At 42.7% G+C, this 288,358-nt stretch overlaps 4 protein-coding genes and 2 pseudogenes across 16 annotated transcripts in view; 4 read left to right on the forward strand and 2 right to left on the reverse strand.

Annotated features, from left to right (window-relative positions):
- The first annotated feature begins 5,442 nt into the window (after positions 1-5,442).
- On the forward strand, positions 5,443-192,840 carry ZSWIM5 (zinc finger SWIM-type containing 5). 4 transcript variants are annotated; one of them, NM_001445093.1, is given in 14 exon segments: positions 5,443-6,295; positions 140,307-140,663; positions 149,180-149,328; positions 150,765-150,915; positions 160,854-161,033; positions 166,717-166,893; positions 169,632-169,778; positions 170,572-170,709; positions 172,104-172,364; positions 172,572-172,707; positions 173,549-173,706; positions 188,654-188,817; positions 189,232-189,313; positions 190,038-192,834. In NM_001445093.1, coding segments are annotated over 14 exon segments (3,564 nt in total). In that variant the 5' UTR covers positions 5,443-5,694; the 3' UTR covers positions 190,901-192,834.
- Positions 113,689-116,190, reverse strand: LOC100739209 (hsc70-interacting protein pseudogene; annotated as a pseudogene).
- A 1,240-nt stretch (positions 192,841-194,080) lies between the features above and the next one.
- On the reverse strand, positions 194,081-197,394 carry UROD (uroporphyrinogen decarboxylase). The gene is given in 10 exon segments (NM_001244940.1): positions 194,081-194,314; positions 194,662-194,728; positions 194,817-194,917; positions 195,084-195,221; positions 195,552-195,713; positions 195,840-196,037; positions 196,252-196,314; positions 196,392-196,471; positions 196,596-196,708; positions 197,361-197,394. Coding segments are annotated over 10 exon segments (1,104 nt in total). The 5' UTR covers positions 197,381-197,394; the 3' UTR covers positions 194,081-194,152.
- Positions 197,395-200,160: 2,766 nt separating this feature from the next.
- On the forward strand, positions 200,161-208,602 carry HECTD3 (HECT domain E3 ubiquitin protein ligase 3). 2 transcript variants are annotated; one of them, XM_021096755.2, is made up of 21 exons: positions 200,161-200,607; positions 200,752-200,912; positions 201,168-201,260; positions 201,339-201,474; positions 201,758-201,873; positions 201,956-202,069; positions 202,194-202,276; positions 202,661-202,826; positions 203,046-203,127; positions 203,736-203,918; positions 204,052-204,104; positions 204,286-204,350; positions 204,488-204,591; positions 204,858-204,977; positions 205,088-205,177; positions 206,353-206,559; positions 206,836-206,965; positions 207,047-207,121; positions 207,247-207,328; positions 207,432-207,503; positions 207,666-208,602. In XM_021096755.2, exons 1-21 carry the CDS (start codon positions 200,239-200,241, stop codon positions 207,748-207,750), a joined length of 2,586 nt encoding a protein of 861 aa, XP_020952414.2. In that variant the 5' UTR covers positions 200,161-200,238; the 3' UTR covers positions 207,751-208,602. The 2 variants fall into 2 exon arrangements, with proteins under 2 accessions (XP_020952414.2, XP_084821337.1); XM_084965211.1 differs by having other exon boundaries at positions 204,052-204,098; positions 204,280-204,350.
- Positions 208,603-220,775: 12,173 nt separating this feature from the next.
- Positions 220,776-288,358, forward strand: part of EIF2B3 (eukaryotic translation initiation factor 2B subunit gamma) — a 135,143-nt gene continuing 67,560 nt past the window's right edge. For 7 of the 9 annotated variants that reach the window (XR_014808496.1, XR_014808497.1, XR_014808500.1 and 4 more), the window contains exons 1-4: positions 220,776-220,835; positions 225,107-225,263; positions 231,485-231,630; positions 268,021-268,180. Coding sequence is in view for 4 of the 9 variants with exons in the window: in XM_021096758.2 (XP_020952417.2) it covers positions 225,116-225,263; positions 231,485-231,630; positions 268,021-268,180 (454 nt within the window). In the remaining 5 variants the exon portion in view is untranslated. Of the gene's footprint in view, positions 220,836-225,106; positions 225,264-231,484; positions 231,631-237,999; positions 238,067-268,020; positions 268,181-288,358 lie in introns of all 9 variants that reach the window. The other 2 variants (XM_084965343.1, XM_084965345.1) reach the window with 1 other exon arrangement.
- Positions 267,081-267,177, forward strand: LOC146403010 (U6 spliceosomal RNA; annotated as a pseudogene).

The following is a 288,358-nucleotide window of genomic DNA, read 5'->3' on the forward strand; positions in this document are numbered from 1 at the left end:
TGCTGGGCTACGCCACAGCCACAGCCATGTCTGATCTGAGCCACATCTGCGACCTACACCACAGCTTGTGGCAGCACCAAATCCTTAACCCAGTGAGCAGAGCAAAGGATCAAATCCGAATCCTTATGGATACTAGTCTGGTTCATTACTGCTGAGCCACAACAGGAACTCCCAAAACGGATTTATTTTTAACTGTTCTGTGAGGCTTTCGTACTTTTCAGCTTTTGCATTTTTACTGAAGTTGTTCAACCCAATTGAAATTCCCTCCCCGAGCCTTTGGGCCTATTTGAATCCTATTCATTCTCCAAGATCTAGATGAAAAAAGACTATAGTAGAGCTTCCTCTCTCAATTTCTATTCAAACTGGTCTTTCTTCTCATTCCCCAAATAAATACTACTTCTTCAAATTACTTGACAATTCTCTGAAGCGATTACATTTTTTGGTTTTATTTCAGTCTTTTACTTTTATTTAACTTTTCATGTTTCATCTTAACTAGATGTGAGTTTGTATCTTATTTCATGATATTTTGGGAAAGATCCAGCAATCACTAGGGTCACAAAATAAATATAAGAATAATAATAAAATATTTAGGAGTTCCCGACGTGGCGCAGTGGTTAACGAATCCGACTAGGAACCATGAGGTTGCGGGTTCAGTCCCTGCCCTTGCTCAGTGGGTTAACAATCCGGCATTGCTGTGAGCTGTGGTGTAGGTTGCAGACGCGGCTCGGATCCCGCATTGCTGTGGCTCTGGCATAGGCTGGTGGCTACGGCTCCGATTAGACCCCCTAGCCTGGGAATCTCCATATGCCTCGGAAGCGGCCCAAGAAATAGTAAAAAAAAAATAAATAAATAAAATATTTAGTTCTTTTTAAAAAGGTTGGTAAAGAACACCCATCTAAATGAAGAGATGCGCAATTTATGAAGATAATCGTAACTGTCCCCAAATTAATCTATAAATTCAATATAATTCCAAGAAAAATTCTCTGTAGGACTTTTGGGGATACATAGTAAAGTTGACTATAAGATTTATATGGAAGGATAAAAAGGTGCGTGGATAGCTAAGAAAAATTTGGAAAACAAGGACAAAGGAGGATTCATCTTACCAGTCATCTAAATATTTCCAAATTTGATTACATATTATCAAATTTAATTATTTTTTTATTTATAATTTTTTTTAAGGCTGCACCCACAGCACATGGAGGTTCCCAGACTAGGGGGAGTAATTGAAGCTACAGCTGCTGGCCTATGCCACAGCCACAGCCACAGCCACACCAGATCCAAGCCAAGTCTGCGACCTACACCATAGCTCACGGCAACGCTGGATCCTTAACCCACTGAGTGAGAACAGGGATTGAACCTGCAACCTCATGGTTCCTAGTCCGATTTGTTTCTACTGTACCACAACAGGAACTCCTAATTATTAAAAAGTATATCATTGTAATGCAAAGAGATTAAAAAGTGAAACAGAAAAAAAGGCTTAGAAACAAATCCATGCATATAAGACAAATTGGTATATGATAATCACAGATCAATGGAGGAAAGGCTGAACAAATGGTTTTAGAGCAATTAATAATTCTCTTTTAAAAAAGAATTAAAATTGGGAGTTCCCATCATGGCTCAGCAGTTAATGCATCTGACTAGTATCCATGAGGACACAGGTTCGATCCCTGGCCTTGCTTAGGGGGTTAAAGATCTGGCCTTGCTGTGAGCTATGGTGTAGGTTGCAGATGCAGTTCAGATCCTGCATTGCTGTGGCGTGGTGTAGGCCAGCAGCTATAGCTCTGATTTGATCCCTAGCCTGGGAACCTCCATATGCTGACAGTGTGTCCCTGAAAAAAAAAGAATTAAAATTATACTCATAGAAAAAACATTCCAGATAGGAAAAAAACCTAAAACTTAAAAGAAATACTAGAAAAAAACCTATAGAATATGGAAGTCTTCCTTAAAAAAAGATATAATGTGTATAAAACACAAAAGAAAAGTTAGGTAATTTGATTTAATCAAAATGCAGTAAAAGAGGAGTTCCCATTGTGGCTCAGAGGGTTAAAAACCCAACTAGTATCCATGAGGATATGGGTTTGATCCCTGGTCTCACTCAGTGGATTAAGGATCCAGAGGTGCCACAAGCTGTGGTGTAGGTTGCAGATGTGACTCAGATCTGGTGTTGCTGTGGCTGTGGTATAGGCTGGCAGCTGCAGCTCTGATTTGATCCCTAGCCCGGGAACTTCCACATGCTGCAGGTGTGGCCCTAAAAAGCAAAAGCAAAAAAAAAAAAACAAAAAACCACACACACACATATATATATATAGACATAGTAAGATTAAAGGATAAGAGATGTATTGGAAGACGATATTTGCAATGCATATAACAAAGGAGTACTATCCAGAATATATAAAGTAGTACAAATCAAGAAAATGTCAAACAATCCAGAAGATAAAAAAGTAAATAGGCAGTTAACAGAAGAGGATGTCTGCTGGCCAAAAACATGCAATGCTCAATCTCACCAGTAAGCAGATAAAAATAAATAACATTTGTTACTCAGGCTGTTAAAAATGATGAAGCCTGACAATATTGCGTGTTGGTGAAGACATGGGGAACCAGTAGGCTTACTCAGTGCTGGTGGGAGTTGGTTGTGGGAGCCCATATCCAACCTGGCTTCCAGGGAACCTCGCCTCCTCCTGGGGTTTATGCCTCTGTGGTCTTCTCCCACACTGAATCAGGGTTGGCCTGACAGGATACGGTGGAAGTGATGGTGTGTGACTTCTGAGGCTAGGTCATAAGGCGTTGCAGCTTCTGCCTTGCTCTCTGATTCCTCTGGGGGAAACCGGCCATGCCACAGGGGATGAAAACAGCGCATTGGAGAGGCTTGCCTGGAGATGAACCCAGGCCTCCTGCCAGCAACTAGCACCAACTTATCAGCCACGTGATTGAGCCGCTGGGGGAGAGAATACTTTAGCCCCAGTCGAGTCTTCAGATGATCGCTGCCTCTGCCAACATTTATTGCCAACTTTGAGAGTTCCCGAGCCAGAACCACATGGTCACGCTGCTGCCTAATTCCTTACTCATAGAAACTGCGAGAGAGAATAGATTACTGATGTTATTTAAAACTTCTAAGTTTTGGAGTTGTTGCTCTGCATTATTAACTAAAACCCTGGGATAGCTACATTGGTACACAAATTGACAGCATTTAGCAAAACCAAAAGTGTTTGTATTTTATGATTGGTAATTCCATTCTGGCTATCTATACCACAAGAAAAAAATTCTAGAATATGCACACAAGGAGATGCTCATTGTAGTACCGAATGTTCATTGAAGTACTGTTTGCAATAATTTTAAAAATTGGAAACAAATCTAAATGTCCATTAATATTTTTTTCTTTTGGCCACAGGCTGCAACATGTGGAAGTTCCCAGGCCAGGGATGGAGCCTATACCACAGCAGCAACCTAAGCCACAGCAGTGACAAATTCTGGGTCCTTAGCCCACTAGGCCATCAGGGAACTCTAATAAGAAGTAACATTTATTAAGTACTTAACCACGAGCTAGGTACTAATTCACATATATATATTTTAATGTATCTTTTCTTTTACCTTTATTTATCTATCTATTTATTTATTTTTGTCTTTTTGCCTTTTCTAGGCCCACTCCCTTGGCATATGGAGAATCCCAAGCCAGGGGTCTAATCCGAGCTGTTGCTGTGGGTCTATACCACAGCTCACCGCAACGCCAGATCCTTAACCCACTGAGCGAGGCCAGGAATCGAACCTGCAACCTCATGGTTCCTAGTCGGATTGTTTCCGGGGCACCCGAAGGGTAACTCCAAAAGCAAATGTTTTTTAAGCATATTCCATGTGTGTGCACTATGGCTCTCACTTAGAAACATTTTTTGCCCTTATATAGCTCATAATGTAGTCAAGGAGAAAGGCATTAAAGGAATACTCATCCCCAAAATAAACTCTGATAAGTTCTAGGAAGGAAAGCAATGCGTGCCATGAAAGCCTACAATTGTACTGGATTTAAGGGGGGTAGGGAGTATGCTACTTCACAGTAATCCATTTAGATATCTACAGATACGAAAACATTCACAGATATATGTGTTTTGAGTACATACTATAGTGAACACACACTAGTTTCTTTTTTTAATTTTTTCTAATAAATTATATGTGTAGGCATTATTAGTAGCTCCCTTTTCCAAACGACTTGAGTCATGTTTAGGGTCACACAAGTAGCAAGTGCGATTCATACCCAATTCTGACTCTATAGTCTATGCTCTTTAATTCTGAGAATATAGCAAAACTAAATTACTTTGACCCCTATTTGTCTCCATTTACTTCTTATCCTTAATTTTTATTTATATTATTTAAACGCAATACATTTTATTATATTTATAGTCGCACAACAATCATCACACCCCAACTTTACATCATGTCCATTCGGAACCCCCAACCCATCCCTCCCCCACCCCAACTTCTTGTCCTTATTTTATACTACGCTCTAGAACACACTCGTTTGGAAGGGAGAATGCATCTGAAGGAACTGGTCAATACACTTCTTGGAACGTTTTAACGTTTTAGAGATTCGTTTGTGAGCAAATCTGAAATAATCTAAGTTTTCTTGACTGAGCAACATATTGTCACTTACAACTCATTCCTTTCTATGGAGGAGTTAGTGGTGAAGTTGCTGTAGGTCAGAGGAGAAATTATCAAGAAAATACACATGATCCTTGCTCTCAGGCTCTTGCTCTCTTACAGTCAGTTGGGCAGTCAAACATTACACAAATATATAAAAAGATGCGTGCAACGTTATAATTAATATGATGGTGTAGACAGACTGAGCTAGGCGAGGGAAAAAAAAAAAAAAGACCGGAGGCAGGGGATCAGTGAATTGTACCAAAAACGACAGGAAAGGTGTTTTGTTTCCTAGGATGCAAGAAGGTGCTAAAACGCTCCAAAGCACTGCAGCTGCCTTGGCAGTAAGACTTGGCGCCCCATTGTCCGAGGGCTGGTGGGACTTTGCCCGGCTCTGGAGGGGACCGCCAACTTTATTCTACGTTGCCGTTGGGTGAGGAGCGTTTTCATCACTAAAACGTCCCGATTTTTTACGTGTCTTCCTACCAGCTCCTTCGCTGGCTGCCACCGTCTCCCGTCTCGTCCACGTTTCAGCGGAGCCTGATGTGAGTTCTCTCTCTCCCCCTGCCCCGCCAGCCTCGCGCTCCGCTGCGGCTCCTCGCTGAGCCCGTGCCCCGCCGTTGCCCTTGGCCGCCCGGTCCACTCCCCTCCCTCCGGCGGCCGGCGGGTCGGGGGCGCGCGGGCTGGCGACGGCGCCCGGCGCTCCTCGCTCCTGGGTGGCCCCTAGGTGGCCGTCCGCCCCGCGCGAGCGCTCGGCGCGCGCCCCCGGCCGTGTGCGCCTGGCGCGCGCCGCCGGCCCGCGCTCGCTCCCGTGCCTCCTCGCTCTCGCGGCGGCCCGGACAGCGCGCGCCGCCTCGCGCTTGTCCTCCGTCCGCCCCCGTCGGCCGGGCCCAGGCGCCCCACTCGGGCCGGCCGGCTCGCGGGCTCGCTCGCCCCGCCCTCCAGCCCCCCTGCCCCCCGCGCCGCAGCTGGGCGCTTGCGCGGGGCGCGTGGCTGCGGCCGGGGTCTCCGCAGCCGCCGGTGCCGCCGTCGCTGCAGACGCCTCAGTCAGTCAGTCGGTCCCCAGCAATGGCGGAAGGAGGTGAGCGAGAGGAGCTGCTCTCGCCGCCGCCGGTCTCCCCGGCCAAGCGCCTGTGCTCGTGGCCCAGCCCGCAGGCTCAGCACCCTCGCGGGTCGCCGGGGGCGGCGGGCGGCGGGGCGGGGGGCGGCGGCGGCAGCTGCCTGCCCCCGGGGGCCCGCCCCCACCTGCAGCCGGAGTCCTTGCTGGACTGCGCCGCCAAGACGGTGGCGGAAAAGTGGGCGTACGAGCGGGTGGAGGAGCGCTTCGAGCGGATCCCGGAGCCCGTGCAGCGCCGCATCGTCTACTGGTCCTTCCCGCGGAATGAGCGGGAGATCTGCATGTACTCCAGCTTCCAGTACCGCGGCGGCCCTGGCGCCGGCGCGGCGGGCGGCGCCGCGGGGGCTCTGCCGGCCGAGGAGGGGCCGCCGCCGCCGCCCCCCGGGGCCGCCGCTCCGGCCGGCTCCGCCCCCGGGGCCGCCGCGGCGGGGGCGTCCCCCGTGCTGGGCGCCGGGGCTGGAGCGGCCGGCGGCGGGGGCGGCGAGGGGCTCCCGTTCCGCCGGGGCATCCGTCTGCTGGACAGCGGCTCCGTGGAGAATGTGCTGCAAGTCGGTAGGTGCTCGCTCGGCTGCTCTCGGGTCCCCGGCCTCCTCTTCCGCAGGTGCCTCCCCGGCGCGAGCCCTGGGCCGAGACCCCGGCTTCCTCCCAACTCCCTTTCCCTGCCGAGGGACAGACGAGTCACATAAAAAACTTTTCTCAACATTTCGTTCGGGTCCACTGCTGCTCGTCCCCCCCCCAGTCCTCTCCCCCCATTTCTTTTTGTTCGAAGAGCGAGTGGGTCTCTTTTTCACTCTTCATTCCGCACCTCACCCCCACAGCCAAAAGGATGGGTAGGGAGCTGCGTGCCTTCTTGGACGTAATAATTTTCTGAAATGCGTTTTTCTAATTGAAGTTGAGAGAGAGGAGGATTGTTGGAGAATCGGGAGCAGGCGATCTTACGGGGGATGTTTGAGGGACAGGCTGTCAAAGGCAATCTCGAATTCGCAGGTTGAAGCTGGGTGTAATTAACTTTGAAAATGGGAACCATCAGCCAAATACGGTGCATTTCAGACAGTTTTCATGATGGGCTTTCCTGTTTCCCCCCCTGGACCGGTGATACTTGGGAATCGAGGCTGTGGACTTAACAATGACGGAAGATGGAAATGTGACAGCTTCTCGTCTCCACACCCCCACCTAAGGAAAAAAAAGGCACACAATCTGGAGTGGGGGTGGGGTGTGTCTTCCTTGTCAGACTGGGGCAGATCAAAAGCTGGTCACGTTGGGTGTTTCCAGCGCTTCTCCTTTAACAAGTCTTCCTATTTGCTTTTGTGTTATCTTTTTGTTTCTGGGGAGATGAAAAGGGATTTCTTTTCCTTTTACTCCTTCAGAGCTCCTCGTCAGTTTGTTCATCTTACTCAGTATAGAAATACAGTCGTCCTGATGCGTGGAGGGGTTGGGGAGAAAGGGAAAAAAAAAAATGACATTGTTTAACATTGACTTGCTCTGTGGGAAATGAAAACACTGATTTTTTAAAGAAAATTTGGATTATTATAGCATTCTGAAGTGCACATTACCTTTATGCATTTTCTTGTACAGTATATGCTGCTGTTTATTGAAAAAAATACTGATTTTTGAAAGGAGTTGGAGAGAGGTTGGTTTTAGAATTAAACAAGCACAGGCACACGCACACACAGGAACCCCAAACATCTAGCTCTCTTCTTCCCTGGGAAAACTGACATATGTGCAATGTTTTTCTTTTGAAGAGTAGTACATTCTCGTGTTTCCTGTGAAGTAATCTACCTCTGATTATTGGGAATCATTGGATCCTGTGTTTCTCTTTAAAATAGCAGTATGCCACAATTTGTTTTGCAAAAGTAAAATGTAAATTTATCAAAATCTGTCCTGTGCCGGAATACAGTGACAGTGGATTTAGAAGGTTTTGTTTCTTTGAGGCTAGTCCTTTGTGTATTTTTGAAATATTGAATGATCAGTTAATTAAGGTGTACCGCTTTAATACTGAAATACTGAAAACATGAAAATGAATGTAGGCCTGTCTTTTAAAGCCTGTAAACCTTATTCTTTGTATGATTTAGATCAGTTGACTTTTAAGATTCTCGTTTAAAATATTTTGAATTGAAAAGTGTCAATTCAAGTAGTCGTTTTGTAGTCAGCAATGTTGGATTTGGAAGAATTTTCAAACTTTGGGGGGCAGCTGAGGGAGAGGAAGAGTTTTAAAGAGGTAGGTATTTTGAAAATGACTATGTCAGGTTCTGAGTAAAATCAGATTTTGTGGGTGATCCAGGTCATGTTTCAGTCAGATATTTTTCTTTCATAATGTGATAGCGTGCGTATTAGGGCGATGAGCTCTTGTCTGATAGTTTTCGGGGCTGGAGAAAGGACACAGAGAATCACATTTTCTGATTCTCATTTCGCATTTCATAGATAAAGGTAGAGTGAATTAATCACTTTGAGTAATGCTATTTGAGAACCATGAGCTGTGTAATCTTTATTTTTCTGACCTTATTTTATGCTAAGTGTGGAAGAGAAGGATATTCCATTCTGTATCATTCTGAGTTCTGTATCTTGGCATGAACCTTCTTTTAATATGTAAAATTAGAGACCCATTCCTCATCACTTAAATGAAAATGTGAGTATGTGACTTAATCTAGATGAGAGGTTTTATAAAAGTCTTGCCAAGAAATGAGTGAGGAAGTGATTTGTATGTTGCAAGATAGCAGTCGTGTTCTTTATAACTTCATTTCAGACTCAATTTAATTAGTCAGTGGTACTATTAAAAATTCTGCATATTTCCTTACTGTGTCCAGGTCATAGTTAGAACCTCAGAATTGAGAAGCTGTTGAAGGCTGATGCTTTAGGAAGCAAGGGAAGTTAGGGGATTTTTTTATAACAACATCCTTTTAAAGAAAAGTTTCATAAGGGAATTTCGGTGAACAAAACAAGAAGACCTTAACATAAAAATAAATACATAAATTTTGAAATAAAGAAAAAAGCACACCACCAAATCAAAAATGTGAAGGAAAACAAATTAGACAACAACAAAAAATTGGTACAAAGTGTTGCTATTTTAAATTCAGTAACTTTAGATGCCTTTCTGCGTGGAATCTGATAATGGGGAGTCGTGGACCAATTGAAAAGCAAATGCTCTGTAGAAAACATCACATTTTGAATCAGAACTAGAACTTTCCTAGCTTGATGTAAACAAACAGGAGACCTGTATAGGTTGTTTTGCTCAAAGGACACATTTCTTTTACATGACAGTAATGAATCAGGAGCATTGTTCCTTTTAAAAGGGGAAAATTGTAAATTAGTCCTTTCATGGACATGTGTAAATCTGAAGCTCTGTGAATAGACTTAAAGTCTGATCTCTCAGTATTATGAAGGTAATAGGGTTCAGAGGTTTTAAGCATCTGCATTTCTAACCTGTTTCAGAAGCCCGTGGTAGTACAGACCTTGGGAAAATACGTATTCAGGAATCTGCAGATGGTTTAAGAATGGTACAGCTAGAATTTACTAATAATTTTAAGATGTTGACCCTTTTTTGCTATCCATCCTATTTTAAATTAATTTCTCTGTGTTTGGTAAAACTTAAAGGATGTTTGTGCCTTCTCAGGGAAATCTGAATTGATTAAGGGAAAAGAAGCATTAACCGTGTTTCTCTTGTAAGAGCAGAAATGTTATATTTATTTGACTATTTAGATTTTCAAAAATTGAGTAAAGGCATACGGGGCCTTCACTGCTGCTGTATCTTAATTAAATAAATGTTTATCCAGAAATTATCATAGATTCTGACAGTTGAACCATATTTTTATCTTATATATATATATATATATATATATTTTTTTTTTTTTTTTTTGTCTTCTGAGGGCCGCAGCCATGGCATATGGAGGTTACCAAATCGAAGCTGTTGCTACCGGCCTGTGCCACAGCCACAGCAATGCTGGATCCGAGCCGCAACTGTGACCTACACCATAGCTCCTTAACCCACTGAGCGAGGCAACGCCAGATCCTTAACCCACTGAGCGAGGCCAGGGATCGAACCCATAACCTCATGGTTCCTAGTTGGATTCGTTTCCACTGCGCCACGATGAGAACTCCCTACATATTTTCTAATAAACACATAATTTGTATGTGGATAGTCTTTTTTTTTTTTTTTTTCTTCTGTCTTTTTAGGGTCACATCCATGGCATATGGAGGTTCCCAGGCTAGAAGTTAATCAGAGTTGCAGCTGCCAGCCTACACCACAGCCACAGCAACTCTAGATCCTTTAACCCACTGAGCGAGGCCAGGGATTGAACCCACATCCTTAGGGATACTAGTCAGATTCTTTTTTTTTTTAAGGCATACTCCTTTTTATTCTATTTAAAAAAAATTTTTTTTTTTTTTTTTTTTTTGGCTTTTTAGGGCTGCACCCATGGCATATGGAGTTTCCCAGGCTAGGAGTAGAATTGGAGCTGCAGGTGCTGGCCTGTGCCACAGCCACAGCAATGCAGGATCCCAGCCGCTTCTGCAGCCTACAGTACAGCTCATGGCAATGCCAGATCCTTAACTCACTGAGTGAGGCCAGGGATCGAATCCACAGCCTCATGGATACTAGTCAGATTCCTTAACTGCTGAGCCATGACCAGAACTCCCTAGTCAGATTCTTAACCCACTGAGCCATAGTGGGAACTCCCTGGGTGTGGATAGTCTTGACTAGAGTCACAATGCTTAGTATTTCTTTATGTGGAAGAAGTGTGATAATAAAGATGTCCATTTCAGGAAGTTATCCATAGCTTACATGTTAAATAGTAAGTTTATAATTATGAGCATGTGTATATTATCAATAAAAACATCACCCATATCTGTGAAATTTTTCTATAGTATAACTTTTGTGAAATGCAGCAGTAACAAGTATTACCGTTGTTGATTTTTATATGTAATTTGTTTTTAATCTGTTTTATTTGGGGAAACAAAAGATATTCTCACCTAAAAAGCTTTATAGATATAGGTTTTTTGTGTGTAGGTGAGAATAGATATAAAATCATAATAAAATTTCAATGTGGGAAAAAATGACTTAATTTATATGTAGGATGAATATCCTACAGCCGCTGCATACTTTTAAGGGATAAGTGGTAACTTTTTTTAAAGTATAAACTTAACCAAGTTTTAAAATCATATTGCTCTTTTTAAAAGAAGGCAGTTCTCTCCTTCCTCCTCCATCCCAGTGCATCACACACATCTTATTATTTAATAAATGTTGGTTAATTTCCAAAACATGCAAATAGCTCATACAGCTTAATATCAAAAAAAACCAAACAGGCCAATCAAAAAATGAGCAGAAGATCTAAATAGACCTTTTTCCAAAGAAGACATACACATGGCCAGTAGGCACCTGAAAAGAATCTCAATATTGCTAATTATTAGAGAAATGTCAATCAAAACTAGAGTGAGGTCTTACCTCACATAAGTCAGAATGGCTCTCATTAAAAAGTCTACAAATAACAGATGCTGGAGAGGGTGCAGAGAATAAGGAACGCTCTTGCGCTGTTGGTGGAAATGTAACACAGTATGGACGTTCCTTAAAACTCTAAAAGCAGAGTGACCGGGTGATCCTGCAATCCCACTCCTGGGTGAGTATCTGCAGAAAACTCTAATTCAGAAAGGTACATGACCCCAGTATCCATAGCAGCGCTGTTTACAATAACTAAGATATGGAAGCCGCCTAAATGTCCACTGACAGATGAGTGGATAAAGGAGATGTGGCGGTAGTTCCCATCATGGCTCCGTGGAAGCAAACCTGACTAGTGTCCATGAGGATGCAGGTTTGACCCCTGGCCCCGCTCAGTGGGTTAAGGATCTGGCGTTGCCGTGAGCTGTGGTGTAGGCCGGCGGCTACATTTCCAATTTGACCCCTAGCCTGGGAACCTCCATGTGCCAAGGGTGCAACTCTAAAAAGACCAAAAAAAAAAAAAAAAAGATGTGGTACACACAAACACACTGGTGTGTTACACAGCCCTAAACGAGAACGAAATAATGGCATTTGCAGGAACATGGATCGTCCTGGAGATTCTCATACGGAACGAAATGTCCGACAGAGAAAGACAAATACCACATGGTATCACTTATATGTGGACTCAAAAAGGATGCAAATGAACTTATTTACAAAATAGAGACAGACCACAGACATAGAAAGAACGGTTTCCAAAGGGGATAATCGCAGGGGGATAAATTAGGAGCTTGAGATGAACACATACACACTGCTGTGTATAAAATAGGTTAACAAGGACCGACTCGAAGGCAGGGAACGATACTCAATATCGTGTAATAACCTATAATATAAAAGAGCTTTAAAAAAGTATACAGATACATACACACCTGAATGTCATTGTACGTTTGAAACTAGCACATTGTAAATCAACTATAATTTTAAAAAAGCTTGTTGAATAGTGTATGTTTAGAAGTTTTTTTGCTGCAGCTGCCAGCCTACTCCACAACCACACCAGATCCGAGCCTTATCTGCAACCCACACCAGCGCTCTTGGCAACGCTGCATCCTTCACACCCTGAGCAAGGCCGGGGAGGGATGCTGCATCCTCACAGATACTGGTCCGCTTCTTAATCTGCTGAGCCACAGTGAGAACTCCTAAGTTTAAAACAGACTTCTCAGTGTTCTAAGACTAAAAGAGAGAGAGAGAGGCTTGAAGTTTTATAATGAATGCGGTGTTAGAAGATATGGGGAAAACGCCGTACTTGTGCATATAATAAGCTGATAGCAGTAAGTGGTATGAGTGTTAAAACGTATGTATCTTTTATGTTGAGTATCTGTTTTGTATGAAGAATGGTGGTTTATCGGTTTCTTCACATCAGAGCTTTAGATGAATCCTTATTAAAGGTGACCTTTTTTTTTAAACTTTTTAGTGCTTTAAGCATTATTTCATTTTAGTTGATACATTTTGCATGATTGATTATTTAATATTTTTAATACACAGGGGACTTTTTTTTTCCTCTTGACAAATAAGTGGTCATTTAAAAGTTAAATGGGAATTTCCAGGCTAGGTGTTGAAACTGAACTGCAGCTGCTGGCCTGTGCCACAGCCGCAGTCACAGCAACACCAGATCTGAGCCATGTCTGCAACCTACACCACAGCTCACAGCAATGCCGGATCCCTAACCCACTGAGTGAGGCCAGGGATCAAACGAACCTGTGTCCTCTTGGATACTAGTCGGGCTCATTACCGCTGAGCCACAACAGGAACTTGGAAGGTGACTTTCTCAAGGATAGAGCTTTAGATTTTAAAGATAATGAATAAATTAAAGATAGTGGACTTTTTTTAGAGGTTATCTATATTTTAGGATTTTAAAAATGTGTTATTGAAGTGTGAGTAGAGTCTAAATAATGAAAGGGCTAGAAATTTACTTATGCCTAAGTCAGTTTCATTGCTCTTGTTTTAACAATGGCTATTAAAAATCAAGACATTAGCTGTCAGTCTCATGATTGATGGTTATATGAGTATAATATACATGTGTTAAAATGTATAGAACTGTACCCAAAAAAGCCTCTATTATTTTAGAAAATTATTTTTTATTTTTATTTATTTTTTTATTAAAAAAATTTTTTTTTGTCTTTTCTTCGGCCGCTCCCATGGCATATGGAGGTTGCCAGGCTAGGGGTCTAATTGGAGCTGTAGCTGTCAGCCTACGCCAGAGCCACAGCAACGTGGGATCCGAGCCGCATTTGCAACCTACACCACAGCTCATGGCAACGCCAGATTCTTAACCCACTGAGCAAGGCCAGGGATTGAACCCGCAACCGCATGGTTCCTAGTCAGATTCGTTAACCACTGCACCATGACGGGGACTCCAAAAATAATTTTTTAAAATCGAATATGTCGACAGTAAATTAATGTACAAAAGAGATACTGAAAATTCTGTATTAGTTTCCTATGGCTGCTGTAACAATCTGCCACAAACTGGGTGGCTTGAAAAAACAACAGAAATGTACTGTCTCAGAGTTCTGGAGGCTGGAAGTCTGAACTCAAGCCATCAGCAGGGCCATGCTCCCTCTGAAACCTAAAGGGGAACCCTTCCTTGCCTCTTCCTGGCTTCTGGTGGTTTGCCAGGAGTCGTTAACATTCCTTGGCGTATAACTACTTAACTCCAATCTCTGCCTTCGTTGTCACATGGCGTTCTTCCTATGTGTCTCTGTCTTCACATGGCCTTTTTATAAGGACAGCAGTCATATTGGATTAGGGGCCCACCCTGTCCCGGTATGACCTCTTTTTAACTAATTACATGTGCAATGACCCTCTTTCCAAATAAGGTCACGTTCTGGGGTCCTAGGGGTTAGGACTTCAACATACCAATCTTGGAGGGCACAGTTCAACTCCTCACAGCTTCCCATACTTGTTTCTTGTTGTGTAACAGAGTTTCTTATGTATTTTAAACTTTTATACCTTGAATATGACTTAAATTAGAAATCACCACTACAATCAGGGAACTATATGTAGTCACTTGTGATGGAACATGATAGAGGATAATGTGAGGAAAAGAATATATATATATATATGAATGATTGGGTTACTTTGCTGTACAGCATAAATTGAGAGAACATTGTAAATCAACTATGATAAAAAAATGTAAGAAGAAAGAAATGACCCAGTAAAAATAAGTAATCATGGGGGGAAAAGAAGAAATCACCACATTCACTCTATTAGGGAAGCATTATTTCAATTTAGTTGATTCAGTTTGCATGATTGATTATTTAATATTTTTAATACACATGGGACTTTTTTTTTTTTTTTACAAATAAGTGGTCATTTAAAGGTTAAACCTGTTATTATTCTTTATAGGAAAATGATGACTGTGCAGTACAGCACTCAGGGTATACATGCATGGATGAACAGATTACTGTGGGATTTTTTTCCCTTGCGTACCACTTATAACTCATCTATAGAAACAGGTAACCCTGTTGTCCACAGTCTCTTTAGCATTTCCCCCTTCAGTCAGGTTACCCGTGGCCTGAGTGTTCTGCCAGTTTCACGTAATTTGCTGTATAAGAAGGTAGGAGACCTCACCGATAGTTTATGGGCACAAAGATCACAGTGCATGAAGCTTATTATGGAGAAACAGGAGGACAAGCTGGAGATGCTGTTCAGGCACATCCCAGGGGAAGACAAGAGCCTGAGCAGGGGCATCCTATATGGACTTTCTCTGTCATGCACAGGGAAGTTCAGCAGCAGCTGAGCTAGAGCAAGTGGATAAACAGCGCAGGGTCCCAAGCCAGCTTCCAGAAAATACCCCAGGAGAGCAGAGAAATTGGGACAGTTGCATATCTTATAAGTCATGTAAGCTGACTGAGTTTCTTTGCAGGGAATGGGAGGTTTAAGGAGACACCTTCTTTCTGGGCTTAAGTATCCTACCTTTTGTCATGCCCTGCTGATGGAAGATGCCCCTACCTCCTGACTTTACCTTCATTTTCCTGCTCATCCTCTGGGAATGAATGTAGTTTCTCAGTTCACTTTATTTGATCAGTGTTGGGGATTTTGGAGACACCCAGACTCTGGCAATATTATGTGTCCCTTTGGACCAGCCTCCAAGAAGAGAGGGGTAGGCAGGAAGGAGTGGGTGGCATTGCAGAGTTACCACAGGGGGAAGGGCTTCTAATTCAGCTTACTATCAGCAGCAACTTTCTACATTAGGGATAAAACACCATGTGCGTAAGAGCTGAGGTGTAGACCATAGGTGATGGATGGAAAAGTGGTCAGTTCTTCTTGGGCCTGGAAGTCAGCAGCCATATGGAAGTTACTGAGGGTGGTTGATTAGCTTTCTCTCCCTCCTTCCATTGTTCTTTCTCCTGCCGTGCTTGGTGATCACTCCATGGAGAGAGTTGTAAAATATTTTAAGACCTGGGAGAAGTACCAGCTTTCTTTCCAGCTGGGGAGGCTCCAACACTGAATGGTTCTGTTCAGAGCCTGATCATCGACTTGCAGTACCTCACTGAGACAGCCCATATCTCACTCGGAGCTCCCACTGGAAACACTGCTTCTCCACCCTGGGGATTGTTGGGGAGAGAGGCAGAGGTGGCTGGAGCTGGTCTCCTTTTTTTTGGCCACGCCCACGGCACAGGGAAGTTCCTGGGCCAGGGATTGAACCCACACCAGATCCTTAAGTAGCTAGGCCCCTCGGGAACTCCTGGTGTCTTCTGATGGGACATCACTTGGGCTTTGGTATTGACAGAGTGGCTGACAGTTATGCTCCAGCCCAAACTGACTGGGACAGGACAAGGGCTGGGCTTGATGGTGACCAGGCTTGCCTTCGCCCAACCTGGAGTGTTCCTGCCCTGGACCTCTCATTTCCTTTCATTGGTTTATTTTTGATGCCTCTTTAATTTGTAAAGAAATAAAATAAACTAAGGTTATAAAAAAAGAAATAGGTAACTTTGAAAGCATATGCACCATGTCTTAACCTGTTTACAAACCCCATGTTAATGTGTGGTCTGGAATGGTGTGTGATATTAAAAATAGACTACAATCTATTCCACATGGCTTTTATGTGAATTTTCTACCTTGTGGCTTATTTATAGGCTTATTTTTTTCCTCATATAAGCAGCATGCTTTTTGACCACTTTTAGCCTGTCATGGAGTTGGTATGCTAAGAAAATCACACTCATTTTAACATTAGTTTTAGCATTGCGTGAGCATAAGCTAAATTACTCTGATACTTTTTAAAAATATATAATGATTTTTATTTTTTTAAATTATAGCTGGCTTACAGTGTTCTGTCAATTTTCTACTGTACAGCAAAGTGACCCAGTTACACATACATGTATACATTCTTTCTTCTCACATTATCATGCTCCATCATAAGTGACTAGATATAGTTCCCAGTGCTACATAGCAGGACCTCATTGCTTATCCATTCCAAAGGCAATAATCTGCATCTGTTAGCCCCAAGTTCCCAGTCTGTCCCGCTCCCTTCTCATCCCCCTTGGCAACCACAAGTCTACTCTCCAAGTCCATGATTTTCTTTTCTGTGGAAAGGTTCATTCGTGCCATATACTAGATTCCAGATATAAGTGATATCATGTGGTTTTTGTCTTTCTTTCTGACTTAATTCACTTAGTATGAGAGTCTCTCGTTCTATCCTTGTTGCTGCACTTGGCATAATTTTGTTCTTTTTATGGCTGAGTAGTATTCCATTGTGTATCTATACCACATCTTCTTAATCCAGTCATCTGTCGATGGACATCTGGGTTGTTTCCACGTCTTGGATATTGTGGATAGTTCTGCAATGAACATGTGGGTGCATGTGTCTTTCAAGGAAAGTTTTGTCCGGATATATGCCCAAGAGTGGGATTGCTGGGTCATATGGTAGTTCTAGTGTATAGTTTTCTAAGGTACCTCCATACCGTTTTCCATAGTGATTGTGCCAATTTACATTCCCACCAACAGTGTAAGAGGGTTCTCTTCTCTCCACACCCACTCCAGCATTTGTTATTTGTGGACTTATTGATGGTGGCCATTCTGACTGGTGTGAGGTGGTATCTCATGGTAGTTTTGATTTGCATTTCTCCAATAATCAGGGATGTTGAGCATTTTTTCATGTGCTTGTTGACCATCTGTATCTCTTTTTTGTAGAAATGTCTATGCTGGTCTTTTGCCCATTTTTCAGTTGGGTTGTTGGCTTTTTTGCTGTTGAACTCTGATATTTTTTATAATCACTTATAGTCAGCTGATTAATTTTTGGTTCTCAGTATTGCGAAAAAAATTTTTGTCCTCTTACAATGTATAATGTGACATGCCCTAAACTGTTGCTTAGTAAATACTTACGAATGAATGAGTAAACTGTTTTTTTTGTGTGTGTGTATGTGTGTATATATATATATATATATGCATGCCACACCCATGGCATGCAGAATTTCCTGGGCCAGGGATGGAACTCTTGCCACTGCAGTGACAATGCTGGATCCATAAACCTCCTGTGCCACAGGGGAATTCTCCTGTTATATATTTTAAACAATATTTATGTAGTTGAGTTCCCACTGTAGTGCAGTGGGTTAGGGTTAAGCTCAAGTTGTTGCTAAGGTGCGGGTTCAATCCCCAGCCTGGCATAGTGGGTTAGTAGTTATGCCTCAGATTCCATTCCCGGCCCAGGAACTTCCATATGCCATGGGTGTGGCCAAATACGTAAATAAACAAATAAAATATTTACGTAGTATCAGCATCTCTCTTCATTGATATATGTGTAATTGGAACCTAGGAGATATACTGGCAGTTTGTAGTTTATGCATGTTTTTGATTTTTAAAATGTTACGTAGATTTAAAAAAATACCATTGAAGCTTATCATTAACTAATTCTTGATTCATTCATTGAACATTTAGTCACTTGCTTTATGTAAGACTCAGTAAATAATCATTTACGTCTTTTAGGTGGAAATCATTCTAAAATACTTTGTGTTTTCCTACCTTAGAATACAAACCCAAGTTGGACACTAAAGCCTGTGCGTCCAAGAACTACATTGTGTTGCCATCTTTATGTGGGGGTTTGTAAACTGAGTGGGTACTTGACTCCAAGAGAGTCTCTGAAACCTGTTTGGCAAAGTTTTATATGTACATGTTTTTGGTCATTTGCTTCTTTCTCATTATAAAGGAGTGATGAATGTGCTATGGCCGGCAGTGTAAGTTTGTTGCCTTCTTTAAACATAGATTATCGAATCAAAAGATGAAGTACTCTTCTCCCTCATGGTTTTCTTGCCTTAAAAACAGTTGTTTATGGGAGTTCCCTTGTGGCACAGTGGGTTTAGGATCTGGTGCTGTCACTACAGTGACTCAGGTTGCTGTTGTGGTGTGGGTTAGATTCCTGGCTCAGGAATTTCCGCTGCTGCAAATGTGGGGGAAAAAAAAAAAAGGAACATGAGTTCCCGTCGTGGTGCAGCAGAAACAAATCCAACTAGGAACCATGAGGTGCGGGTTCGATCCCTGGCCTCACTCAGTGGGTTAAGGATGTGGCGTTGCCGTGAGCTGTGGTGTAGGTTGCAGATGCGACTCGGACCTGGTGTTGCTGTGGCTGTGGTGTAGGCTGGCAGCTCTAGCTCCAATTTGACCCCTAGCCTGGGGACCTCCATGTGCCATGGGTTCGACCTTAAAAAGACCACAGAAAACAAAACAAAACAAAAAACCCAAATCACCTGGAAAGATTTTTTAAAGACAATGCCAAGGTCTTACCCCAAATTAATTACATCAGAATCTGTTGAAAATGGTGCCTGACCTTCAGAATTTTAACAATGCTCCTAGGTTGTATGCGAAGCCAAGTTTGAAAAACATTGTTCTGGAAAAATGATGACCTCTATCAGTATTGTCAATGTTTTAAAACTTACTGTAGGCAGTCAAAATATTATGTAATATTTATTACACAAATGCTGTGGACTCTATAAACTTTCTTTCCTACTTTGACAAATTCTCTTACGTCTGTCTTTAGGTTTATTAATGGATCTCAAGGAAAAGTCTTCTCTTATTTAAAAAAATGTGTGTCTGTTTTGAAAAGGTCTTATGCAAAAGTATATAAATTCTTTGTCCTTGTTACCATCGAAACAAACTTGTATAAATGTAATGTGAACATACAGTTTTATTCATGTTTGTTCACTCATTTGTTCATTTATAAAACTTATATTTAACATTACAAATATTCTTTGCAGAACAGAACATACTTTCTGCATTTAAACAGTATACAGTTTAATATAGGATACACATTAAAATAGCATTTAATACATGTTTTGTAATAATAGAGGTAGTTACTATGGAGACAAAGAGTAGAAAGTGATTAACCAGAGAAATGAGGACAGCTGGATAATTGCTCTTTATTTAATATAATCCTAATTATAAGAAATATGAAAATTATGTTTAATTTTAGAATAAATGTTGAAAACATTATTTATTACTTATAAGTTAGACTAATCCTTCATGAAATTCTTTCTGTATTGACACTTCTCTGCCTTGTAATACGCTAGTCCATAGTTGGTTCAGAGGAGTGATATTGGCAGGTAGGAAGATGACAAAATACTGCTAGATGCTCTTGTTTTTTCTCAGAATAAATTTTACAGATTTCTGTCTTTAAAAGAGCTGTTATCTCTTCATAGAATCATTTTCCTTTTTCTTTTTTTAAAATTACTTCTTTTTTAAAGTACAGCTATATGATAGAGCTAATGAGTAAAATAGATTTTGGTCCGTCCATCCATTCGTTCTCTCGCATTCTGTAAGCAGCAGGAAAATGTATTATGCCTTTGAAAGCCTTTGGAGATAATTACGTTTTTTTCCTATTCGTTCATGATTTTATTGAATGGAAGCCTGCCAAATTCATACATTTAAGAAAAGCCAGCCTATTTTTATTTTGCTTAAATCTATCAACACCTGATAAACTGACATGACTGTCAAGCATCACCAGCATACATTGATGTTAGCGGTATAAAATCCTTCCCCGTGTTATGGCTCCCTATTGTAAAAAAATAATAATAATCTTGCTAATCTTTTCTCTCACTCAATATATGATATTATTATTTTAAATTAAAGTATAGTTGGAGTTCCCCGTCATGGCTCAGTGGTTGATGAATCTGACTAGCATCCATGAGGACACGGGTTTGATCCCTGGCCTCGCGCAGTGGGTTAAGGATCCTGCGTTGCCATGAGCTGTGGTGTAGGTCGCACACACGGCTCGGATTCTGTGTTGCTGTGGTGTAGGCCAGAGGCCACAGATCCGATTCGACCCCTAGTCTGGGAACCTCCATATGCCGTGGGTGCGGACTTAAAAAGACAAAAAAATAAAATAAAATATAGTTGATTTACAGTTTATATTAGTTTCAGGTACACAACACAGTGATTCAGTTTTTATGGGCTGTATTTTCAATATTATTGTACTTTTTACTGTCACATATATTTGCATGTATCTGCCATATGTATCACCTCGTATATTATGATATATGTAAAATGGTTATATTATATATTATTGCGTATATGTAGGAGTATCCAGCAGGTGGCCTCAGAATCCTGGCTCCTCACTATGTCTCCGTTTCCTCAACTGTGAATAGAATGATGGTACTAATGGTCGTTTTGAGGATAAGTTAATTAATATGTTAAGTGTTTAGAACAAGGCCTGGCACTTATTAAGAATTATGTAAATATTCACTATTATTGGAGTTTCCTGGTTAAGAATCTGGCCTCCTCACTGCTATGGCTCAGATTTAGTCCCTGGCCCCAGAACATCTACCTACCATGGGCATGGCCAAAAACATTCAGTTATTTTACCAAAATTGTTGGGTATTTCATATATGTTACTTTTCCTGCTTCAGCCTCCTTGCCGTCACTGGAGGCTTCTCGCTCAGTGTATTAAAATGGGTCGCGTAAAGGTTACCAGTGACCTCGTGGGAAACACGGTGTTCTTCTTCCAGTCCTCATCCTTCAGGACCTCTGTACCGAATCTTCTGCAGTCGACGGAATCTTCCTCTTGAAATTCTTCTTCCTAGACTTTGGTTTTCTTTCTGCCTTCTTTTTTCATTCTTTTATCCCACGAAATTAGGATTACCTGCTTGCCTCGTTTTCTAATTAAGCAGTGTTATTTCTAGAGCTTCAGTTGCTGTTTTGTGAACATAAGATAGCATCCTATAATATAGTGGTTTCAAATTTGTTTAAAGCAACTCTGCTTATCTTTTTTTTTAAGTTTCATTGAAGTATGGCTAATTTACAAGGCTGTAATAATTTCTGCTGTACAACAAAGTGACCCAGTCATCCATAGACACACATCCATTCTCTCTCAGATTCGCTTCCCACAGAGATCACCACAGTCTGCTTATTTTCAAAGGGAGTCATAGATGATATTCTAGTTTTTGCAGCAGAAAAATTTGAGCTGTTTTGGGAATTGGGATGGGGCCCAGAACTCAGTCAGTTTGGACAGCTTCTTACCTTTGATCCCTGAGCCACTTCCAAATAATTTTAATCTTGGGGTTTGAAGTCAGGAGATCTGTCTGAGTTTTCTCATCTGTTAAAGTGTCAGGATTTTGGGGAGATCCTAAATTAATATATATGAAAGGACTTTTAAATGTCACTGTGCAAATATGACAGTTAAACTGCATTGCTGTTTCTTCTGCTTGAATTCAAGATAAGCACTTTCATTTGCCTGTTGGCTATTTTTAAATGGATACCCTACCAGCCACTCAAAATTAGCATGTCTGATCAGGGATTAATGTCCAGAATATATAAAGAATGCCTATAAACTCAACAACAAAAAGCAAACAACCTGATTAAAAAATGAGCAAAGGACTTGAATAAACATGTCTACAAAGAAGATATGCAAATGGCCAATAGGCAGTTAAAAAGATGCTCCACATTACCAATCATTAGGAAGGGGCTAATCCAAACCACAGTGGAACATCACTTCATAGCCACTGAGATGGCTCTCATTAAAAAAACAAACAAACAAACAAAACAAGTGTTGGCAAGGATATGGAGAAATTGGAACCCTTGCGCCTCTCTAGTGGGACTATAAAATGGTGCAGCTTCTGCGGAAAAGAGTATGGCAGTGACTCAAAAAACTAACGTAAAATTACTTGATCCATCAATTCCACTTCAGGGTAAATAACCAAAAGAGTTGAAAGCAGGAACTCAAACAGATATTTGTATACCCACATTAGAGCAGCATTAGTCACAATAGCCAAAAGGCCCAAGCAACCCAAGCTTCCATTGACAGATGAATGGATAAACAAAATCTAGGGTATGCACACAATGGAATATTATCCAGCCTTGGAAAGGAAGGAGACCCCAATACATGCTACCACATGGATGAACTTTGAAGACATTATCCTGGGTGAATAAGCCAGACACAAAAGGGACAAAAAGTATATGATTCCACTTATATGAACTCCCTAAAAGAGGCAAATTTATAGAGATAGAGGTAAAATAGAGGTTACTGGAGCTTGAGGGAAGAGGCGAATGGAGAGAGATTATTTAATGGGTACACAAGAGTTGTTTTCTCTTTTTTGGCCGTCCCATGGCATATGAAGTTCCTGGGCCAGGGATCAGTTCTGAGCTGCATTGCACCCTCTGCCACAGCTGTGGCAGTGCCAGAACCTTTAATCCATTGTGCTGGGCCAGGGATTGAACCTGTGACTTGGTGCTGCAGAGACACTGCGGATCTCCTTGCCCCACAGCAGGAACGCCCAGAGTTTTATTATGGGATAATGAAAAAGTTCTGGAGACGGATAATGGTCATGGCTGTACGGCAGCGCGTATGTACTTACTGCCACTGAACTGTACACTTAACATGGTTAAATAGTCCGTCTTATTTATATGTTACCGCAAGAAATCAAAGCCACATACCATATAATTCAGTTTACATAAAAAGTCCAGAATAGGCAAATCCTAAAGACAGGAAGTAGGTTAGTAGTTTCCAGGACCTAGGGGTAGTGGAAGTAGTTGCTAATGGGGATGGGGTTTCCTTTTGGGGTTATGGAGATGTCCTAAAATTAGATAATGGTGATGGTTGCACAGATCTGTGAATATCATAAATACCACTGAATTGTACACTTTTTTGAAAGGGTGAGGTTTATGGTATATGAATTATATCACAATAAAGCTGTTACAAAAAAAGCAAATAGTCCAAATAGAAACAAAAACAAAAACAAAACAAAAAACCTTCAAAGATGTTCACTTTCTTAGGAAATGATGTCTGAATCCCTTAGCCTTATTTTTGGAGGTGGGGTTCAAATCCCAGTAGCCATTCTCAAATCTCAAATCTCATTACTTTCTAGCTGTGCAACCTTGGATGACAAGTTACCTAACTTCTCTGTGCCTCAGTTTCTTCTTCTCTAAAACAGAGACACAATACCATCTCAGAAGGTTTATATCATGGTGAAATGAGATAATGCCTTCAGAGGCAACTTGGAATTTCTTACACATGGGAGGGGTCCTGTGAATATTAGTTCTCTTTCTTTATCCTTCCCTGCCTTTTAACAATCTATACATCTATTTTTTAATGTGCCATTTTCTTATCCACTTAGTGGAAATAAAAACTTTTCTTCCATTTTAGTCCTGTGTGTTATTCAGCACTTGTTTATTGAGTACCTACTATTTGTTATGTTCTGGTCCAGCCACTGGAAGTGTGGCAGTGACTAAAGCAAAATTCCTGCTTTCATGGAGCATACATATTAGTGAGGGGACAGACAGCATTTTCTCCTTTCAGCTTGTGTTGTAACTGTTTGTTATTAGGCTTTATTTTCTTTTCCAGTCCATAAGCGCTTCCAGAGCAAAGACCGTATCCTACAATATATTCAGCATTCAACACAATACCTACCTAGCAGGTTTCATAATGGAGTTGTTTGTTTTTGTTTTTGTCTTTTTGCATTTTCTAGGGCTGCTCCCACGGCATATGGAGGTTCCCAGGCTAGGGGTCTAATCCGAGCTGTAGCCACCAGCCTACGCCAGAGCCACAGCAACGTGGGATCCGAGCCGCATCTGCAACCTACACCACAGCTCACGGCAACACCGCAACACCGGATCCGTAACCCACTGAGCAAGGGCAGGGACCAAACCCGCAACCTCATGGTTCCTAGTCGGATTCGTTAACCACTGAGCCATGATGGGAACTCCTCATAATGGAGTTTTTAAGAGGTCTTTGTGGAGATGAATTGAAATCATTATCTTACTAATTTCTGTGATTTTTTTTTTTTTTTTTTTTTTGCTTTTTAGGGCCTGCACCTGCCCTAAAATATGGAGGGTTCCCAGGCTAGGAGTCGAGCCAGAGCTGCATCTGCCAGCTTATACCACAGCCATAGCAACACGGGATCCAAGCCATGTCTGCGACTTACACCGAAGCTCACAGCAACACCGGATCCTTTACCCACTGAGCAAGGCCAGGGATTGAACCTGCAACCTCATGGTTACTAGTCAGATTTGTTTCCACTGCACCTTGATGGGAACTCCACTTCTGTAATTTTTATAATAGTGATTCCCAGAACGGCTGCTTTATAATTTACTGAACTCATTTGAGGTGCTTTGGTAAAATACAGATTCTGGGCCTCCATTTTTGGAAATTCTAACCAAGCTTAGACTGGAGCTCAGGAATCTATCTTTGACAGACTCTCCAGGTTTAAATGTTTGGGATCCACCATTCTATATCACTTAGCACAGCGATTTACATAGAATGTGCTTAGTAGATGTTGGTTAAATTCGTTTATTGATTGACTTATACACTAGCTTTTTCCAAACAGATTTGAAACTTGTGAGTCAAATTGAGTTAAATGGATAGACTGGTTTCAGGAAAGAGTTATATGAGAAAGTCATTAGTCTCAGCAACACTGCAATTTGCTATTAGGGAAATCACTAGTATCTACCCCTTGTCATTTTAAAATGATAGTTCTTAAGATGGTTTATCCAGGAGTTCCCATTGTGGGGCTCGGCGGTAACAAACCCAACTGGTATCTATGAGGACATGGGTTCGATCCCTGGTCTCGCTCAGTGGGTTGGGGATCCAGCCTTGCTGTTAACAGTGGTGTAGGTTGCAGATGTGGCTCAGATATCACATTGCTATGGCTGTGGTGTAGGCCGGGAGCTGCCACTCCGATTCGACCCCTAGCCTGGGAGCTTCCATATGCCACAGGTGCAGACCTAAAAAGCAAAAAAAAAAAAAAAAAAAAGTTTATCCAAAATAATTCTCTACATTTTAATAGGTACGTACATTTTTGAAAAGGCATTGAAAATCTGGAAGGATTTATATCAAACTGATAAATAATCTCTGTGAAGAGAAAGGAGGATGGGTGATGACCAAGAGGAAATTCAGTTTAATCTGTATGGTTTGAATTATGTTATGGTGAGAAGCTATTTACGTATTTATTATATACTAATGTAGTTAAGGTAAGTTAAAGATAATATGGTTTATTCAGCTGCATTTTTGGTATGCATCTTCTGTCTTTTAACTTAACCTGGGTTGGAGAGATGTCATTTTGCCTTTTATACACGATTTAGGTAAGGAATTCTTTACATGGCACTTGTAAATGGCTTTCAGGGATCTGTGAACTTCTGAAACTATTTTCAGATTTTATAAATGTGTATGGACATTTTTCAAAAAAGATAGTCCGTCCTTACTTTCATTTGATACCCAGAGGGATTCAGGACTCAAATAAATTCAGGAACCACTAATTTATGCAGAAGAATCTTCATTTGATAAAAATTCCACAAGTTTCTCTATTGTCTTTGAGCCTTGATGCATACAATATGGGTAGATGTGTTTCATGAACCTTTTTTTTTCAAAATTTCTTTAATTTAAAAAATTTTTTTGTCTTTTCTAGGGCTGCGGCATATGGAGGCTCCCAGGCTAAGAACCCAGTCTAATCGCCAGCCTACACCACAGCCACAGCAACGTGGGATCCGAGCCACATCTGAGACCTACACCACAGCCCACGGCAACACCAGATCCTTAACTCGCTGAGAGAGGCCAGGGATCCAGCCCGCACCCTCATGGTTCCTAGTCAGATTCGTTAACCAGTGAGCCACGGCAGGAACTCCTCATGAACTTTTTTTATTCTACCCATTTTCAGGTTAAGAATGGAACAGTTATGTTATTTTTTTAAAGGTTAGCACAATTCTATTATTTGCTATTTCCGCTAGTTAAATATTTCAGTTTTGCATCTCTGATATATTTATCCTGTTTTGCTACTTATTCTAAATGCTGCTGTGGAAGTTCCTTTTTGTTTGTTTGTTTTTAACAGAATGATAGCTTGATGTTATTTGTGCCATAGTCACCTAAGTTTTCGTGGTTTGCACTAGCTGAAATAAAATAATATCCTATGAGGTTACTGAATAGAGTAGGTCATAGCTGCTGCTTTATTGAATCTTCCTATGGAATCAGGTTTTTTAGGTTATGTTCCCTGGGAAATAGACTCTGAGAAGGAGATTTGCTTGCAAAAGCCTTGTTGAGAAACAACCCTTGTAGTAGAGTGAGGGAAGCAAGATTAGGAGGGCAGAGAGGTTGAACTGATGGGGTCGCAGCAGAGGCTTGAGGCAATCCTTTTGAGAACCCTGGAGCTTGGATGATACTTCGGAGCCGTCTGGAATTAGATGTGGGCTGAGCTGAGAGGGCAGGGACATAACCTTGGGTAGGGCCGTTTCTTTCTGCGGTAGAGATGGAGCTGCATGGTTCTCCTCCCAGCGACAGGGAGTTCTTTCAGCAGATGGTGTCCAGCTGTCCGCTTCTTCGGGGTCCGCCTCAGCTGCAGTGAGCTGCTTCACCCGCGATCACAGTCTTCTAGGGGCAGCTTGCAAGTGGCTGAGTAAGGTGAGAGTATAAAGGTCCAGCTACCTTTGACCCCGATGGAACTCTGGGACAGGCAGTGCTTGTTCCAGAGGGCCATACGTGGATGTGAGGCCTGCATTACAGTTTCACTTCTTCCTCGTCTCAGTCCTGCGTCTGCTGCCTTTCCTTCACAGGTATTGACGTCTAAGACGTATCTTGCACCCCAGACTCCATCTCTGTGTCTGCCTTCAGAGAATGCAACCCATGCGACTCTGGTTGAGAGCAGTTTGTGGCTGTCAGCTGCTAGCAGCCAGCCCGCTGGTTTATCCAGGAGGTTCCCGTTGTTCCCACTGTGTCCGGGAAGTTAGAGGAATGACTGTTTTGGTCTTGAAGGGAGTATCTGGACACTGTACTCCTTGTGTCTCTTGGATTCATTTTATGGAGTAATTTCACGCCATATGGGAACAACTTCTCCGACCTTCTGGTTGGTCTCTTATAAAGTGTGGGGAATTTACAAGAGTGAGATTAGTGGACAAATTACAACCTCTGCCACTACAGCTAGTCTCCAGATCACAGCTGACACTCACTGTCTCTCTCCCCTCATCACCCTCTCCCCTCATCACCCGTCTAGACTCTTAGCCAGAATCTCTACTTGTCCAGGTGGCTTACCAGATGGGTGGCTGTCATGACTGGGGAGTTTGAGCCTAGTTACCATGCCTTTTTTAGGTCTTGGTCACTCTCCTTGTTCATTTACTGTCGGCACTGGGCAAGGGAGGACCAAGAGATGCCCCAGTGAGAACCGTGGCGCTAAATGTCATCTACTTTCTGATGTTACATTTCTTTGTGTTGGTAAGTCAGCTTTATTTCATAAACATCGTATGTTGCTAAGGTAGCACACACATTATGCTACATTAAAATCAGATCTATTATGTAGGTTTTAAAGATCAAATATAACCTTGTTGAATCTGCTTTGTTAATGTTTCTTCGATACATTGTGGGGCTGCTAATTGCGGAGCTGTGTAGATTGCCACCTCTTGTGTTGTCGCTTGCAAATATTTTTAATATATCATTAGGATAATTAGCAACAAAAATCACTTAATCAAAATCTTATGTTTTTATTTCTAGTGTTTTAGTGTAGTTTTATTTAGAACTTTATTTAGTCATGAGTGGTTTTATTTTTTATCACCTACTCCATTACCTTTCACTTAGAGATTAGAATTGAAAAATTGAGGAGTTGAATTTTAACTTACTCCAGTTATATAGCCATGTGATAATTATGTCATTTAGCAAATCATCATGACAAGTTTGTTTTGCTGGAAGGTTTTAGTAAGGAACCTTCCTTCTGCTTTGAGCGCAAGGCTGCTCGATGAGGCCTTGAAGATGAGAGAGAATCAGTGGGGTCCCTGAAGAGACTTAGTGTTTTGAAACTAGGGGCTCTCTTAGCAGACTTTCTTTCTTCTTCTTCTTTTTTTCCCTTAACACTTTTGGTAAGCTATAACTCACACATCATACAACTTACCCATTTAAAGTGTAGAATTAGATCTTTTTTAGTATATTCACAGACGTGGGCAGCCATCACCACAGTCAATTTTAGGATATTTTTATCATCTCAGAAGAAAACCTGTAGGAGCTGTCCTGGGGTGCAGCAGGCTAAGGATCCGGTGTTGTCACTGCAGGGTCACTGCTGTGGTGTGTGTTCAATCTCTGGCCTGGAAACTTCCACATGCCGAGGGCACGGCCAAAAAGCCTCCCAAAAAACAAAGAAAAAGGAAACCTCTACTCTTCACCATTGCTTCCCAATCCTACTGTCCCCTGTAGCCAAAGCAACAACTGATTTCTGTCTCTCTGCCTATTCTAGACATTTCAAACAAATAGAATTGTTTAATATGTACATAGTCTTTGGGGACTGGTTTCTTTCACCTTTTCAAGATTCATCTGTGTTGCAGCATGAATTCCTTGTTTTGGTTGGATAATATTCCATTGCATGGATATACTACATTTTGTTTATCCATTCATTAGTCGTTGGACTTTTGAGTTGTTCATTTTTGGTTGTGAATGATGCTGCCAACTTTTGTGTGGACTTACATTTTTACTTATTTTGGGAATAGAATTGTTGCATCAAATGATAACTCTCTGTTTAACTTCTTGAGGAATTGCCAAACAATTTTTCGAAGAGGCTACACCATTGTACAATCCCCCCAGCAATGTGTAAGGGACTCAATTCCTTTACATTCTTGTCAACACTCGTTGTTTTCTGTCTTTACTCTTGCCATCCTGGTGAGAGTGAGGCAGTATTTCATGGTGGTTGATTTTTTCTTTGATTTTTTTTTTTTTTTGCCATGCCTGTGGCATGCAAAAGTTCCTGGGCCAGGGAATGAACCCTCACCACAGCAGCAACCCAAGCAACAGCAGTGACAATATGGGATCCTTAACCTGCTGAGCCACCAAGGACTTCCCATTATGGTAGATTTTAATTAGTATTTCTCTGATAACTAATGATGTTGGGCATCTTTTCATGTGCTCATTGATCACTTGTATATCTTCTTTGGAAAAAATGACTATTCAGATCTTTTGCCCATTTATAAATTGGACGTTTTTATTGTTAAGTTTGGAAGAGTTTTTTATTTATTCTAGATAATAGTCTCTTAGTAGAAATATGATTTGCAAACATATTCTTCTAGTTTGTGTGTTGTCTTTTCACTTTATTGGCAATGTCCTTTGAAACACAAAAGTTTTTAACTTTGAAAGTACAATTTATTTTTTCTTCATTGCTTTTTTTTTTGATAACATTTCTAAGAAACTATTGCCTAACACAAGAACATGAAGGTTTATGCCTATGTTTTCTTCTATGAGTTTTATAATTTTAGCTCTTCTGCTTATGTCTCTGTTCCATTTTTAGTTAATTTTCGTATATGGTGTCAGAAAGGTCTCCAACTTCATTATTTTGCATGGGGCTAACCAGTTGTCCCAGCAGTATCTGTTTAAATGATTATCCTGTCCCCATTGAATGGTCTTGGCATACTAACTGAAAGTTAATTGATTCACCTCTTAGAGTAATGACAATAAAAACAAAAATAAACAAATGGGACTTAATTAAACCTAAAAGTTTCTGCACAGCAAAGGAAACCCTTAACAAAATGAAAAGACAACCCACGGAAGGGGAGAAAATCTTTGCAAATGAATCAACTGACAAGGGATTAATCCCCCAAATTTATAAACACCTCCTACAGCTCACTACCAAAAAAACAACCTCATCAAAAAATGGGGAGAAGATCTAAACAGACTATTCTCCAAAGAGACATTCTCCAAAGAAGACATGCAGACAGCCAAAAAACACATGAAAAGATGTTCAACATCACTCATTACTAGAGAAATGCAAATCAAAACCACTATGAGGTACCACCTTACACTGGCCAGAATGGCCATCATCCAAAAGTCTACAAACAAGAAGGGCTGGAGAGGGTGTGGAGAAAAAGGAACCCTAGTACACTGTTGGTGGGAATGTAAATTGGTGCAACCACAGTAGAAAACAATATGGAGATTCCCCAGAAAACTAAACATAGAATTTGATCTAGCAATCCCCCTCCTGGGCATCTATCCAGAGAAAACCACGACTCAAAAAGACATGTGTAATCAATCCAATGTTCGTTGCAGCACTATTTGCAGTAGCCAAGACATGGAAACAACCTAAATGTCCATCGACAGAGGAGTAGGTCAAGAAGATGTGGTACATACACACAATGGAGTATTACTCAGCCGTTAAAAGGAAAGAAATAACTGCAATTGTAGCAACATGGGTGTACCTAGAAATTAGCATGCTAAGTGAAGTCAGTCAGACAATGAGACACCAACATCAAATGCTATCACTTACATGTGGAATCTAAAAAAAGGACAGATGAACATCTTTGCAGAACAGAAACTGACTCACAGACTTTGAAAAACTTATGGTCTCCGGAGGAGACAGTTTGGGGGGTGAGGGGATATACTGAGGGTTTGGGATGGACATGCCTTAAAATTTGTTTGTGATGGTTGTTGTACACCTATAAATGTAATAAAATTTGTTAAGTAATAAAAAAAGGCCAAAAAAAGGAGAAAGTTAATTGAAAATTAATTACGTTTATTTCTGGACTCTCGATTCTGTTCTATTGATCTATACATCTTTCTTCTTCTTTTTAGGGCCACACCTGCGGAATATGGAGGTTCCCAGGCTAGGGGTCAAATTGGAGCTATAGCTGATGGCCTATGCCACAGCCACAGCAATGCCAGATCTAAGCCATGTCTGTGACCTACACTACAGCTCCCGGCAGTGCCTGATCCCTAACCCACTGAGTGAGGCCAGGGATCAAACCCACATCCTCATGGATCCCAGTCAGATTTGTTTCCACTGCGCCACAACGGAAACTCCCTGTATGTCTGTCTTCATGTCAGTATCACACTGTTTTGCTCTCTCTGGCTCTGTAGTAAGTTTTGAAATTCATAAGTATGAGTTTTGAACTTTGTTCTTTTATTTCTTTTTCTTCTACCAGCTTTGTTGAGATAGTTAACCTATGACATCATGCAAGTTTAAGGTATACGTGTGATTATTTGATACAAGTATATATTGTAAAGTGTTTACACGGTAAAGTTAATTAGCACATCCGTCACCTTACATAATTACCAGTTTATTCTTGTTATGGTGGGAACAATAAAGGACTTTTCCCACGGCAACTTTCAGTACACAGTGAGGTGTTAACCATGATCACCCTGCTTATGTTAGATTTCTAGAGCTTATACGTCTTATAACTGAAAGGTTGTTTGACTGACATACTCCTTTTCCTCACCCCTTAGCCCTTGCATCCACCATTCTGTTCTCTGTTGTGTGTGTTTTTTTAAGTTATGGCCTACTATTTTATTCTCTGGTTTTTGTTTGTTTTAAATTTTATAGTCACACCTGTAGCATATGGAAGTTCCTAGGCCAGGAATCGAATCTGAGCAGCTATGGCATCTGAGCAGCAAGGTAAGTTGGAGCTGTGGCTTAACCCACTGCACTGGGCTGGGGATTGAACCGGTTGAACTGGTGCTGCCACAGACATAAGCTGGATCATTAACCCAGTGTGCCACAGTGGGAGCTCCTCTATTCTCTGTTTCTATGAGATTGATATTTTTAGATTCCACATATAAGTGAGATCATACAGTATTTGTCTTTTTCTGTCTGACTTAATTTCACTAAGGATAAGGCCCTCACCGTCCATCAAAGTTTTCACAAATGGCAGGATTTCCTTCCTTTTTTTTTTTTTTTCCCCATGGCTTCATCCGTGCCATATGGAAGTTCCTGGGCCAGGAATCAAATCCGAGCCAGAGGTGTGACCTATACCACAGCTGTGCCAGTGTTGGATCCTTAACCCCCTGTGCCATAGCAGGAACTTTCAGATTTTTTTCTTTTCTATGACTGAATAATATTTCCATACACACACACACACACACACACCTCACATTTTCTTTATCTGTTCATCCCTTGGTGGACACTTAAGTTGTTTCCATGTCTTGGCTATTATAAATAATACTGCTGTGCTAATATCCCTTCAAGGTAGTGATTTCGAAGTTCCCATCGTGGCACAGTGGAAACTAATCCAACTAGGAACCGTGAGGTTGCGGGTTTGATCCCTGGCCTCACTCAGTGGGTTAAGGATCCGGTGTTGCCATGAGCTGTGGTGTAGGTCCCAGACGCAGCTTGGAGCCTATGTTGCTGTGGCTGTGGCTCAGGGCAGCAGCTGTAGCTATGATTCGATCCCTAGTGTGGGAACCTCCATATGCTGCAAGTGCGGCCCTAAAAAGCAACAACAACAACAAAAAAGGTTTTTTTTAAAAAAAGATAGTGATTTCATTCCTTTGGATATACACACCGAGTGGGATTGCTGGATCATATGGTTGTTCAGTTTTTAACTTTTTGAGGAACTTTCATATTGTTTCTTGTGACTGTACCAGTTTACATTCCTACCAGCAGTGCACCAAAGTTAAAGTTCCCCTTTCTCCACATCTTGGACAGCATTTGTTGTTGATTTTATTTTGATAATAGCCATTTTAACAGGTTGGGGGGGTGACATCTCGTTGTCATTTTGATTTGCATTTCCTTGATGATGCTGAATGCCTTTTCCTGTATTTGTTGGCCATTTGCATGTCTTTAGAAAAATGTTTATTCATGTCCTCTACCCATTTTTTAATTATATTGCTTGTACTTTTGCTGTTGAGTTGTATGCGTTCCTTACACATTTTGGATATTAACCCCTTATCCAGTATATGGTTCGTAAATATTTTACCCCATTCCATAAGTTGCCTTTTCATTCTGTTGATTATTTCTTTTACTGCACAGAAGCTTTTTAGTTTGATGTCGTTCCAGTTGTTTATTTTTGCTTTTGTTGCTTGTGCTTTTGGTGTAATATCCAAAAAATCACTGCCAAGACCAGGTCAAGGAGCTTTTCCTCTATATTTTCTTCTCAGGGTTTTTTAGTGTTAGGTCTTAAGTTTAACCTAAATTTTTTGTTTGTTTGTTTTTGTTTTTGTCTTTTTAGGGCTGCATGCTCAGCATATGGAGGTTCCCAGGCTAGGGGTCGAATCGGAGTTGTAGCCGCCCGCCTACGCCACAACCACAGCAGCGCAGGATCCGAGCTACCTTTGCGACCTACAACACAGCTCACGGCAATGCCGGATCCTTAACCCACTGAGCAAGGCCAGGGATTGAACCCGAACCTCATGGTTCCTAGTCGGATTCGTTTCCTCTGTACCATGACGGGAACTCCCTAACTCAAGTTTTGAGTTAATTTTTGTGAGTGGTGTAAGATAAGGGTCCAGTTTTTCTTTTGCATGTGGATATTGTTTTCGCATTACCATTTATTGAAGAAACTATCCTTTTCTCACTAAGTAATCTTGGCTCCCTTGTCAAATATTAGTCTGTGCATGGGTTTATTTCTGGGCTTTTGATTTGGTTTCATTGGTCTGTATGTCTGTTTTTATGCCAGTGTCGTATTGTTTTTATTACTATTGTTCTTCTTTCCCAAGATTGTTTAGCTATTCTTGTTCCCTTGAGTTTCTGTATGAATTCTAGGATCAGGTTGTCGATTTTTGCAAAAAAAAAAGCCACCTGGGATTTTGATAAGGATTGCATTGAACCTACAGGTTAATTTGTACAAATCAGTATTGCCATTTGTATTAGTTTTCTCTTGCTGCTGTAACAAGTACCACAAACTTGATGGCTTAAAACACCACATGTTTAATATCGTACAATTCTGAAAGTAAGTCTGAAATGGGTCTTTCTGGACAAAAATCAATTTGTTGGCAGAGCTTTGTGCCATCTGGAAGCTCTAGGGGAAAATCTCTTTCCTTGCCCTTTTTCAGCTTCTGGAAACTGCACCCACATTTTGTGGCTCATGGCTTTTCCTCTGTTTTCATAGCCTGTCACCCCAGTCTCTGCTTCCACAGTCACGTTTCCTCTCTCTGACTTCAGGCCTCTTGCCTCTCTTACAAAGATCCTGTGATTACGTGGGGTCTATTCAGATAATCTAGGGAATCTCTGCATCTCAAGAACTGTAATTTAATCACACCTGCAAAGTCTCTTCTGCTAAGTTCAGGGAATCAGGATGTGGACATGGATGTGGACATACTTCTTTGGGAGGGGGACATTATCCTTTTCATCAAACTATTTTAACAGCATCTTGGGGTATTTTCCTATTTATTTGGATCCGCTTTAATTTTTTTTCCACAAGTTTTGTACTTTTTTTTTTCTTTTTAGGGCTGCAGGTATGACATATGGAAGTTCCCAGGCCAGGGGTCAAATGGACGCTGTAGCTGCCAGCCTATGCCGCAGCCACAGCAACTCGGGATCCCAGCCACATCTGCAACCTAAGCTGCAGCTCTCAGCCTTGCCAGATCCTTAACCTGCTGAGTGAGGCCAGGGATTGAACCCCGCATCCTCACGGATACTAGTCAGGTTCTTAACCCACTCAGCCACAATGGGAACTCCTGTTTTATAGTTTTCTAAGTACAAATTCTCTCCTTGCTTGGTTGAATTTACTGTTAAGTATATTTTTCACTTTTATGCTATCATAAATGGAACTGTTTTCTTAATTTCATTTCCAGATTGTTCATTGCTAGTATATTTAAATACAATTGGTTTTTGTATATTGATCTTGCATTTCTAACTTTGTTGAACTCATTTATTAGTTCTGTCAATAGATATAAACTTTCTTCTTCCTTTCCAGTCTAGAACCTGTGGTCCTTTTTTTTTTTTCCCCTATGGCCTCACCTGCGGCATATGGAAATTCCTGGGCCAGGGGATTGAATTCAAGCTGCAGCTTCAACCTACACTGCAGGTGCGGCAACACCAGATCCCTTAACCCACTGTGCTGGGCTGGGGATTGAACCTGCCCCTCTGCCACAATCCCCGACATTGCACTCAGGTTCTTAACCCATGGCACCACAGCGGGAACTCCATGTGACTCTTATTTCTGCAAGTCACAAAACACAGTGTTGTTTGTGCCATAGAGTTCATTGAACTAAGGGAGATTTCCTGCTTTTTGTTGCATTTGGAAAGGCTTTTTAATGTGATAATAAATCATGCTATTAGAGAATGGAATCCTAGGGATGCCAGAATGAAAGAAAAGTAAGACAGGAGAGGAAGGAGAGGCAATGTAGGTGTGTTATAAAGCTAGTTACCATTTGGTATCGAGTGGCCAGTGACTGTGCGAGCTCCCTGAATTGCCTTAGAGAAAGGGCAGGGAGAATATCGTTGGGGTTCCGTTTCTCACTTAACGAGTTCAAAGTTGGGAAATGTTTTGCTATTAAAGGTATATTTTGTGAATCCCTCTCTAACTGTAACTGTTATTGAGTTTACAGTTTGGGTTGTAGGGAATTGTAGGGCTATAGGAATTTCTCTGTTGCCGTTGTTATTCTGCATAGCCTCCAGACTTAAGTACCTTAAATTAACTGAATGCTTAGTGTGTTTTTTTCAATTGCAAGATGAGAAAAAAGGGATTGGCCATAGTTCATAGCCTTATGATAATAATCTATGACAACTCTTAATAGCTGGGAGCATAACATAAAGTAAGAACGAAGATCCAATTTTGTAAGATTTTTTGGCTGCACCCATGGCATATGGAAGCTCCTGGGCCAGGAATCAAACCCATGCCACAGCAGCAACCAAGGATGCTGCAGTGACAACGCTGGGTGGATACTTAACCCACGGCACCAAAATTCTGTTTTTCTTTTCTTTTAGATTCAATACTTTTTAAAAATTTTTTTTGATTTTTTGATTTTTAGGGCCACACCTGCAGCATATGGAAATTCCCAGGCTAGGGGTTGAATCAGAGCTGCAGCTGCCAGCCTACATCACAGCCACAGCAATGTGGGATTGGAGCTGTTTCTGCAACCTACAGCACAGCTCACAGCAATGCCAGATCCTTAACCCACTGAGCGAGGCCAGGGATCAAACCTGCATCCTCATGGATACTAGTTGGGTTGGTTACCGCTGAGCCACGACCAGAACTACTAGATTCAATACTTTTAACAAATTTTTTTTTTTTTCCTGTCTTTTTGTCTTTTAGGGCTGCACCGGCAACATATGGAGGTTCCTAGGCTAGGGGCCGAATTGGAGCTGTAGAAGTTGGCCTATGCCAGAGCCACAGCAACCCGGGATCCGAGCCGCATCTGCAACCTACACCACAGCTCACGGCAACGCCGGATCCTTAACCTACAGAATGGGGGGAGGGATCAAGTCTGCATCCTCATGGATGCTAGTTGGGTTCGTTAACCACTGAGCCACAATGGGAACTCCCAAAATATTTTTTTCCCAAAACTTTTCAGCAGCATATTCTTTTCTCTTCCCTATGATTTTTCTGTACTGTGCGTATTTTCTATTTTTGAGATAGGTTTTGAGAACATAAAGAATTGTATAGCAAAATTGTACAATACTGTAAGATGATACTTGCTCTTCCTCTTTCCTCTTCTGTCTAGTTCAAACCCTGAACCATTTCTCTCTTCTGCCTGCTTTTCCTGAAAAATTCAGACTAAACCTTTCCAAAGCAAATGAGAAAAGAAAGTAAGACAGGGTTAGAGAGAAAGTGAGACAGAGTAAGAGAGTATAAGCACCAAGTGGCAACAGCCTCAAAGGGAGTGGTGGAGCCCAGCCACTTCCTCTCAGATGGGCCCCTACAGGCCATAGATTATTTGGGAATCTAAAAAACTCAGACTCATAGAACCAGAGAGTAGAATGGTGGTTGCCAGGGGCTGAGATGTGAGGGAGCAGGGAGATGATGGTCCAAGGAGACAAATTTTCAGTTATAAGACAAATAACATTTCCAGATCAAACATACAGCATAGTAAGTATAGTTAATAATACGGTTTGTGTGCTTGAAATTTCTGAGAGAGTAGACCCTAAGTGTTGTTGCCACACACACACACACACACACACACACACACACACACACCAATGGTGCTCTGTGAGGTGATGGATGTTAATCGGTGTGACTGGGGTGGGCATTTCGCAGTGTACGTAGGTATTAAATGTGCATCTGCAAACATATCGTACGACCTAAATACGTACAATCGTTGTCAATCACACTTCAATAAAGTTGGGGAAAAAATGAGCAAATATTCCCTTCTCCAAAAAATAATTTAATTGTACTTGCCGCTATTTTGCAAGTTTGTGATTGTTTCAAAAGAAAAAGTAATAAATAAATATGACATTTAATCTCCTACGAACTTTATTGAACGGTGCATGCTTTCCTATTACTTATTTTCGTATGAGCTCCTTAAGAGAATTTTTTTTTGTTTCTTACATTTCAGAACTCCAGAGTTAACTTGAATAGGAATCATTTTAAATACTTTAGTTTTATTTCATGTTCATTTTAAAGGTTAAATTACCAACACTATAAATACATATCACTCATCGCTTACTTTAAGTGGTACTTGGTTATTATTCAAATGACAAGCTAAAGTTTTGAGCTTAAAAAATTATGTCTTTCTTGGAGAGTTCCCGTCGTGGCGCAGCGGAAATGAATCCAACTAGGAACCATGAGGTTGCAGGTTCAATCCCTGGCCTTGCTCAGTGAGTTGGGGATCCAACGTTGCCGTGAGTTGTGGTATCGGTCGCAGACGTGGCTTGGATCCTGTGTTGCTGTGGCTACAGCATAGGCCAGAGGCTACAGCTCCAAATTAGACCCCTCGCCTGGGATCCTCCATACACCACAGGTGTGGCCCTAAAAAGACAAAAAGACAAAAAAAAAAATACGTCTTTCTTGATGTCTGAACTTATAGTCTTCTATTTTTTTTTTTTTTTTTGTCTTTTTGCTATTTCTTGGGCCTCCCCCGCAGCATATGGAGGTTCCCAGGCTAGGGGTTGAATCGGAGCTGTAGCCACTAGCTTACGCCAGAGCCACAGCAACACGGGATCCAAGCCGCTCTGCGACCTACACCACAGCTCACGGCAACGCCGGATCCTCAACCCACTGAGCAAGGGCAGGGACCGAACCCGCAACCTCATGGTTCCTAGTCGGATTCGTTAACCACTGTGCCACGACGGGAACTCCAGTCTTCTAATTTTTAAAGCTTTGTAAATATTGATATTTAATACAATCTCACTTATTTTGCATAGCAGCGGCAACAACAGTAATATTAATAGCTAATGCATATGTAGCGAACATTTATATATATGCCAGCACTGTAAATAACATGTTTTAACTTATTTAAGTCTTAAAATGGTCTTTTGAGGAATGTACTTTTATTATTCCAGTTTTACAGATCAGGAATTGATGCCTATATAAGAAATTTGTCTGGGAGTTCCTGTTGTGGCACAGTAGTTAAAGAATCCGACTAGGAACCATGAGGTTGTGGGTTTGATCCCTGGCCTTGCTCAGTGGGTTAAGGATCCGGCGTTGCCATGGTGTGGCTTGCAGATGCGGCTTGGATCCCTGTTGCTGTGGCTCTGGTGTAGGTCGGCAGCTACAGCTCCAATTTGACCCCTAGCCTGGGAACCTCCATATGCCATGGGAGTGGCCCTAGAAAAGGCAAAAAGGCAAAAGAAAAAAAAAAAAGAAATTTGTCTGAATACACATAACTAGGTAAGTGGCAGAGCTGAGGTTAGAACCTAGGCAGTTTGATACCTGTGTCCAAAATTTTAATCATTATGCTATATATTCAGTTATGCATAGTAAAAAATAAAATGAACAATTTAAGTCCAAAAGAGTGTTTGGGAAGAGCAAATCAGTTAAGTGAAGTCATTATGTACTAAAATTATTTTTCTTTTCCTGTCCATAAATACGGTAATTCAGACATAGATGTTGAATATAGACTCTGAAAAATTTTTGTTGCGTTTAATAACATACTTTCTTGCCTTCTACATTATGTCACATCTTTAATGCATAGACTTAAAAAACTGTCCATTGCTGTACTAGAATAATAATTCTATTATTGAGCCTAGTGTATTAAATTACTCTGTCATGGATTGGTTATGTATTCTTAGAAGCTTAGGTTTTTCTCCAGTAGTATAAAATGACTTCAATTAATGATGATTGTAATTTAAACCAAGGAACTAATCCATTCTGCAGTACAGACAGAAAAACAGAACAAGTGACCTCATAAATGGGGAATATATTTTTGATTTTACTCATTTTTAATTGTTTTCATGGTTTACCTATAGCAGTTTATAAAACGTTTTTAGAGTGATGCACATGATGGTTGCAATCTAAATATGGGGTTCATGTGCGACTGCGCTAGACCTTGCGATCCTACCTAGAGGGTCTGGGAAGATTCTAAGGACATGCCACGGGAGAAAGGTGTGCAGCAGTCTTTGTAGCTCCTTTTATGGGAGAATGTTTTCGTCCAGAGCTCAGCTGCAGGAGGTAATCCGAAGTGCTCGTTGAAGTAGAAAGTTCTGGATGAGTGTTAGTAGTGATGCGTCACAGATCATGTGTGGTAGATTTGCTGCAGAACTGTAAATTAACAATTTTCTCAGTTTTTTGCATAGTAAAAATATTTTTTAAGAACATATTTTGTTCATTTTAGCTCACTCCACAAAGAATATATTTGTAGGACTAATTTGGCACCAGGTTCTTCAGTTATCGTAACGTTGCTTTTAAAGAACACATATGCTATTTATTACAACTGAAGTTGGCATTTCATCTCCTTTTTTGGGGCAGATTAGAGAGTAAAGCACAACTCTTTTAATATTCGCTCAACAAGTATGGTCAAAGTGAAGTATAGGGTATCCCCTAAACAGAATCCTGTTTGTTCATTTTCACAGCTGGGTGACATTTTGGATTCAGAAATGAATCATCTTTCTTTTAACTTGAACCTTACATCTGAGTGCACACCTATAAGCATTCTTATAATGTAAATACATACAGCAAATGAGTGAAAAAGGTTAATTGTTACCTCAACAGCCTCATTTAAATCTCAAATATCAGGGTTCCCATAGTGGCGCAGCAGAAATGAATATGACTAGGAACTATGAGGTTGCAGGTTCCATCCCTGGCCTCTCTCAATGGGTTAAGGATCTGGCATTGTCATGAGCTGTGGTCCTAAAAAGCAAAAAAAAAAAAAAAAAAAAAAAAACCTCAGATATCTTTTACCTTCTTTTGTGTTATAGAAACAATTGTAATTTCTAATAATTGTGTAAAAGTTTTGCTAAATAATGTGCCAGGCAGTTGGTTAAATTTCTTTTAAGGTATGTGTGTTGAATTTTCATAATGAACAAAAATTGGTTGCAGCGATATGTTCCATACAGCATGTAGTATTTCTCAGCATTCTTCTTCGTAGTATTAGTTAATGTTCATGCTCATGAAGCCCTTTAGATTATGCTTTTATTTCTTTGTAATCATAGTTTCTCACTTTTGTGATACGGGGGTATGCAATATAATAATATGACCTTCTAGCTTGTAAGAATAGATTGAACTGTTTCTGAAAGAAGTGTAATAGCAGAGCTGCAGCAAGAGAGGCTTTCACATGGTTGATAGGCTGTGAAACTGTTCAATGGACTTTGGTTTCAGATACATCTGTTTTAAATTAATCTTTGTCAGATACATGCCACTGTAGACAATTCTAATGCAATTGACTTTCTGATGTTAGAACAAAGAAATACCATACAATAATTTTTTCAATATAAAATAATTGTTTGAGTCTTAGTTGCTCTGTTATAGTCCTAGAGCTTGTTGAAAAGATAGTGGAAGGGGGAATTTGGCATTTTATTAGTTTTTTAAAGAAAAATTTGATTTTAGGGAATTGAAAATGTATATGACAGAACATGGGCCATGCTAGAAGCTAGTAGTTCTGCTGGCAGAATTTTTCAGTAGCTGATACAACAGTTAATTGTTTGAGTTAATACTTGTGTTGAAATTTCTTAGTTCTACACCCTGTTAAATGTGGGTTTTTTTTTTGTTTTTTTGTTTTTTTTTTTCTTTTTTTGTTGTTGTTGTTGTTGTTGCTATTTCTTGGGCCGCTCCCGCGGCATATGGAGGTTCCCAGGCTAGGGGTCGAATCGGAGCTGTAGCCACCGGCCTACGCCAGAGGCACAGCAACGCAGGATCCTAGCCGCGTCTGCAACCTACACCACAGCTCACGGCAACGCCGGATCGTTAACCCACTGAGCTAGGGCAGGGATTGAACCCGCAACCTCATGGTTCCTAGTCGGATTCGTTAACCACTGCGCCACGACGGGAACTCCTGTTTTTTTTTTTTAAAACATTGCGTCTAGAGTAGATGTGAAATGTATGTGATCTCTGAAAACATGGTTGTTTCTATTGTGAGATAATTGTGATTACTTTTTAATAATCTTGTTAAATACTGTAAATTCAGTACTATGCTATAAATACTATGCTATAAATATTGATGACTTTCCAATCATTTTTAATGTAATAAGAAGTTACTTCAGGGCTTTCGTTTGAGTATGTAACATATCTTTCTAAAATGAAAACTCTCTTCTAATTTATGTAGTTACCTATTCTTAAGACTTTAATATTTACTTCCCAAGTGTGGTTCAGCATGTTTTTGAGTGGGGTGGGAGGGATTATGATTAGTCCCTTTACTGTTGAGGGTTCAGAAATAATTATTTCTTAAAATAGCTTGAGCTTCGTTGTTTTAAAAAATTACGTACTAATTAATTACAACAAAATATAAACATTCAGAGAAAAAAGGTAAAATTCATCTAAGCATCTTTCTAGACAATTCTCCCAGCATATAGGCACAGAGATACATGTGTACAATTTTTTGTAAATAAGTTCATATAATAGGTGCAATCTTTAAGGTCCTTTAGTACTTTTTTTTTTTGGTCTCACCCTGTGGCATGTGGAAATTCTCAGACCAGGGATCAAACCTGTGCCACAGCAGTGACCTGAGCTGCTGCACTGACTGACAATGCCAGATCCTTAACCCACTGTGCTACAAGAGAACTCTTTAGTACTTTTTTTTTAGGGCTGCGCTTGCGGCATATGGAAGTTCCCAGGCTAGGGGTTGAATTGGAGCTACAGCTACTGGCCTACGCCATGGCCACAGCAGTATCAGATCCAAGTTCCGTCTGTGGCCTGTGCCGCAGCTTGGGGCAGTGCCGAAATTGAACCTGTATTCTTGTGAATACTAGTTGGATTCTTAAAGCACTGAGCCACAACGAGAACTCCAGTACTTTTATGTTTAAAATGAAATAAAATACTTTCCATACACACACATATATGTCTGCACACATAGATGCTGCTGAGTTTTAGTATTCTATTTAGTATTAGCTTAGAGATAATAATATCATGTGTGGGGAGAGTAAAAGCTGATAGTGCTTATATGTATATTACAGATTTTAATACGTTTTTATTTGTGCATGCTGTGCATTAAGATTGATGATTTGGGAAATACTAAAGAAACCATTGACCCTGTCATTTAGTACAGATTATTAATACAGTAGAAGTTCTCTCATCTATGTATGTATTCATTCCTTCTATAATACGAGTTGAATTAGTTGAGACCACATTAAATATGTATTGTGGCTGAATTGTGGTAAGCAGTTAGGAATATAAAGTAGAATGATTTGGGTTTGTTGACAGTAGGGAACTATTGGAGGTACTTGAATGGACAAGTGACATGATGAAATATATTAGGAAAGTTAATTTGGCAGTTCTGTATCATTTGAGTCAAATAAAAAGAGATAGTATAGCGTGGTGATAATAGCATGGACCTTAGAATCAAAACGATTAGGACTCAAATTCTCTATGTCGAATAGAGAGCCCAGAAATAAACCTGCACACAGACGGTCAATTAATCTTTGACAAAGGAGGCAAGACTATACAATAGAAAAAAGACAGTCTCTTTAGCAAGTGGTGTTGGGAGGGTTGGACAGCCACATGTAAATCAGTGAAGTTAGAACACATCCTTGCATCATACACAAAAATAAACTCAAAATGACTTAAAGACTTAAATATAATAGATGATACCGTAAAACTCCTAGAAGAGAATATAGGCAAAACATTCTTTGACAAAAATTGTAGCAAGGTTTTTTAAGTCAGCCTCCCAGGGCAATAGAAAGAAAAGCAAAAGTAAGGAAATGGGCCTAATCAAACTTAAAAGCTCTGTACAACAAAGGAAACCATAAAAAAAAACCCAAAAATAATCTACAGTATAGGAGAAAATATTTGCAAATGATGTGACTGACAAGGGCTTGGTTTCCTAAATATACAAACAGCTCATGCAACTGAATAACATAAAAACAAACAACCCAATAAAAAAATGGATAGAAGACCTAAATAGACACTTCTCCAAAGAAGACATATGAGGGTCAACAGGCACATCTTGCTAATTATTAGAGAAATGGAAATCAAAACTACAATGAGGTACCACCTTGCATCAAAGATGCTCATCATCACTAATTATTAGAGAAATGCAAATCAAAACTATAGTGAGGTACCACCTCACACCAGTCAGAATGGCCGTCATTAGTAAGTCCACAAACAGCAAATGCTGGAGGGAGTGTGGAGAAAAAGGAACCCTCCTGCACTGTTGGTCGGAATGTAAATTAGTACAACCACTATGGAGAACAGTATGGAGGTACCTTAGAAAACTATACATAGAACTACCATATGACCCAGCAATCCCACTCTCGGGCATATATTCGGACAAAACTTTCCTTGAAAAAGACACATACACCCGTATGTTTATTGCAGCACTATTCACAGTAGCCAAGACATGGAAACAACCTAAATGTCCATCGACAGATGATTGGATTAAGAAGATGTGGTATAGATACTCAATGGAATGCTACTCAGCCATGCAAAAGAACAAAATAATGCATTTGCAGCAACATGGACAGAACTAGAGACTCTCATACTAAGTGAATTAAGTCAAAGAGAAAGGCAAATACCATATGATATCACTTATATCTGGAATCTGATGTATGGCACTAGTGAACCTTTCCACAGAAAAGAAACTCATGGCCTTGGAGTATGTATGTACTTGTGGTTGCCAAGGCGGAGGGGGAGGGACTGGGAATTTGGGGTTAGTAAATGCAAACTATTGCCTTTGGAATGGATAAGCAGTTAGATCCTGCCGGATAGCACTGGGAACTATATCTGGTCGCTTATGGTGGAGCCTGATAATATGAGAAAAATAATGTATATATTATGTATATGTGACTGGGTCACTTTGCTGTACAGTAGAAAACTGGCAGAACACTGTAAACCAGCTATAGTGGAAAAAATAAAAAACATTTAAAAAAATTTTTTTTTTTTTTTTTTTTTTTGTCTTTTTGTCTGTTGTTGTTGCTATTTCTTGGGCCGCTCCCGCAGCATATGGAGATTCCCAGGCTAGGGGTTGAATCAGAGCTGGAGCCACCCGCCTACGCCAGAGCCACAGCAACGCAGGATCCGAGCCGCGTCTGCAACCTACACCACAGCTCACGGCAACGCCGGATTGTTAACCCACTGAGCAAGGCCAGGGACCGAACCCGCAACCTCATGGTTCCTAGTCGGATTCGTTAACCACTGCGCCACGATAGGAACTCCTAAAAAAATTTTACAGATTGGAGTTCCTGTTGTGGCTTAGAACCCGACAGGTATCCATGAGGGTGTGGGTTCGATCCCTGGTCTCACTCAGTGGGTTAAGGATCCAGTGTTGTCCCAAGCTGTGGTGTAGGTTGCAGATGTGGCCTATGCCTGTGGCTGTGGCATAGGCCGGCAGCTGCAGCTCTGATTTGGCTCCTAGCCTGGGTACTTCCATATGCTGCAAGTGCGGCCCTAAAAAGCAAAACAAACAAACAAACTAAAAAACTGCAAATAAATGTAGGAGAGTGTGTGAAGAAAAGGGAACCCCCCTATACTATTGGTAGGAATGTAAATTGGTACAGCCACTGTGGAAAAGAGTATGGAGGTTCCTTAAAAAACTAAAAATAGAGTTGCCATATGATCCAGCAATACCACTCCTGGGTAAATATCCAAACAAAACCATAATTCCATAAGATAATATGCACCCCAATGTTCATAGCAGTGCTGTTTGCAATAGCCAAGACATGGAAGCACCCTAAACGTGTGTTTAAACATACACACAATGGAATATTACTCAGCAATAAAAAGAGTGAAATAATACCATCTGCAGCAACATGGAAGGACCTAGAGATTATCATCAAAGTGAAGCAAGTCAGAGAAACGCAAATATATGATATCACTTATATGTGGAATCTAAAATGTGATACAAACAAACTTATTTATAAAACAAATGGACTCCCAGACATGGAAAACAAATTGAAGTTATCAAAGGGGAAAGGGCATGGGGAAGGGATGGATTAGCCGTATGGGACTAACAGATACAAACTACTGTATATCAAATAGATAACAAGGTCCTATAATACAGCACAGGGAACTGTATTCAATATCCTGTAATAAACCGTAATGGAAAAGAATATACAAAACTATATATAACTCTGAATCACTTTGCTGTTCACCAGAAACATTGTAAATCAGCTATATGCTTCAATGAAAAAAAAAAAAAAAGGATAAAAAATAAAATCCTGTCAACATTGGTGCAAAAAAATCCAACTGTGTCACTTCCTAGCTTCTTCGTCTTGGTTAAGTTACTTCTCTTTAGGCAACCGCATCCTTGTCTCTAAAATGACGTTATAATATCTACCTCTTAGAATCGTTCTAAGGACATTTAATGAGAGGCTACTATATGCCAGCCTCTGGTGCTGCATGCACTATCTCATTTATATAAGGGAGTATATGCTCCCCCACCTTCTTGTATAGTTGCGTTTTGAAGGTGGAGTAGAAGAATTCTTTGCATACTGGAGGGGTGGGGAAACGAATATGGGAAGGAAATTCCAAGCAGAAGAAATTAGATGTACAGCTTGCAAGCATAAAAGAATGTGGCGTGTTTGAGAAATCATGAGCATAGCATGTGTGAGAAGGGAAAGCATGAGAGTTGGGAATTGAGAGGAAATGTAACTGGAACTCAGATCATCAGACTCCTTTCTCAGGAGTTGGGCTGCATCCTGTAAAGTAGGTAGCACAAATTCACTTGTTTTTGGGGGGAGCCCCGCAGGTAAGGTAACCGAGTGTATTGCACTGGGGAAGGACGATGATAAACTGGAAATGACAAACACACATGCCCCGTCTTACCTGGGTGTTTTCTCCTGTGCTCTAGCACGGTTTTGCTGTGTGGAAATTTGGGCCAAGTGTTGCCCAGTTTTCTAACTTTTAAAAGTGAAGTTATGTATCCGTATTTTTAATGTGAAATCCTTGTATTTTCAGAGCATCTGTGTGTGGGGGAAAAACCCTTCATCTTCATTCCTTACTCAACGCATAGGCTGTCGGTCTATGGCCTCTGCTGTAGATAGCTGGGAGGCTATATAGGCTTTTTAAGAACAAGGGTGGCCACATGGCCAGATTTGATTTTGAGATCCATCATTCTCGCCTCATGGTGGAGATTGTATTGGTGAGAATAAAGAATGAATGTAGAAGGGCTATTGAATAGAAAAAGTGAGAGAAAAGAAGTGGGTAGCCTAAGGTAGTGGCACAGGGCTGGAGGTGGCAGTGGGAGTTGAATCAAAGAGACCATTTCAGTGCAGTGCTTTCCAGCATTTTCACTTTCATGGACCACTGCGGATTTACTGTTTAGATGGATCGATGTCTTGCAAGCAAGCTATATTTATTAGTAATCGTATTACCATAAAAATTTAATTGCCAAGTATAAGTGCCTGTAGACATCATTATGCCTACTGCATTTAAGTTGATGCAATCCTAGTTCATAGTAAACAAAACAAAACAAATCTAAACCTAAGTCGTAATTAGCTTTTGTAATCTTAATGTAGGTATAACTACAATGAGGAAAAGTGAGTGTATATACTTTTTATTACTACTCAAATTAAATCTAGACAAAGAAGGGAAGATAAATCAAATATACTTTGAATCAGGAGAGTTCTGATTTTCTAATCAGTTCATTATGTCAGTCTCAAACATTTTGGTCTCAGGACCTTTTTACATTATGAAAAATTACCGAGGCCTCCCCAAAAGCACTTGTTTATGTGGGTCATATCTATCAATATTTACCGATTAGAAGTTAAACTTTAAACGAAGGGCCTGTTTCTCTCTGAGAAAGTGACGTTTATGCTGAGCTCTGAAGAATGCAAAGCATATAATCTCTCAGTGTTTTCCAGTCAGTTTGGCAGATGAATCATTATTTCAGTTAACTCTCTAAATTGGAAAATATGAAGCCCAGACTAGTCACAGAAACATAGGAAAAAACCTGACTAACATACTTGGGCAGCAGCTATAACAAATACCTAATATTTACTGACGCTTACTACATGCTGAAAGTATTCTGTGCTCAGGGCATCATAAGCTTATCTCATTTAATTCTCACAGCAATGATATAAAATAGATATTATTATTATTTATTATTTTCACTTTACAAGTGAAATTTAGACGAATTAGCTAACTTGTAAACTAAGGGGACAAAATTCAGATCCAGAACCTGAACTTTTTTATAACAACAAATAATATAGGGACAGAAAATAATAAATCACATTCTGTACGCATAATAACAATTACAGTAATTACCATAACATATACTAATCTATAGTAAGTTATTAGCACAACTCACGTTTAAAGTATTATTAACATGTTGAAGTTATTCCCTAAAAATACTTTTGGGTTAAGCCTATTTTTCTTTTTGACCACACTTGTGGCATGTGGAAGTTCCTAGGCCAGGGATTGAACCTGTGCCACAGCAGCAACTCAAGCCACTGCAGTGACAATGCCAGATCTTTAACCCACTGAGCCACAAGGGAACTCCAGGTTAAATCTGTTTTTATATGTGAATTTCTATAAGAGATGAAATACAGCTAACTCTGGTATAGATAGGATTCAGTACAATTGTATTGCAATAGCATGTCATTTAAATTTTCTACATGCTATAACAGATGACTCAGCTCAACACAATTTGAATTTTCACCCTTTTCAGATGAAATTTGAGTTTTTCACCTGTTTCTTTTCAGTTTCACCTCCAGATGAATTTCATTTCATTTGACTACTTTTAGGTTCAGCCTTGTTTTGAATATACTACTGAACTAGAATAATAGACACAGTACTCACTTCCCAGGAACCCTAATTTTTTCTGGTCTTCACTATTGCAGTGATTTTTACCATTGTGAAAATTCAAATTTTTATAGAGTTTTGTAGTATAAGAATTGCAGTTCAGCTATTTAAGGCAGCAACTGCCATATTATTGTAGAATTAAAGTCAGAAAAGAACGGAACTAGCATTTATTGAAAACCTTTGATATGCCAGATATGTGATGATATAAATCATCACAACAAGCCTATAAAGCGTAAGCGTTATCTCTGTTCTACAGATGGGAACATGCCCTCGAAGTTAAATACCTTGCTCAAATTCTAGTTATAGGTAGCGTCAAGATTTAACTCCAGGAGTTCCTGTCGTGGCGCAGCGGTTAACAAATCCGACTAGGAACCATGAGGTTGCGGGTTCGGTCCCTGCCCTTGCTCAGTGGATTAACGATCCGGCGTTGCCGTGAGCTGTGGTGTAGGTCGCAGACGCGGCTCGGATCCTGCGTTGCTGTGGCTCTGGCGTAGGCCGGTGGCTACAGCTCCGATTCAACCCCTAGCCTGGGAACCTCCATATGCCGCGGGAGCGGCCCAAGAAATAGCAACAACAACAACAACAACAAAAAAGACAAAAGACAAAAAAAAAAAAAAAAAAGATTTAACTCCAAATCTGTTTGATTTGAAAGAGAGACGTTCTATAAATTACTTAAAAACTGTAGGCAATTCAGTCAATAAATCCTTGTCACTTGGGATGATATTTGCCAAACAGATGCTTAACTAAGGATTGGCATCTAATACTTACCTGGCAGGGGAGATACCATGATCACGAAGATTGGTATCTAAGAGAGAAAAAGTCTGAGCAATTCAGTAACGCCCAGTGTGATGTGGGCAAAAGGTGTAAACAAACACATCACCAAAGATTATGCTATGCAGATGTCTAGTAAACATATTACAAAGCACTCAGCATCGCTAGTCATCGGGGAAATGTAAATGAAAACCACAATGAGATAGTTCACTCTATGCCTACAGAACGGCTAAAGTTTAAAAGCTGTCAGGCAATGAGAAGTCTTATACATCCTTGGTGGGAATATACACTGGTATAGCCACTTTTGGAAAACGATCTACAGATTCACTTACGCCACGATCCAGAAATTCCACTCAAGTATTTACTCAAAATAAATGAAAGCACATTTCAACAATATCAACAAAAAACAATGTACAAGAATAGTCATGGCTTTAGTTGTGGAAGCCCCCAAACTGCAGCCAGCTTGTTGTACATGAACAGAAGAATGGCTACATCAGCTATTATCCTGCAGTGGGTACTACTCAGCAATAAAAAGAGGAGACTCCTGATACAAGCAACAACATGAACAGAGCTCAAAAATATTATGCTAAGTAAAAAAGCCTCACTCAAAAGAGTACATGTTGTTTGATTTCATTGCAGCAAGTTCCATTAAAAAAAAATCAGCACAGTAGTTGCCTCTGTAGGGGATTGACTAGTAAGGGGCATGAAAAAACTTTCTGGGGTGATGGAAAGGTTCTAGATCTTTGATTTTTTTTTAATTGTTCATTGCAAGTGCAATTCATTTTTATATATAGCATGTATAATTATGTACATATAAAGAAGTATAACTGACTTGTATATTGATCTTGTAACCTTGCTGAACTTGTTTATCTCTAGTAGATTTTGTGTAGGTTCCTTAGGATTTTCTATATATAAGATCATGCTCTCTGTGTGTAGAGATAGGACTTTTACTTTTTTCCTTCGGTTTGGATGCCTTTCTTTCTTTTTTTTTTTTTTTTTTTTTTTTCCCTACTTGCCTTTTCTCGGTTACCTTTGCCATCTGGTTCTAGTCTGTTCAACCTTGGTATAATTAACTGCCTTCTGGGTATGTCCACTTGCTTATCTTCTTATTAGATCATCCAACTCACTATGTCCAAGACTGAAACTCATCTTTTTTTGAATCAAAGTCTTCTTCTGGAGTCCACTGTCTTGGAAGTGATAACATCTAACTAATTGTTCACCCGGGAAACAGAATCATCCTTGACTCCTCTGTTTTCCTTACCCATCATATCTAATCCACCACTAAGTCCTTATGGTCCTGCTTCCTAAGTATTTCTTTTTTTTTTTTTCTTTTTTTGTCTTTTTGCCATTTCTTGGGCCCCTTCTGAGGCATATGGAGGTTCCCAGGCTAGGGGTCAAATCGGAGCTGTAGCCGCCGGCCTACACCAGAGCCACAGCAACGCTTGATCCGAGCCGCATCTTCGACCTACACCACAGCTCACAGCAATGCTGGATCCTTAACCCACTGAGCAAGGGCAGGGATCGAACCCGCAACCTCATGGTTCCTAGTCGGATTCGTTAACCACTGCGCCACGACGGGAACTCCCCTAAGTATTTCTTGAATCAGTCTAAAACTTACTCTTCCTACTACCACTACCCTTGGCCAAGCTATCTTGTTGGGATCATTGCACTTACTTAACTGGTCACTCCAGAAGCAACTCTTGACTTTCTCTTACCTATTCTTCACATTTCTGTCAGCATAATCTTTCTGAAAAGACAAATGGGATATGTCACGGCCCTACTTAAAACTTCCGGGGGAGTTCCCGTCTGGCTCAGTGATTAACAAATCCGACTAGGAACCATGAGGTTTTGGGTTCGATCCCTGGCCTTGCTCAGTGGATTAAGGATCCAGCATTGCCGTGATCTGTGGTGTAGGTCACAGACGTGGCTCGGATCTTGTGTTGCTGTGGCTGTGGTGTAGGCCGGTGGCTACAGCTCCGATTCGACCCCTAGCCTGGGAACCTCCATATGCCGTGGGAGCGGCCCTACAAAAAAGCAAAAAGACAAACAAAAAACAAAAACAAAAAAAACCTTCTGATGGTGTCCTGTTCAAGTCCAGCATGGCTTACTTCCTGTTACTTTTTGTATAAAGATCAAAATACAGTCTGCAAGGCCCTGCAATTAATGGCCTCTGCCTACTTTCCTGGACATTGTTACACAGGCTTTCTTGAACTAGACACCTATTGAACTTAAAGTACCAAAGGGCAGGGATCATATACCAGTGAGTACTCAGGGCCTGACGTGGTTAGGTACCAATAAGTATTAATTAGTTAAGCAAGTACAGGTTATGTACCAATATGGAGGTGGATATGTTGATTACCTTAGTTGTGATGATGGTTTCAGGTGTGTATGTCGGGACTTAGTCAAACTTAACACATCAGAACGTAACCTATTGTATACTTTAAATAGGTACCATTTATCACATGGCAGTTTTTGCTCAATAAAGTTGCTAAAAAAAACGGCTGTTCCTTTTTAGGGTCTTGGCACATTCTTTTTATCTGGAATCTTCTTTTGCTCTTCTTTGCTCACCTGATTCCTACCTATTCTTTAGTCTTTGCTTACATATATTTCCTCAGGATGAAGCTTGGAATCCCCTTCGCATCCCATTAGATTAGGTCTCCCTGTTATAATATATATCCTGTACTTTCCTTCAGAGTATTTCTCATAATTATACATATGTATGTAATATTTGTTTAAAGTCGTCTTTCCCCCTAAAGCTTCATGAGGTTTGGGACCCTGCCTTTTTTTTTTTTTTTTTTTTTTTTTTGTCTTTTCTAGGGCCACTCCTATGGCATATGGAGGTTCCCAGGCTAGGCATCTAATCGGAGCTGTAGCCACTGGCCTACGCCAGAGCCACAGCAACTCGGGGTCCGAGCCGCGTCTGCGACCTACACCACAGCTCACAGCAACGCTGGATCCTTAACTCACTGAGCAAGGCCAGGGATCGAACCTGTACCCTCATGGTTCTTAAATATTTGTTGACTAAATTAACATAAAATATGTATCCACTTATTTATTATACACATATCCTTTGAGCCCCACCAGGAACCAGGTACTATTCCAGGTTCTGGAGCTACAGCAGTGAACAAAACAGACCAAAAAAAAAAAAAAAAAATCTCTGCACTCGTGGAACTTATATTTAAGGGTCAAGATACATACAGAGGGTTAGGTGGTGGTAAATGCTCTGGAGGAAAATAAAGCAGGAAAGAGGAAAAACTGGTGCTGAGGCATATAGGGTATTTATCTCATTGCCCATAGTGACATACAGGTATTAGAATCTGGGCAAAGAGGGATGATCTAGGCCTTCTGGACTCTTTGTTGGGGCCTGAAGGGGATTATGAGGTTGGTCCTGAAGGTCTCAAGGCAGTTAGTTTAAGTTATGCGTGTCTAGCAATGGGAGGAACAGGAATCCTCTGGTTCATCCTGTGCTGGTGATGTGAAAGTTGTGGTGTTTTATCTAGAGCACATAGAGTGCTGGGTGTTTCCCTTGATTGCCGCTGATAGATTCAGAAAGTACCAACCATCCGCAAGATCCTGCGGGAAAAATAACAACAATCTACCTGGCTTTCCTCTCTCTGCTCTCAAGGAACTCACCATCTAGTTGGCAAGACGTACATGTGGAAAAGTAATTATGCTGTAAAGCAGAATGTAGTTAGAGTAATAGCGGAGTAAAAACGTACCGAAGGATTGACGAAGGGGAATAATTGCAAGGGGTGTGGGGGCACAGGGAGTTGCATGGTAAAACCAGGTAGAGGAAGGACAAGATTTGAGCCAGCAGAAAGGACAGGAAGCGCATCTTAAGCAAATGAACATCATTTGGATGCCTTTGTTCTACCCCCAAACTCAGCATACGTGTAAAGCCAGTCATTTCCCACAAGCTCAGATCTTTCTTCTCATTGCCTTGTTCGTGGTCCTTCTCCCTCATCCTCAGACTGCACCTGTTGTGACCCCCTTTGCGTCTCTCTCCCTCTAAAATAACAACCACCACAGCGACTGCCATTGCAGTGAGCCAGACTCTGTGCCAAATCTTTTACATACATGATGCAGCTGGTATGATCTACTTCATAAAACTGAAAGTGAAAATGCATTTCTCTTTTACTCTCTAAATTAAAGCCAGTCTAAGGCCCTTTACGCTATATTTAGCAGAAAATCAATATCACCCTTCCTCACGGAATATCTGAAATATAGACATTTCCCTTTCCACTGTGTATCTGAAAGCTTCAAAGGGTTTGTTCAGTCTAAACAGAAGATATATCTGATTCCCACTTCTAAGCAGGGGCGAATCTTTGTGACTCCCTGGTATGACTGTTGTGCTTTGTTGCTAAGTGGTGCAAGTGTCAAATACTCTCTTCCATCACCTGGTGCTGCTGGCCCCCAAACAGCAAAATTTCACTGGCAAGAAGCTTTTGGGGAAAGCTGTGAGGGCCTCTAAATGACAGTGATTCCGTGGACAGAGTTACTCTCGGTGCTCAGCTGACCGGGGCTACCCTCGCTATGCACCTTTAGTTTCCCGATCCTTTCAGCCGTGCACCCCAGTCCATTCTCTTCTGAGGCTCTATTGTCACAGAGGGGTTGTGCCTAGCTGGGTTTGAGGCTACTGTCGGTGCAGAGCCCACAATCAGTGTCTTCTTTGAGACTCCCTATGCATTAAGCAGTTTTCTTCCCTACCATCCAAATATGCCAAGGCCTCTTACCGAGTCTCTCCTAGAAAGTCTTGGTTTGTTTAAGCCAGTTAATCCTCCCAGGTAACCCAGGGGTGGAGGGAACTAGACTGTGGTATATCTGTTACTGAGTCTCAAGGTATTTTGGTAAACTCGAATTAAGCAAATCTTCCTGCGTTCTTGATATTTACATAAGAATTAAAGTACTGTTTTTAAGGATAAAGGTCAGTTTCTAATACAAAAAATGTCACCTGCAATTCTTTTTTTTTTTTTTTTTTTTTGTCTTTTGTCTTTTGTTGTTGTTTTTTTTTTTTTTGTTGTTGTTGTTGCTATCTCTTGGGCCGCTCCCGCGGCATATGGAGGTTCCCAGGCCAGGGGTTGAATCGGAGCTGCAGCCACCGGCCTATGCCAGAGCCACAGCAACGCGGGATCCGAGCCGCGTCTGCAACCTACACCACAGCTCACGGCAACGCCGGATCGTTAACCCACTGAGCAAGGGCAGGGACCGAACCCGCGACCTCATGGTTCCTAGTCGGATTCGTTAACCACTGTGCCACGACGGGAACTCCTGCAATTCTTAAGGTTTGATGTACATAAGATCTTTTGGATTGTTGCCCACGAGTGCCCCCAACTCTAGTAGTGATTGATTACACCTGAGATGAGGCCTAGAGAGCAGCATATTTTAACAAGTGCCCTTGGGAAATACTGAACACTGTCTCACACTCTTGCACTTGATGCCACTGTAATACGGGATTCCTTGTCCTTGACCTCCCTCCTTCAAGCCTTCTTCATGCCTCATGCATGTACATGTTTATATATCTGTTTGTACACTATCCTTTCACATCTTTCTCTGTGTTTTTGGGGGAGGTCATTTCGCCAGACCTCTCTGCATCCTTTAAAACTATGCAGGTGTCACCTCTGTGAGTTCCAGGCAAGGAAAAAAGGACTCCTTTCTTGTGTGTTTATTTTCATCAGATTGTAAATTCCTTGAGGTCAGGGACCGTATAAGGAGGAAACAAGTGACAGCAGGCTCTTAACTATTCTCAGAAATAAGATAGAGCCTAGAGTAAGTGATGTTGAATTTGAGACCTGAAGGTTGAATAAGGGTTAGCCAGATGACGAGATATGAGGAAAGTATCTCAAGTGGAGAGAAGCGTGTTTGCAAAATCCTAGAGGTGAGCGAGCAACATGTTTGAGTCTGAAAGAACTTTAGTAATTGAAAAGTTTGGCTAGGGTCACATCAAAAAGAATCTTGCAAGAGTCTTCAGCCAATTAGAAAGGGAACTGTTTGGAGAAAGAGTTAGAATTAGGGCAAGAGTAGCGGTAGGAAGAGTAGGTTTTAAAAAACTCTAAGCTGTTAGGAAATACTGTTTATCTGGGCTCATGGAACCCATGAAAAGAGTGGTTGGAAAACAGTGACCATGACTTGATGATTGGTTAGGACCCCTGGTAAGGTAGCAGTTGGAGACAAGGATGGCTGCCGGGTTCTGGCCTTACGGTGGTGCCATTTCTACGGTAAGGGAACTGGAGAAGGGAGGGGAGGTATTCGATTGGTTGAGGGCAGTGTTGGGTGGGAAAGATGTTAAGTCTTCACCATGTTGAATTCGAAATACCTACGAGACTTCCAAGTGTAGATAACAAGTGGAGTTTAGAGGAAAGAGGAAGAAGTTTGATGCTGAAAGTGGGAGAGCAGAGTGACAGGAAACAGTAGGAATGTCTGACAGTGTCATGGGCCCAAATAGAATTGGTGAACCTGAATTTTCAAGAGCACCAGTCGACCTAACTGTGTGATTTTTAGTCTACAGTGTTTGTCAGGCTGGGTGCAGGTATGGAGAAGGTGAATTGGTTTAGGATGAAGTTTTTGCCAGGTAGTTGTCAGTAAAGATAACTTATTTTGAATATTTTGTGTGAATGGAATCGTACTATATGTGACCTTTTGTGTCTGGCTTCTACCTCTTAATGTTTTTAAGGTTCTTCTAAGATGTAGCATTGTGCCTTTTTATGGCTGAGTCATATTACATTGTATGGGTTATACCACAATTTATTCATCAGTTGATGGACATTGGGTTATTTCTGCCTTTCAGCTATTATGCATAATGCTGATATGAACATTTTTGTACAGGTTTCTGGGGGATATATATTTTCATTTCTCTTCAATGTATAACCTAGGAGTGGGATTGGTAGTCATACGCTAATTCTGTGTTCAACTTTTTTTGGGCTGTGCCTGGGGCATGTGGAAGTTCCTGGACCAGGGATGGAACCCGTGCTACAGCAGCGACCCGGGCCACTGTAGTGACGATGCTGTGTACTTAACCTGCTGAGCCACAAGGGAACTCTTCACTGTGGTTTTGATTAGTTTTATTTGGTTTTCCTAGTGATCGATGGTGTTAAACATCTCTTCATGAGCTTGTTGGCCATGCGTGTATCTTTTTTACAGCAGCTTTTCTGTGGTAGTCTAAAAGTTCTATCATTAATTTGTCTGTTTTAAATTTTATGGCCGTACCCACGGCATATTTCTGGGCCAGTGACTTAATGTGAGCCACAGCTGTGGCAATGTGGGGTCCTTCAACCCAATGTGCTGGGATGGGGATCAGACGCATGCACCTCTGAGGCCACTTGAGCCGCTGCAGTCGGATCCTTAACCCACTGCACTGCGGCAGGAACTCCTCGTTTGTCTTTTAACATGATTTATATGGGAAAATGAACAAAATATTGTTTTGTAAAGAATTTTAAAAACTTGAAGTAAGTTTATTACACAGATACATATCATTTTTCAATATAAACAAACATTAACTCTTAATTTTCTATACTCTCATGTTGGGCCTTGGATAAGATTTACTTGTAAGATTTAACTCATACAACTCTTTTATATGTTCTTTTATCCTTAAATTCTTGATTTAATTTGATTACCTTAATACATTTTGTTGGAAAGATTTTAAAAGACTGTATGTTCAGTCTCCTGTTTATATAGATATTGCTATGTAGCATGTGCCAATATGTAAAATTACTTTTACCCGTAAATTACATATTTAACATGGTCAAGTGTTTATGTATGGCTTAGTTTATTCTTTTTTTTTTTTTTTTTTTCTTTTTGGCATGTAGAAGTTCCTGGGCAAGGGTTTGAATCCGAGCCACAGCTGTGACCTATGCCACAGCTGTGTCAATTCCAGCTTCTTAACCACTGTGCTGAACTGGGGATTGAACCTGTGCTGCCACAGAGACAACACCAGATCCTTAGCCCATTGTGCCACAGTGGGAACTCCTATGTGTGCCTTATATGAGCATCGTCACTCCATAAAGATTTATGCTAAATTGTATATTCAGTTGATGACATTTATCTTTAAGCCTGGTAAATTAGTGTTTGTTTTCAGTTAGCCTTATAGGTTATTGTATTTGTAACAATTACATATTTTGAAGAGTTTGGGTTTTTGTCACTCCGCTAAGCAGGGAAGTGGTATGCTGATGCAAATTGAAGAGAGAAAAAAATTAGAATAAATACTATAAGTCAAGTACTATAAATATTATAAGGAAAAATGTCTATTTGGTGTATTATAAAAGCTTTCAGTGTCTACCTTTGACCAACAAGGGGCTTCTAAACACTACCTATCCAAGGAAGCTATCACTGTCTATCGCTTTGTCTGCTCCTTTTAGAAGAACCTCATGATGCTTTAGGATACGCAGTTAGCAAAGCTTTGGATCTCACAAAAGCCTGAATACATCTTTGATTGGTTATATATTAAAGGAAATAGCCCACAGCATGGTGCCAGACAAGTGTAGAGCCCAACCAATTTGATCCTTAAGCAGGGAGAAGAATTCTATTCATCATTAGGCGGTTAGGTTGTAACATGTTGTAATTATTTCAGCTTAAATTGGTTAAAAGCCTTTTTTTTTTTCAGTAAAACTTCTCTTCTAAATTTTGGGGCAAGAAGACCGTTTTCATTTTGACGACCTTTCCTGCATTATGTTTGTCTTCAGGTTCTCCCACCCTACCCTGTGGCCTCCTCTGTTTGCTGTTTGAATCATAATGTGCATCTGGAGGGGTCCGGATCGTGTGACTGACTGAAGTGTTTCTTGTCACTTATTAACATTCTTTGAATATCTAATTTTGACATAGTATCTGGCTTTATCATGGGGGAACTTGCTCCTGCTCTTGACTGTTTCAGAGGTGGGTGAATATGCACAATTGCTTTTCTTCCTTTTCCATCTAGACACAGTTTTTTTGTTTTTGTCTTCAGTTACAAAATGGAACAAAGAGTGACAGCCACGTTGGGCCTTGACAGGGATCCTTTTACTTGAAGGCCCACTCCTATAATGAGTGATTTTTTATTCAAGTGAATATTCATATATTTCTCGGGCTCTAATTTGTGTGAAATGACAGCCTGCAGACCATTTCATTTGATTACACTCCCTTCACCTTCATTAGCTTTTCTGTCTCTTTAAACTCTAGACTTGCCACATCCATCTTGACCCTCCCCCACATCTCTCTGTTTGTATTTTCTTTCATTGCAATTTTCCTCTTTTCTCTTCTGTGGGCATTCACAGATTGTTTTTGGAGTTCATTAAAAAGGGAGTGTGTTGTCTGGGTAGAAAATTACATTTGCATGCTTGAGAGAGGCCTAAGGGTTTTTGTGGGGTTTGGCAAGGATCCTGGCTTTTTTTTTTTTCTTTTTGGGAGGGAGGAATGAGAAAACAGCGTAATAATAAGAAGGGATTTTTGGACAGGAGAAAAGTAAGAGTTGTTGAGGTGATTTTTCTCCTCATTTTTTTCCCTTCCATGTGATATACATCTAGCTGATTTTCTTCTCTGTTTTTCTGCATGTATAAACCACTTGACTAACAATGGAAGAGATTGCAGACCTTTCTGAGAACTGGTTTTGAAAGCATGGGAGAGTTCTGCAGAGCAGAAACCTCTCCGATGATGGTAATTGTACATTCTCTAGTGAAGCTGGCAAGTTGCAATATGTATACATACATATAAATTTTCCCCCTTTTCTTCATGGTAATTAGAGGGGGTTTTATACAGGAAAATTGTTTCTTGAATTAATATGACATTTCATTTAAACGGGTATCCACATAGACGTCTAGTCACATTTTGAATTAAAACTTCCCACTTTCAAAATTTGGATTTTCAGGTATAATATGTAACCCTTTTTGAAGTTGATAATGTTTTTTCTTTTTTAATTAAAGATGTTGTCATGTGCTACTTAGAACTTGACATTTGTATGCATTGGGACAGGAGGAAACCGTAGAACGTTTATAATAAAAGGACTATATTTTATAGCAGTGAAAACTCAGAAGGCGATGGCTGAGTTCATAGTTAATATCAGAAATGTGGGTGGTACAGGTCTGAGGTTATTCACATGGTTCAGGAGTCATCAGGGAAATCAGGAATTTACTTTGTCCTGTGTTAGATAGTCATAGGAAAATAAATCGATTTATTATAGAGCTGACCAATAGAGCTGAGTCTTTTTTTTTTCCCGCACCACGGCATGTGGATCACACCTGAACCATGGCTGTAACCAGAGCCATAGCAGTGACAGTACTGGGCCCTTATCCTGCTGAGGCGCAAGGGAACTCCCAAATATTTTTCATTTAATACTGACTATCCTCCATATACCCTTCTAGGGACTAGGACTAAAAAGGTGAGTAAGATATAACGTTTGTCTTCAAGGGGCTTATAGTCACTGTGACTGTGTATATTTGCAACTGTGTACGTGATATCCATAAAATCTGGAAACAGATACTTTTATATATATATATATATATATATATATATATATATATATATATGAAGATCTGTATCTATATCTATATATAAAAGACCCATGAAGTCCTTGATGAAAGGTATATTTGTCTGTTTCCAGACTTTAAGGTTACCATATGATGATGTGTGTGTGTACAATTGCTTATAGTTATATGTGCCGAAAAAAAGCCGTATGCAAAATAATTTGGACTAGGTCATCACCTTTCCATTCTCTGTTGGAGAGTCTTGTTGGCGTATAAGCATACTTTTTTTCTCACGTCTTAAAAAAATCCCTAACTCTACTGACTTCTGTCAGCTATTGTTCTATTTCTTTCCCTTCCTCTGTACGCGTGGACTCCAATTTCTCTCCTTCTGTTTTCTCTTAAACCCGTTTCTATTCCACATCTGTCCTCGTCAAAGTCACTGATGCCCTCCACGTGGCTAATGGTCATTTCTCAGTCCTTGTCCAACTTGACGCTCAGTAGTAGCCGACACGGTTGATTCCTCGATTCATTTTCTTCACGAGGTTTCCCGGATACCACATCCCCTTGGCTTTTCTCCTACCTTGTTGGTACTTCCTTCTTGGTCTCTTTTGCTTGTTCTTCCTCTTCTCTTTTGTTCCTCAATTTTAAGAAAGTATTTTTCAAAAAAATCACACAGGACCTGTAGTATATAGCACAGGGAACTCTGCTCAGTATTCTGGGATAACCTATGTAGGAAAAGAATCTGACAAAGAATGGATATGTGTATATGTATAACGAAGTCACTTTGTCGTGCAGCAGAAATTAACACAACAGTGTAAATCAGCTATATTTTAATAAAATATTTTTAGAAAATGTAAAAAATTACATAGAAAAAAAATGGACTGTTCATTCTTTTGATGTATAGAGGTCTGTGAATTTTAGCAGAAGCATAGATTTGGGTAACCAGTACCATAATCAGGATATAGAACGGTTCTATTACCTCAAAATCTCCCTCATGTCAGCCCTTTACAGTCACACTTTTATCACCTGAAAACTATGGCTGTTCTCTCTCATCACAGTTTTGTTTTTTAGAGATTATCATGGAACTATAACTTTTCTAGACTGGCTTCTTTTACTCAGTGTAATGCCTTTGATATTCTTTTAAATTGTTGCCTGTATCTTTCGTTTCTTCCTTCTTTTTGGTGAGTGATATTCTTTGTACGGATGTACGGCAAATTGTTTATCCATTCCCCTGGTGTAAAGGACATTTAGGTTATTTCCGTTTTGTGTTGTTTTTGGCAGTTATGAACTGCTGTAAACATCGATAATCAGGCTTTTGTGTAATGCAAGTTCCTTCTCTAGGGAGAAATTTCTGGATGATATGGGAAGTACGGGCTTATAAGAAACTGCCAAATGCTCTTCCAGAATGGCTGTACCATTTTCATTCCCACTCAGCAAAGCATGAAAATAAGGTTGTCGTTCTGCATCCTCACCAGCACTTGGTATTGTCAGTATTTCTTTTCTTTTTTCTTATTTTGTTAATATTTTTTACTTTATCCATTTTCATAAGTATGTTTCTCATTATTTTAATTTGCATTTCTGTAAGGGCTAATGATACTGAACATCTTTTCATGGGCTTACTTGCCATTTGCATGTTTTCTTTGGAGAGATGTCCAAAACTTTTGCATAGCTTTAAATTTTGCTCTTTGTTTTCTAATTTTGAGTTTTGAGAGTTCATTATGTATTCTGGATGCAAGTTCTTTGTTGGATATGTGCTTTGCAGATATCTTCTCCCAGTCTTTGGCTTGTTTTTCCATCCTTTTAACAGTATTTTTGAGAGCAAATTTTTTTTAACATTAATAAAGTCCAGGAGTCCTGTCGTGGTGCAGCAGAAATGAATCCGACTAGGGACCTTGAGGTTGTGGGTTCAATCCCTGGCCTTGCTCAGTGGGTTAAGGATCCGGCGTTGCAATGAGCTGTGGTGTAGGTCACAGACTCGGCTGGGATCTGGCCTTACTGTGGCTGTGGCGGAGGCCAGCAGCTACAGCTCCGATTAGACCCTAGCCTGGGAACCTCCATATGCCGTGGGTACGGCCCTAAAAAAGACAAAAAGACCAAAATAAATAAATTAATTAATTAATTTAAAAAAGTAAAATCCAACTTAGCAGTTTTTTTCTTTTGTAGATTGCACTTCTGCTGATACATCTAAAAACTCTTTGCCTAACCCCAGGTCACAAATATTTTCTGCTATGTTTTGTTCTAAACATTTTCTATTTTGCGTTTACATTTTGAGGTAATCTTTGTACAAAATGTGAAGTTTAGTTTATGGTTCTTTTTTTTTTTTTTTGCATGTAGATGTTCAGTGTCCAGCCCTCTGGTTTTTTTTTGTTGTTTTTTTTTTTTTTTTTTTTAGGGCTGCAGGTGTGGCATATGGAAGTTTCCAGGCTAGAGGTCAAATCAGAGCTGCAGCTGCTGACCACAGCCACAGCCACAGCAACGTGGGATTTAAGCCTTATCTGTGACTTAAACCACAGCTTGGGGCAATACTGGATCTTTAACCCGCAGATCGAGGTTAGGGATCGAACCCGAATCCTCATGGATACTAGATGGGTGCATAACCTGTTGAGCTACAGTGGAACCTCCCAGCCCTTAATGCTGAGAAGACTTTTTTCTCCATTGACTTGCTTTTGCATCTTTGTCAAATATCACTTGATCATATTTTTGTGGATCTATTTTTAGATTCTGTTCGGTTTCATTGATTTATGTGTCTGTCCCTTTACTATTACACAGTATTACTGTGTCTTTATAGTAAGTCTTAAAATCAGTTAGTGTGATTCTTCCTATTCTTCCAGAGTAGTTTTAACCATTTCCATTTCCTTTGAGAATCAACTCATCGGTATATATTTTAAATTAATTAATTAATTAAATTAGTATTATTTTTTTAAGCCGCATCCACAGCATGTGGAAATTCCCAGGCCAGGGGTCGAATTTGAGCCACAGGTATGTCACATCTGAGGCAACACTGGACCCTTAACCCCCTGTGCCACAGTGGAAACTCTTGTATATATATATATTTTAAAATTCTGTTGATATTTTGATTGGTATTATATTAAGCCTGTATATAACTTTTGGGAAAATTGAAATCTTTAGAATGTAAATCATCAATCTGTGAACAACAGTAAGCATCTCTGTTTATTTAGGTCTTCCTGGACTACTTTCATCACTCTTTTATAGTTTCCCTCATACAGATCTTGTACATGTTCTGTTAGACTTATACCTCATGTTTTACTTTTTTGAAGTTATTATAATTGGATATTTAAAAATTTTTTAATTTCCATTTGTACGTTGCTAGTATAAAGAAATTTGATTTTTTTCGTACGTTGACATGTATCTAGGTCCTTGCTAATTGCACTTATTAGTTCTAGGAGTTTTTTGGTGAATTCTTTGGGAGTTTCTATGTAAACAATCATGTCATCTTTGAATAGTTTTATTTCTTCCTTTCTAGTATGTATACTATTTCCTCCCAGTTTTGTTGAGATATAATTGACGTACAGCACTGTAAGCTTAACGTATACAGCATAATGATTTGACTCATGTACATCATGAAATGATATCACACTAAGTTTAGTAAATATCCGTCATCTCATATAGACATAAAATTAAAGAAATAGGAAAAAATATGTTGTGCTAAGAACTCTTAGGATAGATGCTCTTTTAACTGTTCTCACATATAATCTTCATCAGTGTTAATTACATTTATCATGTTGTACATCACATCTTTAGTACATACTTACAAGTGTAAGTTTGTACATTTTGACTGCTTGCATCCAGCTCCCCCTCACCCATTCCCTGCCTCTGGTAACTACAAATCTGATCTTTTTTTTTTTTTCTGTGAGTTAATTTGCATATTTGTTTTTTTGTTTTGAAGTATAATTGAACTACAACACCATGTTAGTTCCTGTTATGCAACATACTGATTTTTTTCCTTATACATTTCTTTTTTCTTTTTTTTTTTTCAGCCACACCTGCAGCGTATGGAAGTTCCTGGGCTAGAGAGTGAATCTGAGCTGGAGTTGGGACCTATGCCACAGCTGCAGCAATGCTGGATCCTTAACCCACTGCACCACAGTGGGAACTCCTATACATTTCAAAATAATCACAGTGGTAAGTCTAGTTTTGATTCCTCACCCTTCAAAGATAATACTTAGTTACCAACCGTATCCCCCACAGGTACCTTTCCTACTTGAAGCTCCTTTATTTTGCTGCTGGAAGTTTGTACCTCTTTATCTCCCTCACTTGTTCCTTCCACCCCCGCACCAGGTGGCCGCCTGTTTGTCCTCTGTATGTATAACTCTGTTTCTGTTTTGTTGGCAGTTGTTCATTTGTTTTATTTTTTTAGAGTCCACCTGTAAGTGAAATCATACAGTATTTGTCTTTCACTGTCTTACTTATTTCACTTAGCATGATATCCTCTAGGTCCATCCAAATTGTTGCAAATGGCAAGATTTAGTTCATTTTATGGATGAGTAATATTCCATTGCATGCATGTATATATCTGTATAGATACATATACGCAGTACCTTCTTTATACATTCATCTGTCGATGCTCACTCGGATTGCTTCCGTTATCTTGGCTATTGTAAATAATGCTTCAGTAAACACAGGGGTGCATATGTCATTTCCTATTAGTGTTTTTGTTTTCTTTGAATAAATAGGAGTGGAATTGCTAGGTCATATGGTAGTTCCATTTTTATGTTTTTGAGGAATCTCTATACTGTTTTCCATAGAGGCTGCACTAATTTACATTCCCATCAACAGTCCTCGAGGATTCTTTTTTCTCTAGATCTTCACCAACACTTGTTATTTGTTGTCTTTTTGATAATAATCATTCTGACAGGTGGGAGGTGATACCTCCTTGTGGTTTTGTTTTGTGTTTCCCTGAGGAGTAATCATGTTGAGCATTTTTTTCAGGTGCCTGTTGGCCCTTTCCAATATGTATGCTTTTTATCACATTTTCTTATCATATTGCACCAGCTAAGACTTTCAGTATGATGCTGAATAGGACTGGTGAGAGTATCATCTTTACATTCTTGCTTTGTTCTGGATTTTAGGAGGACAGCACTGAATCTTTCATCATTTATTTATTTATTTATTTATTATTATTATTTTTTTGCTATTTCTTTGGGCCGCTCCCATGGCATATGGAGGTTCCCAGGCTAGGGGTCGAGTCAGAGCTGTAGCCACTGGCCTACGCCAGAGCCACAGCAACGCAGGATCCGAGCCGCGTCTGCAACCTACACCACAGCTCACGGCAACGCCGGATCGTTAACCCACTGAGCAAGGGCAGGGACCGAACCCGCAACCTCATGGTTCCTAGTCGGATTCGTTAACCACTGCGCCACGACGGGAACTCCCAGAATCTTTCATCATTTAGTATGATTCTAGCTGGAGGATTTTTGTAGACAGCGCCTTCATCAGGTTGAGGAAATTTCCTTCTATTCTTACTTTGCTAGAAGTTTTATTTCATTCTTTTTTAAAATCATGAATGGCTGTTGAATTTTATCAAATGCTTTTTTCTGTATCACTTGATACGATCATTTTAAAAAGTCTAGACTGTTAATATGGTGGATTACAAAGGTTGATTTTCAGATATTGAAGCAGCCTTGCATTTCCAGGATAAAGCCCATTCTGTTGTGATATATTATTCGTCCGTATTCAATATAATAACTTTTTTTTTTTTTTTTTACCACCTCCTGTGGTATGTGGAAGTTCTCAGGCCAGGGATTGAATATGAGCTGCAGCTGAGATCTACACTGCAGCTGCACCAACACCAGATCCTTTAACCCACTGTTCTGGGCTGGGATTGAACCCCAACCTCTGCAGTGACCCAGGCTGCTGCAGTTGGATTCTTAACCGGCTGCACCGCAGTGAGAACTTCAGTATATTATCATTTTAATGAGAATTTTGTGTCTATCTATGGGGATATTGGTCTGTAGTTTTCTTCCCTTTCTCTCCTTTCCTTATCTTCCTCCCTCCCTTCCTTTCTCTGATTTTGTTTGGTTTAAGTACCAGGGTAATGCTGGCTTCATAAAATGAGTTTGGAAGTATTCCTCCCTGTTCTGTTTTCTGGAAGAAATTTTATAAAACTGGTGTTATTCTTTAAACATTTGGAAGAATTTGCCTGTGGAACCATCTGTCCTTGGAGATTTATTTTTCGAAAGATTTTAAATGGCACATTCACTTTCTTTAGTAAATATAGGACTACGGGACTCATCTATTTAATATTTGGTGAATTTTGGTAGTTTGAGTTTTTGAGAGAGTCATTTATTTAATCAAATTTGTTAAATTCGTGTGGAGGAGTCTCTGCTGTGGTGCAGTGGGCCAAGGATCTGGTGTTGTCTCGGCAGTGGCTCGGGTCCACAGCCCGGTGCAGTGAGTTAAGGATCCAGCGTTGCCACAGCTGTGACATAGGTCTCAGCTATGGCTCGGATTTGATCCCTGGCCTGGGGACTTCCATATGCCATGTGGCCAAAAAAATGTTGAATTTGTGCATATAGAGTTATCCCTAATCATTGTTTGTTATCCTTTTAATGTCTTCATTGTTTATGGTGATAATCTCTTTATTAAATTGGTAACTTGTGTCTTTTTTTGTCAGTCACGGTAGAGATTTACCCCACCCCCTTTTTTTAATAATGATATTTATTTTTTCTATTATAATTGGTTTACAGTGTTCTGTCAATTTTCTACTGTACAGCTAAGTGACCCAGTCTCACACACACACACACACACACACACACACACATATTCTTTTTCTCACATTATCCTCCATCAGGCTCCATCATAAGTGACTAGATAGTTTCCAGTGCTAGACAGCAGGATCTCATTGCTTATCCACTCCAAAGGCAATAGTTTGGAGTTCCCGTCGTGGCTCAGTAGTTAACGAATCCGACTAGGAACCAAATGCAATAGTTTGAATCTGTTAACCCCAAACCCCCAGTCCATCCCACTCCCTCCCCCATCCCCTTGGCAACCACAAGTCTGTTCTCCAAGTCCATGAGTTTCTTTCCTGTGGAAAGGTTCATTTGTGCCATATATTAGATTCCAGATATAGGTGATATCATATGGTACTTCTCTTTCTCTGACTTACTTCACTTAGGATGAGGGTCTCTAGCTCCATCTATGCCTTTTTTTTAAATTTTTTAATCTTTTTCTAGTGTTTTTCTGTTTTTTAAACTCACTAAGAGATTTTAGTGAGATTTTTCTTATCTTTCTATTATTAATTTCTAATTTAATCCTAGCATGACCCCAAAACATACTTTGTATAATTTAATTCTTTAAAAATTGTTGGAGTTTCTGTTGTGGTGCAGTGGAAATGAATCTGACTAGTATCTATGAGGACTCGGGTTTGATCCCTGACCTCGCTAAGTGGGTCGGGATCCAGCATTGCTGTGAGCTGTGGTGTAGGTCGCCGATGCAGCTCGGATCCCACATTGCTGTGGCGTAAGCCAGCAGCTGTAGCTCTGACTTGGTCCCTAGCCTGGGAACGTCCTTATGCCATGGGTGTGGCCCTAAAAAGCAAAAAAAAAAAAAAAGTTAAAGTTGGAGTTCCCATTGTGGCATAGCAGTAACAAACGAGTACCCATGAGGATGTGGGTTCAGTCCCTGGCCTCGCTCAGTTGGCTCAGGATCCAGCATTGCCATGAGCTGTGGTGTAAATCACAGACGTGGCTCGGATCTGGTGTTGCTGTAGCTGTGGTGTAGGCTGGCAACTGCAGCTCCAGTCGGACCCCTCGCCTGGGAACTTCCATATGCCCCGAGTGTGGTCCTAAAAACCAAAAAAAAAAAAAAAAAAAAAAAAAAAGTTGAAGTTTATTTTATGGATAATGCCCTGGATAGGTATTATCTTTCTGAATGTTCCACATGTGTTTGGAAAGAGTGTGTTTTGCTGTTGGGTGATATTTTATAAATCTCAGTTCCATCTGGTTGGCCGATGGTGTTATTCAGTTGTCTCTATCTGCCCGTTCTCTCTACTGTTCTATTTATTACTGACGGGAGAATGTGGGACTCTCTGATCATAATCGTGAACTTGTGCCTCTCTCTTCAGTTTCTGCTTTGTGTATTTCGAAGCACTGACGTTTGGTGAATACACATTTAGGATTCTTATTTTCTTGTCGAGCTTACTCTTTTGTTATTCCATAATATTTTCTATATTTGTGGTATTTGCTTTGTCCATAGTCTACTTTGTCTTGTAGTATTATAGTCATTCCAGGTTTATTTTGATTAAATGGTTTTTTACATAATGTATATATTTTCCATTCTTTTGCCTTTTTTTGGCTGCACCTGTAGCATATGGAAATTCTCAGGCCAGCGATGGAATCTGAGCCACAGCTGTGATCTACACCACAGCTGTTGGCAGTGCTGGATCCTTTTAACGGCACTGTACCAGGCCAGAGATTGAACCCTTGCTGCCTCAAAGACAATACCAGATCCTTAACCCACGGTACCACAGTGGGAACTCCTCCATTCCTTTACTTTTAATCTTCTTTTGTCATTATGTCTGAAGTGAATTTTTTTTTGCTTTTTAGAGCCACACCCGCAGCACATGGAGGTTCCCAGGCCAGGGGTCTAATCGGAGCTGCAGGTGCCGGCCTACACCACAGCCACAGCAACATAGGATCCAAGCCACGTCTTCGACCTACCCCACAGCTCACAGCAATGTGGAATCCTTGACCCACTGAGTGAGGCCGGGATCAAATCTGCAACCTCACGGTTCCTAGTCAGATTCGTTTCTGCTGCGCCACGACGGGAACTCCTGGAAGTGAATTTCTTATAGTCAGCTAGATCTTGTTTAAATGTTCTGGAGAATGTTGATAGCCTAACCTAGTTAGGTTCAGGCCCGAAGTTCCAACCAGGATTGTCTGGAATCATTTGACACAGATTCCAAGGTTAGTTCCATTTTTATTTTTTATTTTTTATTTTATTATTATTATTTTTTATTTTTCCCACTGTACAGCAAGGGGGTCAGGTTATCCTTATTATTTTTTAATATTTTTAATTTTTTTTTTTTTTTTTTGTCTTTTTAAGAATGCATCCACATCATATGGAAGTTCCCAGTCTGGGGTCGAATCCGAGCTGCAGCTGATGGCCCACAGAACAGCTAGGTAATGCAGGATATGAGCCATGTCAGTAACCTACTCCACAGCTCCTGGCAAGGTCGGATCCTTAACCCACTGAGTGAGGCCAGGAATCGAACTTGCGTCCTCATGGTTCCTAGTCGGATTCGTTAACCACTGCGCCACGACGGGAACTCCCTAGTTCCAATTTTAAACCAGTACGTATGCGCTCAGTGACCACTTGGGACTTGGGCAGTGTTCCATTTGTTAGTTCAGTTCTCGGAGTCTTTGGTATGCTGAGGGGCATCAAGTCTGTATGTTTTAGCTTGGGCTGAGCCCACGAGTTCATCCATGGTTTTATGGGGTTGTTCCGAGTCCCTCCATGTCTCTGATCTCCTTGGTACTTCCTGGCTCTCTGGTGCTCCTCTTTTCTGTTCTCCAGCCAGAGCTTTGGGTACCCGTTCGCCCTAGTACATGTAGACAGTATTTGACTGTGTACTTCCATATCCAGATCCAAGCAGTGTGAGAAACAGAGCGACGATAAAAACAAACAGGGTCGTTCTCACCCTCTTAGAATCAGGTATTTACCAAACAGAGAGGCAAGTTCTTTGGAGTTTTAGCTTCTGAGGAGTCCCATTACCGCAGGTGTTGCTGCTGCTTCCTTCTCTACCGTCGCTGTAGGATTGCTTGGGGGTTAGGATGAAAAAGGTTGGAGACAAGAAAGAAAAAAGTGAGGAATTTTTACACTCTATTTCTGAGCATTAGGGGTTCTCTTTACTTACTCTCTGAGTCGGAACAAGAGACCCTCTCCTGGAGCTTTCTCTGTGTGTGCCCCAGTGTGCACTGCTAGGTCTTTTGATGTGTTGAATTCAGGCTATAGGATACTAGAGAGGAAAAATAGATAATTTTGAATTCTGGTCTTACCCAATCTGCTTGCTAATAACGACTTCTCAGAATCCTCAAATACCACTCTATGTGCTCTGTCTAGGTTTTAGAGGTTTCACTAGGAGATAGAGCGAAGTGTTCCTCTCCAGAACCCTGACCATTTTAACCTAGTCATGCCTTTCTATTTTAAGTGCGTTCTTGTAGGCAGCATATGGTTGGGGTCTTTTGTTTGATTGTTTGTTTTGTTCTGTTTTTGCTGCGCCTGCAGCCTGCAGCAGTTCCTGGGCAAGGATCAAATGCTAGCCACAGCAGTGACAGCACCGAATCCTTCACTGCTAGGCAACTAGGGAATCTCTGGGTCTTGTTTTTTATCCATCCTAATACTCTCTGCCTTTTTATTGGGACTTTTTTCCTTTTTTGTCTTTTGTCTTTTTAGGGCCGTATCCGTGGCATTTGGATGTTCCCAGGTTAGGGGTCAAATTGGAGCTACAGCTGCTGGCCTACACCACAGCCACAGCAATGCAGGATCTGAGCCATGTCTGCGACCTACACCGCAACTCACGGCGATGCCGGATCCTTAATCCACTGAGTGAGGCCAGGGAATCAAACCCGCGTCCTCATGAATACTAGTCGGGCTCGTTAACCACTAATCCAAGATGGGGACTCCTTTATTGGGATATTTAGACCGTTTATTGAAGATTATTGATATGGTTGAGATTAAATCTACACAATATCATTTGTTTTCTGTTTGTCTTATCTATATTTTGTTCTGTTTTTCTTATATTTCTGCCTTCTTTTTGGATTATCTTTTATGATTCCATTTTATCTTTTTTTAAAAATGATTTTTTTTTTTTTTTTTGTCTTTTGTCTTTTTGTCTTTTTGTTGTTGTTGCCATTTCTTGGGCCGCTCCCACGGCACATGGAGGTTCCTAGGCTAGGGGTCGAATCGGAGCTGTAGCCACCGGCCTACGCCAGAGCCACAGCAATGCGGGATCCGAGCCGCGTCTGCAACCTACACCACAGCTCACGGCAACGCCGGATCATTAACCCACTGAGCAAGGCCAGGGACCGAACCCGCAACCTCATGGTTCCTAGTCAGATTCGTTAACCACTGCGCCACGACGGGAACTCCTAAAAATTATTTTTATTTTTTCCATCATAGCTGGTTTACAGTGTTCTGTCAATTTTCTACAGTACAGCAAAGAGACCCAGTCACACATACACATTCCTTTTCTCACATTATCCTGCATCATGTTCCATCATAAGTGACTAGGTACAGTTCTGCTATACAACAGAATCTCATTGCTTATCCATTCCGGAGGCAATAGTTTGCATCTATTAACGCCAGGTTCCCAGGCCATCCCACTCCCTTCCCCTCCCCCCTTGGCAACCACAGGTCTGTTCTCCATGTCCGTGATTTTCTTTTCTGTGAAAAGTTTCATTTTATCTTTTTTGTTGGCATATTAGCTGTATGCCTGTTTGAGGGTATACAGTATATACCAAGAGTCAGCAGACTTTTTCTGTAAAGGTCCAGAGGGTAAAGTTTTAGATTTGGTGGACTATACTGCCTCTGTTACCACTATTTGCCATTGTTGCCCAAGAGCAGCCAGAGACAATATGTAAGGGAATGACTGTGTCTGTATCCTAATAAAACTTTTAAAACAATTTTATTATAGTTGATTTACAATGTTCTGTCCATTTCTGCTGTACAGCAAAGTGACCCAGTCATACATATATATACATTCTTTTTCTCATATTATCATCCATCATGTTCTATCCCAAGAGATTGGATATAGTTCCCTGTGCTGTGTGGTAGGACCTCATTGCTGATCCATTCTCGATGTAATAGTTTGTATCCACTCACCCCAGACTCCCAGTCCATCCCACTCCCTCCCCCGAGGTATAGAATTCAAAGTTAAATTTTTTCTCTTTTTTCTTCATTCTTTCTTTCTTTTTTTTTTTTTTTTTTTTTGTCTTTTTGCTATTTCTTGGGCCGCTCCTGCGGCATGTGGAGTGGAATCGGAGCCGTAGCCACCGGCCTATGCCAGAGCCACAGCAACACGGGGTCCCAGCCGCGTCTGCAACCTACACCACAGCTCACGGCAACGCCGGATCATTAACCCACTGAGCAAGGGCAGGGACCGAACCCGCAACCTCATGGTTCCTAGTTGGATTCGTTAACCACTGCGCCACGACGGGAACTCCACTTCCTTCTTTCTTTTGTTTACTTTCAGAACTCTCTTCATTCTCTTCTGGCATGTATGGTTTCCATCAAGAAATGGGTCATCCTTTTCTTTGTCCCTCTGTATGTATTTTTCTTCTCTGGCTCTTATTAGGATTCTTTCTCTCTCTTTCTTTTTATAAAAATAAAACCTGTCTTGAGATATACTTCAAATACTGTAATACTTAACCTTCTAAAGGGGTGTATAATTTAGTGGCTTATGGTGTATTCACAAAGATGCACAACCGTCACCATGTTCACAAAGATGCACAACCATCACCATGTTCACAAAGATGCACAACCATCACCATGTTCACAAAGATGCACAACCGTCACCATGTTCACAAAGATGCACAACCGTCACCATGTTCACAAAGATGCACAACCGTCACCATGTTCACAAAGATGCACAACCGTCACCATGTTCACAAAGATGCACAACCGTCACCATGTTCACAAAGATGCACAACCGTCACCATGTTCACAAAGATGCACGACCGTCACCATGTTCACAAAGATGCACGACCGTCACCATGTTCACAAAGATGCACGACCGTCACCATGTTCACAAAGATGCACGACCGTCACCACTGATGGCAGAACGCTGCCGTCATCTGAAAAGGAAGCTCTGTGCTTAACAACAGGTCCTTCTAATACCCCCGCCCCCGGCAACCACTAATCTAACGTCTGTCTCTATGGATTTGCCTTCTCTAGACATATCATATATATGGAATGATAAAATATGTGGGTTTTTTGTGACGGGCTTCTTTTAGTTAATATGATGTTTCCAGGGTTCATTCATGTTGTAGTAGTATTTCGTTTCCTTTTATTGACAAATAATGTTCCATTGTATGGATTTATCCCATTTGTTTATCTGCTTATCAGCTGATGAACATTTGACTTGAATCCATTCCTTGGCTTTTGTAGAATAATGCTCATATAAAAGTTTCTGTGTTGACGTATGTTTTTATTTCTCTTAGGTAGATACCTAGGAGTGGGATTGCTAGGTCAATAGGCTAACTTTGTGTTTAACATTTTCAAAAACTGTCTCCTTTTCAGAACTTTCTAGGCTATGTTACATTTCCATCAGCATTCCACTTTCTCTACAAGCTTGTCAACACTTGCCGTGGGCTCTCTTTTAATTTTTGTTTTCCTGGTAGGGGTGAAGGTGGTATGTTGTGAGGTTTTTTTTTTTTAATTTATTGTTGTTTATTGTTACCACTACAAATACTGCAACAGTGCGTATCTGTGTGCGTGCCTCTGTCATTCGCAGATTCTCAGTGAAATCTCAAATAGTGGTTTTGCTGGGACATAGAATCTGTAAATTTTTTTTTCAATTCAATTTAACTTTTTTTTTCTGTTTTGGCCGTGCCCATGGCATATGCAAATTCCCCCGGGCCAGGGATCGAATCTGAGCCTCAGCTGTGACTATGCCACAGTTGCGGCAATGCCAGATCTTTAACCCACCGTGCCTGGCTGGGGATTGAACTTGTACCACCGCAAAGACAACACCGAATCCTTAGCCACAGCAGGAACTCCTAATTTAATTTTTACTTCTATTGGAGTGTAGTTGATTTATAATGTTGTGTTTGTTTCCTCTGTACAGCAAAGTGATTCAGTTATGCATATATCCATTCTTATTGATTCCTTTCCCATATAAGTTATTTCCAGTGAGTAGCGTTCCCTGTGCCATACAGTAGGCCCTTTTTATTTATCTGTTTTATGTGTAGAATGTATATGTTAATCCCAAACTCCTAATTTATCCCTCCCCTCCCTTCTCCTTTTGGTAACCATGGTTTTCTGTCTGAGAGTCTTTTTCTGTTTTGTAAGTAAGTTCATTTATATCATTTTGTTAGATTCCACATATAAGTGATATCATATGATAGTTGTCTTTCTCTCTGTGACTTACTTCACTTAGTATGATGGCATCAAGGTATTGCTGCAAATGGCATTATTTCTCTTTTTATGGCTAGTATTCCACTTGTGTGTGTGTGTATAACATCTTTATCCATTCATCTATCAATGGATATTTAGGTTGCTTCCATGTTTTGGCTATTGTAAATAGTGTAGCTGTGAATATTGGGGTGCATGTGTCTCTTTGACTTAGACTTTTTGTCTTTTCTGAATATATGCCCAGGAGTGGGGTTTTGCTGGATCCTATGGTAACTCTGTTTTAAGTATTTCAGGGAACCTCCATGCTGTTTTCCATAGTGGCTGCAGGTGGTGGCATTTCTTGAGGTGGAGAAGATTGGAGGAGGAGCAGATTTGGAGGGAAGCTATGTCAGGAATATAGGTAGGAGAAGGCCGAGGTTGAGATCAAGAGTATAGATTTGTGAAGTATGATGCGTTTGTGAGGCCTCTAAGTGGGGACATCAAGCAGGCAGTTGAATATAAGGATTTCGAGTTTAGAAAAATGTCTTAAAACTATAAATGTAAATAGCTCTGGGGGGAAAGTCAGTGTATAACCTGGGGCTTCAGTTTAAAACATAGAGTTCAGAGCACAGTTGAATAAAACATCCCAGCGCAGGTGTGTACTTCATGATCAGAAAACTTCCAGTCTTGTAGTTTAACCTTGGCTTTACTCTGGTTTAACAATAAATCAATCTAACTTTTCTTCTTACTTGTAAGGATGAAAAGCTAAGGAAAACTACTACCCTTAGTTGTTCTTCTACAGCTGGGTCCCACTAGAGGCTGTTTCTGTTCTGCTGCCCTAGCTCAGGTTTTGCTTGCTTCTCTGCATCTTTCAGCATCCTGCTCTTTTGCTCTTTTCCAATTTAAACCAAAAAGAAAGGAAATGATTTTGCTTACGTATGCACTGTTTTCCTAGGATTACCCTCTCTGCCACTTTTTCCAGTCTAGATGGAAATTCTCTCTTGAATTCTTCTCTGCTGCTTCCTGTCCTTTGAAGGCTGGAACTGTAATAAAAGCTAATTGGCATCAGACACAAAAGATTATTCATTAACTTTTCTCTAAGACCTACAGCTCCTTCCAAGCCTGATTCTAATTTTTTTAAAGGACCCGTCACTTTCTTTTTTTCTGAACAGACATTTTAGAATATATTTGAACAGAGCATGCACAATTTTTAAACAATTGCTTTATATGCCATATTTAGTTTGAAAGTTATTTTGCCATAGAAACAATGTTATAAATGGTTTGGTTTCCCCAGCTAACTCCAAAGCCTTTTAAACTTGTGTCATAGCAGTATTTTCAGTTATAATTGATAACAGCTATACCCTTGTTTCTTGGACACGGTGACACATTTCCAGCAAGCTATTGTAGTACTTCATCGCGGCAATGACTATACCTACAGGGCCCCCAAAATTTAACTTTGTGCACTAGCAGGATAGAATCATAGGCTGTATGAGCCAGAAGGGATTTTAGCGATAACACAGTTCAAACTACTTATTTTATGAGGAAGAAAACTGAGAGCTAGGAACCTAAGTGACTTCACCTTCGTGGCATCTTCTTGCATCACTGAAATTTGCACATGTTGATTCATCTGGTTAGAATTCCATATGAACGTCTTAACATCCATCTAGATGCAGGTCTGTGAAACTTTCTGCATCAACCTTGGTATCTCGGATGTAGTCGGTTACTCCAATCTGTGTTCTCGCCATACATAGTCGACAGCTTCTACAGCACTAATTGGCTACAAGTTGCATGACCTTGTGTAAGTCACCAAGTGTTTCTGTACTTCAGTTTGTTCATCCATAAAATGATAGTAATACCTATCTTACAGGGTTTTTATTAAGACAAAATGAGTTAGTATATGGGAAAAGCTTATGACAGTGTTTGGTGCATAGTAAATGGATATAGCTACTAATACTGTCATAATGAATTGTGATTTTTTGCTTGAATGCTTGTCTTACCTACTGGCCTGTGAGCTCATCAGCTCACCAAATCAGAAATGTTCTATATCACTCATTTTTTTAAGCATTATATAAGTTTTTAATGAAACTTAATTTTGAGGTGATTGTAAATTGGTATACCCATGTTAAAAAATAATACAAATAATCCCCTGTGCCCTTTACCTAATTTCCCCTAGTAGTGAACCTTGGGAAACCATAGTCCAGTATCACAGCCAGCATATTGACATCGGTAAAGTCAAAATTCAAAACACTTCCATCACCCCAAGGATCCTGTACGTTGTCCTTTGATAGCTGTACTCACTTCCTTTCCATATCCCTCTCCAAACAACATCCTTAATCCCTGGCAACCATTAATCTATCCTCTGCTCCTATAATTTTGTTACTTCAGGAGTATTATATAAAAGGAATAACATAATATGTAGTTGAGCATAATTCACTGAAAATTCATCCAAGTTGTTACATGAATCATTTTAAAAATTATTGTTGTGCAGTTTTCCATAGTAGGGTTGCACATGGTAAACATGGTGTGGATGGCACATGGTATGGATAAATATAACAAAGTTTAGCTCTTCATCCGTTGAAGGACTTATGAATTATTTCCAATTTCTAGACACCAGGAATAAGGCTTTTTGGAACATCCATGTCCAAGTTTTTGGGTGAACATGTTTTTATTTCCCTAAGATAAATGCCCAAGAGAGCGATTGCTGGATCATACTGGATATGGTAGTTGCCTGTTTAGTTTTAGAGAAACTGCCAAACTGTTTTCTAACATGCCATACTATTTTACATTCCCACTACAGCTTAATAAATGATCGTTTCTCTACATCCCCACCAGCATTTGGTGGTATTGCTGTTTTTTGTTTTATACAGTCTGATAGGTGTATAATGATATTTCATCGTGATTTTAGTTTGCAGCTGGGAGTTCCCGCTGTGGCTTAGCAGAAACAAACCCAACTAGTGTCCATGAGGATGCGGGTTCAATCCCTGGCCTCGATCAGTGGGTTAAGGATCCAGCATTGCCATGAGCTGTGGTGTAGGTCACAGATGAGGCTTGGATCTGGTGTTGCTGTGGCTGTGGTGCAGGCCGGCCGCTACAGCTTTGATTCACCCCTAGCCTGGAAACTTTCATATGCTGCGGGCATGGCCCTAAAAATATGGAAAAAAAAAAGAAAAAGATGCACAGATGGCAAGTAAGCATCTGAAAAAAGGCTGCACATCGTATGCTATTAGGGAACTGAACATTAAAACAACAAGATACTACTGCAGACCTGTTAGAATGGCTGAAACCCAGAACACTGACAGCAAACGCTGACCAGGATGTGGAGCAACAGGAACGAACTCTCATTCGTCGCTGGTGGGAGTACACGTTCAATGACGTTGGAAATGTGGGAGAACGTTTCTTACAAAATAAAGCATAGTTCTGCCATACAATCCAGCAGTTGCTCTCATAGGCATTTACTCAAGTGAGTTGAAAGCTTATGTCCACATAAAAACTAGTACAGGAATGCTCATAGCAGTTTTTTCATAATTGCCAGGTTTTGGAAGCTAACAAGATGTCCTTCAGAAGGTGAGTGGATAAATAAACTTTGATACATCCATACAGTAAAATGTTATTTAGCATAAAAATGAAATGAGTTATCAAGCCATGAAAAGACAAGGAGGAACCTTAAATGCATATAAGTGAAAGGGCTTGTCTGAAAGGGCTATAAACTGTGTGATTCCGAACACATGACGTTCTAGAAAAGGCAGTGCTATAGAGACAGTTAAAAAATATCAGTGGTTGTCAGGAGCTTGGTGAGTGGTGGTGGTTGGGGAAGAAAGGGTGAAAAATTACTCTCTGTAATAGTGTCATGGTAGATACATGACATTATGCTTTTGTCAAATTCACAGACCTACACAACTCAAAGAGTGAACCCTAATGTAAACTGTGGATTTTAAAACAGACAGATAAATGTCAGTTGGGCATATTTGTGTTGGTCTATTCCTGGGTTCTCTACTCTTGATCTATGTATCTCTCTCTCCAGTACCATGCAGTCTTGATTACTATAGCTAGATAACAAATCTAAAAATGGTGTAGGAGTTCCCGTCGTGGCTCAGTGGTTAACGAATCCAACTAGGAACCATGATGTTGCGGGTTCAATCCCTGCCCTTGCTCAGTGGGTTAACGATCCGGCATTGCCGTGAGCTGTGGTGTAGGTTGCAGACGCGGCTCAGACCCACGTTGCTGTGGCTCTGGCGTAGGCTGGTGGCTACAGCTCCGATTAGACCCCTAGCCTGGGAACCTCCATATGCTGCGGGAGCGGCCCAAAGAAATAACAAAAAGACCAAAAAAATAAATAAATAAATAAAATAATAAAAAAATTTAAAAAATTAAAAAAATTAAAATGGTGTAGACTATTTCTTCCCAATTTATTCTGCTTTTAAAATTTGGTTTTACAGGTAACTATAGTTACTTGTGATGGAACATGATGGAGGATAATGTGAGAAAAAGAATGTGTGTGTGTGTGTGTGTGTGTGTGTGTGTGTATGAGGGAGAGAGAGAGAGACTGGGCCACTTTGCTGTGCACTAGAAAATTGACATGGAGTTCCTGTCGTGGCGCAGTGGTTAACGAATCTGACTAGGAACCATGAGGTTGCGGGTTTGATCCCTGGCCTTGCTCAGTGGGTTAAGGATCCGGTGTTGCCGGGAGCTGTGGTGTAGGTCGCAGACGCGGCTTGGATCTGGTGTGGCTGTGGCTGTGTTGTAGGCCGGCAGCTGTAGCTCCGATTGGACCCCTAGCCTGGGAACCTCCATATGCCACAAGTGCGGGCCTAAAAAGCCAAAAAAAGAAAAGAAAAAAAAGAAAACTGACAGAACACTATAAACCAACTATAATTAAAAATAAAAATCAGTAAAAAAAATTGGTTTTAGCTATTTTGGTTGCTTTCCTTTACATATAAAATTTAGAGTAATCTTGTCCATATTCATAAAAATCCTTGCTGGGATTTTGATGGGAATTACATTAAATGTGCTTAAGGAGCATTGACATCTTTACTGTGTTGAGTCTTCCAACCCAAGAACATGGACTCTCTTTCCATTTATTTAAGGTCTCTTGTGTTTTCTTTCATCAGTGTCTTACAGTTTGCATCATACAAGTTCTGCACATGTTTTATTTTTATTTTTTTTTATTGTGAATAGTATTTTATTTAGTCATTTGTTTACAACTGCATATGTTTTATTAGTTTACACCTAAGTGTATCTTTCTTCCTCCCTTTCGCCCTTCCTTCCCTCATTGCTTCCTTCCTCTCTCTCTTTCTTTCTTTGCCATGCCTGTGGCCTGTAGAAGTTCCTGGGCCAGGGATCGAACCTGTGCCACAGCAGTAACCAGAGCCACAGTAGTGACAATGCCAGGTCCTTAACCCACTGAGCCACCAGGGAACTCTCTTCCTTCCTTAACTTTCCTTTCTTTTCCTTTCCTTTCCTTTCTTCCTTTGTTCTCTTCTTCCTTCTTCCTTTCTCTCTTTTAGTGATTATAAGTAATACTGTCTTCAGTATTTTATTGTTTATTTGCTAGTGTATAGAAATACAGTTGATTTTTGTATGTTTATCATTTGTTGTGTGACATTGCTGGACTTATTTATTCACCATTACTTTGTGGAGTAAGAGTAGTGAGAGCTGACATCTCTCTTTGTTCCATATCTTAGGGGAAAACAATCTGTCATTATTAAGTACAGTGTGGGTTACAGGTTTCTTGTAGATGCTCTGTTATATTTCTCCTCTGTTTCTTTGTTTTTGCTGTGCATTTTTATCAGGACTATGTGTTGAATTTTGTCAAATGTGTTTTCTTCATCAGTTGATATGATTGGGTGACTTTTTTAGCTTGTTAATATGGTAGATCACATTAATCGATTTTCAGATATTGAATCATTTTCAAATATTGAATCAGTTTTGCATCCCTGGAATTAACTCTGCTTGGTCATGGTATATAATTCTTCTTTCTTTTGTCTTTTTAGGGCCGCACTTGCGGCACATGGAAGTTCCCAGGCTAGGGGTCGAATCCCAGCTGCAGCTGCCAGCCTACACCACAGCCACAGCAACATGGGATCCGAGCCACGTCTGCGACCTACACCACAGCTCATGGCAATGCCAGATGCTTAACCCACTGAGCGAGACCAGGGATCAAACCCGCATCCTCATGGATACGAATTGGGTTCGTTTCTGCTGAGCCACAGCAGAAACTCGTACCTGTCTCTGTCTTAATTGGACACTTAGGCCATTTATATTTAATGTATGATTTGTATGTTATGACTTCATTCTTTCATTTCATGTTTTAGTTTTCAGTTCTCACAGTTTTCCATTTCTTTCTTTCCTGAATGTTACTTGGTCATTTTTAGAATTCCATTTTTTTAATTTATAATTTCTTTTTAGTGTATCTCTTTGTATAGTTTTTGTAGTAATTGGTCAAGCTTTTACATTATACATACATAACTTATCATAGTCTACTGATGTCAACATTTTATCACTTTGAGTGAGACGGAGCAACCTTACTTCTCTTTACGTCTCATACCATCCTCATTTATATTATAATTGTCTTAAATATTTCCTCTGCATACACTTAGGAGCACATCAGACAGTGTTGTAATTTGGAAAATTCAACAGAAAGAAGGAGAGCCTTTTTCATTTGCCCATATTTTTGCTTGCTGCCTTCTTTATTCTTGGTGTTCCAAGGTTCCTTCTTTTGTCATTTCCTTTCTTTTTAGAGAACTTCCTTTGGGTAGTTTTTCAGTGTAAGTCTGCTGGTTATAGATTCTCTTAGTTTTGCTTCACTTGAGAGTGTCTTGACTTCCTCTTCATTCTTGAAGGATATTTTTTACTGTATATAGAATTCTGCTTTTACAGTCATTTCCTTTCAACAGTAGAAAAATGTTGTGCCACTCACTTCCTTCTGGCCTCTATGGTTCCTGATGAGAAATCTGGTGTCATTTGAATTGTTTTTCCCCTGCAGATAATGTGTTACTTCTCTTACTGCTTGTAAGATTTTTTTTTTTAAGAAGTCTGACTCTGATGTATCTGGATGTGAATTTCTTTGGGTATAATCTTGTTGGAAGTTTATTCAGTTTCTTAAAAATGTAGCTTTGTGTCTTTTGCCACAATGGAGGGTCCATCTATGTTGTTGCAAATGGGAGGATTTCTTTTTTAAGGATTTCCATCACACACACACACACACACACACACACACACACACACACCATCTTTAATAGTTGAACACATAAGGTTGTTTCCATTTCTTAGCTAGTTTTTTAAAGTATAGTTGAGTTACAATATTGTGTTAGTTTCAGATGTATCACAAAGTAATTCAGTTATATTTTTTTCAGATTGTTTTCCATTATAGGTTATTATAAGATACTGAATATAGTTCCCTGTGCCATACAGTAAATTCTTATTGCTTATCTTTTTTTATGTATAGTAGTGTGTATCTACTATATCAATCCCATATCCCAAATTTATCCCTCCCGCCTTTCCCCTTCAGCAACCATAAATTTGTTTTCTTTTTTTTTTTTTTTTTTTTTTGTCTTTTTGCCATTTCTTGGGCTGCTCCCGCGGCATATGGAGGTTCCCAGGCTAGGGGTCGAATCGGAGCTGTAGCCACCAGCCTACGCCAGAGCCACAGCAACGCAGGATCCAAGCCGCGTCTGCAACCTACACCACAGCTCACGGCAACGCCGGATCCTTAACCCACTGAGCAAGGGCAGGGACCGAACCCGCACTGTCATGGTTCCTAGTCGGATTCGTTAACCACTGCGCCACGCCAGGAACTCCCCATAAATTTGTTTTCTATGTCTATGAGTCTGTTATTGTTTTGTAAATAAATTCGTTTGTATTATTTTTTTAGATTCCAACATATAAGTGATATCAAATAATGTTTGTGTTTCTGTATGACTTACTTCACTTAGTATGATAATCTCTAGGCCCACCCATGTTGATGCAAAGGGCATTATTTCATTCTTTTTATAAAGCTGAGTAATATTCTATTGTATATACATACCACATGTTCTTTCTCCATTCATCCGTTAACACTTAGCTTGCTTTCATGCCTTGGCTATTGTAAATAGTGCTGCTATGAATACTGGGGTGGATGGATATTTTCAAATTAGAATTTTCATCTTTCCCAGGTGTATGCCCGGGAGTGGGATTACTGGATCATATGGTAACTTTATGTTTAGTTTTTTAAGGAACCTCCGTACTGTTTTCCATAGTGGCTGCACCGGTTAACATGCCCACCAACAGTGTAGGAGGGTTCCTTTTTTTCCACATCCTCTCCAGCATTTATTATTTTGTAGACTTTTTGATGATAGCCATTCTGACTGGTGTGAGGTGATATCTCACTGTGGTTTTGATTTGCATTTCTCTAATAATTAGCAGTATTGAGAATCTTTTCATGTGCCTACTGGCCATCTGAATGTCTTCTTTGGAGAAATGTCTGTTTAGGTCTTCTGATTATTTTTTGATTGGGTATTTGTTTTTTGATATTGAGTTGAGATTCCGATACTGAGTTCATATTAAGCTGTTTGTATATTTTGGAAATTAAGCCCTTTTTGATCATGTTGTTTACAGATACTTTCTTCCATTCTATAGAGTTGTCTTTTAGTTTCATTTATGGTTTCCTTTGCTGTGCAAATGTTTATAAGTCTGTTGTCCCATTTGTTTATTTTGCTTTTATTTCTATTGCCTTAAGAAACTGACCTAAGAAAACACTGCTACAATTTATGTCAGAGTGTGTTTTGTCTATGTCTTCTAGGAGTCTTATACTTAGGTCTTCAATCCATTTTGATTTTATTTTTGCATATGATGTGAGATAGTGGTCTGATTTTATTGATTTACATGAGGCTGTCCAGCTTTCCCAGCACCACTTGCTGAAGCGACTGTCTAGTCTTATCATATATTCTTGCCTCCTTTGTCAAAGATAATTAATTGACTCTAGGTGTGTGGGTTTATTTCTGGGCGCTCTATTATGCTCCATTGATATATATGTCTGTTTTGTGCCAATACTATGCTGTTTTGATTACTGTAGCTTTGTAGTCTTGGAAGACTTTGTCTGAAGTCTTGTATACATCCAGCTTTGTTCTTTTTTCAAAATAGCTTTGGCAACTTAGGGTCTTTAGTAGTTCCATATAAATTTTAGAATAATTTGTTCTAGTTCTGTGAAAAATGTTGTGGGTATTTTGCTAGAGATTGCATTAAATCTGTAGAGTATTTCAGGTAATATGGACATTTTAACAATATTAATTCTTCCACCCAAGAGCAAGGAATATGTTTCCATTTTTTATCATCTTCAGTTTCCTTCATAAATGCTTTATAATTTTCAGAGTATAGGCTTTTCACTTCTTTGGGTAACTTTGTTTCTAGGTATTTTATTCTTCTTCCTTTTTTTTTTTGGCTGTGCCTATGGCATATGGAAGTTCCCAGGCCAGGGATTAAACTCCTGCCACAGAAGCGACCTGAGCCACAGCAGTAACTTGATCCTTAACTCACTAAGCCACCAGGGAACTCCTGGTATTTTATCCTTTTTGATGTGATTTTGAATGGCATTATTTTCTTTTTCTTTGTGAGAACTCATTATTAGCGTATAGAAAAGTAGCAGATTTATGCATATTAATCCCATGTCCTGTGAGATTTTACTAAATTCATTTATTAGTTCTAATAGTTTTTTGATGGAGACTCTAGAGTTTCTATATATAGTATCATGTCATCTGCAAAGAGTGACAGTTTTGCTTACTTTGGATGCTTTTTATTTCTCTTTCTTGTCTGATTGTTGTGGCTAGGGTTTCCAATACTATGTTGAATAGAAGTGATGAATATGAGCATTCTTGTCTTATTCCAGAATTTATTAGGAAGGCTTCCAGCTTTTCACCACTGAGTATTATGTTGGCTGAGGGTTTGTCCTTTATTATATTGAGATTCGTTCCCTCTAATAAACTTGAGGGGAATCATGTAGCCTTCTGAGTTAATGTTTTCATTTTCTTTGGATAAATACCCAGAAGCAGAATTGCTGGGTATTTGGTAGTTCTACTTTTAATTTTTTGAGGAGCCTCTCTGCTGTTTTCTGTAGTGACTGCACCAATTTATATTCCTATCAAGAGCCTACAAGGGTCCTCTTTTCTCCCCCTCCTTGCTAATACTTATTATTCCTTGTCTTTTTGATAAGTGGAGGTTATTCTAACAAGTGGGGGTGATATCTCACTGTGGTTTGCTTTGCAGTTCCCCGATGATTAGTAATGTTGAACACTTTTTCATGTATTTATTGGCTGTTTGCATGTCTTCTTTAGAAAAATACCTAGTTAGGGCTTCTGATTTTTTAACCGGATTGTTTGGGGGTTTTGCTATTATGTTTCATGAGTTCTTTATACTCACCTCTTATCATATATATATATATATATATATGACTTGCAAGTATTTTCTTTCATTTATCGGGTTGCCTTTTCATTTTGCTGATGGTTTCTTTTACTGTACATAAGCTTTTTACTGTGATGTAGCCCCACTTGTTTATTTTTGCTTTTGTTGCCTTTGATATTGGTATCAAATCCAAAAAATCATCACCAAGACGGATCTCAAGGAGCTTATTACTGCCTGTGTTTTCTTCCAGAAGTTTAGTGGTTTCAGGTCTTATGTTAAGTCTTCGTATACAGTATAAGAAAGTGGTCCAAGTGGTCAGGAAAGAATGATCACCTTATTAGCATCCTTCTGGTTCCCTAAACACAGACCAGGTCACTTCTATCTCTGCGTCTTGATCATACCAAAATAACCCTTGTTGGCAGAGCGTCCATGCCTGCCCACTTGCATCTCTCACAAGCGTCGTATCCTAATAAATCTATTTCTTGCCTATCAGAAAAAAAAATAGCCCTGTCTTCCTCTGTCAGTCCAAATTCTCTTCGTCTCTCTTGACCAGTTCAAATCCCACTACCTCAAATGCCGTCTTCGATGACATCAAATTATACTGACTTCTCCCTTTGCTAGCTTGTTTAGCGTTTACTGTCTGTATTACACAATCAGTTAATTAATTCTGTCCCCTTTTTTTTGGCCACACCCACAGCCTCTGGGCGTTCCCAGGCCAGAGACTGAATCTGCGCTGCAGCAGTAACGATGCTGGATCCTTAACTTGCTGAGCCAGAAGGGAACTCCTACATTCTGTCTTGTTTGTTAATTTTACTTAACAGTTTTGTAAGTAATGTCAGTACACAAGACTGGTGCCCAGAAAAATAGTATTACAAAGCGTTAAAAGAAACAAGCTCTGGAATCAGACCTGGGTTCAAATACTGGCTCTGTTACTTAGAGCCAATTTGTTTGACACTTTTTATCCCACACAATTTGTGTGTTGAGAAAGTTGCTTGACCTTTCAGTACCTTAGTTTCTTCATCTTGTAAAATGGTAATAGTAATCCATATTTCATATGGTTATTTTAGGTTAAATGGCAATTACATGCAAAATGCTTAGACTAATGCTTATCATATAGAAACCACTCAGTGACAAATTATTATAGTTAAAACTATAACTTCTGCTACTGAGAATATAAAATGGATATATGTACTTTTTTCCCATGAAGTACAACAAAAACTCTAGATGTTATATATAAAACAAACATAAAACTCTGAAAAATGGGGAACAAGAGACAGACTGACTAGAGATGTTGGAACCCAAGGAATGACCGTGCCGTTGTGTTCCCTGGGTTTTCTTTTTGCTTCCTATCACCCAGACTTAGAAGCTGGCAATCCAGAAATGCCCATAGATGACAGACAACAGAAAGGCTGCAACAAGCCTGCCCCTCTAGTCAAAGAGTCAGGGAAAGGACAGCTGGTAAGACACATCACTGTCAGATAACAACTGCTCTACTCCAGACAGACGTCATAGAGAAAATGGTGACCCTCCTTCCACCAATCACCAATGCCAGCGGAGGCTGAGGCTACCAGTGCCATCCATCAGGCTGTACCAAGGTGTCCCCACCTGCACTGTGCCCTCCTCTCCCTGCTGGCATGGTGTCAGATGAAGCATAGTGGAGAGTCAGGACTTTAATCACAACCCAATGTGACATGACCACCATCCTCGCCACCTCAGCAGAGGCCACGTAGGGAACAGTAATGGGGCATTCCTGTCCTCTGTGCCAGCATGGTATCGGTGGAGGCCAAGAGGGGAACTTGAACTTCTGCTCCCATCTAGCAGTGATGAGGCAGCTCCCTTTCCTCCTGTTGCCATAGCAGTGTCAGAAGTCAGCTAAAACAGAAGGTTTAAATAAAATCTAGAACCTTATAACACCCCAAATGTCCAGGTTTCAACAGAAAATTATTCATTATACCACAAACCAGGAGATCCTCAACTTAAATGAAAAAGACAATCAGTACACACTACACCAAAATGACAGAGATATCGCAATTATTTGACATTCATAAAAGGAACCAACAGAAAAAATGAATAAACAATTATAAATACCCTCAAACAAATTTAAAAAATACAAACTCTCAGCAAAGAAGATGAAGATGTGGAGAAGAACTGGGAGTTCCCATTGTGGCTCAGCAGAAATGAACCCGACTAGTATCCATGATGATGCAAGTTCGATCCCTAGCCTCACTTAGTGGGTTAAGGATCTGGCGTTGCTGTGAGCTGTGGTATAGGTCACAGACACAGCTCGGATCTGGCACTGCTGTGGCTTTGGCGTAGGTCATCATCTTTAGCTCCAATTCAACCCCAAGCCTGGGAATTTCCATATGCTGAACCTGTGGCCCTACAAAGAAAGAAAGAAAGAATTGAATGGAAACTTTAGAACTGGAAAATACAACTGAAATTTAAAAACTCCATTTGATGAACTCAGCTGGAGAATGGAAGGGAGAGAGAAAATAACCAGTGGACTTGAAGAGAGAATAACGGAAATTACCCAATGTGTAAAACTGAGAAAATAAACAAAACAAAATTAAAAACAAACTCCAATATACCAGTCTCAGATAACTGCTGGCCTACAGCAAAAAAATATAAAATCATTGCGGTTAAGACTGGGAACTAACTATTGAAGAGGGCTACACCACAGCTCATGGCAACGCCGGATCCTTAACCCACTGAACAAGGCCAGGGATCGAACCCACAACCTCATGGTTCCTAGTCAGATTTGTTTCCACTGCGCCACAATGGGAACTCCTAAGTATTCCTATATTTAATATTTCAAGTGCTTAGAATACAGACATGGTTATTCCAAGTTGATGAGGCTGCTCTCTAACAGAGAAGATAGTCACATAAAGAAATATGGGATAAATGCTCTTTGAAAATGTTCGTTATAAACACAGAGAAGTGGTCATTTCCTGAGGCAGCCAGGGTAGGTTGCATCAAGCAGTGTCTGCAAAGAACATAGTGTTTAGGATAATACTAAATGGTGAAGTATAACTGGAGCACAGAGTAGTCACAGGGGATGGGACAGTGCTGGGAATTGAGAACTAAGAATTGAGGTTATATCTTGATGGACAAGGATATCACCTGTTCAAGAGCTGAAACGTCTTGTCATCTTTTTACTCCAGCACAATGCTTGGGGCATAGCATATTTTCAGGAAATACATGGTGAACTGAGGTCTTCTCTTCCATGGTAAGGAATTTGGGTGCATCTTCTAAGATTTTATTTCTCAACCTCCGGGGTTTGAATCCTCTGGATATTGGATATGACTGTGTGCTAGGAGAGTATGCAAAGCCACAGGGTAAGCAAGGCACGTTTTCACCAGTTTTACTTCACTAGATGCAAGAAAAGTGTTTATTACTTTAGTTGATAAGACATTTAATACCTAATTTTTAAAAAAGTTATATCGTGGAGCTCCCACTGTGGCACAACGGGGTTGGCTCTGTCTTAGGAGCTGCTGGGATGTGGGTTCGATCCCTGGCCCAGCACAGTGGGTTAGGAATCTGGCATTGCTGCAGCTGCAGCTGCAGCTTAGGTTGTGACTATAGCTCTGATCTGATCCCTGGCCTGGGAGCTCTATATGCCACAGGGTGGCCAAAAATGACAAAGGAAAAAAAAGATATATCATATAGTACATTATTCCTATTTTAAACATCTTTATTGAGATATAATTTATATATCATAAAGTTCACCCATTTGAATTGTGCAATTCAATGTATTCCTATTGATTTTAAAGTAAAACCTGAAATATCAAAGTTTATGCTTGCAATGAGAGTTTTGGGTCATTCCTTTTATACCTAATGAAAGGTCTTTTTGCTGGAAGAGTTGAAGACTGGCAGTGGGAAGCCTTTAAAGAATTTTAAGTAGGGAAGTAACGTGATCAAATTGATATTTTATAAATATTACTGTGGAGACTCTAGAAGACAAATTGGAGGGAAATACCAGCTGTGCTTTCCTAGTAGCAGTGGGAAATAGCAGGAGGTGTATTAAGAAACATTGAGGAGAAAGAATTTATGTGCCTGATGAAATCAAACTCATCTCCCAAAGCCCCACTCAAAAAAACCTATTTTATGAAATTTTCTATAATTCTCCTCCCACCCCTTAGGCAGAGTAATTGCAGTGTTGCTTTTTCACATGCTTGATAATAGTTGTTAGCATCATAGCCTTTCTCGGTGTCCATCCACACTTGTCTTAACTGCTTGCTCTCTACAGCCCATGTTCTTTCTGCTCTTCTTCAGGACTCAGTTGAAATCTCACCTTTTTAGTGAAGTCCTTGTCATATATTCATTCCAAAAACATTTGCTAATCACCTCTTTTAGTCAAGTTCTGTGTCGGCACCTGGGTATACAGAAATGAATAAAGTGGTCTAATCTTCGCCTTTATGTGAAGGAATAAGTCATAGTACAATGATTTCAAGAGACGTGTACATATAACGTATAAAGACACACCTATATGCATAGTACCGAAGTGGGAGTGATTGATATCTAAAGTGAGTGTAGCAGAATTAATAGAAGATAGCACACTTCGAAAGAGCAGAAGTTAGAGGAACTATGTAAAAACTAAGGGGTATGAAATAGCATTATGTATTTGGAGGGGACCTTAAGCTGATCAGTTTTTCTTTCCTGTGCAGCACAATGGAAAGAGAAGAGGCCGGCGGAGTGAGTGAGGATGAGGTTATGATCTAGGCCATGCACAGAACGTGGACTTCGTCTGTGGCTGTGATGAGCCACAGAAAGCTTTAAACAAAGAGGTTACGTGATCATCGTCTTGATCTTAGTGTGAAAGACTGGAGGGAGGGAGGTGGTTTCACCTCGTGTGTTAACCCTGAAGAAATGGTAGCGGCTGCCAGGAGCGCCAGGTTTGATGGATTCTGAAGCTGTGTTTGGACCCAAACGGGGAGGATGTTGACATAGTTTTTGTGTTTTCTCCATGCCTGGACTAAAGACTTGGAGACTAAATAGGAGGCTCTTGAAAGAGTTCACACACAAAAAAGACGAGCGCCTGAACCAAGGCAGTAGCCGTGGGAATGGTGGGGACCGGGCTTCTTTGAGAACTTCTGTATTCAAGAAGAGAGAAATAGAGGACTTGGTAACCCGTTAAATTGGGGGATGAAAGAGAGAAGGGAGTCTAGGCTGACTACCAGGTTTCCGAGTGAACGGTGGTATTACCAACTGAAAGAGCAATTAGTTTGCCAAACTGTATGAAATTGCCAGTTTCGTAGGTTAAAAGTTTCATGTAGTTCATCCTGTTGTTAGGATTACGTTAAGGTGAGATGTAAGAAAGGTACGGATGGATGTGAAATGACTAATGGATATTTAAGGGGGAATGCCCGTTGGGTAGTTACCTATTTTCATTCATCTTTGGCTCATTTAAGAGGTCTGTTATATTGAGAATGCCTACATAGGTATTTTGTTAAAGTTACCTAGAGAGAGGGAGTAGAATAAACAGATAAGAAGTTTGCCAAGGACAAAATTTGAAGAAAAAAAAAAATCTTTATTTGAAGGGTGAATAGAGGGGAATGGTGCCAAGAGAAAAACAGAAGGGAAAAAAAAAAGAGTCAGAGGTGAAGCAGCAGAACAAGGTGAGAGTGGTATCATGGAAGTCTAGGAATAAGAGAAGTTATGAAGAAGGGGAGTTGGCAGCAGTGCCAAGTGCCGTAGACAGATCTAGAAAGGTAAGGATTGTGGAAATGACATATTTTTATTTAGAAAGAGACACTGTTAGTGACTTTTGCCAATAGAACAAAGTGGGATGATTGGATGCCAGACTACAGTTGACTGAAAAGTAAATGTGAGGTGAGGAATTGGTGATATCACACACAGAGTACTATTTTTAAAAACTTTGTTTTTTCATTAAAGTAACATGTATTGAGTTTCTGGTTATAATGGGCACTGTGTTAAGCACTAGAAATACAAAGATAAATGAAATATGGTTCCTGCTGTTCAGTAGCTCATAGTCTATTTGAGAAGATTGAAACAATCAGATCATTTCAAAGCAACACGAAATGTAAAGATAAAGATGCACAAGGTTTTTTGTTTGTTTGTTTTTGATCAGTAGTTAGGTGAGAGGTGGGGGAGAAACATTCAAGAAAAACTTCCAGGAAGCGGTAACACCAAGCTGAATCAAGAATAGGGAATAGCAAGGTGGAGAAGAGCGAAAGGATAGTCTGGGAAGAAGGAAAAGCCTAAACAAAGAGGTATAAGAACAAGAAACAACATGGATAATAAGGGAGAACTGAAAACAGATGTTGGGACGTTAAAGTGAGCAGCAAAAAATGAAGATGCGTAAGCTAAAGAGCAAGCGAAGGTCCCTGATCACAGGTCCCTTGAGTTTAGACTTTATCCTGAAGGCGATAGGGAATGTTTCAGAGCTTTAAGCTGGAGGATGAAAGGTAAAATCTGTGTTTTAAATAAATCATTTGGGGAGTTCCCATTGTGGCGCAGTGGTTAACGAACCCGATTAGGAACCATGAGGTTGCGGGTTCAATCCCTGGCCTTGCTCAGTGGGTTAAGAATCTGGTGTTGCCGTGAGCTGTGGTGTAGGCTCGAATCCTGTGTTGTTGTGGCTGTGGTGTAGGCCGGCGGCTACAGCTCGAATTGGACCCCAAGCCTGGGAACCTCCATATGCCGCAGTTGCGGCCCTCAAAAGACAAAAGACTAAATCAATGAATCACTTGGGTACCTTTGTGAAGAATGAAGTTGAGGAGACAAGACTAATTTCAGAACTCTTACTATAGTTTTAGCAAGACAATGAGTGATTTACCTACAGAAGTGACATTAGGAATGGAGAAGAGGGGGTGGATTTTAGACAGACTTGTGCGATTGACCATAGAGGATAAGGGAAAGAGACCTTTAAAATAATTTCCAGATTTCTGGCTGGACGCCTAGATGCTACCAGCTGAGATAGATGTACCAATGGAAGGAAATAGGGAAATGAAGAATCCAGGTAAGTATTTTTTTTAAAGGCAGGAAAGAGTCTTAAGGCTGTTTCTAGGTAGAAGAAAGAGCCAGTTGAAGCAGCAAGATTGAAGTTGCCGTATGAGAGAGGATATAATTGATGGAGCATCGTCAATCAGAGAATGAGAGGAGAGACCTAGATTTCAGGGATTGATTTTTGATCTAGATTGGGTGGGGGCATGTGCACTTTTTCATATATTTTTCACTTACATAATAAAAAGTAATGCTGTCTACCATGTAAACCAGATGTAAGTACAGCTGTGAACAGGAGAGAGTCTTTGCCCTTATGGACCTGTACCAGTCTAGTGCTAGTGGTATGATAGGGGGTGAGGGCTGATGATTAAAAGCAATTATAAAATATAAAAAGTGCCATGGTAGTAGACGTGCAGGATACAGTGGAAGCACATAATAGAGGCGAAATAGAGACAGCTAACCTTATTTAGGATTCTGACATATCTTCTCAAAGGAAGTGACATTTAGTCAAGACTTGAAGAATTAGCTCAAATTACCTAGTGAAAGGGGTGGAGAGAGAGAATTTTTCAGGAGAAGAAATAGCTTGTGTGATAGCATGGAAGCAAGATAAATAGTAGGGTGTTCAAGGTACTGAAAAATATTCCATAAGCTGTAGCATTGAGTTTTAGGGAGGGAGCAATACGGGGAGATAACTAGGGAAAGGTCAGGCATTTACAGCTCTCACTTGAAAGGTTTTGGACTTTGTCCTAAGGGGAAGGTTTTGAACGAGAGACTGTTGTCAGATTTTCCTCTGAGAAAGCGAGGTTGGTAGAAGAGGGGGACGCCAGACCAGAGGCAAGGAGACCTGTTAGGAGAGGGTTAGTGCCACAATCCAAGCAGGAAATAACGTCTGCCTGAGCCAGGTTATTGGCAGTGAGAATGGAGAGAAGAGGTCAGACTGGAGAGAGACCTGACCTGGTGACTGATTGAATAGTGAAAAATAAGAGAAAAGGGCATCAAGAATGATTCCTATCTATACGCAATTGAATGGATAAACACGTTTAGGCTGAGAAGATGTCAGTTTTGAGACGAAGTCTGTCTTTGTAAGTTTAAGTCTCTATGGAAAAAGCCAAGTGGTAAGGAAGTTGGCGATATGGGTTTGGATTAATTCCATGGTAAATGAAACCACGGGATCGTGAGAGCGCGGATAAGAGGAAAGGATGGCTTAGGACAGACGAATAGTAGAGAGATTAGGCAGAGGAATGGCGCCTAAAGAGGAGACTGTGGATCAAAAGCCAGTGAACTCGGGTAGCTGGCTATATAAGAGGAAATAATCCATAGAGTTAAAGTGAGTTCAGAGCAGAGGTAGAAGGATTGGCTTTAGCTGGGAAGTGGAACATCTATTTTAATAAAAAGAAAAATGAAAAGAAGAGCTGAGGATGGAGAAAACTTTATAAGTTTAGAAGCAGAAAGCTGGTGACTACTGTTTCTTTGTGAAGTGTGAAGTAATGTCACTCGTCAGTTTGAGATAGGATGTGGAGGGGTTGGCGGTTCGAGGATGGTGGGAATGTTCGAAATAGCCACTGTGGAGTAGGATGGAAAGCTGGATATGGAAAACAGAACAGGGAAGGGTTTGAGGTTGTGGCTGTCATTAGTATTTCAGTGTCAGTTTGCACAACCGTCTGATTTTTGACAGCAATCTTCAACAACTCTGAGTGGATTTAGAAAGGGCAAGCAATTAGATTCGTCTAGAGCTGGAGTTTTATGAGTTAGGTAAAATAAGAGGATGGTCCTGCAAAGGAGAGCTCAGAAAAGGATGGATGTCATAAAGTTAATTTTGTGTTTAGAGCAGTGGGAAATGATTGTTAGCCTCTAATTTCTCTGAGAACCAGGAGGTGAAAGAATTAGATAAAAATGAGAAGCTAGAAGTCTTGAGGTTCTGAGTGATCACTACCCGCTTGTGCTAGGGATGGAAATACAAAGGTGAGTAATAAGACACAGTTCCTTCTCTTGGGTAATTTATAGGTTAGTGTGACCAGGTTTGAGACAGCTGCTGAGGAGAGTGGGAAAAGAAGGGATTTCAAGGGAAGTGCAAAGTGAAAGACCAGCAGGGCGAGCTGAGACTGGAAACTACATTGCCACAGATTGACAAGTTCGTGGTATTTTTTTCAGCATGTTTCCTAGGCCTGAGGAAACTCAGCCACTTGGCTGTCCTCAACCTTACACATCTATCCCCCACCAAGATAATAGCACTTGAAATGAGGCGCACAGCTAGTTACTTTGGGTATCTTTAAAGAAGGAATTTTTGAAATTGAATTTTAATGATCAGGAATTAAATACAATAACTGAAAGTTTCTTCGGTCACTGCGCAGTAAAATGCATTGACTGAAGGGATGGGCTTAGCTTCTGTGCCCAAATGTAGGCGCGTCAAGGGTGGATTATGCAGTCACTTCTCAGGGACTCCTGTGATCCAGTGAACATTACTGTAAGTAAGATTTGGGATAAGAACAAGGGGTTTAGGGTGCTGATGATGTAAGGAGGGGGACTGTAAACTTGGAGAAAAAGATAGGTAGGAAAAAAATGGCCTTAACTCCAGATTCAGATTTTCCCAGGTCATGATAGGTGCTAAAGGTCCACGGCATTTGCCTGTTCAGCATACTCGAGTGGCTTTCTTTTGAACCTGTTGGGTATTTTTCTTCTGGTTTCAGTTAAAATGTCATCTCCTTAGGCTGTTCTTCAACTTTCTAACGTGGTTACTCTGCTCTCTTCTACTCTCTCTGTCTCTCTAAATATACAGCACATGACTTCTTGTTAAAAAAATTTTTATTATGATTGATTTGCAATATTTTGTCCATTTCTGCTGTACAGCCATGTGACCCAGTCATACATTTATATACATTCTTTTTCTCACATTATCCTCCATCATGTTCCATCCCAAGTGATTCAATATATAGTTCCCTGTGCTATACAGCAGGATCCCTTCGTGCACCCACTCCAAATACAACTGTTTTCACCTACTAACCCCAGACTCCCAGTCCATCCCGCTCCTTCCCCCTCCCCCTGGCAAACACAAGTCTGTCCTACGTGTCCGTGATCTTTTCTGTTTTATAGATAGATCGTTTATGCCATATTTTAGATTCCATGTATAAGTGATAGTATGTGGTGTCTGTCTTTTTCTGACTTACTTCACTCAGTATGAGAGTGAATAAATGGCATTATTTTGTCCTTTTTATGGCTGAGTAGTATTCCGTTGCATATATGTAGCATATCTTCCATATCCATTCATCTGTCGATGAGCATTTAGGTTGTTTCCATGTCTTGGCTATTGTGGATAGAGCTGCGATGAACATACAGATGCATGTATCTTTTCAGTGAAAGTTCTGTCCAGTCTGTGCCCAGGAGTGGGATTGCTGGGTCATGTAGCAGTTCTGTATTTAGCTTTCGGAGCTATTTCCATGCTGTTCTCCATAGTGGTTGTACCAGTTTACATTCCCACCAACAATGTAGGAGGGTTCCCTTTTCTCCACATCTTCTCCAGCACTTGTCCTTTGCTGACTTGTTAATGATGGCCGCTCTGACTGGTGTAAGGTGATACCTCATTGTTGTTTTGATTTGCATTTCTCTAATAATTAGCGATGTTGAGCATTTTTTCATGCTTCTGCTGGCCATCTATCTTCTTTGGAAAAATGTTTATTTAGGTCTTCTGCCCATTTTTTAATTGGGTTGTTAGTTTTTTTGTTGAGTTGTTTGTATATTTTGGAGATTAAACCTTTGTCAGTTGAGTCATTTGCAAAAATTTTCTCTCATTTTGTGGGTTGTCTTTTTGTTTTTTTAATGGTTTCCTTTGTTGTGCAGAAGCTTTTGAGTTTAATTAGGTCCCATTGGTTTATTTGTGTCTTTATCGTCTTTATTCTAGGAGGTGGATCAAACAAGGTGTTGCTGTGATTTATGTCAAAGAGCATCCTGCCTGTGTTTTCCTCTAGGAGTTTTATTGTATCTGGCCCTACATTTAGGTCTTTAAGCCATTTTGAGTTTATTTTGTGTATGGTGTTAGGCAGTGTTCTAATTTCATTCTCTTACATGCAGTTGTCCAGTTTTCCCAGCACCAGTTATTGAAGAGACTGTCTTTCCTCCGCTGTATGTTCTTGCCTCCTCTGTCATAGATTGATTGACCATAGGTGTTTGGGGTTATTTCTGGGCTTTCTATCTTGCTCCATTGATCTATATTTCTTTTTTTTGTGTGCCGATATCATACTGTTTTGATGACTGTAGCTGTGTAGTAGAGTCTAAAGTCAGGGAGCCTGTTTTCTCCAGTTCTGTCTTTTCTTTTCAACATTGCTTTGGCTATTCAAGGTCTTTGGTATTTCCATACAAATTTAAAAATACCTTGTTCTAGTTCTGTAAAGAATGTCACTGGGGAGTTCCCGTCGTGGCGCAGTGGTTAACGAATCCGACTAGGAACCATGAGGTTGCGGGTTCGGTCCCTGCCCTTGCTCAGTGGGTTAAGGATCCGGCGTTGCCGTGAGCTGTGGTGTAGGTTGCAGACGTGGCTCGGATCCCGCCTTGCTGTGGCTCTGGTGTAGGCCGGTGGCTACAGCTCTGATTGGACCCCTAGCCTGGGAACCTCCATATACCGTGGGAGCGGCCCAAGAAATAGCAACAACAGCAACAACAAAGACAAAAAAAAAAAAAAAAAAAAAAAAAGAACGTCACTGGTAATTTGATAAGGATTGTGTTGAATCTGTAGATTGCCTTAGGTAGTATTGTCGCTTTGACTATTCTTTTACAGAACTTATTACAAGAGGAAATTATTTCATTTATCTGTCCATTTATTGCGTGTCCCTCTCTCTCATAATATAAGCTCCATGAGCCCAGGACACCATCTGCCTTATTTATTTCTACATCCTTGGTGCCCAAAATAGTGCACGGCACATAGTTGTGCTCAGTAAATATCTGATAAGTGATTAATTCATTAATTCCAGAAAGTCAACAACATTTTGTCTGAGTTTTAACTATCTTTTAGTACTGAAGTAGGGTCTTCGTATCAAATTAAATGACTCAGATTCAGTATATCCTCATTTCTGTGTTTGCATCGTCTATAAATTACTGTTACATTTAGCAGTGTTAGAGCCACTTAAACTTAAATCACTTTGCTTATTGTTTTAATGAATAAAATAATCTTTGACTAAACTTTATTTCTTAATGGTTGTTCTGACAACACTTGTGGGGTGGCTTAGTTATACTTTAAAGCCTTTGATATAAATATGTCTTCACATGCAAGTATCATAAGACGGATATTGATTTAAAACTTTAAAATAAATGGTACATAGACTTAGAACAAGAATTTGAAGAGATTAATGCTGCAGGTGCTGGCTGAGGAGGATAGTAGTCTGAGTATTTAAACAAATATGTTACTAGCATTTTGGGTTTTTTTTTCCCCAGCAACATGTAACAGGGCAAGTTACAAATTGATGGTAGCTAAGAGCCCCTGGGGAGCACTTCATTACTGCACCTTCTCATTCACATAAAAATGTTCATGACCACAATGAATAGTGTCATCCTTTTCTTTAAATAGTTCTAGACAGAGCTGGAAGATAACCAACCGTGTATGTATGTGTTTAACTTCCCAAGGACACTGCTTAGTATTTTCAGAGGTTAGACTATTTGTCCAGTGGTTTTTTCCTACCATACGTCAGTGCCATAAGTTGTATTCTGGCCTAGTTAGAGATGTTTCTTCTGCAGCTTAACAGTGCTGAAGAGAAGCTTGTCAACAGACCTGAAAACAATTTTGTTTTGTTTGCTTTTCTCATTAGCTCCTGCTGTCTATACTCGCAGCTTCAGACTCTGTACCTATGTTACTAAATAAACGTTTACTAGTAAGGAGAAGAAAGAAGATAGCTGGTGAGGTGCTTCTCTGGGTAAAAAAGTAATTGCTATACTGACAGCTCAAGTGCCAGGTGCAGATTCAAATCTATGTTCTCTTGGAGAAAAATCTGAGAAATTGAAACTACTTCCTTATTTCTAATTTTATGTCACAAAAGCAGTAAAACTCGTTGGTGTGGTATGCAGGACTTCACCGAACAGATACAGAATTAATGTTTGGCTACAGTAAGAAAAGACAGGGAATACAAACCTGCTTTGTATAACACTAAACAAGCCAGCAGTTGAAAAGAGCAGAACTATGCATTCTTGTTCTACCAGTTATTGATAAAAGAATATTGAAATATCTAGCTAAAGATTTTGATTTTCCCACAATTTCAATTCTATTGGGTTTTGCTTCATCTGCTTTGGAGTACTATAATTAAGTGCATATACATTTATGATTTTTATATTTCCTGTTGTATTGATCTCTTTGTCATTATAAAATGTCCTTCTTTATTTAGTAATACTCCTTGTCTTAAAGTCTGTTTTGTTTTGTATTAATTTAACCATTCCAGCTTCTTTATAGTTATACGGAGCAGTAGGTATAAGTCCACCTCTACCAGGCAGACTGGTTCCTCTTATTACAGTGCCTTTGGTGCATCGTTCTCCCACCCCAGGAATGGTGGTCTCCTAAATGTTCCGTGCAGAGTACTTATTTGGGTTGACTTCGTAAGAAGCTGGCTTCATATGATTCGCTTAACGCTCATGACTCTGGACTCACTCACTGCCACATCCAAGAGGAATAGGTCACTGATTGCTGGAGTCTTTACCTCTGTACCTAGGAGCACAGGTGATTCACATCAAGGGAAGCCCCAGTCCTGGAATGCCAGCATTCTGCCTGTGTCTTTACTTTCAAGGATATATAGTGGCTTGAAGGATCTGGCATGGCTGTGAGCTGTGGTGTAGTTCGCAGATATGACTCGAATGCTGCGTTGCTGTGGCTGTGGCGTAGGCCAACAGCTGTAGCTCCAATTTAACTCCTAGCTTGGGAACTTCCATATGCCACATGTGCAGCCCTAAAAAGGAAAGAAAGAGAGAGAGAGAAAGAGAAAGAAAGAAAGAAAGGATTAGAAAGAAGGAAAGAAAGAGAGATTGATAAATGCTACAGTGTGGATGGACATTGAAAACGTTATGTTAATTGAAATTATTATGCCAGACACAAAAGGACAGATATTTTATGATTTCCACTTATTTGAGGTGTCTAAAGTAGGTGATTTCATGGAGCTAGAAAGTAGAACAGAGATTACCAGTGGCTGAGGGGAGTGAGGAAAGACGAGCTGTTGCTTAACGGGTACGGAGTTTCTGTTTGGGACGGGAAAAGAGGTAAGGGGATGGTTGCACAGCATTTTTAACGTCGTTAATGCCACTGAACTCTTCACTTTAAAATGCTTAGTTTACGTTATTTGAATTTTACCTCAATTTTTAAAAAGGAAAAAAGGAATGAAGTATTATTACATGTTAAAACAAGGATGCACCTTGAAGAATTATGCCAAGTAAAAGGCACAAAAAGCCACATATCGTATGATTTCATTTCTATGAAATGTCAAGAGTAGGCAAATATATGGAGACAGAAAATGGATTCGTGGTTACCAGAAGGTAGAGGCAGGAGGGAATTGGGATTGGCCGCTCCTATGTACAGGGTCTCTTTTGGGGCTGATGGAAATGCTCTAGAATGAATTAATAGTGATCGCATAACCATGCCTATACTAAAACCACTGGACTGTACGCTTTAAATGTTCATATTATATGAATTATGTCTCACAACATTTTTAAAAGAATACAAATTATAAGCCAATTGAAAATACATGTAAAAATTTAATCAGTGTAAATCACCGCTTTAACAAACCAAAAAAGGAAAACTACATGATCATTGCAACAGATGCAGAGAAAGCATTTGACAAAATTCCACACCTATTCTTTAGTAGATAGCACACACACACACAGAAAACTAGGACTGGAAGAGAGCTTTCACAGTTAGTTAAAGAACATCTCTTTAAAACAACAACAACAACAAAACCCTACATATAGGTTTGCACTTAACAGTGAAAGCCCTGATGCTTTCCTCTCAAGATCAAGAATTTCTGCTCTCAGCTTTTATTTAACATTCTATGGATGTTCTAGCGTTGTAATAGGCAAGGAAAAAAGACTTTGGAAAGAAAGAAGTAAAACTTTTATTTGTAGATGATGTTATCGCCTAGGTAAAAATCTGGTGGAATCTACAAAAATGCTGTACTAGAACTAATAAGTAAATTTAGCAAGATTAGAGGATGTAAGATCAATATACAAAAGTCAGTTGTATTTCTATATACTAGGAATGAACAAAGATTGATATTAAAAATAATACCATTATGGAAGTTCCCATTGTGGCTCAGAAGGTTATGAACCCGACTAGTATCCATGAGGATGCAGGTTCAATCCCTGGCCTCACTCAGTGGGTTAAGGATCTAGCGTTGCTGTGAGCTGTGGTGTACGTTGCAGATGCGGCTCCAGTCCCGCATTGCTGTAGCTGTGGTGTAGGCTGGCAATTCAGCCCCTAGCCTGGGAATTTCCATGTGCCACAGGTGCAGCCCTAAAAAAAAAAGGAAGAAAGCAAGCAAAAGAATACCATTATAATCATTAATAAACTGCTTAGGAATAAATCTGACAAAAGATGTAAAAGACCTTTGCAATGAAAAATGCAATGTATTGCTGATATAAATTAAAGATCCAAGCAAATTGAGGGATATACTATGTTCATGGGTCAGAAGACTTGATATTGTTAAAATTTCAGTTCTCTTAAGTTGATCTATAGAGTCAGTGCAGTCTCCGTCAAAGCCCAGCAAACTTCTTGACAAACTGAATTTCCTATGGAAGTGCAAAGGACCTACAATAGCCAAAATTACCATGGAGGGGAAAAAGAAAAGAAAAGAAAACAAAACAAAACAAAAAAAACCAATGTTGGAAGACTAACACTACCCAAAATCAAAATTTATAGAGTTACTGTTATCAAGACAGTGTGGTGTTGGTATCAAGATATAAAAATAAATCAGAGGGCTGTGGGCCAAGATGGTGGAGTAGAAAAATACCTGGTCTCACCTCCTCTCACAGGCACCATAATTTCATTCTTTTTTTTTTTTTTTTTTTTGTCTTTTTTTGTCTTTTGTCTTTTTAGGGCCAACCCGCGTGGCTCCCAGGCTAGGGGTCTCATTGGAGCTAATTCACCAGCTGGTGCCACAGCCACAGCAACGCAGGATCTGAGACACATCTGCGACCTACACACAGCTCATGGCAACACTGGAGCCTTAACCACTGAGCAAGGCCAGGGATTGAACTTGCGTCCTCATGGATGCTAGTTGGGTTCATTAACTGCTGAGCCATGATGGGCCTAATTTCATTCTTTTTATGGCTTAGTATTCCACTGAAGATGGGTTATATCATATATATCATATCACATATATATCACATTTCTTTATCAGTTGATCCATTGACAGACACTTAGGTTGTTTCCATATGATGAATAATGCTTGAGTGAACTTTGGCTTAAAAATTATTATCGTTATTTCCTTTGGGTTTATTAAATAGCCAGAAGTGTGCTTGCTGGATTATGTGGTGGTTCTGTTTCCAATTTTTTGAGAAACCTCCATGCTCTTTCCATAGTGGCTGCACCAATTTACATTCCCACCAACAATACACAAGGGTTCCCTTTCTCCACATCTTTTCAATACTTGTTAGCTCTTGTCTTCTTGGTGGTAGACATTCTAAGAGGTGGGAATGTATGTGTCATTGTGGTTTTGATTTTCATTTCCTTGATAATTAGCGATGTTGAGTACCTTTTCATTTGCAGTGTGGACATTTAGATGTCTTCCCTGGAAAAATGTTTAGTCAGCTTCTCTGCCCGTTATTGAATCAGATAAGTTGTTGTTGCTGTTATTTTTGAGTTGTGTAAGGTCTTTACATATTTCGGATATTAATCCCTCACCCAATGTATGATTTGCACACTCCTCCCATTCTGTAGGTTGCCTTTTCATCTTGTTGATTGTTTCTTTTGCTGTGCAGAAGCTTAGTAGTTTGATATAATCCCACTTACTGATTTTTGCTTTTGTTGCTTTGCTTTTGGTGTCGTATCCAAAAATTTATTGCTAAGATCAATGTCAAGGAGCTTCTTTCCTATGTTTTCTTCTAGGAGTTTTATGGTCTCCAGTCATACATTTAAATCTTTACTCCATTTTGAGGTAACTTTTGTAAGTTGTGTAAGATAAGTGTCCAGTTTCATTTTTCCATATGTGGTTATTCAGTTTTTTCAACAACATTAATTGAAGACACTATCCCCACTGGGTGTTCTTGGCTCCATTGTCCAATATTAATTGACTATATATTCAGTTGTTTATTTCTGGGCTTTCCATTGATCTAGGGTTTGTTTGTTTTTAATGTCATATTGATTTAATTACCATAGCTTATAGTCAAGTTTGGAATCAGGAAGTGTGATGCCTCCAGCTTAGTTCTTCTTTCTTAGGATTGTTGTGTTTATTTGGGAGTCTTTAGTGGTTCAAGTACAAATTTTAATACTGTTTGTTCTATTTCTCTGAAAAATGCCATTGAAATTTTGATATGCATCATTGCATCAATCTATAGATGACTTTAGATAGAATGGAAATTTAACAATATTAATACTTCTGATTTGTAAACACAGGATATCTTTCCATTTGTTTGTATCTTCAATTTGTTTCATCAAGTTTTTTAGTTGGCCTCATCCATAACATGTGGGAGTTCCTGGACCCTGGATCGAACCCACACCACAGCAGCAACCCACGTTGCTGCAGTGACAATGCTGGATCCTCAAGCTGCTACACCACAAGAGAACTCCCAAAGTCTTTTGGTTTTCAGATCTTTCAACTCCTTGGTTAAATTTATTCTCAAGTATTTTATTGTTTTTGATGCTATTGTGAATAGGATATTATTCTTTCTTTTTTTTTGCAGATGTTTCATTGTTAATGTATAGAAATGCAGCTGACTTCTGTGTGTTGATTTTTTTTATTCTGAAACTTTACTGAATGTGTTGATTAATTCCAACAACTTTTTGGTTGAATCTTTAGGATTTTCTCTCTATAAGATCATAGCACCCTCAAACAACAATTTTACTATTCCTTTCCAATTTGAGGCTTTATTTAAAAACAAAACAAAACAAAAAAAAACCCTGGGAGTTCCCACTATGGCACAGCAGGATTGGTGACATCTCTGGAGCACTGGGATTCAGGTTTAACCCCTGGCCTGGCACAATGGGTTAAGGATCCGGTGTTGCTGTAGCTACAGTGTAGGTCACAACTATAGCTTGGACCTGATCCCTGGCCTGGGAACACCATATGCCATGGGGGAGCCAAAAAAGAAAAAAAAAAAAAATCTTGTTTTATTGCTCTAAGATTTCTAGTACTATGATGAAAAGCAATGGTGGAGTGGGCCTTGTTTTGTTCCTAATATAAGAAGGAAAGCTTTCAACCTGTCGTCAGTGAGTATGTATGATGTTAGTTGTGGGTTTTTCGTATATGGCCTTTATATATTCCTTCTCTACCCAGTTTCTTGAATTTTTATCATGAAAGAATGTTGTATTTTATCAGATGCTTTTTCTGCCTCTATTGAGGCGATCATATGATTTTTGATCTATAGTCTGTTAATTTGGCATACTGCAAGTATTGAGCCATCCTTGCATCCTGGAAATAAATACCCAGATATTGGGCATGATGTATAATCGTTTTACTATGTTGTCAAATTTGGTTTGCTAATATTTTGTTGAGAATTTTTACATCTGTATTTATCAGGGAAATTGGTCTATAGTTTCTTTTCTTATAGTGTTCTTATCTGTGTTTAGTATCAGGGTAAAGCTGGCCTTGCAAAATGTCTTTGAGAGCGTTCCCTCCTCTTCACCTTTTTTGAAGAGTTTGAAGAGTATTGCCATGAATTATTCTTTAAGTATTTGTTAGAACTAACCAGTGAATCCATCTGATTCTGGGCTTTACTCTGTTGGGAGATTTTGATTAGTGATTTAATCTCCTTATTCATTATTGATGTGTTTACATTTACTATTTCTTCATGATTCAGTCTTGGTAGGTTGTATGTTTCTATAAATTTGTGTTTCTTCTAGGTTATCCAATTTGTTGGCATATAATTATTCATAGTAGTCTGTTATGATCCTGTGTATTTGTGTGGTATGGGTTGTAATTCTTCCTCGTTCATTTCTGATTTTATTTGTCTTCTTTTTTTATTTTAGCTAAAGTTTTGTCAGTTTTGTTTATCATTTAAAAAAATAGCTCTTAGTTTCCTTTGATTTCTTCTATTATTTTTCCAGTTTCCATTTCATTTATTTCCACTCTGATCTTTATTTCTTTCTTTCAGTTAATTTTGGGCTTCATTTTTTTCTCATTCTTTTAGGTATAAAGTCAGGCTGTTTCCTTGAGATCATTCTATTTTTTTACTATATGTATTTATAACTAAAGTTTCCTCTAAGAATTGCTTTTGCAGCACTCCATAGATTTTGATGTGTACTTCCATTTTCATTTGTTTCAAGTTTATTTTTTATCCCTCTTTTGATTTCTTTTTTGATCCGTTGGCTGTTGGGGAGCATGTTAGTTTTTACGTAACTTGTAAATTATGTAAAATTTGATATTGGTTTCCTTTCGATACTGATTTCTGGTTCCCTGCCATTGTGGTCAGGAACAATATTCAGTATAATTTCATTCTCCTTAAATTTACTAAGGATTTGTTTTGTGTCCTATTATGATCTATCCTGGAGAATGTTCTGTGTGCACTTAATCTGACACCACTGGTTTTGATAGAATGTTCTCGAAATGCTGTTTGGTCCATTTAGGCTAATGTGTGGTTCAAGTTGAGTTGTTCCTTGTTGATTTTCTGTCTGGAAGATCTGCTCATTGCTGAAAGTGGTTATTACTGTCTGTTTTTCCCTTTAGATCTCTTAGTATTTGCTTAATATATTTAGGGACTCCAATATTGGGTGTTTGTATTTATGATTGTTATATCTTCTTGATGAATAGACTCCTATATTCTTATACAGTGATCTTCTTTGTGTCTTGTTACCTTTTTGCATTAAATCTGTTTTGTCTGATGTAAGTATAGCTACCTCTGCCTTCTTTTGCTTTCCACTTGCATGGTATATTTTTTCCATTCTTTCACTTAAAGCCTATATGTGTCCTTAGCCTGAAGTGAGTCTCTTGTAGTAGTATTATAGTTGGGTGTTGTATTTTATTCATCCAGCTACTCTGTGACTTTTGATTGGTGGATTCAATCCATTTAGATTTAGAGTAGTTATTGATATGTAAGGACTTACTAATACTGTTTTATTCATTGCTTTCTGGCTGTTTCATACTTCTGTCCTTTCTTTTTTCTCTGTTTCTGCCTACTTTAATAAATTTGTGATTTTCCATGGTGGTATGTTCTGATTCCCCTTTCTTTATCTTTTAATGAATCTACTCTAGGTTTTTGCTTTGTGGTTACCCTGAGGCTTATATAAAACATCTTACAGATCAAACAGTCCATTTTAAGTTGATAGCAGTATAACTTTGATCACTTAAAAACTCCATCCTTATACTCCACCCTTTTACATTTGATGTCACAATTTACCTCTTTCCATATTGTGTATTCCTTACTAAATTATAGTAGCTATAGTCATTTTTAATACTCTTTTTTTAACTTTATACTGTAGTAAAGTGATTAACACACACCTATTACAGAGTTAGTTTTGTAAATCTGACTCAGTTTGTTGTATATTTTTGTATGTTTTCATGTTACTAATTAGTGACTTTTCATCTCAGCTTGAGGGAACTCCTTTCAGCATTTCTTATAAGGCAAGTCTGTTGGTGATGAAGTCCCTCAACTTTTGTGTGTCTTGGAAAGTCTTTATTTCTCCTTCGTATCTGAATGATGACTTTGCTGAATAGAGTATTTTTGACTGGCAATTTTTTTCTTTCAATTACTTTGAATATATCATTCCACTCTCTCCTAGCCTCTAGGGTTTCTACTGAGGAATCGTTTGATATCCTAAAGGGGATTCCTTTGTATGTTGTAATCTTTTTTCTCCTTGCTGCTTTTAAGGTTCTCTTTTTGGGAGTTCTGTCGAGGTGCAGTGGAAATGAATCTGACTAGGAACCATGAGGTCACGGGTTCAATCCCTGGCCTCACTCAGTGGGTTAAGGATCTGGCATTGCTGTGAGCTGTGGTGTAGGTTGCAGATGTGGCTCAGATCCAGCATTGCTGTGGTTCTAGCAAAGGCCAGTGGTTGTAGCTCCAATTAGACCCCTGGCCTGGGAACCTCCATATGCCACAGGTGCGGCCCTAAAAAGACCCCCCCAAATTTTTTTTTTTAATTCTCTTTTTGTTTTTGATTTTTGCAAGTTTTATAATAATATATCTGGGAGAAGCTTATTTTGCATTGAGATAATGAGAGGCTCTATTAACCTTATGAAACTAGTTGTCCAGTTTTCTCCCAAAGTTTGGGAAGTGTTCACCTATTATTTCTTTAAGTAAACATTTTATCCCCATTTCTCCATTTGGTACTCCAGTTATTTAATAATTGTACATTGTTGGTATCATATAGATCACGTAGGCATTCTTTCTTCCTTTTCTCTTATTCTCCTCTGACTGTCCTCAAGATCATTTATTCTATCTTCTGTTTGGTCTGTTCTGCTGTAGATGCTCTCTATTGCATTTTTCCTTTCATTCATTGAATTCTCCAGAATTTTTTTTCTCTTTATTATTTCTCTTTGTTAAATTTCTCATTTTGTTTATGTATTGTTTTCCTGATGTTACTGAATTATCTTTCTGTGGTTTTTTTGTAGCTCATCAAGTTTCCTCAAAATAGCTTTTTTGAGTTTTTTATCAATTAGATTGCAAAATTCTGTGTTCTATTGTTGCAGCATTATTGTTATCTTTTGGTGATGATGTTTCTCCTTGATTCTTTATCTTCCTTGGAGTTTTGTGTTGCTGCTTTCACATTTGAAGTAGCAGATGTTTCCTCAAATCTTCAATTGCCTTTAGGTGAGTTGTACTGTTCATTGGTCCTGTTATATCTGGGGCTTTAACTGACCTTACATGGATACATCTGTTTCACACTTCTTGCTCATTCTTGTGGCAGAATTCTTAAGCTTTTTGTCTTTTCTGGTTTTAACAGCTCACTAGGCTGATTGCTGAAAACCTCTCTATTTTCCAGAAGGTGGTGCTGCTGCTTAATTTTGTGGTTTCTCTTGACCACAGACCCTAGTCTGATTATCTGAGTGAATTCCACTTACTGGAGCTCACTCTTACTACCATATTTGGAAGTGTGCAGAAGAAGCTGGCTGCAGGGCAGGGGTTGGGGATAGGGGTTTAGTACTTGGGGTTTTGGGGTGCCCATGGGCCAAGTGGGGAGATCATTAAGTGAGGTTCTCCCAGTAGCTCATGGCTGGGAAAAGTAGTCCTCTGAGTGAATAATTTGGTTTAATTGATATCCAGTCTTATCTATATGTCTTTTTACCTTGAGCAAACCCTTTATTCATCAATTAGTATTTAACAGTCTTATTTTATAGAAAAAGAAAACTTAAGTCTATGATTTTTAAAATTTGTGGCTTTTTTTCTTCTTATTTGACTGCAGCATATGGAAATTCTTAGGTCAGAACTTACATAAATGAGCCAGAGCTGCAACCCATGCCACAGATGTAGCAACGCTGGATCCTTTTTTTTTTTTTTTTTTTTTTTTGGTCTTTTTTTTTTTTCCTACTGTACAGCATGGTGACCCAGTTACACATACATGTATACGTTCTTTTTTCTCACATTACATGCTCCATCACAATTGACTAGACAGAGCTCCCAGTACTACACAGCAGGATCCCATTGCTAATCCATCCCGAAGGCAACATTCTGCATCTGTTTACCCCAGGCTCCCAGTCCCTCCCACTCCCTCCCCTTCCCACTCGGCAACCACAAGTCTATTCTCCAAGTCCATGATTTTCTTTTCTGTAGAAAGGTTTCTTTGTGCTGTATATTAGATTTCAGATGTAAGTGATATTTTATGGTCTTTGTCTTTCTCTTTCTGACTTACTTCACTCAGGATGAGCGTCTCTAGTTTCATCCATGTTGCTGCAAATGGCATTATTTTGTTCTTTTTTATGGCCTAGTAGTATTCCATTGTGTATATATACCACATCTTCCTAATCCGATCATCTATCAGTGGACATTTCGGTTGATTCCATGACTTTATATGGAACCACAAAAGACCCAGAATTGCCAAAGGAATTCTGAAGAACAAAAACCAAGCAAGAGGCATCTCTCTCCTAGACTTCAGGCAATATACAAAGCCACAGTAATCAAGACAGCATGGTACTGGTACCAAAACAGACAAACAGACCAATGGAACAGAATGAGAGCCCAGAAATAAACCCAGACACCTATGGTCAATTAATCTTTGACAAAGGAGGCAAGAATATAAAATGGGAAAAAGACAGTCTTTTCAGCAAGTACTGCTGGGAAACCTGGACAGCTGCATACAACTCAATGAAACTAGAACACACCCTCATACCATGCACAAAAATAAACTCAAAATGGCTAGATCCTTAACTCACTGCTTTGGGCACTGCCACAGAGACAAGCCTAATCATTAGCCCACTGATTAGCCCACTGTGCCACAGCAGCATCTCCTGACTTACAGTTTAAACCAGTCATGCTAGAGATTATATATATATATATATATATATATATATATATATATATATATATATATAATTGATTTACAGTGTTCTCTCAATTTCTGCTGTACCTCACAGTGACCCAGTTTATATTCTTTTTCTCACATTATCCTCCATTGTGTTCCATCACAAGTGATTAGATATATAGTTCCCTGTTAATACAGTAGGATCTCATTGCCCATCTTCTCCAAATACAGCAGTTTTCATCTACTAACCCCAGACTCCCAATCCCTCCCACTCCCTCCCCTTCCCCCCGGCAAACACAAGTTTAAAGTCAAATAAACTATTTTTCTTTTGTTTGTGAAAGTAATCAGTTTCCATGACTTGAGTGTGAGAAATATGAGAGGAGTTTAATACTAGGTTAAATATTTGTCAGTGCACTTTATATGCTGTTATACTTTGGGTGAAAACAGAAAATACCTAGTTACATTTTTTTGGCTTTTATTCTTATTTTATTATTTTATAAGCTACCATGTTCTTTTAATGTGTTATAACAAGCTGATATTTTTTTCCTTTTTAAAAATGCTTTTCTTGGAGTTCCCATCGTGGCTCAGTGGTTAACGAATCCAACTAAGAACCATGAGGTTGCAGGTTTGATCCCTGGCCTTGCTCAGTGGGTTAAGAATCCAGCATTGCCGTGAGCTATGGTATAGGTTGCAGACGCAGCTCGGATCCCTCATTGCTGTAGCTCTGGCATAGGCTTGGCAGCTACAGCTCCAATTAGACCCCTTGCCTGGGAACCTCCATATGCTGCGTGTGCAGCCCTAGAAAAGGCAAAAAGACAAGAAAAAAAAAATGCTTTTCTTTTTTAAAATTGAAGTATAGTTGATTTACAGTGTTACAGGTGTACAGCCAAGGGAATCACATATAGATACATATAACCATTCACATTCAGATTCTTTTCCCATGTAAGTTATTACAGAATATTGAGTAGATAACTTACAGTAGGTTCCTGTTATCTATTTATATAAAATAAATATAATAGTGTATATCTGCTATTACAGTAGGTTCCTGTTATCTATTTATATAAAATAAATATAATAGTGTATATCTGTTAATCCCAAATTCCTTAATTTATCCCCCACCCCTTTCCCCTTTGGTAACAGTGTTTCTTTTCAGTGTCTGTGAGTCTCTTTCTGTTTTATAAATAAGCTCATTTGTGTCATTTTTAAATTGTGCATATAAGTGATATATGATATTTGCCTTTGATGTCACTTAATATGATAATCTCTCGGTCCATCCATATTGCTGCAGATGTCATTATTTTACTCTTTTTTATTGCCTAGTTATGTTTTTACTAGAACTTTCTGAAGGCTAATTAGTGAATCAAGAGCATGTTCTTAAATATGGCAACATATTTTCAGAGGACAGAGCATTTTCTATTTTTAAATGGTTTTATAAGCCACTATTTCTTTGAGATTAGGAGACGAGAATAGCTTGTTTAAAATATTATTGAAATACGTTACAGTCAAGTGTATAGAAGACTGAAAGACTCATCTACAAATTGGACTCTACCTTTCACCAAAAACTAAGCAAGTTTGTAAAATGAGTTGAGAAAAAAAAAAAAGAGAGAGAGAGAGAGAGATGAGGTGAGGTAACTGGCCCAGGATGATATTGCTGCAGCTAGTTGCAGAAGCAGAACTAGAGGCTGCCAGTATTCCTTGGCTTAGCTTACTTCCTCCAGTTTTAGAGCCAGCAGCATTGTAGTCCTCTGACCTATCTTCCTTAGTCTCCCTCTCTGTCCACTTCTCTTTCACTCTTTACTTTTAAGGACCCTCTTGATTAAATTGGGCATACCTGGATAATCTGATTTCAAGGCTCTTACCTTAATCACATTTACAGAATCCCTTATGCCATCGAAGGCATATTCACAGGTTCCAGGGATTAGTAAATGGGCATTATTTGGAGGAAAGAGGCATTATTTTACCCACGGTGTTCATCACTGTCCTATGCTTTGTCTTCTTTGATGTCTTAGACACCAGTACGTTCACCTCAAATTCATTCCATTTCAGCTACCCACTTACATATTCGTTATGTTTAACTCTTCCTCTGAAATCTAAGTGTTCCATTGTTGTTGTTGTTGGCCAGATCCTTAACCTGCTGCATCATAATACAACTCCAAAATCTTAAGGTTTTAATAGTCATGCTCTCTGGCTGTTAACCTCATCCTTCTGTCTTTTCTTTATTTATTCTCACTAATCTCTTGTACACTTGGCTAGAGTGTACAAGGTTATAATGGGGAAACGATGGGCTTTCTGGAAGAATATTAAAAGGTGTCCTTAGGTTTGATCCAAACTCTCCAGTTTACAAGTTATGTGGCCTATGGAGGTCAAAAACTTTGGAGAAAATAGTAAATACTAAATAAATACTTACTGACCAACTAATTAGGGTTTCTATATGTAGTATCATGTCATCTGCAGTCAGTGACAGTTTTACTTCTTCCTTTCCAATTTGGGTGCCTTTTATTTCTTTTTCTTATCTGATTGCTGTGGCTAGGATTTCTAATACTATGGTAAATAGAAATGGTGAGAGTGGGCATCCTTGTCTTAGTCTTGATTTTAGGGCAAAAGTATTGAGCTTTTCACCACTGAGTATGATGTTAGCAGTGGGTTTGTCATACCTTGTCTACTGTGTAGAGATATGTTCCCTCTGTACCAATTTTGATGAGCGTTTTTATCATGAATAAATGTTAGATTTTGGTCAGATGCTTTTTCTGCATCTATTGAGATAGATTATGTGGTTTTTATCCTCTTTTTGCTAATGTGGTACATTGCATTGATTGACTTATGGGTATTGAACCTTCCCTGGAATAAATTCCACTTGATCATGGATGTGATCCATTTTACATATTGTTGAACTTGATTTGCTAATATTTTGTTGATGGTTTTGCATCTGTATTCATCAGAGATATTGGCCAGTGATTTTCTTTTTTGGTAGTGTCTGGTTTTGGTATCAGGCTAGTGGTGGCCACGCAGAATGTATTTGGGAGTGTTCTCTCCTTTTCAGTTTCTTGGAATAGTTTGAGAAGGATGGGTATTAGCTCTTTTTCGTATGTTTGGTAAAATTCTCATGTGAAGCTGTCTGGTCCTGGACTTTTGTTTGCTGAGAGTTTTTTGATTACTAATTCAACAAGAGCTTAAGTTTATTCTACTTCTGAGGAGCCATCCATCATCAAGGGCTCCTTCCAGCCTGTTTTCCCCAATGTTCTTATTTCCTCCTTTACTTTAAACTTTTTCCTTCTATGTCTTTAAGGTGAAGAAGAAGCAGTGCTAGACTAAGTTCACATTCTGGCTCGGCCGCTTACTAACTGTGTGACCCCAGGAGAGTTCTTCAATCTCTGTAAACCTTAGTTTTTTTCATTTGTGAGATGAAAATAAAAATAACAGTGCAAGTACTATTTATGTTAGTTCCTTTCTTTTATTTCTGCCTTGCCTTTTTTCTTCTCTTTTCTCTTCTATATTTACCTCCTAACCTCTTCCCAACCTATAGTTGTGAGACTTACCCATCAGTTTGTTCTCCAGATTGACTGTCATTTATCATCCTTTGATTTATAGAAGAATAAAGTAACCCATATTTAGAAGACATCTTGGAAGTCATCTAGACCAGCCCGGTCAGCATCAATGCTGAGAGTAGGAATTGTTCCTGTCTTATTTTTTTTCTTCAGGTTTATATGCTGAGTATTTTTAAAGGGTTTAGAGAGCATGCTCAGTCAGCATACAGCTTTTTCTCACTTACTTAACAGAGGCATTTCTGTTTGCTTGTATATAGCAAAGGGTAAGAATCTGAATCAACCTGCTTACAATTTCAGAAATGTATTCCATGAAATTTGCTTCACTGCTCCTGCCACTGATTCTTCAAACAAGCCAAGTTCAGAGAGTCTCATTCCTTGAAATTGCTTTTAAACACTCGCCATTTAAATTGAAAAATAATAGGTAGAAACCCAGCGGTTCCTGATACAGTGCCTGGACGTAGCCTTGTTTAATATAAGAATTGGATTGTACAACAGAAAATTTATGACTTTTTCTTTATTCTTGGGGGAGAGGGCAGGAAAGGTGGGGACACAGTTGCAATGTTTAAGAGTGGAATAGAGCAATGAACCTTTCTTTCACAATGCTGGCAATGAATTGACAGTGAAGAACCACCATGAACCTTATACATTTTTTAGTTCATGCTGAAGTGACAATTTAGATTTCTTTCTTGTATGTCATTTAACTCAAACTTCATATTCTCCAAAATACAGAGATTAATACTACAAGATACACTCCAGCTATAATAGGTATTTCCTAAGTAGGAGACCGAACACCAAAGGGAATCCTTTCTTCTAACATCTTTTGATACATTAAGATTTCACCACACCGGAAGTCTGACACTTAAATATGAAACCTCTTGGCCGTCTTGTTGTATAGCACTGGGAAGTATGTCTGTTTGCTCATGGTGGAGCATGATAATGTCTATGTGTATGTGTGACTGGGTCATCTTGCTGTACAGTAGAAAATTGACAGAACACTGTAAACCAGCTATAATAGAAAAAAATAAAAATCATTAAACTTTAAAAAGGGGGAAAAATGAAATCTCTTGGCCAAATAAGAAATTACAGCTATTATGGTTATTACCTTACATATCACTATATGTATTACATATTAAACCCAGCATTAAATATGCCTGCACAATTACACTGTGAACAATAGCTGTGATGACAATAGTGAAAAAGGACCATCTTTAGCCCAAGAAGAGTTAAGAAAAAAATGTGAAAAGTAGAAAACAGAGTTGGGCATTTTCTGATCTGAAAACAATGTTTCAAACATAGGAATAATAAAGAGAAAAGTATTCCCTTATTTCCTATGATATGAAAGATTTATTTTAGCTATCAGACAAGAACAGAGCTACGTAATCCAGTTCTACTGCAGCATTGTAAGATGCATCCCTTCACCACAGTGTAAGATTTAAAAGCCTCTGCACTAAGTTACATATTATATAAAGTGTAGTAAGATTGCTGCTGTCCTGCTAAGTACTTCCAGTCCCTACCCATGTCCTACTGCAGTATTGGTGGTCCCAGTAGTTTTATGGGAACACATCATTAAAAAAATAATAAAGCAATTAAAATACAAATCCAAATGCCTCAGTAACCATATATCCAACTTAGACTATCTATTTAAATGTTGTATTTGCTTCCCACTAACTCTTCATTTCATGCAAACTTGAGCAATAAATCTTCCATACTGAAGTATTTTCCTTGCCTAGTTAATTCAAAGGAAAAAACTAGTTAGTAAAGAAAAATGTAGGGATTAACATACTCTTTTAATTTGAGATATTATATATATATATATATATATATATATATATATATATATATATATATACACACACCCACACACACACACACACATATACTTTTGTTTTTTTTTTTTTGCTTTTTGGGGCTGTATCTGAAGCATATGGAAGTTCTCAGGCTAGGGATCAAATCAGAGCTGCAGCTGCTGGCCATAGCCACAGCCATAGCCATGCCAGATCCGAGCCACATCTTCAACCTACACCACAGCTCACAGCAACGCCAGATCCCTAACCCACTGATCGAAGTCAGGGATTGAACCCATGTCCTTATAGATGCTAGTCAGGCTTGTTATCACTGAACCACAACAGGAACTCTCTGTTTAAAATCTTTTTAAGGTTTAAAAATTGTTTAAAGTTTTAAACTTCTAGTAGGAAAACATCATCTGCATGAATACCCTGATGGCAAATCACTGTAAATGTTTCGGCTTCATTTGGGGCAGCGGGGTAGGATGATCTTCCCCAGCTTTTTCATGAGAAGGCCAGAGGGACACTGGTTTGTATTGTTGCAGCCTCCATTAGGTGATCTAAATTGGTTTTCCTTCAGCAAGGGCTTTATTTCTCAGAAGGACATTATGCTTGACCTCCAAATTTGGCCAACAATTTACCAGTGAGATTCATAACCTTTGGATTGCTCTGATATTTCGACATTTTCTGGGTTCTGGGCCACATCCTAGAAGGCCACCATAACTTCTGGATCCTGCATGGCTGCAAGAACCTCTGGGTCACTAACAATTTCCTTGAGTTCAGGCAATCCTGCCATTCCAGACATGCCCCCCTCCCATTCCAGGCATTCCTCTAGGAAAATTACCAGGCATTCCCCCCAGGAAAGCCACCTGGAAAAGAGCCATACTGAGCTTCTGATTGTCATCTGGCTTCTTCCTCCCTCTGGGCTCTCTCGTGTTCTTCCTGAGCCTTTTTAACCCTTTTATTCTTTCAATGATCTCTTGCTCTTCCCGTTTTCACTCATACTTTCTCCGATGTTCAGCAGTTTTCTGGGCCCTTGGTTGAACTTTTCAGCATTGAACTCGCATCTTCGTCATAACCCGCTCTACACACAAGGGTAAGATCATGGGCTGCTTCTTCCCACTGGCCCAGAAGTCTGTGTGCTTTCCCTCGCCACTTGTATACCTGAGCTGAACTAGGATTTCTTTCAGTAGCTCTGTCACAGTCTCAGATGGCAGCATTTGGCTTCTGTAATTTGATGAAGACACTGGCTCTCTTGGCATATAGAATGGCCAAATGAGGATTTATATTGATGGCATCTATGGACAAGTCAGTGGCTTTCTGCAGTTCCTTTAGGGAATCAGTGACAGCCACTTTTTTTTTTTTTTTTTTTTTAATCGTTTGCCTGATCCATCATCTCCTCTGTTATCTCTACATTTTCATCTCCCTCTTCTTGGGAGTCACCAGTGTCTGGTTCAATCACACCTTCATTGGTAATTTCTAGATCAGTTTCCTCGCTCAATGGTTCATCTGTCTTTGTTTTCCTCCGCCTTCTTACTGTCTGCTTTTAATTCCTTGGCATTTTTCTTCTGACTTAGTTTTATGAGTAGTAGATGGTATTTTAAGCCCCCCCCCCCAATGCTCTCCGCCCACTCCCTCAGGGAGCACATTTTCTCAGTGTGCAGAAGGCCCAGGTCCTGCATACATATTTTTTACGAAGGCTCGAAGCTTGCTTACTTTACAGGGGTCCGTGGTCCAGAGGTGGCAGACACAGTGGACTCAGTGGAAGCCATAGCCTGATTCCAGGCCCACGCACTGGCTCAGCATGACTGCGTAAAGGGTTCTTGTCTTCTTTCTTATTGCATTCTCACAGTGGCTGGTACAGAGGACACAGTCAGTAATGTAATTTAAATGAATGAATGAATGAAAAAAAACTTTATCATATGATTCACAAAGTCTCATTTACCAGTCGAAACTTACAATATCCTCTTCAACTATTAGACACTGAGATCACTGCCAGGGATTATACCGTACTCATCACTATATCTTTAACACTAAGCATTGAATCTTGCATGCAAATGAATGATTGAAATGAGCAAAATAGATGGTCATATTTTCTTTAGTATCGCTAATGACAGGGAACTTTTAATCTTTTAAGGTAAATAAAACACAACCAACTCTTTGATTCATTCAGTCTGACATTTCAGACAGTGATGAAGTGATCCATTAGTGTCCAAGTGAAATATTATGAGGTTTATCGATGGTCTTACAACTTCAAGACTCCCAGTCATCTTGTACCACAGAATTGATCGTGAGAAAGTCTGCAATTTATGTAGAAGACAGCTTGACGCAAATAAAAACTGTGTAGCAGTTGATCATAAGCCAAAAGCTGAATAGGCCAACTATGGCAGTGAGGCTCGGGGTCAAGAAATGCCCCTAGACCTAGAATTAAGATGATTATTAAAAATTGGAGAATGCTAAATAATGATATAAAGCAGAAGATACCTCTGACTTCTAAAGACTTAGTATCCAACTTGGGTTCTTAGAATAGAAAGATGAGGGATTATAGGAAGAATAGAGCTAAAACAGCACCTATAGAACTTGATCGAGCAATTGGAAGGATGAAGTTTGCCATCCCGTTGTGATGGAGAGGGCGACAGGTGAAACACATTTTGGATTTGTTAAGTTTGAGATGTTTACCAAGACCTTCAAGTAGGGAATTGGATGTGTGAATCTGGAGTTCGGGAGAGAGATCTTTATCTGAGATATAAATATGAGAGTCATTGGCCTCTAGATATTATTTAAAGCAAAGGCACTAATTGAAATCACTGAGGAAATAATTGTAACTAAAGAAAATGGCCAAGGCCCAAGCCCTGGAGCATTCTAACATTGAGCTGGGGATAAGAGGAGGAACCAACTAAAAATATTAAAAAGGGGAGCCCAGTAAGATCAAAGGAAAACCAAGAAGGTGTGGTATCCTAGAACCCACTGAAGGAAACTATCAAAGATGAGGGAGCGGTTAATGGTGTCACGTGGAAGATCTGAGAAACACCTATTTAATTTAGCAATATGGAGCAGAGCCAAGACAGGCTCTTCCGTGACGTCATTTGACTCACTCCGTCCAGCCATGCCTAGGTGGGAGTTATCCACCGTGAACTTCCTGGTTGAATAAGCCAAGCCAATCCCTTTTTTTGGTAGTTTGAGTTGAATGTCTGTCAGTTTCAATGAAAAGAGTCCTAACCTGTCTTGTCTTCATGTCTTCAAGATGGTCTTCATATTATTTTTAAAGAGAATTTTTTCTGGGTTTCCATTTTTATTTATGTTTATAAATACTTGCTGTTTATTACTTATATTTATATATATGCACATCTTCTTGTAAACAAATGTTTTGCAGTTTTACACATTGAAATCGAAGTTATTATAGGAAAACTTGGAAAAAATCAACTCTGCATTTTGTCATGGTTTTGTTTTGTATAGCTCGGTGTTTTATTACAAAGGAAACACCCATTTAGCCACTCCCAGAACAAGAAACAGAATATTGCCAGCACCCTGTCTCGCTCAGGCTGCCTCTCTGTCACGTCTCCACCCTCCACACAAATATAACTACTACCCTGATGTAATGGTAATCGGTTCCTAGCGTTTCTTTATTGTCCCACTTAAGCACATATCCCTAAATGCTGTAACTTAAATTTGCATGTTTTTTAAACTTTACGTAAGTGTTATCATGCAGTCTAACTTGACTCACTATTACGTTTTTTGTCTAACTTGACTCACTATTACGTTTATGAGATGAATCTATACCGTTAAATGTAGTGACATGGCAGCGCAGTCCACAGGTACCATAACGGAATAGTTTCAGGCCTCCAGAAAGTTCTCTCAGGTGGCTTCTTGTCAATTCCCCCACCTTCCAAGAGGCAATGATTGTTTTAATATTTTTCACCTTAGACGAATTTTCCTGTTCTAGAATATCATTATAAATGGGATTATGGGTCCACGTTGGGCATTTGTGAGATTCATTTGTAAGATTCATTATATTATGGGTATTATGTAAATTTCAAGTGGTTTTTGAGTATATGAATATACCACAATTTGTCCATTTTTATTTGAATAATCTTTGATTTTTTTCAGATTTTTTGCTGTTGTGACTATAACTGCTATGAACATTTTTATACAAAGTTATATGGACTTTCCCTCCCCCCCCCATTTCTCTTGGCTACATACCTAGGAATGGAATTGTTGGGTCAAATTATTCAGAGATGTAAGTGAATATATCATTTTGGAATTCATCAGTTTATTTATGGTTATTTCCACTTGCAGTACATGAAAGTTCTAGTTGCTCTACTTCTTGGCCAATATTTTTTTATGTCAGTTTTATAAATTTTAGCCATTCTAGTGAGTGTGTCATTTTGGGTTTAATTTACATTTCTGTAATAACTAATGATATTGAGCACTTTTTCATTTATTCATTAATCATTTGTATATCTTCCTTCATGAAGTAGCTGTTTAAATCTTTTTCCCATTTAAAAAAAAGTGTGTTGTATGGGTATTTTTGTTTTGTTTTGTTTTGTTTTGTTTTACTGTGTTGTAGATATTCTTTATATATTCTGGATACAAGTCCTTTAGCAGATGTTTTTGTCAGATTTTCTTCTTGTCTGTAGCTTGCCTCTTCATTTTCTTAGTGTATTTTGTAGAGAAGAAAATTTGATGAAGTCTGATTTATCTTTTTTTCATGATTATTACTTTCTCAATAATGTTTTTATAGTTTTTTGGCAGCCTCGTATACATGTTTAGTTAGATATATTTCTAAATATTTGAAATTTTTATGCTGTTATAAATGCTATAATTTTAAAATTACATTCTGTAACTGCTGGTCTATCAAAATACAACTGGTTTTTGTGTATTAAATTGTTATCCAGTAACCTTGTTAAATTCACTAATTTTAATAATTTGTCTGTAGATTCTTTTGGACTTTCTACCTCCACAATCATATCCTCTACAAATAATGGGAGGGGTTCTTTTGTTTGTTTCTAATCATTACAGCTTTTCTTTTCCCTGCCTTTCTGCACTGGTTTGGACCTCCAGCACAAAGTCAGATAAAAATGGTAATGTAGCATCCCTATCTTGTTCAGTTATCTTTTAAAAATAACCATCACCAAAACCAAGAAATTTTCAGCATTTAGTTTGTTAAATTACAGATTGAATATTATCATTAGTTTTTCTAAACCAAGAAGTTTTATCTGGGTATTTAATTTTCTGTGTTGCAGAATTACTTAACTAATTTTTAAGTTGTCCTCATAAAAACTCTTTTTAAGCTGTCCCTCCAGGTATTGACATGGGTAAATACCTAGAGTGGGTTGAAGTCTCTAGCCTTTGTGATGTTTTGGTGTGTCTAGGGTTTTGCTCCTTCTAGAATGTTGCTCCAGTGCAGCTTATTTTTAATCAGGTGTACTCTGTGTTATACTTTATTTATAGCTTGTTGTAATCCAGTGAAGTAAATAGATTAGTGTCATAAGATGGGGATAGTATGATGAGAGGATCAGGGCTTGCTTAAGATAACCCAGCTAGGGAGTGGCAAGACCCAGACTTAAGTCCATAGTTTTTGATTTAAGATGCAGTGTACTTCCCATCATACACAGCCACTTCTGCTTGTGCCTTGGTGTTGGTTAGTTTGGAGAAAAGGGACTAGCTTAGAGACTGCTGAGGTGATGATCTAGACAGGCAGTAATGTGAACCCGAACTGGTGGTTACAAGAATTAAAAAGGGAAATAGCATGCAGTTTGTGCTTTGCCATTCCCTTCACTGTTTTTCTGTATTTTGTCTCGGGTCTATCCTAGCAGCTTTGTGTTGCCACCATGTATTGTAACTGTCTGTCTACATGTCCCTCTCTTTTCAGATTTTAATATACTCAAGGCTATATCTTATTTACGTATCTTTATTGCTCAACCTTAGCACATTGTTCTGATGATGTTATTGTTTGTTTGCTTGACTGAGTGAATGAATAGATAGATAATAGAACCATTTTTGGAGAACTTTGTAAGCTTTGTATGTAGGAGACAAGGAATAGAACAAGTTGTAGAACATTTGACCACAGAGTTCAACACCGAATGACCGAGATGTTTTCTTTAATCAGGCCTGAAAAATCAGAGAAGCATAATTTAGGGAGAGATGATGAGTCCTTTTGAAACATGTTAAATTTAAATGACTTACTTAGGAGATGTCCAGAAGACAGTTGCAAATGTAGATCTGGAGCCTGGAAGATTTTTAGAGATATACTTTTAAGCTGTTCCAGCAAAAACTAGCCACTGAAATTACTTGAGACTATCTCACCATCACTTCTCTCCTATCAATAACTTTAACAGCCTCCTAGTTAATCTCTCTGCTTGTTCCAGCCTCTCTCTTTTTTTTTAATTTTATTTTTATTATTTTTACAGAATAAAATACATATATTTAACCACAATTACATTCACACAGATTATTGTATCATGGATCCTAAGAAACAGATTAAGTGACCCCCTCTGGAGAAGTGGAATGGAAAATATGCTGAGACAAATAGGAAATTTCTTCTATACTTTATCCCATTTTGTATGGCTTTCATCTTTACTATTTAGTATTATCTATTACATTTCAATTTTTCTTTAAATATTAGCATTATATTAAAATTGTGTATATTATGCAACTAAAATTTATAAAGAAGAAAGCCTTGTATACCATTTACTTTTATATAGCACAATAAAAAGAATAACTTAACTGGTAAGAATAACAAAAATAATACACCCTCTGAAAATAAGTAAAATATAAAATGCATAAATTGGTTAAAAAACAGTGTGACTATATAAATATGTCCTCACAATTTGTTCCATCTCACTGATTCTTCAATAAAGGCATTACGCCATTCTAGGTGATGTGATAAACAAGACATTATAGACTTTACATTGTACCATGGAGAGAAATGGTTATTAATAATACAACTGTAGAATTGTACTATTTAATTGTACAGTTGCATTATTTAATTATAATTATCATAAGTTCTTTGATGGAGAGGAAATCAGAATCAGATGTAAGAAGACTTAAGCATTCCAAGAATGATGTCAAATGACCCCCTTCATGGTGGATTATGTACTTATTTACTATGAGATATATTTCTTCTCCAGAGATTCCTTGTTTGTGTAGCAATTGTAGATTTTTGGTTTGCAGTTATTCTGAAGTTTTGATATAAGAGTCTATATGTATATGAGATTGTTTTAAGTTGTTGTTCTCTTAACTGCAAGTTCATCTCCAGTGTCCTGCATTTGTACCCACCTCTTTTCATGATTTCTGATTTTGGTGATATAATTGTGCATGGATGATTTCGTATCTTTACTGTATATATACCTTTACTGGTGAGCCTTGTCATTTGTGGAATTTTTGTTTTCTGTTGCTGTCTTTTCTTTTCTGCCTAGAGAAGTTCCTTTAGCATTTGTTGTAAGGCTGGTTTGGTGTTGCTGAATTCTCTCAACTTTTGCTTATCTGTGAAGGTTTTGATTTCTCCTTCAAATCTGAATGAGAGCCTTGCTGGGTAGAGTATTCTTGGTTGGAGGTTTTTTTCCTTTCATCATGTTAAGTATATCATGCCACTCCCTTCTGGCCTGCAGAATTTCTGCTGAAAAATCTGCCAATAACGTTATTGGGGTTCCCTTGTATGTTACTTGTTTCTTTTCCCTAGCTGCTTTCAAGATTTTCTCTTTGTCTTTAATTTTGGTCAGTTTGATTAATATGTGCTTCGGTGTGTTCCTCCTTGGGTTTATTTTATATGGTACTCGTTGTGCTTCCCGGATTTGAGTGAGTGGTTCCTCTCCCATGTTAGGGAAGTTTTCGGCTGTTATCTCTTGGAATATGTTTTCTGTCCCCTTCTCTCTCTCTCTTGTCCTTCTGGCACCCCTATAATACGGATGTTGGTGCATTTCACATTGTCCCAGAGTTCTCTGAGACTCTCTTCATTTGTTTTCAATCTGAGACTCTCTTCATTTGTTTTCAATCTTCTTCCTCTTTTCTGTTTTGCATCCGTAATTTCCACTAATCTGTCCTCCACCTTGCTTATTCATTCTTCTGCCTCCTGTATTCTGCTGTTAGCTGCTTCGGGTGAATTTTTATTTCAGTTATTGTATTTTGCATCTCTTCTTGTTTAAGTTTTGTATCTTGTATCTCTTTGCTCAGTATTTCCTGTAAGTTATCCATCTTTGCCTCCAGTTTATTTCCAATGTTTTGAATCATCTTCAGCATCAACAATCTAAAGTCTTTTTCCTGGAGGCTAAGAATCTCCTCATTGCTTAGCTGATTTTTCTGGGGTTTTTCCTTTCTCCCTCATCTGAGTTGTAGTTCTCTGTCTTCTCATTTTATAAGTTTTTGGCGTGGTAACCTTTTTACAGATAATAGAGTTGTAGCCTCTCTTACTTTTGGTGTCTGCCCCCCTTGTGGCTGAAGTTGGTATGGGGGGCTTGCTGTAGGCTTCCTGATGGGAGGGACTGATGCCTGCCCACTGGTGGGTGGAGCTGATTCTAATCTCTCTGGTGGGTGGGGCTTAGTCTCTGGCTGGGATTAGAGGCAGCTGTGTGCCTGAGGGGTCTTTAGGTAGCCTGAGTACTGAGAGGTGGGGCTGTGATCCCACCTGGATTGTTGTTTGCCCTGGGGTGCTAACTGACAGGTGGGGCCAGATTTTCCCAAAATGGCCACCCCCAGAGAAAGGTAGCTGCTGAATATTCCCGAGAGCTTTGCTTTCAATGTCCTTCCCTCACAACAAGCCACATTCACCCCTGTTTTCCCAGGATGTCCTCCAAGAACTGCAGTCAGGTTTGACCCAGATTCCTATGGAGACCTCACTCTGCCCTGGGACCCAGTGCACGTGAAAGTCCGTGTGCACCTTTTAAGATTGGGGGTCTCCATTTCCCCCAGTCCTGTGGAGCTCCTGCGCACAAGCCCCATTGGCCTTCAATGCCAGGTGCTCCAGGGGCTCTTTCTCCCAGTGCCAGATCCCTGCACGTGAAGGTTTGATGTGGGGCTCAGAACTCTCACTCCTGTAGGTGCATCTCTGTGAACCAGTTAGTTTTCAGTCTGTGGAGCTTCTCACCCGGGAGATATGGGGTTGTTTATATCGCAAAATCACCCCTCCTACCTCTTGATGTGGCCTCCTCTTTTTCTTCTGGAGTAGGGTATCTCTTTTAAGGTTTCCGGTCCATTTGGGTAGAGATTGCTCAGCCTTTAGTTGTGAATTTTGTTGTTTTTAGGAGAGAAGTTGAGCTCCAGTCCTTCTATTCCGCCATCTTAATCCTCTCTCCCAGCCTGTCTTTCAGTTCATTCGCCACAGTCCTACCAGAATGATCTTTCTAAAACAGATCAGATCATGATATTGTCTTATTTCAAATAATCTTTTAGTGGCTCCTCTTGTTTTCAGAAGAGACTCGACCCTCCTGTTTCCTTTATATTCTCATCCCTCCCCGCCTCTCTGGACTCATCTCTCCATCCTCTTCTTACATTCCGCCCTCGGCCATAGAAAACTGCTCGAAGTCACATGTAGAGGCCACCATTACAGAAGTATAGGTGGGGGGGGTGATACTGCTACTAATAACAAGATTTTTTTCAGCACGTGTAAGATTGTGCCAGTCATTATTTAGAGCAATTTATATATAATAGCTAACACCTAATATGGCACATACCATGTAACAGCACGTTTCTCAGAGCTTAACACTTTGCCACACCAACCAGAGACACGTGGCTTCTTAGGTTCATTTAAACATTCAGACTCAAGACTGTAAAAGGCCTCACTTGACATCAGTCTACTCAAAAAACTATAGGATATTTCAAAACTTAAGTACAAGCTACAGAAATCAAAACGGTATGGTATTGACATAAAAGACATATAAACGAATGGAATAGAAGACAGAATCAAGAAATAAACCTTCTCTATACAAGGAGATCCTGCTGAATAGCATTGAGAACTTTGTCTAGATACTCATGTTGCAACAGAAGAAAGGGTGGGGGAAAAATGTAATTGTAATGTATACATGTAAGGATAACCTGACCCCCTTGCTGTACAGTGGGAAAATAAAAAAATTTAAAAAAAAATAAAATAAAATAAACCTTCTCATACATGATCAAACGATTTTTGACAAGGGTACCAAGACCATTCATTGGGGGAAAGTCTTTCAGCAATCAGTGCTGAGAAAACGGTGTCCACATGCAAAAGAATGAAGTTCTTTACTTAATACCGCATACAAAAACTGACTCAAGAATTCCCTTGTGAAGCAGCAGGTTAAGGATCCAGCCAAAGTTGTCACTGCAGCAGCTTGGGTCACTGCTGTAGCATGGTTTGATCTGAGGCCAGGAACTTCCATATGCAGTGGGTGCAGCCAAAAAAAAAAAAAATTGACTCAAAATGGATCAAGGACCTAAATGTAAGACTTGAAACAATAAAACTCTTAGAAGAAAACAGGACAAAAACTTCTGGACACTCTTTGGATTTGGCAGTAATTTCTTGGACATAACACCAAAGGCACAAGTAACAAAAGAAATTGAATTTCATGAAAATTAAAAATTTTGTACATCAGAAGATATTATCTACAGAGTAAAAAGACAACACAGAGAATGGAAAAAAATATTTGCAAATCATGTATTTGATAAGAAATTAATATCCGGAGTATATAAAGAACTCCTAAAACTCAACAACAAAAAACCAAACAACTTGATTCAAAAGTTGGGCTAAGGACTTGAATACACATTTCTCCAAAGAAGATACACGAATAGCTAATAAGCACATGAAAAGATGCTCAACATCACTGATCATTAGGGAAATGAATGCAAAACAAAACTCTAATGAAATACCACCTCACACCCAGTAGGATGGCTATTATTAAAAACAAAAACAGGGGGTTCCTGTTGTGGCGCAGTGCTTAACGAATCCGACTAGGAACCATGAGGTTGCGGGTTCAATCCCTGGCCTTGCTCAGTGGGTTAAAAACCCAGTGTTGTCGTGAGCTGTGGTGTAGGTCGCAGACACGACTTTGGATCTTGCATTGCTGTGGCTGTGGCGGAGGCCTGCGGCTACAGCTCTGATTAGACCCCTAGCCTGGGAACCTCCATGTGCCGAGGGAGCGGCCCTAGAAAAGGCAAAAAAAAAAAAAAAAAAAAAAAAAAACAGTATGGAGTTCCCTTCGTGGTGCACTAGAAACAAATCCAGCTAGGAATCATGAAGTTGCAGGTTCAATCCCTGGGCTCAGGGGTTAAGGATACAGCATTGCCACAAGCTGTGGTGTAGGTCACAGACACAGCTCGGATCTGGCATTGCCGTGGCTGTGGTGTAGGCCGGCAGCTGTAGCTGCGATTAGACCCCCAGCCTGGGAACCTCCATATGCTGAGGGAGCAGCCCAAGAAATGCAAAAAGACCAAAAAAATGTTAAAAATACAGAGTTCCCGTTGTGGCACAGCAGAAACAAATCCGACAAGCATCCATGAGGATGCAGGTTCAATCACTGGCCTCCCTCAGTGGGTCAGGGATCCAGCATTACCGTGAGCTCTGGTGTAGATTGCAGATGAGGCTCGGATCCCATGTTGCTGTGGCTGTGGCATAGATCGACAGCTGTAGCTCCATTTCGACCCCTAGGCTGGGAACTTCCATATGCCATGGGTGCAGCCCTACAAAGCAAAAAAAAATTTTAATTGAAAAAAATAAAAATAGAATTACACATGGCCCAGCAATTCTGCTTCTGGGTATAAACCCAGAGGAATTGAAAGTAGAGTTTCAAAGGGATATTTATATATCCATGTTTATAGCAGCATAATTCACAATAATTAAAATGTGAAAGCAACAACAGTGCCCATTGATGGATGAATGGATGAGCAAAATGTGATAATACATAAGTTGGAGTATTATTCATCCTTAAAAAGGAATAACGTTCTACAGTATGCTACAGTATGAATGAGGACATTATGTTAAGTAATTATGCCAGTCCACAAAAGACAAATACTGTTTGATTCCACTTATATGAGGTACTTAGAGTTGTGAAAATCCTAGAGACGCAAAGTAGAATGGTGGTTGCCAGGGACTTGGGGGAGGGAAGAATGAAGAGTTATTTTTTAATAGGTATAGAGTTTCATTTTACAAGGTGAACCCCTTGTGGGGATGGATGAAGGTGATGTTTGCACAGCGGTGTGAATGTATCTAAAACCACTGAACTGCACATTAAAAATGGCTCAGGTGGAATGTTATGCGTATTTTAACGCTATTTTTTTAAAAAATAAAACAAGGTGTATAGGATAGGATCCAAAGCTTGCTAGCAAGACAGCATCGGGCATTCTTCAGTGAGAGCTGTCCACACAGCTGTCCAGGAGCAGCTCTTTTCCCCATTGCTCTAGGTGATGCTCGAGGAGAAAGAAATGAGATCCACATAAGACGGGTCTGGGAGTTGCCCTGACCTAAAACGCTCATGTCCCACAGGAGTCAGCATCTCTTACAGCAGTACCATAGGCATGATATTTAGGGTCCCCATAAGGTTTTTCCAAGTTATGGGTCACCACTCAAGGGAGCCTATAGATTTGGCACACAATAGGTATTTATAATTCTTCCAGTTTTAACCAGTCAGGTGTCATTGTAAACCATCGTGTTGCTTAAGAACATAGTTGAACTTCTGCCTTTATTAAGTTTTCAGGGGAACATCGTTAAAAAGATAATCAAAAGTCAATGTCTCGTGAAGAAAGGGAAGAGTTTTGTTAACCCTTTACCCACACACATTAACCCGTTTATTCCTTACTACAACAAAATAAGGTAGTGAATATTATTATCGCTTTTTATAAATAAGGAAGCTGAGGTACAGAGAAGTTAGGTTCAAGGTCATACAACTATTAATACAGATGCTAGAACATGAACCCGGGCAGTACAACTTATAGCACGTACTCTTTTAACCCTTGTGTTAGGCAGAATAATAGCTTTCCAAAGATGTCCACACCCCTGTCACCAGAACCTGTCCGTATGTTATGTTATATGGCAAGGATGAATTAAGTGGGGATTAGGAGTTCCCGTCATGGCACAGTGGTTAACGAATCCGACTAGGAACCATGAGGTTGCGGGTTCAGTCCCTGCTCTTGCTCAGTGGGTTAACAATCCGGCGTTGCCTTGAGTTGTGGTGTAGGTTGCAGACGCGGCTCGGATCCTGCGTTGCTGTGGCACTGGCGTAGGCCAGGGGCTACAGCTCCAATTCGACCCCTAGCCTGGGAACCTCCATATGCCGAGGGAGCGGCCCAAGAAATAGCAAAAAGACAAAAAAAAAAAAAAAAAAAAAAAAAAAAGATCACAGTGGGGATTAAATTTACTACTAATCAGTTGACCTTAAGATGGGGAGATGGAGGCAGAGGCAGGTGATGCAGTGTCAGACTGCTTTAGTGGAGGCGTAGCCATGACTGATAACGAAGATGGAGGGATGGGGTCACCAGCCAAGGAAAAGCTGGAAAAGGCAGGAAAATGGATTTTTTTTTCCTCTAGAGACTCCAGAAGAGACAGCCTTACAGACATGTTGATTTTTAACCCAGTAAGACCTATTTTTGGACTTCTGACTTCCAGAACGACGGGACAGTAAATTTGTGTTGTTTTAAGCCACTCATTTTGTGGTATTTTGTTATGGCAGCAGTAGGACACTAATACAATCACTATACTATACTGCATCTCAAATTATACTGTACTTCGTACTGCCAGGCTTCCTCACATTGCTGGTTTGCTTCTGCATGTGACATTCTGCCTCCTTGCCCCACTTCTGGAAGCTCTTTTATGCCCCCCACCCCTCAGTCTAGATTGGTTATTTCACCCCTGTGCTTCTGATTCTCTCTGTAGCACGTCTCCTGTTGCGTGCCAGATAATGGAGCTCTCCGCTACCTGTCCACCACCTCACCTTTGTGTCACTACTGCCTGCAGGTCTCTCCTGGACCCCAGCTCCTCAGCCTGGACTCGTTGTTCCTGCTCTGTTTTCTTATAGTACCACTTGCTGACCCTTGTTATAACATTTACCTTCCCAATTATAAATATTTACTTGCCTGTTCTCCCACTAGACACTGTTCCTTCTTATCTTGGTATCCTTGGTACCCAGCCTGGTACCTAGCACATTTCAAGCACTTAAATAGTTTGATGAATGAATCAATTATTCTGTCACTTAGAATTGCTGTTGGAATATTATATTCATCCTGAGGTTAAAAATCAAATTTTTTTCTCTTCATCAGAGTACAAAAAATAAAAATAGCTTACTGTGGCCACCATCAAAAATAAGGTAATAAACCTGCTGATCTAAGGTTTATCCCTTTCAGCATTCATTATCTCAAGTGATCATTAATTTTCAGCACTATTTCCCTAGATAATAGCCTGATCATTTTTCCTTTTCCCTTCAATTTTGCATGAGAAAAAAAAATCAAATATTTCACCTGGTATAATGTTTTGGTCCAGACTGGGATTCCACTATGTAGTCCTGGACCTTTGAGCCAAAGAAACTTCTTTGGCTTTTGGTCTTCCTGGACTTTCTAGATTTTTATCTTTTGTTTTTACCTTATCTCAGGTAAGAGCATTTCCATTCGCCTTCCAGGACGCTACACCTTCATGCCTACAAAATATTCTACAGGCTTCTTCACCATATTCTTGACCTCGGGGTGCCTACATGAACTACAGAGGAACTCCTGAATCTAGACCTGGGGTATTAGAGAAAACTCATCTAGCTTTGTCTCTTTCTCCTATAGGCTCCTTAGTAAGCAAATTTTCTGACTTAGCAGAAGGAAACTTTTCTTTTCCTTGATGTCACTACCTTCTGAGTACACGTGTGCTGTAATTCTGAGACTAGGGTCAGAGTAAATTGAACTTTAGTTGAGATCATGACTGTTTATATACAAATCTAAACTCAGTTTATAGATGAGAAAAATAAATTACATCACACAGAGCCTGGGAACCGATAATGCACAGTTCACATCTTAGATATTTCAAAGGTGGTTCAGGGAATTTTTCTAAAGAATATGCATGAGGAGACGAATATTCTGTTTAGCAGTTTTGTTCCCTGCCTTTGGGGTTGGAGCAGCAAAGGAGTTAAAAGCCACATAAGAGCAGGGGGCACAAGGAAATACTAGCTGGTTGATGGGATTGTACAGCAAGAATGTAATTTTGGTTCAGAAGAGTTGCTGACACTGGAGATTTTTCCAGTGAAGAGCTGCTCTTTGGATCCAGTGGATGATGTGAATGCATTTAGAACCCCGAGTGGAGACCTGATGAGAATATCTTCTCTTCAATGGGTGTTTGCATAGAATCAGGTTACTGTAGAACGTGGAAAAATGGGTTGCTCCAGTTTCTAAACAAAATGAAAAGCATTGTGCTAATTGAATTTGTTTTGACATTCTTGCTGCCCCACACAGGTCAAGTTGCAGGATAGAACAAAAGAATAAAGCTAAAGGGTAACGTGAGGCCTTGACCAACATGCTGTAAACGTTAGGAATGGTGTTCCTACGGCCTTTGAATCCTTTCAATAAAGAGTGTCAGAGGATTAAGGTTGCCTAAAACTTAGTCTTTTGATTGCTATGTGAATTTGATTGCAACTCATATGATATCTATGCATAGGCATTTTTCTTTAAATCTTCTGAGGTCAAGGCGCTGCTCAAAATGAGTGGCTCTTTAGATATTGGAACAAAGAAGTTAACTGCAGTTATAGTCAGAATACTAGCATAATAATAGCATTTTTGAGTACTTATGATATGCCAGACACTATTCTAAGGGCTATATATTAACTCATTTAGTATAATTTCAGTATATGCTGATGATTTGATTCCGTGCATACCATCTTGAGAAGTAGCCAGTTTTTACTCTTGGAGAAGGGTACTTGGGTAATTTTTAATGCTTTAATATAAATCTGAATATTATTTTGGAGTTCCCGTCGTGGCGCAGTGGTTAACGAATCCGACTAGGAACCATGAGGTTGCGGGTTCAGTCCCTACCCTTGCTCAGTGGGTTAACGATCCGGCGTTGCCGTGAGCTGTGGTGTAGGTTGCAGACGCGGCTCGGATCCCATGTTGCTGTGGCTCTGGCGTAGGCCGATGGCTACAGCTCCGATTCATCCCCTAGCCTGGGAACCTCCATATGCCGCGGGAGCGGCCCAAGAAATAGCAACAACAACAAACAACAACAAAAAAAACGACAAAAGACAAAAAAATAATAATAATAAATCTGAATATTATTTTGAAGGCTCTCAAAAATAAGCATTTGATCCCTCAGTGTTTTGGTTGATCAAAAACAGCTATGCGTATCCTTCTTTTTTTTAATTTTTTTTTCCCACACCTGTAGCATGTGGAAGTTCCCAGGCCAGGAATCAAACCCATGCCATGACAGTGACCCAAAGCCATTGCAGTGACAATGCTGGATCCTTAACCCACTGCACCACAAGGCAGCTCCTCTCTTCCTTTTGAAAAGGAGTTTATTGTTTAGGTTTTGTTGTTTCCCATTGATGAAGACTGCTAAAGGGAGCAGGGTAATATCTGAAATCATTTTACAATTATATCTTGCCCTTTTCTCTGTTCAAATCCGTAACCCAAGTGGTAGTTATTACCCTGTAACATCCTTTTTGGCAGCATGTGTACCTTATATGTGTACACTTTGCTTGTGCAAAGAACTGCTTAAGGAGCGAGGTATTTTTCCCCAATCTGTGTTCACATTTGTGAACTGAGGAGCTGTCATCTGATCTGCAGTTCTTAATAGATCGGTTATCCATCAGTACACAAGACAACTTGTTCTGATCCACAGAGTGGCAGGAGCAGGGGAGGGGGGGATGAATTTATCATTTTCAAAGTGGTTGTTTTATGCATATTTGACTTTTTAATGAATTTTTCCAACAAATCCTTTCCATTTTACTTTTTTCTACATAAACTCTTTCTAAAGTAACGGGAAAAGTAACTCAGTCCTTTAGAATATACACCTAATCCCCTTAAGGGAGACCCAAGTAAAAGAGCCCTGGAAAACTGGGTAATGCAAGGGTATCTCTAAGTGAATGCCTGGGCTTGGGAAACCTCATTGTTCTTTAACCGCGTTGCTGGCACAGATGGGGAGCGGAGACCATAGCTGCTGAAGCTTGGTGCTGAGACGGGCCTGTGGCTGCTCTTCAGAGGTTAATACAAGGAAAACCTCTTGATTTGCCAGAGGAGTCTGGGATGGGAGCAGATGGCCGCAAGAAGGGCCCTCCAGCTTACTCAGCTGCTCTGAGAAGCTTAGGGTGACCTCTCTAATACAAACAAGCCAAATAGCTCTCACGGTAATGGGGCCGCATCATTTGTGTTCTCGAATAACAATCCTGCTCCTCACTGTGCAACCTCTCGCACCCTCACCCAGTGTGTGAGCGCCATCTGCTTCCCGTGAGCTTATATAGGCGCTGGCTCTGGCCAGTTGGGATTGCTGTTGACGATGTCTCTGGGATACGTGCTCTTTCCGCATTCCTCTCACATGAGTCCGGTAGGCATGTAAGTATCATTATGTCTGTTAGCATCATCAAGAAACGGAGGCAAGGAGGCGTTGAGGGGTATTGGAAGTAGAATTGAAGCACCCTGATTCCCCAACTCTGTATGGAATGGTATGAGTCACACACCCACTCCAGTGCTCTCGTTTAGGCCGCGGTTATCCAGCTTTTGAATAAGGCTTTCTGGAGGGGAAATTGGTTATTTTGAGGCTATCACTTTCACTGTTTTAAGGCTTTGTGTGGCTAACGTTTTGCTAGGTGACAGAAAGGAAACAGAGTGGCTGCTGGTACACTGCCGTGGCCTTCCAGGAGACAGGAATTAAAGGTCTAATTTATACTATAGAGTTTCATCAAAACCAAATTTACTCAAGGGGAACGCTCTCATTCAAAGGAGTTACCTAGTTTATATATCTGTGTGTGTATACACTGAAACTGACTATAAGAAAAATTATTCTCTTTGTAAACCACAGCTCTCCTTTTCCCTGCCATTGGCGGAAGCTACATTCATTTTCATGCATTAGCACCTGCTCAAGGGTCTGGAGAATCAAAAGAGCAACGAGCAAAGTGGTTTTAATTGCCTAAGCTTTCCTAAAGGCTGTCTTGCACTCAGCAACACAAAAGACTTTGAATGGTGTCAGAGGGCTGTACTTAGAAGTGCTTTCCCGTCGAACTTTCAGATGATTCGCACACTGTCCTGAGATGTTGTCTAGTACAGATGAGTTCATGAGCCCATCTTCATTCCACCCGCCAGCATCACAGGGCACTTGTCAGTTTCAGCTGCCTTGAACAATCGCCCAGGAAGCCAAAGCAAAGTCAGAGTTTACTGACCTGTCACTAGTGCATCTTTGTAGAACTGTGCTTGCTGATTACTTTTATAAAATTGTGTACAGAAGTTCCCAGCGTGGCGCAGTGGTTAACGAATCCAACTAGGAACCATGAGGTTGCGGGTTCGGTCCCTGCCCTTGCTCAGTGGGTTAACGATCCGGCGTTGCCGTGAGCTGTGGTGTAGGTTGCAGACGCGGCTTGGATCCAGCGTTGCTGTGGCTCTGGCATAGGCCGGTGGCTGCAGCTCCGATTCAACCCCTATCCTGGGAACCTCCATATGCCGCGGGAGCGGCCCAAGAAATAGCAAAAAAAAAAAAAATGTGTACACATAATTTATATACTGTATAGTTGTATTCAGTCTGTTGTAGGAGTTAAGAGTACAGGTTCTGGAGCCAGTCCACCTGGTTAAAATCCCAACTCTGCCTTTTACAAGCTGTGTGATCTTAGACAAGCTCCTTTACCTCTCTGAGCCTCAGTTTCCTCATCTTAAAAAGGGCAATAACGGCAATAATAGGAGTTCCTGCTTTGGCACAGTGGGTGAATGATCAGGTATTGCTGTAGCTGTGGCTCGGATTCGATCCCTGGCCCAGGAACTTCCTTATGCCATGAGTGCAACTGAAAAAAGAAAAAAACGGGGCGGGGAGGTGATAATAAACAAACCCAGCTTGTGTGCTATTGTGAAGATTTAATTCGTTAGTACATGGGAATTACTTAGAACACTCTCTGGCACATAGTAAATATCCAGTAATTGTTAGCTAAAAAACTGCTCATATTTTACCTTTTAAAAAAATGCATTGAAAATTAGAAGAAGAATAGCTATCCATTTGAGGCATAAATATGAATTATAGAAAATAATCTTGATGCTTTGCTATTATTAGCTTGTGTACAAATTATTACTTTGCTCACTATCCCAGTAGAATTGTTTAATTATTATTATTAGGAGTTCCCATCGTGGTTTAGAGGAGACAAATCTGACTAGCATCCATGAGGACACAGTTTGGATTCCTGGCCTCACTCAGTGGGTTAAGGATCCAGGGTTGCTGTGAGCTGTGGTGTACGTTGCAGACGTGGCTCATCTGGACTTGCTGTGGCTGTAGTGTAGGCTAGCAGCTGCAACTCCGAATCGACCCCTAGCCTGGGAACTGCCATGTGCCGCAGGTGCGGCCCTAAAAAGACAAAAAACTATTATTATTATTAATTTTGGCCATGCTTGTGGCATGCATAAGTTCCCTAGCCAGGGATCAAACTTGAACCACAGCAGTGACAATACTGAATCCTTAACCACTAGGTCAAACAGAAACTCTAGAATTGTTTAATTAGGCTGATTTTATTTTAATTATAAAATCAGGGATTTTATAAACCTGATTAGTTAATTCTCTGTAAATCATGAATGTGGATATATAAATTAAAGCTTTGGCTCAGTGTTCATTTATTCGTTCATCCGTAAGTAAATGCTTTTTAAACCCTTATAGTGTACCTGATATGAACATACAGAGATGAAGACAACGTAACCCTTCTTTCAAGGAGTTTAAATCTAAAAGGAAAAGGCAAATATAAAAGCTATTAATTACACTAATATCAAGTGCTGTAAGAGAGATATGACTGATAAAATAAAAGCTCAAAAAGAAGTATTTAATTCTCCACGGAGATCAGAGAAGATTCCCCAGAGTAGGTATCACTTGAGTTGAGAATTACGGATACGGAGGCGAGAAGATCACACTTGGTACAGGGACGTAGAGACTAAGACAACCCTGCATAGTCAAGTCTGCAAGTAATTTATTGTGTTGAGTGTGTTGAGAAATGGTGAGAAGCAAGTCTGAAGCGATAAAAAGAGGCCACGTCGTAGGTTAGAACTGTACCCTGTAATCAGTGAGGAACCGTTTGAAAGAGTTAAAGCATTTCAGGTCAACAAACATTGTCATAGTTTTTTTTTTTTTTTTTTTTTTTTTTTTTGCTTTTTACGGTCGTACCTGCGGCATATGGAAGTTCCCAGGCTAGGGGTCGAATCGGAGCTGCAGCTGCAGCTGCCAGCCTGCATCACAGCCACAGCAACACCAGATCCAAGCCACGTCTGTGACCTACACCAAAGCTCACGGCAATGCCGAATCCTTAACCACTGAGCGAGGCCAGGGATGGAAGCTACATCCTCATGGTTCCTAGTCAGGCTTGTTTCCGCTGCACCACAATGGGAACTCCCATAAATGTTTTTTCTATGCCAGATTCTGTGTTAGCTACCAGGACTATAAAATGAATAGGTCTGTTCATGTTACAGAAGATAGGTAGAGGGAATAAGACTTGGAGGCAGGAGGATCAGTTAATCCAGGCCGGAGATTATTATGGTCTTGGGCTGAGGCGGTGTTAGGCCAGTGAAAGGGAAGGGGCTCGAATGGAAAGATACTTAGGAGACAGAATCCACATCATTTTGTGACCCTCGTGGATATGGAGCAGAGGGAGGAGCTAGGATGCCTCCCCGAAGCCCTGGCCCCACCTGCTTCTCCAGCCTCACTGCACACTGCTTTACCCTCTCGCAGCTGCTAGTCCTCTTTACATTCTGTGAACATTCCATGTTCCTCCTGGCCTTAGCACTTCTGCATATGTGCTTTTTTTTAATTTTTTTATTGTTATTTCCCCAATACAATTTTTTTTTTTTTTGCTGTATAGCATCGTGACCCAGTTACACATACATATATAGATTCTTTTTTCTCCCATTATCATGCTCCATCATAAGTGACTAGATATAGTTCCCAGTGCTACACAGCAGGATCTCATTGCTAATCCATTCCAAATGCAATAGTTTGCATCTATTAACCCCAGCTCCCAATCCATCCCACTCCCTCCCCCTAGGCAAAACCACAAGTCTGTCCTCCAAGTCCATGATTTTCTTTGCTGTGGAAGGTTCATTTGTACAATATATTAGATTCCAGATATAAGTGATATCTTATGGTCGTCGTCTTTCTCTTTCTGACTTGCTTCACTCAGCATGAGAGTCTCTAGTTCCATCCATGTTGCTGCAAATGGCATTATTTTGTTCTTTTTTATGGCTGAGTAGTATTCCATTGTGTATATATACTACATCTTCCTAATCCAATCATCTGTCGATGGACATTTGGGGTTTTGTTGTTGTTGATGTTTTAGGGCTGCACTTGTAGCATATGGAAGTTCTCAGGCTAGGGGTCAAATCGGAGCTGCAGCTGCCAAACTATACCACAGCCACAGCAATGCCAGATCTGAGCCACATCTGTGACCTACGCCACAACAACACCAGATGCATAAACCACTGAGTGAGGCCAGGAATCAAACCTGCATCCTCATGGATACGAGTCAGGTTCTTAACCCACCAAGCCACAACTGGAACTCCTGCTTTTTTTTTTTCTACCTGGAGTTTTCTTTACCACTCTTCTGCCATTCCCCATCCTTTCACCTGGTTAATTCTAATTTATTCTATAAAATTCTGCTCAAAATGTTATTTCCTCAAGTATCCCATCCCTCACCACTCCTGTCCCTAAACCAGGTCAGTGCTTCCATGTTATACACGATCCTAGCATTCTGTACTTCTTCACAATTAGAATTAAATAATTACCTGTGGACTTAGTTGTTGAATATCTGTCTCCCCAGCTAAATATAAACACCATAAAGCTGGGGATCATTTGGTCTTTTCACAGATGTATCCTTGCGACCGAACATAGCAGATCTTTAATAGTTATTGGTTGAATGACTTAACTAACCTTGATTTAAGATAATATTTAAAAGATCAAAATTAATATCTTTAGATGTTTTGGCTCTTCGAATTTCTTGTGGTCTCTAAAGAGAAGACACGGACTGTAACGTTCTGGTTGCTAGATTGAATCTGACTGGGGAGACCATGTATTGCATGTTCTCTGCCGTTTGCCCCTGCCAGGATTCCAGTTTGCTGTCAGTTTGGTGATTGGGTGTCATGGTAACTGACTGTATGTAAACAAAGGGTGAAAATTGAGTTAGTATGATTTAGCCATGTCCTAATTAAAAAAAAAAAAAAAATTTTTTTTTAAGGAGCAGTGCCAAACATCACTCTGATTTTCCTAAGCCACAATACGAAGTTGGAGTTTGGGAAGCATTATAGTAGAAATAAATTGCTCGGTGCTTAGACTCTAAAGCCAGACTGCCTAGGTTCAAATCCTCACTCTGCCCCTTACAGGCTGTGTAAAATTCGACAAGTTAAATCATTTCTCTCAGCCTCAGTTTCTTTACCTGCCAAGAATGGAGATGGTAGCACTAAACACGTACCATTGTGGTGAGGCTGTAAATGATGTGATGTTGGTAAAAGAGCACAGGGTCAGTGTGCAGAACTGAAGTGATGAGGAGCTACTTTCTTTTTAAATCCAAAGAAGCAGTTGGGCTGTGTTCCAGAAGTCTATTAATTTGAAGGCAACTCCTTACACATTTACTTTTCCTCCTTTTTATTTCTTTATATTGTCTTTTTATGGCCACACCTGTGGCATATGGAAGTTCCCAGGCCAGAGGTCCAGTCGGAGCTGCAGCCACTGGCCTTCCCCACAGCCACAGCAACCTGAGATCCAAGCCGCACCTGCAGCTTGCACCACGTGAAACTCACGGCAATGCCAGATTCTTCACCCACTGAGCAAGGCCAGGGATCAAACCCACATCCTCATGGATACTAGTTGAGTTCATTAACCGCTGAGCCACGATGGGGGATTCCTACTTTTCCTAGTTTTTAAAGCCTAAGATGTGTCACTATGTGAATTTGAGGTCATTTTAATTTCTGTTATCATGAGTATAATCATGCAATAAAGTTGGGGCAAATTGCCTAACTTGTCTGAGCCAGTTCCTCATCTGTGTAATTATTTCATTTTCTCTTCTGCCCCCTACTATTTGATTCTGAGTCTTGGCTTGGCTGCTTCCTGGCAGAATGACCTTGAGCAAGGTACTTAACCTCTCTGTGCTTGTGTTTCCTCGCATGTGAAATGGGAATAATAATAGTCATCAGTCAGGGTTTTTCGGAGAAATGAGGAATTGGCCGACACAATTATGGGAGCTGACAAGTCTGACCTCCGTAGGGCAGGCCATCAAGCTGGAAATTTGGGGGTAGGATCTGATGCTGCTGTCTTGAGGCAGAAATTCTTCTTTCACAGAGAAACCTCACTTTCACCTGTGAGGCAAGTGCTTGGATGAGACCCACCCACATTATTAGGGATAATTTCCTTTGGTAAAAGTCAGCTGGTTGTCGATGTGAACCACATCTGCAAAAGCCCTCCATAGCAACACCGATCAATTAGGTTTTGATTGAGGTAACTGAGTTCTGTAGCCTAATCAAACTGGCATCTAAAACTTACCGTCACACCTACTATCAAATTCATAAAAATTGTGGAAATTTAATGTGTGGATGCATGTAAAGCACTTAGATTCTGACACCTAGGAGGCACTCAAAAAGAGAAGCTATTATTATATACTCTTTAAATCCTCAGAGTACTCTGGCTCTAGAAGAGATAAGAAGATTCAGTGATGGTTGCTATGAAATTATGTCTGTGCTGGATTGAACCTTGAAGGTCTTCTTCACCAGCCTCTCATCTTAAAAATATGCTTGCTGAGGTCCAATCAGTTTTTCATACTGCAACAGAGTGATTTTGCTTTTTTTTTTTTTTGTCTTTTCTAGGGTCACACCCGAGACATATGGAGATTCCCAGGCTAGGGGTCTAATCGGAGCTACAGCTGCTGGCCCACAGCAACATGGGATCCGAACTGTGTCTTCGACCTACCCCACAGCTCACGGGCAACGCCAGATCCTCAACCCACTGAGCAAGGCCAGGGATCGAACCCGCAAGCTCATGGTTCCTAGTCGGATTCATTAACCACTGAGCCATGACAGGAACTCCCTGATTTTACTTTTTGATAGTGATGAGCAATACACAGAGTAAGCTCTGCCCTTGTAGAGCTTACATCTTAATAAGATACCCATTGTTTCTGTCCCAACTCTAACCAGTATTCTTACTCGTTTTCATGTAGGAAGGGAATGAAAGAATTGGGTTCAGAGACTGCCCCTGAGCAAGCAGAAAGGTTTCTACTCACCTTTTAGATTCAGAGACTTGGAACCCATGCTTTTCTCACAGAAGCACCATTGTCTTATTTGAAATTTTAAAGTAGTCCTTCAGGGTCTCTTCTCACCAGGACTTAAATCATTGCCTAAATACTCCTGAGGGCCTGAGGGGAAACAAAAATGGACTTTCTTAGCACCGGGTTTTCAACCACTCTAAAACTCGGCCATTGGGGAGTTGTCTCCAATTTCCTTGACATGGAGACCCAATAACAAAAACTGCATGAAAGCATGAACAGTAAATCTTTAGGACACGTTACAGTTTGACCAAGTACTTTTAAGAGACAGGCAGAGCAAGTGTTATTGTCCCCACTTTATTAAGGAGGAAGCTTAGGCTCAGCGTTACAAAGTGAGTTGACCCAAACTACTCTGGCTGCTTCCGTCCCAGTGTAGTGCGCTCTCTGTTGTGTCATTTTGCAGGCCATCTCTAGGGATAGAAATCTGATGAGCTGCTTCTCAATCCTGCAGCTCTCTCTCTTCATTTTAAGGTGAAGGCAGTCTCTGTCCACACGTAGTTACATCTGAATGTAACTTTTTTTACTTTGCTTTAAACAAATGACAATAAATATTTTTAAACCTGCAACTTCGTTGAGAAAAAGCCTCTGGGAACTTTTAGCTGTATATCCGAAGGCTATGAAGTTAGCCAGTTAATGTTGATACTTTTCTTGCTCTGGAAATTCATCTTAACTGTTCAAGTAATGTGCACCTTTCCTAGGATTGGACCTAAATGTGCCTTTAATAGTGTTAATTTTGCTAGTTTTTATGAGTATGTTTATATATTTAGGTCTTATTCTGTAATTAACCTTAATTATCTGAAACTTAAACTTTGGAACATTTTTTCCTTCTCATTTTAAAATTCTTAGTATACATGTATGTGTAACGGGTCACCTTGCTGTACAGTAGAAAATTGACAGAACCCTGTAAACCAGCTATAATGGAAAAAATAAAAATCATTATAAAACAAAAAAATAAATAAATAATTTAAAAAATAAAATTCTGCCAGTTCACAGTGGTAGCTCTGAAACTTATATATGCACCTCTCATCATTTGCAGATATTTCTCTAATAAATACAAGAATATTTAAAAATTGCTTTTATATTCATAAAGCAAAGTGCCTTAAAAAAGGAAAGTCTCTGGAGTTCCTGTTGTGGCTCAGTGGTTAACGAACCTGACTACTCTCCATGAGGACGAGGGTTCGATCCCTGGCCCTGCTCAGTGGGCTAAGGATCTGGCGTTGCCATGAGCTGTGTAGCTTGCAGAGCAGCTCAGATCTGGCATGGCTGTGGCTGTGGTGTAGGCTGGCAGCTATAGCTCCCATTGGACCTCTAGCCTGGGAACCTTCATATGCCTCGGGCACAGCCCTAAAAAGCCAAAAAAAAGGAAAGTCTCTAAAATTAGCCTCACCTCACCTTTGTTCCCCTCTCTGCATACCATTTGGTGCAACATATCACGTATGATGTACCAGTGGGGAAGTTGTCTCCGATTATTGTCATTTAATCATGTGCTATGACTTTCGAGGACTTTGTCCAGGACTTTGTCATGGAGTCTTTCAGAGGTAGGGTAATATAAAAAAAAAGAAAAGAAACTTTGGAATCGGTCAGACCTGTTTCCAAATCTTAGATATATCATTTGCTAGCTGAGAGGCCTCAGGCAAATTATTTAACTTTTGAGCCTCAGTTTACATACCTTTAAGGAAAAAATAAGACCAACTTCATAGGATTGTTATGATAAATTATTAAATGTACCCAACACAGTTCCAACAAATATTTGATATTCCTCTCCTTTCTTCTGTTAGCATTCCTCGGCCTAGCCATCTGATACTCAAGTCTTAATAAACTTGGGTTGAATGATTGTTTGAAGACATGTTTTGTCAAAGGAGAAGAATCGTATTTAGAGAAGTAATAGTATTATGGGATGAATTTGCTATTGAATTTGACCTTTTTTTTTTTTCAATTTAGTTATAACTTTAAAATGTATTCTCTAGGAGTTCCCGTCGTGGCTCAGTGGTTAACGAATCCGACTAGGAACCATGAGGTTGTGGGTTTGATCCCCGGCCTTGCTCAGTGGGTTCAGGATCCGGCGTTGCCGTGAGCTGTGGTGTAGGTTGCAGACGCGGCTTGGATTCCGTGTTGCTGTGGCTGTGGTGTAGGCCGGTGGCTATGGGTCCGATTGGACCCCTAGCCCGGGAACCTCCATATGTCACAGGAGCAGCCCAAGAAAAAAGACAGAAATGCATTCTCTGTACATTTCAAAATTGTTGGCGCTGTGTGCTAGTGAGCAGAGGGGTAAAACTGCATCGCCTCACTGCGCCAAGGTCTTTGCTTTCTACGTCGTATGAGGCTTCTTGCCTTTCAGCTAGTTCTCACCGTCACCACTGTGGAAATCTTTGTTTTGGGGAGGTAACGTGGCCCTCTCTTCCCTGTCTTTCCTCGGGACATTCTTCTGGCTCCTTTCATTTATAGCACTTACCTTACCCTAGATTGTGCTGACATTATTTGTAGACTTGTCTTTGGCCACAAAGAGCTCAAAATCTACTACAGAGGTTCCTGACTTACTCCAGCCTTGTGATTAACCTTTTCGAGACTGTGACAGAAACTATGAAATGTGCCCCCCTGAAGAGTGTACATATGTCCAAACAAAAGTCTACTTTGGGGAAACTTTCAGGGATTCTTTTTCAAGATTGTCTGTTCGTTAAGAGCAGCACCTGGGTGTCACTGACCTTTGGCAGAGCCTCCCCTGTACGTAGGAGTAATCGTTTTTGAATGGACGAATTGAAATGCAAAATGACAATCTTCAGGTGTCTTCCTGCAGAATCTCTAAACACATCTTCTCTGTTTCCATAGGCTTCCATCTCAGCGGCACAGTAACTGAGCCGGCCACTGCTTCTGAACCAGCAGTGACTTACAAAGTTACCATCAGTTTTGATCGATGCAAAATCACTTCGGTGACATGTGGCTGTGGGAACAAAGACATCTTCTACTGTGCTCACGTGGTGGCGCTCTCGCTCTACAGAATCCGTAAACCAGACCAAGTCAAGTTGCGTCTTCCCATCTCGGAAACCCTTTTCCAGATGAATAGGGACCAGCTACAAAAGTTTATTCAGTATTTAATCACGGCACACCACACTGAAGTTCTTCCTACTGCACAGAAACTGGCAGATGAGATTCTGTCCTCCAACTCCGAAATCAACCAAGTAAACGGTAACTGTACAGTATTTCTGTTGTTAAAAACTCTGTGTTGTTGCTTTGTTGCATATTTAGAGATTGGGGTACTTTTGCAGTTGTATTCACTTAACCCGAATCAGCTCATTCTATCCAAACTCTTGATTCAGTCTGTTTCTTAAAGCAGTCCAGTTGTCTTCGTCATAAAGGTTTGGTAAAAAAGGACAGAGGATGTGAGAGTTACACATTGATTTAGTTTATGGACGTTATTTGTCCGTACAGTCCCTGCCCATGGGAGCCTGGAATATTCAGGAGTGAGAGGAAACATGAAATGATTTGTGTCATCCAGTGAACTGAGATGGATATGAGGATCTCGCTGCATTTCGGGATCCTGCGTAACAGGGTTGCTCTGCAGAGCATCTGTTAGGATTGTGTTGATGAGCGTTGTAAGAGGAGGCCGTGTGAAGGAGAAAGAGTCTGTTTACCTACTCATTCAGCACCTGCGCTACGTACAGGGCTGATGGTGGCGGGCGTAAAGCAAGCATGGTTCCTGCCTGCAAGTAGCTTATAATGTAGTAGAAAAGCCAACTAACTCTAAAATAAATGCTTGCTTTTATTATGAATCCAGGTTGTAGACATTTAATCAGAGGAAACCATTGAAGAATTTTGATAAGAGGGGCCTTATGAGCCACCTTTTCGTGTGTTTGTTAGGTCCTACTATGTTCTAGGCATCATGCAAGGGACTTCATGTATGTCTATATATGTTAATTCATTTAGTTTTCGAAACTCTCCTGCAAGGTGGGCGTTAGAATCATTTCCACGTTATAAATAAGGAAATTATTGATAACCTAGGCGCACCCGACTTCAGAACCCCAGTGTTTTATGCTCCTCTCTACTTTCGCTTTTGTTTGTTAAAGTAGAGTTGGTTTTCCATGTTGTGTCCATTTCTGCGGTACAGCAGAGTGACCCAGTCATCCGTATGCGTATACCTTCTTTTTCTCATATTATCTTCCATCAGGTTCTATCCCCTATATCCACAGGGGATTGGATATAGTCCCCTGTGCTGTACAGTGGGACCTCACGTCTCTGTCTTTAGACGATAACTTTGGTATTAGTGTGAACAGGACAGTGAGACCAGGTGGATGGTCTGTATGGTACTGCAGTCTGCGTGCCAGGGGGCCTGCCTTCCCCACTTGTGCCGTAGAGCTAATCAAGTCCCGCATACAACCTCCCCACTCCTCAGAAACAGGGATAGTCAGACAGGCTTCCAGGAACTTGTGCTAACCAGCGGAAATAACCTTCTTTTGCTTTATCCTCAGAGTTGTAGAGTTTACTTGATAACTGAGCTCTCTCTATTGGAGAGTTACTGTTAAAGAGTAGCTTTATTGGAGGTCCTATCACAGAGCAGCAGAAACGAATCCGACTAGGAACCACGAGGATGCAGCTTCAATCTCTGGCCTCACTCTGTAGGTTAAGGATCTGATGCTGCTGTGAGCTGCGGTGTAGGCTGCAGACGCAGCTTGGATCTGGCGTTGCTGTGGCTGTGGCATAAGCCAGCAGCTGTAGCTCCGATGAGACCCCTAGCCTGGGAACTTGCATGTGCCATAAGCACAGATCTAAAAAAGGCAAAAAAAAAAAAGCTTTTTTTCTTCCTATCCTACATTAGGAGGCTCTTCTTTCTCTGGCCTCCTTAAGTCTAGAGTTCTCAGGAACCTGAGTTCAGCTCCATCTCCAGGTCTGTAGCACCACAACTGGGCTCTGGTTTCCTGCCTCATTCCCACAGATATGCCTGGAATTCTTGGCTATATCCAAGCTCTCTTGCCTTCTCTTGAACTAACCATCTCGGTTGAGGACCTTTATTGCACCTGTTTTGTTCACCACCATTATCACCAGAATCTTCCTCTTTTATCACTGTGCTAAAGCAGCCTTTGTCCCTTGTTACACCTCCTGTCTCGGCATTTTATTATTTGTCTGCAGTTAGACGTAAGTTGCCATAGTGAACCTGAGCTGTTATCCTCAACCTTCTCCAGGAACTACTACTTCTGTACCTGTGTTCATCCAGATGTTTCTCCCAGACTATCACTAGCTTTCTCTCCCAGGCCTCCTAGCATTCCCCAAGGTCTTCCCTAATATATTGCTAATGACCAGTGCTGATATAGGCAGTGATACTGAAAATGATGGGGAGGGAGGAGTGGAGATGGGTTAGAGGCAGCATGGACTGGATTCAACATCCGAGTGCATAGGGTGAGTGGGCAGTGAAGACAGGGAAGGTGAGAGAAGACTGAGCTCTAGAATGTCCAGCTAGGATGGCTGGACTTGATAACAATATTGCCATTCACTTAGGGAACGCAAAGCGAGGAATAAATGTAGGAGGAAGATTAATTCAGTCTAAATTTGAAGTGCTTGTAAAGCAGTTAGGTAAAGATTTCTGATACGCAATTGGATACCTGGATCTGGAACCAAGGACAAAAGTCGGAAGTTTGGAGTTACTAGCATGGAGATGAGCTTTGATGTCATGTTTCTGGTCCCTGCTAAATCTCTAGACACTTAGAACATCTTTTCTTCTCTCTCTCAGGCCCTACTCCTTACCCAAATGGACTTACAAGGCAGGAATAAGATTTCTAAAGCTGCTAGCTACCTGCTTTTAATCCCAGGAACGGATCCAGACATGCTCTCCTCTCCACATCCCCAAAACTGTTACTGTTACTAATCCCTATACGTGGTTTTAACTAGACTTTGTCTTGTCCCCTTTGGATTGATGGCTTAGTTTGGACTCTCCTTGCAACTCATCATTTAGCATTGCTCCATTCTCTGTTTGTGATTTGCCCTGCCAACTCCGTACCCGGAGATGCTCCGGCATACAGCATCCTGGCCAGGGCTTCAGTTGCTGCTTATCCGTAGAGAGAGTTCGGATACCAAGAGAAAAGTAAGATAACTTGAGAAGTCAGGTCAGGAGCCATGTCTTACAAATGTCTGAGTTTCCATCACCAAGCATGGTACATGGTGCTTGGAAAATAGGAAGGATTTGCTGAATGAATACAGCCATGCGTATGCAGTACAGGAATTAAGCAAAATAGAACTCCCTATGTTGATATTTCTTAAAGATTAATCTTGCATTTTCTCCTTTTATTCTACATGATCTCCACAGGCCCTCTCAGCCACATCCTTAACCCTATATCATCTGTGTACTATGACTCACAGTTGGTTTTCTTCCATATCACAGACATCCCCACGATCAACGTATCCCAAAGATGCATTTATCTTCTTCCTCCAAACTTGCTCCATAAATGGCACCAACATCAGCTCCTGATCCTGATAGAAACCTCGGAGTCGTCTCTAACACTTGTTTCTCAATTCACGCGCATTCCAGTGCAAGACCTGTTAATGTTACCGCCCATCATCCTCCACTTCTCCCTATTGATAGAGGCAACATTGTAGTCTCCCGCCTGAATTGCTCATATATCCTTCCAGCTGATCTTTCCATATCTGCTGTTGCTCCCTCCTGTCCCGTGCTCCACACAGCCATCCAGAGTAACTTCTCTAAGGCAATGCCACACTTCATGCTTGTGGGTCAGCTCGGTAAAGAAGAGGAAGATTAATGAATGGGCCTTGCAGATGGCCACCCGGGATTCTTTTTTTGGCCACCCCATGGCCTATGGAGTTCCCGGGCTACGCAGCAGCTGCAGCAACACCAGATCCTTTAATCCACTGTGCTGAGCAGGGGATCAAACCTGCATCCTCCTGGTGCTTCCAATCCCATCGCACCACAGCCAGAACTCCTCACCCAGATTCTTTAGTGACTTTGTGAAGCTGATACAATGTGTGCAGCTTATCTTGTGGGAGCATGATTGAGAGCAAAGCTCTGGACGTCCTCAGCTCACGTCCCACCTCTGCCACTTCCTGGTTATGCCACCTTCGTGCATTCTTCAGCCTTTTTAAGCATTAGTTTTCCCATGTATATAGTGGAGACATAATGCCTATCTCATAGCATTATGATGAAAATTAAAGAAGATGTGAATAAAAAAAGTAACTTCTCTATAACTATAGATTTTGTCCTATCACTTCCCTTTTTTTTTTTTTTTTTTTTTTTTTGTCTTTTTGCCATTTCTTGGGCCACTTCTGGGGCATATGGAGGTTCCCAGGCTAGGGGTTGAATCGGAGCTATAGCCGCCAGTCTATGCCAGAGCCACAGCAACGCGGGATCCAAGCTGCGTCTGCAACCTACACCACAGCTCACGGCAACGCCGGATCCTTAATCCACTGAGCAAAGCCAGGGATCGAACCTGCAACCTCATGGTTCCTAGTCGGATTCTTTAACCACTGCGCCATGACAGGAACTCCTATCACTTCTTGTTTAAAATCCTTCAGTGGCCTCCTGTTGCTCTTAGAGCGAAATCCAAATTTCAAAACTTGCATCATCTGGCTCTTGCCTTCATTTTCTTATGATACTCCCTGTCTTTGGAGTACTCTTCCTATTTTCTCCCCCTTATGGTAGATGTACTTAATCACCAGAATAATTTATGGCTCCATGTTTTTTTAAGCAAAAAATGCACACACATTTCCTCCAATCTGCCGGGCTAACTCCTCTTCACTCCTTAGGTATTCACTTAAATGTCACTTTCTCAGCAAAAACTGATTTGACCTGTCTTTCTTTACATACACATATGTACATGTGTGATTATTTGCTTGGCGTCCCTTCCCCAAACTCATCTATCACCTTTGCAGGAATGGGGACTGTATCTATTTATTTAAGCCTGTGTATCCAGGTCCTGGCGCATAGGAGGCTTTCAGTAAATATGGAACAACGGAAATGTCAGAAAGTCCTCCTCGGGGCCTCCTGCCCGTTTGTGCTCTCCCATGTGACTCTAATTTCCTAAGTAGTCACACCAACTCCTTAACAATTCGTTACCTGAGTGCCTCGCATATTGACTTACCCCCTTTTTTTCTGCAACCACACATCTTGGCAGCTCAGTTTCTTATCTCCTGCGTTCCTTGTAGACCAGAAAACATTTACACAGTTTATCTTCCTTTCTTTGCTGTCAGATAAACCCTTTTGAAATCTTAGGTAAAATTTTACTGTTAGTAGCTCTCTGGGCTTTGCCTCAACCCTAGCCCTGTCCCAGCAGCTTTCCCCTCGATACTAACAAACTGTGCTTCAGTTCTTCCGCAGCTACTGCTACACCTCCACCTGGGCTCAAAAGAGTCACCAGCTTTCTCCATACTCCTTCAGCTCCTTAGAGGGAGTGTCATTCCACACCTCTTACCAGTTGACTAAGGCCAGCTGCCCTGGGAGACTGGGTCCTGCTCCTGATTTTTCATAGCCTAATGGAACCACCCAAGGGTCAGAACTGGTAGACAGTCACCTCTGCCCTTGCTTTTGGAACGCCATTGCTGCTCTTTCCTCACCAGCAAGATACTCAGAGGCCCAATCCTTGGTTTATACCTAGTTTATCTCATTTTGTTTTAGTCCTGTCTCTGTAGAGCGACTGAAAACTAGAATCAGAAGTGAGACTCTGTAATCCGCATTTTTAACACGAACCCTAAATGATTAACATTTGTGAATCACTGTAGTGGTGAGAACTCTATTCTCACTGGGGAGGAAGTTCATTATTCTGACCTAACCTACATTCTGTGTGGTAGACGGGACCAAGAAAGGATTCTGCTATTTTCAGACACACCATCCAGCTCACATTCAGGGCCCGAAGCCAGGTGGTAGATCCCAATAGTATAAGGCTAGAGGCCAAGATACAGCCTCGTGGTGAAGAACACAGACCTTGAAGAGAGGCCAACATGTAGAACCCAACTCATATTTCCTTCTGTTGTATTACTTACCTGATGAAGCTTTAGCTATTTTCATTTTAAAGTTGGAACGATAAAACACAACATTGTAAATCAACTGTACTCCAATATAAAATAAAAATTAGGCGTTCCCGTTATGGCTCGGCAGTAACAAACCTGACTAGCATCCATGAGGACGCGAGTTCGATCCTGGCCTCACTCATTGGGTTAAGGATCCAGGGCTGCCGTGAGCTGTGGTATAGGTCGTAGACACGGCTCAAATCCTGCATTGCTATGGCTGCAGCTGCAGCTCAGATTTGACCCTTAGCCTGGGAACTTCCATATGCTGAGGGTGCGGCCCTAAAAAGAAAAGTGAAATAAAAATCAAACTTAAAATTTACATAAAAATTTAAAAATTAGGATTGTCATACCTCCTCACAGAATTGCTAGGAGGAGAGTTGATTAGAATTTACTCTAGGGATATTCCTTGAGTGCCTGTTACATTCCAGGCACTATTCTATATGTTGCAAATATGCCAGCAAATAAAACAGTTTATACCCTCAAGGAGCATACATTCTAATGAGGATGTGTAGAAAAAGTGCTTAAGCTCTGTCCTGTAGGAAGCTCTCCGTAAAGGGCTGTCATTAACAAATACTTAAGGATAGGGAGTATATTTCTTTTGCTTTGCCACTTTTAAGTTTACAGAAGAAGCATAGGATATATTACTTGCCCACCTGGAGCTTAAATCTGGATGTTCCGTAAGACATATATTTGTTCATCCTGTAAACATTAACTCAGTGCTACACTGAGCCAGACACTGTGAGGTAACAAAAGTGAATCCCTGCTCTTGAAAAATTTCAATGTAGTTGGGTCTGTATGAGAAGTGCATTGTTCCAATGTAAAGCAAACTGCGACAGGTCCCTAAGAGAAGTCATAAAAAGTGTTCAGGAGAATGGTACTGCCTTTATGTGCACATGAACATAAGGCAGGCTTACCTTTGACAGGTGGCAACGGGTCATATGACTAATTCAGACAGGAGGTAAAAAATAAAAAAAATAAAAAAAACCCTTCTGCCAAGTGAACGAAGCATTACAAGAATTTGGCAGCATTTAGCCTCTCTGTATACTTATTTTATGACTTTTCTCTCACTGCAGCCCTGACTGTAGAGCTGAGGCAATATTGACCATGAAAAGCATTGCTTTTTGGCCAAAGAACAAACAGGTTGTAGGGAGAGGAAGGGACGTAGAAGAAAAAGCGTATAAGTCAAGTCATAAGAAGATGTGGTTGACTTCTGGTTCTGGGAGCACCAAGGTACTAGCTGAAACATAGCGTAAGTACGGGAAAGACAAGGCTAGAAATGAACTGGCCCGAGCAGAGTGCCCTGAAGGCCAAGCTAAGGCATTTGGGCTTAATTTATGAAGAAGAGTTTATCCCTGAGGACTTCTGAGCAGGGAAGTGATATGATCAGAGCTGTACTTAGAATAATACATTTGAAGAAACGTAGCATAGAGTAGATACCATAAACTAGATGCTCATAGTGTAAGTAGTATTTTGTAGAAAAAATTAGTGTGTGAGCCCTCCTGACTCTCTGGTGAATAAGGTGCTCTAAAAAAGCTTTGCAGAAGAAGCAGCTTTTCTCTGCAGACCTGAATTTCACTTAAGCAAGGCTCTGATATAAGGAGACAGGAGGGGTAAACTGACTGATTAAAATAAACATGCTAGGCATTTATAACCAACTCTACCACCACACCTCTAGAGTATTAACTTACAGTCTTTTGTCACTTGAAGACAAGGTTCTAAAAACTTATCGCAGGGCTCTGTTTTCGAGAAAGTGAGAAAAGGAGATTCATTTTCATTCCACAAATATTTCCTAGAGGCCTGTCACATTACCAGCACTCTGCTACAGGTGATTCAGCCATGAGCAAGGCGCTAATAGGCTACTAGGGAAGAGGATGCATGAACAGCTAAAACTGTGTTTTAAGCAGTTTTGTTGAGGTGAGCCCAAATGTGAAAGATATTTTGAGTATAAATATATAAAGTGTATATAACTGTGCCTGGGCAAGTTTGTAGAAATTTAGAATTCTCTTTATTTGAGAAGTTACAATTTTATAATGAACTTTAAAAAGAGAACTTTTTGTTTTCTAAGGAAGTATTTTTTAATTTTAAAATAATATGTGTTGGCGTTCCTGTTGTGGCGCAGCAGAAAGGAATCCGACTAGTAACCACGAGGTGGTGGGTTCACTCCCTGGCCTATCTCAGTGGGTGAAGGATCCTGCATTGCCATGAGCTGTGGTGTAGGTTGCAGACGCGGCTTGGATCTTGTGTTGTAGGCCGGTAGCTGTAGCTCCAATTCGGCCCCTAACCTAGGAACCTCCATATGCCACGAGTGTGGCCCTAAAAAGCAAAAAACAAATGAATAAATAAATATGTGTACTATAAGGGCTTATTTGAACGTCAAAAAAAAAGAGGGGAAAAATGTCATTCTTGTTCTCCTAGGGAAAAAAAATACATCACTATTTTCATGTTTGTGTATTTCCTTCTGGGGTTTTTTCCCCCTGAATGGTATTTGTAGACCTGGACGTGGCTAAAAGTGAGACTTAAGTGAAAATGAAACTGTCGTTAGATCTCTGACATTTATTTAGGACCACACAGTTGACCAAGTCCAGATGGACGCAGAAGACCCATCTGTTTCTGAATAGACTCACAGAGGGCCCCTCCTGCTGATTGGGTGGCCAAGGAACCCAAAGGAATCGTTTCACCATTCCCATTCCCCACAGGTGCCCCTGACCCCACAGCTGGGGCCAGCATTGATGATGAGAACTGCTGGCATTTGGATGAAGAGCAAGTGAAAGAACAAGTGAAGCTCTTTCTCTCCCAAGGTGGTCACTATGGCTCTGGAAAGCAGCTCAATTCAATGTTTGCCAAGGTAAGATGTGAACAGGTTTTTTAAAAATGTTTCTTCAGTAAAGTGGGCTCACCACACTTCCGGCTTCACGCATTGTGACTAGCTCACTTGACCTACCTACCCTGAATGCTTGAAAACTAATGGGGGTGGGGTGGGGGGGATGCCCTGAGCAGAGCAGACCTGAGCAGGTTGCATCCAGGGAGCCTTACCACCTCACCCCATAGTCCTCTTCCTTCTAACTCGGCTCTAAGGGGTTAGCATTGCTGGGGAGTTAGGAATGAAGCTGTTTTCCCTCTGCTTTGAACTCAAGGCTGCCGATGAGGCCTTAAATTAGAGACATAGTAGTTTGAAACTGGGGGCTCTCATGCAGACTTTTTCTTTCTTTTTTTTCCTTAACACCTTTAGTGAAATATAATTCCCATAAAATTCACCCTTATGTAAATCAGTATGCACGTCAGTGGGTTTTAGTATATTCACCACAGTCAACTTTAGAACGCTTTCGTTGTCTTAAAAAGAAACCCCATGCCCTTTACCTATCCCTCCTCTATTCCCCGCGTCCCCCTCCCCCAGCCCTGAGCAACCCCTAGTCTATTTTCTGTCTCTATAGATTCCCTATTCTGCACTTCCACAGAGATGGAATCATATAGCATAGAGTCTTTTGTGAGTGGCTTCTTTCATTTAGCATGGTAATTTAAAATATTTAAAAAACAAGCTTCCTTGTGTAGCACAGGGAACTATATCTAGTCACTTGTGATGGGACATGATGGAGGATAATGTGAGAAAAAGAATGTGTGTACGGGAGAAATTGCCGTACGGGAGAAATTGATAGACCATTGTAAATCAACTATAACAAAAAAAATAAAAATCTTAAAAAAAAAGGTATCCATGTTGTAGCGTAACTGTCAATACTTCATTCTTTTTTATGGCCAAATAATATTCCATTGTACAGATTCCACACATTTTGTTTATCCATTTGTCTGTTGATAGGCATTTGATGGTTTCCACCTTTCAGCTATCATAAACAATGCTGTGAACATTCCTATGTAGTGTTTCTGTGTGGACATATATATTTTCCTTTCTAGAAGTGGAATTGATAGGCCATATGGTAGCTCTGTGTTTTAATCATTTGAGGAACTTCCAGACTGATTTCCAAAGTGGCTGCATCATTCTACATTTCCCACCAAACAGTCTGTGAGAGTTCTGATGTCTCTGTATTTTTGCCGACAGTTGTTATCTGGCTTTTTGACTAACCATCCTTGTGAGCGCGGAGCGGTTATCTCATTGTGCGCAGCAGGCTTTCTTGACATGTGCGAAGAACTTGCTTCCAGAACAAGAGGCCTTCTTTTTGGTTCTTTGGATAAGCTGTGCTTAGATACTTCGTCTTCTCCTCCCTTTCCTTCGCCTCCTACTTTTTTATGATGTGCAGTCACCAACCCCTCGCCCTCCTTATGTGTCAGGTTCGAGAGATGCTGCGGATGAGAGATTCCAATGGAGCCAGGATGCTGACGCTAATAACTGAGCAGTTTATGGCCGACCCACGACTCACACTCTGGAGGCAGCAAGGAACAAGCATGACAGATAAGTGCAGGCAGCTCTGGGATGAGCTAGGTAAGTCCTTCCATCTCAGAGAGGAGCTTTGACTATCCTACCGGCTTGCCCCTGGCAGCCGTGTTAGTGAACACTTGCCATCACTCATTACATGGCTCTTGCTAAGTGAACTTTAGCCTAATTGGTAGAAGATTTAGGCTCTACAGAGGCCACCCAGAATAATTCTCAACTCACTTGTGCTTTGCTGTCGACATGAGCATTCCGTTCCAGATGTTACCACGTAGAAGCCTTTGGTGAGAGAAAACCTTTTCCCTTGGCTTCCGTCCAGGGCATCAGACTGGCTCTCCACATACTTACCAGCCGCACACGTCTCACCTTCCCTGGGTGTGCTCTTCTTCGTCACTCCCAGACAGACCTCTTAGACATAAAGCAGTTTCCAAGACTTGAGCTTTGGGCTTGTATTTTTCTTTCTGGATACTCCCTTGAGAATTGTTGTTGTTTTTTTTAATATTATGGCTTTCAGAGTTACCTCTATGGTAATCTCATTCTCGTCTTCTTTCCACTTATCAGAGTTTCAGTCTCATATTAGCAGCTGCCCCATGAAAATCTCCTGATCACCTCAAACTTGAGACCTCCAAAAGTGAAGTCAAACCTTCTTGGAAAAAAGGTTCCCCTGAGCCTGGCATGGGCACCACTGTTTCTTACTCTACCAAATTTATCGTCAAGCATTCCTGCGTCTTTCATTCCCTACATTCAGTCACCAAGTTAATTTGATTCCTTGACCTTCAGATACCACTTAGTGTCCACCCACACTCTTACTTCCCATCGCCCTGATCTGGTCGAGAGCCTTGGGACTCACAGATTCAATTAGACCCCCTGAATGGCCTTTCTGTTCCAGAGTCTCCGCATTAAGGCCTTTGGTCGTTGTTTCTCTTCATCGTTCCCTTGCTCAAAGGCCAGTTTTGCAGGGCTCCTCCCCAGCTCCTCTCCCTCGTTGCAGAGTCCGCTGTACCCTGAACTCACCATCCAGTCATGGCCCCCCTTTGGGGTTACACTGGAAACGTCCTACATGGCACACTCTAAAAGTTTTAATAAAGCTCCTCCGTACTTCCTCCGCCCCAGAAAGCGACAGCAAGCTTTCTACTCATACACAAGAGCACAAGAGAGAAACTGCAGCTTAGGATTTTAGTGACTCCTCCAAAGCATATACATTACAGTCTTAGGGCTGAAAGCCTTGGAGAATGAGGCTTAATGACTCTGAGACTGTGCTTGGTTACTTCGGGGCTGGGGAATGTGCGGCTTGGGTTTGGGTGCTGAGGCTTTTTGATCTCACCTGGGGCACTAATGGCGTTAGAGTTCTCATTAATAATGAATATCTGCATTACTGAGTGTGATTTGCCCGTCCCTGTGTTCGAGACTGTACTCACATTGTTTCATTTAATTCTCATAACAAACTCATGAGGTAATTCTGTGTGTATTGAAAGGAGCAGAGACGGCTCTGGGTACAGAATAAAATAAAGAATTTTAGAAGACGGTCTCTGCCGGAACCCAGTCACACTTTCCGAAGCACGGGAACGTTGAACTGTTAGTCTGAGGTTACTAGTCCACCGAGTTGTGACCAGGGTCACGTGACACAATACATGACCACTTGGGGACAGCGTCTAGACGCTTACCTCAGAAGGGGTCGGATATTGGCAGCACCATATTTTTAGGTGAGAAAATGAGCTCAGAAAAGTATTTTAAGAACACACACTAATAAGTGGTGGTTCCTAACACCAGAACCCCAGTCTGTCTGACCCCAAATCACACATCCTTCTGCACCATCTCCTTCAGTTCCACCTTGTGCTCTGTTTTCCCCCAAAGTGCATGTTTCTTAAGAATTTGAAATTAGCCTTCAGAGAGTCTGTTTCATCTAAGGTCTGAATCTCTTGGGAGTAATTTCTGTAACAGTCATGGACTTGTAGGCTTGGGCTTGGCCTTTGGGGCAAAGGTAGGTAAGAGGAAGGAAGCAGAGCTGGCTCCCAGTGCTTTTAAAGCTCTGTCATATACTTAGGTTCATTATAAAAAGCTCTTGATTCTGACATTTTCATACCTAGGAAATTGCTGTATCACCCTTCCAAGAAACTCAGCATTCTGCAGAATGTCTCAAAATCACCTGGAGTACTTGTTTAAACATGTTCCTGGGCCCTATCTCCAGAGTTTCTGATTACATGGGTTGAAAATAGGGCCTGTTAGTTTGCATTTCCAACCAAATTCCCTGAAGATGCTGATGCCACAGTTCCAGACACCATATTTTTAAAACACCAAACTAAGGGGAAGCTTTATTGGGTCCAACACAAGAGCAAGTACATTGCTGCTTCCCCTGACTACTCCGAGGGCTCCTTACTGGTCATGCAGTCTGCTCCGCTGCAGGAACTCGGAGGCGTGGGCTCACTATTTTCACTTCCTGAACCAGAGATAATAGCAGCAATCAGACATGACCGTCTCTAGGTCCAAACGTGAAGTTTTCTTATCTCCCCCATCTGTACACATAAGCTTGTGCGCTCTCTCTCTCTCTCTCTCTTTTTATGGCCACACTAGCAGCATATGGAAGTTCCCAGGCCAGGTATTGAATCTTAGTCACAGCTGAGACCTATGCCGCAGCTGTGGCGATGCCAGATCCCTTTAGCCCACTGTGCCAGGCCAGGGATTGAACCCACGCCTCCACTGCAACCTGAGCTGCTGCAGTCGGATTCTTAACTCACTGTGCCACAGCAGGAACTACAGCTTTCTCTTCTTTTAAAATCTATAAAGTATCTCTGCTCTCATTAAAAAACCAATCCTAACACAGTTTCTCTAGGCCCTGGGCTGTTTCCTTTTCTCAAGAATTATGCTCCTATAATTCCTCCTTTCTCTGGCATCATTAATTTCTTTGTCAGCAGGGAGATTGCTGGATCAATCTCATCAGCATACCAATATGCTCTAATATTTTCAACCTCAAAAAAAAAAAAAAGTGCCTTTAGAGTTTCCTGGTAGCCTAGCAGATAAGGATTTGGCATTGTCACTTCTGTGGTTTGGAGTCATTTCCTGGCCTGGGAACTTCCTCATGCAGCAGCCATGCCCCCCTCCCAAAAAAAAAGAAAAGAAAAGTGCCTTGATATTTCCATCCCCGTCTAATTACTACCCCATTTCTCTTCTTCCCTTCAGAACAACCCTTCCTGATGGAGTTCCCGTCATGGCTCAGTGGTTAACGAATCCGACTAAGAACCATGAGGTTGTAGGTTCGATCCCTGGCCTTGCTCAGTGGATTGAGGATCCGGCGTTGCCGTAAGCTGTGGTGTAGGTTGCAGATGCCACTCAGATCTCGCGTGGCTGTGGCTGTGGCATAGGCCAGCAGCTGTAGCTCGGGTTAGACCCCGAGCCTGGGAACCTCCATATGCCTCGGGAATGGTCCTAGAAAAGGCAAAAAGACAAAAAAAAAAAAAAAAAGAAGAACAGCCCTTCCTGAAAATCTTGTCTGACGTCACTCTTTCCACTGCAATTGAGCTTCCACTGCTATAGCTGCCACTCTGTGGACAGGGAGCTCTTGTCAGAATCACCAGTGACTTCCATATTCGCTAAATACAGTGGTCACTTCACAGCTGTTCTTATTTGACCTCTTCGCAGTCTTCGGTAAAAGTGACCATACCCTTCTTGAAACATGCTCTCTGGGCTTCTATCACCCTGTATCCTCTTGGCTTTCCTCCAGCATTTCTGGCTACTTTCTGTCAAGCTGCTTTACAGGCTCCTCTGCTCTCCCTCCCTCCCCCTTCTAAATACTGAGGATTCTGCTCTACCCACTTCCCTGTCTGCGTATTCAGACCCAAGGCTTTAAATACCATCTAGCTGAGGTTAAGTCACAAACTCACCCCTGACCGTTCTCCTCAGCAGTGGACTCACTGTCCAGCTTCCCACCACTTCTAAGAAACATTTCAAACTTAACATGACCTCACAGACTCTTAATTTTCCCACCAAAGCCTGATTTTCCCCTCGCTTCCCCTGTCTCAGTATATGGTAGCAAGATGTATCTAGTTGCTCCAGAAGAAGATCTGAGTCATGCTGGGTTCCCTCTGTGCTCTATTGTATACCCAGGGCAAGCCCTATTGCCCTGCAGAGCTGGAAGACTGAATAGTATCTATAAAGTGCTTAATAGAATGCATAGCCCATTAAAAGAAGTAAACTATAGCTATTATTTTATGTTTATATTTAATGTATTATCATTATGTAAAATTTTAACTTCCATAGTAGCTGCATTTGCTTAGAGTTTTTGACACTTTTTTTTAAGTCAGTAGAAAATAGTTTTTGGATACTGTAGCATTCCTCATGAGTGCTGTTATATGTAGATACCAGTAGGGTTTTTCGCCTTGCCTCTTTCTTCAAGATGGAACAATCTCTGAGTTGTTTTCTTTGTCTTTTTTTTTTTTTTGCTATTTCTTGGGCCGCTCCCGCGGCATATGGGAGGTTCCCAGGCCAGGGGTCTAATTGGAGCTGTAGCTGCCAGCCTACGCCAGAGCCACAGCAACGCGGGATCCGAGCTGCATCTGCAACCTACACCACAGCTCATGGCAACGCCGGATCGTTAACCCACTGAGCAAGGGCAGGGATCGAACCCACAACCTCATGGTTCCTAGTCGGATTCGTTAACCACTGCGCCACGACGACGGGAACTCCCTCTGAGTTGTTTCTGAAACAAATCCATGATGACTTAATAAAGCAGAAAACTCACTTTCTTTATTTATTTCGTCTTTTGTCTTTTTAGGGCCGCACCCGTGGCATATGGAGGTTCCCAGGCTAGGGGTATATTCATAGCTATGGCTGCTGGCCTACACCACAGCCACAGCAACTCCAGATCCAAGCTGTGTCTGCAACCTACACTCCCAACCTTGTGGTTCCTAGTTGGATTCTTTTCTGCTGCGCCACAACGGGAACTCCAGAAAACTCACTTTAAAGTGAAAGTACTCACTTTCTAGGGATTCCTCTTTTTAATATTTCAGGGCCTAGGAAATAAGAATTCCTGATGACTAAAGTTAGATCCTGCTGCAGTTCTCATCGTGGCTCAGTGATTAACAAGCCTGCCTAGCATCCATGAAGATGCGGGTTCAATCCCTGGCCTCTCTCAGTGGGTTAAGGATCTGGCATTGCCCTGAGCTGCGGTATTGGTCTCGGCTTGGCTCTGATCCAGCGTTGCTGTGGCTGTAGTGTAGGCTGGTGGCTACAGCTCCGGTTCTGCCCCTAGCCTGGGAACTTCCATATGCCGAGGGTGCAGTCCTAAAAAGACTCATTAATTAATTAATTAGTTGAATTAAATAAGTTAGCTTCTGTTTCTTTTCACCTTAAGCTTTTCTCAACTCACTCAGTTTGTTTTCCTTTCCTATTATCCTGTTGATTTTGCCATTCATAAAGGCACTAGAGTCCCCCCAGTTGCCAAATTTAACGGCCTCTTTTTGGTTCTCATTCTACTTTATTTATTTATTTATTTATTTATTTATTTATTTATTTATTTTGGCCACTACATAGCATGTAGAAATTCTGGACCAGGGATCAAACCCACACCACAGCAGTGATAATGCTGGATCCTTAACCTGCTGAGCCACCAAGGAACTCTAGTTCTTATTCTCCTTGTGAAGATTAAACATGAAAATCTTTTACTTCATTATAAACAGAAAGCTCTTTTTTTTTTTTTTGTCTTTTTAGGGCCGCACCGGTGGCATATGGAGGTTCCCAGGCTAGGAGTTGAATTGGAGTTACAGCTGCCAGCCTATGCCACAACCACAGCCACATGGGATCCAAGCCACATATGCAACCTACACCACAGCTCATGGCAACACCAGATCCTTAACCCACTGAGCAAGGCCAGGGATCGACCCTGCATCCTCATGGACACTTTTCAGATTTGTTTCCACTGACCCACAATGGGAACGCCAGAAAGCACTTCTTAAGCTATAAAGTAAATGTTTGTTACTGACATTCTGCCACATTAAACATTGCTGATCGGCTTGTGTGTCTCTAATTTCTGATGCCTCTTCTTTCTTTCTTGTTTGTTTATTCTTCCTTCTCTTCTGTTCACAACTTAAATATTGATGTTTCCTCAAAATTCTGTTCTTAGTATACTCCTTTTCTCTCCTCTTAAATGGTGAGGTTTTCTTATCTTTTTTGTTTGTTGATGGGTGGGGCCCTATCTCTACATTAATTTTATTTTATTTATTTATTTATTTTTTGCTTTTTAGGGCTGCACCCTCAGCATATGGAGGTTCCCAGGCTAGGGGTTGAATCGCAGCTGCAACTGCTAGCTTACAACATGGCCACAGCAACGTAGGATCCAAGCCATGTCTGCAACCTACACCACAGCCACAGCAATGCCAGATCCTTAACTGAGCAAGGCCAGGGATCAAACCCACAACCTCATGGTTCCTAGTCGGATTCATCTCCCTGCACCATGACGGGAACTCCTCTACATTAATTTTAGAAGTACAGCAAACAGTGTAACACACACCATAGAAGAACTACAATGTGAAGAAAAATATTTTTTCATGAGTTTTATACAGGCCTTTAGGATTCTTAAATTCTTGAAGTGGAGAAGATATCTGAATATTGCATCTTTCTTACTGCCACAGTTTCAATTTTTTTACCTCCTATATCTATATACTAAGGATTTCCTGCCACCTGGTGTTCAGAACGTACACTGTAGTTGATAGGAACTCATGGATCCTAAGGGACTGAGAAGTAATATCCTAGATTACAAAACTTTTATACCAAAAGGAAACAACACCCAATAGACTAAATATCCAGAGGGACTAAGATGACTCCTGAAAGCATCTTTGCCTTTGCTTGTGTCCTTGCCCCTGTTTGGGAAACCCTCCCTCCGTCTCTCTGCCCAAACACTTCTGTTTCCCTCTTGTTCTTTGAAAACGAAGCAATAGATGTACGTAGGTTAAAATGTCAAATAGTTCTACAAATTTTATAATTAAAACACACTGTTTTCCTGCCACATTCCTTCACATTGTCAGTTCCCAATTCTCAGAGCAATTTTTAGTTCTTTTAGCTGCTTTTTCTAACATGCCTCCACATTTCTAAATAACTGTTCTTTTGGAGTTCCCTTGCAGCACAGCAAGTTAAGGATCTGGCATTGCAGAGGCTTGGGTTGCTGCTACGGTGAGGATTTGACCACTGGCCTGGGTACTTCCACAGGCCCGATGCAGCCAAAAATAAATAAATAAATAAGTAGCAGTTCTTTCTTGATTTTTGAAATTCTAGGTACTCTCTTTGTCTTCCTATAATGAAAGATGAAGCTTTACCTCTCTAAGGGTCACACGTGCTTAGTATTCTCTCCCGTTCTTTTCTGTATGGATAGGCTGAGAATGTTCCAAATCTTTAAGTTCTGCTTCCTTTTTGATTAACTTTATGTCATTTCTGCCTTTATGTCATTTTTCTCTTCTCTTATTTAATCGAAGCAGTCAAGAGGAACCACGCTGCTCCTTCAACTCATTACTTAGACAGTACTTCAGCTAATTTTATTACTCCCAAGTTCTACAAAGCACTAGGACATGAACACAATTTAGCCAAGTCCTTTGCCATTTTATTTTTTATTTTTATTTTTTGTCCTTTTGCCATTTCTAGGGCTGCTCCCGAGGCATATGGAAGTTCCCAGGCTAGGGGTCTAATCGGAGCTGTAGCCGCCGGCCTTCACCACAGCCACAGCAACGCAGGATCTGAGCCACATCTGCGACCTACACCACAGCTCACGACAACGCAGGATCCTCAACCCACTGAGCAAGGCCAGGGATCAAACCCGCAACCTCATGGTTACTGGTCAGATTCGTTAACCACCGAACCACGACAGGAACTCCCCTTTGCCATTTTATAACAAGGATCATCTTTCATCCAATTTCCAGTGACATATTTCTCATTGCCATCTGAGACCTCATCCGAATGGCCTTTACTCTCCATATGTCGCCAACGTTCTGTTTAGGGTTACTTAGAGAATACCTGAGGACACTGAGACGTTCTCTGGGGCTCTCCTCTTTTCTTTCTGGGACCTCATCAGAATCTTGTTCAAATTTCTGTTCATAACAGCTTAGGCTTCTTCTGACATGCGGCTCAAAACTCTTCCAGCCTCTACCCTGTATCCAGCTCCAAAGTTGCTTTCACGTCTTTAGATATATGTTAGAGTAGTACCCATTTCTTGGTACCCATTTCTCTCCTAGTCTGTGGGGGCTGCTGTAACAGAACACCATAGACTAGGTGACTTTTAAACAGCAGAAGTTTATTTCTCAGAGTTCTGGGGCTGGGACGTCCAAGAGTAAGTGACTGGCAGATTTGGTGTCAGGTGAGGGCCCCCTTCCTAGTTCACAGAAAGCCAGCCTTTCGCTGTGTGCCCATGTGGCAGAAGGGACAAGGGATCTCACTCAGACTGTAACACCGGGTACACACACACGTATGTGCATACCATTAACTCCTCCGTCGTTCTCCCAAAGTAGTGACATTAAGATTTGGGGCTGGAGTTCCCGTCGTGGTGCAGTGGTTAACGAATCCGACTAGGAACCATGAGGTTGCGGGTTCGGTCCCTGCTCTTGCTCAGTGGATTAACGATCCGGTGTTGCCGTGAGCTGTGGTGTAGGTCACAGATGCGGCTCGGATCCCGCGTTGCTGTGGCTCTGGCGTAGGCCGGTGGCTACAGCTCCGATTCAACCCCTAGCCTGGGAACCTCCATATGCTGCGGGAGCGGCCCAAGAAATAGCAACAACAACAACAAAAGACAAAAAAGACCAAAAAAAAAAAAAAAAAGATTTGGGGCTAAATGAGTATAAGATATGTACATTATTATGACTATATAAATATTTTTTATATCACAGTCATTAGTATACTAATATTACATTTACTTTTTTTAAAATTTTTCTTTTTACAACCACACCTGCGGCATATTGGAAGTTCCCAGGCCAGGGGTCAAATCAGAGCTGCAGCCGCCAACGTCTGCCACAGCCACAGCAACACCAGGTCCAAGCTGCATATGTGACCTACACTGCAGCTTGCAGCCAACCCAGATCCTTAACCCACTGAGCTAAGCTAGGGATCAAACCCTCATCCTCATCGATACTAGTTAGGTTCATAACCCACTGAGCCACAGCGGGAACTTGCTGTGATCTCAGTCTTATAGTTCAAGGATTAGAAGCTCAGAAAGTTCAAAGTCAGCTCACCAGTAACGGAAACCTCTTCTGAGCCCCTTCCTCAGTGCCCTTCTTCTGTGATGTTATCATACCCTGTGCGTCCGCACACGCACGCACACATTGTGTTTGTTTGTTTGTTTGTTTGTTTGTTGCTACAAACAGCGGCATATGGAAGTTCCCAGGCTAGGGGTCGAATGTGAGCTGCAGCTGCTGGCCTACACCACAGCCACAGCAACACGGGATCCGAGTTGCGTCTGCAACCTACACCACAGCTCATACCAACGCCAGATCCTCAACCCGCTGAGCGAGGCCAGGGATTGAACCTGTGTCCTCATGGATGTTAGTTGGGTTCATAACCACTGAGCCACAACGGGAACTCCCCCTGCACATATCTTTTATCTTAATACTTATCATATTCAAATGACATTTTACTTATCTATCTTCCCCACTGGCCAGCTCCTCAAGGGTAAGGAACGGTGTCTTATTCTCTAATACAGTACCTTGAACAAGAAAGTGCTCCGTAAATATTTGTTGGACTGCAGATCTGAGCTCAGAATTCATGTCCAGCTCTGTCTTGTTCATCATCACTGGCACATGGCCACATCTCGGAACAGTCACTCTGCTTAAGAAACCTTTGAGGAGGAAAAAATAAGCATTTCTGAAAACTTCAGCAGATCTGGTTTTTTATATTGAGAGAAGCTGATGTTTTTGAAACATTTCCTACCAACTAAAAACGGAAGAAAAGAATAAACTGAAAAATTAAGGCTTAGACATCAAAGGAGAGATGTCAAGAATGCAGGTTGCTTTCTTTTCCAGGGGCCTTATGGGTGTGCATTATTTTAAACCCACATTGCAAATTGGAGGAGAAATCTTGTTGGCTGCAGCAACTGCAGAAGTGGAATGACCTGGACGTCTGTCCCCTGGAGGATGGGAACTACGGGCACGAGCTGCCCAGCATCACCAACGCGCTTCCCCAGAATGCCGGTCACAGCTCAGGTGAGCCAGGTACCTTTTTAGGGTCTTTGTGCCTGGAATTCCAAAAGGTTGGAGGGTAAAGTCATAGAACAAGGGTGGCTGGACCACTTTTTGGCTGTCAGAATTGTCATCCTAAATAGGAAAAGCCTGTCCTTTATTTGTCTTGAAAGGCCAAACCTTAAATAAGGATAAGCCTTGATCTTAGACGTTGGGAATGCTATCCTTTTCCCTGCCTGTCCTGTCCTTACCACACCCAGCAGAAATTCCTAGGCCTCTGCTTGAATCCTCCACCCTTCCAATTCTTCATGACTGCTGGCCTCAGCTGGGCTTGGTTTTAGCTCCCAAGACCTACCTCAACGGAATGTAGGAAGAGCTGTATGGCAGATAGCTGGGAGGGGGTCACCCGTCCAAGATATAGCTAGGACTCTCTTAAGACAAGTCCAGTGGTACTGGACCTTCCCGCCTTTTGAGCCCACTGGCCAGATATCCGGGGGCGTCAGCATTCGCATCAGCATTAGTTCATCTAACCCAGGCCTTCTGCTGCTGCCAATTGATTGCTGTTTAGCCCCTTGGGATTCTTTATCGGTAGATTTTATCAGACATTGATTTGACGTGTCCCTCCCTTTTATTTTAAGTGATAAATCTACTCAAGGAGGAGCTCCCATTAGTGTTCTGACGTGGTCTTCATCTCCATTGTACCACAACTGATTGTCAGTGTACCTAAGGCCGTCAAGGTAACGAGGAATGAAGAGCCTTCTTGAAGCTCCCCTTTACTGACCCTTGTGTAACCTCCACAGCACAGAACCCCTCCTTTTAGTACTGGCTTTCGATTGGCACAGAGAGAATCAAATGCATATAGACATGTGAATCCAATGTGGCAGTTTCTTCTGTGTCTTAATGTATTGGTTCCTCATTGTTGCTGGTCCTCATCTGAGGATGCTGTTTCCTCCTAAGTCTTCTCAAGTTGGGGCGGGTTTATCTTTCACGTCTCTTTACCTTTGGGCCTGATGGAGCAGTAGGCATCCTGCTTATTCGTCAGTGCCATTTCTACATCCCTGGCCTTCTTTCCTTCCTGAAATACTCCCACCTTTAAAGTTGATGCTGTTAAAATATACCGCCTGCTACCCTGCTGGTGTGGTCACTTGCAGAGTCCTGGGTCATTCCCCTCTTTCCTTCAAGATTTTTGACTGATGGATCGGTAGCACTACTCTCTGTCGCTACTTCTTTGGTAACTCTTGAACATTTCAGTAGCCACACAGATGATTTTTCCAATATTCTAATCTCTCAGTTCTTTGACCTGCTCTATTTTAATAGTCTGTCTTCTACCATAACGTCGCCATGCAACCTTGAGATCATACCCTAAACCTTGCCATTACCAGTAACTGCGGCTTCTTCACAATGGCAGTTTCAAGCAGCTCTGATTGCTACCAGCAGTCTTACGAGGTTCTTTTCTCTAGAACCCCAATTCCAGAAATTCCTTTACCCACTAGGAATTTTGATCCTATCCCTTTTTCATTCTTATGGTGGCCTCATTTTCCTCCCTGTCCAGATTAGATTCCTTGGTGCATCATGAAAATCACGACCTTGCATCCACACGCAACCCTCTCTTTCCCTTAGGCACATTCATGTGGTAAACCCTAACGGTAGGAGTTCAGACTCTTGCTTCCTTTCTTTCTTTTTTTGGCCTCACTCACAGCATGCAGAAGTTCCTGGGCCACAGATCAGATCTGTGCCACAGCAGTGATAACACCAGGTCCTTAATCCACTGAGCCACCAGCGAACTCCAGTTCAGTCTCACTTTCTAAATTATCCAGGGCTCACACCCGCACACCCCAGCGTGGTGGAGAGAAACGTGACCGTGTTAACTGGTCTTAAGTTTACGACGACTGATCTCAAGTGGGTCCATCATACTGTCCAGTCATCAACTTCCTTTCCCTAGTCTGTGCCTTCTTCCACTCTTCTAAATGACTGTTTCACGCCGTCTTTTCCCTAAAACATTCTGTACGTTCTCCCCTTCCTTGCTTTCAGCCTCGCTTCCTGTTCGCTGAGAATGTAGAAGCAATCAGAAAATTTCTTAAACTCTATCGCTACATCTGTCTGCCTCAGTCTATGCCCATCTCCTCTGCCTCTTCCCCAGGTTTTTTTTTTTTTTTTTTTTTTTTTCTTTTTTGTGGCTGTGCCTGCAGGATATGTAAGGTCCCAGGCTAGGGGTCAAATCGGAGCTTCAGCTGAAGCCTGTGCCACAGCCACAGCAACGCCAGATCCTTAACCCACTGAGCAAGGCCAGGGATCGAACCCACATCCTCACAGACACTACCTTGGGTTCTTAACCCAATGAGCCACCCTGGGAACTCCCTTTTCCCCAGTTTTTGTTTGTGCTTCTAATTCTGAGTCCAGGCCCTCCAGTTATTCTCTAGACCCTGTTCCTTCGCTTTTATCCAGGACCTCACCCCAGGAAATATCTCCTCTCTCTCCTGCATCCGAGGTGTTTGTGGATTATTTCTGTGAGTATACAAGCACGTTGTTTTATCTTTCATTTCAAAACAAAAACAAAGTGAAACAAAAACATTCTTGTTGACCCCACAGGCCTCTCTAGCACCCTGTTTCTCTGAAGTAGTAGAAAAAAGTGATGGAATTAAGCGGAATGCTCAGGAGTTCCCATCGTGACTCAGCAGAAACGAATCTGACTAGTATCCATGAGGACGCAGGTTCGATCTCTGGCCTCGCTCAGTGGGTTAAGGAGCCGGCATTGCTGTGAGCTGTGGTGTAGGTCGCAGACATAGCTTGGATCTGGTATTTCTGTGGCTCTGGCATAGGCCAGGAGCTACAACTCCAATTTGACCCCTAGCCTGGGAATCTCCATATGCCGCAGGTGCAGCCCTAAAAGGACCAAAAGAAAAAAAACACAAGAATAGTATGTTTTTATCTTCTGTACTTCGTCTGCTCTTTTTCTCCCTTGAACTCTCTCCAGTCAGGCTTTCATCCCTCCAGGAGGGAAACAGCTCTTGTACTGGTTACTAATGCTAACCATTGCTAAATCTAGTTCTGAGTCAGAATTTTGCTTGACCTGTCATCAGTATTTGTCCCAATTGATTTCTCTCAGAGTTCCCCAGCGGCCTAGCAGTTAAGGATCTGGCATTGTTGCTGCTGTGGCTTGGGTCACAGCTGTGGTGTGGGTTCAGTCCCTAGCCTGGGAAGTGCCACATGCTGCGGGCACGGCCAAAAAGAAATTGATCCCTCTCTCCTTCAAACACCTTTTGTCATCATATTTCCAAGACACTGCTCTCCTGATTCTCTTCACTGGCCGCTCCTGCTCAATCTCCTTTTCTGTCTCCTCCTCCTTCCAGTCTAAAATGCCAGAACACCCAAGGCTCAGTCGTCAAACCACTTTTCTTTCTATATTTACCCCTTGGTAATTGCGTTGTTTTAATAATCACCTGTATACTAACAACATCCAAATTTTGCCCAGATTTCCCTCTCACTCTAGATTTATATGTTCAGCTACCTTTTCAGTATCTTCACTTAGATATTAATAGGCATCTCAGTAGGAATTCCTGTCTTCCAAGCCCCAGAACTGCTCCTCCAGCTGTCTTCCTTATCTCCATATGTGGCAAGTCTGTCCTAAAAACCTGGGGGTCATTCTGGAGTCTTCCTGTTTTCACCCCAGATCTAGTCCATGAGAAAATCCCATTGTATTACCTTTACCTTCAGAATATGTCAAGTTCATTTACTCTCATCACCTTCTCTGCTTGTTAACTCTGAACGGGTTACCATCGTCTTTCACAAATCAGGGCAGTGGCCTCCTGTTTCTCCTGCTTCTGCCCTTCCATCTTCAAGTCTGTTCTCAATAAATTGTCCTTTTAAAATGCACATCAGATCATGTACCTTCAACAGCCCAAAGCTGTCCAGTGGCTTCTCATCTTTCCTTCATGGCCTGGAAGGCCCTCCACGATCTGGCTCCCTGGTATCTCTCTGACCTCATCTCAGGACTTTCCTCCTTGCTGATTCCGTTCTAGCTACACCGGCCTCCTCTCTGCCCTCAAATACTCCAGATGTGCCCCCACCTCTGGTTCTTAGCACTTGCTGTTCCTTTTGCCTAGAATGCCCTTCCCTTAGTTGTATCTAAGGCTTGCTCTTCAGTACCTTGAGATCACTGTTCGAATATTACCTTATTAAAGACCACGCTGCATAAAATAATAACCCCCATCCACCACTAGCTGCCTTTCTCCCCAACTTTGCTTTAGTCTTTTCCATAGCATCCATAATCAATGTTTGCTGTGCTATATATTCATTCAGCTGTCTCTCCCCAAAAAGAATATGAGAATGTGTGTGCGCATACCTGAAACACGGCTGTAGACCTGAAACTAACATGACATTGTAATCAACTATATGTCAGTAAAGGAAAAATGGAAGAGAACTGTCTCCTCTCTCCACATTTGAATGTGAAAATCCATGAAGACAAGGACTGCTTATATCCTCAGCACCCAGAAGAGCACCTGCAATGGGGTGGGCACTCACTGTTTGCTGACGTCATGAAATGCAAACCTGTTGGGAGCCCGATGGCCACTGTGGGCTGAACAGACCCATGGTGGATTCTCAGTTGAGCAGGCGAAGAGAGGGGCTTCACCTGTAGCCAGTAGAGGGACCGTTGTGCTTCAGCCAAAGGGCAACATGGGGGAGAAGCAATTTCAATAAACCTCGCCACTGCTGTTCTGAGGGAGGTCTGTACGCTAAGGAATATGTCAAATTCCAAAGAGATGACCAGATTCCAAGGGCTTTTGCTTAGTAGATGATAGGTTCATTTCTTTCATGTTCAGTTTGAACTCTCCGACTTTCCCTCCCAGTATTTTTGCACAGGCTCCTGGTAGATCCGCACCCCATTTGGGCATCTCTGAAAATATCTGTATTTCAGTTCTCAATCCCAAAATGGTTTTAACTCTTCTGGAAGAAAGTCAGTTAAATGAGTCTTTATGTTTTTTAAAAAAACAGTTTCTTTAAATGTCCCTTCCACGAGTCCTACTCTACGTTCATTTTATGACTGTATCTTCTGTTTACTCTTCCCACACACCACCCTAAAGAATGGAGCTTACTTGTCTGCTCTTTCCCTGCAGCCCTTTTCCTGAAGAGAGGCGGCTTGGCAGGACTCCACGGCGAAAGCGCTTTAATTAGTCTTTGTCACCATCAGGTTTTTCTTATTGGAGAACAAGGTTGTAAGCCTGCAGATACCAGTGTGATAAGGGTACAGAGCACCTCAGCTCTCGCGTCACTGTCACAGAAGTACTCAGTCTGATAAAGGGTCGTGCTGTCAATGGGACAGGTAGTGGGTTGACCAGGGAAATTACCAGCCTGCTTCTCTCTTCCTCTGGCTTCTGTAGAAGCAGTTTGTATCCTCATCATTGAGCACCTGAGTGCCACTGTCTCCTCTCTCTTTCATGCGGCTCTGGTCCTAAGAGAAATTGGTCTTCTGTGGGAGTAGAAAGGCAGCCATAGATCCATGTAGAAAGGTTCTTCCCACTGAGGGCACAGACACCCTAAAAGCGATCTGATAAAAAAGCAGCACAGCAAACACCCAGACACATGGCAGAGTGGGTGCTCTCGCTAACCACACACTGTTCTTCTGCCCACCTCCCACCCTGAAAAATACACTGGAGTGAAAGCTTCAGCTCACCCATCATTGAACCTCTGCGTTTCTTTCTTTCCCCAGATTCTTTATCCAGACCAAGACGGACAGTGTTCACTAGAGCCATTGAGGGCCGTGAATTGCATTGGCAGGACAGCCACTTACAGCGAATAATTAGCAGTGATATATATAGAGCTCCTGCCTGCCAGCAGGAGAGTGAAAGACTACTCTTTAATTCCCAAGGCCAGCCCCTGTGGCTTGGTAAGTGTGCCGATCCCACTCTAAGAATTTTAGAGCCCAGTCTCCCCTCGTGCCAGGCCTGAATGAGCCATCTGCCTGGGTACAGCAACACAACTACAATTTGGGCAATCTTCAAACAAATATTTGGGGGCCTTGACTAGAGCCTCAGTGTGTGTGTGTGTGTGTATGTGTGTGTATATATATATATATCATGAGCCATTTGCATATGTATTCAGCTGAGGTACAGTAACCTCAGAGAGAGGGATTTGCGTTCTGCTTCCCAAGTCTGGGAAGAGGAAAGGAGTTATAAGTCTCGAGGCGTGCGCACGAAGGGCACCGCCGGGCATCAGTCCACAGGCTCTTCGCCAACAGTTACGAAGCGACAGTATCGTCTGCCCTGAAAAGTATTTGTGAGAAAGGCATAAACTTTGAAGCTTAAATGACCCTGTGCTGGTAGCTAAGGCGCTGTCTGCATTTGCCATCAAGCTCTCTTCCCTTCTCCATTCCTGCCTTCGTCAAAACAGACCAGAGCTGGTCCCTTATGAATGTAAACCCTCCTCTGGCCTCTGTCCGTCTCCTCTTGACTTTCTCACGGAATCCCCCTTCCAAACGAGACACATTTTTAAAATATTTGTGTTCTGGGTCTGACCAGAGGACATGCATTTGTATTACCCTCTCCCAATTCTGTTCCTCTGTCGCTTACCCTGTATCTTTGTCTTCCGCAAGATCTTGCTGAATCTGGACACGTGCCTCTCTCTCTCTTAAAACCTTGGCAAAACTCACTTGGTCACTACCTGCTGTTCCCTTGGATGATAGTTCCTCTCCTCCAGTCCTAACACTTCTAAGACGTAACAAGTATGAAAAAATATACACCTCCTTAATAAACAACGATGCGACTCAAAACAACACTGCGTATCATGCTTTGATTGTCAAGACGGCCAGGAATTTTTAAATAAGGATGCTTAGGTTCTGGCGTGGGAGAGGCTGCCTGGAGATTGTCCTCTCACCCAGTACTGGTAGGAATGCAAATGCTTACAGCGTTGTAGCAACACTTATCAAAAGCCTCGAAAGTACATTCAGACCCTCTGATCTGGGAATTCTTCGTCTAGGAATTTATCCTGAGCTATAATTAACTGAGAATATGCATAAAGTTATGAGGCTTATTAGAGCAGGGACATAAATAATGTACAAATGAGAAAAATTGGGAACAGCCCCCAACAATATGGGATTGATTGACTCAGTGGATGGTCTCCCTAGTCGGTGGAATGATGTGCAATCATTTTTATCGTTATGGAAGTATATTTAGGAGTTCCTGTTGTGGCTCCGTGGGTTAAGAACCCGACTGGTATCCATGAGGATGCGGGTTTGATCCCTGGCCTTGATCAGTGGGTTAAGGATCTGCCGTTGCTGCAAGCTGTGGCATAGGTCACAGATGCAGCTCGGATCTGGCATTGCTGTGGCTGTGGTATAGGCCAGTAGCTGCAGCTCCAATTCAGTCCCTACCCCAGGAACTTCCATTTGCCTTAGGTGTGGCCCTAAAAAAGGAAAAGGGAAAAAAAAAAAAGAAGTATATTTAATGATATGGTAAAATATTTGCAATGTGCTATTAAGTGAAAAACCCCTACGAAATAATAATTATAGTATCCCATTTTTATTAAAATTAAATAGAAAAGTCTGGAGATATATATGTATTTTTTTCATAAAAAGATATAAAACTGGAAATAATGGTTATCTCTGTTTTGGGGGGGTGGTGTTTGGTTGCACCCACAGCATATGGAAGCTCCTGGGCCAGGGATCAAACCCATACCACAGCAGCAACCCAAGCTGCTGCAGTAACACAGCCAAATCATTTACCTGCTGCATCACCAGGGAACTCCTGGTTATCTCTGATTTTTATTTTATATTTTGTTTAGATGTATTTTTAAATTTTCTGCAATTATTTCTATAAATGTTTATGTCGTGGTAAAAGACATCACAAAATAAACCATAAATCTCATTCTGGTCACTTCCCCATTCATAAGCCTTTGGAGTCCTCTCTTCTGCCTAAAGTAAATCCAAACTCCTTGGTATGACATTCCAAGCTCTTAACATTCTAGACGCTGCCTCTGCAGGCTGTCTCTAGCCACATAACCTAACTCTACCTGGAACTATCTCCCATACGCTGAAGATGTGCTATATAGAATTTTTTTATGCTCTTACTCAACTGCCTTTCCCTGTTTGCCTACCTACTTAAAATCGTGCTTGCCTGCAAAGCATAGAGCCCAAATATTATTTTTTTCTGTCTCCATTTCTACCACATCATTTCCTTTGAACTGTTTTACAGTGGCCTGTGTATGCATCATTTGCAAGCTATTTGAGGGAAGTGACCATTTCTTACTCACGTTTATACTCCCTTTGAGCAGCATGCTACCTGGCATTTAATAGGTTCTCAGGAAACAAAAGACGGATGAAGGAAGGAAGGCTTTCCCTTTATCAAGGCAGTTAGTTGCTACATTGGGTTCCCATAGTACAAGTTCCTAGTTGTGTGTCCCTTTCTCCTCCAAGCTGTGGCACCGAGGCTGCAAGGTGTCTCCTTGGAGATAGTGCCTGTGACTTATTCAGCTTTATATCCCTAAAAGGTAAAATACAGTTTCTGCTACACAGTAAATGTCAGGTCGAATTTGAGGAGCTGAACTGAACACAGTCTCCCTTTGTCAAGCATGAATTTTCCTAATTTAAAAGTGTATCTCAAACAAAAGTATTTTCTTCTCATCTGGTAGAGCATGTGCCTACAGCCTGTGCTCGGGTTGATGCCCTGCGTTCCCACGGTTACCCAAAAGAGGCTCTCAGACTCACAGTGGCCATTATCAATACTCTGCGGTTGCAGCAGCAGCGACAGCTGGAAATCTACAAGCATCAGAAGAAAGGTAGAGTGATCAGGAGCCATCGTCACGCCTTAGGCTGAAGCTGACAAGGACCCTCTGGGGCTGCAAGGCCTAGTACTTAATTTTCATTGAGTTTCACGGTGTGGCAGGGGCTGGGGATTCCAGGTCCTTCTCCCTGCTGTGTGGAATGCCTCGGTTTACGTCTGTGAATCTCAGTTTTCTTATCTGTAAAATGGGAGTGGTAATGCTGGCCTGCCTCTCTCATAGGGCAGTTAGGCCCACTAAGATCTGGTATGAGAAGACCCTTTTTAAACTCAATGCTGGAGTTCCCGTCATGGTGCAGTGGTTAACGAATCGACTGGGAACCATGAGGTTGAGGGTTCGGTCCCTGCCCTTGCTCAGTAGGTTAACGATCCGGCGTTGCCATGAGCTGTTGTGTAGGTTGCAGACGCAGCTCGGATCCCGCATTGCTGTGGCTCTGGCGTAGGCCGGTGGCTACAGCTCCGATTCGACCCCTATCCTGGGAACCTCCATATGCCGCAGGAGCAGCCCAAGAAATGGCAAAAAGACAAAAAAAAAAACAAAAAAAAAACCTCAATGGTATGTCTAAGCGTTGAGTGGGTGCTGTCAGCAGGCAGTCTAAATGCATGCCACCTGGCCTTAAAGCTGGCTAAGAGCTTGTGACCAGCCTCATCAACCCAAGGCAGGACAGTGAGGGAAGCTTTACTTTGAGTCTCAGGGCCAGCGCCTGAAAGAGACTGATGAAGAGCCCGGGCAGGGACAGAGAGCATTGTGTCACTGTCACTCTCTAAAACTTTGTCCTGCTTGTTTCCAGAACTGTTGCAGAGAGGAACCACAACCATCACAAACCTGGAAGGCTGGGTGGGCCACCCACTGGATCCCATCGGCTGCCTGTTTCTCACTTTGACGGAGGCCTGCCGCCTGAATGATGATGGTTATCTGGAAGTGTCAGGTACAGGGGGCAGCCTGAAGCAAGCTACAACTGCCCTTTGGAGCCCTCTCCTCCCTGACAGAGGCTGGTTTACCCCTCCTGCAGCCTCTTTGTCTCTCATCCAGACTAGCGCTTTCCTTGGGATTGCTCTTTCCCACCCTGTGGCCTGGCCCTGTCCCACTCACCCATTTTACTTTGCCAGCCTCAGCCTTCCTTCGTGCCTCTCACCTCCCCACTGGGTGAGTGCCTGGAGAGTCATCCAAGGGGAATAAGAAGAGCTAGAGGGGTTTGAGGAGTCAGAGGCCACGTCCTCAGGGCATCTGGAAGTGGGAAAGAATTTCCATCAGGAGTGTGTGTACATTCCCTGCAGTCACATAATACTGTCGTGTTCCCCTTGAATGTTCTCCTTCTTGGTGGTCTTGTACCAGTTTTACAAATGTGAAATCAAAGGAAAGTAATTTGATAGCGCCTCAACGTAGCAAGGACCTGAGACAGAATTGGTTCCTCCTTCCTCCGTGCCGTCACTATATTGCATACACACATCTGTTGTATTTAGGACACTGCATTGCGGTTTATTTACAAGTGAGCAGCTCTCCCTAGAGGGTCAGGTCCCTCACAGCAGAAGTGATGGCCTCTTTGTCTTTGGGATCCCAGCTCTTAGTGTCACACTTCTCATTTAGTTGTCTTCCGTAAATATTTACCAGATGGATGAAGGCAGACAGGAGAGAAGTTAAGCCTGACTTTTAAACCTGTGCTCTCTTCTTGAAACTTTGATTCCAAAGGTGGAACATATAAAGTAATAATAATATAGAAGTTGCAATTGTCACAGAAGTAATGGTTCAACTGCATGCATTCCGATTTCTCCGGGTAGAGATACAGGAGTGGCCCCAGTGCAGGCCAGGACGGCCCTGTCCTCCCTCTCATCACCTGGAAAGGGAATCCTCATCCTTGCCCTGTTTCATATGCACAGTGGCACTTATTACGTCTTGAAAACCTGAGATGGTTTGGGATTATTCACCACAGACATACACTCAGCTCTTGCCATATTCCAAGCCCTGGAGGCACCTTGGGCAATAGGGTAATGTCTCTTTCCTTTAAAGTACTTACGTTCTAGTGAGAGAGATAGGCAAAGACAGAGATAATTAGAGTATTACCTAACATTCTAGCAAAAGATTAGTATAATGTATACTTCCCCAACTGGCCTAGCCAGTTCATTTGTTAGGAAGGAGCCTGGGAATCTTTGTAACCCTATGTAACCTTTTTTCAGTATATTTTATTTTTCTTACTGTTCTGGTGTTTGATTCAGCTTCCCTGTGTTAGCCCTTGACCATGCTGTATACCAAAGTGGGAGGGAGAGAGAGGCTGAAAAATCCATGGGCTCTGACTTAATGTATCTGGTGCCCTGTTGTCCTCAGATATGAATGAAAGCAGACCCCCGGTGTACCAACATGTGCCTGTGGCTGCAGGCAGCCCAAACGGCAGTGAGTCCTACCTGTCCTTGGCCCTGGAAGTTGCTCTAATGGGGATGGGTCAACAGAGGGTGATGCCCGAAGGCCTCTATGCACAGGACAAGGTGTGCCGCAATGAGGAGCAGCTCCTGAGTCGACTTCAAGAGCTGCATCTGGATGATGAGCTCGTGCAAACACTGCAGAAACAGTGCATCTTACTACTGGAAGGTAAGTAGAGAAGAAGCTGTGGTCCCTTGTGTCTTTAGCCTGTGACTCTGGGTTCCCCTCTCTGAGTGCAGACACAGCAACATTTCTGACAAAGTGTAGTGAAGATTCCATGGCCAGCAAACACAAACGGGATCCTAGGACTCAAGTCCAGGCAGGCAGATGAAGGCATACAGATAAATGACTGGCTGGCTTATCTTCTTCCTGCAGGAGGCCCCTTCAGTGGTCTGGGAGAAGTCGTCCACCGAGAGAGTGTTCCCATGCATACTTTTGCCAAGTATTTGTTCTCAGCTCTGCTTCCTCACGATCCAGACCTGTCCTACAAATTAGCCTTACGTGCCATGAGGTGGGTAGCCCTTTCCTAGCCCACATGCCTCCACCATAGCAGAAGTCTCCCTTGGTCTTTTTCTTTGTTTATCTTACTTTCTTCTCTTTCCCTCTTCCTCTATGCTATTGGACCTGCCACCAGTCTGCCCTAAAATGGTTCAGATATGTTCATATGATCTAGGATTCCTATCTGGGATGCCTTGCTGGTGACACACTTGCTCCCTGGCTGTATTCTCAGTGGGTTGTCTGAGGAAGTTCCCCAGACTTTACCAGATATGGAATACCCAAGACCTGAGTCTCTTTGTTCTGGGGCCAGTTTGGCAGCCTCGCAAAGGGCGCGAGCCCTTCCAGGCCTAACTGAATCATGGTTCCCAGGCGTAGGTCACCAGATACATCCGAGAAGGAGAAATGAGTCTCTGTCAAAATTTGAGAACAGTGAGCTCTGGGCATCCTGTTTCCAAACCAGACTAGGATCCTGGGTTCAAGCAGGTGGACCTCTAGGATGCAGCAGACCACACAGAAGAATTTCAGTTAGACTGTAAGACCGAGAGAGCTCCTCAGCTCAACCAGAAAGCACTGTGCAGGTTTACTTGGCATATATTTCTCATACTTTTAAAATCTTATGACTTTCGAACTGCCTTTCAAACCTATTTTCAATAAGAACTATCCAGCTTGAGTTCTACAAGTGCCAGGAACCCACCTCATATTAAGTACAGCACCATAGGTTTGAAATCCTTCCAAGTTCTTCATTAACCCTTTCCTGCCAGGTTCCTCCCCAGTAAAGAGAACAAGCTTCTCTAAGGTGGCTCAGAATGGCAAGGGTCTGGGTGGTAGCTGATGACTCTCCCTGGGTCTTCTAGGTTACCTGTTCTAGAAAACTCAACTTCTGCAGGCGACACTTCCCACCCTCACCATATGGTATCTGTGGTGCCCAGCCGTTACCCTCGCTGGTTCACGCTTGGACACTTGGAATCCCAGCAGTGTGAACTGGCCTCCACCATGCTGACTGCTGCCAAAGGTGAGCATAGAGAGACCTCAGGCCCCAGCACCCCCAGGGCTGCCCAGTGGTGGCCTGTCAGAGGCTTAGCCTGCAGTCTCCCGAAGAAGAGAAGCTGTTTGCCCTCCTGTGAGCACCAAGAGCGAGAGGGATCCCCGCTTTGATTGCTGCCATTAGAATGAATACCTGAGGGAGTTCCTCTCATGGCGCAGTGGTTAACGAATCCGACTAGGAACCATGAGGTTGCGGGTTCGATCCCTGACCTCCTCAGTGGGTTGGGGAGCTGGCATTGCCGTGAGCTGTGGTGTAGGTTGCAGACGCCGCTCAGATCCCACATTGCTGTGGCTGTGGCGTAGGCCAGCGACTACAGCTCTGATTAGACCCCTAGCCTGGGAACCCCTGATTAGACCCCTAGCCTGCGGGTGCAGCCCTAGAAAAGACAAAAAAGAAAATAGAATGAATACCAGAGTCCCAGCTGGAGTTTTCCTGTAGTTACTGTTTGTAGGACTCAGTACAGAGCGTGAGGCCGTCTTTAAGGTAACTTCCAATCTACTTTTCCGTAAGGTCGCTTTACCTTTTTAAGCCTCCGGTTTAAAATCTCTAAGATGAAAATCATTGTCAATGACCTGTCAGCTTCCAGGCCATTGGAAGATCCAGTAAAGTGATGACTAAGATGGAGTTCCACATCCCTTTACGGATTTGAGAGTTTAGGATTCTTCCAGGACCCTGGGTCAAAAGATAGGCAGTCCAGCATGACTCAGGCTTTTAAAAGCTCTCATACTCCAAGTTATCTATGTAGGTTTCATCACAAAGAAAAGTGAAAACAAGCCCCTGAGAAGTTACAGTAAAATACTAGCTGTTAAGTATAGACTGTGAGTATTTTTCTCCTACCAGGAAATTACATGGATTCTTTTAAAGCATTTTTAAAATTTCAAGTAACTTTTATGTCTTCTTATTGCAAAAAAAAAAAAAAAAAAAAAGTATGCTTATTGTAGAAAAGATAAAAAATGCAGATAAATCGTATAAAAGAGATCAATAAATTGGAGTTGCTGATGTGGCACAGCAGGATCTGCGGTGTCTTGGGAGCACCGGGACACAGGTTTGATCCCCAGCCCGGCACAGTGGGTCAAGGATTTGGTGTTGCCGCAGCTCCAGCTTAGGTCACAACTTTGGCTCAGATCTGATCCCTGGCCTGGGAACTCAAAATTAAAAATTTTAAAAATAAAACAATTGTAAAAGTGATCAATAAGCCAGTACAAAAACTGAACAAAGAATATGATCAGACAGTTTACAGAAAAGAAGATGCAAAATACTTTTAAATAATTTAAATGCCTGGCCTCACTTGAGAAATACAAATTAAATTACCCCAAGATAACATTTTCACAGATCTTTTTGGCAAAAATAGTAAGTTTGACAGTAGGCATCCACGTAGGAAATGGAGGTGGCAGTGGCCTGGCATGGGGTGTCAGATTCTGGATAAGGGTAAGATTCAGGATAAGGATGGCTGCGGATCTAAGATGCTTAGTGAACCTCAAGTACAAGAAATAGGAAGAAAACTGTATCAAGACCCATAAGCAGACTGCTTAAAACCAGTGATAGAAGAGAAAGTCTTACAAGCAAAAGAGGGGAAAAATGCACATTATATACAAAGGACAAAAGATACGTATGAGAGCAGGTTTCACATTAGAAGCAATGTAAGCCATAAGACAATGGAGAAAAATCTTTAAAGTACTTTTAAAAAAAAAACTTGACTTAGAATTCTGTACCAATGAAAATCTTTCAAAAACAAAAGTGAAGATATTGGTAAAAAAATTATCAATATCAAGAATGAGAAAAATGACACCCCAGCACAAAGAATGAAAATGATGATAAGGGAGTTCCCACTGTGGCTTAGCAGTAGCGAACCCAGCCAGTATCCATGAGGGCACGTGTTCAATCCCTGGCCCAGCTCAGTGGGTTAAGGATCTGGCATTGCCATGAGCTTCAGTGTAGGTCACAGATGCTGCTCTGACCTGGTGTTGCTGTGGCTCTGGCATAGGCCAGCACTTGCAGCTCTGATTTAACCCCTAGCCTGGAACTTCCATGTGTCGCGGTTGTGGCCCTAAAAATATAAATAAATAAAATGATAATGAGGAGGTCCCGTTGTGGCTCAGAGGGTTAGGACACTGTCTCTGTGAGGACGCAGGTTCAATCCCTGGCCTCGCCCAGTGGATTAAGGATCCTGTGTTGCCACAAGCTGCAGCATAGATCACAGGTGCAGCTTGGATCTGGTGTTGCTGCGGCTATGGCGGAGGCCTCAGCTGTAGCTCCAGTTTGACCTCCAGCCCAGGAATTTCCATATGCTGCAGGTGTGGCTGTAAAAAAAAAATAATAAGGGAATATTATGAACAACTTTATGCTAATAAATGAAATAGACTAATTTCTTGATAGACACAAACTACCAAAGCTCACTCAAGAATAAAGAAGATAGAAGCCTGTTGTAGCTGAGTAGTAACAACCCCAGCTAGTATCCATGAGGATGCGGGTTCAATCCCTGGCCTTGCTCAGTGGGTTCCAATCCAACATTGCCGAGGGCTGTGGTATAGGTCACAGATGTGGCTTGGATCTGGTGTTGCTGTGGTTGTGGTGTAGGCCAGCGGCTGTAGCTCTGATTCAACCCCTAGCCTGGGAACGTTCATATGGCACAGGTTCGCCATAAAAAGAAAAAAATTTCAAAAAGAATAAGACAATGAAGAAGTGCAAAAAAAGAATAAATAAGAATAAGCTAAGTATATACCCAAAAGAACTGAAGACATGGACTTAAACAGATATCTGTTTACCAACATTAATAGCATTATTCATAGTAGCCAAAAGTTGGAAGTAATTCAAGTATCCATCAACAGATGAGGAGTTCCCATCGTGGCTCAGTGGTTAACGAATCCAACTAGGAACTATGAGGTTGCGGGTTCGATCCCTGGCCTTGCTCAGTGGGTTAAGGGTCTGGCGTTGCTGTGGCTCTGGCGTAGGCCAGTGGCTACAGCTCTGATTAGACCCCTAGCCTGGGAACCTCCATATGCCTTGGGAAGCAGCCCTAGAAAAGGCAAAAAGACCAAAACAAAAAACAATCAACAGATGAATAAACAACATGTAGTATGTACACACACTAGGATATTCTTTGGCCATGAAAGAGGAATGGAATTCTGACACATGCTACAACATGGATGAGCCTTGAGAACATTCTTCTGAGTGAAACAAGCCAGATGCACGAAGACAGACATTGTATGAGTTCCTTATATGGGGTGTCGAGAATCGTCACGTGAATAAATTTGAGTGGATGCTAGGCTAGTGGTTGAATATTTGACGAGGAACAGAATATTTGCATAAGTCTTAAAGTATCTCTCCACAAAATATTATCCGTCATAAAGGGAAGAAGTGTAACTCTACCATAGAGTGGATAAAAATGCCAGACACCACTTGAATGTAGTGGTCACAGTTAATATCAGAAATTCATAGAACCAGAACGTAGACTAGAGGAAACGCACAAAGCAGAAAATAGGGTAGAGACGCTGGGGAAAGATGTTACTATTTAATGGGATAATGAGGAAGTTCTGGAAATGGATAGTGGTATGGTTACCTGACAATGTGAATGTATTTAATGTCACTGAATTGTATCCTTAAATGGTTAAAATGGCAAGTTTTATGTATGTTTTACCATTTAAAAGAATAAATAGAAATCAAGTTGGTAGTTAAAAACCTTCCCACAAAGAAATTCCAGGCCTAAATGGCTTCACTGGTAAATTCTACTAAAGATTTAAGGAAAACATAACAGTTCTGTAAAAAAACTCTTGAAAAAATTGAAGAGGAGGAAATATTTTCCAGTTCAGTCAATGAAGTCAGCATTATCCTGATACCAAAGCCAGCTGAAAATCATTATAAAAGAGAAAACTCAGATGAATATCTCTAATGAGCATAGGTGTAAAAATTCTTAATAAAAAATGTTGCTGTGGCTCTGGTGTAGGCTGGTGGCTACAGCTCCGATTCGACCCCTAGCCTGGGAAACTCCATATGCCATGGGAGTGGCCCAAGAAATGGCGACAAAAAAAAAAAAAAAAATTAAAACTCATTCACTGTATTTCACCATACTGATAGAGTAAAAAAAGAATACCCACGTGATTTTCTCAGTGATACAGAAATAGCATTTGATCAAATCTAACATTTATTTCTCATAAAAACAATCGAAACTCTCAACAAACTAGAAGTAAAAGAGAACTTCCTCAGATGGTGAAGGGCGTCTGTGGTGCAGCTACCCTCAGACTCAGTGGTTAAAAGAGTAACTGTGTCTTCCTAACATCAAGAACAAGGCCAAGAGGTTTGCTTCCGCCTCGTCTCTTTCCGCATCATACTGATGGCTCTAACCAGCGCAGTGAGACGCTAAAAAGAAGTAAAAGGTATTCAAATTAGAAAGAAGCAGCAGAACTGTCCTTATTCTCTGAAAACATGGTTGTCTATGTAGAAAATCCTATGGACTCTGCAAAACCTATTAGAACTAATAGTAAGTTTAGCAGTGTTTCCGGATACAAGATCAGCATACCAAAATCAATGGTATTTCAGTATACCAGCAGTGAACAATCAGAAATTGAAGTTTTTTGAGTTATCATTGTAATAACATCAAGAGAACATGAAACACAAGAATAAACCTAACAAAAGATGTACAAGACCAATACGGTGAAAAACATAAAACGTTGCTGAGAGATATTAAAGAAGACCTAAAAAAAATGGGACACGCTGCGCCCATGGATTGGAATAGGATTAAGATGTTGATTCTCAGAGTTGCCACTGTGGCACAGCGGGTTGAGAACCCGGCATTGTCTCTGCAGCAGCATAGTTTCAGTCCCTGGCAGGGCACAATAGGATAAGGATCCAGCGTTGTGGCCGCTGTGCAGCTGCAGCTCAGATTTGATGCCTGGCCCCGGGAACTTCCTTATGCCGCAGGTGTGGCCAGGAAAGAAAAAAAAATGTTGATTCTCTTCATATTGATGTGTGATTCAGTGAGATCCCAAGCAAATTTTGGGCAGAAATTGATAATCTCGTTCTGAACTTAGCATGGAAATTCAAAGGACCTAGAGAAGACAAAAACAGCTTTGCAAAAGAAATATAAAGCGGGAGGACTAACACCTCCTGATTTCAAGATTTATTATGAAGCTGTAGTAATCCGTACAGGGTTATTCGTATAAAGAAAGATAAATAGATGAGTGAAAGAAAGTAGAGTCCCAAAATATACCCTCACATGTATGGTCAGTTTATTTCAATAAAGGGGCCAAAGCCAATTCAGTTGAGAAAAAGGACGGTCTTTCAGCAAATGGTGCAACCTAAACAAAAATCACCTCATGATGGATCAAGGATCTAAATGTAAAAGCTAAAACTGTAGTTCCCGTCGTGGCGCAGCGGTTAACGAATCCGACTAGGAACCATGAGGTTGCGGGTTCGGTCCCTGCCCTTGCTCAGTGGGTTAAGGATCCGGCGTTGCCGTGAGCTGTGGTGTAGGTCGCAGACGCCGCTCGGATCCCACGTTGCTGTGGCTCTGGCGTAGGCCGGCGGCTACAGTTCCGATTAGACCCCTAGCCTGAGAACTTCCGTATGCCACGGGAGCGGCCCAAGAAATAGCAAAAAGACAAAAAAAAAAAAAAAAAAAAAAAAAAGCTAAAACTATAAAACTTTTAGAAGGAAACACAGGATAAAATCATTTTCATTTTTAGTTAAGCAAAGATTTCTTAGATATAACAGTAAAAGCACAATCCATAAAAAAAAGTCTTACAACTTAGCAAAATCAAGAACGTCTGCTCTGTGAAAGTCCCTATGAAGAATGAAAAGAAAAGATAGAGGAGTTAGGTAGTGGTCTCGTGGTGAGGACTCAGCATTTTTACCACAGCGGCCCGGGTTCAGTCCCTGGTCTGGGAACTGAGATCTCACATCAAGCTGCTTCACACAGCGGCAAAGAAAAGAAAAGAAAAAGAATGCAAAGATAAGCCACAGACGGGGAGAAATATTTGCAAAGCATATCTCATGAAGGACTTGCATTCAGAATATGTAAAGAACTCTCACTAATAAGAGAGTGAACAATGCTTTTTTTCAAATGGACAAATATCTGAAGAAATATTCCACCAGAGATCCTCTGCTGGGAAGCAAGCACATGAAAACCTGCCCAATACCATTAGTCCTTAGAGAAATGGAAATTAAAGCCACAATAAGAGAAAGGCTAAAATTTTAAAAACAAACAGGAGTTCCTGTCGTGGCTCCGTGGAAATGAATCTGACTGGCAGTCCATGAGGACTCAGGTTTGATCCTGGCCTCACTCAGTGGGTTAAAGGACCCAGTGTTGCCGTGAGCTGTAGTGTAAGTCACAGATGTGGCTTGGATCTGGCATTGCTGTGGCTGTGGCGTATAGGCCAGCAGCTGCATCTCCAATTCAGCCCCTATCCTAGGAACCTCCATATGCTGTGAGTGCAGCCCTAAAAAGACAAAAATAATAATTTTTTTTAAAAAAAGCAGCCATGTCAAAGACTGGCACGGATGTAGAGCAGCTGGAACTCTCATACACTGCAGGTAGGAACATAAGTTGTACAACCACCTTGGTAAACCATTTGTCAGTTTCTTAAAAAGTTAAGTAGACACTTACACATTTGGTCCTGCCATTCCACTGATCGGGTGTTACCCGAAAGAAAGGAAAGTATATACCGGTACAAAGACTTTAGCATGAGTGTTCATAGGAGCTTTGTTTTTAACCACAAACTGGAACCACTCCAAGTATCCATCAAGAGGTGAATGGGTTAAAACCTGATACAACCACACAGTGACATCACACTTGTTAATAAAATGGAATGACTTATTGATACTGCAACATGAATGAACCTCAGAATAATTATACTGAGTGAAAGAAGCTAGACCAAAGGAAGCAGTGTCTACTGTGTTATTCTATTTATGTAAAATTCTAGAAAGGCACACTGTAGTGACAGTAGGAAGATCAGCAGTTTCCTGGGAATGGGGCCTGGGCAGGCCAGGACCGAAGGGAAGGAAGAGTGACTAAGGGTGACAAGGAAGCTTTGAGGGCGATTAATATGTTCGTTATCTTGATTGATAGTTTCTTAGAGGCGTACATTTGTCAAAATTGATCAAATTGTGCATTTTAAATATGCGTTGATGATTGTATCAGTTACATACCTCAGTAAGTCTTTAAATAAATATATTGATTAATAGTGATAGCAACTGTTTATAACCCATTGAATAAAATAGGTACCCATGAGTTTTATGCTGATATGAGGAAATAAATGAGCAGAGTGGAATGCCAAATTATGATTACAGAAGGAATGATCAAATGAGAATATAACATTTGGCAACTATATAATACTTACTTCAGCCTAGAAACATAAATGGATACTAAAACTAGCTGATGAACTTTTGATGAGGGATATTTACTTAGTCTCAAAAGCATCTCCCCACAGAATTCCCATCATGGCGCAGCGGAAACAATCCGACTGGGAACCATGAGGTTGCGGGTTCGATCCCTGGCTTCGCTCAGTGGGTTAAGGATCTGGCGTTGCCGTGAGCTGTGGTGTAGGTCACAGACGTGGCTCGGATCCGGCGTTGTTGTGGCTGTGGTGTAGGCCGGCAGCTGTAGCTCCGATTAGACCCCTTGCCTGGGAATCTCCATATGCTGCAGGTACAGCCCTAAAAAAAAAAAAAAAAAAAAAAAAAATCCCACAAAATACTTGTCCGTCATAAAGAAAAAAATGTGTAACTACAGGAGAGAAAGCTAGCAGGCATCACTTTTGATCAGGTGATCACAACTAATATCCAGTAATGGGTTAAGTCAGAATCACTTATTACCTAACAGGAAGCAATAAAGAATCAGTTATCACTTCTCTGATATTACATCAAAAATGCGAATCTCCATCTAATCATGAAGAAATATCAGGCGTAATCAAACTGAAGGACATTCTGCAAAATAACTAGTCTGGGGAGTTCCTTGCTGGTCTAGGAGTTTGGACTTGGTGCTTTCACCACTGGTGGACCAGGTTTGATCCCTGGTCTGGGAACTGAGATCCCACATCAAGCCTCTGCCTGCTGTAGCCCAAAAGAAAAATAAAAAATGGAAAATAACTAATATGCAAAGGTATCAAGTCATGAATGCCAAGGGAAGACCAAGGCATTTTTCCAAATTGTCAGAGGCTGAGAAGACATACTAATATTAGACAGACCGCGTGTTTGATGGTTGTGTTGCAGATATGGAGAAAAGTGTCCTTATCTGGCAGAAGCAGACTGCAGTATTCAGGGGTGATGGGTATCAAAATCAGTTACTTTCAAATGGTTGGGCGGGGCAGAAAAATGATGCTTGTAGTCGTCTTGAAAGTTTGAAATTATTTCAAAATAAAACATTTTTGGTAAGACACTGTGTTTGCAAAGGTGTAGAGTGGGAGTGTAGATTGGTAATCCTTTGTGGAAGGCATTACAGCATATGTATCAAAATTACAATGTGCATCTCCTTTGATCCAGCAGTTTCACATCCAGGATTTTACCTTAAATTTTACATTTGTACACATGAACAAATTTATTCACTCCAACCTTGTTTGCAATGATAAAATATTTGAAACATTCTAAATAGCCATCAGTAGGAAGCTGGTTGAATATGTTGCTTTAGGTCCAAAATCTCTTACATGGAATTCCAAAATCTGAGAAGCTCTGAAAATCCAAACTTTCCTTTTCCTAAGGTGGTAGCAAAACCTTGCCTCAGCTCACATGAGACGTTACTTGTTTCTTAACACCCTTAGTCACAGACATCTCTGCTGCTCACTAATATTGTGTTGCCTTTTTTGTTTAGGTGGTTGTTATTTTGTCAATTTGAGTTTAATTGTCCTGTAAAAATGTCCAAAAAACTGAAGATACTCCCATGGGTAAGAATAAGAAAGGGAAGCATCTGTCATTATCAATAGTATAGAAAATAGAGTTAGTGCAGAAGCTTGATCAGGTGTGTCTGTGAGACATCGTACTAAAGCATCAGGTGTGGAGGAGCTCCCTTGTTGAGGATGTGGTGGTGTCACCGCTATGGCTCTGCTTACAGCTGTGGTGCGGGTTACCCCTGGCCTGGTAACTTCTACATGCCCTGGTCATGGCCAAGAAAACACCTTTGGGAGTTGACACCACGTGTGACCTAAAATAGCAGAAAGACAAAGTCTTCACGTTTTTTAGGGTAACAATGACCAGGACTAATGGAGAAGAGAGAGTTTTTCAGAGGGCAAAAAATAATACGGACATGACCGTGATTGAATGGATTCCGCAGTGAAGCAGTGTGAATATGCCACTGACTGCTTTGTTTTGGAAACAAGCTAGATTACGCCATGAAGTACCCAGTCTTTAAGGTGCCTATAAAATTTCAGGAGATCACTGGCTGCAAAAATTTCAGAAGCATCATGGTGTGAAATATCTGGACAGCTATGATTTTTAAAAAAGCTTCTTTTCATGATGTAGATGAAAATTATATTTCCAATATAAGATAATTTTTAATTATTGGAAACATGGGTACACTGCTGATGAAACAACTCTATTCTCTTTTAAAATAAAAAAAAAACATTAAGAGTGGTTGATGAGCAAACAAGACGTTTTAAGGACTCTAAGCACAGCTTGAAAGTTATGGAATGTGTTAATGCAGCAGATAGGTAAAACTAAAAATAGCCAACATCCAGAGTTCCTGTCGTGGCTCATTGGTTAACGAATCCGACTAGGATCCATGAGGTTGTGGGTTCGATCCCTGGCCTTGCTCAGTGGGTTAAGGATCCGGCGTTGCCGTGAGCTGTGGTGTAGGTCTCAGACATGGCTCGGATCCTGCGTTGCTGTGGCTCTGGCGTAGGCCAGTGGCTACAGCTCCGATTCGACCCCTAGCCTGGGAACCTCCATATGCCACGGGAGCGGCCCAAGAAATAGCAAAAAGACAAAAAAAAAAAGAAAAAAGAAAAAGCCAACATCCAGGATATTTCCAAAGTTGTTTGTGGGAGTTCTTTGTGGCACAGTGGGTTAAGGATACAGCGTTGTCACTGCTGTGGCACTAGTTCCATCCATGGCTTGGAAACTGCCACATGCCACAGCTACAAGAAAAAAGTTGGAGTTCCTGCTGTGGTGCAATGGGATTGGTGGCTTATCTGGAGTGCTGGAATGCAGGTCCGATCCCTGGCCCAGCACAATGCGTTCAGGGATCCGCCGTTGCCGCAGCTATGGTATAGGTTGCAACTGCAGCTCAGATCTGATCCCTGGCTTGGAAACTCCGTATGATGTGGGGCAGCCAAAAAGGGAAGAAAAAGAGTTTACAAGGATGACATAATGCCATTTGCAGCAACATGGATGGAACTAGAGAATCTCATACTGAGTGAAGTGAGCCAGAAAGACAAAGGCAAATACCATATGATATCACTTATAACTGGAATCTAATATCCAGCACAAATGAACATCTCCTCAGAAAAGAAAAACATGGACTTGGAGAAGAGACTTGTGGTTGCCTGATGGGAGGGGAAGGGAGTGGGAGGGATCGGGAGCTTGGACTTATCAGACACAACCTAGAATAGATTTACAAGGAGATCCTGCTGAATAGCATTGAGAACTATGTCTAGATACTCTTGTTGCAACAGAAGAAAGAGTGGGGGAAAAACTGTAATTGCAATGTATACATGTAAGGATAACCTGACCCCCTTGCTGTACAGTGGGAAAATAAAAAATAAAAAAAAGAGTTTACAGTTTATTTGTCAGTATATAAGCAAGAAATGATGAGTAATTGAAGAGCTGTTTGTACCCGGCTCAAGAATCTGTACCAGCGGCATGAGCTCGTCTCACATAAGCTAGAGTGGGAGACAACCATGCTTGCTCCTGGACCACTGTGCCACTCATACCCGTCGTGAGTGTCTCCTGACCAAGAAACTATGCTGCCAATGAAGAGCAACTCTAATTTTTTTTTTTAAATTTTCATACTGTATCCTTGCAGCAGGTTAACTTCCAGGTCTTCCTGAAAGAGTTATTGCAGAAGCTTGATCAGGTGTACCTTGGCAATGTCATTCACATACTTGCTGCTACTTGGGATGATTGATAAATACTGGGCAGAGATTTCGGCTTACAGTAATGTTTGAAAGTGAACTTGTACAGAAAGATTTGGAATGGTTCTGTGTCACTCATGACAAGATACGTAGTCTCATTATTTACACTGAAAGTCATTTGGGTAAAAGTCTAAATAAGTCAGAGCCTTGCTACTCAAACTGTGGTGAGTAGACAAGCAGCATTAGCATGACTTGGAAGCTTGTTAGAAATGCCAGTTCCCAGACCCAACTCCATACCTACTGCATCAGAATCTCTGTGGGTGTTGTTCAGGAACCTTAGGTTTTAACAGATTCTTCAAATGATTTTTATGACTACTAAGGTAGAAGCACCGAGTTAGAACAAGCTGACAATGAAAAAATACTGAATGCCATAACGTGCATCCCTGTTGTACATTCCTTGCAAGGTAGAAAAATTGCTAAAAGAGTATTACCCCAAATAAGGCTGGTGAGGCTAAGAATGATGACAATGATGAAATGTTACACAGGTGGAAAAAAAATCTCTAGACAATATGGGGGGATGTTTAAGCAGTCAACTGGCCTTGAATAACATACATTTACCAGGAAAAAAGACATTGTACTTGCTTCCTTAATCTGAAGAGACTGCTTATATAGAAATCTACATGAAAGAAACACATTATCCTAGATCTACACCTTTTTCATTTTTATTATTTTTTGGCCGCACCCACGGCATGTGGAAGTTCCCAGGCCAGGGATCAAACCCACACCACAGTAGTGGCCTGAGCCACAGCAGTGACAACACCAGATACTCACCCACTGAGCCACCAGGGAACTCTGATCTACACCTTTTTTAAAGCCATCTCTTGTAGTGTTGCTTCATCATTAAATAATCCCGTCACTAAATACCCAGCTCTAATCTTTGTGGACAATAATAGCAATGCAAATGAAGCCCCTTGTCCAATACCCTAAAGAAACCAGGTGTGTGTTTGCGTGTGTACAGATACTTAGCTTGGTTTGAGGTTTTATGGAATATTTTCCTTAGAAACAAAGAGTACCAAGTATTTATGGTCTATAGCATACTATTTCATTTATCAGTTTATCACTGTATCAAAAAACTATAATATTAATTTTGCTATTTATCATAGCTAGTGTACAAATAGTAAAGTGTTTAATTATGGGGTGCTGCCCCAGACTTGAAAAATAATGAATTCCAAATGCATTCAAAATTCAAGGATTTTGAATAAGCAGTTGTGGACTTAGACATCTATAAATGGGAGGATATTCATGCAGCCACTTAAAAGAACCAGAAGCTCTTTATATACTGATGTGACATGATCTCCAAGATACATGGATATAAGTGGAAACATGATATACAGATCTGTGTATACTATGCTGCCATTCGGGAGGGCATTAAAGTATTTCCTTATTATGCATAGAATATCTCAGAAGGTAAAACAAAAACTGATAATATTGGTTGCATATAAGGTTAGAACTGGGTGAATGAGGGTCAGAAGTAAGGAGGAGAAAGAATTTTTCATTATTTACCTTTTATATCTTTTCAACTTTGAATCATGTGAGTATCTCCAAAATCTTACATTATAAATGTCAAAAGAAACCTCTCAGGAGCTCCCGTGTGGTTCAGTGAGTTAAGGATCCAGTGTTGTCACTGCAGTGGCTTGGGTTGCTGCTGTGGTGAGGGTTTGACCCCTGGCGCAGGAACTTAGACATGCTGCAGGCACAACCAAAAGAGAAAGAAACATCTTAAATTGAAAGGCAAAAAATGATAAAATGACAAACAAGGAAGAGGAGTGGGGAGACCCAGAACAGAGTATCTGAGAACTGTGAGAGTATCTGAAGTCTCCGGTGCTCCACCCGTCCCTCTTCTCATTCTTCTGAGACCACTCATCTTTTCACTGTCGCCATAGTTCTGCCTTTTCCACAGTGTCACAGATCCGCAGTCACCGTACGTAACCTTAACATGCTGACTTCCTTCACGAAGCAATGTATATTTAAGGGTCCTTAAATGTCTTTTTTTGTGGCGTGGTAGCTCACTTTTTTTAATTTAGGTACAGCTGATGTACAATATTATATATAAGTTTCAGGTGTTTCCGGTGTACAACATAGGCATTCTGGTTTTAAAGGTTATACTCCATGTAGAGCTTTTGTAAAATACTGCCTGTATTTCTACAATGTATCCTTGTAGCTTATTTCTTTTATATGCAGTAGTGCCTGCTGGACTTTTTAACAGTAATGTCCCCAGTGTTGGTTCATCAGATGGACGACACGAACATAAGACGTTAATAACCAGGGAAGCTGAAAGGCGAGTGGAGACGTGAGAACTCTGTGCCATCTGCTCGATTTTCTGTAAACCTAAAACCACTTTAAAAACATGCAGTCCACTCATTTTTAGAATTGTTTTTAAGGATGATAGAAGGGGGAAAAAGGTAATCTCTCTTATAATCCTGGCACCCAAAGATAAGTACTGCTACAACTACTAAGACAGGGTTATAAATATTCCCAGGTATTTTCTATTCATATATGTGCACACGCATATGCTCTATACACACATCGTGCTACTTATCTTTTTTACGTAAAAATAGAATCATAGGAATTCCCATTGTGGCTCAGCAGAAACGAATCTGACTAGAATCCATGAGGATGCAGGTTCAATCCCTGGGCTCGCTCCGTGGGTTAGGGATCCAGTGCTGCCGTGAGCTGTGGTGCAGGTCACAGGTGAGGCTCGGAGTCCGCCTTGCTGTGGTTGCGGTGTAGGCTGGCAGCTGCAGTTCTGATTCGACCCTTAGCCTGGGAACTTACATATGCCGTGAGTGCGGCCCTAAAAAGCAAAACAAAAAACAACAACAACAAAAAACCCCATAAAATATTAACTATATAGAAGTTGTTTATAATTCTCACAGCCTTAAAATGTTATTTCCATTTTACAGATGAAGTGGCTGATCTGGTAAATGGCCGGGCTCGGTTTAACTCCCCATGTATTTTACTCCGCAGCCTTTATACTCTTAGCACTGCACCTCCTTGTAAAACATAGAGGCGACCTTTTGTTATCTTTATGTCACATATCACCCTCCCTAAGGTGCGCCCGTCTTTCACACACTCCGCTGCCTTCATACAGTGACCGTCACATGGTACACGTGCATGCCTGCCGTGTGTCGCTTAACTTACACGTGCCTACTGAATAGGAAGTGGTGGCCCAGCTCCTTTTTGCTCAGGGAGCTGTACTGAGAGGCGAACTATGGGACAGCATACCTTTTTGACAATAATATGGCTTCCTTCTCCTTTCTAAGCAGCTCTCAAAATTCAGGTGTTCTAAAGATCCTGAGGGGAAAGAGGGTGAAAGGTAGAAGCAGCTGAAAAGGTGGAGAGAAGTGAGTTCATGTGGGTGCCTGGGGAAGGAAGGGGCCTCCAGTGGGTTTGGTGGAGACAGAGCTTGACCACCCAGAAGGGATGGGTGCATTCAGAAACATTCGGTGAAAAAAATAAAAAAAATAAAAGGCGCTCCCATCGTGGCTCAGTGGAAATGAACCTGAGTAGCATCCGTGAGGATGCAGGTTTGATCCCTGGCCTCGCTCAGTGGGTTAAGGATCTGGCATTGCCATGAGCTTCAGTGTAGGTTGCAGACTCGGCTCGGATCTGATGTTGCTGTGCCTGTGGTGTAGGCTGGCAGCTGCAGCTCCGATTCAACCCCTAGCCTGGGAACCTCCACATGCCACAAGTGTGGCCCTGAAAAGACCAAAAAAAAAAAAAAAAAAAAAAAAAAAAGAAAAGGCTTTCGGTGCATTGATGGCAGCCAGTTGAACCAGTACCTGTTGTGATCAGTTGACTGTTCGGGGAAGCTTTAAAGAAGACCTTGTCCCTGCCCCTTCTCTCAACGCTTACAGGGGACACTCTGAGGCTCCGAACAATCCTGGAAGCAATACAGAAGCACATCCATTCTTCCTCCCTCATCTTCAAACTGGCCCAAGATGCATTCAAGATTGCTACGCCCACGGACAGTAGTACAGACAGTACCCTGCTCAACGTGGCCCTGGAGCTGGGGTTACAGGTATGGAGGAGGAGAGGGCCACCCCGGCTTTTAGGCATCTGGCCTAGTGACACTTGGTAGACGTTAAGATCCCAGCGGGACTAAACTGGGCATGGGCCAGTCTGGCTCTTTCTGTGTGCCTAGAACACAGTCTTAGGCTAGACACGAGGGAAGGACTCGGTTTGGGGCTCTGTTTTGAACTTAAGGCCACCATTGTCGTTTTCGGCTTCACAAGGTCCATCTTGTCCCTACCCCAGCTCCATTTCTCCAAGTCAAACAAGATGCGGCAATACGGGCTTCATTCGTTACAGGTCGTCAGGGGCATCTGTCTGGCTGCTAGAAGGGGTGGGGCAGAAATTAAACCAGCTACTGAGGGGGAAGATGGCGCAGTGTGGCATCATGCCCAGCGCCCTGGGATGCCGCTTCTCCCCCCAGGTGGTGAGGATGACTTTATCAACCCTTAACTGGAGGCGCCGGGAGATGGTGCGGTGGTTGGTGACGTGTGCTACGGAAGTGGGTGAGTCTCCCACCTCCCTCTACCCCCGGGGCAAGGATTTCTAGGCCCTGCCCTTGGGACAGGACAACGCATCCTTAGAGCTCTTGCTGGTGCCCTAGGAAAGGATGAGGCTGCTGGTAGGAGAGAATGGCCTCTGTTCAGCCTGAGCCAGCTCTGCCCTCCCCGCTTGGACCACACCCTGGTGTCAGCAGCACTCTGACCCTCTGATCAGAGACGTTCCGAGGGAATGAATTTTCAGCCACCCGTGTTCAAGTGCAGTCTTGGGAGGTAGTTGTCCTGGCGGTTTGGTCCCAGTCCCTGTCCATGCTTCCGAGCCACCCCAGACAACGCGGAGGCTCAGGACCCCATCTAGAGCCCAAAGCCCCAGCACAGGACTCTACCGCGAGAGGCCCCACTTCAGCTAGAAGCCCCAGGCAGATCTGCGACTCCTGCCTTGGGGCAGGCAAACTACAGGCTCTCTTGCTCTGTCCTTGTGCGGGGCTGAGAGCACCTGCAGAGACCTTCAGCCCTCTGACCTGGGGGAGGAAGGGATGGGGAGAGACCCCAAACAAGGTCGGGCCCTCTGGGGTGCTCCTTTGTCCTGGCTGCCTCAGCTCATCTCACGGCTGCCGAGAAGGAGGGAGAGCTCGTCTGTGCAGGCCACGTTCTGACCCCGACTGGTAATCTGGGCGGACCTGGAGCAGGCCCCGGGTGGCCACGGCTGAGTGCGGGCTCTCCCTGACAGGTGTGCGGGCCCTGGTGAGCATCTTGCAGAGCTGGTACACCCTCTTCACCCCCACGGAGGCGACCAGCATCGTGGCTGCCACGGCCGTATCCCACACCACTCTCCTGCGCCTCAGTCTTGACTACCCACAGCGGGAGGAGCTGGCCAGCTGCGCCCGCACTCTGGCCCTGCAGTGCGCCATGAAGGACCCGCAGAGCTGTGCCCTGTCCGCCCTCACCCTCTGTGAGAAAGACCACATCGCCTTCGAAGCAGCCTACCAGATCGCCATTGATGCCGCCGCCGGGGGCATGACGCACTCGCAGCTGTTCACCATCGCCCGCTACATGGAGCTCCGCGGCTACCCGCTGCGTGCCTTCAAGCTGGCCTCCCTGGCCATGAGCCACCTCAACCTGGCCTACAACCAGGATACCCACCCAGCCATCAACGATGTGCTCTGGGCCTGTGCCCTCAGCCACTCCCTGGGCAAGAACGAGCTGGCAGCCCTGATCCCCCTGGTGGTGAAGAGCGTGCACTGTGCCACGGTGCTGTCAGACATCCTGCGGCGCTGCACGGTGACGGCGCCCGGCCTGGCCGGCATCCCGGGCCGCCGCAGCTCGGGGAAGCTCATGTCCACCGACAAAGCTCCCCTGCGCCAGCTGCTGGATGCCACCATCAATGCCTACATCAACACCACGCACTCGCGCCTGACGCACATCAGCCCTCGGCACTACGGGGAGTTCATCGAGTTTCTGAGCAAGGCCCGGGAGACCTTCCTGCTGCCCCAGGACGGCCACCTGCAGTTTGCCCAGTTCATCGACAACCTCAAACAGATCTACAAAGGCAAGAAGAAGCTGATGCTGCTGGTGCGAGAGCGCTTTGGCTGAGAGAGCAGGCGGCTCCCGGCCGGGCAGCCTGGGCTCCCAGGTGCCATCAGGTCAGGCCAAGGACACAAACATTTGTCCACCCTGAGAGGACTCTGAGCACCTGTGGCTGAAGCCAAAGGACCACAGGGCTACCCATGGGGAGAGTCCAGCTCTAGCCAACATGCCCGCCTTGGCAGTGTTCTCACAACAGCCCACTGTTCCTGGAGGAGCTGGGCCCTGCAGACCGATCAGAAACCCCACAACGTGCCACCTCACACCCCGCATCCTGTGTGTCCCGGGCATTGGCCCTCTCTCCCTTGGCAAACACAGAACCGCTGTTCCGTCTCAGGGATTGCTTAACCAGAGAAACAGAAGCATTTATGATACTGTAAATACGATCGTGTATGTGTTGCCAATGACGTTGTAAAGTTGTAACTATTTATAACTCGGGTTCTAATTTGATGGGTACTTGAAGTAGCTGTGGGTGGGAAGAGGGGCCTGTTTTCTGAGGAGACTCACCACCATTTCTCAGGTTCCCCTTGCAGAGTACATGCTGTTGGCCATGGGAGAGCGGGGGCGGGGAGGAAGCCGGCCAGTTAGAGTCGGTCCGAGGCTAGTCTATGCAGAAACCCCGGCTTGCGGGGGGGGGCGTCTGTAGCCCGGGGAAGGGTGAGGGGCAGGGCCCAGGCTGGGCTTTGGCTCTCACGCCTGCTGCGCGCCCGGGGACCACGGGGGACCACGGGCCGGGCGGAGGCGGGGGTCCGGGAGGCCGCGGAGCTGGAACGGCTCCTCCGCCCTGGCCGCCTGTGTGTCGGAGTGTCTGGTTTCATGGCTGCGTGCGGGTGTGCGTGTGTGCGCGGGTCTGTGTGGGCAGGCGTGTATGTCTCTGTGCACAGATACATCCGCGCCCGTGTGCGCGCACCTGCGTCCCTGTGAAGACCTGTGTGCTGGGCGGTGGGTTCTTTGTGAGGGAGACGCGTTGTGACCACAGAAGACTCTGTGTGTGTGTGTGTGTGTGTGTGTGTGTGTGTGTGATGTCTGTCGATGCATCGTGAGTGTGTACCATGAGTGCACGTGTATAGGTGTGTCTGTGTGTGTCTTTCTCTGCATGTCCACCGTCGCTGCGTCTGTGCATTCGTACTCGAGGCGCTGCATGAGGTGCCCCTTCTCCTGCCGGCGGCGCCTCCCCGGCCCTCTCCTCCTCTCTGCCCACTCGGCGCCTCCTGTCTTCACCGGCTGGCCAAACCAGCTTCTAAACCCTGGTCTCGCTCTGCCCCGAGCGGCTCCTCCAGCGCCACGTTTCTCTTCCCACCTTGTGCTTGCTTTTGCCTCCCCTGCCGCCTTCTACCTCAAGCTTCCTCTGCCTGCTTTTGTCACAGTCCCGTGGGTCGCTGACTTGGAGGCTGCCGCTGGATGGCGTGTGGCCTCTCCCTCTCCGACTCGTTTGCAGCCCGAGGGGCAGCTGGTCCTAGCCCCGGCTGACTTCCACGGTGTATCACCTTCCTGCTCCCTTCTCGGCCCCTCTGCCCCGCCTGGACGTGTCGTAGGAGGCAGCGAGGGCGTTCCCAAGAGTCGTCTAGATGCCAGTGTCTTGGTGTTTGCTGTTTTCATGTTTTAGTTCCCCGCGTAGGGTGGGTTGCCATAGGAAGGGGTGTGTAGCTAGAGTGTGAACTAAGGGCCTCTGTCTGCTTCCTTTTCCTTTCTCTGACAAACTGTGTCACTTTTTTTTTTTTCCCTCCACACTAACGGATAAGTTGTATTTGCTGTTTGTGGCTACTGAAGTCTTACTGTCCAGCCGTGGGCCCTACAACCTCTCAGCCCAATAGGTTGGTTTAAAAAAAAAAAAAAAAGACGCCACGCCCATTTCTGTATCACAATTGCTGTTTTTTAGCAAGTGTGTGAACTCACAGTGCTTTTCTATGAATAAATCATGGATCACAGAAAAGATCATTTTCCTAAAATTGGAAATTGTGTTCTTTCAATAAATGGGGCTCTTTGGAGGTCTCGCTGTGGTGCAACCAGATCAGCAGCATCTCTGCAGTGCCAGGATGCAGGTTCAGTCCCTGGCCTGGCACAGGGGGTTAAAGGATCCAGCGTTGCCACAACTGTAGCATAGGTTGCAACTGTGACTCAGATCTGATCTCTGGCCCAGGAACTCCATATGCTGCAGAATGGCCAAAAAAGAAAATAATAACAAACAAATGGAGGCGTTCCCATTGTGGCTCCGCAGTAATGAACTCGACTCGTAGCCATGAAGATTCAGGTTTGATCCCTGGCCTCAATCGGTGGGCTAAGGATTTGGTGTGGCCGTGAGCTGTGATGTAGGTTGCAGACAGCTTGGATCTGGTATTGCTGTGGCTGTGGTGTAGGCCAGCAGCTGCAGCTCCGATTCGACCCCTAGTCCGGGAACCTCCATATGCTGCGACTGTGGCCCTAAAAAAGCAAAAGTAAAATAAACAGGGCCCTTCTCTCTCTTCTGCATCACCTTGGCTGGAACAGGGAACTGGTCAGGGCCATTGCATAGTGGGTTCCTAGGGGTCCAAGATGTGCAACAGCAAATGAAGAATTTCCTGCTGCACCAGACCTCTGTCCAGAGCTCACAGGCACGTCACTGCCTGGTTCCAGGAAGAAAGTACCACCCTTGGGCAGAAGCACCAAGATACTGAGAAAATTTGAGGGGATGCACAGAAAAGAATGAACAGCAACCATGAATGCCATGGGGCCTACTGGCTTCAGAAGCCCTCTTGCCCCAGTGACGCAAGTCTAAGGCCCTGATCCTAAGCAATTTCGCTGTGAGTCTTTACGCCTTCCCATCTTTTGGTGTCACAACTGAAGGCCTCTCCGTTTTCCCTGTTGCCTAGTCTCCCATCTTCCTCGACAGGCCTTTCCGAAGTATTCTAGCCGTTTCTATGTCCCTCTCTATACACCTCTCCCTCCCCAGACACAAAGCCCTGTCACTTTGGCCTCATATGGTATAAGGACTGCATTTCCCTCCACCTGCCACAGCTCCAGCTCCTAGGAAGGTCTCCTCAACCCCGCTCTGGAGCCTGGAAATCGGAGAGCAGAGCAGTGGTGAGGCCCTGACACCTGGGCTCCTGTGACTTGCGGGAAGGGACGCCAAAAAGGCCCAGGGAAGGAAGAGGCTAAGAAGGAACTGAGGATACGGGCACAGCTCTTTCACAAGCAAAGCCACACGAGAGACTCCAACTCTGGACGTTTATTCTCCTGAAACAATCATCTGTGTTAGTGGCGCCTCAGGGAAAAGATGTCTGTTCAGTTCTGTCGAAGCAGACGTGAGTGTCTGTGCACGGCGTCCACAAAGGCCCCCACGTGCTCTGGGTCCATGTCAGGGTAAAGTCCGTGGCCCAGGTTGGCAATGTAGCGCTGTGGCCCAAAGTCACTGAGCATCTGCTGCACCAGCTGTCCAATCTCCTCCTGGGGACCAACAAGGCGCTGGCTAGAGGGGGCCAGCATGCCTCTGTCCTCCCCGTAGCTAACAGTGACCCACGTGCATGCTCCCACTCAGTGTGACTCATTCGGTCATTCAGAACACCTTACCGGACGCCTGGTATAAGCCAGGCACTAAGAAAACACAAACGAACAAAATCAATAAACAGAAATCCCTGCCTTCCTTGAGTTCACAGGGTGTGAATGGAGGAGGGGGGAGAGCTAAACAGATAATAAAGAGACGCACACACAGTAATAAACACAGCCATGTCACAACCGTGGAAGTGCAAAGAGACAAACTCACAGACATACAAACACAGGGACCTGGTTGTTACCTCAGATGCATACAGGGCACAGGGGTCCAGGTTGCCCTGCAGGGTCACTGTCTTCCCCACACGGTCCCTGGAAGCAGAGTCAGTGCCATGTTCCGGCAACTGCACCTGTGGCAGCTGCTGCACCCCCTCCCCCGACCTCACCTCCCATCACTCACCGGGCTTTCTCTGGAGCCACTGTCCAGTCAAGCCCAACCACCTCGTAGCCAGCCTGGGCCAGTTCCTCCAGGGCAAAATGTCCATCCTTAGCAAAGATGATCTGGGGGAAAGGGCAAATCCGAGGCTGCAGAGGGCCTTCCCTTGCTCTGCCTGCTGTCACATCGCCGCTGTGTCTCTGCTGCCCTCCAGTGGTCACTTAGGTCCACCCAGGACTTAGCCTGAAAGTTCCACAGACCCGCCTTCACTCACCCCATCCTCAACCTTACCATGGGCACTGGTGCCAGGCCTGCCTCCTGCAGCCCGGCCTTCACTCGCTTGGCCACATCACGGATGTAGGGCAGTGCAAATTTATTGAAGAGCTGTGGGCCAAGATGCCCTGCATGGGACTCAAAGAGCTGCAATGCCTGCAATGAGAGGGGTGGTAAAGAGAAATAGGTAACATACAAAGAGGAAGTGTGTCTAACCCCACACACAGAAGGTCCCTCAATCTCCCCCAGGTGACTTCAACCCCTGATACTGCCTAAGCCTATAAACCCAGTTCCAGTCAAAAAGTTTTGCCTTCTCCAGATCTCAGTACTGGCTTTGATCTTTGAACACACACAGCATTAAGGGTCTAGGCTTAGCTGCTCCGGCCCCATTATTTCGGAGCAAACTTATTTTGTGCCTGGCATGAAGACACCTCTCCTCTCCTTAATCCTAAACCCCAGCCTGTCTGTCTCTCCCTCAGGACTTACCTGGGCACCAGCAGCCACCTGTCCCACCAGGTACGGGACAAGAGCATCAGTGAGGATGCGAAGCAGCTGGTGACTGGCCTGCGGCCTCTGGTAAAGCCAGCGCTTGGCCTGAGCCATGGTGTTTGAGCCGCCACCCTCAACCATGTATGTCATCAGAGTCCACTGCAAAAGGGTGCAAAGAGAACGTCACAGGTATAGAAGCCAGATTGACGCTTCCTTCCCTTGTCTATACCCAGACCTGCCAGCGTAGTTTCCCCAAGCCCAAGTCCCTGCCCTGGTCCATATTACCGGGGCACCAGCAAAGCCAATCAGTGGCACTCGCCCAGCCAGTCGTTGCCGAGTGAGGGTGATGGCCTGGAACACATAGTCCAGCTCAGAGGCCACTGTTGCTGGGTCCCGGAGGCGCTCTAAGTCTCGCTCTTCTCGTAATGGCTCTGGGAAGCTGGGCCCTTTGCCAGGCACCATAGTCACCTCCATGCCCAGTGCCTGGAGGGGAAGAAAGATCTGAGTTCCCAACGGGTACCTCCAAAGGAAGAGTTCTGTTCGACCCATGCCAGGAAGGAGGAAAAGGAGGAAAAAAAACTCAGCCAAACTCCATCACTTCCAGCCTATTTTTCCCTCTGTCCAGTAAGGATAAGTGCTCATCTTGAGCCTTGACTGTCTTTTCTCTTTTCCACCTGTTCAAAGTTTGAGCAGGTACCTGGGGTACAACGAGGATGTCGGAGAAGATGATGGCAGCATCCAGGGGGAAGCGACGCAGTGGCTATAGGGAAACAAAGACAGGTTGCTAGGTGGCAAGTTGAGGGCATAAATCCCTCCCCTCTTTTGTGGACCCCTCACCTGCAGCGTCAGTTCACAGCACACCTCTGGAGATCGACAGGTGCTGAAAAAGTCCTGGGCAGCCCTGGTTTCCCTAAACTCTGCAGACAGAAAAGGGAGGGCAGGGATCAGCTTTGAGGAACCTCTAGCGCGCGCCCTTCTCTGCCTCTCAAAAACTTTTTGCCTTTCGGAGTTTCACCTAGACTCTGAGGCCCCGACCCTGACCTGGTAAGTAGCGGCCTGCCTGCCGCATGCACCAAACCGGAGTGTAGTCTGTTTCTTCTCCCCAGGCTGCTCGCAGGAAGGTGTCATTCTTCAGCTCCGGAAAACCCTGGGGACTAGAGATCAGAGGGAGTGGGGTAGGTGTCAGTAAACTGAGCTAGGAGTTGGGCAAGGCTAAGGTGCTTAAGGTGGATTCAGTCTGGCACCGCTATCTGCCTTCTCCAGGCCAGCTACCAAGCTGTGGCTCCCCGCCGATTCCGCCTCCCTCTGCCTATCTGGTGGTGCACAGAACTAGAAGGGCTCGTGCTGGGGCCTCTACCCTACACATTGGCCCAGCTTCCCCAACCTCAAAGCCAATGAAGAGACACGGAGAATGGGGGCGGGGGGGTGAGGATAGTTTGGGGATCTTTGAACCAGAAGAATCTCAGGAACAAGAATACCAGTGGGCTGTTTCAGGGCTGGAAGAACCCCAGGCTGGGGGACAGTCATGGAGGGATCAGAGATGATGGTCCGAAATAGGGATCCTAGTCGAGGATTAGAAAGTCGAGGGGGTATCCCCTAAATGAAGGTCTGCGGGACGCAGTCCAGCGAGACATTCCCTGGGATGACTGTCTCAGGAATCCTGGTTGGAGGATTTGGGATTCCAGCGACTTGGGTTCAGGTTGAGAGCTCTCCGGGGCTGGGGAGGAGGGGTATAGGGACAGATTCCTGAGCGGAAACGTTCAGGTCAGAAGCCCCGCCGGCCAAACTACGTGGTAAAGGACTCACCCAGACTCGTTCGCCTCCATGATCAGCTGTCTGTAAACGCGAGCCGGGTCCCCACTAAAACCTGAGTCTGCGCCCGCCCCCTGCTCAAGCCCCGCCCCTTCCTGGAGCGGCGCGAGGCCGCCGCCATGTTGAAAGTCACATGATCAGATTCGAGCCGCTGCTCCTGGGCTGCCCCGGCCGCTGCCGGTAGGACCGCCTCTCTCTACATCGTAAAGTCCGCTGTAGCGACGCAGCCACAAATACCACCCCCGAAAGAACCTTGCTGTAGCTACCCTTAGCGTGGCAGGAGGAATTTGCCCTCCTCCGATGGCCTGAGAATCCCGAAGACTCAGCCCAAGCCTCACTTTCACGCCCACGCCAGGATTCGAACAATTTTATGTCTGGCTCGACCAAGCATACTGTGAATTAATGGAACGAAGTTGTACAGGGAACTGAAATAATGAAATATTTCTATTACCTAGTAAGAGGTGAGCACTACAGTAGATGCAGAGCTCACAGTGATGTACAAGACAGCTCCGTCCTTTAAGATGCGGAAACAGAAACCTTTACATTTACAACAGTAAATGTTTTAAGGGGAAAAGCTAGAAGCAACGAGCAAGCACGCCATCTATTAGGGAGAGCTGGAGTTCTCGTCGTGGCGCGGTGGTGAATGAATCCGACTAGGAACCATGAGGTTTCGGGTTCGATCCCTGGCCTTGTTCAGTGGGTTAAGGATCTCGCATTGCCGTGACCTGTGGTGTAGGTTGCAGACGCGGCTCGGATCCCATGTTGTTGTGGCTGTGGTGTAGGCCGGTGGCTATGGGTCTGATTGGATCCCTAGCCTGGGAATCTTCACATGCCGCAGAAACGGCCCTAGAAAAGGCAAAAAAGACCCCCCCCCAAAAAAAATTAGGGAGAGCAATGGGGGTGTTCCACGCAGAGGGAACAGCATGTGCAAAGAGAAGACAGCAAAAGAGGAAGAAGTTTTATGGGAACCGGGAGACAAGTTGGTGGAATTTAAGAGGCTGGAGACGCCTGCAAAGTCCAGGTTATGCAGGCCCTTGTTAGCTGCACTTGTTCACTTTATCCTGTAGTGGTGTGATCGTGTACAAACAGCTGGGAGTCACTGTGTCCTCAACTTCCTCAGGAGAAACAAATGGAAAACTGTCAAAATTACATGGGACCATTTATTATTTTTTTCTTGATAACTTCACTTATTTGAAAACAAAACAAAGTTTCTACCCAAGTGTCCATCAAGTTATGAATGGATTTTTAAAAATGTAGTGTGGGTGTGTATACACACACAATGGAATATCATTCAACCATAAAAATAAACGTATACATGCTATGACATTGTTGTAACATTATACTGAGTGAAATGACAGACGCATAAGGACAATACTGTATGGTTCCGCTAATATTAAGTATCTAGAATAGGCAAATTCATGGAGGCAAAAAGTGGATCAGAGTTTACCAGGGGCTGGGGAATGAGGGCAATGAGGAGTTACTGCTTAAAGGGTACAGAATTTCTGCTTGGGTTGATGAAAAAGTTTCAGAAATAGATAATTGTACACTTTAAAAATCGGTTAAGATGGCAAATTTTGTTACATAATTTTATCTCTTTTTTTAAAATTTAACACATCAAAACCTATTGAATTGTACTTTTTTTTTTTGCTATTTTAGAGCCACACGTGCAGCATTTGGAAGCTCCCAGGTGGAATCAGAGCTGCCCCCGGAAGCCACAGCTCACAGCACTGCCGGACCCTTAACCCACCGAGTGAGGTCAGGGATCGAACCCGAATCTTCATGGACACCATTCGGGTTTGTTGCTGCTGAGCCACAGTGGGAACTCCAGAATTGTGCCTTTTAGACATGCGCATCATGTGGTCTGTAAACTTTTGAAAAGTGGGTGGGGTAGGAGGACAGTTTCCTTTTCTTCCGTGACTGCGCATCACCAGCGGCCCCTGCCCTTTTTGGTTGGTTGGTCGGTTGCCTCCTTGGCCCCCATCTTGGTCTTTCCTCTTATCTGGCTCAGAAGCACTGGAGGAAAGTGGATAATGATCACCCATGCCCTGGGATTAGGAGTAGCCACCAGGATCAAGCCCGAATGACTCAAGACTCCTGTCAGCAGCTGGACTGTGGGACTGTGGAAAGGGTCATTTCCCAAACATTTTAGCCGCACTGCCCCTGGGGTGAGAGCCTGAGATTTGTAAGGATTCTTCCTGTTGGAGTTCCATCGTGGCTCAGTGGTAATGAGTCTGACTAGTACGCGGACTAGGAGGACTAGTACTAGGAGGACAGGAGTTGGATCTCTGGCCATGCTCAGTAGGTTAAGGATCCGGCGTTGCTGTGAACTGTGGTGCAGGTTGCAGATCCGGCTCAGATCTGGCAGTGCTGTGGCTTAGGCCGGCAGCTGCAGCTCTGATTCGATCCCTAGTCCGGGAACGTCCATATGCCACAGCTGGGGCCATAAAGGAAAAAAAAAGGATTCTGGTTGTAGTGTGGCTCACTGGAGCGAGGAGGCAAAACGAGAGGCTGGAGGATCTGAGAAAGAAATAGCTGTTGCAATGACCCAGGCTAGATAGGACGGGGCTTGAATGAGGATAACAGCGGTGGGGATAAAATGGTGGTAGCAATGGGGGTTGCGGGGGTAGACAGATCTAGCAGAAACTACTGAACTTGGGTCTCACTGGCTGAAGAAGCAGCACAGAAGTAGGTAACACCATTGAGGACCTGAGTACACAGAGCAATACGGCGGGACTCTGAGGCGCTCTTAGTCCAGAACATACGGCGAAGGCTGACGGAAGGCGGGGCCGCGCGTGGTGGGAAGCCCGGTCCGCGTTCCCGGCCGCCGCTCCTGGGGCCGCCTCGCCTCTGGGTTTCCCCGGGACAATTCGCTATGGCGGGGCCGGGCCCGGGCGCGGCTCTGGAGTCCCCGCGGCAACTGCTGGGCCGCGTGCGCTTCCTGGCAGAAGCAGCGAAAAGCCTCCGCGCCGGGCGGCCGCTGCCGGCGGCTCTGGCTTTCGTGCCGCGCGAGGTGCTCTACAAGCTTTACAAGGACCCGGCGGGACCGTCGCGCGTGCTGTTGCCAGTGTGGGAGGCGGAGGGCCTGGGGCTGCGTGTGGGAGCCGCGGGCCCGGCCCCCGGTACCGGTTCCGGGCCCCTCCGTGCCGCCCGTGACAGCATCGAGCTCCGGCGCGGTGCCTGCGTGCGCACCACGGGCGAGGAGCTGTGCAACGGCCACGGGCTCTGGGTGAAGCTGACCAAGGTGCGAGAGACCCCGGGGCCAGGGAAGTCCTTGGCTGCGCCTCTCCCTTCCCCCACACCGAGCGGGCATTGCGTTCGGTGCCCTTTGCCCTGGGCTGGGCAGGCAGGCCGCTGACAACTGTTCCCATCCGGCTGGTCCCGGCAGGAGCAGCTGGCAGAACACCTAGGCGACTGCGGGCTGGACGAAGGCTGGCTGCTGGTGTGCCGCCCGGCGGAGGGCGGGGCCCGCCTCGTACCCATCGACACTCCCGACCACCTCCAGCGGCAGCAGCAGCTCTTCGGAGTGGACTACCGCCCGGTGCTCAGGTCCCGCACGGGAAAGGGGCGGGGCTTGCTGTCGGAAGGCCGGCTCCGGGTCTGGCACCGCCGGGCGGTGCCTCCGGAGCCCAGTCGGGGTTTAGAGCAGGAAGGGGCGGGACCTGAAGGGAGCTGGGGTGGGGCTCCTGGAGGCGTGGTTTGGAGGAGCTAGAGCTCTGGAGAAGGCTCCAGGGTCTCCTGCTACCTGCTCTCTTGCTACCTGCTGATGCCTCCCCAACCGCGTATCCCGTTCTGTGCGCACAGATGGGAACAGGTGGTGGACCTGACATACTCGCATCGCCTGGGATCAAAGCCTCAGCCGGCCAAGGCATACACAGAAGCTGTACAAAGGCTACTGTGAGTGAGCTGGGTGGGACGGGGAGGAAGGCCCTCCAGGCCTGCGCCCGTCCTAATTAGGGGCTTGGGGTTGCTTAGCTACGTGCCCCCGACGTGGACCTACGAATGCGACGAGGACCTGATCCACTTCTTGTACGACCACCTGGGCAAGGAGGATGAGAACCTGGGTAGCGTGAAGCAGTATGTGGAGAGCATAGACGTTTCCTCCTACACGGTGGGTGCTGGGACTCCTCCACCCCGAGCGGGAAGGAGTCACATCTTGCTAGATCCAGAGCTCTCAGCTCTCGGCCAGGGCCAAACCTGAATCCCCACAGACCAGACTCAGGCCAACCCCCCACCTCGGAAGTTCTGGAGGAATCCCTAGACACCTCCACCCAGGCCAGATGTGCTCCCACCTCGGCTCCACGGCTCTTTCTCTTCTGTGTCCCCTGGCCCGAAGCACAACCCCAGTGGAGACAGTGGAGAGAAACGCTGATGCCGCTTCTCTACCCTCCCAGGAGGAATTCAATGTGTCCTGCTTGACAGACAGCAATGCGGACACCTACTGGGAGAGCGACGGGTCCCAGTGCCAGCACTGGGTACGGCTTACCATGAAAAAAGGCACCATTGTCAAGTGAGTGGGCTCTGAGTAGGACGCGGTAGGTGAGCCCCGTGCCTGTGAAGGTAAAAGACACCCGCGCATGCTCCACCCTCAGGAAGCTGCTGCTCACAGTGGACACCACGGATGACAACTTCATGCCCAAGCGGGTGGTGGTCTATGGGGGCGAAGGGGACAACCTGAAGAAGCTGAGTGACGTGAGCATTGACGAGTGAGTGAACCGGCCTGAGGCGGGCGGTGGGACCCGGCCCAGCTTGGAAACCTAAGGTTGAGTGAAACCCCAGCAGTCCCTGTCGGCACGGGGTCCCCAAAGTGCCTCACGCTCCTCTTCTCAGGACCCTGATCGGCGATGTCTGTGTCCTGGAGGACATGACCGTCCACCTCCCGGTCATCGAGATCCGCATTGTCGAGTGCCGAGGTGGGGCTTCCGGCTGCTCGGCGGGACGGGGGCCCTGGCTGGAGATGGGGGTGGCTGGCAGCGAGTGTGGACAGGAGGAGATGGGCTTGGTACTGGGGCAAAGGTGAGAGCTAGGAGCTGAGGCTTTGGGGCCTAAGGCGGGTGGAAGGTGCTGGGTCTAGGTCTGCCTTAAAGCCACCTGGGAGAGGAGTGGAGTCGGGACCCTCAAGCGTTCCCGAATCATAGTGGGGAACAGAGGAACTAGCAAAGAGTAGAAGCAGCTGAATCCAGCGAGTCGAAGGAGATCCCAAAGGCCCCAAGTTTCTAGGGGCGAAGGGTGACGAATGGCTGAGCCACGGAGGCAGCCAGCGCAATAAGTGGTCTCACGCCGGCTCGTTCCCTCAGATGACGGGATCGATGTGCGCCTTCGAGGGGTCAAGATCAAGTCCTCCAGACAGCGGGAACTAGGGTTGAATGCAGACCTGTTCCAGCCGACCAGTCTGGTGCGATATCCACGCCTTGAAGGGACGGACCCAGAAGTGCTGTACCGCAGAGCTGTTCTCCTGCAGAGGTGGCTGTGGTCCTGGGCCAGTCAGGCCCTTCCTTGTCCCCCAGCCCAAGCTTTGTGTGTGTGGAAGAGGTCGCCAAGGTCTTAGACCCTGGGCAGTTCCACTTCAGAGTCATCGCAGGCCCTGGACTCTGCCTTCTCCTGTCCCCGTGTGTTGGAGAGCGAGGGGGTCTTGCCTCCATGCCACGCTTCAGCTGCAGTTATCTTTACCCACCACTCCAGGTTCATAAAGATCCTAGACAGCGTCCTGCACCACCTGGTACCTGCCTGGGACCACACGCTGGGCACCTTCAGTGAGATTAAGGTGAGCCCGACCCAGGCAATGCTGGTCTTTGCAGTGGGCATCTCCTTTCTGCTCAGGCAGTTGTTCATTCTTCATCAGAGCGTTCTTGGACCTCCGCCAGGCCTGGACCTTTGCTGGGCTCTGGGAACATAGGCAGAAAGCCAGACACAAAGAGTCAAAATTCAGTGGAGTGCTCTTCCCCAGAAAGTGTGCAAAATACACAAGAGCTCAGGGAGGAGAGGTGACAGCGTGGACAGGGCAGGTGGCATAGAAGGTGTACGACTGGGGGTTACCAGCAGCTGAGGAAGACGAGAGAGAAGCGCGCCCACAGATGCCTGATGTGGGGCTGAGGCTGGGAGGGGTTGTGCAGGAAGCAGGGGCTTCGTTCCTGGTCAGCGGGCCACTGGAAGGGTTTTGTGTAAGGTAATGACAAAGGTGGCTTTTGTTTGTTGTTTTAGAAAGCTCTCCCTGGTGGCTAGACTAAGGGAGGGACTGGAAGCAAGGACCCGGGATGGATTAGGCTGGAACTGGAACTGCGGGATCGGGTCCAGGAATGGTTAGAAAGGTTCCAGGCCTTGGATAGAGGCTGACCGCCTGCCGGTCCCCTTCTGGCCACCTCTCCTCCCCAGCAAGTGAAGCAGTTCCTGCTGCTGTCTCGCCAGCGGCCGGGCCTGGTGACCCAGTGCCTGCATGACTCAGAGAGCAGCAAGCCCAGCTTCATGCCTCGCCTGTACATCAACCGGCGCCTCGCCATGGAGCACCGAGCCTGCCCCTCGAGGGACCCGGCCTGCAAGAACGCGGTCTTCACCCAGGTCGGGACGGCGGGCCAGTAAGGGGCCTCGGGGGCTGGGCCAAGAGGGACCGGAGCGAGGTCTTTGGCCAAGAGCGGGGCCCGGTCTCGACAGAGACTTTCCCACAGCTCCCTCCCCTTTCCGCTGCCCCCAGGTTTATGAAGGCCTCAAGCCCTCTGACAAGTACGAAAAGCCCCTGGACTACAGGTATGGCATGGGGGCGAGGGACTTGCTCAGGGCACACATGTACACATGGACCCCACACACTGCCTCTGGACCCTCACCGTTACCCACTCCGTGTGGAGCCCTTACCCCTGGCTGCTCTCTGGGCGGGTGGGTCATCCTGAGCCCTGGCCCAGCACGATGACAGCGACCCACCCACCTACAGGTGGCCCATGCGCTACGACCAATGGTGGGAGTGTAAATTCATTGCAGAAGGCATCATTGACCAAGGTGAGACCCTGCAGGAGGATGTCAAGAGTCCTGCCCTATTTAGAGGCGCTGGGGTCCCCAGCTAACCAGATGGGGACCTGCTTATTATCCCGTTATAACCTCTTGAGTGCCCCAGCTGAAAGCATCTGCCATTTCAGGGGGCGGCTTCCGGGATAGCCTGGCAGACATGTCAGAGGAACTCTGCCCTAGTTCGGCAGACACCCCTGTGCCTCTGCCCTTCTTTGTACGCACGGCCAACCAGGTAACCTCCCACCCCTACCTCCCCAGTTGTTTCTTCTATTCTGTCTCTGCAAACCTCCCAGGTACCAGGCTCAGCCTCAGAGGGGGCAGAGGAGACTGAGTCGCCTGGGGCAGCCTCTGGGCAAACAGGGAAGGAGGAGCCACTGTACATTCAGAGGGATCATTCGGGGCCCCCAGTGGAAGGTGTTCAGGGACGTCTTCGGGGAGTCTGGGGCGACAAGCTAAGGTCTACCCCATGCCAAGCTGACAGCTCTGTTTCGGGGGCAGGGCAATGGCACGGGTGAGGCCCGGGATATGTATGTGCCCAACCCCTCCTGCCGAGACTTTGCCAAGTACGAGTGGATCGGACAGCTGATGGGGGCTGCCCTTCGGGGTAAGGAGTTCCTGGTGAGTAGCCTACTCTGCCCCCCACCAGACTGATCCTGGCTCTGGGAGAGAAGACGAGCCAGCCAAACTGGGCTGTGCAGGGCGAAAAGACAGTGGCATTTGTCCCGCAGGTCCTGGCGCTGCCTGGTTTTGTGTGGAAGCAGCTCTCTGGGGAGGAGGTGAGCTGGAGCAAGGACTTCCCAGCCGTGGACTCCGTGCTGGTGAGTTGGGGCCTGGAGCCAGTGGTTCCTCGGTGCAGCCCCCACAGTTGCTGCTCCCCGAGGCTGTCCTGAACCTTCTCTACGTACACGTGCAACCTCTCGAGGCCCACCTGCTCCCATGGCTTCAAGCACCGTCCCAGTTTTCTGGTGGCCCTCCTTCCTGCCCTCCAGCCCCAGGCTCTCTCCTAAGCCTGGGGTCATCCCTGCATTTGTTGCTGGACGTCTGTCCCAAGGTTGCCCGGCACCCTCTTCATCCTCTCCCCAGTCTCCTGCCCTTAAGGGGTCCCTGCCTCAAAATGGCACCACCCATCCCTCCCCAGGCCAGGCCCCTCAGAGTCATTCTTCACTCCTTCTTTGTCCTCACCTCTGTCCCTTTGTCCTCTAGAATCTGTCCGCTTCTCCCATCTCACTACCGTTACACTGGCTCAGGCCACCTTCCTTGGGTTTTTTGGGTTGTTTTTGGCCACCTTGCGGCATGTGGCGTTCCTGGGCCAGGGATCAGATCCAAGCTGCCATTGCAACCTACGCAGCAGTTTCGGCAATGCCAGATCCTTAACCCACTGTGCTGGGCCAGGGATCAAACCTGCATCCTGGTGCTGCTGAGACACCACTGATCCTGTTGCACCACAGCAGGAACTCCCTACTTTCCTTTCTGACCCAGCCACGGGCTGCAAAAGATGGTGTCCCTGTTTCCATTCTTACCCATTCTTACTCTAGCTGGCAGCTAGAGTAAGTCACTTCACTCACCTCGTTTAAACTCTTCAAAGCTCCGCCCCAGACTTAGGATACAATGCAGAATCTGGAGAGGCCTTACTTGACCCGCGTACTTCTGGACACTTAGTTCATGACCGGGCTCCAACCAGACCGGCTCCTCAGGCCTCTTGCTCCTTCCACTTTTTCCCAAGATGTTCTCTCTCCTGACTTCCAGGAGCCCAGCCATCATTTGGGTCTCAGCTTAGATGCCACTTCCTCCAAGACAGCTGCCCTGGTCTGCAAGCGAGTCAGGCATCACCGTGATGCTCTCACAGCCCTTGGCCTAACCCCCTCCCCACCCTCATTGCCTGCATGGGGACTGCCTGCCCCGCCGCCTCTCCTGCTTCTTGTGAGCTTCTCCAGGAAAAACAAGGACTGTCTCCACAATGAAAAACTGACCTTCCCGCCTCTTCCACCCCCAGGTGAAGCTCCTGGAGGTGATGGAAGGAATGGACAAGGAGACATTTGAATTCAAATTTGGGAAGGAGCTAACATTCACCACTGTGCTGAGTGACCAGCAGGTGGTGGAGCTGGTCCCCGGGGGTGCAGGCATCGTGGTGGGATATGAGGACCGGTCCCGTTTCGTCCAACTGGTGCAGAAGGCGCGGCTAGAGGAGAGCAAGGAGCAGGTACCACCTAGAAGCCGGCAGAACAGAGAGCTTTGGGCAGTTCCTTGTAACCAGAGTCCAGCCTGATAGGCCCCTAGAAGCCAGTCCAGGAACTCTGGCCTCCACTATCCCTCGGCCCCTCAGTCCTGCTGATCAGTGGGATACAGAGATACCCCCAGTGCTGAGCCAAGACTGTGTCCCCCATTAGCCCCATGAGTGGAGGCCAAGTGTCCCTACCGCACACTGAGCTGGGAGTTGTGCCCTCCTCTCCAGCCAGGCCTCTGCCCTCCTCCCCAGGTGGCAGCCATGCAGGCAGGCCTGCTGAAGGTGGTGCCACAGGCTGTGCTGGACTTGCTGACCTGGCAAGAATTGGAGAAGAAGGTGTGCGGGGACCCAGAGGTCACTGTGGATGCTCTGCGCAAGCTCAGTGAGTATGGACAGGGCAGCAACAGCCGGGAGTGGGGCTTGAGGACCTAAGCGTGACTTCTGTCTGGCTTTGTCCCCACAGCCAGGTTTGAGGACTTTGAGCCGTCTGACACTCGGGTGCAGTATTTCTGGGAGGCGCTGAACAACTTCACCAACGGTCAGTGGAAAGGGCAGAGTAATGCCTGGCTTCCAGCTCCCGTCCTGGGACAGAGGCAGGACGGAAGCTGCGGAAGGTCCCCCACCGTCAGCCCGTGGACACGGATTTCCTTCTGCTCCACACAGAGGACCGGAGCCGCTTCCTGCGCTTTGTCACGGGCCGCAGCCGCCTGCCTGCGCGCATCTACATCTACCCTGACAAGCTAGGGTGAGCGCGGCTGCCCTCTGCCCCCACCCCCATATCCACGTGTCCGGCCCTTGCCCTGTGTCGCGGCCACGCTTCCTGATCTGTGGTCCCTCTGCGCCCGCAGCTACGAGACCACGGACGCGCTGCCCGAGTCTTCCACCTGCTCCAGCACCCTCTTCCTGCCGCACTACGCCAGGTGGGTTTCCTAGCTTCCCGCCTGGGGAGTCGGGGGAGCGCTGGCATCCTCGGGCGGGGGAGGCCCTCCGGTCCTGAAGGGCGCAGACGGGAGCCCCAGAGCCCCTGGGCACGGTGGAGGGGCCTCCACGTCTGGCGCTGACCGGCTCCCTGCCCCCCGCAGTGCCAAGGTGTGTGAGGAGAAGCTCCGCTACGCGGCCTACAACTGCGTGGCCATCGACACAGACATGAGCCCCTGGGAGGAGTGAGGCGGCGCCAGCGGGCGGGTCCCGGGGACACGGGGTGAAGATGCCCTCCCCGGGGGCGGCCTTTTTGCGGAGGTCTGGACAGAAAGAGTCGGTGCGCTCTGCCCGTGGGCATGGTTGGAGTGGGAGCAGGTGACCCGGGTGGCCTCCATCCTCAGACCCTCACGCCCTGCACGTGCTGGGGTTTGCTCCCCGAGTTCCTTCGCCTCCGTGAGAGGCCTCTTCCACAAGCCCCGCACAAGCTGCCGGGCCTGAGCTACTTGAAGGGGGCCTTCTAGCTCCCCTCCCGCGGACTTTACCCTCCCCCTTTCCTTGTTCTCTGGCTTCAGCCTGGATGTAAAACTAAGCACTTGGAGAGGGGGTCACGGGGGCGTGGACAGGGAGTGACGGCCACCCTCCCGGTCAGCTGAGCCAAGAATGAAGCCACAGCTGAGCCCCCTCTCCCTCACTTACTGGTCTCTCCTCCTCTCCCTGCACCCAAGGCCCGAGCCCCCGCTTTCTTTCTCCAACTCAGTCTCACCTGACAGAGTGCCACCGCCTTCCCTGGCTCAGAACCTGCATCCGCTCGCCGTAAATTTCCCCCCTTATTCATCACTTCTGCATCACCTCCAGCCTGACTCCCTGCCTGCTGTTTTACCCCCAAGGTTTTGCACAGGTTAAGACCAGTTATGTCCTCTCTGAGATCTTCAAAAGCTCCTCTTCACCCAACTCTCAAGTAAAGCCTGGACTTTAAACCAGCTCCTAGGCCTTATGCACATCCCTGCCCCAGCCCTCCCTTAGGGGCCTCCATGACACTCCATCAAAGAAGCTCTTGCACATGGGAAAGCTGAATAAAGGGATGCATTCATTCCTTCAGAGCGCGTTTATTGGGCCCGCCGGAGATGTTAAAGAAGGCTGTTCTGGGACTTTAGGGTCCTGCCCGGAGCCAAAGAGAAGCGTGTCAAGTGGAAGTGGTTAGGCTTCTCAGTGGCAAACATTCAAATCCGGAGCCGAGCAGGGAAATAAGGACCCAACTACCCAGAAGCGGGGCGGGGGGGCCGCCTGGCCTGGCATCTTCCAGGAAGGATGTGGCGATTTGGAAGATAGGAGTCCGTCTTCACGATCCAAGTGGGCTGAAGAGTCTGACGAACTAGAGGACAGAGCCTTGCAGGGCTGCTGCATCGCCCTAATCAGGATCTGATAGAGGAGGCGGCAGCCCTGCTACCCACCCCCAAGCTGTCCCCGGTTGTCACACGGCTCAGGTGCGGTCTTTAAGCACAAGTACCCTTCGAAAGCCCTTGGGCGGAGGCGGTCCGCCCACAGTGGGCCGTCACCCTCGAGCGCGGTGCCCAGAGAAGTCGCGCTCCCCATCCCTTGCCCCAAACGGTCCACTCGGAGCCTCCCGCCCCGAGCGAGCCTCCTGGGCAGCTTCGCTCCGCGTCTGCCCGGCGCGCGTCGGGTGGCCCGCGCTCCCCTTCTTGTCGGGGAAGGACCCGGCCACCAGGCGCCGGCAGCACGTAGCCCATGTCTGCCAGGTCCTGGCCGCGCGAGCCCTTGGCCCCCTTTTACCAAACTGGAACCACACCGTAGAGTGTAGGGCTTGCTTCTCGTTCATTGGTTCCTTCGTTGAGAGACTGCGTGAAGCCTGCACGTCACGCACCGCTGCTAGGTGCGGCAGATAAAATGATGGGTGACATCATTTTTGCCCCCTTGGGATTCAACCTTTAACGGAGGAGACATACCTTAAACAGATCCTTTTATAAACATTTAATAACATTTATGTAAGAGCAAAGGAGGAAGGAAGGGTTTTGTTAGAAGACAACAGACACACACACCAAAAAAAAAAGGAGTTCCCGTCGTGGCGCAGTGATTAACGAATCCGACTAGGAACCATGAGGTTGCGGGTTCGGTCCCTGCCCTTGCTCAGTGAGTTGACGATCTGGCGTTGCCGTGAGCTGTGGTGTAGGTTGCAGACGTGACTCGGATCCCACGTTGCTGTGGCTCTGGCGTAGGCTGGTGGCTACAGCTCCGATTCGACCCCTAGCCTGGGAACCTCCATATGCCGCGGCAGCGGCCCAAAGAAATAGCAAAAAGACAAAAAAAAAAAAAAGACAGAACAGGATAATTCTAACCAATGTGCCTCCGAGAAACGCGGAATCCTCAGGGAGAATCAGCGCACGAAGACCAGCTGAGAAGCGTGCTGAAGCCCGTGTTACTGGAGTGCGAAGGCAAGCGAGAGATGAGACCCCAGCCTTGGAGGCTCATTCAGGGTTTTACGCTGAGCAGCCGTGAGGGCTTAAGCAAAGACTAGCTTCGCCTTTGGCAGCCTTACAGAAAATGAGTTGAGAGGTAGAGACTAGAGGCCAGGAAATACCCCAGCAGGAAATGCTGGTCACTGGAACAAGGGGAACTCACCTTAGCCGTCATTTTTATTGGCTGCATGTGTCACAGTATGAGGAATTTCATAACTTGTATTCATTGAAAGCCCTCTACAGGCAGACAGTGAGGTTATTTACAAGTTTTCTATATTGAAAACTACAGAAGTTGTGATAAACATCCTCATGCATATACCTGCATACCTATTTATTTTCTTAAAACAACTTTTTTTTGTCTTTTGTCTTTTTAGGGCCACACCCGCTGCAGATGAAGTTTCCCAGGCTGGGGACCCAATCGGAGCTGTAGCCACCTGCCTACACAACAGCCACAGCAATGCCAGATCCAAGCTGTGTCTGCGACCTACACCACAGCTCACAGCAACACAGATCCTTAACCCACTGAGCAGGGTCCGGGATCAAACCTGCATCCTCATGGCTTTGTTTGTCAAATTTGTTTCCACTGAGCCACAATGGGAACTCCAGTTTTTCTAGAACAACTTCTTAAAACCACTTCATCAAACTGCAGATTTGGGAGTTCCCTTGTGGCTAGCAGGTTAAGGATCCAGCATTATCATTGCTATGGCTCTGGTTACAGCTGAGGCACAGGTTCCATCCCAGGAACTTCCACATGCTGTGGGCGTTGCCAGGAAAAGAGTAAATTAAAAAAAAAAAAAAGATGTTTTAAACTGCAGAATTGCCTTCTAGAAAGGATGTATCAATTTTCACTCCCTTGAATGTCTGTTTCCTAAACTCGTACCAACCTTGGGCATTCAATTTAGTGTGCAGAAAAATTGTATGAAGGTTATTTTATTATTATCATTATTTTTTGTCCTTTTGCCTTTTCTAGGGCCACTCTCGCGGCATATGGAGGTTCCCAGGCTAGGGGTCGAATCGGAGCTGTAGCCACTGGCCTCCGCCAGAGCCACAGCAACTGGGGATCCGAGCCACGTCTGCAACCTACACTACAGCTCACGGCAACGCCAGATCCTTCACCCACTGAGCAAGGCCAGGGATCGAACCCAAAACCTCATGGTTCCTAGTCAGATTCGTAAACCACTGCGCCACGATGGGAACTCCTGAAGGTTATTTTAATTTGCATCACTTTGGTTATTTACTGTATTGAGCAATTCTTTTTCTTCTTTTTGAATGGTACTTTATGTATTTTTGTGCATTTTTCTGTTGGTTTCATTATACTTTTCTTATTGGCATAACAATCTTTGTGTAGTACTAGAGTAATAAGCGCAAGGCACTGTGCTAAGTGCTGTACATCGGTTATCTTGTTTTATCTTCTCAAAAACTGTATGAAGCAAGGGTCATTATATATGCCCACTTCCAGATGAGAAACCTAGAGCAAAGATTAATTAAGTAACTTGCTCAGGGTCATGTTAATTGATGAAGCTTCAATTTAGTTGGGAGGGGGGTCTGCCAGCTCCAGCGCCTGCTGATGTGACAACTAAGGCACCATATCCTGTATATTAACCCCTTTGTCGTGTCAGGCATTATGAATATATTTGCCCAGTCTATACTTTGCCATTTAATCTCATTATTTCCTAACATGCAAAATTTTAAATGTTTTATGAATTAAAAATCCTTTCCCTTTTTTTTTTTTTTTGGCCTTTTTTGGGGGCTGCACCCGTGGTATACGGAAGTTCCCAAGCTAGGGGTCCAATCCAAGCTGTCGTTGCCAGCCTACACCACAGCCCCAGCGATGCTGGATCCGAGCCAAATCTGCAACCTACACCACAGCAACACCGGAGCCTTAACCCACTGAACAAACAAAGCCAGGAATTGAACCTGGGTCCTCTTGGATCCTAGCTGGGTTTGCTGCCACTGAGCCACAATGAGGACTCCCTGAATTAAATGTCTTTTTCCTTATGGAAGAAACCACATGTTGCATACACACCTCGGGAAGGTGGCATGGTGACATGGTACACTGGTCAGGAGGAATCCTCTGGAGGCAGCTCGCCTGGACTCATGTCCTGGCTTTACCGCTTACTCGAGCTTGACCATCAACAACGGTTGTGGGTGTCCCAAACCTTTTGCTGCTTTCTTTTTCGAAGTACCTATCCTTTACCATTGCTTTGAAATGTCACATTTTCACAAATTTATCATCATTGGAGGCTAAATTTTCATATGTGAGAAATCCTTTGTGCAGTAGTGCCAGACTGTAAAAATGACCCTGCAGTTTGAAACCATGCAAAGAGCTCTTAATCAGTGAGGGGAATGACTACTGTTCCATGACAAAAGTTTTGCCAAAACATTAAAAGCTCTCTTACTGTCAATTATAAATGAAAAGAAAATGAAAAAATAGTAAAACCAACGTTTATTTAGTACATTGAAATCCAAAGCATTTAGAAGATCCAAGAATTAAATTGTTTTCTTTGTAAAACACTTATCAAGAATAGTTTGAGGAGATCCCTGGTGGCCTAGTGGTTAAGAACTTGGCCTTGTCACTGCTGTGTCTTGGGTTCAATCCCTGACCTGGGAACTTCCACATGCTGCAGGTTCAGCCAAAAACAAAACAACAACAACAAAAAAAGAATAAATAGTGTTTATCTCTTTTTTTCAATATGGAGCACACATCTTCTCTAAATCTTGCTGAACGACACTCATACACTAAGTTTCGGTCCGCATCCAACATTTTGTTCTTGAAATATTTCTGAAAATTCCTTTCATAGGAAGTTTTTTGCTGGCATCCCTTCCTCTGAGACGTCCTCACCCTTTTTGTCACCACCGCTTTCCTCATTTCTGTGGATAAGGTTGCCTGCACTAGGTCCTTCTCGCTGCATATCCATACTCTTTCATGACAGAGGTGTTAACTTTCCCATGATATGACTCCATTTACGCTCAACTTGAATTTCGATTTCAGCATTATCGCTTCTCATGTATTTTTTTTTTTTTTGTCTTTTGTCTTTTTTTTGTTGTTTTTGTTGTTGCTATTTCTTGGGCCGCTCCCGCAGCATATGGAGGTTCCCAGGCTAGGGGTTGAATCGGAGCTATAGCCGCCAGTCTATGCCAGAGCCACAGCAACTCGGGATCCGAGCCGCGTCTGCAACCTACACCCCAGCTCACGGCAACGCCGGATCGTTAACCCACTGAGCAAGGGCAGGGATCGAACCTGCAACCTCATGGTTCCTAGTCGGATTCGTTAATCACTGCGCCACGACGGGAACTCCAGCTTCTCATGTATTTGCTGCACTTTCATTTTGTTGGCCAGTTCTCAATTATCCTTGCTTTTTTTTAATGTCACATGGGTTTATCACTGGGAGACACACACAGTGTGGAGGCAACACAACTATTTTCTTTACTGTCTGTGAATTAATTGAATAAGAAATGTGCACTGACCAATCACCAACAGGCTGAAAACAAGTGACGTGATTCTTCACTCATGATGCACATCCATCACGATCCAAGCTGATTCTGACAATTTTTTTTTTTTATGGCCACTCCCACAGCACATGGAGGTTCCCAGGCTAGGGTTGAATCAGACCTGTAGCTGCTGGCCTATGCCACGTCTGTGACCTACACTGCAGTTCACGGCAACGCCGGATCCTTAACCCACTGAGAGAGGCCAGGGATTGAAACTTTATCCTCATGGATGCTAGTCAGGTTCACTTCCACTGAGCCATGACGGGAACTCCGATTCTGACAATTTTTGACAGTATTCCATTACTTTCATGGAGGAAAGAACTTTTGGACAGACTTACTCCACTATTTTTTACTATTGTCACCTGTTCCTTTTAAATCTGTTTCTAAATTTATTAGCTAGAAAGTTGTGGGAAGATTTAAATGAGACATGGTTGCCAAATTTCAGTAATCTCTAAAACACTTTAAGACTTTATGCCGTCAGGCAGTCCTTCTGTGGCACAGTGGGTTAAGAATCTGGCTGTACAGAGTTCCAGTCCCATTGGCTCAGCAGGATAAGAACCCAACATAGAGTCCATGAGGATGCAGGTTTGACCCCTAGCCTTGCTCTGTGGGTTAAGGATCCAGCATTGCTGCAAGCTGCGGTGTAGGTCTAGCTCGCAAATGCGGCTTGGATCCTCAGTTGTGACTGTGGTGTAGACTGGCAGCTGCAGCTCCAATTGGACCCCTAGCCTGGGAACTTCCATATGCCCCAGGTGGGGCTCTAAAAAGAAGAAAGAAAAAAAAAAAAGAATCTGATTGCAGGGGCCAGGGCCCTGCAGATTTGATCCCCAGCCCAACACGGGGGGTTAAAGGATCCAGTATTGTCACAGTAGGTCCTCAGATTCAATCCCTAGCCTGGGAACCTCCATGTGCCGAGGGAGCGGCCCAAGAAAATGCAAAAGACAAAAAAAAAAAAAAAAAAAAAATGTATGTTGTCAATGTGGTGTTGTCCCTCCCCCCTCCCTAACTTTTTCTTATTCCCAAAGTACTTATCACCTTTTAATATACAGTATGGTTTACTCATTTATTATTTAAACTTCCTTAGGATTTATGCTGCTTCTCCCTGCTAGGATGAGGGCCGGATCCTTTTTTGTTCACTAATATATCCTCAGAGCCTAGAACTGTCTTTGGCACATAGTAGTCACTCAGTAAACAGTTGTTTAATAAATAAATGACCTATGGCCTGTAAACCATACTTTCCAATTTAAAAACAAAGAAAATCATCAGATTGATTAAATCGCTTATTTTTAAAGTTGGCCATAAGCTTAGAGCATAAATGTCCAGAAATTGACCTTCAAAACCACCAACAGTGAAAATTCTGTGTGCTTAAAAGGAAATACTGAATTCCTAATTAATGAAGTTTCTTTCCAAGCTCTTTATGTAAACACTGTAGCATCATTTGCTCTCTAGCTTATCATGAATCTATTAGACAACTGCTGGGCTTATGTACAAAAATAAAACACAAATATTTTAGGACCCGCAATTGGTTGCCAAAGTAGAGTTTCTCTTTTCATTTTTTATCTTTCACTCAGCACTCTAAAAATAATAATCGCCTGCCCCACTGACGATTCCTCAGCCAGATGGCGTAGAGGAGTATTGCGATGTGGCCAGTAAACTCCCAGAGAGAGCGCTCTTGCAGACCGTGGGAAGGGTATTTCTGAGCCAAGGCTCAACTTTTGAAAGGTTTCTTTTGTCTCCTACAGTTCAAGGAGGCATTTAGAGCTTGGCCTTCTTAAACCATTTCCCCAGCACATACAAACACATACACATAAACGTCCCTTGGGGAAGAAATGCGAACAGGAAATAAACATCAAAGGGAATAGCCTGTATTCAACAAGCATTTATTAAATACGTCCCATGTGATTAAAAATAAATAATAAGAATGAGGCGAGGCGTGAAGATTAGTAACGTGGACTGACTTAGTGAAAAGGAATGTTCAGGAGAAGAGAGACTGTCAGTGACCCAAGTCCTCAGCCCAGTTTTCCAACCACCAAACAGAAGGATAAGGGAAATATTATGGGAAATTTCTAATTTTTCAATATTATTTCCTTAGCATGTCCCAGATCTGGTGCTAGGCTCTGCAGTGAGAGGGGCAAATAAGATCCAGCTTTGTCCTCAGAGGGCTCCCAGTGTGAAAAAGGAGATGACAGTCGTTTGTGGTGAGTGCTCTAACGTAAGTACTGGAAGCAGCGGGAGCCTGAAAGAAGAAACCCGTGAGGCAGCAGTTCTTAAAGAATGCTCCACAGGGAGCTCCTGTCATGGTGCAGTGGTTAACGAATCCAACCGGGAACCATGAGGTTGCAGGTTTGATCCCTGGCCTTGCTCAGTGGGTGAAGGATCTGGCATTGCCATGAGCTGTGGTGTAGGTTGCAGACGCGGCTCGGATCCCGCGTTGCTGTGGCTCTGGTGTAGGCCAGTGGCTACAGCTCCGATTGGACCCCTAGCCTGGGGACCTCCATATGCCGCGGGAGTGGCCCTAGAAAAGGCAAAAAGACAAAAGCAAAAAACAAAAAACAAATAAAAGAATGCTCCATGGACCTCAGAGTCCTCAAGTCTCTTTCAGGGGCTCTATCAGGTCAATCTCCTTTCATAGTAATACTAAAACACTATCTGCCTCTTTCATTGTATTGATATTTGCACTGATGGTGCAAAAGCAACGGTGGATAAACCTGTTGGTGCTTTAGCATCAACCAAAGCAGATACCAAGCTGTACTAATAGTCATTGTATTCTTCACTGCCATATATTTGCAATAAAAAAATAAAGCAGGTGAAGGATCCCGTGTTGTCACTACAGTGGCTCAGGTTGCTGGCCAAGAACGTCTTTGAATGACAATACAATCATTTATTAAATCTTTGTCTTTGAGTACACATTTTTATATTTTAAGGGCCACACCCGTGGCATATGGAGATTTCCAGGCTCGGAGTCATCAGAGCTGTAGCCACCGGCCTACGCTACAACAACAGCAACGCTGGATCTTTAATCCAGTGAGCAAGGCCAGGGATCGAATCTCAGTCCACATGGATGCCAGTCAGATTGTTAACCACTGAGCCACAAGGGGAACTCCTACACGTCTTTTTGATAGTTTACGTGATGAAATGGGAAGTACTCGTGTAACGGCTCCATTCACATGAAAGAAGCATGTGAGCTGTCTCCAGCAAAGCCATCGCTTGACGTGTGAGCTGCTGCTTCTTTCCTCGAACACTGTATTTACTTGAAAGAACAACTGTCAAACCATGGACAGAAGTTATCAAAGTGAGTGAAGTAAGCCAGCCACTTCAAGGAAAACCGATAACAATGATAATAGCTGAGCTTTCCAGAGAGACTCAGAGGTTTGAAAAACTCATATTTGTCATCACAAGCTTGCCAGCATATTCTTAAAGACTTTTCTGATGAGATTGGTGGTGCTATTAACAAGTGATTTTTAAAATACTGTACGAGTCGACATTGGGACGATCTATATAACTTAGTGAACAAATGTTTTTCAAGTGATCATTGCGTCAAGCTGCAAAATCATGTATACGTAAAATGCCCAAAGTGCAAGTACTATAACAGAGTACAGAATGTTCATGGATATAAAAGATTCTATGTTGTAATGAATCTTTCTTTAACAGACGACCACTTAATAAGTTTTGGTGTATATCAAAGAAGAATACCCGCAATTATCTGACAAAGGCTATTAAAACCTCTCTCCCTTTTCCAGCTATGCATCTGTGTGAGGTCAGGTTTTCATTAACCAACACAACAGGTGACAACTGGTGGCAGAACTTAGCTGTTCTGTTCTAAGCCAGACATTAATGAGATGTGCAAGAAGGTGAAACCATGGTATTCTTCTATTTTTTTATTTTGAAAACATAGTTATGTTTTCGTTAAAATGTTAGTGTGTTACCATGTAATGGTTTTATTGTTTTTATTTTTAATGAGTTAATATTTTAAAATTTTCTCAGTTTGAATTTTTAATATGATCGATATCAACAGATACAATCTATACAAACAAAAGTTCTTTGGGGCCCCAATAATTTTTAAGAGTATAAAGAGTCCAGAGACCAAAAAGTTTGAGAATTGCTGCCCTAAGGGAATAATTGAAAATGAGTTTAAACTGAAGCAGTCTCTCAACTACTTTCCTCAACTGTAGGAGAAAAATCCTCCAGTTCCCTGAAAACATTTGCTAGCTTAAACATGAGCATTTAAAATGGATGACAGGGGGTTCCTGTCGTAGCACAGGGGAAACAAACCCAACTAGGAATCATGAGGTTGTATGTTCGATCCCTGGCCTCACTCAGTGGGTTAAGGATCCAGCGTTGCCGTGAGCTGTGGTGTAGGTCGAAGATGTGGCTCGGATCCCCCGTTGCTGTGGCTGTGGAGTAGGCCGGCAGCTGAATCTCTGATTCGACCCCGTGCCTGGGAACTTCCATATGCCATGGATGCGGCCCTAAAAAGACAAAATAAAATAAAATAAAATGGATGACACATAAGAGGTTGAATGCAGTTCTCACCTGATAACTAGTTCTTACCTCAAAACAATACTATAATTCCCAAGGCTTCTGCTTGCTTAATACCAAAGAGGAGAGAGTCTTGCTGCAGAAGGAGAGGGTGGTCAAGCTTCGGGTCTCTTGTAACCAAACCAGTCGTTCCATGGCGCCCTTTTACCAACATACTTAGTGTTTTACTTGAGTTAAAATAAGTATCCAGTAACAACTCATCACCAGTATCCCAAAGTGAAGGAGGATAGGCCGGTTTTATGGATATGGCTTCGAGACTTTTGTTTGTTTGTTTTTTGTTTTGTTTGGGTTTTTTTGGGCCACACCTGCGGCATAAGGAGGTTCCCAGGCTAGGGGTCGAATCAGCGCTGCCCCACACCATAGTCACAGCAACTCGGTATCTGAGCCACGTCTGCGACAGCTCATGGCAATGCCGGATCCTTAACCCACTGAGCAAGGCCAGGGATCAAACCTGCATCCTCATGGATGCTAGTCAGATTCCCTTCCACTGAGCCATGATGGAAACTCCAGGACTTTTTTTAGTAGGTTCTGCACTGAGCGCCTATTCTTCTGGCTGAAAGTCTGGGGAAAAGTACGAGTCTGGTGTTTCTCGGTTGCTGTATCTCCAGCATCAAGCATCCAAAACATTGGTTGGCTTGTATCAGGCAGGCAATAAATACTTTTGAATAAAGCAGTTTACTTTTATTGCAGAAATTAGACTCTACCTCATAAGTGGCAGGCAGCTAAAGCATTTTAGTTTAAGAGATGGAGAAAGAAAGAGGAAGCTTCCAAAAGATTAGGAAATTGCAGGAATGTGTGCGAAAGAGATAATGACCGTTGTTCCTGTTATCTATGTAGCTTAACAAACCACCCCAAAATTTACTGTTTAAAACATCAAAAAAATTTTATTATTATCTCTCGCAATTGTTGGAGTTGTCTAGATGCAGCTGTTTGGGTTCTTTCATAGAGTTGCAGCCTCTTAAGCGGTCTCCGTGCTCCCAGGGAGTCTATTATCATTACAGCAACCGGTGATCCTTTCAAACCTGTCATACTACTCCTCCTCTGCTTCCTTCAAGGTCCTCACGGTGGCATACGAGACCCCAGGACTGGAGTTCCTGTTGTGGTGCAAAGGGAACTGCAGCATCTCTGGAGCTCAGGGATGCAGGTTCCATTCCCAGCCCGACATCCCAACGTAAGGATCCTGCTTTGCCACAGCTGCTCTGTAGGTTGACCCTGCAGCTGGGATTTGATCCCTGAACCAGGAACTCCATATCCCCAAGGGGCAGCCAAAAAAGAAAAAAAAAAAAAGACCCACAGGATCTGAATTCTCCGCCCTCTCCATTGCCTCTCTGACTTCCTTGGTCGTCATTCCTCTGCCCCACTTATTTTGCTTCAGCCATGTTGGCCTCTTTTATGTGCTTTGAACTTGCGGTCTCTCTTGAGGGCCTTTGCACTTGCTGACCACTCCGCTTGGAAGGCTTTTACTCAAAATATCCACCTGACTCACACTCTTCAAGAAAATATCCACCTGACTCACGCTCTTCAAGATCTTGTTCGATGTCACCATCTCATTGAGATCTTCCCTAATTCCGCGTCCCCGACCGTTTTGATGGATTAAAGGCGGATGTTTTCCACACCAAAATAGTCTGGTTTAGAAAGCCAATGTCGGAGTTCCCGTCGTGGTGCAGTGGTTAACGAATCCGACTAGGAACCATGAGGGTTGCGGGTTCGGTCCCTGCCCTTGCTCAGTGGGTTAACGATCCGGCGTTGCCGTGAGCTGTGGTGTAGGTTGCAGACGCGGCTCGGATCCCGAGTTGCTGTGGCTCTGGCGTAGGCCGGTGGCTACAGCTCCGATTCAACCCCTAGCCTGGGAACCTCCATATGCTGCGGGAGCGGCCCAAGAAATAGCAACAACAACAACAACAACAACAACAAAAGACAAAAAAAAAAAGAAAAAGAAAAAGCCAACGTTGAGTCCCCATATTAGACATCACTGGACATAGAAAACCTTGGCAATCGTTGGCCTGCAAGGGATTTGGTGATTTCTCCACTGGGGAGCCCCACATCGCAGAGTGTGGTTGGGGGCCGATCCTAGAAGGACAATTGCCTTAAGGAAGAGACTGCAGCTGTTCCAGCCTGAGTTTCAAGGACCCCTGCACCGTGAGGGACGCTCCCTGTATTGTGGAAACCGCAAAAACCGTGGCAATGGAAGGAGACAAACAGCACTCAGATCTATGGAAAAGCAAGATTTATTCAGCACCGGTGAGGGCTCAGAGGAGACACCTCCAGAGTCTGAGCACCAGGTCTTTGTTCTCAGTAACTTTTATACACTACAAGGGCTTGCTTTTGCCATGTAAGCATCCCGGACCTCCCCCCATCCCCAAGCAGACAGTGTTCCTCCCTAAGAAACTGAGCCAGCAAGGTTACAGAAGCGGAACTGATAAGCAATGCTGGGTACCTGATTAGCAGGGCTGCTGGCTTGGACAGAGGGCACACAGTTGTTACATTATTACAAGAAGGGTGGTATAGTGAGCACAGCTGAAAGGCTTGCAGCTGCCTTCTTAGCCAAGGGGTGGGGGTTGTTCTTTAGTTAAAACTCCATTTCACCCGGACATTGATGACATGTGAACGGACTTAAAGCCACAGGGAGCGCCGCCGGCCGCTCTCCTCCGCTCCCCCCAGCAGCGCGCTTCTGGCCGTCATCTATCATTCGGCGCTCATCCCTTCTCCGCGGGCCTGCCCGGCGCGTCCCATCGATCTGTTCGGCCATCGCGCGCCTGCGCCTTTGGGCTGTCAGGCAGCGGCGGCGTGGGGAGCGTTGGGAGCGGTGGCGGCGCGCGACCCGAGGTAAAGCCGAAGCTTCTGCGCTGCCAGGCCGCGCGCGAGTTGGCTGGCCGGGGGAGCCGCGCGGTGGAGGCCGCCGAGCCCCGCTTCCCCGGAGGGGGGCGAGCTCCTGGAGCCCGGCCGAGCAGGGCCTGAGCGGGTGGCGGAGGTGCGGAGCCCCGGAGTTGCCGGCTGGAGCGCCTGCCCGACCTGGCCGCGGAGCCAAGTGCCCCAACTAGAAGGGCGCTCGGCGAGAATCCGAGCCAACCACCTTGTGCAACAGGTGGAGGAAACGGAGTTTCAGGGTCTGCTAGAAGTCTCATCCAGGGAGCTTCAGACCCAGGACCAGGCGCCCTGAGGACAGTGCCTGAGCTCTGTTCACTTAAGCCCTTTGTTCATTGATGCTGTGTTTAGTTGTTTAAGTGCAAGACAGTGGAATACAAAGAGGAATGCAGTCAGGTCTCGCTGAGAGGATAACTATGATATGATGTTTTATCTTGCCAGTTTTCGAAGGGAGAAGGCAGTGAGTGCTCTGACGGAGGCAGGTCTGGGGTGCCATGAACACCCCCTCTTAAAACTTTTGTGCTCTCTGTCCCAGCCATTGAGTGGCCAATGAATCTTTGCCTTGATTCCCATCGTCCAGAGTCATGGCAGTGACATTGAGACGTTTGACGGATTGCCTGGTGTCATGGAAAGTCATGTCCATGATTACCCCCCGGGCCTCATGGAGAGCAGGAACCTCAGATCGAGGTGACCTGGGTTCTGATGTCACTTCTGCACATGTTTGAACTTGACTCTTACATGGGGTTGTTGTGAGGTTCGCAGGTGCTTATTCCACAAACACTGATTGAGTGCCTGGCCAGGTGCTGGGAATACAGGGATGACAGTCAGGGAACTCGCAGGAAATAGCAAGTGGATGATAAAGCTTGTAAAGGCAGAGATGCTATGTACATAGCAGAGTGGAAGCATCTAAGGGGAAAGGAGTTAGTTGCTTCTACCAGGAGAGTGGGAAGGGTTAGGAATGGCTTTTTAGGCAAGATGATTCTTGAACTGAGTCTTAAAAGTTTAATAGGTGGATTACATACAGGAGAAGGGCCGCTTAGGAAGCAAGAATAGCAATACAGGGACCAGAATTATGCAACATCGTGGTTCAGTTGGCACAGAAGACTTTCATGATCTGTCTAATGATATCAAACATGGATACAATGCTTGTCACGGGATTAACATTATTTTGTGTGTTTTACATAGATTAACTCATTTAATATTTACCCTGTGAAGTAGAAACTAATTATCCTTATCTTAGAAAATTCAGAAAACACAAAGGCGAGGGAAGAGGGAGTGGGATGGACTGGGAGTTTGGATTTAGTAGATGCAAACTATTCCATTTAGATGGATAAGCATGAGGTCCCTCTGTACAGCACAGGGAACTGTATCCAGTCTCTTGGCACAGACCATGATGGAAGATAATATAAGAAAGGGAGTGTGTGTTTACGTATGACTGGGTCGCTTTGCTGTACTGCAGAAATTGGCACAATACGGTAAATCAAGTACACTTTAATAAAAAATAGTAATAAAAAAAGAAAATTAAGAAAACAGAGACTTGGAAAAGTTATGTAGTTTACCACGGATCACACAGCTAATTCATGGTAGAACCAGAATTCAAACCCAGGCAGTCTGGTTTAAGGGTCTGGGAATTGAACCACCAGGCTCCCTTCTAGAATCTGAGGACAATAAGAGTTTTAAATGTCAGGCTCCTGGTTACATCACCTGTAAGTGGTAGAACCATAACTCTGACTCAGGTCTTTTAACTCTTAAGGACCTGGTGCTCTTTTCATAATACTGTCAGAGATTTTTTTTGAATGTCACACAAGCTAATTTATTACTTGAGTTTGAAGAAAAATTAATTTGGTTTTTTGTCAGATGTTATGGGAGTTATGTAGTGCCAGATTGAAGTTAAATTCCAATTTGAGGGGCGTTCCCTTCGTGGCTCAGCGGTTAATGAACCCGACTGGGATCCATGAGGTTGCGGGTTCAGTCCCTGGCCCCACTCAGTGAGTTAAGGACCTGCCGTTGCCACGAGCTGTGGTGTAGGTTGCAGACACAGCTCGGATCCTGCATTGCTGTGGCTGTGGCGTAGGCCAGCAGCTGTGGCTCAGATTAGACCCCTAGCCTGGGAATTCCATGTGCCACAGGTGTGGCCCTAAAAAGCAAAACAAAAAAAAAATTTTCCGATTTGAGGCTATGCTTGCTAGAATCCAGATTGCCATGTCGTCAGAGTTCCCATTGTGGCTCAGCAGTTAATGGACCCAGCCAGCATCCATGAGGAGTCAGGTTCAGTCCCTGGCCTTACTCAGTGGGTTAGGGATCCGCCGTTGCCATGAGCTGTGGTGTAGGTCGCAGCTGTGGCTCAGATCCCATGTTGCTGTGGCTGTGGCGTAGGCTGGCGGCTACAGCTCCAATTCGACCCCTAGCCTGGAAACCTCCTTATGCCACAGGTGAGGCCCTAAAAAGACAAAAAGGCAAACAAAACAAATTACCCTATCTTTAAATTGTGGGTGTTGTATAAGAGTTTCCACTTTGTGTTTGTGTGTATAGGGTGAGAGTGTTGGGTACTGAGTGGGGAACCCAAGACTGATTAAGATTATGGTAAAGGTGCAACAGTATTTGGCAGTTTGGTGTTAAAATAAATTATTTTTCCTGAACATTAAATTTCATTTTTGTATTTAAAAGGTTACGTCATTTGTTGTAAGTTAAAGAGCACATTTATTTTAAATCAATAAGGACTTAGGACCTTTTAATGTGCCTCTCTTTTGTGGTAGCTACTATTTTTTTTTTTTTTCTTTTTGCCATGTCGGTGGCATGTGGCACTTCCTAGGTCAGGGATGGAACCCAAGCCACAGCACCAGCAACATGGTGCAGTGACAATACTGGATCCTTAACCCACTGTGCCACAAGGGAACTCCATTAAGAGATTTTTTTTGAATGTCACACAAGCTCATTTATTACTTGAGTTTGAAGAAAAGAAATTAATTTGGTTTTTTGTCATTGTTGTTTTGTCTTTTGTCTTTTTAGGGCCACACCTGTGGCATATGGAAGTTCCCAGGCTAGGGGTCCAATCAGAGCTGTAGCTGATGGCCTACACCACAGCCACAGCAATTCAGGATCCGAGCTGTGTCTGTGACCTACACCACAGCTCACGGCAACACCAGATCGTTAATCCACTGAGCAAGGCCAGGGGTCGAACCCGCATCCTCATGGATGCCAGTTGGGTTTGCTAATGGCTGAGCCACAGTGGGAACTCCAAAAGAAATGAAATTGGTTTGTTTGTACATTTGAGCTCTGCAAATCTAAGTTAGTGCCGTCTTTCATGTTGGGGATCATGACAGGAAGGGAGCAGATGGCTGAACTATTAAAAGAATCTTAAGTCATTTCCTACTTTTCAGAGATCTAATGTGCTTGTATTTTTGTTATTAATTCTAGTCAGTTTTAAATTTTTTGAAGGAATAAGAATTCACATATCAGGAGCCAACTTGATAAAACTCATACTCTTTTAAGAGTCAGCTCAAGCATTGCTTTCTTATAAAGCTTTCCTGTCTTTTCTAGGAAGACTTGGGTGTTGCCATCACTGTATATGCCTACTTCGTCTTGGATAGATCCCTGCCAGGGCATTACTGAGTGTATATTGTAATTTACTGCATTTGCCTTCACTTAATTGTGAGCAACTCAAGGGCAATGGCCAAATTTTATTTTATTTTTTTTTGTCTTTTGTCTTTTTAGGACCATACCCGCAGCATATGGCGGTTCCCAGGCTAGGGGTCCAATCGGAGCTGTAGCCGCTGGCCTACACCACAGTCACAGCAATGCAGGATCTGAGCAGAGTCTGTGACCTACACCACAGCTTGTGGCAATGCCAGATCCTTAACCCACTGAGCAAGGCCAGGGATCGAACCCGCAACCTCATGGTTCCTAGTTGGATTCGTTTCCACTGTGCCACAACGGGAACTCCCCAAGTTTTTTTTTGTTTTTGTTTTTGTTTTTTTTGATTCATTTCATTCCTCCAGCTCATCTCCCCAGGCTGGAGCTGAGAGTTTTTATCAATGAGTAAGAGAATAGGGTAATTGTGATGTTTATATTGCAGCTAAGGAGACTATTCATTCTGGTTATGGAGTTGGAGGTGATGGATTTGACACAAGTGGATTTTAATAACCTAAATAAAAATAGGGTCAATACTGTATGTGTTTTGATTTTTGTTACTTTTTTGTCTTTTTTTTTTTTTTTTTTCTGTGTTATTGCAGCTTGTAAAAATGGAATTTCAAGCAGTGGTAATGGCAGTTGGAGGGGGCTCTCGGATGACAGACCTGACCTCCAGTGTTCCCAAACCTCTGCTTCCAGTTGGGAACAAACCTTTAATATGGTACCCATTGAACCTGCTGGAACGCGTTGGATTTGAAGGTGAGTTATGGCAATGAGGTGGGCTCGTACAACTTTTAGGGGTTTTCGTCTTTGTGAGGATGAGAGAGGATGAATACGAGAAGACCAGGACTCCAGGATGGCTGGAGACTGGCCTCTTTGCTGTAGGAACTTGGGAGCACTCTGCGGCTGTGCGGAAACGGTTAATTGTTGGAAGTGTTACTCTCTCAGAGCCGCTCTCCCCGTGATCCAAGGTGAACGTTGAAAGGATGTCAGCGTGTGGTATGAAGCACGCAAGTGCCTCACAGTCAGGGACATTTCTTGCTGAGAACCTGCATGTGCCAGGGGGCATGTCAAGCACGGAGTTACAGAATTGAAAAGGAACTCAGGCCCTGATTTCTAGAACCTTAGAGTCTAGTGGAGAGATACACATGTAAACTGATTATCGTTGTGTGACGAGAGAAACGTTACAACAGAGGCACATTATGAGTGCTTGTTATAAGGAAGTTGTTGCTTCTGCTTGAGGGACTCAGAGAAGGCTTTACAGAGTAGCTGACCCTTGAATTGAATCCCTCTCTCTCTCTTTTTTTTTTGTCTTTTTAGGGCCATGCCCACAATATGTGGAGGTTCCCAGGCTAGGGGTCAAATTGGAGCTACAGCTGCTGGCCTACACCACAGCTGCAGCAATGCAGGATCCGAGCCGTGTCTGCAGCCTACACCACAGCTCACGGCAACACCAGATCCTTAACCCACGGTGCGAGGCCAGGGATTGAACCCGAGACCTCATGGATACTGGTCAGATTCATTTCCACTGAGCCACAATGGAACTCCCTGAATTGAGTCTTGAAAAGTAGATTACCAGATTGACCACCAGTGAGGAGAGTGCAGTCCATACAGAAGTAATAACAGACATATGCAGAAAGAGAGCCATGTTCTGCAGCTGCTTTGCATCTTACGTGGCTGTAATAGCAAGTGCAATGGGGCGGAGTAGAGCTCATGCGAGAGCTGAACAGGGGTCGTGCTGCGAAGGGCCTCGTATTCCATGCTGAGGAATTTAGATGTGGTTCCCTGAAAGCAGTGGGAAACTGGTGAAAGGCTTAAACTGAGGTGTAATAATTGGTATTTCAGTTACTCTAAGTCCTTTGCATCTTTATATAAATTTTCGAATTGGCTTGTAATTTTCTATGAAAAAGGGTTGCTGGCGTTTTTCCACTGAGATTAAATTGATCCACAGATCAGAAGGAAGAGAATTCCTTAGCAACAGTGAGTCTTCCGACCTAGGAACGTGGTATATCTCTCCACTTATTTAGGTCTTTTGTAATTTTTCTCAGTAGTGTTTTATGGTTTCCAATGTACAGGACTTAACACATGTTTTGTTAGATTTACTTCTAAGTAGTTGATATTTTTGATGCTGTCATAAATGGTAATTATTAAATTCCAATTTCCAGAAGTTTGTTGCTAGTACATAAAAATTCAGTTTTTATGCTGACCTTGCATCCTGCAGCTTTGCTAAATGCACTTATTTTTTCAAGTGCTAAGAACTTTTACCAAGATAGACCATATTTTTGGGGAAAAAGTAGGTTTTAGTAAATTTATAAGGATTAAAATCATACAAAATATATTCTCTGACCACAGGAGAGTTAAATTAGAAATCAATAACAGAAAGATAGCAAGAGAATCTGTAAGTATTTAGAAATTAAATCACATGTTTCTACATAATTCAAAGAATAAATCATAAGATAAATTTAGGAAATATTTTGAACTTACTGAAAATGAAAATTCAGTGTATTAAAATTTGAGGTATAGCTAAAGCAGTATTTAGAGGACATTCTATAGCATTATGTACTCTTAGAAAAGAAGAAATGTCTCAAATTATCATCTAAGCTTCTTTTACAAACAAGAAAAAGAGGAGCAAATGAAACAAGTAAGTAGAAGGGAAGGGAGTTCAGAGTTCCCATCGTGGTGCAGCAGAAACGAATCCAACTAGGAACCATGAGGTTGTGAGTTCAATCCCTGGCCTTGCTCAGTGGGTTAAGGATCCGGTGTTGCCGTGAGCTGTGATATAGGTCAAAGACGTGGCTCAGATCTCACATGGCTGTGGCTATTGTATAGGCCGGCAGCTGTAGCTCTGATTAGACCCCTAGCTTGGGAACCTCCATATGCCTCGGGCACCACCCTAGAAAAGGCAAAAAGACCAAAAAAAAAAAAAAAAAAAAGGAATTCCCTTGTGGCTCAGCAGTACTCAACCCAACTAATATCCATGAGGACGTGGGTTCAATCCCTGGCCTTGCTCAGTGGATTAAACGATCTGGCGTTGCTGTGAACTGCGGTGTAGGTCATAGATGTGGCTTGGATCTGGTGTTGCTGTGTCTGTGGTGTAGGCTGGTGGCTGTGACTCCAATTCGACCCCTAGCCTCGGAACTTCCATATGCCCTGGATGCTGCCCCCAAAAAAAAAAAAAGTAGAAAGGAGATAAAAATAATAAAAGAAATAAATGAAATAGAAGCCAAAAGCCTTCAAGAAAATCAGTAAAACCAAAAGATATTCTTTGAAAAAAAAATCAATAAAATTGTTAAAAGTCTAGTTAGACTGATCAGAAAGAGGGGAAAAGGCATAAATTAATAATAGCAGAAATGAGAGAGAAGACATCACTACAAATCCTACAGACATTAAAAAGATAATAAATGAATATTGTGTACAGCTTTATGGTAATAAATTTGACAACTCAGATTTGCATTTTAAAAAATTGCTTTGAGGAGTTCCCGTCATGGCTCAGTGATTAACGAATCCGACTAGGAACCATGAGGTTGTGGGTTCGATCATCCCTGGCCTCAGTGGGTTAAGGATCTGGTGTTGCTGTGAGCTGTGGTGTAGGTCACAGACGTGGCTCAGATCTGGCGTTGCTGTGGCTGTGGCGTAGACCTCTAGCCTGGGAACCTCCATATACCGTGGGTTTGGCCCTGAAAAGACAGAATAAATAGATAAATAAATAAATAAATAAATAAAAATTTAAAAATTGCTTTGAAAGCCGAGCTGTGTAAAGAATCAGTTTGAAGGAGTCAAGACTGTAAGCAGGGAGACAAGTTAAAGATGGATAGAAAAGTCCATGCTAGCATGAAGAGGGCCTGAACTGAGCATTGGCGCTAAGGATGGAGAAGCGGGGATATTTGAGAAAGGTAAAGATTAATGGGGAGAGGTAGCAGAAAGAGAGGGAAGAGTTCCTTCTACTTTTTGCTTGAGTGACTGGTGTAGATGGGGATGCAAGCAGTTAGGAAAGGAAACACATGGCGAGGACTAGGTGTTAGGGAAGACCAGGAGTTCAGCTTTGGCCACAGTGAATTCGAGGTGTTAGAGCAAATCAGAACGCCGGATAGAGGTGGTGCCAGATTCTGGGCCCCGGGCTTGTGATCTAGTGTGCATTCCACTCCTACCTATTTGAGACAGACGCGTGAATCATTCTGTGCAGTAGTCTGTATGACATTGATATTAAGAGATGTGTTTTAGAAAAGATTTTCTGGAGTTCCTTTTGTGGCTCAGTGGGTTACAAACCCGCCTAGTATCTGTGAAGATGCAGCTTTGGTCCCTGGCCTCACTCAGTTAAGGACCTGGTGTTGCTGTGAGCTGCAGTGTAGGTTGCAGACGTGGCTCGGATCCCACATGGCTGTGGCTGTGGTGTAGGCCTGTAGCTGTAGCTCTGATTCGATCCTTAGCCTGGGAACTTCCATATGCCGCGGGTGTGCCCCCCCCACCAAAGAGAAAAGATTCTCTTTTTAGAGCTCAGTTTCACAGGTGAAGGACACATCTTAATACTTTTAAACAGCCTACTTTCCTTTAATAAGTTCTTGTGTATTCGTCATATATGTTTTGTTTTTTTTTTCCTTTTTGCTCTTGCTGTATCTGTAGTTATGTAGTTAGGGATGGCCTTTTTCAGTTTATTTATTTATTTATTTCATCTTTTCTGGGGCCACACCCACGCCATATGGAGGTTCCCAGGCTAGGGGTCTAATCGGAGCTGTAGCCACTGGCCTCTGCCACAGCCACAGCAACGTGGGATCCAAGCCTTGTCTGCAACCTACACCACAGCTCACAGCAACGTCAGATCTGAGCCGCGTCTGTGACCTACACCACAGCTCACGGCAACGCCGGATCCTCAACCCACTGAGCGAGGCCAGGGACCAAACCCGCAACCTCGTGGTCCCTAGTCAGATTTGTTTCCACTGAGCCACGACGGGAACTCCTTTTTTCAGTATATTTAATACCCCTTATATAGGTAATTCCTTCTCACTGAGGGGCACTCAGAATTTGGAGAGTGTCTCCTAAACATAGGATTCTGGAGTTGAACAATCACGTCTGAATTCACTGTTTTTATTGTTCATGGTTTTAGAGGAGTTAGCACAGCCCTGCTTACAATTAGTCTCTCTCCCCACAGAAAGGTCCTGGTCCAATTATTAGACTGACTCTGCCATGTCTATAGTTAAAACGTCCTCTCCAGCCTATGGAAGTGACACCTTTTCTTTGAAATCCCAAACAGTATCAGTCACCCTGTCGTCTATGCTTTCATCACACTTTGTTTTTCTGTCTCAGTGCCTCTCAAGGCCTGCTTTATGCTGTAGTTAGTGACACGGGAGACTGATCTCCCTGAGAGCAGGTACTGTGTCTAATCCATCTTTGTCACATCAGCGTTTTATTTTTTATTTTGTTTGTTTGTTTTTGTTTTTGTCTTCTTAGGGCCGCACCCACGGCATAGGGAGGTTCCCAGGCTAGGGATCCAGTCAGAGCTGTAGCTGCCGGCCTGCACCACAGCTCCAGCAATGCAGGATCCGAGCTGCGTCTGCGACCTACACCACAGCTCACGGCAACGCCGGATCCTTAACCCACTGAGCAAGGCCAGGGATCGAACCTGCAACCTCAGGGTTCCTGGTCGGATTCGTTTCTGCTGCGCCACGACGGGAGCTCCCCACCTCAGCGTTTTACCTAGAGTATGTTCTCTAGGGACTTTTGTTGGTCTTGAATTCATCCTGACCCACCTTAGAGGCCATCCCTTCCAGGAAGCCTTCCTTAATTCATCATTTCCATGTCTCATTTCTCCATGTTACATTTCTTAAGAATAGGGACCATGTTTAGTTCATTTTTGAATTCTCAGTGCCTCTTTGTCCTTTATATATTAAATGTATTTGTACCTATTAGTTGAATAAATGAGTTAGTGACTGAAAAAAAGCCAAGGGGGGAAAGGAAGAAAAAGAAGGTGGAAGTTGAAGTTATTTGAAAGAGGAAGAAAGAGGAAGAGAGAAGAGAGCAGAAAAGAATTATTATAGCGAAAGGGAAAGAATTGAGCGCTGCCATGGAACAAGCAGTGGAAATTGTTCCACTTTAGAGGCGCTAAAACCTGATCTTCAGGCACCAGCCACACATGTTCTATTGCAGTGGCTTACATTTCCCTGCCAAAGATCCATGACAAAGCCCCAGGTTTTTCTGTTTAGTTGATAGCTACGTGGATAAGGTGAAGACACTATTAGAATGTGGAAATTGACTATCACTGCATTCATTGTGGTCTTCTGTAAAGCCCTAAAGTCTGCCTGGTGGGAAGTCATGACAACAACTCTTTCTTTGTAGTGAGTGAAGATTTAAAATGTGATCCCACTTGTACATGCTTTGATAAATGCTCTTCTGAATTCTTTACATCAGAAAGAAGTGGTGTGTAATGAAGTGTGGGTCCTGGAGTTCCCATTGTGGCTCAGCGGTAATGAACCCAACTAGTATCCATGAGGATGTGGGTTCGATCCCTGGCCTTGTTCAGTGGATTAAGGGTCTGGCCTTGCCGTGAGCGGTGGTGTAGGTCGCAGACACAGCTCAGATCCCTAGTTGCTGTGGCTGTGGTGTAGGCCGGCAGTTGTAACTCTGATTCTACCCTTAGCTTGGGAACTTCCATATGCCACAGGTGTGGCCCTCAAAAAGAAAAAAATAGTAAGAAAAAAAAGAGTGGGTCCTATGGATACAAGATCTGAATTTTATCTTAGATCTGTTGCTTGTTAGTTTCATGTACCCTGAACAAAGTCACTTCATACTTAGTCCAATTTCCTCATTTGTAAAATGAGATTGCTGTAGAATTGATAGAATGCATGTAAAAGACATTGCAAAGTCTCAGTAATATTTGCTGTGATTATTAAATCTAGAAATAGACCAAATGTAATTGAAATAGTGTAACCATTGTCTAAGTGAATGAGAGTTTTTGCATTTTTCCTTCTTTTCTTTTCATGCTGTAGAAGTCATTGTCATTACAACCAGGGATGTCCAGAAGGCTCTATGTGCAGACTTCAAGATGAAAATGAAGCTAGATATTGTGTGTATTGCTGATGACGCTGACATAGGAACTGCAGATTCTCTGCGCTACATATATCAGAAACTTAAGGTGAAAAACTATTTCTTGATTTTCGTTGTTTATTGAAGATAAATATCATCTTATGTTTACCCAATGCATTGCAGTTTACCGTGCTTTTTTTTTTTCCTTTTTAGGGCCACACTCACAGCATGTGGAGGTTCCCAGGCTAAGGGCTGAATCAGAGCTGCAGCTGCTGGCCTACATCTCAGCTGCAGCAACTCGGGATCCAAGAATTGAGCCACGTCTGCAACCTACACCACAGGTCACGGCAAGGCTAGATCCTTAACCCACTGAGCAAGTCTAGGGATCAAACCCGAATCCTCATGGATACTAGTTGGGTTCATTACTGCTGAGCCACAACAGGAACTCCTACAGTGCTTTTTAAAAATGTATCCTTTTCTTCTTTTTTCTTTTTTTTTTTGGCCATGCTTGTGGCATGTGGAAGTTCCCAGGTTAGGGATTGAACCCATGCCACAGCAGTGGCCTGAGCCTCTGCAGTGACAGTGCTAGATCCTTAACCCACTGTCACAAGCTAACTCCCTGAAAATACATATTCTTGCCTCACATACTTTGTTGCCCATGTTTCAACTGCTTTTTATTTTGATTATTTGTGAAGATTTAGACACTTAATTGTCACAATCACTAGTTTCCAATATTTTCAGTCATAGTACATCTTTATAAAAAAGATATACTTTAGATGTACTTCCAAAGATTCCAATTATATCAAGTTCACACAAAAGGAAAATTAATATATAGTAGTAAAAATCAGAAAAGCAGTTGACCGTGGATGAGAGATTCACTGGAAAGAAGTACAAAGGAACTTTCAAAAATGTCAGCTCCCCCACATGACAGTATTTGAATGTTTAGTCTCCTTTGATTAAGGAACCACCATGGGCATAATGGATATGAGGATACAGTCTCTCAAGTGGCCTGTGGCCCAGAAACTGAGAAAGAGCCACTGTAAACTGTTCTAAAATTGATGTCCTTTGGAGAAAATTCATTCTGTGTGATGTTACCATCTTGTTTGAATTGGGGGGCAAAATTTCTCCTGCTATTTCTGGTGGCTGCAAATAGATGTATTAATATTTTCAACCTACCTTTTCACTAAAGAACAAAAAAGTTAGTGTAGTTATGTACGTGGCCTTTCTCTCCCTTTATTGGGAAATAATTTATACATCATAAAAATAATTTACACACAATGAAAGACAGAGGTGTTAAGTATATAGTTCCATGAGTTTTGACAAATATGTACACCCAGGTTATCGTACGCAAACCTGGAACACTTCCGTCCCTTTTGAAGGTCCTTTGTGCTTTGTTTTCGTCAGTCCACCACCTGCAGTCACTACTGTTCTGATTTCTGTCACCGTTTATTTTGCTTGTTCAAGAGCTTAGGTGTAAATGGAATCATATAATTTCACTCTGGTTTCTTTTGTTCAATGTAGTATTTTTCAAATTCATTCATATTATTGCAAGTATAACTAGTTTGTTCTTTTTATTGCTGCGTAGTATTCAATAGAATAAGTATACCACTAATTACCCACTTTTCTGTTGATGGTCATTTGGATTGTTCCTAATTTTTAGATATTATGAGCAAAACTGTTATGAGCATTGTTCTGCAAGTCTTTCTGTGAAAATATTCTAGGTCGGAGTTGCTGTCGTGGCTCACTGGTTAATTAACGAATCCAACTAGGAACCATGAGGTTGTGGGTTCGATCCCTGGCCTTGCTCAGTGGGTTAAGGATCCAGCGCTGCCGTGAGCTCTGGTGTAGGTTGCAGACGCAGCTCGGATCCCATGTTGCTGTGGCTGTGGTGTAGGCCGGCAGCCATACCTCCAATTCAGCCCCTAGCCTGGGAACCACCATATGCCGCAGGAGTGGCTCAAGAAATGGCCAAAAAGACAAAAAAAAAAAAAATTTCTAGGTTATAGGGTTTACTTTATTATGAACTGCCAAACAGTTTTTAAGTAGTAGTACATTGTATAGTTCCATCAACAATGTGTAAGAATTACATTTGCTTCCCATCTTCATCAGCACTTGGTGTTGTCAGTCTTTCCTTTTAACCATGCCGGTGGGTGTTGTGCAGTGCTGTCGCATTGTGGGTTTGACTTGCATTTCCCTGGTAACAATCATGCTGATGACCCTTTCATGTGATTATTGACCACTTGTATATTTCCGTGAAATGTCTCTTCAAGGCAGTTGCCTTTTTTCGAGTTGTTTGCCTTTTTATTATTGATTTTAAGAATCTTTATGTATTACAGATACAAGCCTTTTGTCAGATATGTATTGTGACTATTTCCTGCCCGTCTGTGGCTTGCCTTCGTATGTATATGTGTGTATATGTACTAATTTCTTTGACCGCACCCACAGCACGGAAGTTCCCAGGCAGGGTCAAACCCTCCCCACAGCAGTGACATCGCCCAATTCTGAACCCACTGCACCACGTGAGAACGCTACTTTTTTAATGTATTCTTGTTTTCTTCGTCTTTTTAGCGCTGCCCAGGCTAGGGATCAAATCAGAGCTGCAGCTGCCAGCTTACGCCACAGCCACAGCAACGTGGGATCCATGCCACATCTGCAGCCTCCACCACAGCTCACAGCAACGCCGGAACCTCAACCCGATGAGCAGGGCTAGGGATCACACCCCATCCTCATGGGTACTAGTTGGGTTCGCTATCGTTGAGCCACAGTGGGAACTCCTTTTTTTAAATGTTCTTAAGGATGACTTTGATGACCAGAAATTTTAAATGTTGCTACAACCCAGATTGCTGATTTTTTTCTCTTTTTGAAAAAGTCAGTACTTTTTGTTTCCTAAGAAATCTTTGCTTATCCTAAGCTTATAAAGATTCTCTTTGTGTTTATTTCTAAAAATGTTGTAGGTGGAATCCCTAGTGGCTTAGCGGGTTAAGGGTCCAGCATTGTCACTGTTGTGGCTCACGTTCTATCCCTGGCCCAGGAACTCCTGCATGCTGCAGGCATGGCCAAAAATAAATAAATAAGCAAATAAACTAAATAAAAATGTTATAGGTATAAACATTTACTTTTTTCTATGTGGATATTCAGTTGTTCCATAGTCGTTTGTTAAAAAGGCTTTCCTTTCCCCGTTGAATTGCACCCGTGCCTTAGTGAATAATCATTTGACTAATCATGTCTCTGCCGTTTCTGTTCTCTCTGCTTTGTTCTGTTGGTCTATGTGTCTGTCTCTACTCCAGTCCCCAGTGAATAAAGTCTCTCTCTCTTTTTTAATTTATTGGCATGTAGGTGACTTACAGTGAATTAGTTTCAGGTGTACAGCAGAGTGACTCAGTTACTCGTATAAATATATCCATTCTTTTTTCCCGTATAGGTTGTTACAAACTATCGGGTAGATTTTCATGTGCTGCGTAGTAGGTTCTTGCTAGTCATCTGTTTTATGCAGTAGTGTTTATATGTTATCCCCACCTTCCCAATAGTCTTGATTATTTTAACTTTAAGTAGTAGGTCTTAAAATCAGGTCGTATAAATCTGCCAGCTCTGTTCCTTTGCCTTAAGGTTGCCGTGGTCATCCTAGGCTCTTTGCATTTCCGTATACATTTTAGAATTAGTTTGCCAGTTTTTTTAAATAAAAGCTTCCTAGAATTTTGACTGGCATTGCTTTGAATTTACAGATCAATTTGGAGAGAATTGACGTCTTAATATTTAATCTTCTAATCCTTGAACATCTGTTTATTTAGATTTCCTAGAGTTTCTCCCAAGAGTGTTTTTATAATTTTCAGTGCATAGATTTTGAACATCTTTCAGTAATTTTATTCCTATATCACTTCAATTTAATATTGTAGCTAGTAATTTTTATTCAGTTTTCTAGTTTATTGCTTGTATGTAGACATAAGATTTTCCTTGTCCCCATGACTTTGTTAAATTGCAGACTTTTTTTTTTTAATTTTATGGCCACAGCCACAGCATTCTAAAGTTCCTGGGCCAGGGATTGAATCTGAGCCACAGCTGTGACCTGCTCTGCAGCTACAGCAATTCTGGATCGTTTAACCCACCACACCAGGATAGGGATTGAACCCACACCTCTGCAGGGACCCAAGCCTCTGCAGTTGGATTATTAACCCACTGCACCATGGCAGAAACTCCAAATTTCAGATTCTTTGGGATTTTCCAGATATATATCACTATGTTGCCTGTAAATAAAAACAGTATTATATCTCCCTTTTAATCTTTTTTTTTTTCTTTTTCTTTTTATGGCTGCACTCGTGACATATGGAGGTTCCTGGGCTAAGGGTGGAATTGGAGCTGCACCTGCTGGCCTAACACTATAGACGCAGCAGTATGGGATCCAAGCCGCATCTGTGCTATGCCACGGCTTGCGGCAGTGCTGGATTCTTAACCCACTGAGCAAGGCCACGGATCGAACTCACCCTCATGGATACTCGTTGAGTTCTTAGCCCCCTGAACCACAACAGGAATTCCTTCTTTTTTAATCTTAATGCCTTTTATTCCTTTTTAATTGTCTTACTGCCCTGGCCAGGGGCCTCCAATGCAATGTATATAAGCATTTTCTTTCACTTTTGGGCCTCTCTTTTTATTTTCTCTGCTTCTATCCTAGTAGGCTTTGTGCTTCTAATTGCAGCAGGGATTTTTAATACCGTAATATTGGATGTGTTACTTTCTGGAGCACAGCTCTTATTTCTTTGTGGAAGAGGTGGAGAATTTCACTAAGGTGATGAGAAGAGAACTCTGTCCTTTCACACAGACAGACGCCAGGTTTACCAAGGAGCTAAGTGTGTTTAGTGGTCTTCCCAGGAGTTTTTTAGTTATGGTCTAAAATATGGAGGTATAATCTAAACTCTCTTTGCTCCCTAATCTGTAAATCTTAGAAATGTTATTTTTGCCATATGCTGGAACTGGAGATCCTAAGAGTTTCATGCAAATGAGTTCCTATAACTTTTCGAGGTTTGAGAAATAACAGTGGAATATTGGTAATAATATTAATGAGAGCGGGCTTGGGAAGAAGAGTGACGTAGCTGCCAGGAGGACATTTGACTCCCACGTCACTACCTCTTCTTGCGGTTTTGGCCACTTTCTCCTTATTTCAGGGCTTCCCCTCACACCTGGATTAAAATCGTCATTAAGGCGTCCTGCGCAGTCTCATTTCTTTTCCTCCCTTGTTCTTTTGTTTCCGCGTCATTCCACGGCATCCTTTGCATATCATCCCACCTCCGAGCGAGCTTCTCAGGCTGTGCCGTAGCCAGCACTCTCTTTGCTGTCTTCACTTGTTTCTTCTTTGCCAGTGGCTCCTGCAATCCTGGCTGCAGGTCAGTTTGCATTCCACCCTGCAGTGAAAGGCCACACGCTCCCCTGTGGAGGTGCATGAGTAGACTCCTGAATGGCCATTAAGCGCAGGGGAAACCCTGAGCCAGAACGCAGAACTGTCTGGCTGGGATCAGCATAAACTTGTAGGAAGCGCCGTGGAAGTATGTCTCAGTGGTTGGAGAAAGTGAGACAGAGTGAGGAGGCAGTTTGCCGTGTTTGCTCAGGGGTGTCAGGTACCTCCTTAGGGGAGAAAGTTATACCCCCCGACTGTGCCATGGTTTAAAAGCAACATTTGAGGAGTTCCCGTCGTGGCACAGTGGTTAAGGAATCCGACTAGGAACCATGAGGTTGCAGGTTCGGTCCCTGCCCTTGCTCAGTGGGCTGAGGATCCGGCGTTGCCGTGAGCTGTGGTGTAGGTCGCAGACGCAGCTCGGATCCCGCGTTGCTGTGGCTCTGGCGTAGGCTGGCAGCTACAGCTCCGATTAGACCCCTAGCCCGGGAACCTCCATATGCCACAGGAGCGGCCCAAGAAATGGCAAAAAAGACAAAAATAAATAAATAAATAAATAAATAAATAAAAGCAACATTTGAGACAATTTCTTTCTCTTTCCCTGTGTTCCCAAGAGCAGCTTCCTATAAACATTTGGAGACTCTCTTGGTCAGTTTTCAATAAGATTTTAGGTAAGGTAAGAATATTCCCTTTTAGAGTTTTGAGTTTATTAGCTTTTGGTTCTTTAATCTCTACCCACTTCCTCCAGACTGAGTTCCCCAAATATTACTGTGGCTTCTGCTTTTCTCAGAGAAAGACCACAGCAGTGTATTAGCTTCGTTTGGCTTCTGTGTTTAAAACGTATTTTACTGTTTTGGTTTACCATCTTTGTCATTTGCATCGCATTTGCTGAATGTTTTGCACTCCTACTTGTATGTGGACACTTGTATTGTGTGTGCTTCTAGAATATTGGAGCTGGACATTGTATTTGCTATGTTATATTTCTTCATCATATTTCATTTGGTTTTATTCTTCCGGCACTGTTTTCTGCTTCATTTTGCCCTATCTCATCCCACAGTGTTGCTGACTTACTGGCTTACCACTTTTTTGTTTCAGCTGCCCAAACCTCTTTCCTTGGCCTATCCAGAGAGATTATGGGCTCATTCATTCTCCTAGGCCCTGGGTGAGTGAGCTCCATTCTTATAACTGGTATTTATAATATAAAAGTTCTTAGGTTTTATATTTTCTTCATAACAGTGTTTCATAATTGTTGACAAATGATTCAGTCCTAAGTCTGACCTCATTCATTTAGCAAATATTTATTCCGAGTCAACTAATAATAATGATTAAAATTGCTATTTATTAAACAATTGTGGAGCAGTTATTTTTTCAAATGTTTTATCATGGAAAATTTCAAACATGTGCAAACGTACATGGAACATGACCAATGGAGCCGTCATCCAACTTAACAGTTATCAACCCACAGCAAATCTTATTTCGTCTATATTCCCACCCACCTTGTTCCCTCTCAAGTTCTTTTGAAGGAAATCTCTTATTTTTGAAGGAAATCTCTTATTTCATCTGTAAATATTTCAAAATATTGCTAAGATGAGGGCTTTAAAAAGTAAAAATAAAAGCATAGTGTTATTATACCATCTTAAAAAAACAAATGGAGTTCCTGCTATGATGCAGCAGGTTAAGGACCTGGCATTGTCTGTGTGGTGGTTGGGTTCAGTCCCTGGCCTGGCACAATAATTATGCTAAGGATGCAGCGTTGCTGCAGCTGTGGTGTAAGTCACAGCTGTGGCTCAGATTTCATCCCGTCTTGGGAACTTCCATAGGCCACCAGTGCAGCCAAAAGCAAAATTTAATAGTAATTCATTAGTATCATCAGTTATGCAAATCAATGTATGAATTGCCAACTGCCTTTTAAGTGGGATTTTTAAAAAATGTTTTTAGCGTGTTTATTTAAATCAGGAGGCAGGAGTTCCCATCGTGGCGCAGTGGTTAGCAAATCCAACTAGGAACCATGGGGTTGTGGGTTCAATCCCTGGCCTTGCTCAGTGGGTTGGGGATCCGGCGTTGCTGTGAGCTGTGGTGCAGGTCGCAGACACGGCTCGGATCTGGTGTTGCTGTGGCTGTGGTGTAGGCCAGTGGTTACAGCTCCGATTGGACCCCTAGCTGGGAACCTCCATATGTGGCGGGATGAGGCCCTAGAAAAGGCAAAAAGACAAAAAAAAAAAAAAAAATCAGGAAGCAGATGAGGACTATACATTATAATTGATTAAAATATCTTTTAATATATAGATTTCCCCTCCATCTCTTTTTGTTCCGTTATGATTTATATGTTGAAGGAACTGGTCTTTTTCCTGTAGAGTGTCCCACAGTCTGTACTTTGCCGATTTCGACCCTGGGGTGTAGTTTAAAAAGTGTTCCTCTCTCTGTATATCCTATAAATTGGTAGCGGGACCTAGAGCCTAAATTCAATTCCAGTTTGAATTTTTTTGGCAGGACTGTTTCAGAGGTGATGGTGTGTTCTCTCTTGGGCATATGCTTCTCTGATTTGCCTCCTTTTTAGGTGGTGGCAGCTTTTATGACGGTCACCACCAGTCCCTAGTCCTTGCCTCTCTGGCCGTTGGACTACATGAAGCTTATTTCGAGTAGGCGCCTTAAGAAGTACTCATGATGCCAGTGCGGAACAGATTACCTGCAGCCTTTATATTTATAAGCCAGTTCTATTTGTTCGTAAAATAAAGCACATTTTTTCCACATATATATATATTTTTTTCTTTTTTCTTTTTTTGGCTGCTGCATGGAATATGCAGTTCCCAGGTCAGGGATCAGATCCAAGGTACAGTTGTTACTAAACACTGCGGTTGTGGCTCTGCTGGATCCTTAACTACTGTGCCAAGCTAGGGAATCGAACCTGTGTCCTAGCACTCCAGAGACACCACTGCACCACAGTGGGAACTCAATATCTTTTTTTTTTTTTTTCCTGTCTGCACCTTCAGTATGCAGAAGTTCCCAGGCAAGGGACTGAACCCACACCACAGCAGTGACAATGCCAGATCCTTAACCTGCTGAGCTACCAGGGAACTCGAAGGATTTTCTTCTTTTTTTTACATTCTGTTTCCCTTAAGGCATTATGAATTATGTTTTGTATTCACTCTTGTGTTCTTCCTGCTTTAGTTGTTATTTCTGAATTTTTTTTCTTTTATTTCTAATTTATTCTTGAGTTCTGTTATTTCATTTCTAACTTTTCTAATTCAAATTTATGTTATTCTTTCACATCTGTCATTTTCCATTTTAGATATTAGAGTATGAATTTAATCTGTCTTTTGAGCATGTCTTTCTGACGAGCACTTTTATTGTAGAGATGTTATTCTAACCTCTACTATTGTTGTCTTTGTTTGTTTGTTTGTTTTTTGCTTTTTGGGCCGCACACGAGGCATATGGACGTCCCCAAGCTAGGGGTTGAATCGGAGCTACAACTGCCAGACCAGCCACAACCACAGCAACTTGGGATCCAAGCTGTGTCTGCGACCTACACCACGGCTCACAGCAATACCAGATCCCTGACCCACTGAGCGCGGGCAGGGATGGAACCCGCATCCTCGTGGATACTAGTCGGATTCATTTCCACTTCGCCACAATGGGAACTCTTGTTGTTGTCGTCTTTTTCGATATTAACTTTGTGTAAGATTTTACTGTAGTCCTTTTCTGTTGCTGATTTTAAACCTGAAAGTAGTTTTCCTAAATTGTAGAAGGAAAGGGTGACTTAGGATAGCTTTTCTAGCTTCGTAGCACTAGAGCCCCCAGTTTTTGGGGGTTTTGTTGCTTTTTAGGGCCGCACCCATGGCATATGGAGGTTCCCAGGCTGGCGGTCAAATTGGAGCTATAACTGCTGGCCTACACCACAGCCACAGCCACACAGGATCCTTAACCTACCGAGCAAGGCCAGGGATCGAATCTAAGTCCTCATGGATGCTAGTTAGATTCGTCAGTCCCTGAGCCAGACGGGAACCTCTGGAGCCCCCGATTTTGAGATCGTCCCCTTCTGCTCTGTTATCTCCATTTTTATCTGGCTTGTCTCTTTCTTTTGCACGGATTGTCCCTTCCTGCTCAATTTAGATCCTGTTCCCAGCGATTTCTCCTCAGTGTAAGGCTTCATGTTGCAAGTGAATATTGGTTTATTAGTTTTGAGGATTCATGGGTCAGCCTCTTGAGACCTTACTGAGGACAGATAAGGAACTGTCTTAGGAGCATTTAATGGAAGAGTTAGTGATTGAACCTTAGTCTTTTACTTCAAAGTCTGTGCTCTTAACTACCGTATTTTGCCATGTGGTCAGGGATAAAGGTAAGAATAGAATATGTACTTTATCCTGTAGGGATACTTTGAAGGATCATTAACAGGTTAACATTTTAGAAACATCACTGCACGAGTGAGGAGAGCCAGAGAGACCACTGGGAGGCTATTGCAGGAGCCTGGCAAGAAATGGTGCTGGGCTAGACCAAGGTAGTGGCAGTGGTCATGGAGAGATGGGCACAAATTGGAGAATATTTAGAACTTTAAGTAACTGGATGTGGGAGGATAAAGAGAAGGAGGGTTGGGCGTTCTCACTGTGGCACAATGGGTTAATGATCCAGCTTGTCTCTGTGAAGGAGCTGGTTCAATTCCCAGCCCAGCGCAGTGGGTTAAGGATCCGGCATTGCTGCAGCTGCGGTATAAGTTGCAGCTCTGGCTTGGATTCAGTCCGTGGCCTGGGAACTTGCATGTGCTGCCAGAGCGGCCAAAAAAGAAAGAAAAAAAAGAGAGCAAGAGAAAGAGAGAAGGAAGGGTCAAGCATAACTCCCAGATTTCTAGCAGAGAAACGGGGTGGATAGTGGTGACATTCACAGATTTAGAGGCTGCGAGACAATCAGTTTACAGGGAAAAAACGGTGTGTAACTACACTTGGCTTGCTAGGTAGACGATGCCTCTGCGATGTCACAGATTTGGATGCTTGCACATTTACCTGGAACACGCTCACTTCCCTCTCTCCCTACCTAAGTAAGTAATTCCTAACCATCTGTCTTAACCTGGATTTCCCCCGAAAGCTCGGCCTCAGATAAGGGTATGTATAGAGGTAGTTTGTTTTGAGAAGTGATCCCCAGGAACAGGAGTGGGATTTGGAAAGCATGATATAGGGACAAAGGGAAAGGCAGTCTGAGTGTGTGTTAGGGACTTGGTTGCCACTGAGGGCAAATGAGGCTTAATTTTTTTTTTTTTTTTTGCTTTTTTGCTTTCTAGGGCTGCACCTGCGGCACATGGAAGTTCCCAGGCTAGAGGTCGAATCGGAGCTACAGCTGCCGGCTTGTGCCACAGCAACTCCAGACCTTAGCCTCATCTGCGACCTAAACCACAGCTCATGGGAACACCGGATTCCTGAACCCACTGAGGAGGGGCCAGGGATCAAACCTGCGTCCTCATAGATACTGGTCAGGTTCGTTTCCACAGAGCCACGATGGGAGCTCCAATGAGGCTTATTTCTCCTGGAGACCTTCTCAGGGGCCATGTGGAGTGTACCTTAGAGTAGTTACCCAGGACGTGGCAAAGAGGAGTGTTTATTCACTGGCTTCCTTTACCCGTTGGTCAGAGCTTGCCCCACGGGTGTAAAATTCCTCACACTTCAAGGGTTGCATGTGTACCAGATTGGCTGAGTGGGTTCCCACAGGTATCCCACATTGCTGGAACCCTCAGGGCAGAAAATGAAAGGTGACTGGTACATAAGTTGAAAAGCTGTCGGGTCACATAGCTGATGGCAGAGCAATGGCTGGAACAAAAAGGTGGACCCACAGAATGCGCAATGGGTCACAAGAGAAGTCTTATTCACCTTTCAAGATTTGGCTAAATCTTGCTTCCAGAAGCCTTCCTCACCTTTAAGGCTAATAAATTAATTGCCCCTCTTAGTTGTTTATTGTGGAGAGAGGAGGGTGATGGATTGGAATTTGCAAGTGATGAAGCTTTAGCATTGCCACTGAAAAGTGGGGGAGAGCTGACTAGGGACACTGAGAACAACATCAGGCAACCTCAGCAACCTCAGCAACCTCAGCTGAAGTTGAAGAATGTAAATGTATAGGTACTGCAGTTAGCACAGTTGTGGGGCTCCCCCCCACCCCCCGCCCCTTACCATGGCTCAAGTGTCTAGGGATGGAGGAGAAGACGTGTTTGGATTCATCAGGAACATGGGCAGGGTCAGCATTTGCACCTGCTGGGGAGAGGAGAAAACAGGCTTGGAAGAAGAAGTTTGCTAGGAGCTAAATGGACAAAGGCTTTCCTTCTCTTCTCTCTGCCGTGAGCTTGGCAAACTTTCCACCCAGAATCCATCCCTCCAGATTGGATCCGAGTCCAGGGTGAGAGTTAGCCAGTCCGCTTCTGTGGGATAGCTAGTTTGCTTTCATTTTTTTCACTGTGTATAGAGCTGCAGTGAACCACTTTCTTCGTGCTCTTGTTGTGATGGTGGACACCTGAGTGAAGTGTGGCTTAAGTTCTGTGCATCTTCAGCCTTGCTAGATGCCGGCAAATTGTTCTCCAAAGGAGTCATACCAGTCTGCTTTCCCACCAGCAGCTGGAATTAGAGTTCTGGTTTCTCCTTGTCCCCACTAACCACTGGTGTTCTCAGACTTAACATTTTCAGTAATGTCGTGGGTATAAAAACTGCTGTTGGGTTAATGTTGCATTTCCTTAATTATTTGAGAATTTTTTGCTAGGTATACTGGCTATTTTCTTGTTCAGTGAATTTCCTGTTCTTATAACTTGCCCGCTTTTTGTTTGAATTGTTTGCCTTTTTCTTGGTAATTTGTATATACTCACTATATTCTGTACACTAATCCTTTGCGGCTTATATGGGTTGCAATTTCCACCCCACCCCCCGCCATCATCTCTTTTTTTCTAGTATCTTTTTAAATTTTAAATGAAGGATAGTTGATGTGCAGTGTTGTGCCAATTTCTGCCCTACAGCAAAGTGACTCAGTTATACACACACACATTCTTTTTTTAATGTTATTTTCCATCATGACCTGTTTGTAGCATCTTTCTACAGAAGTCACACAGAAGTCTCAGCGTTTTTGTAGTTACGTACATCAGTCTTTTCTTTTATGGTTGGTGCTTTTTGTGTCTTGCTTAAAGTGTAAACTCCTGCCTCCTAAAACTTTACAGTTTTGCTTTTCGTATTTGGATTTTTATATATTGTTATTTTTTTTTAACAGATGCACCTTTGGCATATGGAAAATCCCGGGCTAGGGATCAAATCAGAGCTGCAGCTGTGGTTTACACCACCGCCACAGCAACACCAGATCCGAGCCACATCTGTGACCTACACCGCAGCGTGTGGCAACGCTGGATCCTTAACGCACTGAGCAAGGCCAGGGATCAAACCCACATCCTCACAGAGACTAGGTCAGGTTCTTAACCCATTGAGCCACAGTGGAAACTCCCCATATTTGTATTTTAAACCAGTATTTATATATAATATGAGATAGATATCTAGATTTATCTTTTTCCTGAAATTAATCAGTGGTTATCCCTGTACAATTTATTGAATAATCTTTCCCACTTGATTTATACCAAGCTCCATATATACATGGGACTCTTTCTTTCTTTCTTTTTTTATGGTCATACCTGCCACATATGGAAGTTCCTGGGCCAGGGATTGAATCCAAGCCACTACAACCTATGCTGTAGCTGTGGCAAGGCCAGATCTTTTAACCCACTGCCCAGGCCAGGAACCAAACCCACTCCTCCATAGCAACCCAAGACACTGTAGTCAGTTTTTTGTTTTTTGTGGGGTTTTTTTTGTCTTTTTAGGGCCACACTCACAGCATATGGAGGTTCTCAGGCTAGGGGTTGAAACAGAGCGGTTGCTGCCAGCCTACACCACAGCCACAGCAGTGCGGGATCTGAGCTGCAGCTGTGGCCTACACCACAGCTCACGGCAAGGCTGGATCCTTAACCCACTGAGCAAGGCCAGGGATCGAACCCGCATCCTCATGGATACTAGCTGGTTTCATTAACTGCTGAGCCAGGACGGGAACTCCCCAGATTTTTAACCCACTGCGCCACAGCAGGGACTCCTTCACGGGACTCTTTCTAAGCTTTCCAGTCCGGTCCGCTCCTCTGATTGTCTTTTCCTTTACCAATACCCTGTCGTTTAATTACTGTAGATTTATAGAAATTCTGTCTAGTGGGATGACTCCCCTCTTATCTCGCCTTACTCTTAATTTTTATTTAAAGTTGTCCTGATGGATCACTTTGCTGTGTTGCAGAAATTGACAGAACATTGTAAATCAGCTATAATAAAATTAAAAAAATAGTCTCGGCCATTCTTTACCTTTGGCATATGAATTTTAGCATCCGCTATGAAAAATCTTATCTTGGTGTTTGATTGGAATTACGGTGATTTTCAGATTAGTTTGGGAAAGTTGGCATTTTTTAATCTAAGTTTCTCTATTTCTTGAACATAGCTGTATCTCTCTTTATTAAGGCTATGTTTGTTTTTAAATAAAATTTGATAATTTTCTGTAAAAATGACTTATACATCTTATGTTGAATTTATTAGTAGATACGTTCTGGTGTTGTTATTGCAAATGGGTTTTTTTTTTTTTGAAGATCCACACGTTGTATTTGGTTGTGTCTTTTTAGTCTCCCTTATTCTAGAACAGACACCCCTCCACCTCCTTTTTCTTCTTATCAAATAAAACAGGTATTTGTCCTGTAGAGTCTTCCACATTTCTGGTATATCTGATTTCTTTCTATTGATTTCATTTAATTTTTTATTTTATTTTATTTTATTTATTTATTTTTTTTTTGTCTTTTGTCTTTTTGTTGTTGTTGTTGTTGTTGCTATTTCTTGGGCCGCTTCCGCAGCATATGGAGGTTCCCAGGCTAGGGGCCAAATCGGAGCTGTAGCCACCGGCCTATGCCAGAGCCACAGCAACGCGGGATTCGAACCGTGTCTGCAACCTACACCACAGCTCACGGCAACGCCGGATCGTTAACCCACTGAGCAAGGGCAGGGACCGAACCCGCAACCTCATGGTTCCTAGTCGGATTCGTTAACCACTGCGCCACGACGGGAACTCCCTAATTTTTTAATGATTTTTTAATTGAGATATAATTGACATACAATATTATGTTAGTTTGATATTTATATATATATATATATTTTTTTTTTTTTTTTGCTTTTTTGCTTTTCAGGGCCACACCTGTGGCATATGGAGGTTCCCAGGCTAGGGGTCAAATTGGAGCTACAGCTGCCAGCCTACACCACAGCCACAGCAGCGCCAGATCTGAGCTGAGTCTGCACCTAACACTGCAGCTCATGGCAACGCTGGATCCTTCACCCACTGATCAAGGCCAGGGATTGAACCTGCGTCCCTATGGATACTAGTCAGGTTCATTTGGCTGAGCCACAGTGGGAACTCCGGTATTTATAGACATTGTGAAATGACCACCACAGTCCGTCTGATTGACATCTGTCACCGTACATAGTTACAGAATTTTTCTTCTCGTGTTGAGAACTTTTAAGATCTACTCTCTTTGCCCCTTTCAGATACGCGGTGCATGTCATTAACTGTAGTCACCAGGCTGTGCATTGCATCTCCGTGACCGACTTATTTTATGGTTAGAAGTCTGTTAACTCCCTTCGCTCATTTTGCCTCCCTCCCACCCCCTACCTCTGGCAGCTACCAATCTGTTCTCTGTATCTGGGAGCTTGACTTTGTTATTTTTTTGTTCATTTTAGATTCCACCTGTAAGTGAGGCCGTGCAGTGTTTGTTTTTCTTTGTTTGACTCATTTCACGTATGCTTTTGAGGTCCACCCAGGTTGTTGCACATGGCAAGAGTTCACTCTTTTATGGCTGAATGATACGCCACCGGGTGTGTATATACCGCGTTTTCTTTAGCCGTTTCTCTGTCAGTGCACACACAGGTTGTTTCCGTATCTTGGCAATCGGCAATAATGCTGCAGTGAACATCGGCTGAACATTGCTTCTCTTTTTCAATATTTTCTTGTAAACTGGCGTTTGGATCTAAATGTTGATTAGAGTCCGTTTCAGCTTTTTGGCGATAATGCTTCATATGCACATTTCATATTGCATTATATCCAGATCTGAAATCAGACATTTCTTTAAAAAGCCTTGGTTTTCTTATATATAGCCTTTTACATGTCAGCCGTATGTCAATAGTGGTTTTTGTTTTTTTTTTAAAGCCCTGGTTTCTTTTTGTGGAACATGGTGTTTATAGGCTGGCTACAGTCTGGGGTCTAGGAGAAATAGAAGCTTTTAAATTTCACTATAATTGACTTCTTGGTCTTTTTGTTTGTTTTTTGGGATTTTTTGTTTGTTTGTTTATTTTATTTTTGGCCACACCTGTGGCATGTGGAAGTTCTTGGGGCAGGGACCAAACCCACCCACAGCAGCAAACCAAACTGCTACAGTGACAATGCCAGATCCTTAACTTGCTGAGCCACAAGAGAACTCCTAAAATATACCCATTTAAAATGTACAGTTTGGCTTTTTTAGAAATCAGGCTTTATGGAGGTATAAGTTATATAGAGTAAAATTCACTCTTTTTAGTATACTGAGTTTTCACAAATGTATTGTGATAGAACCTCTGCCTCAGTCAAGACATAGAGGAAAAGCTCTGTCTCTCTTCCAAGTTCCTACTTCTTTTTTAAGTACAATGTTGCTTTTCTTAGAGTTATCACTTGCCTTGCTTTTACTTATTTATTTTTTTATTAAAATAGAGTTGATTTAGAATGTGCCAATTTCTGCTGTACAGCAGAGTGACTCAGTTATGCACATATATCCCAGGAGGTTGGGTATCGTTCCCTTGCTGTTTAGTAGGACCTTGTCGTTGCCTCACTTTTAAAGTCGCTTAGCTTTCTATCACTAATGCACCCTCAGATCCTTTAGAAGGAACATCAGTGCATCAGTATGTTTAAACACATCAAATGCACCGTCCCCTGCTTTTCTCTCCCCCTTTGATACAACGCTTCCCCTTGAGACCATGAAGCCATTCGTCTCCTCCTCGGATTTCTGCTGGTTACCTTCTAAGCCTGCTGCAGATGTGCCATATCCTCAGACCTCTTTTCTCTATCATTCTGGGAATTCCCTTCTCTCTCCTGTGTGGGATATCCTGGTTCCTAGGTCCCACATTTTCCTCTTTCTTGTTTTACTCCCTCATTTCAAAGGAACCCAGTCCTTATTGGCTTTTTAAAGAGAGGGCACAGAAGGTAAATACGGTGAGAATTTGCCTGCATGAAATGTTTTATTCCATCCTTTCTCTTGAACAATAGCTTACCTTTGTATAGAATTCTAGGTTAGAAATAATATTCTCTCAGAATTTTTTGTCCCAGGACCAAACAGGTAGACAAACTTCCTTGACGGCTCCCTGTGCTATAGGTTAGATTCTTTTCTTCCAAAGTTCACCCTTGCACTGAAGTCCCATTTAGGCAGGGTCTCAGTTCAAACACCCTGCTTTTACACCAGCTTCAAGCTGTTCTTTTGCCCTAGTGCAACACTTAAAACCCCAGTTAGGGCAGCCAAGGTTTCGATTGGTTTTCATTTCCTTCTTCAGTTGTGACACTTGGCGTTTTCCTATACTTTCTCATAAGTTTGAATACATTTGTAGTAAACTTTTTGTTACTGTCTTATCCAAAATTTTTAGGTTTTGGGGAACAGTTTTGGGGTTCCTAATCCACCAGTTTTCTAACACCAAAGCCTCCTTGCTGAACAGTTAATATGCATTATTTCATTTAACCCTCCAACTGCACTCTGAGGTAGATGCTACTTTTTTACCCCCATTTTACAGATGAGAAAAGTAGGACTCAGAGAGGCTGAATAACTTGCCTAAAGTTCAGGTGGAAAGAGAGACTGCACGAGGTGCCAGCATCTCAGTAGGTGCCTTGCGTGATCAAGGGATTAACAGGATAATGTCTGCGAGGTCCAGTCAGGTGGCACGTTATCTCAGTGGAAACTGAATTTTTATTGGAGAGCGCAGTGGCAGAGTGGGGTAGGGAAGTGGTGGTTAGGAGAGTACTCTGCGCCCTCTAGAGGACTATCAGGAAACTGTACGCAAATATGCTTATTGAAGGGGAACGCTTCATGAATACACTTTATGATAAATAGAGTCTTATAGAAAGAACAGGAATTTGTGGGGTGGGGTGATGGAGAGGGATAGATATTCCTAGTGCAAAGATGCTAGAATAGCTCCAGAAGAAAAAAAAAACATGAAGATGTTGGTAGATTTTGTTGAAGAACTACTACAGAGCTGAATGATCATTATACAACTACAGATGTGATAAATTCCTTTGAGTAATAAAAAAAAAAAAAGCTGAGATATGAGGGGATATGCTTGGCTCCAAATTGTGTGATTTAAGCATATATGTTTAAAATCTATACCCAAGTCTATAATTTTTTGAGATATGTTTAAAAAGGAAAGGTAATGATTAAATAACTTAATTGGTAGTCTTTTTTCTCTCTGGGATTATATGCATTTAAGATTAATTTGATCTTTCTAAAAAAATGTTGAACAATTGGGGAGAGAACAGAAGAGCAGATGAAAATGAAATTGAGAAGCAACAGCGACCTGCTTTGCAATAACAGCTGATTATTCACACAAGGTCTTGCTCTATAGCCAGCTGAGCACTTTGGAGGATAGGTAAATTTGCTAAAGTTTTATAAATGAGTACATTTGAGAAATTAATTAATACTTTAGAACTTTACTTTCTGTTCTTGGAGACTACTCTGAAATAGGGAGATAAGAAGTTCCCATCATGGTGAATCCAACTAGGAACCATGAGGTTGCAGGTTCCATCCCTGGCCCCCATCAGTGGGTTAAGGATCCGGCGTTGCCGTGAGCTGTGGTGTAGGCTGCAGACGAGGCTCGGATCCAGTGTTGCTGTGGCTGTGGTGTAGGCTGGCAGCAACAGCTCCAATTAGACCCCTGACCTGGGAACCTTCATATGCCGCAGGTGCGGCCCTAAAAAGACAAAAGACAAAAAAAAATAAAATAACATAGGGAGATAATTTGTTAGCCAGATATGAGGATGTTAATTTTATTTTCTTTGGGGTTACTTAGAGCATTTGCTCTGAAGATCGCAAAAGAGACCTTTCATATTTATTGTGTGGCCTGTGGGTTTCTGATCCCTACAGCCATCTTGAAAGGTAGATGGGGGGAGAGTTCCCGTCATGACTCAATGGAAACGAATCTGACTAGCGTCCATGAGTACGCATGTTCGATCCCTGGCCTTGCTCAGTGGGTTAAGGGATCCAGTGTTGCTGTGAGCTGTGGTGTAGGCCAGCAGCTGTAGCTCGGATTGGACCCCTAGACTGGGAACCTCCGTATGCTGCAGGTGTGGCCCTAAAAACTAAAAAAAAAAAAGAAAGAAAGAAAGGTAGATGTTATTATTTTATTTTGCAGTTGAGAAACTGGATACTCAGAGAGCTTAAGTAATCTGCCCTATATCACACACCTGGTGAGATGCTGAGCCAGAGCTAGAACCCAGTCCTGGATTTTGAGATGCATTGTGCGTCTCACATACCTGTGCTTTTTTCCCTGTTATCCTGTTGCCTCCACAGGACAAGGATCAGTAGTCCTTACAGTCTGCTCCAACCCTAGACCCTTGGCTTTAGAACAGGTTTAGTTGGTTTGGTATTTCCAAAATGATGTTTTCTTCTTTTTGGGGGCCTGTGGGATTGGTAGTTTTTCTATATGGAACTGCTTTAAAGTATACAGTTCAGTGGGGGTTTTTTTGTTTGTTTGTTTGTTTGTCTTTTGAGGGCCACACCCCCGGCATATGGAGGTTCCCAAGCTAGGGGTCGAATCGGCCTACACCACAGCCACAGCAACTTGGGATCTGAGCTGCGTCTGCAACCTACACCATAGTTCATGGCAGCACCGGATCTTTAACCCACTGAGCAAGGCTGGGGATCGAACCCACAACCTCATGGTTCCTAGTCAGATTCGTTTCCACTGTGCCATGTTGGGAACTCCAGTTCTGTGGTTCTTAATATGTATAGAACTCTTAAATATTTTTGTGTGAAACATTTAACAATTAACAAATCTCCTAACAAGACTCAAGGAACTATTGTGTCTTTGTCTTCCAAGAGTGCTGCTTTTGCTCGTTGATGGCTTTCTCTAAGTGAAGGGAGATCCAGTGTTGTAGGAAGACCTTTTACCCTGTCTAGAGCCACAGGAGCAAGAAGCCTGGCTTTTGTTGAGCAAGAAGAGCTCTTTCTCTTGTGTAGTAACTAAAGATGCCGTGTGTGATTAGCATATAAAGCAAAGCTTACTGACTCCGCTGACGTTGAGCCGGAGTCATATCTCATGCTCCTCTGATGGACGTAATTGGCCATTGGTACCATTTTTGTGCTTTAGAAACAATGCTATTATTATTCCTTAGATACATGGTTTTTTGGCAGCGCCTGCAGCATGTGGAAATTCCCAGACCAGGGATCAAACCCACACCCCAGCAGCAGCCTAAGCCACAGCGGTGACAATGCCAGGTCTTAAAACCCCTGGGCCACAGAGGAACTCCAAATACATGTTTTGAGAACAAGTTAGTGAAGTCCGTTTAAGAGGCCTCAGCAGACTAAATCTGTGGTGGAGTTCTGTAGCCTGTGTTTAATTAAAGCCCATATATTGCAAGTCTTACGGCTTCTCCTAGTTTAGAGATTGTGAAGCGAGAATTTTCTGTTTCATCTAGACAAGAATCTTCTTTTGGCCTTAGACAAGCCTCATTTACCCCCTGCCTCAGTTTCACAACCAAGAAAATAGGGATAATGATACCAACACACTAGTGAGAGATTTGGTTATTTAGATCCTTTGATGTAGAAAAAGAGCTATTGTTACATGCCTTATGAAACACCTAACATGCTGCAACAAAGAACAAGCTATGCTGATGAAATCCTCAGACCAGAGACAGCTTATTAGTAAGATTGAGCGTATGTGCTATTTTTAGATGTTCAAAAAGCTGAAGTGCAAGTTGTTTTCAGTTGAGTGTTTGATGTCTTTATCAAATGGCGAATCTCTGTCATTCTTTCCTGGAACCTTTCATTTTGCCCAGGGATTTGTTTTTGGCAGGTTTCTATCTGCTTGAAAAGAATGAGTACAGTTTGGTCAGGGGAAGATCTGAGAACTTGGCCCCAACTTGCTCGAAGACCTTTTTAAGTGGAAACTTTCTTGTGACTGCTTTGGTGGGCTGTGGTTGCCTGGGAGGGCCTCACTGTATCCCCAGTGATGTCTCCTTTGAGCTTGCTGGTGGTGTATTGAAAACCCCAGGAGTTATGACAAAAACAAGTTAAAAAGTTAGATGAGGGAATGTTTGAAGCTTCCCTCCACCCCCAGGAACTCTTGATGGAGCTTTTCTCTTGATTGTATTCATCTAGTATATGTATGCACAAGCTTGAGATGCTTTCATTTTATCCTGTTGAAACTCTGGTCTGTGGGATGGGATTTCTGCAGCCCTGTACTGCGTTCGGTAGCCAGAAAACTCACAAGCTCTGTGTGAGCTTGATTCCCTTGAGTCTCTTTCCTTCTATAGGGAAACTTTGACCGAATGATGGCTACAGGATGGGGGGAAATGTGATAGCTGGGATTGTGGTAGAAAGCCTAGGCTGTCGTCAGACTCTCTCTACCGTGCAAGTAGTGTGAGAAGCAGCCCATATGGCTTTCCAGTTTTGGAAACTCTTGGTAGGACCAGCTATCCTGGTCTGAATCAAAAGGTAACACCATAGCCTAACTACTGGAATGGCCCTATGTGTACAGTTCATGGGAAGTCAGTAAGCATTCTGTCATCATGACCCACGAGGTCATTCGAAGTAGCCTTTTTTTAGCTCTTACCTTAGGGATCATCTGCTCTCGCAGCCTTTCCCCAGCTTTCTAAGACTGGATCACCTGCCATTTTTTTCTACAATCACACAGATTTAAATTACCTGTTATATCATCATCTGCCTGCCCTAGACTGGGAGATAAGACCCATTATCTGGGAGTTCCCTTCGTGGCGCAGCGGAAACAAATCCGACTAGGAAGCTTGAGGTTGAGGGTTCAATTCCTGGCCTTGATCAGTGGGTTGGGGATCTGTCATTGCTGTGAGCTACAATGTAGGCTGGCAGCTACAGCTCTGATTAGACCCCTAGCCTGGGAACCTCCACATGCCTCGGGTGTGGTCCTAAAAAGACAAAAATTAAAAATTAAAAAAAAAAAAGAACCATGTCTGAACCTGTCATAGGGAAGAGGTTCATTATTTGTTTGTTAAATGAATGAATGATGGGGAGAGGTAAGCTCTTTGTAAAAATTCCGAACAAGCTCCTTTCTCCTTTAATATACACACAGATATTTCTGTGAGCCTGAGCATGAGTGGGTGAGTTTCAGTGGTTGTAGACCAGAGGGTTCACGACATTAGCTGCTTGGTGTTCACTTTATTTACTCTGTAAGTTCCCACCAAGCCTTAAGTTTACTGACATGGCCGGCCCTCTACCCTAAGCAGGTTATCCTAGAGGGGGATTACTTTATTTTTATTTTATTTTATTTTATTTAAGTAGTGTGACATAGTGAAAAGAATACAGACATTCACAAAAACAAGTAGACCTGGATGCTAATTCTTATTCCATCATTCACTAGCTATGTCACCTTGGATAATGAGGTTACAAGTCCTTTCCAAGCTTGCATCTAATTCATCTATAAAATATTCCTTTTTTTTTTTTTTTTTTTTTTGTCTTTTTAGAACTGTACCCACAGCACATGGAGGTTCCCAGGATAGGGGTCGAATCGGAGCTGTACCCGCTGGCCTACACCACAGGCACAGCAACTCAGAATCCAAGCTGTGTCTGTGACCTACACAACAGCTCATGGTGACACCGGATCCTCAACCCACTGAGTAAGGCCAGGGATTGAACCTGAGTCCTCATGGATGCTAGTTGGGTTCGTTAACTGCTGAGCCATAACGGGAACTCCAAAATATTCATAGTTTTCTTTCTTTCTTTTTTTTCTTTTTTTCGCTTTTTAGGACCACACCTCTGGCATGTGGAAGTTCCCAGGCTAGGGGCTGAATCAGAGCTGCAGCTGCCAGCCTACGTGCCACAGCAATGCAGGATCCAAGCTGCATCTGCGACCTGTATCACAGCTCATGGCAACGCTGGTTCTTTAACCCACTGAGTGACGCCAGGGATCGAACCCTCATCTTCATGGATAGTAGTTGGGTTCGTGACCACTGAGCCACAATGGGAACTCTCATATTTTTCTTTTATTCACAGATATGTACTGAACACCTACCATATGCCAGGCACTATTCTAGAAAAAAACCAGATAAGCAAGATCTGTGCCCTCTTGGAGCTACTCTTTAAGGAGAGAGAGAGAGAACAAACAAGGAAACAGTAACTAATTTCAGGTGAAAACAAGTGCTAAGAAGAAAAATAAAGGCAGTGGTGGAGGAAGGAGAGCTCTTGTAGTTAGGTGTTAACATTTGAGAGGAAACCCTAATGATGCGGGTTAGTGAGCCATGAGAAGGTCTTTCTTTGCAGAGAGAATAGCAAAGGCCCTGAGGTGGGAACTAGTTTAGCGTGTTTGAGAAGCAGCAAGACCAGTATGACTGTAATTAAGTAGCTGAATGGTCCTATATGAGGCCTGAGAGTTGGGTGAGGACCAGATCGTAAAGGATCTTATAGACCACAGTCAGAATTTGGAACACACGCACACACACACACACACACACGCACACACGCACACACACACACGCATGTATTACATGTGTATGTATATAAATGTATATGTATGTGTGTGTATATATGGAATATAAAGTATGACGAATGGACCTATCTACAAAACAAAAACAAATTTACAGATGCAGAGAACAGGTTCATGTTTGCCAAGGGGGAGAGGGATAGGGAGGGAGGACTTGGGAGTTTGGGATTAGCAGGTGCCAACTCGTACCTATAGGCTAGACAAACAATACGGTCCTACTGCAGAGCACAGGGAACTGTAGCCAATATTCTGGGGTAAATCAGAATGGAACAGAATACGAAAGAACATACGTATAACCGAGTTACTTTGCTGCATGCCAGACAGGAACACAAAGTTGTAAATTCAAGGTACTTCAGTAAAGCTTTTTAAAGAAAGAAAAAAGGGAATTTGGAATTTAGGTTTCGTTCTGTGTAGCGAAACCTTTGGTGGGTTTGAGTGACATCACATGATTTATGCTTTTAAAAGATTACTTGAGCTGCTTAATGGAAGATTAAACTATGTGATGGAGTTCCCCTTGTGACTCAGCGGGTTACGAACCCAACATAGTGTCTGTGAGGAGGCAGGTTCAATCCCTGGCCTCACTCAGTGGCTTAAGGAGCTGCAGTTGCCACAAGCTGCAGCATAGACCACTGTGCTGCTTTGATCCAGCCTTGCCGAGGCTGTGGTGTAGCCCGTAGCTGCAACCTGGATTTGACCTCTAGCCTGGGAACTGCCATATGCCACAAGTGTGGCCTTAGGAAACAACAAAAAAGCAAACAACCATGTGGGCCTACTGCAGAGATATTGTGAGTGCAGTTCCAGGCCACCGCAATAAGGTGAAAATTGCAATAACGTCTGTCACATAAAGCTCTTGGTTTCCCATCACATGTAAAAGTTATGTTTACACTGCACTGTGGCCCATTAAATGTGCAACAGTACTATGTTTTAAAAAACAGTATACATACCTTTATTTTTTGCTTCTGTTTTGGCTGCCCCCGTAGTATGCAGAAGTTCTGGGGCCAGGGATTGAGCAGCAGTCAAGTCACAGCAGTGACAATACCGGTTCCTTAACCCACTAGGCCACCAAGGACCTCCTACATACCTTAATTTAAAAAGTAATGTATGGAGTCCCACTGTGGTGCAGTGGGATCAGCTGCATCTCTGGAGTGCTGGGACACAGGTTCAGTCCCTGGCCTGCCTCAGTGGGTTAAGGATCCATGTTGCTTGGATCTAATCCCTAGCCTAGGAACTCCATATTCCATGGGGTGGCCAAAAGAAAAGCAAAAAAAAAAAAAAAGGAATTTATTGCAAAAAAAAAAAAAAAAAAAAAAGAGAGCTGCTAACCATCATCTGAGCCTTCGGCAAGTTGTCATCCTTCCTGGTGGAGGATCTTGCCTCAGTGTTGGCTGCTGACCAATAGAATGGTGTTTGCTGAAGGGTGAAGTGACTGTAGCAATTTTTTGAAATAAGGCAAAAAATGAAGTTTGCCACATTGATTGCCCTTCCTCTCACTAGCAAATCTCAGTAGCATGCAGCACTGCTTGGCAGCATTTTATCCACAGTAGAACTTCTTTCAAATTGGAGTCAATCCTCTCAAACCCTGCTGCTGCTTTATCAACAAAGTTTATGTAATATTCTGAATCCTTTGTTGTCATTTCAACAGTATTCAAAGCATTTCCACCAAGGGTAGATTCCATTTCCAGAAACCATTTTCTTTGCTCATTTGCAAGAAGCAACTCCTTATCCATTCAAGTTTTATCATAAGATTGCAGCAGTTTAGTCAAATCTTCAGGCTCCACTTTTTTTTTAGGCCCGTGCCTGCAGCATATGGAGGTTCCCAGGCTAGGGGTCAAATTGGAGCTACAGCTGCCGGCCACAGCCACAGCCTACACCACAGCTCACGGCAATGCTGGATCCTTAACCCACTGAGCAAGGCCAGGGATTGAACCCGCAATCTCATGGTTACTAGTTGGATTTGTTTCCACTGTGCTACAATGGGAACTCCCAGACTCCACTTCTAATTCTGGTTCTGTTCCTATTTCCATCACATCTGCAGTTAACTTTCTCCACTGAAGTCTCTCTTTTTTTTTTTTTTTGTGTGTGTGTGTTTTTGCCATTTTCTTGGGCCGCTCTCACGGCATATGGAGGTTCCCAGGCTAGGGGTCGAATCGGAGCTGTAGCCACCAGCCTACACCAGAGCCACAGCAACGCAGGATCCGAGCCGAGTCTGCAACCTACACCACAGCTCACGGCAACGCTGGATCGTTAACCCGCTGAGCAAGGGCAGGGACCGAACCCACAACCTCATGGTTCCTAGTCAGGTTCGTTAACCACTGCTCCACGACCAGAACTCCTCCACTGAAGTCTTAAACCCCTTAAAATTATCCGTGAACTTGGAATCAGTTTCTTCCAAACTCTTGTTAAATGTTGGTATTTTGACCTCTTCCCATGAATCTTGAGTGTTCTTAATGGCATCTAGAATGGTGACTCCTTCCTAGGTTTTCAGTTTTGCCTAGGTCCTTCAGAAGAATCATTGTCTGTGACAGCTTAGCCTTCCAAAATGTATTTCCTTTTTTGAAAAATTTTCATTGAAATATAGTTGATTTACAACATCGTGTTAATTTCCATGTACAGCAAAGTGATTTAATTATATATGTACACTTTTAAAAATTATTTTCTGTTATGGTTTATCATAGGACATTGAATATAGTTCTTTGCACTGTACAGTAGGATTTTGTGGTTTATCCCCTCCACGTATAGAAGCTTCCATCAGCTAACTCCAACCTTCTGTTCCATTCCTCCCCCAGCCTGCTCCCCCTGGGCAACCACAAGTCTGTTCTCTAGTGTCCATGAGTCTGTGTTTCATAGACAGGTTCATTTGTGCCATATTTTAGATTCCACACATAAGTGATATTATATGGTGTTTGTCTTTCTCTTTCTGACTTACTTCACTCAGTATGAGAATCTCTAGTTGCATCCGTGTTGCTGTGAATGGCATTGTTTTGTTCCTTTTTTATGGATTAGTAGTATTCCATTGTATCTGTGTAGCTAATCCATTCATCTATTAATGGACATTTAGGTTGTTTCCCTGCCTTGGCTGTGGTGAACAGTGCTGCAGTGAACATTGGGGTGCATGTGTCTTTTCGAATTATACTTTTGCCTGGATATATGCCCAGGAGTGGGATTCCTGGATCGTATGATAACTCTCCTTAGTTTTCTGAGAAAGCTGCATACGCTTTTCCACGGTGGCTGTACCAATTTGCATGCCCACCTACATGTCGGAGAGGGTGATCCACCTCCTCCCAGCACCTTTTAACCAGTGGTGCCTCATTGTAGGGTTTGTTTTTTTTTGGGTTTTTTTTGTTTGTTTTTTTTTGTCTTTTTAGGGCTACATATGTAGCATACGAAAAGTTCCTAGGCCAAGGGTCCAATCGGATCTGGAGCCACTGGCCTAGGCCACAGCTACAGCAATTCCAGATCCAAGCCGCGTCTGCGACCTATACTGAAGCTCACAGCAAGGCCAGGGATCGAACCGGCATGCTCATGATTACTAGTCAGGTTTGTTACCACTGAGCCACAATGGGAACTCCACCTCGTTGTTTTGATTTGCATTTCTCTAATAACTAGTGATGTTGAGCATTTTTTCATGTGCCTATTGGCCGTTTGTATTTCTTCTTTGGAGAAATGTCTATTTAGGTTTTCTGCCTATTTTTTAATTGGATTTTTTGTTGTTGTTGCATTGTATGAGCTGTTGTATATTTTGGAAATTAGGCCCTTGTTGGTCGTATCACAAACTGTATTTATTTGATTTTATTTGATTGTCTTTTTAGGGTTGCACCTATGGCATATGGAGGTTCCCAGGCTAGCGGTCAACTTGGAGCTGCAGCTGCTGGCCTACACCACAGCCACAGCAATGCCAGATCCGATCCATATCCGCAACCTACACTGCAGCTTGTGGCAACTCAGGACCCTTAATCCACTGAGCAAGGCCAGGGGTCGAACTTGCATCCTCATGGATACTAGTCATGTTCTTAACCCACAGAGCCACAATGGAAACTCTACAAAATGTAGTTCTTAAATAATAAGACTTGAAATTCAAAATGACTCATTGATCGATGAACTGCAGAATGAATGTTGCGTTAGCAGGCCTGAAAACAACACTAACCTCATCAGAGAGCTTTTGAGTGACCAGGTTCATTGTCAATGAGCAGTAATACTTTGAAATGATTTTTTTTTTTTTTTTCTGAGCAGTGGGTCTCAACAGTTGGCTTAAAATATTTTGTAACCCATGCTGTAAACAGATGTGCTGTCATCCAGGGATTGTTGTTTCATGTGTAGAGCACAGGTAGAGGAGAGTCAACACTTAAGGACCCTAGATTTTCGGAGTGGTAAATGAGCCTTGGCTTCCCCTTAAAGCTGCACTAGCCCCTAGCAAGAGTCAGCCTGCCCTTTGAAGCTTTGAAGCAGGCATTGACTTCTCTCTAACTATGAAAGTCCTACCTGGCATCTTCCTCCAACGTAGGCTGTTTCATCTACGTGGAAAATCTGTTGTTTCGTGTAGCCACCTTCATTAATTCTCTTAGCTAGATCTTCTGGTTACCTTGCTGCTTTGCCTTGTAACTTTGTGTTATGGGCACAGCTTATTTGCTAAAACTTCGTGAACAAACACTTACTAGCTTCACACGTTTCTTCTGCAGCTTCCTCACCTCTCTCAGCCTTCACAGAATTAAAGAGAGTTAAGGCCTTACTCTGGATTAGCCTTTTTTTAGCTTTTTTTTTTTTTTCTTAGATTTTTAGGGGCACACCTGATGCATAGGAAAGTTCCCAGGCTAGTGGTCAAATCAGAGCTGTAGCTGCCGGCCTACACTACAGCCACAGCAACACCAGATCTGAGCCAAGGCTTCGACCTACACCACAGCTCATGGCAACACTGGATCCTTAACCCACTGAGCAAGGCCAGGGATCAAACCCACATCTTTACGAATCCTAGTCCCAGTCGTTAACTGCTGAGCCATGGTGGGAAGGCCTGCATTCTTTTTTCAGTCCCCTTTTCTCTAAGGTACATGCCCTCTCCCCACTGCCAGCTGGGGTTAGGCTTTCCTGGCCCAAATAGCCTCTATTTTACTCTCCTCAGCCATCTGCCACAGTGGGGCTTGTTCGGTGGCTAAGTCGCACAGAGTTGCAAAGGGGGATGGTTCAAATTTTAACTCCTACCCTCCCAGCTTTCTACCCGTATCAGTTTCTGAGCTTTTTGGGATGTCTGTTGTGAATTGAGTTGGTTCTTAGTTTTCCTAGGACTGACTTAGGAGGTTTTTTTTTTTTTTTTTCTAATGTCTCTCTTGTTTTTTCCCTTTTTTGTGTGTGCATTTATGCCCATTTTAAAAATCCTATTACTGTTATTTCATTGATGTTTTGGGAAACATAAACGTCTTTACTTAAAACTTTCATAAAAAAAAAAAAAAAAAAAGAGTTCCCGTCGTGGCGCAGTGGTTAACGAATCCGACTAGGAACCATGAGATTGCGGGTTCGATCCCTGCCCTTGCTCAGTGGGTTGACGATCCGGCGTTGCCGTGAGCTGTGGTGTAGGTCGCAGACGTGGCTCGGATCCCGCGTTGCTGTGGCTCTGGCGTAGGCCAGCGGCTACAGCTCCGATTCGACCCCTAGCCTGGGAACCTCCATATGCCGCGGGAGCAGCCCAAGAAATAGCAAAAAAAAAAAAAAAAAAAACTTTCATAATCTCTAAAGAAAGAGAAAAGGTGGCAAGGGAGTTCCATGGCCGACTCTAACAAGGACGGGTGGGTCGTTTTTGTCTCTGTCATGCGCTTCATGCCATCAGCTGAGGTAAAGGAGCGAGAGAAAAGGCCTGGAAATCATCATGAGTAAGGAGCTTACCTACTCCAGCTCTGGGCCCTGTGGCTGGAGGACGGTATGAAGGACAGAAAAACGTCCTAAACAGTTCCTTTGGTGCTTTTATTTTTTACTTTTATTTATTTATTTTTTTTTATTTTTAAAAAAATTTTAGGGAGTTCCCGTCGTGGCACAGTGGTTAACGAATCCGACTAGGAACAATGAAGTTGCAGGTTCAATCCCTAGCCTTGCTCAGTGGGTTAAGGATCCAGCGTTGCCATGAGCGGTGGTATAGGTTGCAGACATAGCTCAGATCCTGCGTTGCTGTGGCTTCTGCGTTGCTGTGGCTCCGATTAGACCCCTAGCTTGGGAACCTCCATATGCTTCTGGTGCAGCCCTAAAAAAGGCAAAAAGAAAAAAGAAAAAAATTTTTAGGGCCACACCCATGCCATATAGATGTTCCCAGGCTAGGGGTCAAATCAGAGCTATAGCTGCCGGCCTACACCACAGCCACAGCCACAGATAGCAATGCAGGATCCAAGCCTCATCTGCAACCTACACCATAGCTCACAGCAGTGCCGGATCCTTAACCCAGTGAGTGAGGCCAGGGATCAAACCCGCATCCTCATGGATACTGGTTGGGTTTATAACTTGCTGAACCAAAAAGGGAACTCCAAGATGTATTGATTTTTTATTGAAGTATAATTGACTTAAAATATATTGGCTTCAGGTGTACAGCATAATAATTTGATATTTTTACACATTACAAAATAATCACCACAGATTTAATCATTTCAGTAAAAGCTAAGTCTTAAAATCATACTCCTTTACAATTTTAAAGTATCATATGTAAGTTATTTTGAAATATAACTTGCCTTTAGTTTTTCATCAATTATAATTTAGGTTTTTTTTTCATTTTTTAAAGTTTTATTGAAGTATAATTGATTTACAATGTTTTGATAATTTCTACTGGTCAATAAATTAATTCAGTCGTACATTGATATAGTTTTAAATAGTAAGATGCCTGACCAAATTTAAATGTAACATGAGTATATATAAAGAAGATATAGATTCAGGGAGTTCCCGTCGTGGCGCAGTGGAAACGAATCCGACTAGGAACCATGAGGTTGTCGGTTCGATCCCTGGCCTCACTCAGTGGGTTAAGGATCCAGCGTTGCCGTGAGCTGTAGTGTAGGTCAAACACACGGCTTGGATCTGGCGTTGCTGTGGCTCTGGTGTAAGCTGGCAGCTACAGCTCTGATTAGACCCCTAGCCTGGGAACCTCCATATACTGTGGTCCTAAAAAACAAAAACAAACAAAAAAGAAGATATAGATTCATTCAGTGCCAGCACTGTTGTTAAGGTGGGGGGGCGGTGGGTAGGGGTGTGTGTGTGTTTGGGAGGCAATGTGACGGCAAAGGGGTGGATCACATAGTGTATCTGAGCCTTTTTTTTTTTGTCTATAAAGTATATTTGACTATATTGATATTTTAGAATTACATGAGAATTAAGTATGTGTAAGAGCTTTGTAAACAGTAAAATGCTGTCCAATTTTAAGTTACTTATTTTTGCCATGAGCTTAAAGACAGCCTTAGAGAACCAGGTGAACTGATGGTAGCGGGTAGAGTGTAACCAGTTTCCAAGCTAGAATCTTTACGGACTGGAATTCTGAAAGTATGTGATTCGGAGTTCCTGTTGTGGTTCAGCAGGTGGTATCCATGAGGATGTGAGTTTGATCCCTGGCCTTGCTCAGCGGGTTAAGGATCCATCGTCGCCACAAGGTGCAGTGTTGTGTCACAGATGCAGCTTGGATCTGGTGCGCTGTGGCTGTGGCTTAGGCCAGCAACTGCAGCTCCAGTTCGACCCCTAGCCCTCGTTGCTGTGAGCTGGGGCATAGGCCGGCAGCAGCAGCTCCCATTGGACCTCTAGCCTGGGAACCTCCATATGCCACAGGAGTGGCCCTAGAAGACACAAAAAGACAAAAACTAAAACTGTCAATCTAACATATCAGCTGTGCCATCCAGGCCAGTGGCATCCGATTTCCTTCCTTTTAGACATCCTCTGCCTTTTCTTCTTTGGAGGCAGCAGGTTTGTTCCCTACCTCATTGCTTTAGGGGGCTGCCAGGTTACCTCTGATCCTTGACCTAACTCCGAATAGTCACAGTCTCTGCAAAGGGCACTCCGCTGTCAGAATGTGTGCTGGTTCTAAACATCTAAAACTGGATGTTTTAATCTTTGAGTCAGGATAAACAAGGAGAAGGAGGTAACAGGGGGAGTGCCAACATTTACTGATGCTTTTGTTTGCCAGTAGCAGGTTGAACTCCAGGGGTACAAAGATGAAAGAGCTCCTTATGAAGCCGAAAGTCTAGATGGGGCAAAATGTAATCCAACTTAGTGATTTAAGGTCAGTAATGGGTCAGAAGAGACTTCGTCTCTAGAGGAGATAATGTATTGGCCCTGCCCCTTCTCGTTGTGACGAGACCTTCAGTCTTGATGGATGGCTGTGTTTCGGGTGGGAAGAAAGAACAGGGAATGTGCATTCTTGGCAGTTTATTCTGGCGAATTAGCGTTACCCATGCAGAGGGAAGTGTGGGAGAGAAAACTGGACTAGGTAGGTGGGGTCATACTCTGAAGACCCAAAGCTAAGGAATTTGAACTCAGTTCTACACAGCAATGATCTCCAAAATGGGGTGTTTTCAAAGCCGGGGGTGTGCAAGATGGAATCTCAGAGGAAATATTAGAATCTCTAGTTCTTTCTATTTTATCTCTTCTTTTAAAAGTATCTCTTTTTGTATATGTTATGTAGGAGGAACATATTATATTATTTGTAATGATTAATATATTTTTAAATAAAATTTTAAGTGGGAATAAGTGGATAAGTGCTTCTCATTTTCTCATTTGTTTGGAGAACACTTTTAGGGTGTCTTTGGGCAGAGAAATTAAATAAGCAGTGAAAATTGGAATATGGATTAGAATACGGGAAAACTGGTGTGAGAGAGCAGTTAAGAGACTGGAAAAGTACTTTGAAGCCTGGACTAAGGCAGTGCAGTGTAGCTAAAAGAGGAGGAGTTGGGACCAGTGAGATGAGGGGAAGGAGAGCTGGGCAGGAGAGGACTTCAGCCCTAGACTGTGGCCAGCTTTCTGACTTCAGATCCTAGATGCGGGTGGCACTATTAAGCTAAGGAACATAGGAAGGCTATGTAGTTCTAAGCCAAAGGATTATCGCATTTCTTAGGCACATTCTGAGTTGATCATTCCTTCCTGGACCTACTGGCCCAACCTGAGTAAAAAAGTGGCAGTTGGCCCTTTGCCGAGCATTTTGGGGACTGAAGACGAGTCATCTTTTCCAAGCATTTTCAACCAAAACCGAGCATAGTGAAGTCTCCATTACAATTAGCCACTGGTATTTATGAAGGCCCTAAGCTACTCTTAGGAGTTGGTTTGGGATTGGACCACATGAGAAAGTGTGAATTTTGACCATTCACAGTCACTAAGTGGCTGAATTCATTCGTCCTGGATGGGCAGGCGTGGAATGCAGGGTGGTCATTTGGATCAGAGCCATTGTTCGTGGAGGTGCTGAGTGGGTAAGAGCGTGGTAGCTCCCTTGCCCTGACAGTTCTTCTCCGGGGGAGTGAGTGTGTTTTTCTGTCTCCTTGCCGTAGGGCATTGTTTGCCAGATTGTGTTATTTATAACAGTCTGTCTTGGAACAGCTGCCAGGAAAAGAAAAGAGGCCGTTCCCAGTAGCTCTCCCTGCCGCCCGCCCCACCATCACCACCACACACACACATCCGGTTTTGGGTTTTTCCTTCTCCTTTTACTTAGTGGTTTTGGCTCGATTGAAAATGTTCTTCTAATGACAGATTTCTGGGCTTTGCCATGGCTTGGTAATTGAGTTTTCTAAGCTTTGTTTGTTTGCTTTAGCCAAGACTAGCTGGCGGCAGTTTGAGCTTTGAATTCCTGGGTGTCTTCATTTTTGTCCCAAATACTAAAATTCCATCTTCCACTTTCCCTTGAAGACCTTGTATGTTCCCCTTGGTCAAAAACACACACATGTGCTGTCCTTTAGGGCTGTGCTTTTGGCTCTTGACGTGGCTCTGGTTCCTCTAGGGGAGCAGGCTTGGGATAAGCCCACCGAGGACTGTTAGACCACTGAGTGGGGAGGTCCGTGGAGATGCCAGCTGGTCTCTACAGAGGAGGCGGCACACTGTGGTGTTAGGCAAGAACTGGTGGCCCGAGACACAAGGCGGCTCAGAGTTGGTGTGTCCCAGGAACTTTCAAGTTAATCGCATCTCAGATACACGGTTGCTTCACAGTCCACGCAGTCTGTTTATGCATGTTTGTGGTCACACGTGATCAGAAGTCCTTCTGACTCTTAACAGTTTTTCCTCTCCCTCTCTCTCTGGGCTCCAGTTAGTAGAGCATTTGCATTTCTAGAATGGGAACGCGTTAGAATAGAAATAAAAACAGTAGTCATTTCTCTTCTTACTAGTACAGCTTTTATTAAAATGCAAAGGAACATAGTATTATGAAGATGTAAGGATGATTCGTTCTCCTCTTAGACTTTTGTTTCTTCTTCCAGGATTTCCAGCTTTGGAAACAAACTGCACTGAGCAGTCAGCAAAGACTTTGCTTTGGAAGTGGCTTTGCAAAGAGGATGGGACTGTGTTTGGTCTCAGTGAGAGTGGTGCATTCTCTGGGAACAGAGGCCGGAAGAGGGCTGTCAGCACAGCACCTCCATCTGCATCCCGGGCCCTGCCCTTTCAGACGGAAGCCTTTCTTTTCACACTGAGAACAGATGGCAGCCAGACACTGGGGGGAGAGCTCTGTTCCTTGTGCTCTTTGGGGATTTTGCATTCAGCTTAGCAAAAAGTCATCTAAAAGCAAAGAGAAAAATGAGGCTGCACACTGTTCACGATTATGCAGGACTTGTTTGGCATTCACTATGCTGACAGATTTATTTTTGCAGATAATGAATGATGACAGCATTTATTTTCCGAGACAGCATTGTCACCACTTCAGAGGCATCTGCATTGGGGTCATTTTCTTCACTTTGGAGTACACTTAATAATTCAGTTTACTGTGGAACAGTCAGCTTGTAAAAATCAGTCATCTTATTAGGGAAACTTAGAAAAACAGAAAGAAAGTTTTTTTCTTTTTTTCTTCAACAAACTGTCATTTTCATTATAATGAAATGGGGCAACATGTGTATGGCTGTAGTGCCGTGTCTTTAGTAATTGTGCATGCTTCCTGGACACTAAGCACTGTTGAAAGACGTACAATTCTGCAGGCTGTTTCTTCCTTAGCTTCATGTATGTGGGCTCATTTGTTAATGTTTGATTGTTCCTAGATGGTGAGTTGCAAGCTTAGGAATTTTTTTTCCTAAAAAGATGTTTATAGGAACTTTTTTTTTTTTTTTTAGCTCAGTTAAGATCCAGAAAGAGTTAAGAGAGCCTTAACCTTTTAGAAGAGTAGGGGGGGAAAAAATCCAAATTTCAACTTCTTAAACTTAGCAGACCTTCAGATGGAATTATTTAGGCTATAAATAATGAGTTATATGTAGAAAAAGAAATGGTGGTTCTGATACAAATTCTTTATTTAGAATAAAAAATTTCAGGCAGTAAGATAAGGCATTCCGATGGTTGAGTCTCACCTTCCGAGCAGATGTGATTCTTTACTTTTCTAGAATGCGAGGTGAAATTATCCATTTTCTCACCCAAAGCAGGAATCTTTTTTTCTTTTCTTTTCTTTTTTTTTTTTTTTTTTTGTCTTTTTGCTATTTCTTGGGCCACTCCTTCGGCATATGGAGGTTCCCAGGCTAGGGGTGGAATCGGAGCTGTAGCCACCAGCCTATGCCAGAGCCACAGCAACTCGGGATCCGAGCCGTGTCTGCAACCTACACCACAGCTCACGGCAATGCCAGATCGTTAACCCACTGAGCAAGGGCAGGGACCGAACCCGCAACTTCATGGTACCTAGTCGGATTCGTTAACCACTGCGCCACGACGGGAACTCCCCAAAGCAGGAATCTTGATTTTAAATTAAAATCTTAGAAAAAATTGGAGCCAGTTAACAAAAATTTCCATGTAGGGAGTTCCCCTTGTGGCTCAGTGGAAATGAATCCACCTAGTATCCATGAGGATGACAGTTTGATCCATGGCCTCGCTCAGTAGGTTAAGGATCCAGCATTGCTGTGAACTGTGGTGTAGGTCACAGACGCGGCTCAGATCTGGCATTGCTGTGGCTGTGGCGTAGGCCAGAAGCTGTAGCTTTGATTCAGCCCTTAGCCTGGGAACTTCCATATGCCGCAGATATGGTGTGGCCCTTAAAAAAAAAATTTCCATGTAGATGTTCACTTTATTCTTAAATCTTGAATATTTTAGTCCAGTGTTTTTCAGGCTTTTTAAAATAGTAGAACCTATACTGTTACAAGGGTTAAATGAGTGTTTTTATACTTACTTGAAGTTGTATTATAATTGTTTATTAGCTAGACTGATTTCCCAAAAAAGAGGCACGTTATAATATATTCATCCTTTTATTTCCTATTCCTAATATTATAGCAAAGAGACTGCTTTAAAGTAAGGTATTTTGTGCTCACTTTGGCAGCACATTTATTAAAATTGGAACGATAGAAGATGACCCCTGTGCAAGGATAACATGCACATTTGTGAAGTGTTCCATATTTTTTGTAAATCATCTATAATTTTTTTTTTTTTTTGGTCTTTTTAGGGCCGCACCCATGGCATATGAAGGTTCCCAGGCTAGGGGTCCAATCAGAGCTGTAGCCACTGGCCTACGCCAGAGCCGCAGCAACTCAGGATCCAAGCTGCGTCTGCGACCTACACCACAGCTCACGGCAACACCAGATCCTTAACCCACTGAGCAAGGCCAGGGACCGAACCCGCAACCTCATGGTTCCTAGTCAGATTTGTTTCCGCTGCATCCCGATGGGATTGCCATATACTTTAATTTTTAAAAAATTTTTAAATAAAATGTTTCATAACCATATTGAATCATCAAATGATGCAGAAGTGCTTTTTGAACTGTAAAGAGATGTATAAAAATTTAAGATCATTAATTCCATAGTCATAAAAATAGACAGTGTGGTGGTTTTCCTACTCTGGTCCTTAGAGCCCAAGATTCCAGAGGTGCCTCAGAGACCGCAGGAAGGCACACACAAGGGGGAGGTAGGAAATCCCAGACCCTCCCCAACAGGTTCACTGAGAACAACCCCATTCATTTTACCTGTTCTGCTGCTATAGAAACGGGTTGAGGAGTTCTCCTGTGGCACAGTGGGTTAAAGACCTGGCATGGTCACTGCAGCAGCTCAGGTTACTGCTGTGGTGCAGGTTCAGTTCCTGGCCCTGGAACCTTCCACATGCTGTGAGCATGGCTAAAAAAAGAAAAAAAAAGGTCTGAGGACAAGTGTGCAGTTGGTGTGCTTCTCAGGTACTGTAAGTTTATCCTGGGTTGGTTTGTGTGACCCATGGTCCTTTGTGATACTGACTTTCTCCCTTCTCCATTTCACAGACAGATGTTTTGGTCCTGAGTTGTGATCTGATAACAGATGTTGCCTTACATGAGGTTGTGGACCTGTTTAGAGCTCATGATGCGACCCTCGCCATGTTAATGAGAAAAGGCCAAGACGGCTTGGAATCAGTTCCAGGTCAAAAGGGGAAAAAAAAAGCAGGTAAGGAGACTCATTTGTTTGTTGGAAGTTTTGTTTGTTTGTTTGTTTGTTTGATGGCCATACCCACGACACATGGAAGCTCTCGGGCCAGGGATTGAAACCAAGCCACAGCTGTGACCTATATGGCACTTAAGGCAATGCCAGACCCTTTATACACCACTACACCAGGCCAGGGATCGAACCCATGCCTCCACAAGGACCCAGCCCACTGCAGTCAGATTCTTAACCTGCTGCACCCCAGCAGGAACTCCTGTCGAGCTTTTATAATGATTATTATCAGGAGTTCCTGTTGTGGCTCAGTGGTAGGGAACTGACTTGTGTCCATGAGGGTTCGACCCCTGGCCTCACTCAGTGGGTTGAGGATCTGGTGTTGCTGCAAGCTGCAGATTGGGTTGCAGATGTGGCTCTGGTGTTGCCGTGGCTGTGGCATAGGCTTGTAGCTGTAGCTCCAGTTTGACCCTTGGTGATTTGACCCCTGGCCTGGGAACTTCCATGTGCCACAAATGCAGTCATAAAAATAAAAAAACAAAATAAAACAAACAAAAAATTTAAACTCTGATTGCAAATTAAGTTAGATATCTTTAAGCAATTAAAATTACCATTACAAATCTAATATGTTTGGTTCTTTTGACTATTCCAATCACCGTGAATATCCAATAAACAAAAGTTCCCAGGCTAGGGGTCGAATCAGAGCTGCAGCTGCTGGCCACAGCCGCAGCAGCAAGCATCCGAGCCACGTCTGTGACTTTCTTTGCAACGATGGTTTGTTACAGGATATGGGATATAGGTCCCTGTGCTATATAGTAGGACCATGCTGTTTATCCATCCTATATGTAATAGTTTGCATATGCGAATCCCAAACTCCCGGTCCATTCCTCTCCCTCCCGCCTCCCCCTTGGCAACCCCAACTCTGTTTTCTATGAGTTTTTCGGTTTTATAGATAAGTTCATTTGTGTCATATTTTAGATTCCACCTATATGTGATATTGTATGGGATCTGTCTTTCTCTTTCTGACGTACGTCACACAGTGTGATAAAATCTAGGTCCACCCATGTTGCTACAAATGGCATTATTTCATTCTTTTTTATGGCTGAGTAGTACTCCATTGCATATATTTATATACCACAGCTTCTTTATCCATTCATCTGTTCATAGACATTTTGATTGTCTTCATGTCTTGGCTATGATAAATAGTGCTGCCGTGAATGTTGGGGTGCGTGTAGCTTTTGGAATTACAGTTTTGTCTGGATATATGTTGAGGGGTGGGATTGCTGGACTGTATGGCAACTCTATTTTTAGTTTTTTGAGGAATCTCTATACTCTTTTCCATAGTGGCTGCACCAATTTACGTTTCCCCGACAGTATAGGAAGGTTCTCTTCTCTCTACATGCTCTCCGGTAATTACTGTTTGTGGACTTTTTTTGACCATGCCCACGGCCTTCAGAAGTTCCAGGGCCAGAGATCAAACCCCTGCCACAGCACTGACAACGCAAGTTCCTTATTTCACTGTGCCACCTGCGAACTCCAGCTTGTGGACTTTTCAATGATAGCCATTTCAAGCAGCGTGAGGTGGTACCTCGCTGTAGTTTTGATTTGTACTTCTCTAATAATTAGCGATACTGAGCATCTTTTCATGTGCCTACTGGCCATCTATATGTCTTCTTTGGAGAAATTTATTGTATAGGTCACGTTTATTATATAGGTTTTAGTTTTTCCTGGAATGATGTGTTTTCCCCTTGGGGTTTTTCCCTGAAATGATGTGTTCTTTAGGTTTTGCTTAGCCAGCATTATTAACCCATGGTCCTGTCACTATATATCAGTACAGTCTGTTGAAATCATTAGAAGCTATGTATGGCTTCTTAATATCTGACTATTATTAACAGCCACCTAGGATGTTCGTTCCTAGGATTTGAGCAATGTAGTTTGTACTTGTAGCTCTTCTTTAGGGCATTAATTTATAATTTTGGATTATACCACTGAAACTTCTTTGTAGTTGCTTTTTATGTTCAAGTAATTGCTGGTGCAGATTAATCATTGGGTCTTCTTTCTGCCTTGTATTATGTATGCCTCTCATGTGGATCAATCCTTTTGTTCTTGATATAGTTTCTGCTTTTATGAGGTCTAGTTTGCTTACTCACAATTCCCTGTAGTTAGCCTTTTCTGTCTACACAGATGGAAGCAACTGTGTATCTAGACTCTATAAACACATGTATATTTTATAAATATTAAAGTTTTGTTTCTTTTTTTCTACTCCTCTACTTTTACAATTTTTATAAATCAAATACCCTATTGTAGTTACTCTTCTTGGCGTTGTAACTTTTTGGTGCATTGCATATTAGCTTTTATCTCTTAAGGATCATTATAATTGCATGGCTTTTCACAGTTTTAGTTTAAATCAATGGTAACTGTTACCTACCTACCCATTTAAAGATGTCTTGATGCTTAAATTGTCGCAACATGACTAGTTGAAGTTCCTTTAAACTGGCTCTTCTGTTCTCTTTGGTTTTTTTGTGGTGTTTTGTTTGCTTTTTAGTGCCCCACGTGCAGCATGTGGAAGTTCCCAGGCTAGGGTCAAATCCAAGCTGCAGCTACCGGCCTACACCACAGCCAAGGCATCATGGGATCCGAACCGTGTCTGTGATCTACACCACAGCTCACGGCAACGCCTGATACTTGAACCCACTAAGCAAGGCCAGGGATCCAACCCACATCCTCATGGATGCTAGTTGGGCTCTCTACCACTGAGCCACCATGGGAATGCCTCTTCTGTTCTCTTTTAAGTGTGATGTACGCTCTTAACTTGCTCTAAGCTGCAGTGAGTATGGTGGGCAGGGAGGCAGGAAGTGGTGCTGGAGAGAATACAAGGATTAGACCAAAAAATTTGAACTTTATCCCCAAAACAGTGGGGAGTTATTTGAGGAATTTTAAACAAAAGAATGTCTTAAATCAGATTTGTGTCTTAGAAAGATTTTTTTCTTCACACAAAATTTTGAACTCGGTATCTATATTTTGTCACATTTGAAGGCTAAGTTTCGCCTAAATGACTGAGTTTTAAATTCTTAACATGTAACCCTGTGCACTTCAGTAATAAGCATTTTTAAAAGAATCCTAGGGCGGTCCCTTGTTATCTGGGTTAGGGATCTGGCGTTGTCACTGCAGTGGCTCGGGTCAGTGCTGTGGTATAGGTTTGATCCTTGGCCTGGGAACTTTTACATGCTACGGCATAGCCCAAAAAACAAAAAGAATCCTAAATTTCTCAGATTGTGTACTTGGTCTGTCTCTGGGCTGCTTTTATGTTGAATAGTCTGGATCTCTTAGGTCCAAGTTTCCCAGATGTTGTTCTTACTGGCTTATTGGAGAATGGCTCACGCTATAGACGTTTCAGGAGCCATCTTTCTCCCAATCGCCACGTTCTTCCCAGAAGATTTGTAAGAGCTAGAGATGCTTAGGAGGGCAAGATCAAATTTATGTTTGGATTTTTTGCGCCTTTTTTCCCTGCTGCAAGCTTTGTACGTAATGTTCTCTCCCAGAAATGCTCTGCGCCCTCTTCCCCACAACACATGCACTCGAAATCCAGCCCCCTCTTCACATTATTGGCTGAGAGGGGCCTTCCCTGACCCTCTAACGTGGAATTACAGCCCCTCGTTTGCCCACATATGGCAGCCTTACTCTCTCCTCTCCCAGACTGTAAGTTCCTTGAGAGCAGGGGTCATGTCTGTTCTGCTTCCTTCATCCCCATCATCTGGCTCAGTTACGGCCCGTGACGAGCAGTCAGTAGATGCTACTGAGTGGTTGAGGGGCCTGCCTATAAAGGCAGCTCTTATTGCCCCCCGGTAGGAGAAAGTAAACTCAAGCTTTAGCTGTCCAAATCCTGCAGATGTACGTCTGAGCTGTATTGGTTTCATGAGTGAGTGTCGGAGGAGGCCGAGCTGATGATGATGTCAGTGACACCTGTTTATTCAGCACCCTGACGCTACGTTGCCTACTAATATGTGTTTAGAAGTGTTTTCTAGATTTTTAAAGTTAAACAGCTGCTGCTGAAGCATGGTTGTTATAAATCCTAGGTTTTAGAGTTCCGACTGTGTGGGCACTTCAGTGCTCAAAAACCGAGTAAAACCCAACACTGTAAATCAACTATACGTCAGTAAAAAAATAAAATAAGGTGTCCCTGTTGTGGATCAGCGGATGATCAGCCTGACTGTAAATCAACTACACTTCAACAAAAAAATAAAATGAGGAGTTCCCGTCGTGGCGCAGTGGTTAACGAATCCGACTAGAAACCATGAGGTTGCAGGTTCGGTCCCTGCCCTTGCTCAGTGGGTTAAGGATCTGGCGTTGCCGAGAGCTGTGGTGTAGGTCACAGATGTGGCTTGGATCCCGAGTTGCTGTGGCTGTGGTGTATGCCGGCAGCTACAGCTCCGATTCGACCCCTAGCCTGGGAACCTCCATATGCCGAGGGAGAGGCCCCAGAAAAGGCAAAAAGACAAAAATAAAATAAAATAAAATGAAATGAGGTGTTCCCGTTGTGGATTGGCAGATTATCAACCTGACTAGCATCCATGAGGATGCGGGTTCCGTCCCTGGCCTCACTCAGTGGCTTAAGGATCCAGTGTTGCCTCGAGCTGTGGTGTAGGTCGCAGATATTTCTTGGATCTGGCGTTGCTGTGGCTGTGGTGTAGGCTGGCAGCTACAGCTCTGATTCGACCCCTAGCCTGGGACCTTCCACATGCTGCAAGCACAGCTCTGAAAGAGCAATAAAATAAAATGAAATGTTTAAAAAGGTCTTTGTGGTCTTGGGCAAAGTATCTAACTGACCTGAACTTCATTTTCTTTAGCTGTAAAATGACACTGACTCCTTTGAGGATTTTTGTGTGAGAATTGAGGTGTTTGTAAAACATGTGATCTACTGCTTGAAACAGTGTAGTTGGCCCTCCTTATCCAGGTTTTGCAATGTGGATTCAGCCAACCAGTTGTGTAAAGATATTTAATTTCCATTTATCATCCCTTGCTTGTTAGAAAATTCAAGATGTCCAGTGAGAACATATTAATCATACTGTATTATAGATAACATGTTTACTAAACGGCCTTTTTTTTTTTTGCTCTTTAGGGCCGCACTCGAAGCATGTGGAGGTTCACAGGCTAGGGGTCTAATAGGAGCTACAGCTGCCGGCCTACACCACAGCCACAGCAACGCCAGGTCCAAGCCATGTCTGCAACCTACGCCACAGTTCACGGCAACGCCGGATCCTTGACCCACTGAGCGAGGCTAGAGATCGAACCTGCAACCTCATGGTTCCTAGTCAGATTCATTTCTGCTGTGCCATGATGGGAACTCCTAAGGGGATTTTTTTTCCTGGGCATTCCTCTGTGCAGATGTTTAATGCAATTATGATTTTATGACACAAATTATTGACTCTTATCTTTACAGTTCCACCATGTCTCTTGGGATATTTGAAATGGAAAAAGTTCTAGGAAATTATTATTTAACCTTTCCAGTTCACTGCAGTATTTCTCAAACTCCTCCCTAGCTATCAGTTGTATATATATATAGCCTTGGTCCAGGCTAGAGTCAGTATAAATTAGTGTGCTTCAGAATCTCACAAGTGAAAACTGTCACTTGGTTTTTCTCTCTCAATCAGCTTAGCTCACTTTGTACTTACAAATGTTGGCAGGCAGTTCTGAGCCTGTATTTCTTTTTCTTCAGCTTCCTTTACTTCTCTCAAAGCTCGACAGCAAAAAAAACCACAAAACAAACAAAAAAACCAACTTCTGCTCTTGCTTGAGCTGCAGCTTTATCTTTTTTCTCTTCTCAGTCCCATTCTCTCTGCCCACCCCCCTTTTTTTCCCCTAGTTATATGCAACAGAAGTGACTTGAAATCCCTGCATACTCAAAACCGAAATTCTTGTGATTGAGGAAACCATACGCAAAAATAAATTCAGTTATGCTAGAAACTGTAAGTCACCATGTCACAAGGACAATAATAGGAGCATGTACAAAGTCCGGGAGCAATTTAATGTCTCAGTTTTAGGAAACTATGTTCAAAGGCACAATATTTGGAAAGCAAGAGGTGAGCAGTTTTCTTATGTGCTGACGGGGTAGCTGGTATGAAATCAGATCCCTAACAAATGTATTCAATTTTGATGTAGTCATTGAATTTAGGACTTACAATATTGAAAAATCTATGCTGAGCCCTGTATGGGATACAAGGATAATCAAGATTGTCCCTCAAGGTGAAATCCAGTGGATGAAGTTTTTTTGCTTTTTAGGGTCACACCCATGGCACGTGGAAATTCCCAGGCTAGGCGTTGAATCAGAGCTGCAGCTGCCAGCCTACACCACAGCTACAGCAAAGCTACATCCAAGCCACATCTGTGACCTACACCACAGCTCACAGCAGTGCTTGAGCTGTCAACCCACTGAGCGAGGTCAGGGATGGAACCCGTGTCCTCATGGATACTAATCAAGTTCATTACTGCTGAGCCACAATGGGAACTCCCCCAAATTTTTATATCCATCTATGTAATAGCCCTCTGTGGATAGTTGTTCAAAATCACATCACTGGGAAGTGGTAGAATCAGAACTTGAACCTGTGCCTTCCACTCCATGTCCTGGGCTTTCTGTTTCTTTTTTCTTCTTTTTATTTAGTTTTAATTTTGATCAAGGGTTTAGATCCCCGTACTTTTAAAAGTGATATAATTATCCAAGGTATATTTGACAAATAGCAGCCCCCATCCTGTCTATCCTCACTTCACTCGGAAGCAGCCACTTTCAACATTTTCAGCAAATTTTTTTCCCATTTAACTCCACATCTCAAATAATGTTCTTTTGTTCGCTTTTTTTTTTTTCTTTTTTCTTTTTGGCTGTGCCTGCCAAAGTCCCCTCAGTTGGATGTTAATGGGCCTTTCAACCTGCAAGTCCTCATTTCTGAAAAAATTTTCTCAATTTAATCTCTTTAAAAAAAAATTAGAGAGTTCCCATCATGGCTCAGGGGTAATGAACCCAACTAGTATCCATGAGGACTTGGGTTCGATCCCTGGCCTTGCCCAGTGGGTTAAGGATCCAGCATTGCTGTGAGCTGTAGTGTAGGCTACAGACACAGCTTGGATCCCGAGTTGCTGTGGTGTGGTACAGGCTGGCAGCTGCAGCTCTGATTTGACTCCTAGCCTGGGAACTTCTATATGCCGCAGGTGCAGCTCTAAAAAAGGAAAGAACGAAAAAAAAAAAAAAGTGAGTTCCCTAGTGGCACAGCGGGTTAAGGATCTGGAACTGTCACTGCTGTGGCTCTGGTTGCTACCATGGCACGGGTTTATTCACTAGCTCAGGAACTTCCTCATGCTGTGGGTGTGGCCAAAAAAAAAAACTAAGTGAACTTTTATTAATGCATATTGTTCATGGTTCATGTTCTCTTAGACTCTAAATCTCTATTTTGTTTGGTTTTTTTTTTTATTGAGGTATAATTGGTTACAGTATTATATAATTTTCAGGTATACAATACAGTGATTCACAGTTTTTAAAGATTATACTCCATTTAGAGTTATTATAAAATATTGGCTGTATTTCTTGTGCTGTACTATATATCCTTATAGCTTATTTATTTTATACGTCATCATTTGTACCTCTTAATCCCCTAACGCTTCTATCTTGCCCCTTCACCTTCCCTTTCCCCACCGGAAACTACTAGTTTGCTGTCTGTGAATGTTTCTTTTTTGTTAATACACTAGTTTGTTTTATTTTTCAGACTCTACATCTGAGTGATAACATACAGTATTTGTCTTTCTTTGACTTATTTCACTTAGCATAATACTCTTCAAGTCCTTCCGTGTTATTACAAAATTTTGTTCTTTTTTTATGACTGAGTTGTATTCCATTGTTTTACACACACATACGCACACACACACACACACACAGACATATACACCACATCTTCATTATCCACTCATCTGTCGATGAACACTTGGGTTGCTTCCATATCTTGAGTATTATAAGGAATGCTGCTGTGAACACTGGGGGTACATGTATCCTTTCAGAAATGCAAATCAAAACCGCAGCAAGGTATCACCTCACATCTGTCAGAATGGCTGTCATCAAAAAGATCACAAATAGCAAATGTTGGCGGGATGTGGAGAAGAGGGAAGCCTTGTACGCTGCTGGTGGGAGTGTAGTTTGATGCAACAGCTGTGAAAATGTTGCAGAAGTTCCTCAAAAAGCTGAAAATAGAACTACTACAGGATCCAGCAATTCCACTCCTGGGTGTATGTCCTCCCAACTTGCTGTTGTCCCCACACAGTTTATTTATTCACTTTCCAAGCAATGGGGGTGTAAATTGATTCCAAATGGTAGCCGTCATGGCCAGTGTTGTTATGTTGTTTAATGGGCACACACAGCAATTTAACGGAATTACTGAGCTATAAAATATATGAATGGTCTGTTTTGAGGGTAATGCTAAATGGTTTTACTCTTTTCCAAAGTAGTTCTTTGTTTCCCCAACTACCAGCAATTTCGACGAATTCGTTGCTCCCTCTCCTCTCCAGCACTTGCTATTGCCAGACTCTGTATCAATTAAGTAGGAGTAAGATGGTGCCTTATCTCATTGTGCTCTTTCTGTACTTTACCTTCATCTGCGGAGGTTGAGTATCTCTATTTGTTCCCTGGTCATATATTTATTTTCTCTTCTGTGAAATACCTGTTTATATATTTTGCCTAGTTTTCAATGCACTTTTCTTACTGATTTATATTCTTACCATTCATCACTTAGAGGTACTACAAGTATATTTTCCCAACATAAAACAGGAAAACTTTTCACACTTTCTTTAAAATGTCTTCTGATGAACAAAAGTTCTGAATTGTAATATAATCAAGTTTACCACAATTTTAAAACGCACCTTTTGTATTTTGTTAAAGAACTCCCTTCCTACTGCAAGTTCTGAACAATATTAACTTATGTTTTTAACTCAGTGAATTTTATTATATTTATAGTTGCATAACCATCATCATAACCCAGTTTTATCACATTTCCATCCCAAACCCACAGTCCACCCCTCCCCCTCCAACCTGGCTCCTTTGGTGACCATAAGTTTTTCAAAGTCTGTGAGTCAGTTTCTGTTTTGCAAAGAAGTTAATTGTATCCTTTTTTTAGATTCCACATACAAGTGATAGCATATGATGTTTGTGTCTCACAGTCTGACTAATTTCACTTAGCTGAATAATTTCTATGTCCATTTATGTTGCTGCAAATGCCATTATTTCATTCCTTTTTGTGGCTGAGCAACATTCCATTGCATATATGTACCACACCTTCTTTATCCATTCCTCTGTCAGTAGGCATTTAGGTTGCTGCCATGTCTCAGCTATTGTATATAGTGCTGTAGTGAACATTGGGGTACATGTATCTTTTCAAGTCATGGTTTTCTCTGGATAGATGCCCAGGAGTGGGATTGCTGCATCAAATGGTAATTCTATTTTTAGCATTTTTGAGGAATCTCCATACTGTTTTCCATAGTGGTTGCACCAATTTACATTCCCACTAACAGTGTAAGAGGGTTCCTTTTTCCCCACACCCTCTCCAGCATTTATTGTTTGTAGACTTTTTGATTATGGCCATTCTGGCTGGCATAAGGTGGGTACCTAATAGTAGTTTTGATTTGCATTTCTCTAGTACTGAGTGATGTTGAACATCTTTTCATGTGTTTTTTGGCCATCTGTATGTCTTTGGAGAATTGTCTGTTCATATCTTCTGCCCATTTTTTTGATGGTGTTGCTTGCTTTTTTTTTTTTTGTCTTTTGACCTTTTAGGGCTGCACCCACGACGTGTGGAGGTTCCCAGGCTAAGGGTCTAATTGGAACTGTTGCTGCTGGCCTACAGCAGAGCCACAGCAATGCCAGATCTGAGCCAGGTCTGCGACCTACACCACAGCTCACAGCAACGCCAGATCCTTAACCCACTAAGCAAGGCCAGGGATCAAACCCACAACCTCACGGTCCATTGTCAGATTCATTTCCCCTGTGCCACGACAGGAACTCCAGTTGTTGCTTTTTGGTATTGAGCTGCAAAAGGTATTTATAAATTTTGGAGATTAATCCCTTGTCAGTTGCTTCATTCGCAAATATTTTCTCCCATTCTGTGGGTTGTCTTTTCATTTTGTTTCCTTTGCTGTGCAAACATTTAAGTTTAATTAGGTCCTATATGTTTATTTTTGTTTTTATTGTCATTAGTCTTGGAGGTGGATCTGAGAAGATATTGCTGTGGTTTATGTCAGAGAGTGTTTGGACTATGTTTTCTTCTAAGAGGTTTATAGTATCCAGTCTTATATTTAGGTCTTCAATCCATCTTGAGTTTATTTTTGTGTATGGTGTTAGGGAGCATTCTAATTTCCTTCTTTTACATGTAGCTCTCCAGTTTTCCCAGCGCCACTTATTAAGGGACTGTGTTTTCTCCATTGTATATTCTTGCCTTCTTTGTCATAGATTAGTTGACTGTGAGTATATGGGTTCAATTTTAGGCTTTCTATCCTGTTCCATTGATGTATATTTCTGTTTTTGTGCTGGTACCATATTGTTTTGATTACTGTAGCTTTGTGGTATAGTCTGAAGACAGGGATCCTGATTCCTCCAGCTCCATTTTTCTTTCTCAGGATGTCTTTGGCTATTCTGGGTCTTTTGTGCTTCCAAACAAACTTTAAAATATTTTGTTCCAGTTCTGTGAAAAATGTCCTTGGTAATTTGATAGGGATTGCATTGAATCTGTAGATTGCCTTAGATAGTATAGTCATTTTGACAATATCAATTCTCCAATCCAAGAGCATGGTGTGTCTTTCCATCTGTTTGTGTCATCTTTGATTTCTTTCATCAAGGAAAAGAAATTAGATTTTTCAGTGTACAGGTCTTTTGTCTCTTTAGTTAGATTTATTCTGAGGTATTTTATTCTTTTTGATGCCATGGTAAATGGGATTCTAATTTCTCTTTCTGGTCTTTCATTGTTAGTATATAGAAATGCAGTTGATTTCTATTAATTTTGTATCCTGCAACTTTACCAAATTTGTCAGTGAGCTCTAAGTTTTCTGGTATTGTCTTTAGGGTTTTCTAGTTATAGTATCATATCTGCAAACATTGATAGTTTTACTTCTTCTTTTCCAATTTGGATTCCTTGTATTTCTTTTTCTTCTCTTATTGCCGTGGCTAGGACTTCCAAAATTGTATTGAATAGTAGTGGCAAGAGTGGACATCCTGGAGTTCCCGTTGTGGCTCAGTGGTAACAAATCTGACTAGGAACCATGAGGTTGCAGGTTCGATCCCTAGCCTTGCTCAGTGGGTTAAGGATCTGGCGTTGCTGTGAGCTGTGGTGTAGGTTGCAGACGCGGCTCAGATCCCACGTTGCTGTGGCTCTGGCGTAGGCCAGTGGCTACAGCTCCGATTCGACCCCTAGCCTGGGAACCTCCATATGCTGCAGGAGCGGACCAAGAAATGGCAAAAAGACAAAAAAAAAAAAAAAAGAGTGGACATCCTTGCCTTGTTCCTGATCTTAGCAGGAATTCTTTCAGCTTTTCACCATTGAGAATGATGTTAGCTGTGGTTTGTCATATATGGCCTTTATTTGTTAAGGTAGGTTCCCTCTATGCCCACTTTCTGGAGGGTTTTTATCAGAAATGGGTGTTGGATTTTGTCAAAAGCTTTTTCTGCAACTGTTGGATGCAGAATCATATGGTTTTTATTCATCAGTTTGTTAATGTGGTATATCACACTGATTGATTTGCAGATATTGAAAAATCTTTACATCCTTGGGATAAATCTCACTAGATCATGGTATATAATCCTTTTAATATATTGTAGGATTCATTGCTAATATTTTGTTGAGGATTTTTCATCTATGTTCATACTGACCTGTAATTTTCTTATTTTGTGGTATCTTTGGTTTTGGTATCAGGGTGATGGTGGCCTCATAGAATGAGTTTGGAGTGATCCTTCCTCTGCAATTTTTTGGAATAGTTTCAGAAGGATGGGTATTCTCTCTTCTCTAAATGATAGAATTCACCTGTGAAGCCATCTGGTCCTGAACTTTTCTTTGTTGGAAGTTTTTATTTTTTTTATTAAAAAATTTTATTATAGTTGATTTATAATGTTCCATCAATTTATTCTGTACAGCAAAGTGACCCCATTATACATACATACGAATATATACATTTTTTTCTTTTTTTTTTTTACATCTATACATTCTTTTTTCTCACATTCTCATGCTCCACCACTGTTGGAAGTTTTTAAAGTACAGTTTCAATTTCAGTACTTGGGATTAGTCCATTCATCTTTTCTATTTCACCTTGGTTTAGTCTTGGAAGATTGTACGTTTCTAAGAATTTATCCATTTCTTCTAGGTTGTCCATTTTATTGGCATATAGTTGCTTGTAGTAGTCTCTTATCCTTTGTATTTCTGTGATGTCTGTTGTGACTTCTCCTTTTTCATTTCTAATTTTATTGATTGGATTCCTCTCTCTTTTTTTCTTGATGAGTCTGACTAAGGGTTTATCAATTTTGTTGATCTTTTCAAAGAACCAGCATTTAGTTTCATTCATCTTTTCCATGTTTTTCTTCATTTTGATTTCATTTATTTCTGCTCTGATCTTTATGATTTCTTTCCTTCTGCTACTTTGGGAATTGTCTGTTCTTCTTTCTCTTGTTGCTTTAGATGTAAAGTTAGGTTGTTTATTTAAGATTTTTCGTGTTTCCTGAGGTGGGTTTGTATTACTGTAAACTTCCTTCTTAGAACTGCTTTTTGCTGCATTCTGTAAGTTTTGGGTTGTTGTGTCTTTGTTGTCATTTGCGTCTAGGTATTTTTTAATTTCCTCTTTGATTTCTTCAGTGATCCATTGGTTGTTTAGTAGCATGTTGTTTAGTCTCCACGTGTTTGTGATTTTTGCCATTTTTTCCATGCAGTTGATGTCCAACCATATAGTGTTGTGGCCAGAAAGGACACTCGATATGATTTCAATTTTCTTAAATTTTCCAAAGCTTGATTTGTGGCCCAGAATGTGATTGATCCTAGAGAATGTTCCATGTACACTTGAGAAGAATGTGTATTCTGCTGCTTTTGAATGGAATGTTCTATAAATATCTAATAAGTCCAGCTGGTCTAATGCACAAATTAAGACCTGTGTTTCCTTTTTGATTTTCTGTCTGAATGATCTGTCCATTGCTGTAAGTGGGGTGTTGAAGTCCCCCACTATTATTGTGTCATTGTCAGTTTCTCCTTTTAAGGTTGTTAACAGTTGTTTTATATATTGTGGTGGTCCTATGTTGGGTGCGCATGTATTTACAATTGTTAAATCTTCTTCTTGGATTGATCCTTTGATCATTATGTAATGTCCTTGTTTGTCTCTTATAATATTCTTTATTTAAGGTCTATTTTGTTTGATATGAGTATTGCTACTCCAACTTTCTTTTGAGTCCCGTTTGCATGGAATATTTTCTTGCATCCTTTCACTTTCAATTTGTATGTGTCCCTAGAACTGAAGTGGGTCTCTTGTAGACAGCATATATATGGGTCTTGTTTCTGTATCCATTCAGCCAGTCTCTGTCTTTTGGTTGGGGCATTTAGTCCATTAACATTTAAGGTAATTATTGATATGTATATTCTCATTACCCTTTTGTTAACTGTTTTGGATTTGTCTTTTTTCGTCCCTTCTTCTCTTGTTCTCTTGTGGCTTGATGACTATCGTTAGTGTTGTATTTGGATTGCTTTTTCTCTTTCTTTGGTCTTTTTGTCTTTTCTAGGGCCACACCCACAGCACATGGAGGTTCCCAGGCTAGGGGTCTAATTGGAGCTGTAGCCGCCAGCCTATGCCAGAGCCACAGAAACGCCAGGTCGGAGCTGCATCTGCAACCCACACCACAGTTCATGGCAATGCCACATCCCCAACCCACAGAGCAAGGCCAGGGATCGAACCCACAACCCCATGGTTCCCAGTTGGATTTGTTAACCACTGAGCCATGACGGGAACTCCATGGATTGCTTTTTCTTATTTGTGTGTATCTATTGTAGGTTTTTGGTTTGCAGTTACCCTGAAGTTTAGATGTAGGAGTCTATATATATACAAGACTGTTTTAAGTTGTTGGCTTCTTAATTGCAAGTGCATCTCCAGTGTCCTGCGTTTGTGTTCTCCCCACGATTTCAGATTTTGGTAGCGTATTTGTGTGTAGATGATCTCCTCTCTTTACTTATACGTATGCCTTTACTGGTGAGCCTTGTAGTTTGCAATATTTTTGTTTCTTGTTGTGGCCTTTTTTTTTCCACCTAGAGAAGTTCTTTAATATTTGTGGTAAAGGTGGTTTAGTGATGCTGAATTCTCGTAGTTTTTGCTTGTCTGTAATTCTCCTTCAAATCTGAATGAAAGCCCTGCTGGGTAAAGTGATCTCCAGTTGGAGGTTTTTTCCTTCCATCACTTTAAGTAAATCATGCCACTCCCTTCTGGCCTGCAGAGTTTCTGCTGAAAAATCTGTCAGTAACCTTATCGGGGTTCCCTCATATGGTGTTTGTTTCTTTTCCCTAGCTGCTTTCAGGATTTTCTCTGTCTTTAATTTTGGTCGGTGTGATTAACGTGTGTCTCGGAGTGTTCCTCCTTGGGTTTATTTCACATGGTACTTGTGCTTCCTGGATTTGAGTGAGTGGTTCCTTTCCCACGTTAGGTAAGTTTTCAGCTGTTATCTCTTCAAATATTTTCTCTGGCCCATTCTTTCTCTCTTCTCCTTCTGGCACCCCTATAATACACATATTGGTGCATTTAATGTTATTCCAGAGTTCTCTTAGACTGTCTTCTTTGCTATCTTTTTTCTCTTTTCTGTTCTGCATCAGTGATTTCCCTGGTCTGTCCTCCCCCTCGATTATTCATTCTTCTGGCCTTCTGTGTTCTGCTGTTGTTTGCTTCTAGTGATTTTTTTATTTCAGTTATTGTATTTTGCATCTCCGCTTGCTTAATCCTTAAATTCTATTTCTTGGTCACTGTTTCTTGCGATTCACCAGTCTTTGCCTCCAGTTTATGTCCAAGATCTTGAATCATCTTTGCCATCATTAGTCTAAAATCTTTTTCATGGAGGTTGGTATTCTCCAGATCACTTAGCTAGGGTTTTTTCTTGTTCCCTTATCTGAGTCATAATTCTCTATCTTTTCATTTTATAGATTTTTTGCTGCGGTCTCCTTTCTATAGACAATAGGGTTGTAGCCTCTCTTGTTTTTGATGTCTGCCCCCCTTGTGGCTGAAGTTGGCACAGGGACTTGCTGCAAACTTCCTGATGGGAGGGACTGGTGCCTGCCCACTGGTAGGTGGAGCTGATTCTTATCCCTCTGGTGGGTGAGGCTTTGTCTCTGGGTATGATTGGGGTCGGCTGTGTGCCTGGTGGGGTCTTTAGGCAGCCCCATTTGCTGATGGGTGGGGCTGTTGTTTGGCCTGGGGCTTCTCAGCCCTGATTGGTGGGTCCATATTATTCCAAAATGGTCACCTCTAGAGGAGTTCATAATGATGTTTATTCCCGAGACCCTTGCCTCTAATGTCCTTCCCCCACAATGAGCCACACTCACCCCCTGTTTTCCCAGGAGATCTTTTAGGAGTCACAAGCAGGGGTGACTCAGACTCCTATGGAGTCTCTGCTTTGCCCTGGGACCCAGTGCACGTGAAGCCTGTGTGCACCTTTCAGGAGTGGAGTCTCCATTTTCCCCATACCATGGAGCTCCTGCGCACAAGCCCCGCCGGCCCGCGGTGCCAAGTGCCCTGGGGGCTCCTCCCAGTGCCAGATCCCTAAGTGGAGACCTGGCGTGGGGCTCAGAACTTTCTCTCCGGTGGGTGAGCCTCTGCAACATAGTTACTTTCCAGTCTGTGGGTCGCCCACCCTGCAGGGGTAGGGTTGCTTGTATCACATAATTGCCCCTCCTACCAACTCGATGAGGCCTCCTCTGTGTCTTCTGGGGTGGGATATCTTTATTGATAGTTTCCAGTGTATTTTGTTAAAGGTCGTTCAGCAGTTGGTTGTAATTTTGCTTTTATGAGAGAAGGTGAGTTCCTGTCCTTCTACTCAGCCATCTTAATCCCCATCTCCAGTTTTTTCTATTGTGGCAAAACACATAAATTTTAAAATATATCTTTCAGTGGTACTAAATACATTTATAATGTTGTGCAACCGTCACTACCACCCATCTCCATGACTCTTCTCATCTTGAAAAACCGAAACTTTATAGCCACTGTACATAAATCCCCATTTTCCCTTCCTCCCAGCCCCTGGCAAATACCGTCTACCTTCTGTCTGTATGATTTTGGCTACTTAAGTACCATAGATAAGTGGAATCACAGAGTATCTGTCTTTTTTTGCGGGTTTATTTATTTTGTGTAATGTCCTCAAGGTTCATGCTGTAGCATATTGCAGAATTTCTTTTTTAAGGCTGAATAATATTGTCTTGTGTGTATATGCCACATTTTGCTTATCTATTTAATCCATAAAAGGACATTTGGGTTGCTTCTACATTTTAACTATTGCGAGTAATGCTGCTTTGAGCATAGGTGTACAGCTATCTCTTTAAGACCTTGCTTTCAATTTTCTTGTGTATATACCCTGAAGTGAAATTTCTGGGTCATATGGTAATTCTATTTTTAATTTTTTGAGGAAACACCATACAGTTTTCCACAGTGACTACCGTGGTTTTTTGTTTGTTTGTTTGTTTTTTTGTCTTTCATCTTTTTAGGGCTGTACCCATGGCATATGTGGGTTCCCAGGCTGGGGGTCTAATCAGAGCTGTAGCTATTAGCCTACACCACATCCACAGCAATGCGGGACCTGAGCTGCGTCTGTGACCTACACCACAGCTCACAGCAAAGCCAGATCCTTAACCCACTGAGCGAGGCCTGGTGTCAAACCCGCAACGTCATGGTTCCTAGTCAGATTCGTTTCCACTGTGCCATGACAGGAACTCCCATTTTATATTCTAGGCCTTTAATTCTTGATGGGAAGAGCTATAACAAATTTGTAATCCTTTTATTTTATTTATTTATTTATATATTTATTTTTGCCTTTTGTCTTTTTGAGGTCTGCACCCACGGCACATGGAGATTGCCAGGCTAGGGGTCTAGTCAGAGCTGTTGCTGCCAGCCTATGCCAGAGCCATAGCAAAGCCAGATCCGAGCCACGTCTTCTACCTACACCACCACTCACGGCAATGCCAGATCCTTAACCCGCTGAGCGAGGCCAGGGATTGAACCTGCAACCTCATGGTTTCTAGTTCGATTCGTTTCTGCTGAGCCGCAACAGCAACTCCTGTGATCCTTTTAAATCTACTGCATACGCTATTAGTTTTATTTTGTTTTATTTGGGCAAGAAATAGATTTATTATGTGAAAGATGCAAGCGGGCACGCAAGGAGGCTCTCCACTTTTAGTTTTAATTTGCTGATGTTTTGTTCAGGATTCTGGTATTCATATAATGAGTGGATTTGCCTGCAGTTTTCCTTTCTCATATCTTTATCTGGTGTTGGCATCAGACTCGAGCAGACCTCATAACCGAGATGGAATTCCCCGCTTTGAACATAATGCCTGTCCCGGGGTGCTGCACAAATATGCTTATTAGTTCAATGGATGAATGGATAAGTAAATGACTCTAAAGGAGACAGAAAAGCAAGGAACAGCTGGAAGAGTATATGAACACTTGATTATGGCAGGATTTTTAAAAATACAAGTTCATGTAGTTTTAACTGCCATAACCTTGTGTCATCTTTCTCTTGAGAGGGACCTTGTAATGTTCTTGCTCTGCTCCCACGTGGCATTGACTTTGTTAAAGCAGAGCAGAAAGAAACCTGTCCAAGTTTCTACAATTTGTATCATATTCTGAGGTCTCAGTTACTATGGTAGCTACAAAGAAGCAAATACAAAGGGGGCGGGCTGAGAGTGAGGGAGCGTCACCCAAGTGCAGCATAGCTGACAAATGGACTTGTTTGGAAATTATTGCTCCCAGGACATTCAGTAATTCAAGGTTTTTGTGGGCCTAAGGAGTTGGATAGAGTAAGCACTCCAAATATGTCCAAAAATAACATCTCTGGGTTCTTTCTTTTTAAAATGTTGGCTCCTCATCAGGCCTTTGCAGGCTGTTATATTCCCAAGTTTGCATATAATGGATAAATTGATATATGTCACAGTTGCTGTGTAGTATTTGAAATTCTCTACAAAATTGAGCTTCAGTTGAAGTTCTTTGAAAACTTACCTTCAAATTGGCATTATTTATGCTCCCTTCTTTGCAATTCACAAATCTTGATAATGAAAAAGTGGAGTTCCCTGTGGTACAGCTGGTTAAGGCTCTAATGTCACTGCAGCATCTTGGGTTACGCTGTGATGCGGGTTCGATCCGTGGCCTGGGAACTTCCACATGCCGTGGGCATGGCCAAAACAGAAAAAAACATGAAACTTTTTATGATAGTTTCCCCTATTCAGATTAAAACACTACATGTAAGAGTTATAACCGAAGACCATCTGAAGGTATGAGTGTTTTCAGGCACCGGAGCTAAACACAGTATACACACGAGTAAAACATTTCATGCTAATTATATAGGTAGTGGCAGCCAGCAGGGAAGCACGTTCAGTTATATAGTAGCCATTGTCTGTCAATAGGAGGCAGACAAATTCATCTTTAGAGATACCATTTTAGGAAAATAAAATTCAACTTTCAGTTTCTCCCCTTCAAAGTGGTGCTTTTTTTGTTTGTTTCTTGTCTTTGTAGGGCTGCACCCACAGCATATGGAGGTTCCCAGGCTAGGGGTGGAATGGGAGCTGCAGCTGCCGGCCTACACCACAGCCACAGCAACGCTGGATCCGAGCCATGTCTGTGACCTACACCACAGCTCATGGCAATGCCGGATCCTTCACCCACTGAGCAGAGGCCAGAGATCAGTTAGTCGGGTTCGTTAACTGCTGAGCCACACGGGAACTCCCCTCAAAGAGGTGCTAAATAATTGCTTTATTAGATTGTTGTGAAGATCAAATAAAAGCATATATTTTGTTTAATTTTAAAAAATTAAACATTTTGGTTTATGTTTCAGTTAATAACACCAGATAGAGCTTTATGAATATTAACTCTTTGAGTTCTCATAACAAGCCTGTGAGGAAGTTTAGGCACTATTATCCCCGTTTGACAGATGAAACTGAGGAACAGAGGTTTAGTGTCTTGCTCAAAGACATGCATCTAGTGGGATGGAAATCATATAAAATTGGATTGTGATGATCATTGTACAGCTATAAATGTAATAAATTCATTGAATAATTAAAAAAAATTTTTTTGAAAAAAAAAAAAAAAAAGACATGCATCTGGTAAGTGGAACTCATACCCAGGTGGTCCAACTTCAGAGGCTCTCTTCTTTCGGGGAAGGGAGGGCGCGTCCACAGCAAATGGAAATTCCCAGGCCCAGGATCAAACCCATGCCACAGCATCAACCCAGTGCTGGGTCCTTAACCCTCTGCACCACACAGGAACTCTGTGCGATGCTGCCTCTGTGTGAAAGTGCTTTTGTAAGCTGTAAATAGATACTGTACAGATGTTAGCAGATTTTACTAAGTGTACAACACTGCACTAGAGATGATGGGAGACATAAAGGAATCATAAGTCTGCCTTTGAAGAGTTTGCAATCTTGTTGGGGGAAAGAAATATAGCACAGAAAACTGTAGTAATATGGCCGCCTCTAAGGTCATTGCCGCCGAGAGAAATCTCCACATCTAGTAAATATTCGCCTTATTTTCTTCTGTGCTTCGTACACAGCATAAAATCTAGTGCATTTAGGCATATAGTTAATGTTGGTTAAATGTGCATGTCCTTAAAATGCTCTTCCCTTTTTCGCAGTGAGCAGATCTAGGTTATTATTTGCAGAAAAACTTGTTGCACTTTCTTTCTTGGCCATGCAGTGGGCTTGTGTTTCATCTACTTAGTTTGGCTAAGCAGTATCTTGACTGCCCGTCTTTTTTTTTAACTTTTAATTTTTGACATTTATTTATTTTTGACAAATAAAAATTATATATATTAAATGTATACAACATGATGCCTTGATATATGTAGACGCTGCAAAACGGTTGCCACAATCAAACCAATTAACACATCCATCACTTCCTTAGCCTTTTGTTTTTGAGGTAATTTTGCTTTTGCAGGTTATAGGAATAGTACAGAGAACTT

The sequence above is a fragment of the Sus scrofa genome, chromosome 6, assembly GCF_054392235.1.
Source record: "Sus scrofa isolate SSC_HxYL_T2T_F1_AM1 chromosome 6, Sscrofa_HxYL_maternal_Yorkshire_Landrace_v2.0, whole genome shotgun sequence".
NCBI classification, from domain to species: Eukaryota; Metazoa; Chordata; class Mammalia; order Artiodactyla; family Suidae; genus Sus; species Sus scrofa.

What these genes read in the sequence shown, in the direction of transcription:
- ZSWIM5 (XM_084958268.1), top strand. Translation starts at nt 5,695, where the DNA reads ATGGCGGAAGGAGGTGAGCGAGAGGAGCTGCTCTCGCCGCCGCCGGTC. An exon ending in GAATGCCGGTCACAGCTCAG is followed by an intron (nt 161,034 to 169,631) that starts GTGAGCCAGGTA and finishes CTCATCTGGTAG; the next exon opens with AGCATGTGCCTACAGCCTGT. An exon ending in CTACAAGCATCAGAAGAAAG is followed by an intron (nt 169,779 to 170,571) that starts GTAGAGTGATCA and finishes GCTTGTTTCCAG; the next exon opens with AACTGTTGCAGAGAGGAACC.
- HECTD3 (XM_021096755.2), top strand. Translation starts at nt 200,239, where the DNA reads ATGGCGGGGCCGGGCCCGGGCGCGGCTCTGGAGTCCCCGCGGCAACTG. An exon ending in AGTGACGTGAGCATTGACGA is followed by an intron (nt 202,070 to 202,193) that starts GTGAGTGAACCG and finishes TCCTCTTCTCAG; the next exon opens with GACCCTGATCGGCGATGTCT. An exon ending in AGAACGCGGTCTTCACCCAG is followed by an intron (nt 203,919 to 204,051) that starts GTCGGGACGGCG and finishes CGCTGCCCCCAG; the next exon opens with GTTTATGAAGGCCTCAAGCC.